Raw genomic sequence first — 221,753 nt, forward strand, 5'->3', positions numbered from 1 at the left:
AGTTTTGTTTTCATTAAGGTAAGTGATAATTGAGTGTATATTTATTTTTATCAATAATTAATTGTATTGTATTGTGCTTCAACAAAAATTATGTACTTCCGATAAGCAATTAAGAGATGCCATTTTTTTTTTTGGCCCCTAAATCGTCTTGCCGGTGAGAGGAAGTGTTTTTGCATCACAAATGGCTGCCAAGGGAGACTAAAGGATTTCTTAAACAAGCATGGCAGAACTAAAGCAAAACTCCAAGTATGTTTTTGAGGAGGTAATGATATTATAACATGATGTAAAGTCAATTTTACATAATACTCCCCCTTTAAAATACCCTTGCCAGACGCTGTTTTGCCATACATCCAGGGTGCATGTATGTGCATGGTCTTTGCTAACAACAACAATAAACTTTTATTTTTATTTATTTTATCGAGCTCAATAAGAGTAGTTAACAAATTATTTATGTCTTAAATGTGAGACAGAGATTTGTTAAGCAGATAAATTTCACAGCCAGCAGACTCATTTTCTCTTTGCTGGAAGAAAATTGAGTTTATTGCCCATCTGACAGCCATGCAAATGTTAAAACAGTGGAATGCTCTGAAGCAGATGGACGCGGCAAGCTCCTCTCTTTCAGTCTCAAAGAAGATGACATCACCACATATGGTCGGGGTGATTGATCTGTCGTTGGAGAGTGATAGCTGGCTGAGCATCGGGAACAGGAAAGAGAAATACACGGAGGAGAGGAAGCGAAACGCAATATTTTCCATAGCAAAGAAAACCTGGCCAAGAAAATGAATATATTTAAGATTGTGTAATTTGTGCTCCTTTGGTGTTTGTGTTTTGGTGCAAATTTTATTGTCCAAATATTTGTTTTACACTTATCACACAAGATTATCATACAAAATATGATAACTTCAGTACACAGTTTATAAATAGTTTAGAGATAATGACAGTTTAAAAAGCAGCATTCTGCAAGTTGCAAGCTGTCATCAGTTGGGAGACGGAGAAAGATGATGATGATGTTGGAGAGAAAAGTAATAGCCTGGATGTGCAGCTCCAGAGACAGAACAGAAGCTGGGAGCTTGTCCTGTCCTGCTGTGAGTCTGGCAGATTGCTATGGAGCCTGTCATTGCTGCCAGCATGGTGTTCAGCCACTACATGGCGTTCAGCAGGGGAGCTGAATAAATCACTGGAACACACACAGTCCAGCTTACAGCTGACAAAGCTAACATTGGCTTCGATCACACCTATGCTCGGCGGTATCAGCATTATTTTGCCCCCTCAAGAATAAAATGGAATGTAAATGTGTTGCTTGCCTTACCAAACCTCGCCACTTCTGTAGGTTAGCCAGTTTATTGTTTTAAAGACAGCTTTATTTAACTTTATTGATGAAAGCATTTTCTTCAGTCAAACGGAGTGGTTTAATTTTTTTTCCCTGCTCAGCATGTTATAATTCCCTGGGGTTTTTCTTCTACAAGACACGAAAATGTATTGGGAAGCGTATTATTTATGTCTCTGTGAAGGGACATAAAATGCGTTTTACAAGTGCATTAAAATCCTTAACCTGTGAAACAGCGTTATTACAGCTCATAAAATCTAAACTTTCCAACAGATCAAGTATCACATACTGTATGTCTTTCATTGTTAATACTTTGGTGACATTAACAGTACGGGACTCCGTCTCTTTACTCATCCTTGCCCTACCATTCTTTTAAAAATACATAAATGATATGGCTAGAACTATTTTTAATTGCTCAGCATACACAGTGTAGATGACCTCCATTCTTTCCATTTATTAAAATAAATAAATGTCTTCAATAGTCTCTTGATAAAAAAGAAAATGTGTGATTGGGATGTTTTTTTCCTCTTCATTTCTAATCGAATTGTCAAAATAAATTTAAAGAAGTGAGATGATTTTCTTAAATTTCTCAGAGTAAGATTTTTTTGGAACAACTTTAGAAAAATCACCAGAAACTAGTAATACTGAATGTATTCTTTATGAATGAAACTAAAGTGCATTTATTATTGGTTAAATTAGCAAAAAAGAAACAAATTAAAGATAAAACAATAATCCAAACACTACATAAAAATGGGGATAGGGAGAATAATTTGAAGTGTTCAGATCCATCTTTGATCCAGCAGTTTCCAACACCAGAAGTACCACTTAAAAAAAAGCTTGAGACAACAAGTTGGTCAGGAATCAAGCTGTGGTCTCACTCATAAAACCAAACGGGATTTCTGTTTGTGCTGCATGCACCGACCCGTTTCCTATCTTAGCTGAAGGATAAATCTCTGCACAGCAGCTGTAGTTCCTGGTAACAACTTTTTGTGACTTTTTTAATTAGCTATTTTAGTAGACTGATTTAAAATCTGGATGGAAAAACAAATTTAGCACAGAAAATCATTTTAAAATCTGAAAGAATTCGTAAATCAAAGAAATTACATATCTGTTCTCAAAATCATGGAGAACATTAACTTCAAGATGAATGAATATTTGCCAAATTGTTCAAACTGACTTTTATAAAACAGCGAGTGTTTATAGAGCTACTATAGCTACTTACAAACCTGCAAAAATAACTCATATAAACTCAACATTACATTTACGGTAGATGCTAAAAACAACATGCAGATAAGTACTTGACGTGGCTTTTTGTGGAGCAAACCAGAGCAATGTGGTTCTGATTTCGCACAATTGGTTTTGTGGACAGACTTAGAAAACATTGGGATGTCAGTGTCACCTCGTTTTGATGCCACAATACAACATAGAAAAGCTTGCAAACCCTGCAATTGGCCAAGAAAATAGGAGACTGCGCTCCAGGAAAGAGTGGTTCATGGGTTTGGAAGCAGGAACGGCTATGATGAGGAAAGAGGACAAGCATGTGTTTACACGAGACACCAACACAAGCCTCCGTAATCAATCTTGCAATCTCTCAGGGTGAAAACTCAGCCAAGAATCAGTGTGTGGGATGAAAGTCATGGTAAACAGCGTGAATCTCTGCCAGCTGTCTATTTAAAATCTCTGTTTATCCACAGAACTATGAATCTTTTTCCTGCAGTGTCATACAAGACATAAATGTTATTCACATGCTGGTATCATGGGAAATATGTTTGCATCTTACTAAAGGCCCCCATGATGTGATCTACATTTTATTTTAGTGTTCACAGGGGTAAAATAGATTGGATAGGGAAATGTTTAGCTTTTCAACATGAATACAAATGACCTAAAAATAAATAAATAAATAAATAACCTAACATCTACTTACAATTCATAACTTCTTGTGCTCATATTAGAGTTATCTTGTTTCAATGACACATCAAACCTCCAAGGACAACTTAATGCAGTAGCTCAACTGATGTTGGTCAGATAAGTTTCATCTTCTGGCACAACCATTTCCAGACATCATGTGCAAAAATAAATATATTAAAAGAACAGATTTATAGTTGCTGCTTTGAGCTTTGACAAATGATGTTATATGATATTATAATCACAGCTTCCTGAAGGATGCTGAACCATCATGTGTGAGGAGGGCACATATTAGAGCATACATTTTTTTGTTTGTTTTCTGTGTCAGACAGTAAAATATGAAAGTAAAGGTTTTCTCATTTTTTTCAGGTCAATTGAACCGATCTGTGCTCATTCCCCTTCTTGTTTGAACTTTCTGTCTCTCTCCCCATGACTTCTTACTTTCCATCCAAATATCAGTCAGCTGACCAGAGTGAATGCATGTTTTTACATAATTTCTGTGACTAAGCAATGGACTCAGTTGTTCATATGGAGCATATCGAGAAATTCCATACAGATTTATAACCGTACAGCATCTACCGAGCTGAGAACCTTGAACTTGTTACCCAATGTACTCATTTCCTTTGTCCTTTCACAGTTTGTCAGCAGTATTGGCTAATGGGACACGTTTGTTTCAGCATGTATGTGCCAGGTATTCTACAACATGAGGTTTTTTGAATAATAAATCTAATAAATCTACATCTGAACTTACACTGAGTTTAGAGGCCACGCATGAAATAAAGGCAACAGCTGAAAGCGGATTATTGGTTCCTCAAATTATGAGGAAACATTAGTGTAACAACATTTTGCTGATACACTATTACACATTTCACAAAGCCTTTGAGATGGATGCCTTTCCCACTTGGCAATCCTGTCTGTGTTTTAGACCAATTTGGAAAAAGAAAAGCCTCCTAGACTGAGAGGCGCAAACTATAGTAGCACACATTTTTCAGAAAGGTTGGGAGTACAGCCAAAAGGGATCTACAGATACATGCACACCTCTGGAAAACTGTTCCAAACAATACTCTACTGTATCACTGCAAAATACTCTAATGCTTTTAATAATTGAATATAATTGTGGCAGCTTCAGGCAACTTTAAATTGTACCCAAAGATAAACCAGATGTGAAGGTCCACACTTCTCCTCCTGATATCTTGACTTAATATTTTGGGTTTTTCCAAGAACACGGTATTTGAAGTGTTTCCCCAATTATTCCTGGAGAACTTAAATGTTTTAAAAGAACAATAATAAGAAGCTTAAAGCATTACCTTTTGGCTGGTTATCATTAGCTTAAAGGCATAGCAATTTGGGTATATACAAGCTTCTATTTTTGAAGAATGTAAAAGACTACTCATTATTCTGGTCTTTGGTAAATATACATAATTAGCAGGGGGGTGGGAGAGTTTTATTTTTTTTTACATTGTATGCAAATATTTGGTTTAGGCTGCTGGTCAGCAGGACTCTCTACATGTATTGACACCCCTGGAAAAGGTTAAATCTCCCCAACCTCATTCTGAAAACTTTCACCTGAAGCACACCTACTATAGTCCATGGAGAGAAAAGCATAATTGTGACTGGCCACGACAAAACAGGGAACATCTCTCCCTCAGGGTGTTAAGAGTTATCTCCAGAGTTAGAAAAGATGAATCTTGAACTTTCCAGTGATGTCAAAAATACAGACGTAAAAAAATGTCCCTCTGCAAATGAGATTAGTGAGGAAATAAACCTCAAGATTTCATAAGAACTGTCCCCATGCCTGATGAGCCACAGGGGGTGTCAAGGGTTGTTCGTTTCTATTAATTTGTAATAATCTCATACCCCAGAATTGGCTGTCAAAAGGTATATTTGTATGTGCATACAAATATTAGTTTTTGTCTGGCTTATCTAATTAGAAAAATATACTCAGCAGATGGATCTTGTCATCTCTGAAGTAAGGATGTACGCCTTTTGGCTTCAAGATGTCCAGTTGCTCTCATGACCTGCCTCTTTCTTTCCTCTGCTAAAGAATCCATCGGCACGTTGTAAGTCGTAGAAAGTTTGCGGCTGCCCAACAAAGTAGAGAATTCTCTAATTTTCTTTTCTCTTAGCACTTACCCTACCAGCAAAAGTTATCTCCACCATCTTTGGGCCAAACTACTATCTGAACTACAGATCTGGGCCTGAGGTGATCCACAACTGCTTTAAATATACTGCATGTTGGTTACGATGTGGTGTTGACAATAAGTAGTGTCTATCCTATTGGCCGAAATCACTAAAAAAATAAGTGTGAATAGCTAATCAGCTTTGCACCTCATCACACCTCAAAATGGCTCAAATTTACTCTGTAAAAAAAGCTGAATTCAAGCACAGTTTACCATTTTACCACATCCGAAATTACTATTTAAAACATGTGGTTGTTTCTTTATGACTTTATCAAGTATATTCTACGAAAAAAAACAAAAGTCACCATTTTCTGAAATTGGTGTGTTTTTATACCTCTGTTTCTCCTCTGGCAACTTGTTCATAGCTTTGTATGTCACAATTGTGCTTTGACGGCACACTCATTAGTACAATTAACAACTTTACTGTCCACGTTACCACGTTAACCCATGCGATTGATCGAAAAGGTTTAACACATTAACATTACATAATGCAGATTAATTACATTACCTATTTTGACCTAAAAATCTATGTCCCACAGAGGGCTACCTTAGTGCTGTCTTGTACTGCGGTCAGAAACGTGAGTGAAAAGATGAGCGATGATGCTTTAAAAACACTGTGATAGACATTTGGATAAAACCAAGACAGTATTTAGCTTCCTTACTGCAATTATAGATTATCCCTCTACCGAAGCACCTACCGAAGCACAGCCAATTTATAGTTAATATTTCTAAATTATGTTTGAATCTAAATTACGTCTTTTTAACATCCTGAATATAAAAACCTGGAAAACTGAGACAAAAGATTATGTCATTCAAAAGAGATGAATGGATGTTGATCTATATGGGTAAGGGGATTACTGCATACAGTCAGAGCAGTAATAAAAGCCTGTGATCATAAACTATTTGCAGTAAAAATCTAATGGCCTCTCAAATTCAGAGGCTACTTGTTATGTGTGTAGTTTTATTGTGAACTAAAAATGTGAAGTTGGCAGTATAATTCTTTTTTTTTTTTTTGTTTGACATGTCTGTAAGTTTTGTTGTGAACAATGTTAACATTGCAAATATGCATTATGTTTTTTCTTTGACTTTTAAAAACAGTGTAGTGTGTTCTCACACTGTTATGGACCATTTAACATAGTCTACACAAGCAAGTGGCTGTAGTTCTTTAGCTCATGCAAAGGGGAACATCTTGTTAATACAACAAAACAAACATCTAAATTGTGAACTCTTGTGTTGAAGAAGTCTGAGGTTTTGTAAGATTTTGTAATCCAAATTTAGAAATAATGAATCTAATTTTGTCTATTGAACAAAAAAACGCTTTGGTGATCTGTTTTTGCTCTTTGACAGTTGAAGTTAAATAGCCAAATTCATATTTTAATTTTTACTTTCCTAACCTTTAGGACAACAAAATTCCTAAAAAAAATAGAAAAAGTACCTGTCCTGGCACATATTTGTTTGTCCAGGCTTCATTTTCTTTTTTCACCTTGACAGAAATCAGTCCTCCTGTTCTGTTTCCAGATGGAGCACAGCCAGACAAGAAAGGTGTTCGCTACAAACCCAGCTGTGTAAATTGTTAATTTTCAATCAGTAAACAAAAACCTGAGTCATCGGCCGAAGCAAATATGATAATTGTTTGCGGATTACTGAGATCTGGCAGGCAACTCTGCGGAGGCTGTGAGTAAACGGCAAGAAAGCTCAGCTCAAACAAATGCAGTTACTCAGCCAGTCAAGCAGAATCCTCAGGGGGAACTAGAGCCTGTGGGCACAGGAGGGTCTCTGCTGTGAAGGCTGGCTTTATCATCAAAACATACCTTAGCAACTACGAAACTACTTTTAGCTTGTGAATATAGACTGTTAGGAAAATTAAATGTTGTCAGAAATTATCCAATGTGATGCTAAAATGTCAATAACTCAAATTTGAAGTATAATTTGATGTGTGAGGAACAAATCTGGACTTGGCTTTTATATAGAATACATGAGCAAAAATATACAGTTTGTTGTAAAAGCTTTCGGTTTTGTATACACAGATCAGATCAGCGACAGCTTCCCAACTGGTATGAAATTAAACTATGAGATCTACAGTCATGTGACAAAAACATGTTAGTTTTGATTGACAAACCAAAGAAAACAGAATGCTTCTTTCGATTTTTTTTCTTTTTTTTTTTTTTTTACTGGAAATAAAACTGCACTCTCAGCAGCTACTAAGAAGTTTAAATTTGCACATAGTTGCAATGTCAAAAAAATTTTTAAATCAAACATTTGCTATAGTATAAGCCATTTTCAGTTGTGAATGGGCTATACAAAAGCTATTAGGGACAGCAAATATATACAAAACCTCAAGACTTGGGTATAATAAGTAATTCATATGCCATTAACAAGACCTGTTTTAAGAGAACTAGAAATGTTTCTAAAACGACTTGAGCAAACTTTGACCATTCAAGGTCATGATGGACAGAGAAATCTGACCTACCAAGAATAAGAGAGAACTGCACCTCAAGACAGGCCTGAGACTGAGGCTGAAATGACTTATGTTTCATGTTCTAAATAAGAAATCTGCAGAGGGAGTTTGTCTTAGATAAAGAGTGTAAAGATTGCGAAATGGTGCCTCTAATTCAAAATAGCCAACTTCCTACAGGGTTTTCCAATGTTTCTAATATACGTTTGCACGCCCTATTTTGATTGTGTTTGCACATTTTGAAACATTAACTATAAAGCTAAGTTTGTGAATGTCCCTTCTCCTCTCCTATGCTAAAAGCAACAAACGATGAAGCCCTTTCTATCGACTTCTCTACATCAGTCACTGCTAAATTTCAATTGTAAGCTGGGGAATAAATTCCTGAAACAAAGGAAAGGAAAACAGGAGACACAATTGTTTTGGAAGATATTTTCATATTTTAAAATTATATTGAAAAAGCTTTTTTTTTTTTTTTAACCAGGTAGGCAACTCTGCGGAGGCTGTGAGTGCCTTTAACATGAACAAAGTATCTTAAAAATTCCACACAGAAGAGCAATGTCCTTTAACAAAATTTTGTTTCAGCAATTATTGGCACACAAAATAAAAACATTGCTTTTTAATGCTATATGATTCTCATTTTTCCAAGAATGACAACAGCTCCTTTTTGTGGCAAGGCAAACTGATCTCCTCACCACCAAGAGCAACATATTCGAGACAACCCTCAGATCAAAGCCTGCTAGGGAGTCCTCAGGATGGTGTGCCATGAAACCAAAACTCCAAATGCAACAAAGGGTGTGTGAACTAACCACTCTGTGGAAAATGGAAAAGAGAATTTAATTCCTGGAACGGCATGAGTAGGGCAACAAGACAATCTTGTCATTAACTGCTCCTGCTCTGTCTGCTGTGTGTAAGGCAATGGTCTTCAAGGATGGGTGGTCTGTCTGGGGCTGGAGTCGGACGTATGTGTAGGGGTGTGTGAGCTCCCTTTGTGTCAGGGGAGAGGAGCCTTTGTTCTCTTAACCAGGGAGGTGGGTCCAACAGATTAAGCCTTTAGAAGTGCAACCGACCACCATGAGGGCACGCCACAAGGGAGAATGTGTTTGTTGGTGTGTGCATGTGTGTGAGTGTTGATTAGCTTCACGTACATACTATATTCTTGTGTAGATGCACACTTTTTGCTTTAGAGCTTGAATTACAAACTATTCTGAAATTACTAAGAGGAAAGAAACTACTAAAGGGCATGAGGAAAAATATAGTTTGAGAGAACATTTTTAGCCATTTGCATGCGAATTAGCATGAGTTAGTGAGAATTTGATGCAGGTCAGCAGGTCAATAGTTCTCATCCATCTGTCCTTCTGATGGCATGCCTCCCAGGTCAGTTTGATTTCTCTGTGAGAGCTAATCTCACCCCAGTGCTCAGTGAGCCTCTACAGCATCCTCTGATCTGCTCCTTCAAACCCCTCTTCTTACCATGCACAACAAAAACTGCTTGAGCTGAGGGGAGGAGGAAAGTTGCGCACATTCACACTCAAACTCACACTTCTTTTAGGTGTATAGTTTTATATTTTAACCATAATATTAATTTGAACAAGAACTGGTCCAAGACTGAGAGGCGCACCAAAGAGTGCTTGATTTGGGACCCTTGAAGCTACAATCCATCATCAGAGCTCAATTAATGTTCTCTTTTTTTTTTTATATTTGTACATGCTTTATACATATAAAATAACCAAAAATATAACATTTTCTTAATCCTAAGAATGTCTTATTTCATTGTTATTGTGAGTAGGATTATGAACCTGACAATTCTAGATCTCTTGGGGGCGCTCTGTTGATTTTGAGGCCATAATACGATTTTAGCCAGTGTGATGAAATATGACTGGAAAAATAAAAGGCATTTAGATGTTATAAGTGGTTGGTTTTAAAGTTGGAGTTAGTAATTTTAAAATACCCCTTTCTGAAACAAAAACAACATTTTGACCCATGACTAATGCCTTTGAGACAAAGAGTTTCTGAAAGAAACATGAGTGAGCTCTTTACAAGTAAACACAGAAAGGAAGGAATGTCTTCTTACCCATGTAAACATGTTTTGGTTTCTAACACTGTTTGCAACAAGTTTATCAATTAAACAATTACAATTGCTTTACTTAAAGTGAGAAAGAACTAAACGGTGAGGATAATGACATAGTTTATAAATCATCTACAACAAACAGCTATAGAGGGGAGTTAAAAGCCAGAACAGTGATGTGACTGCAGCAGTTGTCTATGTGCAAAAGGTTTAGCAAGCAAGTTATTCTTTTGGTGATTATTAGGAGCAGCATTATTGTTTTCCCTGTGGGTCCATTCCAGGTGAATAGATCAGGTTGGAGTAGAACAAGCAAACTCTAACAAAAAGTTAGATCCTCACAAGTAAAAGACAGTTATTATATGCAGAAAAGTGACAGTTGTCGAATTACTCTTTGCAAGAACAGGACAGGACTGTTGGCATCAGGTTAACAGAGTAACATCTACCTGCGTGCTGTTTTGAATTGCAGAGTTTGTCGTTAACAGTCAATTAGTCTTGCTTAAATTATAGCCAAGCTAGGCTACGATAGCTGTTTTAAATCTCTCTGCAGGATGCTGGTCTGATAGGTCTCCAACCTGATTCGCTCAGACAACATGATTTCCTTGTCCTCAATAGATAGATCACCATTTAAATCTTCAAATTACTCAAAGTCGAGCTGGAGGCTTTTGCTGCCATTACTTTTTTCTTGTGTAGCCATTATGTTATCCATTAATGTCACAGTTTGGCAATTTTGGGGGGTTAAAGAACTGATTACATAATATAGCCTGGACACAATTAAATTGGAAACTTGATTAGATTTACTATTTATTATTTATCAATGGCCTTAAATGAACTTCTAAAATAGTTATTAAGTTGACAGAAACAGTGAATTATTTCTTAACTTTATTTCTGAACTCCCCTGTGTCCTTTGTCTGTACAAATGATGGACGTGCTTCTGTTTTCGACATATGCCTGAATTATTTTTAAGATCTATCAGGGCCATATTTGCATAGAGCAACACTTTTGGGAATTTTAGACAAGCAACACCATCTGTGAGGGAGACCTCCATAAGTCCTGACCTCGTCCTCCTCCTCCTATCATTTCTTCGCTTTTCTTTTTCAGTTTTCTTCCCTTCCAGTGTTCCTCCGTCTGTCATGGCGACTGTCTGAGCAAACAAACAGACGACGGTCCATGGCGAGACAGACGGCGCGATGTGGAACTGTTTGCTTTTGTTACTCCCGTGCGGATGAAAGTTTTCTTAAGAGGGACACTGAGGTTCAGCGCTGAGCAGAGGGACAAAAAAAACAAAAAAAAACAAATATTTACTCTCCAGCCTTGCAGTGACCTGGCCCTTTTCTCTGGTCGATGAATGGAAAAATGTGTGAATGGGCCCAATGTTGGTTCTGAGTTACAAAATAGATGTGGAAATTCTCAGCTGTTGTTGGTAATCTTGATAAATAACTGACAGTTAAATTCCTTACTGCATCTTGTAATAATAACCTTTCAAACCAACAGAGTATTCTCGCTATTTGCTAAAATCAATATATTTTTTTTGACAGCTAACGCAATAAGACTGTCCAACTCTTTTCATCGAGCAGTTCCTTCTTTCTGTTTCCCCCATGCTTTTGCACTCCCTATGTCTTCCTTTTACAATCAGTCACAAATCAACAAATATTACTGTCCCTTCAATGCAGCTATTAAGCCCCGCTTCCATCTGAATTCAAAGTGTTTTCCCAAGTCAGCCCCCTGCCTATAAATATGTACATGTTTGACAGTGGGGTCAGAGAAGAAAGCAGGAGCCAGGCAGTAATGTCTACTTCCTGGAGGAGACAGCTCGGCATAGAGGCTCAACCAATCATGCCTCAGCGCAGACGCATTCTTTGCAGCACTCCGTCACACATCAGGGATGAACAATAAAAAGCAGGGAAAGGTGAGTGAGAGGGCGCTCGCAGGAAGTGGCTAATTTAAAAGAAAGGGGCCTGTCATGGACAGATATGCAGGTGCTAATATCCTGAGGAAAGGAAATCGCTGCAGGCTTTTACCGACCTTCACTGAACGTGGGGCTGTCTTCGACTGTGGAGGGGAATCGCTAATGATTGGTTCCTGTTCATCTCAACAATGTGGAGGACCAAAATACAGACTTTTAGAAAAATGTATTATGCTGTTATCCCCTTTAGAAATGTATGTTGTTTCTGTGCAGCACCATTTCTGGAGCTTGAGAAAATAACTAGATCACCAGTGAAACTATAGTGCCCTCTTGTGTTACAAATATACATATATATGTATATGTCTGTGTGTCACCTCTAAGCAACATTTAAAAATCAGCTAAACAATGAAAATTCAGTAGCAGGTTGAAAGAATAAAATGTTTGTATTTGTAAAATAATCTTGATGTCTACTAAGAAAGCAGCTTTATTAGGAGAAAAAATATATATATGAAAATTTAATTGTGATCTAGTTCTACTTTGTTTCAAGCTAAAGCATATGATAGATTTAGAAAATGTGAAATGTTGTTAAAAAAGACATTGAACATAAATATTTTAGATAGAGTTTCATAAGTTTGGTAACACATTTTAGAAATTGGGCATCTCGGAATACTCTTGTTATTATTATTCACTTATTCAGTTCACTGGAGTCTTAGTTAAGTTTTTGTAGTTTTGTTTTAAGTTATTCTAAGTTTACATATGTCTTTTGTTATGATACACAAAAATCACACAAAGTCTTCAAGTAGGTAAAGTTTGAATTTTTCTGCTTTCATAAACTTACTCTTCTTTATGGGACAATGGCCTTCTGTTGTGTGGAGTTTATTTATTCTGGCAGTGGGTTTCTGACAGCAAGAACGGTATAAGTACAGAATAAATAGTGATTGAAAACTGACTGGGAGTTCACAGAACCTTGTTAAAATAATGATGTTCCATGAACTTTTCACAATGTATAGTTTTCAGATTTTTTCTTACTTTAAAATCTGACAGATGCATGAATTTGTGTTTTCCCTTCCAACTTATTAGTCTATCTATGCTATGTGAAGTACAATATCTGAGGAAATTACTTTATTTCGTTGTTCTTTAAATTAGGGGATGGACAATTTTTATTTTTTAATTGGCGTAAAATCGTTAGATTTTTTTCTGATTTGGTGATTGTAGTTAAAAACTGTTTAGCTTTGTTTGTAGTAAAATATATATGCATACAATTTTTATTTAAAATGCCCTTTCACTGAAAATTATTCTGCTCAGGAAAATGAAACTGTAATTGATAAACCAACCTCCAGGTTATACACTACTGATGCCAACCTTAAGGCTGGAGAAATAGCTAGTTTCAAAAGAAACCACTTATTTCTTTTGAAAGCCACAAGTGGTTTATTTCATAGACCAGGCAGTTACAGTGGATGCTTTGCGAATGGTTCAAGATCAAGATCACCTAGCTGCAGTACCAAAATGAATCACAGGAGGGCTCAAAAGTACACCGAAATAAGCTTAGAGACACGAGGACAGGTTGAAAAGTAGATCCGGAAGAAAGTTATGAGACTTGTTTGGAAGTTATAAGAAGAGACCCAAAGAAAATCACATATACTAAATCTTTCAGGGGGAATCTTAGATGTTACTGGGGCTGGAAAGCACAATCCCGTGTTGTCTGTTGTGCAAGTTTATTTTAAACTAAAGAAAGGTAGTACAGTGATAGAAAATGAAAAATGGAAGCCAATCAACAATTTGCTCAGAGAAGTTGATGATAGACACCAAGACTCAGAAAACATATATTTGTTTCATACTAAAACATTTATGTGTCTAAACACAATATTATAAATGGAAAGCCACATTTTCATACAATTTACCTTCCTCACAGACATTTAAATGTTATGATTATTTCAGACTTCTGATATCCTTAAAGCTATGTTACCATTGGAAATCACAAACAACAAGGACTACGGTCCATATACAGTCATGCTGAATAAACTCAAATCTTACTGAAAAGTTCATTTCTTTCATTTACCTAATCTGCTAAGTGAATTAGGTTGCAAACCTTAACAGTTTGCAATAGTAAAGGTTATACAGGCTATTTAACACAGATTGATATTTGCAAGCTTTTATTTCTGTTAATTATGATTTTTCCACCGACAGCTAAAGAAAACATAACATTTGAGATTAAAGTATTGTGGGCCTAATGGAAAGTACGGTTCATTTATTACCTGCTTACAGATTATTTTGAAAAGGTATCATTAATCTGATAAACTGTATCTGAATGCATATTTTAATTTATTGAATAGTTTGAACAACACTGTGATGGGTCATCAATGATTAACATCAAGAAACTTGTTGGACAAGTCCAGCAGCAGATGACAACGTAGGTTTTTCCGTGAATCACAGTTTATACTGCGACCGTTGAAGACTTGTTGATACAACAGTTGATCCATAACTTTACAAAGAAGCCAATGAATAAAAACAGGAGCTGCCAAGAGAGGATATTCAGTTTGTGGACAATTAATAACTGTCTGGCAACACAGAGAACAGATAACCAGAAAAGGAAGCTAATTGAAAATGAGGATTTTTCAGAGAGTACAAAGACTTCATGCTGGATCTGTTGAGTAAAGGTTATTCAGTTTTCTACAGTAACAGTCTGCTTGTATAAACGAGAAGGATTGGTACATAACAAAAGGGAGCGCTCAGAGTTGCTTTTGATTGTGCTACATTACATCAAAGCGTGCCACCAAACTGTTGCAAGGCCCAAATTTGACAAATGTTCTTATATCTCTGTTGACACTTTAGACATGATCACTTTACTTTAATGACAAACATAAAATCCAGCAGTAATGGCACATTCAGTATGAATACTTGCAACTTTCTCCTCAGTCTTAAATGGAGTGTGATTTGTTTCTAAGGTAAATAATCATTGAAAGCCATTGTGTCTTCCATTAATATTTCTGAAAATGACTTTTCAGTCCATCTACAGATGATTTTACAAGTGATCCCAAGACAAACTCTGATTCCTAAACCACTACTGCCTTAACTAATTTAACCACTAGGTGTCAGTTCAGTTTTACAGTAGAACTGCTCAAGCATATTAGTCTGAAATTTCCTGTTGCAATGTGTTCGGAAAAAATAAAAATGCAATAAATTGACTGCATTAATGATACAAATTGTTGATTTGTGTGTGCACAAATATACTTATTTATGTAATTTTTAAGTGTACGTAGGTTTTTTTTGTTGTGAAATGTTTAACTGATGGGGTCACATTCTGAATATTAAAAGCTTGTTTCCCCTAATGAGAAATCATACACAAAGGACTTTAAGTATAAATCTAAACATTAAACAAAAAACAAACAAAAAAATGATTTGGGAGCTTGTACTTTAAAGCAACTCAGAAAAACATTAACATTGTCAGCTAACACAGAAAAATCTCTTTAGTACAAACTATATAAAGCAATATACAGCTATATAACCTGCTACATTAATAAGAACATACTGCACAAATACATATTGTGTTAAGTTTTGATAAGTAACTGCCGGTCATCCTTTAAGTCTAAGTTTCAGTTTTAGATTGGAATGTACTTCATTGATTGTCACATTCAGTGTTCATCCATAATTAGATGAGAGCTTGTTTCCTATACATATGAATGAAGGGTATCAGGACACGTTGCTGTAGAAATAATGCCCTGTCTCCCTCTAAGCCAGCACTCATCTGACCAGTTTTAGGCAAAGAGGCAGCTAAGGAAAGGTTGTCAACGGATATGGATGCTTCCAGAGCTCATTAAGGAGCTGTCTGCGGCATGCCAGGCTCTGGGAGACAGGACCGGAGATAGAAAGCAACATCATAAAGGAATTCCATCCATCATGTTCTTCCGTGACATTAATATCTGTCATACACCTCTGACAATGCAATACTGCACTCCTGGAGTGAGACGTTGTTCTGTCACAAAGGTGCAACGCAAGCCAAGAGGGATACTTCAATATGTGTGTGTGCCTGTGTGTGTGTTGGCATGTTCATGTGCACATGTCCTGGCGTAGTTTCATTTGGAGGCAAGATGTGGGTGAGAGTTACAGATGTAGTGCATCTTCCATCTTGTTTCTTTTCAGAAACACGGACTGTGATGTTATAGAAAGTTTGTGCATGCGTGTGTGTGCATGTGGGCGTGTGTGTTTCTGTGTGTGTATGTTATATTTTACCCCCACAAGAATAGCTTTAGTAGTAGTGTGCACAAAGACAGTGCTTTCAGCAGAAGCCACTCCAGGCTGTTGAACCAAATCCGGAGTTTGGAACATTGCTGTGCTGACGCTTCCAATGATATGATTCATGAGCAATATCAGGGCGAAGCAGCAATATTAGGGTGAAAGTGAAGCACTTAGCACATTGAGGATTTAAATGTCAGTCCTTGCTGTAGGACGTCCCAACCTCCCCATCCTGTTTTCTTTATGGGCTTTACAAGATGAAGCAGAAATGTCCCCAAAATGACTTTGTCAATTTCTTATTGCCAACATGCTTTGAATTAGTGGATGACAGAGTCTGCTAATCCACCACAAATTTTATTGCAAGTATTTTGTGTAGTATGTCAAACTCTCTCTTCTTCATCTAAATGAATTGAATTTGTCTCATCTTTCCTCATTTGTTTTCTTTATGTATTTATAAATTGACCTTTATAAGACCTGTAGCTCATAATTTTACTCTAAAGCCACATGTTTTAATAATTTGGTCATTTTGATTTTTTTTAGATGCATGTAACATCACTTAAAATATTCTCTCAAAAGATTTGAAATGCATTCAGTAGGTAATGGATCTTGCCAACAATTAGGCAAATTTTGCAACTGTAATAATATTAATAAGCTCTTTGCAGCTTTTTTACAAGCAGTGCTTACTGAAAGCGGTCTATGTCCAACTCCTTCCAACTATTTCATCTTGTGAATCTTCATCCATTTTCTTCCACTTATCTTGGGTTTTCTTCCACTTATCATGGTGGATGAAGCCTAAGCAGGGAGACCCAGACTCTCCCCAGCCACCTGGGCCAGCTCTTCCAGGGGAAAACCAAAGTGTTCCCGGACCAGACGAGAAATCTAGTCCCTCCAGTGTAAAGAATCCTAAATGTCAGTACCTTATATCCATGCTGCTCCCTCCACAAAAAGGCATTTGGAAGAGAGGCACAGGCTTTTTCTAAGGTCCGCAGAACTCAACAACCAAACTCTCTTTAACGCCTCCTCAGCTCCCAGCAACTCTGCAGGGTTATGAGAGAGTTCGTTGTTCAGAGCACTGTAAGCCTGAGCCATCCTCCTAAATCCCAGGTACAACAGATGGTGAGAGCCTCCTCTCCAAACCCACACATTGAGCTTCACTATGAAAAGATTCTAAAAACTTTTTATCACAAATTCTCTTAAACATATTTATTCATTTAGGTATGTAAAGTGTTTTGTTGTCTACTGTTTTTACGCTGTATTTAATATGGCACAGATTTATTTTTCAGATGGTGGTTGTAAAATTTATGCACGGGCTGACTGAACACAGACTCATACAATGTAATACTCCCCAGACTGAAATCACCCGATGAATAATGCAGTTGACGTTACGGGACTATTACAGACTTCTGATGACTTGTGTTAAACATCAAGTCTCCGTTTCAGCCTTTGCTCTGTTCCTCTCTCCCAGTGGATCATAACCGAGCTCAGCAGTCTTGACCTGAATAATCTGCCAGTAATACAATAAATCAAGCGCACAGAATGTCAGAAGTACTGTGACGAACCACCAAATCCATTTTACCTAGTGCTCTTGGGCCGAAGAATAAAAACTGTATTAATGTCATCATTGTTACAGCATGAAAGTATTAAATTATGTGTTTTATTTAACTTATGATTGTCATACATTGACATACCTGGACAATCATAGGCCTGTTTTTTTTTTCTAAAATAATTTCTATACAGGCAAGATGAAGTGCAAATAGCACTTGCCAGACTGTCCAGATTTCAATTTATTATACTGAAATTCCCAATCTAGTAACAGAACTGAGGATGGCAACACAGCTTTATAAAAAAAACAAAATAAGGTAATGTTACTTTCTGTACAAATACAGGACAGAAGCGACCTGGATAAATTAGTATCTTTAACGACGAATTGTCAATTGTTATTTTCATTATGATATTGCCCTCTAGTGGTCGACTGGTTTTTCCTAACATTGCAGAAGAGGCGCAGCCAATACTGACTCTGACATGACTGTCCTTGGACCTCTACAGGCAATTTGTCAGCAGGCAGGCACTACACAACAGAATACAAAATTTGCAGCTGACTGAAACAGCAATCGACATGAACAAGCTCAGACACCGTAGGGGCTGTGAATGAGAAATAACACAGAGGCGAACTGAGTAAACATAATCCCCCACCACAGTGAATCAGCTCATGGCAGCTCTTTGACAACACGAGTCTGTAGGGTATAAATGAAAACAAAACATGCATAAGTACAGTGCCTAGTTAATATTTTATCAGGTCTTTATTGACATGATTCACCATAATGTGATGAAGCAGCACCTCTGTGAGCAGTGACCATATGCCTTTCACCGAGTGTGAGGCATGGCTTCTGTTCTACATGAGCCTTTTACCAGGTTATTAATCACATTTTCAGACACTCAACTGAAGAAAAAAAAAAAAAAACCTTCATCCCCCTGGGTGTTGTATTGTTTTGCTATTTAGCTGCATGTAAAATTGTGCAGACATAACACTGGCTGTTCAAACCACAGCCGGTGTAAAAGTATAGGTGGCTGGTGTTTTTATAGATGGGACTAGAGATAGGTTGTTCTAATTAGGCCACCGGTTATCTCAGTGGACCTCCTGTCACTGCTTATGCTCAGAACCTCTTTTTTAATTACTCACGGAGAAAAGAGTATGTCAGGTGAAAATAGTAAGTAGGTTCCACGTGAGACATGCTGGTGGGTTTCAGCTGTTAGACAACAGATATTTAGACGGCATGCGGTATGAAGTATTCTTCAAGCATTCAATTAAAAAAAATGCATAAAGTGCTGTGCTTTAATGCCATTTTTGTTTTTTTTTACTACATTTGTTAATATATGATATACAAGGTTCAAAATGTACTACATTTTATAGATTTTATTAAGCTGCATTTGAATGTTTTTTTAAGAAGGTTAATTTCTTTTCTCTTTAAGCTGGCAATTTATAAAGGGGCCAACTTGCGTGTGATTTGAAGGATCAGAACTCTTAATCTGGCACTCCGTGTGTTGCTATTTGCCATAATGTAATAGTTGTAAAGCCACTTATTATTAGAATATATTTTATATTTAGAAAATCTAGGAACAGATTCAGCTTTTTTTTCATTACAAATAAATTGACAGATTTTTTTTTTTTTATGTATTCAGTTTGTTAAGGTTTACAGTATAAAAATAGGTGAAGACAGGATCATTGCTGTTCGTTTCCTATTTATCGTTTTATTTCTTAGTATTAACAATTACATCACTTTTTCAATTAGTTTAAATAGAAAAAACACATGAATTGAATTATAAGTCTAATTTTATATTTGAATCAATTAGCTGTTTTTTATTATCCTTCAGAAAGGTAAAAGGTTACAAATTCTGGGAAAACTGCTTTATATTTTGATAATAAAAAATACTGAAAGGAAAACTATGGTCTAGTGCATACAAATATTGTGCTAACTTGATTTGATTTTTTAGTTGAAGCTGAACCTGATGTATCTTTTCATAGCCTTGAAGTGCTTGGATTACTGCTTTTGTCTATCGTCTAAACATGTTTTTTGAAAAGTACATTGACTAAACTATTTTTCTCAGTTGTGTAGAACAAATATTGCGCCACTGTTTGCAGCATAGGCTGGACAACATCACATGCTGGTTTGCAATTTTCATGGTTCATACCTGACAGGAGCGACGGAGATGATGTTTTTCTTTACAGCTCTAGCACCTCAGTATAAACCCAGAGAAAATAAAATAGAAAACTGAATTATGGTTGCAAAAGGCATTTTCTTTCTACAAAAATCCTACAGTGACAGAAATAACTACCAGAAAGTTTTTATTTTACAATGATACACATAAGTAGATAAAAAAAAAAAAAACCCTGCATTCTCCTGACTGCTGCTGGGTCGCACACCTCCACAGTTACCATAGGAACAGCCATCTCCCTGGAGAAGGGTTCCAGCTCCATCCTGGTGGCCAGTTTGATTGAATGGTTGTCATGGTTGAAGACGTAGGATGACGTGTAAGAGACCCGCTGTCAGACTTCACACAGAGACACAGTTGAAAGCTATAAAAGGTTTGAGTTAATGACTGCGTAGTAACAAATTTGTGCATGGACTGCTCTAACAATGAGCTACTGAAGGTATAGAATATGTTTTTATGGCTTGAGAGAAATATTAATGAGCCCTCATAGTGCTCCTTACAGTTCATCTTATACACTTGTTTTTTTTTGGTATTATTTCCTCCAACATTATGCATACACCAATAAAATATCAAGTGAAAATGAATGTTAAGACATTTTTTAACCTCAAAGTGCACATGCAGCATTCATAAGAATTAATTTTAATAATAATGTGGAATTCTTAAAAATAATTATTCTCCAAGTATAAAAACAGCTTTGACTTTTAGTTCTACTTCAGTATTCTTTTGGCTTCTAGTAACCAAGAGAGTAGGCTTATCAGTAATCCCAACAAATGGGCAAAAGCAAAATGAATGTTTCTTATGACCTCGAAATGTATGCAAATGCAAGGAGCTGCATTGAAAATAAGCATTATCGAAATGTTTTTAGCATTAAGTGTTGTGTTTTCACTCCCTCTATAAAGTTCATCTCCAGTGATAATTAAAACCTTAGCATATATCCATCTTTTAACCTCTGATTTACATAATAATCCCAAGGCAATTATTTCTAGTATGAGATGTTACTTGATTAACACTGTAGAAAAAATGAATAAATAAAATGAGCAAAGGATTCTTTTTAGAATTTTTAAGTCACTGGTTGCAATCACACATCTGGCTAGATACGGCCTTACGCACATTCATTATCCTGCTTCAAATTCAATTAGATGATTGCAAACAATGCAAAGGACATTGAGTAAAAGCAGTAAACTTCACCCTTCAACTCAATTTTTCAAAGTACTGGGTGTAAAATAGAATAGGAAATAGAAATCTATACGTGTGTCAGTCGATTAACTATTACTACCGCATCTGTTCACAACGTTTCAGGAAAATATAAGGCAACTCTCTAATTGCAAAAGAAAATAGTCCAAAAAGGCGGTTATTTGTGCTCCTCTCTCTGATATACCATTGCAGAGAGGGGCTGGGAGCTGCATTAGTGTCTGCCAATTGCATGAGTAGTTTGCTTAATGTTTATGTCTCCCTTAACGATCAGTTTCATTAGAAGTGTGGAGCTTTGGAAGGTAATAAATGTTTTTAAAGGCGTGCGGTAGTTAAACAATCTGTCAGAGACTGAGGGGAAAACAAAGGTTAGCGTTTTGTTTTTGCACATATAGCTATGTGTTACAGGCTCTGATATGTGCCCAGCTGTTCCCTCTCTTTTTAAGCATCCGTGAAAGCAAGCAAGGTTGCTCTTTGAGTGACAGTTTGCAGATTAATTACTTAGTGCTTTATTTATTGATTGCTCACACTTGCATGTAATTTCAAAAGCAACATTTGCATCGCTTTCTAATAAAGGATGTCAATGTGACATGACACTGCAGTTCGTTTGGTGAAATCTGTGTTCCTGAAGCAATGTTGGCTGAACTATTCTTCATCTGGTATGAAAATTGGACACTTTATATGTTTTGCACTGTTTTCTGTTTTCATTTACATTTGGTATTATTCAGAAATGCACCAGTACATTTACTTTTTTGGCCAAAGTTTGCTCCCTAATTTTTGTAGATCTTAGACATGCTGAGATTGGTTTTATTTTTTTAAGACAAAGACAAAAATAATTTAGATCTGACATTTTAGAATTTTATCATGGTCATAGCTTATCATAGCATGATTAACCAGGGCAGAATTAGTAGCCACAATGCTAATTTCAGTACTGTCTTTGAGCACTGAAATTTCTAAGATTTTAACAGTTGTCACAAACAGGTCTAAAGTTCAAGGGCATAAAAGAGAAGAGATGTTTTGTTGCATTATGTTCAGTCTTCTGACTACAATTTAATTGTTGAAACTTACCCATCTATGGAGGTTACACAATGAAAAAACATGGCTCTCTACAGATTACTGTTTTTAAATGGCTTCTTACAGCTTCCTGTTTCCTCTAATTTCCTTTTTAAACACCTCACTGATAATGAAAGTAGCTTACTTGGAGTCTCACAACAACTTGCACACTCAACAGTGTTATGGTTGGCTCAAGTTCATTGTATCTATTTATGGGCGTTCACTAATCAGAGAAGGATTGGATTTAGATTTGCCTGACTGGCCAATCGATGCCCAGGGGCAATTCCTGGGTCCATCTCTGGTATTGTGATGTTAAATTGTAATTGAAATGTTTCTTGCATGGCAAACCACGTTAGTGTACTAAAGGAACATAATGCAGCAAAAACACTAATATTTACACTGTCAAATTACTCATCAAATATGTGTGGAAAAAAAAATGAATGGCCATTTTCCTTTAATTAGTTGGCTTTAAGTGGTTTGTACAGTCTAATCCATCTACAGCTGCTTTTCAATTAATAGCCTACCCACTGAGACAAAATGATGGTCATCCTTCACATCTTTCATGTGGAGCTTTCCTAGAAGCTTGTCAGACTAGTAGTTTCATAAGCTTTATCCATTTCTCTTTATCAAGTGCATATTACTATTTGAGTGAATTAGTTTTACGTTTACTCCCAGCTGAGACATCTTTAATACTAAAGGTCAAATCTCAAAAAGAGGTGAGATATAGTGCTTGGTCCTTTTGACTTCTAAACAAAACAGTATTTTCACAATGTGGTTTCTGAGTGGCAAAGGTCAAGTAAATCTCTTCAACAATGGGAAAGTGGCTGCGACTGAGAGGTGGTGCTGCCTAAAATCAAAGACATTATGACTGAAACAGGAATATACTGGGGTCTACTAGTCTTTGGCACAGCTAACTTTGATGTATAAATTTTATGAACCCACTGATATGTGAGGGCGAGAGATGAACAAACTCTTTGTCTTTTGTGGCTTACAATTGCCGGAAAATTGATTTAATCTCTGACAATTTAAAAGAAAAAAAAAAGAAACTCCAGTCATTTTATCAAATCACTCAAGGCTTTTACAAAATGGCTTCAGAATTGCTAGAAGCAGCGAAATGCTTTTAAAAACACCATCCATAGAAAATAAAACACTAACACATCAATACAAAACACTGGATCATCAGTCCACACTAATTAAAGGGCTCGACAGCTCTTGCCAAAACCCGACTCCTGCAGTCATCCATCACAGCTTTGATGTGGAGCTTTCTTACAGGTAGCCCGACAGAGATGTTGATGCAGGATCTGAAACTGTCACTATTCATCACTCCATTTCTCCATCTTAATCCCAATGGTAACCTTTAGGCACATCAGTTGCCTTGCTGAGAAATCCTGTTAAAAATAATGTTAAACACAGTGAAGATAAGCAGCTTTGAATCCACATTAACTTACTGCTAATAACTGTCAGAGCAGTGCACCAGTTTAAGGATTTGTAGCTTCTGTGTCAGTGCATCTGTAAACTGTAAATGTGAGGTGAGAAATTTCTAACAGATCTGCTGCCTTATACTAATGAAGCATTCAAGTTAGGAAAACAAGACAGAATATTTAGCTTGATAGTCAGCAGGTTCACCAGCTTGTTTGAAATCTAGTTTTTAATGGTTGGTTAAAGAAATAAATTAGTATCAACTCTGGATTCAAAAATGTGACCTACACTACTGAGTTTGTGGGGCGACTGAACTACTTTTTGCCTTAAAGCAGATCAGATGCTCAATGCAGAACATACAAATACAAAAGTATGATGTGTGTTTGGTTTTCAGTTTTCATCCTACTTCATTTTACGACAAACATGAGGATGAAGTTTTGAATCTAAAAATGTTGTCAGACATAAAAACTAAAGAGTCCCTGCTTTTGTGAACTGACGACCTAAAGCAGGGTATACAGGAATGCTATCTCATGTCCAGGTAGCCACTAGGTAACTGTCCACAAATAACATAAACAGCATTTTGCTGGTGGAAATGTGCTGCAGATCCGGACCGGAACCAGCAGCAGAAATGGCTGTGACAGTGAGTACGGGATTTGAGTTGGTGCTCACAAAGCGTTTGTGATGTTGAAACAAAGCAGAATTGTTGGACGCATGTTTTGGATGTAATGTTAGCAAGAAATGCTGCAAATCTTCTAGCTTTGACATTTATCTACAGAATTACAATGTGCTAAAGATGGAATTTTGTAAACGTCCATTCAAAATCCTGAAAATCCTTTTTATTTTTCTTGCTTAAAGTATTAAACCAAGTATGTTTGAATAGAGCAAAACAAGCATGATCAGATGGACCAGAGTGGCCAGTCACACCTGTCCTCCATGTTTCAAAAGCATGCTTCCACGAGGGGAAACCAGTTCCAGAATATGATAAGTAGGTAGGAGACGTCTTGAAAACTTACAACACAAAGAGAAAGAAGACTTCATGAACACGGAGAGACAGGCCTGAAGCATTAAATTACAAAAGTGAACTGACGACCTAAAGCAGGGTATCTCATGTCCAGGTAGCCACTAGGTAACTGTCTCACAACCTCAAATAAAACTAACATTCTGTTTACAATGTGTTGAGCTACAATAGCAGAAATGAAACAAGGAGTGGGTAGTTGTGCAGTAGTTGGCTGGCAATGAGAAGGTTTGGAGTTCAATTCCAAATGTTTCCCACTGCTGCATGTCAAAGCTGGATAGACTCTGAACCCCTCTGTTGACTTCAGATGTTTGAATTGATTTGGGAACATGTGTGGGGTGATGTAAAGGCACTTTGGATGAGAAAAAGGCTAGAAAAGTGCTACATTGATGCAGCCTATTTACCTTTCCATTTTACAAATGACAAGGTCCTTGAATCAGGGACAGAAGGAGTGAGGACGACAGGGACAAAGGCAAAAAAAAAGGTGACTTTAGATAAAATCACAAGAGAAAACATTTTTCTTGCCAACCTTTCAGCTTCCCTTGCTACTTCAACTGTTCAATCAAAAGGAATATCAATGCCTTAGTCAGAGTTAGAATACACAATTTCACAGTTTATTTTGCATGCTTTGGTCACAAAAAACAATTCAGCTCCTATAGGATAGTGCTGAAATGAAATCATCAACTGATGAAATGCAGGAAAAAGCATTGAGGAAATTGTAACAGAAGCCTTTTTAAAGACATCCATGATAACCAAAGTTTGATAAGTGAGGATATTAAGCCCATGTAGAAATTAGGCCTTAATCTACTGGAAAACATGCTGGACGTTATACAGTATAATACAGCAAAAGACTGATGGAACTTGAACATTTGTTCACCGTTGATAACAACTACATTTATGCCTTATCTCATCTAAATGGAAAAGGACACCCACATGAAAAATCACAAAAGCAGTTGAAGAGGAAAAGTGGGAGTACTTGGTAAGCATGAAGTGCTAACCTTGATCCCATTCAAAGCCATTTGGAGTAAGATAAAACCCGGCAGTGAAAAACAGACACCTATATATCTTTAGGAGCTTGATCCCTTTTCAGTGATAGACCTGAATTGACCAAAATCAGGCATGTGGAATAATTTTACAGAAAAAAGGTAACAAAATGTTTTGAAACTGGTTTATTCATGATTGTTTCAGTCATATTCATGAGACCACATGCACTGACAATCCAAAATTGTTCTCCTAAAACTTTGCGATCTCCATCTCCTCATCCTCCTCCTTTTTTGGATACAGTTTTCCATTTTGTTTAGTGACCTTAAAGAATTCACTATTGTGTGCACCCGGTTATACTGCTCTGATCAATTACATGCTAAACCTGCTCTTTTGACCCCCTTTAACTGATAATTTTCTAATCAGCCATCCACATACCTTCTTTAGTTTGTTGCAGCCCTGCATTACTAGACTAACCTGCCTCAGTGTGAGCTCTTAACTAAACATAACTCTCTCTGGATAGCCAATTATGTTTGAATCACAGAGTGGTGCACAGATAGCCAATCACCACAGATTTCTTTTACGCTTGCTCTAGTGTCTCTTAGGCCCAACAGACCATCTGCCATATCTGATGAGTAAATAAAATTAGATCACAAAATTATAGTAACTGAACATTAGATTTTCTGATAAATGAAGAAAAATTGCAGTCCAAAACTGCTGATTAGGCAAGCTCCTCATTAAACAAGCACAATGTTTCTCTACACAAAACCTAAGAAAAAGTACATTAATCATAAAAGGTATTACAGGTGTTATCTTTTGCTTTAACAGAACTGAATGTGCACTAGTATATATTTTTCACAGGATTGCATACATTATATCAATACTATACTAGATTTACACTTGGCAAAGCTTGTTTTGCTTTGCAACTGGAAGATTGCATAATCAAAATGTTGTGTTTTTAAATAAATACAAATAATCAGTGGAACATCTCAGTGTTCTTCCTGAAGATGTGTGTCCGCATTGACAGGCCGCTTAAATTTTCTTTTGTGTAAATTGGGCTAATGGTCAAGAGAAAAGCATGTTTCAGAGGACAATGAACAAAACTGTGTTTTCCATGGAGACATAAAGGGAAAAAAAGGAGTCTAGATATGTGTGCGGGTGGAGGGATCTAGAGGTGTGTGAGTGTTGCAGTTGGATGATAAATGAGTGTACACCTCACTGTCATTTGTACTTTGGCATCCAGTCCAAAGCACAATTTGGTGTAAAATATTGCTGTGGCACCTTCGAATGACAAACTTTAATGCTGATGTATGAATAGACAGAGGCCATCTAGCGCTGTTATTGAACAGTGGGAGGTATGCATTCTTCTCAAAGGGCAATTAATTAACATACACAAAACCTGTGCAGAGGGTGGACATTGGAAAAGGGCAAATTTCTGTGTTGTGACATGTAACAGCATAACACAGTCTAGTCAGTGATCAGTGGTGGAACAACACAAGAAAAAAATGATGAACTCTATAAGGTCAATTTAAATTTGGATCTCAGAAAAATAAATGTTTTCCGCTTATGATTTTGAAGTTTATTGGTTTCAAACACAAATTACACAATATTTTCTTACAGAATGTTTTTTTTTTTTTTTAAAAAAGGAACAAAAAATAATTTTCAGAGTTTCTGTTTTGTCTGTTATTTAAACTTTTCAGAGGGAATCTAACAATCCCAACATGCTCAAGAAAAATGTAATCTTTCAGTTTAATTAATAATAATAATAATAATAATAATAATAATAATAATAATAATAATAATAATAATAATAATACAACCAGGCTTACAATTAAAGTGATCATTTTCAAAGACTGCTTCACTGTGGTTACTTGGTCAGTTTGTCAGGGGGAATACAATTCATATTAACCAAGAATCTCTGTGATTTGACCAGAAGTCAAAAACATAATTTTCTGAGGTTGAAATAAGGAAGTACAATCACAAGATTTGTGCTATAATCTGCCATGAGACTCAAAGGACCATCCAGCTGAAGCATTTCATAGCATACCAACTATATTCTGTGCAGGAATCTTCTCAAAAGATTTCTACAAACTTTAAAAGTATTCCTAAAATGAAAACTAATTCACAATAAAATTTCTTTTAATCAGTATTTAACAGTGGATGTGGGGCTAATAGGTCAAATCATAATGTACTTAAATAATCTCAGCTACTATATTCCAAAAAGACATCTAATGACTAATATACACAATTTCCTCCTGAACCCAAGGTCTTTCTGTGCAGCTAAAATTAACTAAAACCACTTTCAATTACAATATTTTGTTGGAATTTAAATTACAGAAAAGAAAACAAAGGACAATGGAAGCATAAACTGCATAAATATGTTCCATTTAGATCCAGAGTTATAATAACTAAACATAAGTTTTAAAAACATGAATAGATAAAAATTTTTAGAACTAGTTCCAAAGCGGTTCTATCCAAATGAAGTCAGGAGTCTTTACAGGACTGACAAGTTCTTCCATACTAAAGTCTCTCATCACATGATTTTATGGGTCTTGTTTTTTGTAATGGTGTGTTGTGTCATTTCTAGACTGTTCTAATAAATTTAGGAGAATGGCATTGTCCAAAAAGACTTGATATGATGAAGCAATCAGAGTTAATTTTACCGGAACTAACAGACTGAGTCCAATTTCTGAAAAACACTTCCACACTAAATTCTCACTGCACCAAACTTTTCACTTGACACTGCACAGATATTTCACAGGGCCTACGACTTTGTGGCTAAGTTACTGTTGCTCACAGTTACTTGTTCTCAGTTTCTTCAACTTTGTTATAATACCAATTATAGTTTGTTCCTGACTATTTAACAAGGCATGGCAAGATTCCCACTAATAGTACCATTTATACACAAGGAAATAAAGAGTTATTTACAGGACATTAAATACAATTAGAGAGCATTGAAATATAAACAGCAAGAAGATTCTTTTAAATGTAGATATTAAAGGCATAAAAGAAGCTTTAAGCAGCTTGTTAGGTTGCTTGATCAGAAACACTGGTAAACAAAAATGTTTTCAGTTCTAACCTTTAGGAATAATCAGTTTTTGCACAATTTACAACTGGTGTAATATGATTTATTTTCCTGGTGCTTGTTAGGACTCTGGCAGCAGCATTTTGGATTAGCTTGAAATTTTGGAGAGGCATTGACATATAATCTTGCAGTAATCCAACCAACTTAAAATAAAGGCATGCCCTAGTTTTTCTGTGTTCAGTTTTGACAGAAAACTCTTTATTCTAGCAGTATTTTTATGATAATAGGGAGTTGAATTAGTAACGGACTTGTTGCATTTTTAAGTTCCAAGTCCCAAACCCACCTTCCTTGTATACTTTGTGGTCTTTGGACACATTGTGTCCAGTCCAATTATCAGGTTTTACAATGGGCGAGTGAGAGGTTACTTTGTCTGAGATCCTTATTTCAATGGTATTGTAAACAGTCCAAGTCAGCAACAATGTCGGATGACAGAGCAGAACAAATCCAGAATTGAAGCGTTTGATGAAGCAAAGTTTAGAACCAAAATCAGAGGGAGCTCCTTCTATGCTCCCTCTGAGCATGGAGGGATCAGGCAAAGGCAAAGATGAGGTGACATAATTTATTCATTGGAATCAGCAAGTAGGCTTTCAGACACAAGGCATAACATCTTATAATACACTATTTCTCCACATCTTTGGGATTGTAAACAAAAAAACCCTGATTTTTCTATGTCAGTCAATTTTTGAACATTCTCCGTTACTGTTATTCATAAAATAAAAGTAATTTTATAAACAAAACTTATCATTTTTACTTTGTGCTCCCTATGTTCAAAGGAATATACTGTAATATATTTCAGTGGTTTTTCTTTTCTATCCATACAGTAATAGTTTGGTTAGAAAACATCTAAAAACTGAGTCACCCAAACATGCTTTGTGACTGTAATTGTCTGTTTTCTGTGATTGTCCCTAACAGCCACTCATAAGGCTGTGCAGAAGCACAGCTGAAAATTGAACAATCCATAAATTATTTTGTAACAATGGTCAACAATCCTGCATAACTGGACAGAGAGAAACAAGCTCTCACCGGCAGAGTGGCATTTTTCCCTGTGGCAGTTGAACTCCTGGGATTTTCTACTCATCTTTCTTTTCTGCATGGAAAGAAAAATCACAAAGAAATGATATATGTCACCATTTTAAATTATACTGCACCCCAGGTCTTTGAAACACTAAACATGATATAAAATGTATTTGAATTTGATTGTGTGATAAACAGGAAACCCGTTACTTTTAAAAGAGCTTAGTTGGGTTATTAATGTATTGGTCTGTTTTTGTATTAGACCAGGGATGTCAAACTCCAGTCCTCAAGGGCTGCTGTCCTGCAGTTTTTGGATGTGCCACAGGTACAAAGTACTGGAATGAGATGGCTTAATTACCTCCTCCTTGAGTAGATCAGTTCTCCAGAGCCTTGCTGATTACCTGATTATTCCATTCAGGTGTGGTGCAGTAGAGGCACATCTAAAAGTTGCAGGGCAGTGGCCCTCAAGGACTGGAGTTTATCACCTGTGTATTATTTGTGGAGGTAATGCCTGGTTTTCAAATTGTTTTACCCCCCAAACAAATTTTTAAACTCCTCATTTAAAATTTACTCGGATACCCATAAATAAAACCCAATGCAATTGGTCAGCTAATTTTAATATCTATATATATATATATATATATAAATATATATATATATATATATATATATATATATATATATATATATATATATCGATTAAACTATGAAGTTTTTAGAAATTCAGCTCTGATCCTCAAGGCACACTGCCATGAATGTGTGAATTTAGGTGTGCAATTTAGGTGTACTGTTCCAGTACATCTGGAACAGTGTACTGGAAGTACATTGGAAAAGGGCAAATTTTTCCAGTACACCTACAATTTAGGTGTACTGTCACAGTACACCTAAATTGTACTAAGCTAAACTTAGTACAATTGTAATTGTACTTTTAGCTAAACTAAAAAACTGTAACAGAAACATTGAAAAAATGTAGGGCAGTGTGGCTTAAGAACCAGGGTTGGCAAACACAGCTTTGGTGAACATGCATCACAATAAAGACTAAGGGACATACAGAGAGGTCAAGCATAAAGTTATTCTGATGTTTCTCATGTTAAATCAATCAGTCTAGTTTATTTGAAGAGCACATTTCAGCAGCACGGTGATTCAAGGTGCTTTAAATAATAAAAACAGAATCTTACAACATTATAAAGAAAACACTCTAAAGTCTACAATTGAACAAACATTAAATTTTGAGGAGTGCCATCATCAAAATCATACATAAGTTGGTCAATGTTTAGTTTATTATGGTTCTAAAGCAATTCTAAACAGGTGGGTTTTTAGTCTTCATTTAAATTAACTCTGTGTTTCAGCTGTTTTGCAGTTTTCTGAAATTTTGTTCCAGATTTGAGGTGTTTGCAAGCTGAATGCTTCCAAATGCCTTAATGCACCTATAAAAAGTTTACAAAGCATTATCATCACCAGATAAGAGGATGTCAGATTTTGAATTTAAAAGATGTAATAAGAAAGTGCACAAAAATATCTCCTCTTTGTCATTCTGTGAGGAAGAAAATAAATAAAATCTTGATAATAGCAACTCACCCAAAAAGGAAACAGTTTGATTAAATTGACTGTCAGACCGTGAGAAAACATGGTTTTGTCTTTTTAAAGTGTGCATGTAAATGAGATTTAACTGTAAGTAAAAATGACTAAGATGTGTCTCCATTCTGCCAAGGTCAAGAAGACACAGCTGAGATGAAAGGAAATTTGACAGGAGTTTCAGGAACAAGCCAGGGCCCCCTAAGGCTCAAGGATAACATGAAGTGGACACAGCATTCACAGTCAAGTAAATTTCACATTGCCACTGGCTGCAAGATTAACCACCAAGAAAGAAGAGCAAACCTCTTTTAACCTTGACAAAACTATGCAGCTGTCGATATAGAGGCTTAATGACTAGATGGGACTCATAGCCATTAGGCCACATTAACAACAAGTACATTTAGGGGAACAAAGGTCAATTTAACATTTTCAAACCTAAGGCCAGTGTACTGTCAGTCATGTTAGAGGTAGGATCACACTCTTACAATATTTCTTCACAAGTGGAGTGATGCAATGCTCAAAATGGACAGCGTAATGGTTACTCGAACAAATCCCAAAATGTATTTTTGAAAACTATAACTCAAACTGGCAGCTATAGAGGGTTGAAACCTGGACACAGGTGTTCTAATAAAATATGTATTCCAAAGTCACTTCAAGGAACGTTTTGGAAAGATAAATCAACTGTGACTTGACATGTATATGTCCTAATATAAGCCAAAAGCTTGCTGTTTCTCACAGCCAAGATGAAAACTATAATTCTTTTTAAAAATAAGTTGAGTTCTTATAGTCATTTCATACTGTGAAAGAGAACAAAATAAAAGACTGAAAGTCCAAAAACATGGCATATGGTAAAGCATGTGAGCTATATGTTGAGAATATTAGTAATTACACAAAACGATTCCAATAAATGTGTAAAAGGCACAGCTCCCTACATACACCCATCTCATTGAGCAAAGAGGACCTCTTGCTTAGTTTCCTTGGAGGTTTTAAGGTAAGAAGTGTCTTTCTGAGAGATTTTAAAAACTACTTTCACCTTTGTCTGTTTAAACTTAAAACACAGGCAGAACTAGAAAACACTAATCAGGGATGTCTTTGAATTTTTGAATACAGCACCTACCTGATACTGTTGTTTTGAAAATATGACCAACCACTTGACGGATATTGATTTATTTATGTTAATTTATTTTAATAGATCAATTAAAATCGAGATTTTATACTGTGCAACCTGAGCATATAAAATTAACTGCTTATGAAATAAAATAAAGGATTAAGGATTCCCCTCTCTGCTCTAGATAAATTTTACCATTGCAGCACTTTTGTTGTTTGGTATGGACATGTCTGCAAAATGATTACAAATTTCCAAACAAGATAACAACAATCTATAAAGTAATTTCAGTAACTTTTATTCTTCTAACTGTATTTTGCAGGTTTTGTAGGCTTAGGTCAACAAGGTAAGATCGTCTTAGTGGGTATTTAATGATTTCTCAGGGTCCTTTATATATCTGTGAGTTTTACAGTTATACTTTTGCCTTCTCTGCTTATCAGAATGCAAAAAGCCCTACTCTGTCTGTAAGTAGTAAAAATATTTACCTTTGTTTATGCTTCTTTCTGAATAGTGTTTTTCCTTTTCCTCAGAGGGATGGACAGAGTGGTTTGACAGAACCACCGTTCTGGAAGTGAAGACTGGGAGACGCTTTCCTCTCTTCGTCGGGAGAATCCTGGGAATATCTGCCCTATTGAGGCCAGGACTCTATCTGGGCACAATGCCGAGGACACTGGTGAAAAGATTTACAAGTAAGTACTGTCTGGCTTAGCCATGAATACCTAATGTTATTTTGCTATGAGCCAATCCCTTTTTAGTTGTCTATTTTGCTTTGAGTTCTAATGTAAAGCCTAATGACAATTTTCTCTTACCTTTAGTGTCATAGTAATTTTTCTGTCCTATTCTATTCAACAATCCTTAATGTCTTAATTTTGTCAATAAAGAGGAACCTCATACTTTGAAATACTGATAAATGATAAGTTCACTTCTGTGTAATTGTCAGATGTTCTTTGCTGTTTATTTCCTGGATTTCGTGACTTTAAAATGGGTATAAACTTGTTTTGTTTTTTTTGCTATAGAGGACTGTGTAGCAGTGATTCACTCAGGGTGAATCACTCATCATGCTTTAAAGATTTAAGTAAATAGGATCACCATAAAGTATTAACATATTCCTCTTTGTGTTTTAACCCTTTTGGTTATCCAACTCAGGTGCAAGCCTTTTAAGATCGCTGTGTTACAAATTTCATTTACTTTGTTTTTTTCTTTTTTCTAGATATGACACAACATCTGAATTTGTCTGCAGAATGAAGGATCAGAGGGACCGGAAGTGTCATGATTACAAAGTTTGCTTCAGCTGCTCATTTGATACCTGTAAAAATGATATCAATTACCTTTTTAACAATACAAAATGGAAATGATAAATGTATTTACTATTTGGTGTCTTAGTGGCACTTGTTTGCCTATGAACAGAATGCAAAAGTGATTTTAGTAACAGCTTTTGAACTCTTTCTTTTTTCTTTTCTTTTTTTTTTGCATTGTGCTGGACCAAATGGTACAATCGAGACCATCCCAGTGGATCTGGTGACTAGGAGCATCTGAGTGCCCTGAGAAAAGAAAACCATAGTGGAGACCTTTGTGCCGATCCTGTCTATGTTGAGGCTGTTACTGTTGAAGATGAGATTCCAGCTCTCAAGACAGGACAAAAATTCCATTACTAAGTTATCTTAAAAAAATATATATGCGGTTCTTACAAACATGTGCCTGCAAAGTACAATTTTCATGACATTAGCAGTAAGATGCAAGTTAAAATAACCTAGGATTTTTTTACTATTTTCTTTAGTAAAATAATAACTGTAAAACAAAAACTAATGTACTCAACCTTAATTTGGTTTTTAGAATGAGCTTGCTAAGTATATAGTATTTAAATGTGCATCTAATTCTTAAAAAAGCAGACTAAATTTAACTACAAATCACTCAGAAAGTTTTTCATTTCTAATCATCATGTACACTTACTCATTTTTGTTATCATTTTCAGCAGCAGCCTGGGAAAAGGATTTGTCTGCCGCAATAAGGACCAGAGATTTGACAAGTGCAGAAACTACAAAATTTGTTTGGATGCTGTCGCTCCTTTGCCTGAGTTATTTATCAGATCAGAGGGAAGAAATTGAAGTTTTATTTCAATTACTTTGCCATTTTTTTTAATCCTTTTAGTCATTCCCAATGAGACATACACACAAATGAAGTATCTGTTTTGCAGGTGCTCCTTGTTTGTCATTGATATCTCATCTACTTAAACTACAGTGAGGAAGGAAATTATAGCTTTGTCTGTCTTTAACAAATGTATTAATTGATATTTTATATCTTTTACCTGTGGGGAATTAATCAAAAACAATAAATAATTCAAAGCATACATGCTCTTGTTGGTTTAATTTTTCTGCTGTATTCAAATTAAACCTGATCATTTGGTCAGAGTAAAGTATGACCCTAAAGGATTTACATAATTCAGTTGTACTACATTTTTTCTCAGGGTTCAGTTTTTCTGTGTGAGTTTAGTTGCTAGTTTAAAAAAAAAAAACATGTATGAAGGTTGTGCTGTATAGCTCAAAACTGAGCTAATGAGCATGTGATTTTCATTGACTTTCCCTAGAAATCTTTTACAAAGTGATTAGAGATGACCTGCGATAAACTCAGATCGTTTAACATTCATAGCTTGTCTATAGTAAGTCTCATAGTTGAAAATGTTAATCAGAGCTCAGACCAAAAATAGAAGTCTGATGAATGTTCTGAAAATTTCAAAGACACGATGGGTCAAAGCAGAAATCAGGGGAGAAATATGAAACAATTTCAATGTCAATGGAAATGTCTAGATTACATGTGCCAAATTCATATTCTGTAAGCCAAATCCAGCCCACATAACAGTTCTACCTTATGTGAATACAACTTCAAGATAACAGTTGGGTGATTATATATAATTTTATTTGTAAGATCCAATCATATTTTACTTCTATGGAACCAAATTAAGTCATTGTCAGAATATGTTAATTAGTATTCTATTTTAAGATTTATTTAATATGATTTTTTAGAAATACATTCTGTTATACTCAGCCATTTGAGAACATTCATGATCTTGACATGGTCCAAAATTAAACTGAGTTTGACACCCCTAGTCTAGACCTTCACCAGGACTTAATAATCTGATTTGTCAGAAAAGAAAGGACTCGATCAGAGAGATGACCAGAGATTAATTGTTCCCTTGTGGAGCAAGAACTAGCAAGGTCAGCCATTTCTAATGCATTCCACCCCATCCTTCATGGTATAGTATAGGCCAACCATGGCATCCCACTGAATTTAAACAATATACTGTTTGGGACTGTCAAAATAGGTGAAACAAATTTGATCTTTTACACTTCTACAAGTTTTGGTCTAAACTGGCAGCATAATCAGAGGCACTCATTATCTGCTCTGCTCATTACCTCACCAACCCTACCGTGAACCATGGGGACTCCATCATTTTACATTTTTCTTTGGCAGAGACCACGCAGGAGGTGAAATGACAACAGCTAAATAGAGAAATTCCTCAACAACCTGTTATAGAGAGCTCAACGCTGGTGCTTTGTCAAAAATGATGAGACATTTTTGTTCGAGCTGCGTCTTTAAAATGACGTTCAAAATAGCAGGCATACAAAATAAAATTCACATTAAAAAAATACAAAAGTAATTTATGCATTTAAAAGAAATTATGTGAAATAATAATAAAAAAAACCATTATAAACATCCTTCAAGGCATTAAGGCATGGTCAGTTTGGTGCCAACACAAAGGCAACATTCAGGCTCCGGTGGATGGATTACTTTGGGTGAGACTGGAAGGCAGAGGAACCTTGTAAGTTCAGCTCAATTCAAATAAAAAAATAAATAAATAAATACTTTGTTTATGCCAAAGAAAAGTTTACATATTGTCATAACTCATACCATTCAAGTACCTTCAGAGAGTTATTGTGAATGAGGCTGAGCCAGAAATTGTTCATGGGGTGGCCAGGTTGGGACGGTTGTTCAAAATTGGCTCTGATCGGTGCCGGAGCCACTTTGGAGCACAATGTCCATGTTTTCAAAATAACTCACTAAAGACCAAGAATGTTTGCTTTTTATATTAACAAATATAGGGGTGTAATGATATCATCAGTGCCAACACCACCTGTTTTGGAGGGGAACTACATGTTCCAAAGATTTGCTGTCCTGGTGCTTTGTCACCCTATGGGAACAACCAATCACTTAACAGGGGTCAGTGCAGCTATAACTGTTGCCATACACATATCCTGTCAATGGACATTTACTACTGAACTGTTAACCAAGCCAAAGAAAGGACAATCACCAAAGTATTTCATGAAAATAGATGCATACACAAGGAGAATAACTTGTCTTATTATTTTTATCAATCTTACATTTATTTCCGGTTTTATCCTGTGTCTATCTGTGATGTGATTGCTGTGAAGCACTATGATCAGCTGAAGTTGTTAAATGTGGTGTATAAATAAACTTTGACTAGTAGAGGAAAAATATTCCTCTACTCCTCTGGAATATCTTCAGAATTTCTTTTAGGCCTATTCAGATCTGGCACCCACCAACGTTGATGTAATCAAATACAAATGTGAATGCACTTAGAATGGACTAAAAGCATCTTTTCGCACACCTTCTATGGATGAAATCTGGGACACATTTAGTTTTATTAGTTTTGCCAGCTGAACACTATCCCTCCTGGGACACTGAAATGCCACAGACAGAGTTGACACGGCTCTCATCAACCAGAAGAGTTATTATTGGACATTTCCCTATTAATAGAAATGAGCATTACTGCTGAAATCGGACTAATTTAAATAAAATGAAGCAGATGTCAGTGTCAATATTCTTAAGATAGGACTTTTTATTTTATTTTACACAAGAGATAGAAGATTTTCTTTACCAAAAGTATAGCAGCTTTCTGCCCACTGAATTGTGATATCGTAAAACATTGCAAGTTTTTGCTCTCATGCTGCTTATGCCAGACCACAGGCTGTATTAAGACATTTTTTGGGCTAAGTATTCTCCACTTAAATGTGGCACAGACAAAAATATCTGAAACTAATTTAATTAGCACACATAACTTGATTTATTACAGAGATTTGACTTCTAAGGACAGGCAAGGAAAATTTGCAAAGGTGAAATAAGCAGGTAAGACTGCAAAAAAAACCCTGTAATTCCACATTTTTATTGTTTCTTGCATGCATGAACAATATTGCAACAGGTTTGAAAGGACTGGCATAAATGACTTGACAGTCATGACGTAGATTTCTACTCAAACTCGGCCAATTGTAACTTGGTGCCAATAAATGCCCTCAGTTAAATTACTATCTTGAACTGCAGATTACCCCAAACCCACAATTCTTTTGTCTACAAAAGAGTCATCTGTTGACCCAGAGCAGAAAATTGAGCAGTCCATGCATATTATTGTCACCATTGCAAACAATCCTGCTTAACTGGACAGGGAGAAACAAGCTCTCAATGTAAGAATCACACTTTCTCCTGTGGCATGTTGAACTATTGGGATTTTCCACTCATCTTTGTTATCTACATATAAAGAGAAAATACAAACATAAAACACAACACCACTTTAAAACATAATGGACCCTATTTGTTTGAAACACCAAGAATTCTATAAAATATCTTTTGTATTTGATGGAATGATAGAAGACAGATAAAGAGGAAATAAAAGACAAACAATACTTCTCAAAATGCTTAGTTGTGTTCTTAATGTATTGTATTGGGCAGTAGGGTCCTGATCATAGCATCATAAATATGTATATGTGATTAATTTTAAAAAAATGTACAATGATGAAGAATTTTTTGTGATCGATTTAGACGTTCTTTCATTGTAGTTAATTTATTGCAATTTATTGCTTGGTGATCAAACTGCTCAGGCCAGTGGTATCAGTCAGCTCTTAAGGGCCAATGTCCTGAATGTCGCCTCCAGATCTGAGTGACATGATAAGGAGGTATTCCAGCTATTTGAATCAGCATTTCTTAGAGCAGTGACATATCTTCAACATGCAGGCACTGGCCATTCAGCTCTGAAGTTGACTTGTGGTAACTGTTGCTTACCGACACTTGACCTGTCTGGTAAATTAAGCCTCTATAACCTGTTTGTACACCCTGTGAAATAAAAGATGTGCACTTTCTTCTGGCACAACCATTCATCCTTTTTGAAACATCCCACAAGCAAAATGGAAATGACCAATAAAACGTGTCAGACCTGCAAATCCATTTTCCAGGCTTTGGGTTGTTTTTCTTTACTGGAACGCAAAAATTTGGCTAAGTGATCCAGTTGCATATTTTCAGCCGTTAGATGGAGGCATGGGCGGAGTGTGGATGATATAAAAGTGTTGAGAGCACAGCAGCTGCATCCTTCTGTTTGAAAGTCCTGAGGTGAGGCTTGTGCTTGTCGAGTAAAATATTAGTCTTTGAGACATTACTTTGTACTTTTTTATTCTTTTATGAAAACCTTTTTAATTTTCTTTAACAGTCAGAAGAAACCTCATCTGCTGCCATGATAAAAGTGGTAATTTCTATCTTCTTAGGCTGCAATTTTAAATATTTAATGCAAAAATATGCACATTCAATTTGGTACTTTATTTTGTTCTAGATTTGTCTTGTAGTTCTGGCTGTAGTGATCTGTGGTAAGTTCATCCATCTAATGAACATTTTGTTTTGGCATAATTTTGATTCTTTTTTTTCTTTTTTATAGGATCATGGGCTCAAGAAACTGAACAAAGTGAGACTCTTCTACTTAAGTTGAAGTTAGTCGATGTGAATGACCTTGCATTATATACTATAATGTACAGTTAATCCCAAAGGTACTCATATCTGTCGCAGATTAAGGCTTAAAAACATTCACATGAAAAATCTTTACTTCGCATCAAAGAAGTCAAAGCCCTTTTTTAATTGCTGAAAAGCTTTTTTGCTTGCTTCCACTGGTATCTTTAGACATTCACATACTGAGATGTGCTCCATGTCTTTGAAGTTGGAGGGCCCTCTTGCCCATCCTCCTAATCTTTAGCTCCCTGCACAAATTCTTTATCATACTCATGTCTGACAGGAGCACACTGCAATTATTTCTTACAGTCAGAAGAAACATGTGGATAAAATTAAAAGATATCTAGAAACCAAAACCTGCCAGGAATAGTAATAATTTTAAGCTGTACTGTAGTTTTACACAGTAACCTAATGGTAAAATGATAGCTTGGGAATTTCTCTCACATCTGAAATCTATTTTTGCTTTGATTTGAAAGTTGGTACGTTTTCAGCTTATGGTTGTTTCTTGAAGTTAAATTATTCTGTAGCATTTTTAAATATACTAAAATTCTAATTTGTCAACTTCTTTCAAGAGAAGAACATATAATAGCAGGAGGGGGTTTTGTGTGAAATAACAGTTTTGTTCCTTTGTTTTGACCCTTAGACTTCTTGTCTCCAATTTTCCCAAGTGAGTTCCTAATTTCTAATCATTTTGAAATCTAAAAAACACGTTTATGGTATTTATAATACAGTAGTTCAATTTAACTCATGCATAGACAGCACCACTACATATTTAGATTACTGGTTTTTTTTCTTTAAATCACAAGTACGTCTTCATTGTGCTAATTAAAATAATGTTGTTTTTTTTCCTTTGCCTAATATGAATCCTGTCAGATGAACCAGATTAGACTTTATTTGTTATTTGTTTTAACATTTTAAAAACAAGAATAATATGTTGTTATTTTTGTCATTCAGATTGACCACTACATTTATTTTGAAATAATATTTTCTGTTGCTAAAGTACTTTTTTATTTTTCCTGTTTCTGTCTCATAGTTAGTGGTCCAATTGTATCTGGTCAGATTTTAATTTGAGCTCATTTTGACATTTAGACATATTTAGTGAATTATTTATTTTAGATATAGAGACTGACACTCTCTGCTTTCTTTTTAAAATCTATTTAGGATTGCAGTGCCATCATCCCACCAACCTTCGTGAGAACAGCCCACTTTTGTTTTCTTAGAAGAACTATCAGTTTCATCTGGACTTATATTTTAGTGATCTTGACACCTTTGTAAGTTACAAATCCATCTGCAAAGTTAATTTAATGTTCTTATTTGTTTATTTATTTGCAGAGTGCTGGACCCAATGGTTTGAGATTGATAATCCCTCAAGAAATGGAGACAGGGAAAATCTTGCCAAACTTCTCCGAAGGTATCCTGGAAAGATCTGCCCGGACCCATTACATGTTGAAGCTAGAACAGTGTCTGGTCTAACTCCAGAAGAAGCAGGAGACATAGTTAAAATGTAAGTTTCACAAACTTTTGTTTCATCCAAGGGAATTGAATATTGTAGCCCTTAGTAGTTAACCCTTGCTTAAATGATAAGCTTTATCACTTCTTTTTTCTATTTTTGTGACACACGTCCCGTACATATCAACTGAAATTCTGTTAGAGAAAGCATCACATCCAATAAAAGCAGTGTAATCTGCTTTCCTCAGTGCATATGCACACATTTAAATTAGAATTTGTTAAACCACCTTTTGATTCCGTTTCATTAATCTAATATAATTACTGAAACTTGTTGTTAAAGTTTCAAAACATTTCCCATTTGTAGAAGCTAGTCACATGTTTTGCTCAAAAGTGGCTTTGGCCCGTAATTCCACACAAATCCTGAGGGTATTGTGGTATAGTCAGCTTTTCTTTAAACTCTGAACTTTAGCTCTTTCCATCAATTTTTATTGGATTCAGTTCTCTGACTCTGAAATCCATTTGTTTCCTTGTGCTTAGATTGATTGTCTTGGTTTTTAAAAAAGAGACCTTTACTTGATCTTCTCCTCTGGGTTGTCCTGAGTCAATTTCTACATTAATTCTTATATGATCTTACTAATTTCAAGTCAATTTGGAAACATGAGTTGTATCTTGGACAACTCTTTCAATTAAATCGGTAAAGCTAATTTAGGATTTAATGCTATCCTTTCCACTTCTGTATTATGGCCTGAACTGAAACATTCAAAAAATGTAGAAGTATGTCTATAAATCAATCCTATCAGGGTTTTCAACAATAAGGCTGCAAAGTTCTTGAGAGAGCTGTTTTCTTCTATCTATTCTTGTGTGAAACTTTGGTAATTAGGAATCTTCTCAGGCCACCAGCAGATACTCAAAAAGCAGCAGACATTAACTTGGACTGATAGGGGGTTGCTTTCTAAGTGCTAACAATCTTTTTGTGATTCTCTGGGCTTTATATTTTCTTTTCCTCTTCTTTGTATTCATGTCTCAAATACGTATTTCTTGTGTCATTCCACTTTACTACAAATAATCTATGAGCTAATTTGTGTTGGGTTTTCTGTTTGTCTGAATTACTTGTGCGTTTTTAATCAATATGCTAACTATAACTATATTCACAAAGAGAGTTTTCTATGTGTAGTGTCTAATTGCATTACATAGGCAAAAAATATACTAATAGAGGCCTTCAAGGAGAACATTTCTGAGCCAGTTTTTCAATGAGAGTGAGCAAAAAAGGGAAGAGTGTCTGAATGTGCTTAAAGGCAGTTGAAGGTATAGGTCACTGCAATTGAAGGCTGTATTAAATGTAGCTGGAGCTTTAAGTTCAGAGGTAACAAAGCCAAATATGTGAGGCTGTGTGAGCTGTTTATACTTTTGAGTTCTTTTGCAAATCAACTTTCAGATTCTCCTCAGGTAATGTGCACCGATCTGCAACATGAGCTTGTTTGAAATAAAATCATTCTTTACTCAGAAAAGTGTGTGTGTGTGTCTGAGAGTTTTTGGACAGAGGCATTTGTAAAGGCGACAAATCCCAGTAAATACACTCTTTGCATGCTCCATACTCATTGTTCTTGCTGTACATTGAAACATTTTTATGTGTCTATCATATGCTTTTTTTCCCCTTTGCATTACTAACATAGTTTATTTTTCTTCTCTTTCAACTTTTCCTTCCAGCAGTTGCTTTGGTGAATCATATGTCTCTATTTAGTCCTATCCTCTGTCTCCCCTAACCTTACTCCAACTAACTTCATGTAATCTTTCACCAAATCCACAAATCTCCTTTTTGGTCTTGCTCTCAGCTTCTTGACCTGTGGCTCCAACCTCAGGATCCTTCTACAGATAAAATCATTATCTCTCACCTGAACATGTTTAAACCATTTCAGCCTGGCTTCTCAAACTGTATCCCCAAAACATCTAACATGAAATGTCTCTCTGATGTAATTATTCCTGATTCTTTGTCACTCCCAAAGAGCACCACAACATGTTGACCTCTGCAAGCTCTAGTTTTGTCTCTGAACCATTAAACGTTGCTGCTCTTACCACTGCCTTGTACACCTTTCATTTGCACTAATTAGTGATGTTTCTACACTAACTCCTAAGTTTCTTTTATAAGGGCCCCTTTTTATTTTTTTTTATTTTTTACGGTAGTGACACAAACAGAGGATTCATCTGCAGAAAGAGAGACCAACCTGACAGGGAGTGTGAGGATTATAAGGTTCGCTTCAGCTGCCCTCTTCCTTACTGTGGCAACATAGGTAACGAAAAGTAAATGTTATGCTGTTATGAAAATATACTTTTTTTTATTCCAATTAGAATAGGGTGTACATTTTTAATTTCTTTGTCCACTGCAGTGTGCTGGACCAAGTGGTATGATAGAGATGACCCCTCTGTAACCAGTGACTGGGAGAGTCTGGGGAATCTGCAAAGCGAAAACCCAGGAGAAATTTGCAAAGAGCCTCTGTACATCGAGACAGTTACCACCGACACCTTGAGCCCAGTTATCTACACAGGGGAGGAATTCTTTGTGTAAGTTTCCTTTGAAAATGAGCATTCACACAGAACATCCTCCTTCCACCATCAAGAGTAGACGTGTAGGGGATGCAGTCGTTTTTGTTTGTGTTTTGCATGATCCAAGGAATAAATAAAGTACCACAAGCAAAACACAACCCATTAAAGACAGTTCACATGTGAATAACTATGACTAGTAAATTTTGACTATAATTTTCTCTAAAAAATGCTATTTATGAACAATTTTGTGTATATTTAAAATGTCAACAGTACAAAGGTTTGCAAAGATAGAGTCTAATACTACTATACCTACTAAGTTTTTATTCTTTGTAGGTTTAAGAGACACTATGGAACCGGTCTATGTTACTAGCTAAATCTAAAATAGAGCCCCTAGCGCAGCTAACACTGTAAATATATCCCCAGACCATCTCTGGACATACAAGTTTTAGTTCTTTTTACAGGGTGTTTAGTGAGCTCTCTTCAGGTTCTCCTGCTTCCACCCACAGTTAAAAAAACCTGGCTGTTAATTAATCATGTCACGTCAAAATTCGTCTTTATATAAAAAAATGCAATTATTACTTTTTAAAATTGGACAACTGTTTTCAAGTACTGATCTAGGTTTTTCGGAACATCTTGACAGAAAGCATTGCTGGCTCTATTTCTAAGCCATCTTATGCCATCCTCACTTTCTCTGAACGATTTTTTCCAGCTGCAATCCAAAAAAAGGTTTTGTTTGCCGTCAGAAGGACAAAATGTCTAGCACCTGCAGGGACTACAGAGTTCGGTTTGGATGTCCTTGTGGAAACTGAACCACATCTCTACCAACATGAGAAAGGCAAAAGAAGGGAAGCAGAAATTAAAAGAAAGAAAACATGTCTGTTTGTATCAAAGAAAAAGAACTGACTTTTTGTTGATGAGTAATTTTGAACTTAAGCAGAAGATTTTCCAGTTTTCTCTGACAAAAAAATTTGAAAAAAGACCCTTGTCTGCTTTGTTGTCTTTTTCCAAGCTATTTGTAGTCGTAGTCTAACTGTAAATAAAATACAAAAGCAAACACTGGTTTGTGTGCAGGTTTTTATAGTTCACTTACAACAGGATTATAGTAGAGATGCACCAAAAGATCAATAGGACAATTTAAAAAATATATCTTTAACCCTGGTAAGTGATTATCTGGTGATAACTAAAAGTTTCTCTCATAAGTGGCAGCACTGTGAGACAAGACTTCTGTGGAATTTGGAGGAAACACGAAAAGTAAAAGAAACGTCTAGAAGGGAAAATGTATTATTTCTGTTTAAATCCATTTAGTGGCTACATTTCTATCTACTTGTGGACACGTGATGGGAGCATGGCAAGCGACAAAACATGCTCCCTCGACCCATCTGTCTGCGGTTGCCAGAAAATTGCACTCACTTTCTGTTTAGTGGCTAAACTTCTAAGTTGGGGGCGGTAACTCTTCTTCAGCTCAAATGCGGTGACAGCCAGCACGAGATCTGGCCTAATAGGATGAAAAAAGGATGTGGTGTTAATTCAAAGCACAGAGGAAGAAGATAGCAGATGGAGGAGAATGAAGAAGAAAATATGAAAATGGAAAGTTTGTTTATTTTTCTTTCCTTTTTCTTACATCTTTTTCTGCTTTGCTCTCCTCCGCCTCTCCCTCTTCTTCTACTGTTTGACCAAGTTCATTGTTGGCTGTCACTAGATTTCAGTTGAAAATTTGACCAATCAGGTCAATCAGAAGAGTTATCACCCCCAACTGACAAATACACCCACTAAACAGACAGTGAGTGTAATTATCAAGCGAGAACATACAAATGGGTGGAGGGAGAGTGTTTTACCACTTGCTCTGTCTGCAAATAAACAGAAATTCAGCCACAATTAGAGCTATGTACTCTGTCGATTAATGCATTAGCTGTGTGATTGATTAATATGCTTTTCGGGTTTAGCAGGAGTGTGACGCCATACAGAAACCTTTCAGTTAATATTGTCTGCTCCCAACTTGGGAAACTTCTGATAAAATCTGGAATCCATTATTGTAGTACATACTTTAACACCAAACCTCTAAAACCTTGCAGTCACTGTTCAAACTTAAACAAGGAGGGAGATGACAGCCAATAACAGAACAGTGAATATTACAATAAAAACCATTCAAAATAGCATACTATGCATGTACACATTTGTATACATACACATTTATACACAATATACATATGCGTATATTCTTCAGTCCAATGGTCAAAACTGACTTCATTCTCACAATGAATAAGTAATGTTTTTAAAAGATATGTGTAAACGTTTATAGAAATAATTCTGCTACAATTTCCTCAGCATACTGACCCTAATAAGCACATCTAGAGTATGAGCAGCATAATTAAAGCTGTCTTTTCTTCCACAGTTAAATTTATTTCCATTTAGAGCATAATATAGTTTGCGTTCAGAGTAGGGCCAGTGTAATAATAACCTTCCTCTCTGCTCTCCAGCTTAAATAACACCGCTGCTATGGTTCGAGCAAAATTGCTCCTGGCGTGAGGCTACACTCACATATGAGCTTGCAAACCCAGAAAGCACTCACAGAGTCTCACACAAGTGCACATAAACAGCGAGGAGGGCTGGGAAATACAAGATGATTCCTGCTACCTGAGCGGCTTCAACATTTCCTCGGGAGATGAGTTGTAGCGATAGGTGCCGCGCAGAAACTCTGCGGCGCATTGCACAGAATGTGAAATGAGCAGAGACAACTTTTTCCTGCTTTCTACTCTTGGAAAAGCGTGTGTTCTTTGGGTAGCTTGCCAGGCTTGCATTGCATCAACTGTTCTGCATTTGGTGCCATTTAGATTTCAGTATCCGTGCCCATCTCTCAGTAAGGCTTTTGCAGAAAAAATGAAGTATGAAGAGACGGTGAAGGGGGAGGTAGAGTGGGTGCAATCTGCTGATCGCCCACACCCCACCTCCCTTCACCTCAGCCAACCTATATCTTCGCCTTTACGATAAAACTGAAGAGGCAGATTCTGCCAGTGTGTGGTGAAATAAAATGAAATACACAAAACTGAAGAGCAACAGAAGTGTCGAAGCCTCAGAGCATTATGGCATTCTATTCTCTTCCATTAATCTCCCAATATTCCATGTCTGTGAAGACCTATTTATAGACCAGGACATGATTAAGTGGTTAAGCACTGTGCCACAAAGGGAACCAAGCTCATTTTCTCTTTCACTTCCTCTCTCAGTTTCTTTTTCTCTACCTACATCTCCTTCTTTCTGCCTATTCCTTTATGACTTCAAACACTCTTTTGTATTCTCCATTTTCTCTTCATCCCCTTGTATTTGTAAGCATAAACTACTTTTTTTTCCACGTCCAAGCTTGCTTATTAGCTGTCAGTGAAAGCCTGTCTCAAAGGGTAGGGATAAGTCCTTAAATTCAATTTTTCCCCATTAGACAGCTAGACAAAGGGATTAGCAGAAGTGCTAATTGTGACGAGGATATACAGCCTGAATGACAACCTTGACTTAGGAAGATGAAGCTTCCTTCCACCAAGTTTTCATCAGTCCGTCAAGCTGGATCAAGACTGAAAGGTGCCCAACGAGTTGGGTACAGAGTAGGAGAATATCCGCAGAGGGAAACCTGCGTGCAAGGTGTCCTTGAGTGGAAGTAGAGCACAGCACAGGGATAAATTGTTAAGCTCATTTTAATGTGCACAGACATGATTAATGGAGGAGTGGAGTGAAGAGGAGAAAAAGGAAGAGAAAAGAGGAATGACCTCAGCCAGCTCAAGATCGTCCTCTTTAATTTTTTTTTTCCTACTCACACCACTGAGGTCATGCAGAGATCCGGTCTCTTCTTTAAGATTCCACACCCAGGCTCTACCAGCTGATCCACCTGCTTTTATTTTTTTCGTAAGTCTGTGTTTGTTCTTTCTCTTTTTTTGCCGAGGCTTACATGGCAGCATATTTCTGCAGAGTGGATCTGCCGCAGGGCTTAATGTAAATACAGAGGACTACCATAACAAGTATTTGTCTATTTAAAGCACTTAAAGGATTTGTGTGAGAAAGAGGAAAAACACACTCAAAATGTGAATAAACTGATTTTCTTAGACAGACAGGTCAGGGATAAGGTTGTAGAGAAACTTAAAGAAGCAATATCCCTAGTTTTGAACATTTCAAAGATCAGGGTTTATCTCTAAAGATGAGAAGAGTACATGGCAACTGCAAGACAAAGGACAATACTTCAGAGGCTGCAAAACAACTGAAATTTGGTTGAAGTTTCATCTTGCACCAGGACCGGTCCTCATAAATACAAATTCACAGCAAACCTTTCATATTTGGAATATCAAATTGAAAACCCTTTCTACCATTTTCTACCATTTATATAATTTTGCATGGCTCCATATGTTTTAATCCATAGCTATTTGTAACCACATAACTACTGCACTATTTAAACATTCCTTTTTATCAGTCCAACACATTTTGGTGCACCTCTTGGCAGCCGGTAAAAACCCTCTCTGCTACAGCAGCCAGTACATGTTCCTTGAGCTATTTTTAATAAATCCCTCACCTGGTACTTTTGATCATTCTTAAATCCATGCGTCAAACATGCTTTTAATCGAAAGACACAAATTTAGCGATTTTATGACGTAAATTTGATCCACGGTGGATTATGTGCAAAACGAATGCTTTTCCTTCCATCATTGAGCAGTGGAAAACCAACTTTAAATCCATCTTACCAGAGCGATAAGAGCCTAAAAAGCTATTAGAGCATGACTCCTGAGAGATGAACAAGACAAAAGATGTGATGCCTTTACGTTTATGGAAGGTGGGAACACTACCAGGCTATTTTCACTCCAACGCATCATATTAGTTGTGCCAGCTTTTTCCTTTCAGCTGCTCCTCTTCTCTACCTCTTGGGCACATTTTGTTTCTTGTCACACTAGCTGATCCCTCGATTAAAAACATTGAATGCCGAGAGGGTGTTATCCTTGTTCTGAGTTTTTGATCCTCAAGGTCTGGGGTGGGTGCTGGGCCCAGTCGTCCCTTGCTGAAACAGTTGATCCCTGAATCTTTGTGGAAATGATTGTACAACTGGAATGGGTTCTTAAACATGCCAAGTAGGTTTACCTTGCCTAAAACCTCACAGAAAAAAGCTATTTCAAATCCAGATATCAAATGACTGCAAGACACTGTTTGACCAATGTTCCCTACTGACTACTACAAACACAGCAGTCTCAATTGAATTTAGCAGTTTATAAATGTTGCCTCAGTTCACAACAAATGTCAAACATGTCAAATTTAAATCTATAAATTCCAAGTTAGCCAAGATTCAGCTCAAATATATTCAAGAAATTTAATACAATACAAACAATAGCTTTGCTAGGAATAAATAGAAACCAAATCAATCAAAATTATATATAGCCAGCCGGACAGACAGACAGGATGTACACAGCATATAGTGGCAATCTGTATAAAGTTTTCTTTTCAAGCAAGACCACCATTGGAATGGCAGCAATCTCACATCATGAGCAAGCAAGTGGAGACAGTGGAGAGTAACCACTCAATTTTAACAAGAAGAAACCTTCAGCGAGACAAGTTCAACATGGGAAACTTTCTGCCACAACTAATTGGGTTATCTTTTCTTAAGAAAAATACAAAAAAACAAATGAGTTAATAATAAGCATCAGGAGATTTTATTAATAAAGTTGTAGACAAATGTATTTGTTTTCCATTCACATTGTCCGTCTCAATCGCTCCAATTACACTGACTTAAGAAAAAAGTTTATTTGAGGCATCCTTGCAACAAAATGCAAAGCCCAGCGAGTTTCTCTGTTATTCTCCAGTTTGTTTCTCTGCAGGAAAGCCTTTGGCACTCACCAGTCCAATGGGGAAAGTCACTTTTTGCAAGCATTGCCAAGATTTTGACTTGAAGGCCAAACCATGAAGGCAGACAGATGCATCTGTCCACAGTCTCTCTGTTCTTCTCTTGGAAATCTTTCTCTCTTCCCTCTCTCTCACCCTCTCTCTCTCTCTCTGCCTGTCTGTCTCTCTCTCTCTCATATACACACGTACACATGCAAACACAAACACGCACTGGGGGTTGCTTCCTCATCGTTCACACAGAGAAATGCCCTGTAAGGACATCCTTATCCAGCAAACCAGACTCAGCTGGATGCTCTGCAATAACAACTCCAGCCGTCCACCATCCAATCAACTGGGCTTACTGCTGTGTGGGTGTGTGTGTGTGTGCGTGTGTGGGTGTGTGTGCATGATGTCTTTTTCTAAGACCTGTAGCCACAAGGCGCATGGAGTATTTATTTCTCCAACAAAAACAGAGACATGAACAAGTCATACAAAATGAATATTGAAAAGGAAAATACAATTTATTATAGCTTATTTGTGGTCCGTGGGGTTGTGGGTTATGATAGGAGAATCCCAGCATCTCATTCAAAAAGAAATTCTTCTGTTGAATTTGAAATGCATATGCTGAGAGCTATAAATAGAACGAAAACTAATGTGAAAATTTTCTGCGTAGTGACGAATGACTGTGGTGGATTATGTTGCTGGAAAAGTTGAAAACGTTTCATTGGATGTTTGACTTTACTGTCTGGCAAAATGGGTCAGTTTTTCAGTCCATTAAAAGTTTTAATTATTGTGAACTCAATTCGAAACTTAAACTACTTTTTCATGCACTCATTTTTAACTTAATAATGTTGTAATTTACTTGAATTAATCATGATCTCATTTGAGAAATATTTAAGGTGCTGTATAAACATATAGAGACAAAACTTTATGAATGTGAAATAGATTCTGAATTCTATATGTAATTGTTAATTATGTTACCTCCCAACATAAGTATAGTTTCTTGGGGTTTTGATTTTTCAACATTGAATATCAGTCCTGCTTATTCTTGTATTGGTTAGGGTAAAAATGCCTTACTAGACTGGATGATATATAATATAATATAATATAATATAATATAATATAATATAATATAATATAATATAATATAATATAATATAATATAATATAATATAATATAATATAATATAATATAATATAATATAATATAATATAATATATTTTAACTGTTAGTTGTCTGAATCATTGACACCTTAAAATCAATATCAATGACAGTGTATTAATATGTATCTCCTTCAAATTAAAATTTGACCTCACCATGCATTTGCTACAAATAGGGTGTAGATAGCATATAATAAAATGCTATTACTACTGCTTAACTGTAAGCAGACAAAAATGAACATTACTCTGGCTATCTACTACAAAAATATATTCTTAGAAGTTTTCAGGTTTTTTCACAGCCATTTTCCAATAAGGCTGTTGAATCGTCTGTGAACCCTGAACTTAAGTGAAATTAAACCGTGCCTAACTACACACTGGAGGAACTATGTCTCTCGGTTGGCCTGGGAATGCCTTGGAGGAGCAGGCCTGAGAGGCTGGGGAAAGAGAAATTTGGGGGAAGCTTATGCTGCTCCCCCCACAAGTCAGAAGGAAAAAAATTAATTAAAAAATGTAAGACAATTTCAGCCCAATGTAATTAATTATTATATCTTATGGGGTACAGCTACTAGATGCAGTTAGTCAGCACGGTGCACACCACAGCCTGGTCAACATTATATTGCATTTATTACAGCCTCAGTAGTGATTAGGGATACAGAAAACAATGTGGATCAACTGGTACACATGATCTGTATACCAGTTGTATATTATGATTTGTAATCATGTTCTAAAAACAATAAAAGTTCTGAAAGCATTTTCAATGAGAAATCAAAAAGTATTCCTGCAGACATGAATGCCTCCAAATCATATAGGTGGTTCTGGCGTGTTTTCTTTTCACCTTCAACAATGTCCAGTTATTCTTTTATTCTCCCACTGTCTTTCTGGTGCTAAATAATCCATCCTCATATTGTACTCTGGAAAATGTTTGTGGCTGCATGACAGTGTGGACAATTCAGCTCTGGGCCAAATATAGGTGAGCATTTAACCAAAACCTGTAAATGGATCTGAGTCAGGGTCTTTTTGTCCCCCCCACCCCCACCCCCAACTGCCTGTTCCAGTGTGAGTTAGCGTTATGCTAACTCACACATGCTACTTAGCATTATGCTAAGTAGCATGTTTTTCTTTTAAACTTTCATCACATTGGTTGAAACCAATAACAAAATATGTGAATAGCCCATAAATCCCAGTATGTTGTTGAGGTATGAGTTTCCCCCAACAGTTCAGATTTACTCTGTTAACAAGCTGAATTCAAATACAAAAGTTTATCATTTTAAAGTATTCAAAATTGTTATTTAAAAGCTGGCGTGGCTTCTTCATGGCTTCAACTGGTTTATTTTATAAAAACAAAACAAAAAAAATCACTATTTTCTTAGAAATTCTTTTTTTCCTCCATTTATACTCTGGTGACCTATTTCCAGTTTTCCTATGATACATCACATGTTTATTATTCCTAAAATAAATGTTGGGACAAATCTCTCTATAAATAAAGAAAAACAAAATAAGAATAATATAAACATTTGATTTGTCTTTGCAAGTGTCCCACTAATTCTACACAGTCTGTAATGTATTTGTGATAGCTTGTCAGTAGGCTTACGGACAACAGATTAAATTTTATCATATTCCTCACTTTTATGATATATGAGTGTTCCTGTAATAGTTTGAAGTTACAACTGGAACTTAAGAGTGCGGCACACGAAGTAAGTCTGCCTAACTGCAGTTGCTAGAAGCAGGGATTTGTGGGCATTCGTCAGCACTAAGTGGAAGCGACAGTATGGAGAGAGGTCCTAATTACTGTCTCACTTGACTAATTGTCGTCTCTGAAGAATGTATTCCCACTGAGGTCCCTGGGATTTTTTGAGAGCTCTGCTCAAGATATATAGACCTTCACCACACTGTGTTCAAAGGCATTTCCACAAATTGTAAATGTAAATACACCAAACTCAGAACTGCTAGAGTGAGGCACAAACACTGCACTGCATTTGCTCTGAGACATACAGGGATAGCACAGCAAGAAAAAGGAACAGGGTTATACATTTTGTATGTGTGAAGAAAGTACATGCATTTCTGTTGGGTCTTGCCAATCTGTTAAAACATCCTTAGCCACAGTCATCTTGACAAGATGTAATGAATCCATCGGTGGCCTTCTCAAGCCAAGGATGTTAAAATAACCTGTAGCATTCAAAATAATGCAGCAGACATGAGCCTTTAGTGCAGGCGCAACACAACTGAATGAATCTCTTCTTTTTCAGGGTCTTACCATTCAAAGTGCATCAGCTTTTCGTTTCCATGGTTTCCTTCTCTGTGCCAGTGCTATCTATCCACCAGTCTGCCTGTGTAAGAGAGCGAGGGAGGAGTGTAGTGCAGACAGAAGGAGAGAGAACGCTTTTTGCAGTGGTTATCTCTCCTTTGCATAAAGTCCCCTTTGCATTAACTGCTCTGTGAATGGAATTGGAATAAACGCAGCAGCCAGTTCACACAGACGTCTCTGTAGGTTACAAGTGAGTGTATGAACTCCTCTAATTTGTGCTCTTCTTCAAAAATGACAGTGTGATGGTGGATGCAAATAAAAGATCATCCTTCAAACGGCACAGGGGTATTTTCCTATTAGCAACAACAAACTAGAGGAGGGGGTTTCAGTTCAGTATTACAATGTGGCAGTCTGCCATTCCCATAACTCCCTGTTGTCTAGCCAGGTTACACAGAGTTGCTACATATTTGTTGGTTTTGATAGAAAGAAAAAGTTTGGAGATTTGTCTGGTGAAAGAGAGACAGGTTAGCAGCAGGTTTAGAGACACTTTTGACAGTGGATTGTTTCTTTGAGGGAAAACAAGCTTACAGTTCCTTAGAATTGCAGGTGGGAGGAGCGGTGAGAGGGATCTGGATGAAGGAGATTGATGTACTTGAGATGAGTCTTTGAGGTTCAAGAACTGACCAGAGGGGAGCTAGCAGGCAAATGGAAGCTGCAGAAAACAATGTGGATCAGGTTTGTTCCAAACAGGTTCTTGCTTGACAGCATGCAGGTGGCTGAGCATGATCTGAGATGAGAAAGCAAAGGTATGTATGGCTGGAGATGAATCTTAACTTGAGCTTCACAAAAACACTAAGTTACTCAAACACTTGGAGAGGCACAGATCAATTCTGACAGGTTAGAAACAACAGTGACAGATAATCATCCAGCTAGTGGGTGTATTGCACATCAGTGGCAGCACTGCAATCAAGGCTGCTCACCAGCAGAGATCTAACTATAACAAAGATAATCACACATCCCCAAATACTGACATTACCCCCTCACCAAGGGCTGCCACCTGGTGGCCCAGACAAGCATGACAAGCAAGAAGCCTTAAAGTCACGAAGACACGGAAACCCAGAACAGCTCCTTAGGACCGTAACCTTCTTAGTCGAATCGGTACAGGATTCCCCGCCCATGGCACTGGACATCCATTATCCATTTGATTGAGAAAGCAAGGAACCCACCAATGTCTCGAGTGGGTGGAGGGGGTCTGAAAGGAGGGCACAAAGGACTTCATACCACAGGTTTGATCAAAGACACATAAAATACCGGGAGGATCAATAGACTCTCAGGAGACTTGAGACGAATAGAGGTGGTGCTCAGGACAGAGGTTATCTCAATGGGACCAATGAATCTGGGGGAATGTTTCTCATTAAAATATTTCAGAATCATGACTCTGGTAAAAAGTCATATCTTTTGTCCAGGAGGGAATTGAGATGCTGGGAGTCTCTTCTGGTTGCCCGGGAGGAGGTTTTGAGCCGCAGAGTGCCTGAGAGCAGTGATGACCTGCTTCCAGATGCATCTGCATCGGCAAAGGTGATGTTGGACAGAGGTAGCAGAAAATTTACGTTCATTAGAGGAAAAAATGTGGTGACTGATAACTTTGAGGAAATTCTAAAGAAGATAACCCTGTGCCAGATGAAACATGACTGTTATGGGTGTATTCTATCCAGAGTAACTCTGTGCTCTACATGGCAGGATTAGAAGAACATACACAAGGAAGGGTGGCCTCAGGCTCCGTATTCACCCATTCTGTCTGGTAATAGGTTAGAGGATAAAATCCAGAATTGAGAGATACTCTGGCTGCAAGAGCAGTAGTAAACTGACCTAATAGATGAATGGGAGTTCTCACTCTGATAAAATCTCTTGCGGCATCCTGTGAAGACAGAAAACAATGTCTTACGAGGAGCTGAACTGTTTCAAGAGATAATGAGATATTCTTTAATAGAATGAGATGACACGCCTTAGATGAGCAATCTATTATAGTTAAATAAAGATGAATCCCCCTGGAGAATGGTAGGACATTGACATATGTGACCAGGGATATGATAGACAAGTACATACCTCTTTACATCAGGCCTCAAGGGACGGTGTCTTGAAACTCTTAGATGTGTCCAAGGTCCAACACACTTGAATCAAATTTCTAAAATAACAGAGTCATTATTTCTTTTAAGTATGTTGAAGCAGAGACTCATGTAAACATTGCAGGACACTGGCCCTCGAGACCTGGATTTGAGGTAGAAGTTGTGTGTGCCCAATGAATGAGTCTGACCCTTAGAGCAGAGGGAACATAGAGCTGATTGGATGTGTTCTGACTCTGAACGTTGAGCCTCCAAAACCTAGTCTCTATGGATTCCATGAAAGGGCCACCATGATGAATGACAGAGGCAACTGTTTGTTCATTGTCTGGAGAAAATTGTCAAGAAAGAGCATTGGGCTTAGTGCTCTTGGAACCCAGTCTATAAGACATTATAAAATTGAAACAGGAGAAAAAAAAGTGACCATGGTGACTGGCTTTTGTTGAGACAATTAGCCTCTTGCAGGTAGGTCAGATTCTTGTGATCTGTCCAAATAATGACAGGATATTTGGCTCACTTTAGCCAGTATCACCACTATCCTAAACCTAGTTCGATGTTCCCCATCTCCTATATGATAACTTCTTTCTGTTTTCTGGATCCAAATCTATGTTAATTCTTAAATATTTGTTAGATCAAAACCACATGTGGTTTGAAGCTCCACTCTTACCTGATGGCATTTCAGAACCCAGCATATTATGTTGGGAAAATTGGCTTTTTCTTGTGATTACAACATTATTAAATTGCACAATGCACAGATGAATCATTCAGCTAATGTAGTGGCATGACTTAATTCAATTGAAATAAATTCAGTGTATTTATACAACTCATGTTTACAATGGATATCATTAAATACCATCAAATATCAAAGGCATTTCAATGGCAGAAATTCATTTTTTAAGCAGAATTATAACTAAATCAACCTATTCGTGTACAAAGATTAACATTCAACTACATACATACTAATTAAATCCAAGTTATAACACAATGCAGTGGTATGTATTATTATTACATGCCATTACTAATGTTAGTGCTTTTTCTATATTAAAAACTGCAGAGTTGTTCACTTTACGTCAATTCTCCATATTAAGAAGTCATGTGGTGACATTGGAAAGGAACTACTCCTGTTTAACAGGAAAATACCTCTAGCAGAACTCAGCTTAGTATGAGTACCCATCTACTGAAAAGGACTCAATGTTTGAGAGGACAAAACAGAAAGACCAAAAACACAGATGCACAGGTCCAATAGTACTTTCAATGTCTTCTTGGAGAGTCACACAGCCAAACAAATGAGCTGGACAGTAGCATAAACTACAAAAAGTATTTGTAGTTAGTGGCAGAAGTAGGCACTTGAAGGCATTTATCCAGGAGAGAGACAGAGTTATTCACAGACTAAAGGAATAATTGGAAATTATTAGGATAAAAAGCAGAGCGAGACAAAGTAGTTATTATGTTCAATAGTGTTTCTATAACATCAAATTTATCCAATCCATTTTAACAAAAGGTTGCTCAAAATGTAAAATGTCTTTTGTCTTCAAAGTAGACCTCGCAATGATCTATAACAGCAAGTGAAAACAGAAGATGTCTCGCTGCTGCTAAATGACTAAAATCACTGTATATTTAAACCTCGTGTTGAGATGACATAAAATAACGTTTATCACTACAAAACTTCCTTTCAGCAACATAAGGACATAAACATGTTGTTATTTTGAAATATAGCCAGGAATGTAGATTTTTAAGTATTGCTTTTCTTGGCTTCTGTAGACGTGTTTTCTCTGAGCTCAATAAGGATTCCTTTCATGCTGTCTAAGCTCTGCTGACTTATATGAAAACCCAGAATTTCTCCATAATTATGCTAATGGTCCAGATGGTAGCATGATGAGTGCCATTCTCTTTGATATTCACACACTTCAGAGTGCTGGTGTGCAGACCCACGCACCCCGACACAGGTTCAAAGTCAATGTTCACACCACCTACTTGATTCCATGTAATTACTTCGTTTTTCCTTTAGCTCATATAAGCGCCCTCTCCACTGTTAAATGCATTTGCTGGTATTTGTTAGGGGGATTTGACAGATCATGTGAAGTACAGCGCACTAGCACTTCAGCAAAAGAACAAAAAAAAAAGCAGTGATGACGAGTTTATTCAAACAGTTGCATTATAATTGGAATTTTGCAGGGAAATAAATATAAACAAGTGGCCAAAATAACCCCTGCATGAGCCTACTTTGGTAACATCTTAGTGGATGTTTTAAATCAGAGGAGATTAACTCACCAAACATAATTTAAATACCACCTATAAATACTAATAGGCTTTATTTAGAGTGTTTCTTCACTCACAGGCAAGTCATTCACACTTAAATCTCACAATGACTGTGTTCATCCACACTTGGACTGCAGTGGCACCGATCAAAGAGCTTCTTTCACTTCCCCACAGGGATTAAATAGCCATCCATCCTCTCAGGGCGGAGGTGTGCTGCTGTACCTTTGCTTCCAGCTGATGCACTGGCCTATGAAGAGCTGGTCACGGGGGCGGGCACTGAGAAGGTGCATCCAGATAGTCTACACAAGAGCGACAGATATCCATCTTCTCGCTGCAAAGACATGTAATGCAGTATAGCCTTTTTTTTAAAAAAGATTTAGTCAGATAAAAAGTATTATAGACTCTAAAGATATTTGTAAAAATGGCCAGCATCTACAATCTTTTTCCATGCTAGAAATACCTATTCATATAGGAAGAATTTCTCACTCCCAAAAACTGAAGTTTTTTGCCTCAGAGGCTTTTAAGTTTAAGTAGTGATATTTGCATATATTAAAAATTCAATCCTTCCGGCATCTTCTGTCGACATGACAGATTTGTGGTTCTGCCAATTTTAACTGGTTCCATTCCACTCCTCCCACACTGCTGGGTAGAAGGATTGCTTATTGAAATTCCTTAAAGGAGATTTTGACAGGGAATTTGTGAATGGCAACAAACATGAAGTAGGCCTACACAGCTGAGTGACTGACATTTATAGTCTGGAGTGCTGTTTTTCAGCAAAACATCTCCTGTATAGACTGCTTTATCTTCCCCAGATGTGAACACAACCCAAGTCATTATAGGTTATTGTTTGCCTACTTTGGCATCTAGAATTGCGATGACTCTTTTAATAGAGCTCAATGATGAATAAACAATCAGGAACACAACTATAGTGCCTTGCAAACATATAATGTATCCTTTAAGCTTTTTTTTACATTTTGTCATGTAAGGAACAACAAACTTCTGTGAATATTAAGGAGGTGCTATATGAATGAACCAATGCTATGTAGCACAAATCTTCCAAGTGGAACGAAAAGAAAGAATGATTTCTAACTTTTTTTTTTTTTTTTTTTTACAAATAAAAGTCTTTATCACATCCAGTTGGTTTCAGCCCCTAAAATCTGATTCAATACATTAAGTTACTGTGCACTATATTAGAGTACAGTTAGGTTGTGTGTAATTTAGTCTCAGTATAAATACAGCTGTTCTTTGAAGGCCTCAAGGTCTGTAGTGTCATCAAGATCAAGTACAGATTGCACAGGTCAGGGATAGTTGTAGAGAGGTGTAAAGCTTGACTAGACAATGTCCCAACAATATCCCAAACTTTGAACATCTGGGGGAGTTCAGGTCAATCTGATATTTAAAAGTCAAGAGAGTATGGCACAGTTGCAAACGTGTGACTGGTCATCTGAACTGATGTGTAAGGCAAGGACAGAGTTAATCAAGGCCATTGATTAGAGAAGCAGCCCAGAGGCCCACTTTAACTATGAATGAGCAGTACAGATCCACAGCTCAGATTAGAGCTTGCTGACACAAATCTGGCCTTTACAGAATGGTTGAACAAGATATTACAAGTCGATTTGAAATTAGCCACAAAGAAGAAATGAAACAAAAAAATAAACTTTTTGGTCTACATAGAACAAATCCCTGGTTAGAAAACCAGCTGTATTACCCTGAACACAACATCTTCAGCATGAATACACAAAACCATTCAGTTAATCTCACTGACCTTGAGTTATTTAATAGAGTATTCAATAACATTTTGCACTCCGGATGTATAAAAGTTGGGAGAAACATACTATAAAAACCTTCAAGTATGCTCACTTCCAAACACTAGACAGTGCTATATATATGTGCACACCACACATTTAAGATTTAAATTTGTAAGCAGATAAAAAAATAAAATGTATACATCTATCATATCTTACCCAATGGATGCTGGAGATAAAGATTGAAGATGTTTCAGATAATGGGGTTTAAACAATGGATAAATAATTTCTTCTACTTCAATGAAGTCCACTTAGCTCTGGACAAACAAAAAATCTAAATAAAATGTGTAACTTGTGGTTTAAACAAAACAAAATGTCAAAATGCTTTTCTGGTTGTAAAATCTTTTGCAAAGCACAATTTGGAATATCAATTATAAACAATGGTCACTTCACAAACTGGTGATGAGCATATGTTTTATCACCCCGCTGAATTTCCCGACTTTCTTCTGGGGGGAAAAAAACCCCTCAGATGATAGTTTTGGAATCAGAAGAAGCTTTTCTGTCAAAGGGCCATGTGCATACTTTGCATATTCGCCCATCTCACCAACAGTTCTTCAAGTGCTTGGCGCCAAGTTGTAGGGAGGCAGAGAAACTGCTGTAAAGGTGGAATTAATTAGGTTTCCCCTCTCTTCATTGATACTTCATCCCTCTCTCTTTTCCCTCTTCTGCATTTTTCGTTCGTGGATAGTCCTTCTCACTCTCTCTCTCGTCTGCCCTCTCGCTCACTCACGCTTTCCGTCTTTGTGGTGCGCGTTCACAGCACCAACCTTGGCTCGACGTCAGAGGCTGTGCAGCAGTGCAGTATAATGGGAGAGCAAGCAACACAGAGAGCCTCATAGGGGGGCTGCATATCGCTGCTGTATCCTCTGCTTGGCGCTCTCCAGTAGCCTCACCTAAAGCCCGTGCCCGGGCTCCCCCTACTCCACGCCGGATCCGTACCCTTCGACATGGATGTCCCATCATCCCTCGACCCCGAGGATTGCCGTTTCTTAGCGCAGTGAAGAGGGAGACGGACGACAGGAGGACGAAATTATGCCGGGATCGCGAATGGATTTGGGGAAAGCGCGAGTGACCATGCCGTGATCTTGCACATCTAGGGCCGCCGATACCCCTGCCTTTGCCCAACAGCCGTAGAAGAATCACGGGGGAATCAAACCCGCCGCGCACCGGGGAGGAATTATCCACTGTGCATTTGCTTTGAAAACATCATGAAGATTACCTCCCATCATCTGATGATAACCGGTCTCGCTATCAGGTTCAACCTCAGGCTGATCCCGCTTCTGCTGCTGTTTCTTGGATACACTCGCGGGATGCCGCACGTTCTAAGATTTGGTGAGAAAACGTACAATCTGTTACAAAGTCTATATGCATGTGCGCTTGTCTGGTGCTCGTATATCCTGAGTGGAAATTTGAGGTTGCACTTTGTAAAATATAATGTTTTAGTCATATGCTTTGCAACTTCACTTCACAATATAATATTTAGAGCTTAGAGTTTTATCACGACCTGAACTCTATGGGAGGAAATGCTTGGGTTCAAACTTGAAGCCACACTAACTCTTAAAGACCGTACTGTAATACTGTGTTAGCATGCAACAGTTCCTGGCTATTGACTGCAAATGAAACTCAAGCAACACCGCGTTGGGGCTTATATTTTCTAACAGGTATCCAGCCGGGCATCCCCCCATGTCTTTGGCCCTTTAAACCTCCCACTCCACAGCATGCCCGCTGCATTGAAGGTTTCAGATGTAAACATCATCCCCGGGGCTCTGAGAAGATACAATCTATCTGCGTCCTGTGGTGCTTTTCAGGTTTAATTCCACTAAAGCGCCTCTCATATAAGATGTTCCCGGGGGTTTTGCATGTACTCAGACACTAATTTAAACCAACTTAGAGAATTTGCATTCAGTTCACTTTAACTTTTTAAAAACTGACAAGCAAGTATTAAATGTTGGCTGCAGTCGCCACTTTTGTATTTATCGGCTCGTAACTTCAACATAACGCATGTGCGCGTAAAGCAGCCGAAATCAGACCTCTCCAGACTTCTCCTGGTGCCTAATTAGATCCTCATCTCTCAGGATGGAGATGGAGAGGGCTTCTTGCCTCTCCATCCAGTCTCCGTATTTACGGAAAACACATCATTGTTGCTCAGAAAGCGGATGTCATCAAGTGTTGACAACAGACTCCCTAATATTCTCATCCACACTCCCCGTGGGGGGTCCTGCTTAAGAGTCAGGCGATGTCCACGATTGCCGCCGCTATGGCAACGGAAAGTGCTCTTCTTCCTGCTGCATTTTCTTTCCATTGAGTGGCTTCCAGTCTCACAATTGCCTAACAGACGCCCGGCATCAACTCTGGCATTTATTTAAGATCGTTTTCAAACAGTCCGTCGACTGGAGATTAAGTGGAAAAAATTAGCCAAATCAGGAATGTTACGCTTGATTTGTACAGTACATTGATAAAGTGTGTGTGTGGGGGTGGGAAATGGCCAAATCAAGAATGTTACGCTTAAAAGAGACTTGTAGTTACCGTTCAAACCAAACCATACATAGAATTTTGCTAATACAATTGGTGTAATATATTGCATAAATCCTTTTTGGGTATATTTTAATTACTATTTCTGAGTAAAAACTGTTCATTTTTAGTACATAGTTAAACTAAGTGGTTAAATTCTACAAACAAATATTAATTAATTTAATTAAATTCGTTTTTAATTATTCTATTCTGTGCTTCAAGTTTATATTTTATCAATCAGAAGAAAGTCCAAAAATCCCACCATACCCAGCTAATAAACACCAATACACGGTATTTAAATCTATTTAACCATAACTCAACCCAAAATTGTTTTTTTTTCCTTCTTAATATACATTTAAACCCATATTCTCAGAATGACCAAACACTACAAAAATACATTTGGGGGGATATTAATCATAAACCATACAAATAATTTATATGCTCAGCTTACATATTACTTTTAAAAAGTATTGTGTAAGGGTGATTATATTGACTACCTTATATTGGTAATAAATTCTATCCAAACATTCAGATCTCAACTTAGCTAAAGCTGTTGGTTTAGTTGATTGCTATTGTCATTTGTCTTGTGTATCAGAAAATAATAAGGCTGACATGTTTATATGGAATCTTTCAAAAATGGATACAACTTTATAAAGTTTGGAAGAAGAAAATTAAGTTGTTTTCCAACTTCAATTGGTTTTCTAATAGCGCTAATGCTAAAGTGAACTTTAGTTTGACAACTTTCTTTACTTTTTCTTTTCTGCTAATGAGTTCTTGTGTTTTTGTTTCATCTTATTATGGTAAGAACAAACTAAATTAAAAAATAACTATTTAACTAATTTATTAAATATATTTTTTAAACAATGTTGGAATTTAACACATTTATTTTGTTGCAAACTTGATTTCTACTTAGATACACTGATTAAAATCTATTGAAAAAAAAACAAACAACCAACATGTACGGCACATATTTGTTTAATTCTAACAGTTTCATCAGTGGACAACTGATTAATAATGATACAGTTCTCTGGGTGTAGTCATTAATGCATGTTATAAGGAAAGGAATGTTTCTGTCACAAAGCTATGTGAGTTGTTTTCCATGTTTCCAAGAAAAAAACAAGAAATAATTTTTTATGACTAAAATATTACTGAAACGACTAATACAGATTTAATGCATAGTCTAATAGGACAGCATGGAAGCATTTTCTCTGACAACCACAGCTAAGACCTAAAAATTTTCAGCTATGGTAACCTCAGGACTAAGAAACCCATATTGTTAGCAAGTTTGACATTAGCACTGTTGCAACATTAGCTAGCAAAACTCAATGCTAGCTGAAATTTGCTCCAACTCAGAAAGTTTCTTAAACACAATTGTCATAGTAAGCTCTGTTGAGTTAGTATTCATTGATGATGACAAACAATAGACCTATATCAGGCTTATTATTATTATTCTCTGAGGCTTATTATTATTATTATTATTATTATTATTATTATTATTATTATTATTATTATTATTATTATTATTATTATTCTCTGAGACACCAGACAATAAACAAGGGTTGAGCAAGCCAGCAACTTCAGCACAAAATCAAATTATAAGGTACATTTAAGGTAGTTACTATAACAATGTAGTGTGGTTAGATTTAAGGTATTATTTATGATTCAATTTACAAAACATGTTTTAAATACTCAATTTAAATTCACAATATTTTTATCTGTACCTGCTGTGCTGAACTTGTCGCCTCTGCTAAGCATTAAAAAAAAAAAAAAAAATCTGCAGGCCATTTGGCATCAGTTGTGACATAGACATGACCAGGCAAGATAAGATATTATTCATGCCATTGCGATCTTTTGCTCTAAGGTAAAAGCTCATGCTTGATTTCTTTCCCCCTCAACTAGTTGCATTTAACACGGCTGAAATTGAGCAGAACCCTTAGCTTGTCTCTGTCTATGGTTCTGAAAGGAATAAAAAAAACAAAAAAACAACTAAAGCTTCTGTTCAGGACCAGGGACAGAGACACATGCTGAACAGTGCATTCAGTCACATTTTGTTTCTTTTTTAATAAAAAAAAAACAAAAAAACATGACGTTCGTGCTTACTGGTTCATTATCTAATGCTAGGAGGAGAATGGCGTTATTTGCCTATGTGTGTATGAAGAATTCAATTGGAAAACCTAAAATGTACATGTCAGAATGAGAAGAAATTCAACAAAGAAAACCCTCAGGTGAAGCAGGAGTCATTTCCAGAGCCTTTTCTTGTACTGCAAGATGTGCTTACTCGGCAGGATAATCCCAGCTGCTCCTGCAAGAGGCCGGCTGAACGAGGAGGTCAGCTCCCCCGAGTCTGCTTGTTTCCTTCCTTGCCCCCTTGCTACATTCTGTCCAGACAGGCAGCTCGCATTGTGGAACTGCTGTTCTCTTGTCAGACTGAAACCTTTACACACTATACAGTAGCACCGCAGCCCAGTCAGGCTTTTGTATTCACACCATCGGGCTCACCAGGGTAGAGTGACAAGTGTCAGAGGAAAATGAAAAAGAAATAGAAAAAAAAAAGAGAAATGCTTTTTTTGGGGGGCCACCAGCTACAGGCGAGGTAGCAGAGTTTATTCCCCCACCGAATTAGATTTTTGTGTTTAATGTTTGCCATTTAAAACGTGGAAGATGCTTAGTGTGCAAAGGGTTTACAGAAGATTTAACCAAACACCCGGTAAGAGTAGTTTTTCTCTTTGACAGACTCACACCCACCAAGTAACACTTTGCAGAGCTGCTAAGGGTCTTATGGATCCAGAAAAAAATATTACTTTCAACCTGAGCAGTCACCACAATCAGAAATTCCACTTTTTACTCACACAGGCAGCTGAACAAAAATGTGCACTGGATTAATCTGCAAGCTAAACTGCAGCTTTGTTGCTCTTTTATCACTCTTCCTGGCAGAATTACTTATGTTTTTTATGTGTAGCAATTATCAAACTTCATATATAAAATTACTTTGAAAAAAAGGTATTTCAGGTTTCAAGTAAAGTTTGCAACAGCCATATTCTTTAAATTATTTGGAAAAAAAGACCAATTATTTGTGCATAGCCAATTTGTATATGGAAAGTCTTTTGAATCTCATAGAGTTGCACAGTTTTTGACATACATTTTACGTGCATTCCTGCATAGTTTTAACTTTGTAAATTATAGCACAACATAATGCGTCTCTAAATGTTTCTAGTTTACTTTATTGTTTATAATTCTGTACAGCATGTTGAGCTGATTTCAGTATGAAGTGTGGTTTATAAATAAAATCAATGTATTGATTGACTATTAATTCACTGCCAAGAAATTTTAAAAGTGAGGGTCACATAAAATTCTATTCTATTCTATTCACACATCAACATATTTGGTGTTACCAGATACTGCTGAGTTCTCCTGATTCTCATTTCTTTTAATTGTAACATGGAGGAAACATATCCAAAAATGTCACATTTTCTTTATATATATGGCCCTCAGCTTGCCAGTGACTGTGACGCTGAGTGATAGTATTATCGCTACCATCTGCAAACAGCATTGGCAAAACCAATTTGTCTCTGGGCTGTCAGTTGCTGGTGAAATCATTGTTGACTCATAAATGCTCTTTCTTTCTCCACCCGTTCTGTTTACATTTTCTCAGTGTAGACATATGCTGGATAACTTTCAGAAAGAAATGCAATCATTATTTTTCATTTTGAAGAAAGGAAAAAAAAAAATCAATTATTTTCTTTCAGTCAACTGCCAAAAGACAAAAATCCCCTCTGGTGAAAAGAGAAGGTGTTTTTTTTTATTTCTGACCTCCCTCATAATGTCTCCACCATGATATGGGATCTCTTATTGCATTTCTAATTATAAAGAGGCTCCATCCTGTGAACTGAGTTGTGGCGAGGTTAAATGCTGAGGGTGAGAAAGAGTGGTGGGAACAAATTCAAGAGGAGCTGATCACTAATTGACTTTATTTGCTTTTGGTTTCTGCCAGTCTGGAGTATCGGCAGGCTGGAGTTCAGTTCGGGATTGTAAGAATTATGGATAACACCCAGCGCCCTGGCCTGCTGCCAGCATGTTCACAGCGAACCCATTTAAATACGCACAAAGCTGCTTAAAATATTCATGTGTCACTTGGCCTCGCTGTGGCTTATAGAAATGTGAAACTATCTCTGCTGGCAAATGATTTCCATGGTTTAAAAATACCCACTGTGGGTTTCAAGAACAAAGAGGAGATCTGTCTCACATTAGCATGCAGCACCACACGTGGACTCGAAGCAGAGAACTATCTAGATGGATTTCTAAAACATGTTTACAGTCCCGACTCTTTGAAGGTCTCGCTGTCATGCCTCGGCTACAAAAAACCTCGACGCTGATTAATTCTAGGGTGCAGATTGTTACCGTTTTGAAATGGCAAATATCCGTGAGGTATGAAATTAGTTTTCTTGCTGCGCTAAAACATAAGCCATTTTCGCAGATTTACCAGTGTCATTTTAAAAGATTATTTACATAGGAGGTGGCTTTAGCTGATTGACCTTGTCTGCAGCATAACAGCCATTTTTTTTGCATATCAAATAGAATACACACGAGACATGTGCTTCTCCCTTGAGTTGGCTTCACTCTTGTGTTGGATTTCACTTTTCACAGCCTTTCACTCATTGTCATCATCGCTCATGAATTCCAGTGCTAAGGTTAAGGGTTACATGTGCAATTGTTCTCTGAACTGTCCCTTGAGATGGGTGCCTTACTGCGTGTTTGTCCCGCTTAAAGCTAACTGAAGGTCAGAGCTGAGAGCACTGGTATGGAAGACTTTTTTTCTTTTGTTGTCATTGTGTGTGAGCATTTTTTAATGCATGCAGAACTGTCCTTCTCACTGTTCCTCAAAGGGAAATGGTGGCAAATATTGATGTCATGGAAGGGTGTGAAAAAAACAACAACAAAAAAACAAAAACAAAGAGTTGGGTTGGGAAGGGGGAGAGGGGCTGTAGAGTGTGAGTGAAAAGAAAAACAGTGCGTGTTGAGGCCAGCAGATACAGAGTAAAGATAGATTAGTTTGCCTCAGAGCAGTCCACTCTCAGCCCACTCTCAGTTCTGGTCCGTTATTGCCGTTTTCTTATGGCTTTTCGTGAGGAGAGACAGAAAAGGAGAGAGGAGTTTGCTGTGGAAATGTGGTGGGAGGCCAGGAGTCATGCACTGCATCTCTGAATAAATGTCAGCGGAATCGTATTAAGAGAGCTGCAAATTTGCCTGCGACTACAGATACAGATGAGAAGACTTTAACAGAAGAGAAACGCGTCGGTAACAATAATGTCCTTGTGGCTGCTTTGAAAAATTAAGCTGGGGATGTGTTTTTATTAGCCTTTATTAGCTGTGTGATTCGACCAACTGTAAAATGGTGGAAATCAATACAAATCGAAAAGCTGCTAAGGAGAACAATGAAAAAAGTAGGGAAAGAATCAGGCAGCGAAAAACAAATAAGCAATGCAAAGTCCCAGATGCCACCGTCTTTCATGTATCACGGGTTCCCATCTGTGGGAAAGAAAAAAGGTAAACAAACATAAGAAAAGCAAACGTAGATGTGTACTGCAAGTGTGTGTAATTGCGCCAGGAATAAATTTCTCCGTGAATGATTGACAATTTATGAAGTACGGTAATCTCATTTTCCTGCAGTTTCTAATCAAGATAAAATGTACAGTTATCTGATTTCTTTCACTTTCAGCTGTTCTTAATGTTCTAATAAAAATCAAACGATGTAATGTAAATTTGCATTCAGCTCCCTTTTCTCTCATACCACAGATAAAGAATGCAATTAACTGCTTTCAGAGGTCACTGAATGAATAAACAGGGCCCACCGCAGCATAAATATGGCTGTTTTGCGAATGCCTTATGTTTTTTTTTTTTTTAGGTTACGTTAATAAAAAAAATACTGGATCACAAAAACCAAAGAACAAACAGTTTTTGTGAGAAGCTTAAAGCAGTGTTAGCTAAAGCAGTACTCCATTCTTTGAACACCTCAAGTAGCACAGTTACACGCATCACTCAAAACTGGAAAAGGTATGGCACAACATTAGACTCACCAAAATGTGGCAACCTACCTAAAATGGCAAGGAGAGCATTAATCAGTGTTAGATAATGTTTAACATGAGCCTTAAAAGTGTAGCCTGAAAACTACTAACCTCCTGTTAAATTGTTCTAAGATTTACAGCCTTTTAGAGACATCACATTTTGTCCAAGTGTTGTTTGTCTATTTGGTAGTTAACAGCTACCACGTTCAGCTCTATATTTAAAAAAAAAAAAAAAAAAAAAAAAAAAAAAACACACATTAAGTACCTGGACAAATCTATGCAAAATCTCATATGAAAAAAAACATATCTTAAGTTAAACTGTCCAAAACCCAATGTATTTTGTTGCTCCTAAATATTACAGTTGTGAAATTGTAGAAGACTTTAGTCATATAATTGCAGTGCTTCCAACAAGAGAGCCCAAAACATAAAGAAAAATCAAGAGTGATCAAAGCATATTCATGCGTTAGGATGGACCGGTCAAAGTCCAGAAGGAAATTCAATTAAGAATCTGTGGTCAGACTTCAAAATTGCAAAACACTGCCACACTCTATTTGATGTGATGGAGAATGAGCTGTTTTGCAAGGAATGGGAAAAAAAGCTGACTCTCTAGATGTGCAAAACTGGTTGAAATATATCACAAAGGATCTGTAATTGCTGTGAAAGGTGGTTCTGCAAACTATTGAGTGCAGGGTAAGAACACAAAGGCTTATCACATTTTTAGATGCTTTTTTTGTGTGAAAGATTAAAAAAAAATTCTTCAATCTATCTCGATCAATCTATCTCATACAACAATCTAGAAATATATTGAAATTTGAAGATGGAAAATGATTAATCCTTAATTAATTTTTTTAATAATCTAATAAAAAAAACAAAAAAACCTTTTGCAGTAACTCCGGCTGCTTTAGGCAACTGTGACTAGTTTCTTGAGAAGGTACAATCGTAGTTAACCATCTTTCAGTTCTGAAACGCTACAGTAGCAATAGGTTCAAGAGTGGATGCTTACTCTGTATTTGCGAGATTGAACTCAATTAGGCTAATGCATTTGACTTCATAACCATTTACCTCATGGTGTTATGAATGTGCATCAATTATTTATCCCCCCTTTGTGATTGTATATACATTTTTACAAGTTTATATGTATACATCTAGATATATAGATATATACATATACACACACCACACCTGTGTACGAATAAATGCTTCCTGTAAACCAAGACATCAACATGTTTATTCCAAGCACACAGCCAGAGTAAACAAACCTGAAGCCACATGCACCACAAATGAAATCTCTGACGTCCAAACTGTGCGGGATTCTGAAGTCAATCGATTACAGAAAGCCCTCTGGCTCTCTTTGCTATGATGTTAGACCCTGATCAGGTTGGGTTATCACTTTCCAGCTGAATAAAGGTCTTTGAAGAGGAGTGGCGCAACAGTCTAAAGGATAGAGGACAGAATTCAGGCTTCGATTGACAGAAAAAGCCCGTTGGAGGTGAGAACATTTCTCTGTGTGAACCAAGGACACAGAGAGAAACGTGCTCTGTGGGTGCACATATTCAGGCTGGATTTACTTAAAATCATTTTCTTTGAATCACCGTGGTGCACCTTTGTCTACAACACACCAGGGCTATGCAGAATGTCTCCCCCGTTCAAAGTTTTTTGTGTTTTTTTGTATTTTCATTTGTTTCTCTTTGAGAAGTTATGTTTTGCTCTCCAGTGTTTTTGTCTCAAAGTAATTAGTGGATTGAGATGGGAGAGTAGAAATATAAAAAGAAAAAAAATTGTTTTTTAAACACTTAATGCAACCTTTAGAGACGATTCCAATTATATCTATGTGGAAAGCTTAACAGTTTGATAAAGCTTTGACGTTATTTATTTATCTCCATATTTTTGTTTGAACTTTGTGTTTTTCTAAAATGACAAGACTGCTGTGTGTTAAATGTTTTTATAAATAGATTTTGCATGCAGAAATGTACTGTGTAGTAACGGCCATAAATCACCTGAGAAAACCTTCCACACATTTACCCATCTCCTATCATGAGGAAATGTAGTTACAAGTAAAACATGTCTTTAACATCTGTAAATGGTACTATTTGCCAGCATATTAAGGGCTTATAGGAATACCACCTATGTGTGAAATATATCCATAAATATTTCCATGTCTTACATGCAGAAATGTATGGCAACATTTCAGCCACAAGGCAAAGCCTTCCCATGTTTGCCACATTTAAATTATTTTGTGTTGGAGTTTTTCCATGTGATAAGTACACCATGTTAGTAAAGTATGAAACACATGGTAAAAACCGTTCACATGTGAAATATTTCCCCACATTTCACGCTTGCTTAAGCTGTGTAGTAACATGTGAAATATACACTTTACATGGGAAATGTTCCACTTATAACAAACATGTATTTCTCCTCCTACACATGTTGCTATGCTTATTCTCAACTGTGTTTTTGCTGTCATTGTCATTGCATTGTGGGGCTTGTTTGTCAGAAATTTTAAAAAGTGAAATCTTGTTGCTATTTTCTTTCTTCCATAAACAGCATTACTGCAGAGTAAAAATAAACTTGGTCAGACTTATTTCGTATTTCACAAAGGATTTTGATCAAACTTAATACAACCCACCAGCACTGTTTTCTTTACATAGCCACCTATCAGATATATGTACAGAGACTTGGCCTTTTTTTCAACATGACAAAAGACTTCAAATTTTCTGCCTGTCAAGGTGTGACTAAATGTCAAAAATAGTGAGATATTGCAGACAGAAGGTCAGGAGAAAGATTAAAACAAACCTTTTTTGATTTTCTTCCAATTTCATCTTCATTGTCTCTCTTACCCTTACCCTCAATGATCCTTGTTTACAGAGAACAAAGTGAGCACACTTTTTTGAGGGGCTTCATTATTTGGTCTGTTCTTTTCATTCGTCTGCCTCTGGCTATTTTCTTTGCAAGAGTCACTCTGCAGGCCTCTCTCTTTATTCTCACTCTCTCTGCTGCTGTTCAATTGCTTGTGTGTTTGTAGAACAAGTGAGGAAAAATTGACACACCTTTGCAGCAAAAGTGTACCTGCAGCTCTGATCATGAGCTAGCTTCTGAACAACATGGGAGGATGATGAACCCAGACCAGAAGCTGACATTTTCCTGCCCTGCGGCAGAACGAACGCGGAGAGAGGGAGGGGGCAGGTGTCTGTTCAGGTCTAATGGGCCATCCATTCAGGGCTTTAATTGAGTGTCTTTTATCTGCCTCTAGTGACCTCTTTTATTCTCAATTCTTCCTTCTTCGTTTCCTTCGCTAATCCATTTTTTTGGGGGCCCCACCCACCCATCTTTCCACGTTTCCCTTTTCTTTCCCTGCCTCTACAGTTCATAATTTTCCTCCTTTCAGCTGCCATACGTCTGCTTCTCCTTTCCTAGTTTCAACATAATAAGTGGAAGCTTGTTGTTTTCTAAAACCATCTGACAGGTTGAGACGAGACAGTCTGACGACATGGTGCACTTTCGGCATCAAAATCATGTCTCCTTTACTATTTTTTTATGGCCATTTCTATCCATTTGTCCTTCACTGTCCTTTCGCTCCCTTTGGCTTTGCGGCTTGTCTCCTTGTCCGTCCCCTACTTTATTCTCCCTCTTTTTTTCAATCAAGCCGTGCTCCTGTCTGTCCTCTGGTCTTAGTGTGCTCAAAGACAACGGCATAAATCCTCTTTTGACATGCACAGTGTAGACTTTGATTTTTTGTCTTTTTTTTGTGGTCCCTTCAAATCCTAAAGAAAAGAATACATATAAACTGCAAGTTTTGCATAAGGATTACATTGACGATACATCTAAAACACATTTGAATATGCAAATCTTTGTGTACAAAGATGATATTTGTCTTAATACTGCTTCTCCAGTGCACACAGTTCATCGATGAAGACCTCAGACTTCTTAATACATTTGAACATTTAGTACAATCACAAACTTTAATATATTGCACTGGAATTTTGTATGGTAGACTAACACAAAGAGAGCATTATGCTGTAGAAATATTTTTAAATTTTCATTCAGTATCATTTACCCTCAGAAGTCTCCCTATTTTGAGTCATAAAGCAAATCCTTTTGCTTCACCTTGAACACCTAATCCCTGCTATAAACATAATAGTGCAGCATCATACTGTGGGTGTGCTTTTTTCAACCCAGAGGGGAAGGCTGATCTCCATTGAATTTTATTGAGCATCAGTAATTTTGCAAGGAACCATTTTAACAAAATTTACCAATATAACTGCAGTATAAGATGTGTGATAGATTCTGTCTTTTCCTCTATCTCTTTTAGCCTCTTTTAACTGCTTACACGCACACGCTGCAGCTTACATGACCATATTTATGTGTGTCTGCTGTCAATCATACATAAACAAACTAATTAGACAAGTCTTGTCTCTGGCAGATTGCAGAAAAGAATAAAAAGCTAAACTTGCGCTATAGTCTTTGCCTCACTTGGTTCCATCCATGAGGTGAGCTAAGTGTGGCCCAGCACTGGATGGTGAATGTAACTCTGAAACTGTTCCATTTGTATGATATGTATAGCTTGTAACATTTGATCATTTCTGGGCATTAAACAATGGACATTTATATATAACCAAATCTAATTATTTCTCAAAGTAATTTACACTTAGGGGTTCTGGTCGGGTCCTGAAACTGGTTAACGGACCTGGTGGAGCACAGAGACAAAAATGAATGAACTCCAAAACTGGTTCTACAAAGTAATGATTGATGGGGCTCAATATAAATGGAACATTTTTCTGCTTTTGTTAACATTTTTTGAAAACCATGTAGAATATTCCTTTCATATATCAATGAGTTGTCTATGTGCTGGTCTACCTCCAAAATTCATAGCAAATAAATTAAAGCTTGATGTGAAGTTTCACATTCAAAATGTGAAATGATTAAAAGGATGTAACTTATTTTGAAGGGCGCTGTACCTTTGATAAATAATACAAGTACCGTTTAAATTAAATCTCTCAGTCACAGTTTTAATTTTGCGCATTTATATACTAATGTCTAATATTCATGGGGCACGTTGTGTTTTAGATGCTACATCTGGAGTATATAAAAAAATGTCCACCCTATGTTCATTACCTATATGAAAACTGATGATTGAACGGATCCATATACATATGAAGATTAAAGATTATACTAAACCGATTAACAAAACCTTCTCACCCTGTAAAAATCCTGCTGTGAGAATTAAAGAGCTGCCTTCTGAATTAATTCTTGACCTTTGGCTCTAAAGGGAGATAACATCTACCCCTCTACATGGAAGAAAGTCTAATTTTACAGACATTTTGATCCAAATTACAAAGAGAGTGTAATACAGGGCCATTTTAATGTGCAGGAGAACAGAGAATGAGAACAGGAGTAACAAAGGGAGCAAAGAGTACAATAGAGTCCTATATAATTTGCTTTGGCCTAATTGCAACAGCATAATTTGAACTTTTCAGCTTCATGTCAAGGTCTGTTAAACATCATATTTATTAGAAACTTCTTATTGCAAATTTATTCTGTCATCCTGTAGGAAAAATGTGCCTGGAGATTCTACTTTTTCATGGCATAGAGACAGCTTGAGCTCCCCTTGCTTAACTTCGCGAGGGTTTGTTTTAAGACTGCAGGATCACTGTTAGCAGAGTCCTTATCCATATTTATTTTGCTGAGCGATGGTGCTCCAGGGTCTTTGCATCCTGGGATGCACCAGACAGTCCATCCTGCCTCACGCTTCTCATCTGCAATGCCAATAATGGTGATTTTATCGCATCAGGGGAAAGTGATAATGAACCAGCGATGCACATGCATAGTCACAGTATTCTCCAGGTTGGACTCTTCTAGCCTGCAGTGGATAATTAGCATCTCTCACATGTGCTTAGGCTTGATTAAAACTCAGTTTACAGTGAGCAGCGCTGTGAGGTTGCCATCTGTCACCTGCAGAGGCCACCCTGTGATGTGCTCTTGCCTGAGAACGCTGGTTGGTGTGTGTGTTATGATGAAGGATTGAAAAAGATGAGGTACAGACAGAGAAACGACAGGAACGAGTGAGGCATGAAGCCGTCGGAAGCATTCTATTAAATAAGAGTTCTTTCTCGCTCCCAATGGGCTGTACATTAGAGCCAATGCACATATTTTCTTCTCACAGCAAAACCCTTTGACTACAGTTCTGAGGTTTATATTTACTTGAACCATATCATAAGACTGCAGCTTAGGGAATACGTATCTTTATCATGAAGTGATGTAAAAAGTGTGAAAGCTTCAAGGTTCTTAAACTTACTTTGTCCAAACAAATGCATGTTTACTGAGCCCTCTTCATTTTTTAAAACAAAACATTTCATCCCACATTTGAAATAAAAAGTTCATCAAACTTTAATGCCACGTTTATATATTATTGCTGAACACACATTTGCAGTGTTATTTATTATGGTGTAAGATGACTGAGGTTGTTGCATATAAAAACTTCCCGTTTCCATAGCGATGCCTTCTAGATTTAATGTTCTATCATAAAATGTTTGGGCAATTGAAAAAGACATGCAGAAATGAAACCCCTTCCATATGTCAGATATGGAGACAAGATTTCTGAAGTGCCCTGTGGAAAAACAACAGAGAGGAAATATTTATTGAGGCTTGACTGATTTTCCTGAGGCACTGCTGCATTATGCCACCAACCGGAACCGTGTTGTTGTTTCTCTTTTCTGTTAGATTAGAGCCACTGTCTGGGATTTTTTTTTTTTTTTTTTGCTCTGTGTGTTTCTCTGGAACAATTGTCCTTTTTTGTATGAAATGGGTTTTATTTTTTAAGCAAGACATTTATTGAATAATGGTGCACGTTTACCAAACAATATTGACCATAAAAATACTCTTTTTGATGAGATTAACTCTGTGTTTATTACACTGTGAAACCTATTATAGATGTTGAGTATTTGCAATAAATTTCCTTGCACAGTAGTTAGATCTTTTTTTTTTTCCATTTACTTTTGCAGAGTCAGTCAAGTTAATTCACAAAGCAACAATATAACCAGGGGTTTAAAATCATTTGAATGATTGGTGTATCTCGAAATAATAATAATAAATGAGATTTACAAGGTTTTCTGCCACACATTTGTTTTATCACTTTGTAACACTGCATACATAAACCCTAGAAATGTCATTGGCATTCTGCCTTGTCGTTTCTGTTATGGGAGGAGCTTGTGAGAGCTGATTGGCTGGGGGGGAGGAGTTTATGTAAGACATGATTGGTCGTTTTGAGTGGGTTTTGAAAAGCTCATAATGTTCTACCTTCCATTATTGTGTTATTGGAGACTTTTTGACAGAAACACGTGAAAGCACTGATTGTACTGGAGTTACAGCAAGCAATAAGTGCTGCCGCGATTCCCTTCCACCTCCCAAGCACTTATGGTGGTCAGTCTGAAAGCAGCCTTGTCAAGCAGCAAACACAGCCCTCACTGAGAACAGACAGGAGAACCACTTTATTCTGTTTCATATTGCAAATGTAATATAAATATAAATTTTGATGTAGCACGTATTTTTTATTTATTTTATTTTTTTTGTTGAGCATAAATAAATCCCTGCTTTTGATTCACACAGTCACGGATTCACCTCCTCCTCGGTGTGTGCCACTGTCTTTTGATTAAAATCTGCATAGGTTCAGGCAAAGTCTTTACTGCACATAAATAATTTTATAAAGTTCAGTTGTAGGGTTAAATATTTTCAGAGTATTTTTAATCACTTGATATTTATTTTTTCTACTGCCTGGATTCACATTCAGTGACTTCTAGCATCTAGCATCTAGCAGGACAGCCAATAGGGTCTTTCCTTGATGTGGAGTATGCAACAGTGACTGCAGCAGCCTTACTTGGACTTTTTATGCAGCTAGTAGCAACAATAAACATATTTAAGAAATATCTATTTGTAAAGATTGATCAAAATACTTCCAAAATGTCTTTGTATCCCAAGCGGATCCACAATTAGTTGAACACGTTGGCCTAAATGTGTTGTAATTTTTGTATTAACTTAAAAATTGCTGTTTGTGATATGTCAAAACTCACAATTACTTCAAAACATTATCTTTCACACATGGAGGTTGCCATTTTTTAATGGAAATTTCAGCTCTTTTCAGAGAGCTGGTTCTTGTGTCTCGGCTCCCACAGAAGAGCCGGCTTTTTCAGCTCCCAAATGGCTCTTAAATTATTATCATCTGCAGGCCCATATATTAACATAACTTGGCAACTAGGAATGCTTTCCACGATAAAACCTTTTGCATCCAATGTTCTTTAATGAGAAGCCTTACGATTCTTTAATCCCATGTATTTGTTCTGTTAGCAGACATTCTCACTTTTGTATAATATTTTGATCACTTGTAATTTTTAACAAAAGCAAATGGTTAATTTATTTGGAATCTGTTTTTCAGCTTATTAAAAGTAAATACTGATTCCGCAAGCAAATCTACCAAACACACCCATAATAATAATTATTTATTATTACATAATAAACTTAGATCGTCAGCCAGATGCTGCTTATCTTTTACAGGTTGCAGTTATATTTATGGGTTTTGCGACACATTCTCCTCAGGAGATGGACTCACCTAACAGTTCTGTCATTCCCCCTCTCTGCTTTCACATAATGGTATGATCCGATATCGTCGCACGTAGTTGGCTACGAGACTGCCAACTACGTAATCGAAACGTTCCGTCGTGAGCAGACTCCGTTCGGCGGAGCCTCTCAAAGAGTGAGAGCTAAGCAACAAAAGGGAATAAAGTGGGGAGACGGTGTTCTGAATGTGAAGACCAGACTCTAAGCAAGAGTTACAGACCAAAGACCAGACTTGACACAGAGCTACTTACAGGACTACTTACCGGATCACACAGTCCGATCAGAGGTACGTATCGTTCATTGTTTCATTCATGAAGCTGAATGTGGCAACAGCAGCACAAACACCATCTATTTTTTGCCAGCTGCTTCTTCCTCCGTTTGGTCCGCCTCATCTTTATTACCTCTTGTGATTTCTACATTCCCATCAATTTCAATGCGCTCTGTTTCAAATTGAAAAGGCTTAATTGCTGTTTTGGCTGGATGGAGCTAGCCAATCAAACCCAGTAATTATAATTTACCCAGCATGCATTGCATCTTGAACAACATGGTGACTTCCCTATGACAATAGTTTATTAAAATTTAAAAAAATAAACCGAACAGTTTATTGTTTTTACATCTGAAATACATATTTCTCAAATAAAGGCAATTGTTGCAACTAATTGTTGATCCCTTTAAAGTTGCAGTATGTCACTTTTATAAAAAAAAAATATATATAGATTTTTTTACATATTTGTTAAAACTGTCACTGTGTGGAGACAGTTTGGTATGAGACATAATTTGTGGAAAAACAAACAAACACAAACTTCTCTACTTTCTTGCAGTACTCCCAAACTAAAAACAACCAGTCAGAGCCCACATGTGAATCTTAGCCCATTTTATAAACATATTCTTTATAAAACTTAAATACTACAGCTATAAATGTTAATAAGTGTTTTGAACTGCATATTTATTATGTTTTAGCAGCTTGCTTTGCTGCAGTTCTAATGCTAATCTGCTTGCATAAACAGAAATACCAACATAAAAGTTGGTTTTAGTTAATTTCTTTAATTTTTGGCAATTCTTTGCAAGAGTACTATTGTGATATTGTTAGGTTTTTGGTCATTTAATCCATTCATTATTTTTTTACCATTCCAGTTTACCTGATATTCTTGGCAACAAAATGTTAGGTATTTGAATGTATCTACCATTGCACAATGAAACTACCGCTTATAATTATTTTTACCTGATGGGGGATCTATAGGCAATATTTTGTTTGTCACTTGGCGTAGATTAGATCAATGCAATTTTGAAAACAAAGTTTTAAAAATTTTTTTAAATTATGCATGACATTTGAACATTTTTATAATTTATTCTAATTCATTAAAATACTTGACTACAGTTTAAAAAAATCCATGAGTACCTGGATACCAAATGGAGATAAAATGAGAATGTGTAGAAGTGAAATGCATAGAAATTTGTGAGAAGTTGGTTATGAGACAATTTTTAAACCAACTGTGCTTTTGAAAACAAATCGTCACCAATGCTCGGTTGTCCTTGTCATAGATGTTTGTATGTGTCTGAAAGGCACACTTTACATGGTGAGGGCCAGTTTTCTTTTAATTTAAGTCAAACAGTTTATGATATTTTTTTTAGGCTTTTGCAGAAACCATTTTTTTTTGGTATTATTTTAATACTTTAAAACAAATAATTACGTGCTTAGTCTACAATCAGAGGCCATGCGATATTGGCAATACATCCTTATTAAAGTAGAAAACTGTTTTTCCTCTAACAATATTAGTCTAAGCAATTATTTAAGCATAGTGTCCTCTTAGTAAAATGTATGCAGATATATAGGCTGAGTGCATCTACAAAGCAACGCCCACAAAGATAAATTACATTTTGTAACATTTCTATGCATTTTTATGAAAATTAACAACTGCACATATTGCATTCTTTGTTGAACTCCTGCAGTGACCATAAATTTCTATTTGTGTTCTGATGATGCCGCGGTGACATCATAACATTTTGACTTTAAAGAGCTCATCTAATCTCGAGAGCAGCCTCATATTTCTGTGAAATCTATGTGTGTCCGCCTGTTCCCTTCGCCAAGCATGTGCTCTTAGCACATGCATCTTATTTCACAGCAGATAGGGTTTCTTTTCAGTCACATTTGCAATTTGAGAGCTGTGGAGGGCTTGGAAACCACCAGCACACAGAAGTCATTTAGGAATTCAGCAATTCAAGGCCTGTGGAAGTGTGTACTCACAGTTTGGCTCAATTAGTACAAAAAAGGGGTCCCTGCTTGACAAATTAGCACACAAAATGTCAGCTGGTAGTTTAGCACATCCACAAAGAGTATTTGCAAATTAGCACATATTTTGAGGAGGGAGCTGGCACGTTATTATGAACTGAAAGAGCCTAGGAAATTAGCACATCTGTTGCCAAAGCTGAGAATTAATACATGTTACACGATCACAGGTTTCCTACTTGGAGCCGGGTCAGGAACCATGGCCATGGCAACCATTTCTAATTGAGGATTGTGTATGTGCTCATTATAAGAGATTGATGAAATTGATCTTGTGGCAACGAACAAGCTAATCATTACACAGAGTGCAGCGGAACGCAGGTATCCCTGAATGCTGCAGGCGTGCACTCTAAATTCCCACATCAGTCACATTTCCCCTAGACTCAGTCGTTTCTTATCCGACAGATTTGTTTAGTCTCAATCATTGCTATGCGTGCTCATGTGTGTTCACACTTGCACCGTCAAGTGTGTGAGTCAGCCTGAGGCTTAGCGTCCAGGAGTGGCAGGTGACAGTCCACTCTAATGTCAAGAGGCTTTAGGTTGGCAGGATTAATTCTGTTCTGGAGGAAACACTCCCCAACAAGCTAAACAAGGTATAGTCGGATCATGACATGTTTAGTTTTCAGACTGTATCATTTGCCCTTCAACTGATCAATTTCAGACATTGATTTACTGACAGCATCGCCCTTAGTTTTTAGCATTTCATAAATGTTGCAACTGTTTGATTCTTGGTGCAACATTGAATGTAAGCGATACCCTGGTCACTGGCTTTTATTCATTTGTATGTTTTACTTTATTTAATGTAATGCTTTCAGTACAGCATGCCAGCAACACATTTATTAAATTATTTGATAAACAACCTCAATCTTAAATGTTGAATTGATTAGTATTTCTCTCCCATTGTCCTTCATTGTCTGCCACAACCTGAAGTGTCTATAAAGTAAACCATCACAGTTATCTGTCTAGAGGAGGCAGCGGGCAGACATTCATAGATTTCTTTATCACTTTAAGACTAACAATTTAGGAATACTTCTAAAGGGTCAGAGCTGCATTTTGCAAATCAACTCACAATTGTTAAATGTTTTCTCATTTAACATATTTTTAATGGTGCGATTACAATCAAATGTCCAGTTTGATCTATTTATTACTACATTTGGTATGATTTTCAATACCAAGTATAACATTTGCACAAACACTGCAATTTTGACATCATTAATATTGTTAAATTAAAAAAAAAAACAACCACCATGACTACCATTATAGTGTGTAATTTGGTGCATGCCAATGTCTGAGCAAACAAAAAACAAAATAAATAGCATTACTTATGTCTGTTTAAACTACACTAATTAACAACAACCTTATAAACACCCATCTGAGCTGCCATAAATCCTAACGCTTTGACGTATTGAGTTTACCAGACCCCGAAAGGTCTCATTGTTGTTATCCTGCCAGAGCCATAAGGAATAATGAGTCAATAAATGATAGTCCAATGTATGCAACACTGCTTTGGCAGTGGATACATGACAAAATATTCATACGGATGGGAGGAAGCAAGGTTTCTCAGCAGAACATTGGATGAAGCATTACACTACTTTTGCCATTGTACCTTTTTTCCATAATCTGCCTCGGTGTATGTTCAATAAATTAGAAAATTATTGAAAAGCTTGCTCATTTCTGTAACTCGGCTTACTCAGTAAAACATGTTAAATAGATTAATTAATTATACAAAAGTCAAGATTAGAATATTACATCAAATCAATAAAAACAACAATGTGTGCTTAATGATAAGTATGTAGAAAACTTCTTTAGAGGATGTATTCTACATGGATGGAACTGCATATCTTCTGAGCTTAAGTACTTAAGCTCCTAAGAAGTAAGTAAATGGCTTAATGGAGGAGCATTATTGTGATGACATACTGAAGGCGGCGTATCAGGAAAAGCTGGAGCTTATTAAACAGAAAGAAGCCAATTTCAAGGTGTCAAACTGTGAAGATTAAATTGAAGTTATGTTAGATATATACAGTGTTTGTATAACAAATCAAGGTATCATAATTACTTGATTGTGGTATAAAATAGTGCTGTGCCTGGAAAATACAAAATACCCCCTATAAGATGAATAATGATCAGACTTCATAAATCAGTTCTTCATAACTCTGAGTCAGCTGCAGACTTATAATAATTGCCAATGACTTATTTATTACTGATCACTTATCCATTAATTATTGCTTTAATAATCCTGACTTTATTTATTATGTTCATTGCGATTTTATTATCTCTTGCCAAATTACCTAATAACCCACCAAGCCAACCTTAAAAATGGAAACCAAAGATTAAGCTGTAAATAATGCATAGTAAATGAATGTTTAATGTGATTAAAGATAATTAGCGGCGTCTTATGGAGAATCTTATCATTTTTGAGATGATGATAAATTGCTCACCTTGTTCGATTAAATGTTTAGTTATTTTTGGCATTCCTCTTAATATCTAATTATTATTCTGGTAAATTCAAGGTTCATTTAAGTAGACTGAAATAGAAAAGAGCATCACACCACAAAACCGAATTATAAATAAATACATGCCGAGCAATGGGACACAAAATTAAAGGGGCAGTTTTCTGCACAGTACACCTATTATTTGGTCTGTTTATATTAAGTACAAACGGCACAGGTGAGTGTCCTGCATACCCTGTGCTCTGCCCAGATAGCTGGGGATATATTTTCAGGTAGAGAGAGAGAATTGGCCCCTGTGCAGCACAGAAAGGTCACTCCACCACTCTACCAAGGGGAGCATCAGATTAATGACCGGGGGTGGCAACTCTCTGCAGGCCTTCATGCATCATGTCCCATTCACCGCCAAACATGTCGGGGAGCACTCCCACTGGGAATTTCAGTGATATTTATGGAGCGTTCCCATCACTTTTGCCTCCTGCCTATTGGCTCTGACTACTGATCCCCGCTTGTTGAAAGATGGAGAGAGACAGAACCAGGCCATGGGGGGTAGGGGATAGGGGTGCGCTGGGTGGGCGGAGGTCTTCGAGCCCCTAAGTGAGAGACGTCATGCCCATACCTGGGCCAACTGCCTCAGGCAGCTACCTTACAGCCCACCGCTCTCCTGCTGCTGCACCATTAGTCACGGAGTCAAGTTGTTCATATTGTCACAATAACCCCCCTCCTTTACCAATCTGGTGCTCAGATTCCAAAACTGCCAATGCCTAGGCGCCATAGCATAGATGAGTCACTATGGCAACATATCTGAATCTCATCGCTCATTGTACAGAGCAACCTTGGGTGGAAAGTGCGGGCTGGATTTCTATTCATTGGTGTGTAAATAACCCTTTTTTCCCCGACGCCATTTTCTCTGCAAGGACTCAAGAGTGCTCTGAAGTCACAAAAAAATAGCCTCGGCTTTAATAACTTCTCCGAACAGCTTGTGAACGAAAAAATGTACTAAAAGAACGTGAATCGCATTGATATTTTGTTATGATTGCATGTGAAGGACATTTCTGTACACAAAAAGTATTACTCTAAAAACTCATTTCCATTTAACAGACATGTGACAAAGTTATTTATGAGGTATTTAATATAATAGAGAATTTTAAAAGGGTTTAAATCCACTGCGACTGTCTTCCTTTGCACTTTCATTTTGACTTTCTACTTATTTTTGATGTTTTTACTCTCCACACACACACACACACACCCACCCACACAAAACTGCACATTGCATGCACACACCTAACCACATCTAAACACACAGAGACCTTTGGATCAGCTGGCCTGTTTTCTCATCCGGGTGGTTATTCAGCTCATAACTCACTCTGGGCTTTCAGTTACGGCATAATTTACACCCAGTCTGACTGCACAGTTCACAGGAACAGAAGCACTCTCGCAGACACACGCACATACGCACACGCACACCCAGACAGATACAGACTTGCTGATTATCCCAGCTGTAATTCACTCACCTGCAATCAGACAGACCACAAAAACAAGAAGGAGGATGGAGGAAATGATAAGTGAGGTAGTATTATTAGACTTTAATCAAGAAAAAAATAGAACACGAGCGACAAGAAGGGGGAAGGTCTAGTTAAAGGTTCATGAAGTCCACTCGGGGAGAAATGTCAGATTCATCAGTCACAGTAATCAATACAGAGGCTATTTGAGCTAAAAAAATGTTAATTAAATATTCATGTTAATTGTTGCAAGCAACTCAAAATTAACCATTTCTGTTTTCTAGTTGGTTTTATTTTATTTGAAATTGATTCTGTTAGACCAGCACAGAGTAGTGCTTAACTGTCAAGTTGAAATAAAAACATCCACAGATTTCAAAATGTTTTACATCTAAAAATCTGAGATGTGTGGTGTGCATTCAGCCCCCTGAGTCAGTCCTTCATAAATCCGCACTCTGCTGTTATTATAGCCAAAAGTATTTGGGGGTATTTCAACATCTCACATATTAATCCAGAATTGCTTTTGCTTAGCTGCTTTCTTTCTCCTATAAACTCTGACCAGTTTCCCTGTTTAAGCTGAAGAAAAACAGCATGATGCCTTGCCAATAATAAGCTTCACTATGGTGATATTACCTTTAGCGTGATATCCACCGATTTCAGGTACACACGTTTTAGTCTCGTCTCACTAGACAACCTTCCAGATTTTTCCTGTGTCTATTGTGGCAAACAACTATTGAGACTGCTTATGGTTTTCTTCTTGGGAAACCAAGTTGTCGTGAACAATTACCTGAGTTGTGGATCTTTTCAGCTTCTTCAAAGGTACCTTTGGCCTCTTGTGTGATGCTTTCATGAATGAATTCCTTATGACTTTACCTGGAACTCCATGTTTTGGTAGAGTTGTAGTTGTGCTATAATCTGTGGGATTAAATTTTACACATATGGACTCTCATTAAACTTTTTTAATATTTAATTTATAGATATCAGACCAACGAGGACTAAAAGGTTATTCATGCCATACCTCTTGGATTTTAATTTGAAAAACATTTTGAAAATCATTTATACATAAATGTTTTTTTTCTTTTCACTTTGAATATCTGTACTACTTTGCTTCTAAAATCCGAGGTTGTAAGGTGACAAACTCTGGTAATGTGCACAGGGCATGAATAATTTTAGAAGCCACTGAATGATTTCTGTTAAATCATGTTCAAGTCATTTAGCGACTGAAAGGAATCGGATGAGCATGATTTAACACCATTATGCTTAGCTTCACATTCACTGAAATGGGCCTGCAGTGTTCAATGTGCTACCCCTGGGATTTCATATAATAATTATGTATTAGGTCAGATAGACATAATTTCTATCATCTTTTATGGTATTCAATCATTTCAAGATTATCAGTGGAATGTCTGCGATGTAATACTGCAGTCTGAAAGGAGTGCTAAAACAGGAAAACTAATTAAAATAGTTCCCTTAATTGCACTTCAAAAGTTTAAACATTTACTATATTGCTCTGCAAAGGTAACCCATAACTCCTATCCAGGACTGGAACATTTTCTTTCACCATCTACACTGTATATCCATATACACAGCATTAAAAAAAAAAATACCATAAAATAGAATAAAATACCCTAAAGTATGGCTTCACAGTGGTGACAGTGATAAATATCACTTCTCTGGGTTAATGACATATTCTTTGGCCTCCTGCACACATTTTCTATCACTCCCTGCCACAGCCACAGCCACATGCTATTTATAGCTACAATGTCCATTACAGTACAACTTCCCCTCTTTCTTTTTTTAAAATCTTTTTTAAAAAATGTCCCTCTTCGTGTGTATATTTCAGTCTCATTTTCTCTCCATGTCACGGCACCAGTAAACAAGCTTTAAAGTTTTTCGGTTTATATTTTGTCAATCCTTTTTTCTTCCTTGTGAGGAGAGGAGAGCTGTGGATGGACTCCTGAACTCCCCTCTCATTCCCAAGAGAATTTTGCAGAGCTGCTCTCACTACCCTCTTTCATCTTTTAACTCTCAAACATTCCCTTTTAAGTCTGAATTCCATAAGCTTTCTTAAGATTTTAGTTTACTTTCTAAGGTGTGGCATGTCAAAATGTAGGTTTTTAAAAAAAAAAAATAATTATTCTGTTTATTTTCATAAGTGGAAATATAGGAATTTCTGTCCTAATTCAAATAACGCAAATTCAAATATGTGATTCAGTTGGGCTTGTTTGTCAGATTAAAAACATTAAAAATTGACTTTACATTAAGCCCACATTTCTATATGAAAAATGTTTTGTTTTATTTGGTTTAGTGTCATATTAAAATATTCAAATTGTTTGTTTCCATTAGCTTTAAGTAGAAAATCATCACAGTTATTTGAAGTAAAGATGTGAAAACGTCTGTCTGCGTGTAGGTAGCCTACATATGTGTCTTATTTTTCTTCTTCTTTTTTTTTTTGGTATATTGATGTACTTAAAAAAAGGAACTTTTCGATGACTGTCAAAATTGTTTTGGGATGCACATCCATCCTAGAGATAGATGTGAGAAGATTCGTTGCCATCGTTCTCCATAACCTAACTCAATTCTAAATTTATTTGTACGCTCCTCTCTTACTGTTTGGACATCAGATGATGAAGAAAAATGTAATCTCACTCAAGCCTTGCACATCTTGGCTGTGATACTTTGGTTTGTTTGGGATTGTAAATCACGGTGATGGAACATCTGGAGCTTTAATCATCTCTGTTCAGCCCAGAATAATTGACAAGTCTGAAGGGAGCTGTTAGAAGCCGACAACACCTTACTTTGTAGAAGCAGTTATTTGTCTGACGCTGAAATGCTGCTTTTTCCATACAGTCTTTGTTTTTATTGGCATTTTATAAGGATTTTAGACATTAGTGTTTTAATTGTATCTTCATTTGTGATTTGACTGATCTTTTTTATTGTCGTCTCCTCAGTCCTCATACGTTTTGAATTGTTCCATGGCTTATTTTCTCTCTCTCTTTCATCCTTCTATTTTCTATTGGTTCATTTGCTTGCATTTTTAGTTGAAAATTGTTCAAATTAAAGGGACAAAAAGTGAGAGCCAACCTCTCAGTCTGCACGAAAGAATTTAGGAAGGGCATCCGACCTTGATCTCACCTCCCAGTGCAGATAATTGCCTATAATTGCACTGACTGCTCCCACAGAATGCAAATCCCCTGATATCTAAGCATCTTATCCTCACTGTAAATCTGTTTAATACACAGATATACCCAAACTGAGTATGGATATCAACACTATGGATTTAGGAGGAAAAAAAAAAGAATGCACCATTTGATCTGTAATTGCCTGAATTAAATTGATCATGTTGTTTTATGAGGCCTCCTGCAATTACAGTAATCTAAATAGTCTTTTCTACAGATTCATTATTTTGCTCTTTTTTTTTGTTTTTGATTTTGCTTTTAGGGGGAATTTTTGAATCCATTGAGAGTGGCCCCTCCGGAGCAGAGGAATTAGCCTTCAAATTTGCCTTGAACACAATCAACAGGAACCGCACATTGCTCCCGAACACCACACTGACCTATGACATCCAGAGAATAAATATCTTTGATAGCTTTGAGGCCTCCCGAAAAGGTGAGTAAAATGTCAAGCAAAAGGAAAATTGTGCAAAACTTCAATTTAACTCTTAAGTTAACAAAATCTTTCCATATTTACTTGTACAATTACTGTGCCCCCTATATTTTATTGTATTGCACCATATTATATTACACTTTATTTAACTTTTAATTTATATAACATAACCTTATACCTTGGAAGTCCTAGCAAGTTTTAATTGGGTTCTGCTGTTTTAATCATTCCTTTTTGTAAGAATCCTTAAAATTCCCCTCTTATCTCATGTTGATTTTTAACCAAAAGTAGGAAACTTGGCTCACAATATCCAAAATCATTCTGTTGGACTCCTCCAATTGCTTCTCAAAACAATGGAAACTCTTGTGCAAATATCGACATTTAAATGAAGTTGTACGTAAATGCAGTAGTTTCTAGCACAACTGTAATATTAGTTTAGTGTCATTTTGTCGGTGATTTACTATTAGAAGACAGAAATTGCTTGTTTTTAAATGAGCTTCTGTAAACCTTTGTGTTTTTGCATCTGAAAAGAAACTAGAAGTATAATCTAATAAAAGCAAAAATATATATCTATATTAAAATTAAAAAAATATTTGTCTTAATCAACATATAAGGACATATATCTATATTATTATATGGCATATAATATGTAGCTTCTAATGCATTTTATGAGGTAAAAATCCAAGAAACACTTCTCCTCGTGTGACAACATCTTTGCAAAAATTAGTACTGAAGTTAATCTAATCAAACATAATTAAATTTAGAGTCCCACTAGAAAAAGAAAACTGACCTAATGTGCACTTTTGCTTTCTTCCATGCCAGCATGTGACCAGCTTTCTCTTGGAGTGGCAGCCATTTTTGGCCCCTCACACAGCTCTTCTGCCAACGCAGTCCAGTCCATCTGCAACGCTTTGGGAGTGCCCCACATCCAGACCAAATGGAAGCATCAAGTGTCTGACAACAGAGACTCATACTATGTCAGCCTGTATCCTGACTTCTCCTCCCTCAGCAGAGCCATCCTCGACCTGGTGCACTTCTTCAAGTGGAGAACTGTCACTGTGGTCTATGACGACAGCACAGGTACAGGTACAGTCGGTGTCTGTCCTTATTCTCCACATTTACACTGTAAAACGTCTCGGAATAAAGATGAAAACAGGGAGCAGATGAACTGCAAAGTGCCACACTGCTCCCAAGAGTTCAGAGGACGCTTTGTAACCTGTCAAGTTAATTCAGAAATCAATAGCTTACTGTTCTGTCTTAGTCCTCCAGGTGCTGCCAATGTCAGTCTTCCGACAGACTGAACAGCAGGACAGAAATAAAACTCAGAAAAATTACCCAGAATGACCCTGTGTCTCTTCAGCTTAATGCAATGTAAAACTGTAGTATGTGGGGGCTGACAACAGCCATTAATAACACACAGAGACACTTGATCTCCGAGGGTGGCTATCAAATGTGTCTGCGAGCTATTCTGTCTGTGCTGTAACTTTGTGGAGTGCCTCATAATATGCATTTTAAAAGGCGAGTCATATTTTAGCTTGAGTACAGCGATACTTTTATGAGGTATAGTGTAGTCACTCCGGAGAAGATGGCAATATTCAAATGCTTATCCTCAATTTATGAGCTATTTGGCGTGATGTGGCTGACAACTAAATCTAAGTAATTTACTAAGAGATGCAAGGAGAATCACACTCTAGACTCTAGACAGATTGCCTAATGAATTCATTCCCTGCTTCACTCAATTGGATAGTGTCCTGCAATTGTGATTTGTAATTGTCCTGCTAAATATATAAAACATTGATTTGTTGCTTTTGTCCACATGCAGGGCTTTTCACAACCATTCGTACCCTTTAAGCCTTCTTTTCATGTAAAATGATTTAAGGTTTTTTTTTTTTTTTTTTTTTTTTTTTTTTTATTTGTAAAATCAAATAAAAAAATGTGGTGCAGTGGACATGTGCTTCACTCACTTTCAGCTTGATTTTCTTAAACAAGTTTTTGGGCAAGACATTTTCTCCAGAGGTCACCTAATTAGTCAAAATGGTTTCCTTGTGCGAAAAAGTGGCATCTTTAAAACTAAGAAGCCCAGCAGTTAGGCTAGACTAATAGTTTGGAGTGAAGTTTACTGCTCAATTCATCATCTGAATATTGGGAGTATGGCACAACTTCAAACAACCCTCGACATTACTACCCACTCACGTTGACAGGCTTTGTAAGGAGAGCATTAATTTAAAAAGCAGCCAAACATTTTGCAAACATGGTGAAGCTGAAGAGATCCTCAGCTCAAATGGAAGAATCTCTTGACGGAACAATATTTACTCTCCCATGAAAATGGTATCCTTTATGGAAGAGTATCACAAAGAAAGCCATTGGTGCAACCAAACCATAAGATATTTTGTTTGTAGTTTGACACAAGTCACAAGTGAACATATGAGATCAAAAATGAACAATCTAAATTATATGCAAAATGCAGTGTTAGAGTAAAACTAAAACCTTCTAAAATGGTACAAACTGATTGTGGCTTTTCTTCAACACTGTCAGGGAAGTTGGTCAGAGTGGATGGTAAGATGGAAACCTAAATCCAGGACAGTTGTTGAATATACATTTTAAAATACACCAACACCTGTAGACACCTTAGACTAGGGCAGAGGTTCACCGTCCAACAGAATAAGAACTCAAAACATATCACCAGAGATACAAAGTGATACTTTAGATTCAATCGTTTTCTTGTGCAAGAATAGTCTTGTTAAAGTACAGACCTAAATCCAATTAAGAATCTGTGACAAGATTTGAAAACTGATGTTCACAGACACCCTTTGTGTAATCTGACTGAGCCTGAGCTACTTTACGAAGTAGAATGAGCAAAGCTGTCAGTTGGCAGATGTGTAAAGCTGGTAGAAACGTACCTCAAAGGACTTGCAGTTGTAATTGCAGTGAAAGGTGTGTCTTCAGTAGAGAGGAGGGCTGAGTGCAAATGCACTCCTGATTCTCAAGGCTTTTATTTGTACAAATTTCTGATAGCCATGCATTTCTTTGCTTCCACATCTAAATTATGAGCTACTTTATGTTGGTCTGTCACATACAGCCTCTATAAAATAATTTGAAGTTTGTTTGTGCAACATGACAAAATGTGAAAAGCATCAGGAAAGAGACAATTGTGGCATTACAACCTTGGATTGTATCTCGAAAGCCCAACTGCCGCATTATTTTGACTCATCTTCATCACTGTTCTTCACTCCACTCCTCAGTGCTTGGGACTTTTCACATCCTAAATCCCTTTAAAATTGCCCCCGAGAGATTCCAACAGATAACCTCTCGCTTTCCCCTTTCTGTCAGTCGAAGGTATCTCGGGCCTCCTGTCTGGATATGTTTTTTTTCTCTTCTTTTTTCTGCTGTACGACACCTGACTTTCTGAAAAGTGTGACAGCTGCGTAGCCGTGTTCCGTAGCCCCGCTCCGCTTCCCGCCCAGTCCCAGTCTCAGGCTGTAATCACACAGCTTCATGCTCCAGGGCCCTGCACTGCTGATTGGAGTCTATCTGACGGCTGGCAGGAAAAACTATCGGAGGGGATAAAATATTCACACACGGCCGTTAGAAGATCCAGGGGGAAAGTCTGAAGGCATTAGCCAGAGCTCACAAACATCCACACTGACAGTGTTTCCCAAACGCTGAGCTCCCTTGACAGATTTTTTTTTCCTTACTTAACACCTCCCAAAGTGTCATCACGAACAAAAACAGGGAGAAGCAGACATGCCCCAGAGTGGGGATCTGTAGGGATTACCTGGGGACAACTCTCGGAGGTTTAGAATCCCTTCCTACTGTCGTTCTTTTCACAACCAGTCTTGCATGGATCTGTTTCACACCAATTTTTCTGCGGGCCTCAGGGAGACCGAGCCGTACGCACAGTGAGGCCATTAAACTGCAAACACAGCATTTTGCTTAAAAAAAAAAACAGAAAAAAAAACAGCTGAGCTAACTTAAAGAGGTTCCACAGGAAGAAAACGAAAAAAAAAAAATCCTATCTCTCTCCAGTTCCCTCTCAAACTCTCCTTTCTGCTCCATCCATTTTTATACCCATGACAAGTAATCATCTCTCCTATCAATCCAGCCCCTTTCATCCCTGGACTCTGAAGTTCTTTACCGAGGGAGAAACTCATTGTAATCTCATCACACAGTCTCCCTGAGAGCCGTCTACCTGAGTGTGCGGTCGAGAAATGAAAGGTGAAGATTGTAGCTGAATATGTGACGCCGGCGTCAGGCTCCCCCATGGGGGAGATGGGGGGTACAAGCTGGGCAAACAGTCTCTCTCTCGTCAGAACACATCTGAAGTGTGTGTGAAAAGACAGAAGAGGCAGGATTGACCGCGGCTTTCCATCAGGGTAAAATTGAACCCATTCGGCGCTTTTGTGTGGTGTCGTGGAACACAAGGAGCAAATCAGCATTTTGCAGGCTGCTGTCAGATTGGGAGTTAATGTAGGAGGGTGCAGATCGAGATTTCTTTTTTTTTTTCTCATGTTTTTGCGCTTTTGGTTTAAAAGCAATGTGGTGGCATGGTGTAGCATTCTCTTGATAGGTCTGTAGCAGTCTGTTTGCTTGCCAAGCATGTGTAGGAGGATCAATAGAGTGTGGATTAGAAAGGCATGCATATGAGCCTTTTTCTGCTGAGAAACTCTGATTCCATTTTTTTTTCTTATGGCAACCCTTATAATCAGAGATGCTTCAAAATGGCGACAGATCAAACACAGTGTTTTGCTCCATCTTTAAAATTCCTCTTTCATGCTATATGCTATCCTCTTTGTCCGCAGGTCTCATTCGACTGCAGGAGCTGATCAAGGCTCCGTCACGATACAACATTCGTTTGAAGATCCGGCAGCTGCCCACAGAGACCAAGGACGCCAAGCCACTTTTGAAGGAGATGAAGAAGGCAAAGGAGTTTCATGTCATCTTTGATTGTGGACACGAGATGGCTGCCTGGATTCTGAAACAGGTGGCGTCACCTTAATGAGTTGAGATACCTTCATGGGCCTGTAGCAGAAACAAAGAGACAGACTTTTCTTTTTTCACAACCATATGATGAGAATTAGTAGGAAAAATTGTGTTCAGCAAAACACTTGCAAATTATTCGCCCCCAAAGTTGACTATGTATGAACTGAGAGGAGCTAAATTGATGAATAAATGAGTAATTTTATCATATTATGTTCTGCATTTAATTAAAAAGTTACTTAGGAACAAAATTTACATAATTTCCCTCGTAAAGTCAGGACTGAACACAGAAGCACATCCCTCATTCATTATGTATAAGTGCTAAAACAATAGTGTGTTCACTTTATTACGCCTCCTGTTGGATTCCTCCTCTCTACTGTGTGCACCTTTACTCCCCTGGTATATAATGAGATCCTGAAGACTGGCCGCTACTAACGGATGCTCTCAATTGCACAATAAAGTTTTTTGTTTTTTAATTAGAATGTCTAACTCTGCTCACAGGCATCTTGAGTTCATTTAACTGAAGGTCGTTTTTTATGAAAGTTGCGGCAGCTCTTATTGAAGTGAAGTCTTTATTGAAGAATATTTTAACATTGCCAGTCTTCACAAACCTTCCTCTCTCAGACGAAAACTTATGTCAAAGCGAACCGTATTACGTAATCTTTTGATTTTGTATCTCGAACTTGTTAGTTAAGCAGGTGAACTGAAGCAAAACTTGTTCTAGTCAGCTTTGCTCTAGTTCAGTTCAGTCCTCTGTTACTGCCCAATCTGTTCCGGAAGCACGATCTGTTTTGTCAGCTCATTTTGTGCATATGCTAAACGAAATGCTACCGGGGGGGTGGGGCACTTTTTTATCTCTTTGTTCTTCACTGTAATCATGAAATAATAAATAATTTAAAGAGAATAGCAAGAAATGCAGTAACAAACATTAAGACTATTTAATGGCATTTTGCTACACCACTATGACTATTTTCTGAAAAATAACCAAGTAAATGTATGTAGTTGTGAACAAGAATCAAACACCAGGATAGATGGAGTAATACGTTTGTGTTTTCCATGAATACATGGGATATATAATTGTACAGTCTGATATTTCCATTATTTAATCTGATAGAAAACGTGTGTATTATTTTAAGAAGACTTTTCTTGTCCCTGACAGGTCCTTCTGTGAATAAGGAACAGTACACTCAGTCCAATACACAATTATCTACATAAAAAACAGAACATTTTACAAAAAAAAATCATAGCTGTTTCTTATCATAAATTTAAAAAGTTACACTTTGTATGTCTACATTTTAGCAATGATCTGGTAGTATTTCTTTAAGCGCATGAGCAAATGAGCTAACGTTACGGATCGTTGCGCTGAAATTCATCTGTAAACAGATCATTTTACTTTAATATTGTCGCATTTCAGCTAGTTAATTGTACAGCAATACACAATTCTGAACATGCATTTGGTAACAATTGAAAGAAACGACTCCCTTTTGACAGGAAGAAACCTTCAGCACAATTAGGACCAGTGTGAGAGGCCATCTGCCACAACCGGCATATATTCTAAGACATTTATTGACCATTCAGAGCTTGAAAGGAGTTACGGAAGTAAAGCATGAGAGATTATTTATTTTGTATATCTCGTGTTTTAAAATAAATATTAGCAACCAAAGCAAGTCGCATAACCACATTTTCTTACAATATGGGTGGTAGAAAATCTTTCTTTGTGTTTGCCAAAAACAAGGCGCAGCAGTTTGTAGGTACTGCATCAAGTGTGGAAAGTGTGAAATAAACACATTTTTATCAGTGTAAATAACACATTTTGTGTGAAATATATCTACTTAGGACTTCTTTCTAAAGCAAATATTTCAACAGTATATGTGAAAAACAAAAAGAGACAAAGAGGGAAAGTTTGGTTTCTTTGGAAGCTGAATCCTGTGGAGTTGTTTACTAATAAAAATAAATATGTTTAAATAAACACAAAATGAGGCAACTCACTCAAGTATTTTTCAGACATCTACCGGCCAGTGTCTGTTGGCCTTTAATTGAAAATATGTTTTTTTTTTTTTCTCTTCTTGTCATTCTTACTGACCAGCTATCACCCACTATGTAGTGTTGAATAAACAGCTGAATGAAAACACCTTTTAGTTGATATTGCATTCTTAGAATTAGTTTTAAATGCAAATTTACATCACAGTTCCTGGTTTTTGTTCTCTTGTAGGCCCTGGCCATGGGTATGATGACTGAGTACTACCATTATATTTTTACTACCCTGGTGAGTAAATTGGCACTCTTCTATGCTTTTTTTTGCTGAATATGTTTGCACTTCTGGTGACACTTAGTAATATACTTTTTTTACTTTTTCCTTTTTTCTAAGCCCAAAAATCTGTTTTGTTTGTTGCAAAACTAAATTCATCCGTCTGTGTATCTGATAAGAGTTTTTCTTCTCTCAGAGCAAAATTCAACTTAGAGCTGTTTGTAGAGACAAAAAAAAAATAGTCCAATGTGATTTTTACTGTGTGTGACTCATTTCAAAGCTTCACTGCAAAATGATAAAACTAGGTAGCTTCAGAAAGCTGAGTCACTTTCAACTGTGTTGTGACTGTCACTTAGTCTGCACTCTCTGTGCATGTTAAAATCAGTTGTGAAAGTTTAACAGAAATTGATTTTATTTTTTTTTCTAATCCGGCACCCACCTGGCTGGCCAGAAACCTGGATGTGGGAGACAAAAGCAGGTGGAAACATTTTATTTTGACTCTGGGTGCCACTGAAGTTTTCCAAAAAATCTTTGATCTTGCTACTACAAAGATTGCCCACCGCTATGTTCCAGATGAAAAGCAGCACATCCCCAGTAAAGCCAGAGAATATAAGACTGAGAGCTCAGATAATAGCCCTGAACAGATGATGGTGTCATCCATTTGGTCCATTATAGCTCTAACAAACAAATGATGCACTATGTTATTTGGAAGTCCAGAAGAAAGGCTGGAACCAGACAACAAAAAAATGGTCTGCATCCACACACGTGTAGAATCCTCTCTGTACGTAATGAGACTGACAGCAGGTATGTCATTGAAAGAGGAAAGAGAATAGTGGTTTTGGCTGCTGAAATGGAAACTTGCCCACTTTGAAATCAGCCAGTGTTTGGCAGAAAAGTGGGCACCGCGCTGGCCTGAACTACTGTATACTGGTACCGAGCCATCCGAGCTGGTTTCGGAACAGCAAATATTGACCGTGGCACCCGTGTTCCGCGTCCGTCACCTGCTGTTGCTCTTTCAACTGTGTTGTTGTGTCCCAGAGACATCTGCCTGGTTAGATGCCAGATATGCTGTATGCAGGACAATTGGGTTGTCCTTTCACATCCACATGATAAATGGCAACCCACCAAAAGACTGGCTATAACCTTGAAATCTTGCCTTAATCATGGCTACTGCCTCAGTATGATGAAAAATAAAACATAAAAATACCTTTAGATAAACCTCTTAGCCCTCAGTTATTAGGCCATGAGTGCCAATCAGCTCACTTCTCTTGACTATTATGATGAAAGATTTATGTACACTTCTTTCTAGATCAAACACAATATTATGCTTTCATCTTTTTTTCTCTTTTCTTGTTTTTGCTTCCAGGACCTTTTTGCCCTCGATATGGAACCGTATCGCTACAGTGGCGTTAACATGACTGGGTTTCGCATTCTCAACACGGAAAACTCTCAGGTGTCATCAATCATCGAGAAGTGGTCAATGGAGCGGCTACAAGCCCCACCCAAACCAGACTCAGGCCTGCTGGATGGATTTATGACAGTAGGTTTAGCCTTTTTCAGCGCTTACGATCCATGCAAGAAAACATGCTTGTGGCCATGGAATGTTTCTGTCTCAATGACCGAATCAATCGGAAGCCATCTATAAAGTAATAGTAACACTGAAGATTTTGTGATGCAGGAAATTGTGGTTGTCAGCAATCATTAATTTCTGTTGTTATGTTTTGACATATTCACTATTTATTTGAGTATAAAAAAATGGCTGGGTGTTAGTTGTCAATCACAAGGCCAGTGCTGCTGGGTTCCTGGGGTGGGAGCCGGAGCAGCATAAATGCCCTCTGCGTGAAGCTTTGGAGTTGGTGCTCCCGGGTCTAAATGCCCAGTAATGAGCCGGTGTGAATGGTAATAGCCGTTTATCTGCCCTCCTGCCTCTCACAGCACTCCTCTGGGAGCATGGCCAAAATATGACAATCTGTCAGTGTTCATGCAGGGAGAGGGAGCAAATTGGATGGAAATTATGGCCTTGGTTTTTTTAGGATGGCATCCAGAAAAACCTGGGGATAAGGTGACTTGAAAGTGAAAAAAGGGAAGGGAGCTCGTCATGGACATTCAAGGTCCCTCTCTGGGTCTGTTGTTGTAAACAGTCAATTTACTCCACCTCCCTCGCAGCACCTTCCTCTGAGACAAACACCTCTCTTTTCTCCAGCAATCCATTCTGTTTTTCTTGGCAGATTTAGAGTGTAGCATGTAGAAATCTATGCATTAAAAGAAATCTAGTTTCATCAAAGACTTTCCGACCACCCTGTGTCTGATTTGGTACAGCTCTTCGTGGTATCAACACAATAACAGCTTTAATTCTCTAACTTATGATCAAAAAGAAAAACACCATCAATAATATATGTCTATTGATGTTTTTCACATGCTTTAATCTAGCATATTATGAGGACACTGCAGTACATGTGGATTTTATAACGAATAAATAGCATTTCCCCAGAGAGATGCACCAGCATGTGAACCTTGAATTCAAAACAAGTACAGAGGAAGGAAAATTACTCAAAAAGAGGTTCTTCTCCAGAAACAGAATTCAGTGAATTAATGTTGTTAATGTGATTCATTAGAATGTTTTTTGTTTTTTTGTAAGTCTCTGTTTTTTCAGTATTTAGAGCAGTTGTTTCTTCAAAAACATGATCTAATTGGGTGAATTTTACGGTTCTTAGGGACCAAACACAATGAGAAATGTTTTATTGCTCTCTAGAGAGCAACAAAAAAGAACTTGGACTATGCTGTTTTGTAGTTTTTGAAAATGGTATTAAAACAAAAAAATAGGAAGAAACTATTAATATCAGTTGGTGCAAAGTTTTTGGTTGAAGGATGAGATTTATGGTGCTTTCAATTTTAACTCAAAAGACAGAATTGTTGAATTCTAAGTTGGGAGTTCAGGTTTGATTTCAGTCCTACATCCTAGATGTCCTAAGTTAGTAGTCAATGTGACTTTGTCTTGGGTTTGTGTTTGGGTTTAAACGTAAAGTTCATAACCTTTTAATGCAAATTTAAAAATGTAAAAAAAAAAAATGTTTAGAATTACAATTGAATCTTTAAGCTTTTGTAATCATGTGATTATAACAAGTGATAAATATTTGTTTTGTATGCATTATAAGAACAGCACAATTAAAAAGCATTTTATTAGTGTCTTTATTACCATATAATTTTTTTTTCATGAAATCTTAAGAAAATATAAAAATTGATTGATTGACATCTGTTATTGATGTAACAGATTTTGGACCCTAGGACAAATTGTATTAAAAAAACTAGATGTCTTAAAAATTATGCGCTTGTCATTATAGAGTTAGCATACCCTCTACAGCAGTTCACATCTGAGTAGTTACTGTTTGAAGCAAAGTTTATTTTTTTTTTATTTTTAAATTTCTTAGGTGGGACTTATCAACTCTGTTAAGGTAATTAGCGTTTTATTTGTGCTGTAAAGGGTCAACTCCAGAATTTCTTCTATTTATCATTAAAGGGGTACTTGTGCCACAGTTTGAGAACCTTAGCTTTAAGTAGCCTTACGTAAGCTAATTCCATGACATGATTGAATGAAGATAATTGAGGATGAATTTAAAGGTAAAGTCCTTCTAGGGATACAATAAATGCATAGTAGAGGAACATTTCTCCTGGTTTCACAAGATATATAGCTTTTACCTTTTGTGTAGCACAGTTTTCTTTATTTAGCAAGCAGATTTTCTGATATTTATGCTGGACCACTTTGGCTGAAGAATCCAACGTTAATGGAGTCATTAAATTAAATAGAGGGTGGACTGCAGCAGCCAGTGTGTGACCCTACATCCCCCTGAACCTTCCTCCAGGCTTTTATTGCTTTTCCTCGATGCCTTGTTCAACGTTTGTGCTGCTTCAGCCCTGTGCTGGGCTTGGAGCTTGTTTGCACTCGTTGGCCAGGCAACAGTTGTGTAGCAATGGTTACCAAGACAACACTGTACATGTCACCTTGTGATTTCATGAGGGGATTGATTGACTGAGATTGAAGGAGGGAGGGGTGTAGAGGAAGGTGATAGAGATTGCAGGCAAAGACGGCTTTGATGAGAAGAAAGACAAAGAAGAATGGACAGGAGGTACAATGTGAGGCTTTTGCAATTGTTGAAAGTTGCACGCAATGTTTTCTCACATCACAAGGCATGTGTAAATGGGGGCCAGTGTAAAATCACAGTGACATTCAGTGCCTTTTGGGGGTGAGGCTGAGTTTCATCTCAGGCAGACATGCATTCTGAGAAGTTCAAGCTCGCAGCCAAAGACATGCTTTGCGCGTTGCCTCCTAAATGTGTTTGAAAAAGAATGTTTCTGACGTGTAGAAACGCATAATAAGGAATATGGATAGTAATTAGTATAATATTTTTTTTTTAATATACTGAATGTGTTCCTGGTCACAGGATAATTGTAGCTTCCTAAAGTGAAATTATAGCTTGTGGAAAGTTGAGCTCGGAAAACAAAATAGATGCACAGAGAACAATGCTATGCAAAAGTAACCTATTGTCACTTGCCCATAGTTTATCTTCCGTTGGTAGCACACTTCTTTTTAACTCGATTGTTGTTGGCTGGGGTGTGGCGATGGCCTGGGGGTCTCTGATGAATGAGTAGGGAGGTGTAAAGAGTATGGGGGCAATTTGGTGCGATTCTCTTTGAGTTTATATTCAGGTCGTGCCTGTAGTGGTGGGCCGTCGAAGTCACTGGGTCTCGGGCTTGAACTGCATGGCGGGATATGATGGTGTGGCTGGATTGTGGGGTATCAAACTCACCCTGTGCATTTGGGTGCTGCTGCTCTTTTGCTTCGCTAACATCCTTCCTGTGTGTGGGGCTTATAACTGCCCCGGGGTGGTGCTTTGTATTTGCCTGCTTTGGGTTGTTGGAGCTTTCTAGGGTTGGGCTCACCCGTCCTGCCCTTTGGTGCTGTTACAGGACTTCCACTGTTCTCATCATTCTAACAACAGTGCACCTCCAGGCGACAAATTTGTTCACATACACCAACTCAACACAAGCACAATTATTTCTAGTTCACCAAGCTGCAACACACAAACACACACGCCAACATGCAACATATAATTCCAAATGTCATACAAATACAGGTTACTATTATATCATTGTAGCACACCTACATTGATGCTGGATGCAGTTTTGATTTAATAAAGTCAGTCACGCAATTAGAATACCATCTTGAGGCAACCATTTTGTTGAGCAAGTCTGCCCATTTGGTACATGTAGGCAACTATTCTCAATATGGGATGGTATTAGAAATGCATCTCAGGATTCCATGGATGCTGACAGTTTAGAAAAATATCTGAGCAGTAGGTCTATTTTTATTATAAAAATGAGCCTGACTTGTCCACATTATTAACTGCTACATGTATGGGTTATGAGAGCTAATGAGTTTTACAGTGTTTGCTGAATGTAAAACTGTGAATATGCATACACCTGCCATGCTTGAAAAAATTAAAATAATGCTTCTGTCATGATTTGCGGTGGTGGAGGTGAGGCAGAAACGCAGATGAACCAGATTGCATGTAAAATATGATGAATTTAATGGAACAAACCAGAATACAGGGAACAGGACGACGGAGTGACGAGACGTAGACGAAGACGAGGATCCGACAAGACACAGAGACACAGGTGACACTAAATACACATAAGGTAATCAGGGAACGAGACACACCTGGGAACTAATCAAGGGGAGACAGGAAAACACAGAGACTCAGACACACAGGAAACTAGAAATAAATACACCGAAAAACATAGAACCTGACAGTTTCATCTTGAGCACCACTGTTTTGTTGCCCTGCAACAAGGTTTCTAGTTCAAAAAGTATAGCAACTCCAGCTGTCTCTCACACCTCAAAACCATAAAAGTTTTCTCAAAATTATCTTAGGCGTGGGTGTGTACAGAGCCGTTTGTTCTTTAGGTGGGCTGATTGGTTGAAATTCTGTGCCATTTCTTGTCTGGTGACAGCTGTGCAATGAGCATGAAAAAAGATAGTTTGGAAACTGAAAATTAAATAATTTTGATGCAGTTTCTCTTAGGGATTAGTATAATATTTGGAACTGAACTGAACTTGAGCACCACTCAAACTGGCTAGTGACAAAAGCTTGCAATTGTGTGATTGATTAAACAAATATGTCAGACATGTTTATTAATAGATTAATGGGAACAATACTCTTTCCATTTCAGTTTCCTCTGAATTCAAAACTATTATTTTTTTCTTTCACCTAGTTCTTTGCCTGTCAACCTAAAGAGAGGCATTAATATAAGACGATATAAAGTTATCCAACACTGGACTCTATCATGTAGTGTAATCACCATAGAAAGAACAAGCTGATTAGAGTACATTACTTATTTATCTTCTTGGCCACACACACCCTGGACAATAGGCTGGACTCAGACATGCACTGCGGTCTACTTGGCCATATGCTAATACTTTGGTCAGGCTAGCCTCTGCACATAGGGGGTCATTGGACTGTGACGAAAAAGTGTGTGTGTGCGTGTGTGTGTGTGTGTGTTGTAACTACTGCAGCAGATCTACTGATAATAGAGAAAACCTTGAAGGTACATATGTGCTCTGCCTCTCAGCTTTGAGAAAATTATATTTAATACAAAGAAAGGCTACATGAAATCCTATAAAGCTTAGAAAGTACTGTCCGACTAGTGTATGTCTAATATCAGCTCAAACACAGTCAATATGCAGAAAAATAACTGAGAGTTAATACACAAGTAATTACAAATAGGTCAATGCTACATTAAATTGTTTAATAAATCAGTGCTTACACACATCAGCATGCACGCATAACAGTTCTTAGAAAGAACATCGGAACTGACTAATATTAGAACTGGCATGTCAACCCTAAAAGAAAAACACAATTTATTTGCCGCAAATAGCATGAAGCTAATGGATATATGAATATGCAGAGCTACCACCATGAAAAGAGCTTCCCATCCGAAAATAATTACTTCCTACAAATCTAATGAGATAATTTGATGGGTTGGTTTACTTTAATTTAAATTCTTTAATCCTGATTAAATGAATTAAGAATACACTTACATTTAACTAAGGAAATATGAAATTGATCATCTTTCCCTTTATGAAGCCTTAGGCATAGTTGTTTTCTACCTCTGAATAATTTTACTGATGTCTGCATTTCACTGAGCTGTAATTACCTCCACAGAGAGCTGGATGTTCTCCAGTGTCATCAACACAATTGAAATTTCTGGTGTAATAGCTCATAATAATGACTTTTATTAATAGTAAGTACACATAGCAGGGACCTCTTTTAGCTCTTATGGGGCTATGAGAATCATGTTAGACTTAAAAAGGCATAATTAACTGAAAACACAACAGGCAAATGGGAAAACATGTGCATCCACCAAACATTTAAAGTATTTCATTGGAATATGCAATCAAACTGGTTTAGAAAAAACAAAATTGCATTTGTGCCAGGTTGCATAATAAAGCTAATTTATTTGGATATTTCATTGTATAATAGGAAGCCTTTTTTTGGAAAGCTTATACAATTTTTTCCTGTCTCTAACGGCCATTTTGTATAACTCTTTATGGCAGGGTGTCATATCCCCAGTGGGAAATAAACGGCATATAGGAGTGAACCAGAAGCCACGTTATACAGACTGTAAGCAGGTTTACCAGTATGCTATTTAGAAGCAGATAAACCCACTTATATTAATGTTCAGACAATGCACTCACCAAGACACACTCTTCATCTGTGGCTGGGGTTTGAGTGTGGTTCATTTCTTTGGGGGTATAAATGAGGAATGGCGGGAGCAGAGGATGAAAAAGGAAGACAAATAAGGAGGAAGCAGGTTTGCTGGGATATGCTTAGGGGCATAGAGAGAAGGAGGGGGAGAAAACAGACACGTAGCTGCATTAATAAGCACTGCTGGGAGAAGAGTGGATGATACCCACAGTGAGTGCTGGAAGAACCTGCAAGGTGGCAGCTATACACTCCAATTAGGAAGTGTTTATCATGCATGTTTAAATACATGTTTGTGCTGTCCTGCAGGTAAGCCTTAAATATGCTGAACACATGCTGAAAAATGTCTGATTCAGTTCCCAATTTGATTGTGCCCCCAAAGAGGAGTTGGCTGTGGATTGTTATAGCAAACAGTTGTCTGAAATCTGGCAACTGAAGACACACAAGTCCCCGGACGCTTCATTTAAGCAACATTTCAACCAAATCAAGGCCCTCAGTGAGGGTGTTGAGCCAAATTAGGCAATCCCCAGTCAGTCTAATATTGAACAGAAGATGCAGACAGTGGTTCTGCCTGAAATGAATCACTGCACAGATAAACCTTACACAAAATAAAAATTAAGCACTTGGGAAATGTTTTTATCTGGACAAACTAGTTGCAGTTTCTATCTTCCAGCTTACATAATCTTAATGTCAGAAAAAAAAAAATATTCACACAGTTCTTTGTACTGAGCACTAAACGTCTCTATTCTATTTGATGCAGTGTTCAAGAGAAGCATTAGCACGAACAAGTGAGGGAAGATAGGAGATGAAAAATATACCACAGTTTCACATACTGCTGTAAGAAAACAGATTAAGAAATGTATCAGATGATCCAACAAAAATACTGCTTTTACTGGTGCTTCTAAAATCACATCCCTTTTTAGAGTAATATTTTCTCATTATTTATAGCTATAAAATTATGTATGACATTGATAGTTGTTTTAGTCTTTCAGCACACATTTATAGTTAACATTGACAGACCAGCTAATGGCTAATAAACCAGATATCAACTGGGTCTTTTTTTAAGTATTGGAATATTTTTTTAATAGATATTCAAACCATAAAACCTGAATAAAAACTGAATTATTATTAAACATCATTCTTTTACAGCCCAGAGCAAATCAAAGATGGCTGGATTTAATACCTCAATACCATACCATAACTATTGCACATACTATTAGCACTAAGTCATCATAATGAATAAGTATTTTCTGCTCAGCCAAAAACATATTTAGCATTCTGCTGATCACTACACTTAAGCCAGATTTGATTGGTTTTTCAAAATAAATCTGATCTTGCTCCCAAGGATCACAGGTGAGAAGGATCGCCTTGGGGCCAAACACCAACACTGGGAGTTGGAGTCAGTGAAATATTGCAGACATATTTTTGAGGTCTCTTAAGTGTTTAGCCTTTTAGGAGCCAGAACCTAGCAAGCTAGATGAGGCAATTTATAAGCTATGCTTTCTGCTTTGGTGGCTAGCCTGCAGTAGGCTGTTTATTTTGCTTACAGACTTGGTAAGGCTTAATTTATGCCCCACAGTCCACTCTATCGTGGCTTTGCAAATCCTGTCAGATATAAATTTTGTCATCAGTATCGACTCATTATGGCTGCTATGGCTCTCCCTAGACATTTGCAGAAATCTGTGGATTTTTGTGACCGAAATATCAATGTCTTTGTCGATGAACACTGTCAAAGTGTAGTGCTAATTAATCGGCAGATAAAGACAAGGATTATAGTTACAACAAATTGTAAACAAGTTAATTGTTGTTTCATTTAAGAGACAATTCTTGGCAAGTTGCTGTTTTGTTTTCAAAGTGACTTAAAATAACACAGGGCTTTAATGATGTATTTGCTATGTTAAAGATGGAGCAAACAAAATGAGTTCTGCACAGGTTCACAGGTTGATTGCGTCAATCACAGCAGTGTGATCTGCCTCCCTCTGATCCCACTTGGCAGTGAGAAGAGGCTTTTAAAGACAGCGACTAGGGACAGCAGACACTCGATGCCCTGTGCTGGGCATCACCAGCTGGGCTTGGCACAGCATCAACATTATTAGCACCACTGCTGTCTTGGTCCATAGAAGCTATTTGTGAGTGGGTGAAAACAGACGTGGAGGAGAAAAGGAATTTATAATGAAGATTTGTCATCCTTTTTCTCTTTGCTTCATTTTACTCTATTGCAGATTACTGCAGTGGTTCACCCATTTTTTATTTGTATTTTTTTGCCATTGGAGTTAAATCTCCTAATATTAAACATGGAAAAGAGAACGAATTGAGTGTAACAGAAATAGTTCAAAAAGACAGGACAAAGTCAAACAGATTCTCAAATAGTAATATCTAGAATATATGGATGCCTACCCACATGTTCATGAAGACCACACATTCCTCGACAGTAATGAAAGCAAGAACCTGCTGATGTTATAGAGCAATAAAAGCCTTTGCATTCAGGGACTACAACCATCATCAGATCAGTATTGTACAATCATCCCCTGGAGGTTAATGGTGCCGGCAGTAGAAGATGAGTGTTATATGTTCACCCTTGGGACTTGGGGATATTGGATGGCCTTAGGAACCTGTGGCATGTTATTATCGTTTCCAGGATTGATAGACTGACCCTTATCATTTAGATTTAGGTTAGGAGCTTAAAACACATATCTGTGGTAGACATTTAATTATAGAGTAATGGTTAAAAGAACCACAGATCCTCCCAGCTATTATTCTTTTTAAACAAACATGAAGCCTTAATGTAGAGGTTATCAAAAATTATGCATTCCTCAGCAACACTAGATATGCCTAAGATGCATGGTACGCTTAATTAAATTAAGTTTTAATAAGACATAGATTAAACTTGCCAAAGTCTTATGAATCAGGTAAAACAAGAAATATAAAGCTGCAATAACAAATGTGATTTTTATAGGAGGGCCAACCCACCACATAGAGCATTACAGCAACTGAATTAGGGTTCAGAACCATAAACAAATAAGAGCGGTAGCAAGGTTTTTGCAAATCTAAGAATGCACAAGTATACATATTATTTAGTTTCTAAATATAATTTACAAGTCACAAACTGATTAGATTATTCCAGTCAAGGTTGACTAGAAAGAAGATTGTATTTATAGTAGTTAACGATAACTCTGAGTTGGTCCAAATGGCAAAAAAAAAACAAACAAACAACAAAATTCTCACTTTTACCAAATTTTAACAAGAACGACCAAATATTTCTACATACTTGAATTAACAACAGAGAACATTGGGAAAGAAAAATAAGGAAGAAACTCCTATTGAACCACTTTTACTTGCTTTTGTAGTCTGAGACTATAGTGTCATGTCTTTTTGGGAACTATATTTGGTCCACAGGAAGTGTAGCTCCCTCATTTTACCTGTCTGGTCCTGCCAAAAGGAAATGTCTAGAAGCATGAGGCAGTCTTTGCAATGCCTCATGTTGCACTGGTCCCCTCTTTTGGACATCTCAACCAAATTATAAGCAATTCAAAAGACTGTCTTGCAGAAAGAGTTTGACTCGATTGGGCCCCATTTTTTGTTTTTGTGTGTTGACAAGTCACTCAGTCATAGTCTATCTCTCTGGCTCTCTGTCCCATTCATCACTTTTGCGTCACTGACTCACTTCTCAGAAGCACACAATTGTCAGAGAGTTATTGTGAAACGTCTGCATAGATAACTGTTTGGAAAGTAATGTTTTTCAAAACATTGTGTTTACTTTTACTTAAGCCATTTCTTAATATACAAAAGTCTCACCATCTAGAACAGTAGGCCCAAGGTCTGAGACAGGCACTCCATCTAAAAGGGAAATTAAACAATTTCTTGAAGTTTAATAATGTTGAGTTTCACAGGAAACCTTTTTCAAATGTAATGCGGATTTGAAATGTACAAAATATTTTAAACATTGTAGAACGATAAAGACTGCTTTAGGACAATCTTACGAGCTCAGTCTGTGGAAATAACAGATGATGTAGTGAAATGTTTACAACTGGGTAAACATCAGTATGCTCAAGGTCAGGTGTTGTTCATTTCTTGATGATACAGCAAATTAATTAAAAACTGATGACCTTTTAGTTAAGTGTCACTGCGAAGCTAAGAAGCAGATGCAAACGTCATTGTTATTCACAACTAATAGTTAGTTAGGCTGTACTCTTACGTCCTTTACAAATCAGTACCATCATATGTGTCCTGCCACACAAAATGCTTAGAAGTGGTGTAGTCTTATGCAATGCTACTGCAAGAAAGTGATGTGAGCTTTAAATATACCTGAAAATATGGGGGGGGGTAATATTTATTTTTTAATTTTGTTATAAAACACTTAAATATTTTAGTTTAAACAAAATAAGTGAAACAAAATATTTTCGAAGATATATTGTGCCCTTATTTAGTTTCTATGTTGAAAACTTTCCTAACTTGGGCTTGAATTCATATTGAGAATAACCCCTTGCAAACGGTGGTAAAATTTTCAGTCTTTGGCTGAAACTCTGATGTAATTAAGACAGCCTATAATGTTTACTCAAGGAATTAGGTTGGGACTCCCTCCACAGATCCCACACTCCTCCCCCACTGTCTTCTGTATTGCCTCCTGTTCTCTGGCCACGAAAGCTCACCAGATGGCAAGTGAGATTCAAAGAACTGTTTAGCCATTCAGCAAACCCTCCTTTCCTATTTCACTACTTTGTAGAGTTTATCTCCTACTCCTCCTTGTAAGAAATGATGGGTTTAAAACCTATGTGACTCACCATTTCATCACAGGCGACATCCTGGCCTGTTTATTGCCAAGGGAAGATCAAATCTGCAAAAGTCCTTCGAGCCACATTTGTCTGAAGATTGATTGGAAACGATGACGGGCTATCATGTAAAATGGCTATTTAATCAGATGTATGTTGGTTAGGGTGGCATTTATTGGAGAGGACGCTGAACTGGACTGCGCTGCCAGCTCCATGCTGCTGCCTGAGGGGTCATGTGGGACACCACAGCTCTGAGCAATCGCAGCCTCTTTTGTCAGGCCTAATAAAATAGTTAGGCACTGCAATGTATTTGATGTTTGTTGTGTGCAATCACAGTTTGAGATATTTTTAACCATGCAGCCGAGTGGCTTGGCTCAAGGGACAGCTGAAGCAGTCTGTCACTTAGTCTACCACATTGTGGCTGTAAATAAAATGAATTTGCATATGCAGACACCACAGTATTAAATTGTATTTATTACCCCAATTACCTGATTTATTGTTTTGGTTTTTTTTTAGGGCATTGCAAATTCAAACTAAATCAAAACTTCATAAAAATTCAAACTCAGACAAAAGAAAGAGGGAAACTATTCGAACTTAGGGCCTAGATAGTTGTTTGTGTCTATGTCAATGTTGCCATATTATCAAGTGCTGCAGAAGCCTGTTAATCTCCTATTTATTCAGGCCCAGTGTGCGGTAGAAGGGAAACACCTAAGTATTCAGGGCAGTGGTCCCTCAGGACCAGGACTGAGAAACACTGTGCTGTGTGAATAGTTTTCTCCCAATTTCAAGGTCTGTTATAGAAGTTAACACTATTTGTTCTTCTTTAATAAAATGTCAGCACAATTTTTGACAGCAAGGCAAGAAAGGGACAGAGTTCAGGGAGGACTATTCCAAATTACTTGATTCTTTCTGGGCTGCAGTGTTGTTGTTGGTGGATGGAGGTTTCAATTTTCAGTTAGTGTTGTGTTTGGGGTTTCCTTCTTGCAGTCAGTGGGGGTCAAAATTATACTGCATGAGTTTGATGGTGTTAGGTTGGAGCTCTACCAACCAGCCAGCAGTGACTCCAGCAGCGGAGGTCACCCAGCAGCGACTCCCGAAACTCCTCAGTGTTTCCAATAAGGGCTGCCTGCAAATCTGGCAAGGGTCCCTGAAAACCCCCCACTACAATTTAACTAAAGACAAACTCTGCCTCCACTTCTGTAAACACATGTGTACAAGAACATGCTGACACCATCCACACGCATAACATTGATGAATGGCTGCACACATGACACATTCACATGCATGCAATTATATGCAGAGACTACTACCTTTGGCTTTTTGTTTTTCATCACTGCTATTGTTATGACTTCTCAAGCTCCATCAGCCATCTTTATCCAATTTTATTCTTGTGGCCTGTCCACCTCTTTGGCTGAATCAGATGCAATCTAGTGAACCACTGAGTCACTTCAGTAAATTTAATTATATAACAGAATTAATATTTCACTATCTCATTTTGCATAGCAAAAGTTACTAATGCTGCAAAGCAACGAGTACTGGCATATTTTTCTAAGCTATAAGGCAGCACACACGCGTGCACACACACAAACACACACACACACACACGCAAATATGAACAACCAGTGATCAAAGAAGTTATTCTCCAACAAAAAGATAATTTCAGTAAAGTTAGAGCACATTTCTATAAACAAAATTTAGGTTTCACTGCTCACTTAATTTTTGTTGACAGTACTATATTGCTCAGTCAATCTATGTGCGCGTACATCTAAGAGCTTTTTCTCCCACTGGACCTTTTAAAGCTCTGCTCTATGGTCTTTTATCCCTCATTAAAAAGAGGTTAAATCTAGAGTGAAGCCATGAATGAGCTGCCAAATAAATCCACCTACTATCCTGATGAATCTATAACCAAGAAGTGTCAAAATCTTTATTAAATGTAGCTGAACTCCTCTGGTGCCGCAGCATGTGGAAGTGGCAGTATAAAAACGTTTACATTTCTGCACAGAAAGAAAAGTGAAGGAGGAACGAAAAATCCTGCCATTTATCCCCCACTTTGAGCAATGCTGGCGCACAGTTCTGTGAAATACTGTGGAGAGCAGCTGGTGAAGGCAGAGAATCAACAAAAGGGATGTAAGGCTGATGGGAGGAGGAACCCCAGCAGAACACATTGAGCAAAGAGGCAAAGATAGACAGAGTTGGAAAAGTCAGGAAGGAAGAGAGTGAGAGGAAGAGAGAGGAGGAGAGAAAAAAATGGCTGAATCTCACTCCAGGGCTTTTTTTTTTCCACTGAAGTGATCTGACACTGCCTGTTCTCCATTTTCCACTAGGAGACCTAAGACAGATATAAAATGACCCATAAATCACATATGTCTCATCTCAGTGTTTTTCAGCCTTCGTTTTTTCATTGTCCTTCTTAGACTTTGTCAATGCAGACTCAGTTTTCTTATTCAAGGTCTTTGGCACCAGATTTATGGCAGCAATCCAAGTCTGTGCAGACTTTTCAGACACAAAAAAGGAAAGCAAAAATAATTTCAAAATAATCACATTAAATACCATAAAAATAGCTTTTTCTAAATCAGTTTATGGTATTTTGGGAAGGATAAACCTGAGTCACATCAGCATCTTTTTATGACAATCAGTGTTTTCACCAACAGAAACAGAATCCTTATAAACCCCCCAGTAGTTAATTTCAGATTTTATTTGCTCAGTATAAATTGAAATATGAGAGCCTTATACTAAATAGCTCATTTATAAGCAGTAAAATCAACATGGCTATTACTGGATTTTTTGCTATGTTTTTAATTACTCTGCAAGGGTAATGACTCCACATACATAATATTTATTATATAATTGCAATGTTACAGCTTCTTTGCTCATTTTGCTGCGTCAGTCTGATACGCCTCCACTATTATGTGATAAATACATTCTAAGGTTGTGGATAAATTTATTTTGTTGTATCTCGTACTTATCATAAATAGCGATAACAGTGTCTGTTAGCATATATAATGTTTTATTTGGTTATGCAAGACAAAAAAAAAAAACCAGCAGGGGAAGTATCATCTATGTAATTGCTGAAATATATCAACAGCTTATCCCTAAATTGTTTTATTAAGTTCACTGAATAAAATGAAGGCTGTCCAAAGCAACCACAGATGGAAAAGTAGTTTTGAGTGATGCGGTAGTCTTAAAATCAAATGCATCTGTGATTCATGCTAATTGTGATATTAGTTGAGATGCTGTCAGGCAAAAACTTTTATGACAGCTTTTCATGTAAAGCCCATTTAAACCCAACACAGCAGAATGCACCACAAACTGCATGAGTTTGGTGTTTGTAAAACCATGGCACATTATTCTGTAAACTATTCTACATAAAATGTACATCCACTACAAGAAGAAAAATATGCTTACCCGATCAAAAGCATGTGCCAAGATTCACATAAAGTAAATATCTAAACAATAAAAATTACAGTAACAATAATAAACACGGCTAAAAATAACAGATCAGTAAAAGCTGCTTTAAGATACTAAATTAAAATATAAATATTCTAATAATTTTAAATAAATACAAAATTGATAATATGCCCAAAGCTGTTCTGTTTAATTACATAAAAATATTTCAATGATTAATTAAAAATAATTAAGAACTTAAACCTTAAATATAGCTGATGGGGAGGAACAACAACTATTGTACTGCACATTATGGATGCCTTTGCTTTCATAGTAGTTTCTGATGACAGACGGCACTTGTATGCACTGGATCCCAGTTGATTCAAAGAGTTAAATAAAATCAAAATCATTAAATTTGCAGAATTTTTTTGGAATCACCTACTAATCTAAAAAAGGGTCATTTTATTAAGCGATTATTAAGCTATAAGGAAACCAGAGCCACTGTGCAATAAATAACTACCGTAAGTTTTTTGTCATTTTATTCAGCTAAAATGTGTTTTGAAGAGGAAATGAAATGATCAGTGTTTGCAGCCTGGATTGTCTTCATGTGTCTTCAAGCCTAAGGAGGATCTTTTGCTGTAAATCAGTTTGTTATAAAGATTTTTTTTATGTTTAAAACAATATCTGAGAAAAAAAATACTGATTGGGAATTGTGTACAGGAAGGGACACTTAAGCATTTAACCCAACCATATTTTGGATCACGCGCCCTGAGTGATTCTCTGTGGTATTACATTTTGAGGCACTTTTGCTTTGGCTTGACCCAGTGGCGACGCTCCATCATCCCAACAGTTCATTCTCTGTTTCAGTGTCTGTCTCAGCCTGACTCATACATTTTGAGATGAGGGCGCCGTTGGAGCCATACCGTCTGTTTACGCACTCTTTGTTTATCCTGCAGTTGACGCTGGAGCAGTTATTTATGACTCTGGCTGTACGTCTATCGCCATCGTGCTGAATGAATAAGGGCGCAATCAGACACCTCCCTAAGCTGTATTTAATCTCATCCTTGTTATTGCAGATAATAACGTAACAGCTGGCTTCTGATTTGCCTTTGGACAGACAGATATTGGTCTTTGTGGTTTTATCAAACAAATCAGTATTAGCCAAATGAATATATTTCTTCAAAATTGTCACTCCTGGTAATGAGATTGGGGACATAATAAATCTTCATCCTCGCCGAGTTCACTTTAATTTATTAACTTTACTTCCAATTACCTTCCTGGTCAGCAGTGATAAAGTCTAGATATTTCTCACTGGTGTCCATTATGAGCAGACTTTAACCTTGGCATGTTACTAATAAAATGTCTGGCCACATTTTTTGCACTCATGATAAATACATAAACGTAAGAGGACATTAAATAATAGCACTCTGGGAAAATGGTAGAATCCTTCTAGAGTTTAAGTGAAAAAATGTGGGGATAAAAATCCTCTATGAATAAATAAGCAAACTTTCTAGTGTCACAATTTTTTGAACCACCATCAATTCTTTAAAAAAATAGTATAATATACTTTGAAATCTCATAGAAGAAAATGCTTTAGACTACAGGAATACCACTAATTGTGCCTACAGTTGTGTTATTGTTTATATATATGCTTTCTTGGCATGGCATATTTCACCACTGAATAAATGCACTTGTATTAAAGATTTGATTTTTCAAAAACAGTTAGTGTGAGATTATGCTGTTCTAATAAAAACTGAATTCATGTTATAGCTTTTAACATACCGTTGTCAGGGGTAGAAATAAATGTGTGTGCAGCTTCCTTTAAACGTTTGCTGAAATATTTTGCCTCCTGAACATAAAAAAAAGACATTATTTTTCGCTGCAATACTTTTACTGTGCGCTCGATGAAGCAGCACAAATCCATACAAACTCCGGAATGAAATGAATAATTACCTCCCTCTTCAATCAAATCATCAAACCCCATGGGTCCGTATGTGATCTGAGGGTAGAGCGACTTCAGTTCCACTAAAACAAAGACTTTCTCTCTCTCCCGCTGACACTGTGACTCTGTGGCTGATGGCAGCGCTGCTAGGATTTTTGTTGCGTTTTATTTTTTGTGGTAAACGCCTCGGCTTGCCAGTTCATGTGTTGCTGTAGCTTGCCTGTGCCTTGTAGCTGCAGCCCGGTGATGCATGGTGAATAATAGGCTCATGCTAATTACATTAGCATTAATCATATGTATATGATATGTATGAACAGTGGAATTCCATTACACATCAGTGCCAGCAGTAGAGGCCCCACCACCGGGCCAGGTATTTGATTGTGTTTGTTTATTTATTATGTAGAGGAAAGCCTGGAAGAGGACAGCTGTCTGGAAGGAGGTAAGAGGAGAGAGGGAGATGTCGCTTTTCAGGGTGCTGCATTATCATATGGAAATGTGCGCAGATGGAGAAGTGGTGTGAATACTTATGCTGCAGAAATGAATATATCTGTGTAAACACGTACACACACAGACACTGGCATACAAGAGCTTCCTGTAGTAGAGAGGGGCTCACCTGTTCTAAATGAGGAAACGGCAAGCAATAACAACAAATGAGGTATGCCGATGGGAAGCTTGCAAGTTGGGGGTTCGTCACTGTGTCTCGGAGTGATCATGTTTTTTTCAAGCGTTTGCACGGTGCATACACATCTTCCTAATTGGTTTTTGCACGTGAGTATTTGCATGCTTCTCACGTATTGCTTTTATGAGAGGGAGAAAATGCAAAGAAGAACAAAGGAATAAGGGGAAATAGGGAAAGTGAGTTGTTACAGGAAGGAAATGACTTCAGGACTGGTATATTTACTGAGCCAAGAGAGGTTTTGCAATTCCAGATGGCAGGGACTCAAGGAGGATGTCGAAAGGTGGGGAGCGAGAGAGTAGACGAGGATGTGAAGGTTCTGGGTATCTTCTTTGAGACCTTTTCCCTTTTCAGAGTATCCCGAAGGTGCAAAATTGATTCCACTTAAAGCACTTAAAATGCCCCAGAGGATCTTTGCTTGGCTCTGTAATAAATATCAAGATAGCTCTTGAATTGTTTTTAAATTGAATGCAATCTGCCAAAGCGGTGAGCCATCATTTCATCTTTTTTTCTCCCTTGATCTTCGCTTCCACTTGATGCCAGCCTCTTTTTGTTTCCAGCAAATAGGGATTTGCAAGCGATTGTTCGGCTCCAAAGTGGGAAAAAAGATCCCTGCCATAAAAATAATTGGAAACTGACGCTCAAATTTGATGTATCACAGCCATGTAAAGTTAAAAGATGGGGGGATAGAACAATTTCTAGGAAGAGAGAAGTCAGAATGAGTAGGAGAAAATAAAAGACTGAACTAAATTGGTCAAACAAAGAGGCCCATGGTGGAATTGGTGGATTATTTTGGCAAACACAATTGCTTTCAGATCTGTATTTATACTGTTGCACAGCCAATATCCCGTCTGCAAATAAAAGGATGCATCTGATCAATTTTTATGTGAACGTAAACAAAGCCCTGTCTTCTACAGTGCACAGATAAAACATTTTTACACTGCTGCTAACAAACTGTTGTGGTTGCACTTTATGAGCCATTTTCAGAGTGCTTTTAAACATATGACACCTCGCAAAGTTCCTAACGGAAGTTCCTCAATCTATCTTTTTTTTTTTTTTCCTTATGGGTATGCTTAGATTCATTTCATGCCATCTATTCAAACAGTGCATTAGTGTCATTATGAGAGGGATTACTTATAATGATCTTCATCTCCACGCAGCCAATAAATTTTACTGGGAAATGAGAATTTTTTTTTTTTTTTTTTTTTTTTTTAGCTGTTGTCTTTCTTGGTATCCTGTTTTAGTTTATTTTTTCATTTTGTACAAAAAGTGTTAGCAACTTCAAATGACTAACAATGCTCCTCTATACAATATTTTCAGAGATGTTAAGTACATTTTCATCTCATTGAATTACAAAATGTATGTTACATTAATTAGTCTGACCACTAAATTATCTTTCAAGTATAATGTATGTCTCTTTACATTCTTATTTTCATACCACCTCTGACCTTTTAAGCAGAGACACTACACTTTAGCTCCACTGGATGCAGTAGGGGTGTTTATGCATTGTACGTATGCATACAGTCTGTCTCACAGACTGGGATCAATCCTTTTGGCAGTCTGCCAAATAGATTTTTGATACCAGACTGCTACTGTCAAGAAAACATTCTGCCTTTAAAAATATTCAGTAAAGCCAAGATGATAATAGATTTGGATTGTAATGATATATGCATTTGTACTGATGTCACCCGGGGTTTACATGCTGTCAGATGATGAATAAATTAGCTGTACCCCCCATCCAAGAGAGGAGAAAATGACTAGATGAAGATGCCATCCAAAGCTGTCCACAGTGACAACCTGCAGAAGGCTGAACACTCAGAAGCTTGTTTTTAATCATCAGTGCACAAAAGTTTCAGGCAGAAGCAGCTGGGAGCAAGCAGAGAGTACAGCAAGCTCCCGCGCCATATATTATTGCGGTTTGAAACACTCAGTATTCTCCAAAGGTGTGTTTGATGTGTTCTGTGAAACTGGAATCTCCAGATTCCAAGTCAGAATAGTCCAAATAGAATGTCGACTGAAGTCAAAATTTTGACACAGGATGTTGGGAGAAGTCCTGGAGACACTTAATGTGCAGTTCAATATCCAGCATGGCTGCGACACGTGAAATGTCAGAATTCCAGGAATTCAATTTGCACTTTTAATTGTTTGTACGAAAATAACCCAGAAACATGCAATGTATTTTGCTTTAGCGTGTTATTTTATTGTTCAAACCTTTACAATAGAGAGATCTTCTCTATCTGATTATTTTGTTAGCATCAATTAACAGCATAACAAATAAATCCCATTGCAAAGAAGATTGGAGAGAAAACGGACCTCACATTTGCCAATGGTTTTGTGAGTCTTTATTATGGAGTCATCAGTGAACCAGAACCTTTAGTGAAAATAAATTATGCCTAAATAAAATATGTTAGCAAATGTCTTCTTTCAAACTTAAATGATTATTTTGACATTTAGACGTCTTTTAGCCTCTTGCAGTCTGCTTTTGAGGTAAGGTTGCTCTTCAACAGTCAAAGAGCACATCAGACCGAAAGTCTGGTATTTAATCGCGGCAATTATGCAAATACACTTTAGTAATGTTGAATAACAAAGTTTTCATCATGGCAACTTAAAATACTTGTCCTCATTTAAACCTTTCTGTTTAAGATTATTTTGAAATGCTATGATTGATGCATGTACTTGTTCTTATGTAGGTTTCAAAAACACACAAACTTTTATAGGACGTCTTTTCATTTTTTCACGACGGTATGTGTACTGTACAGTATATGGACTGATCAAACAGCACCTGAACAACATCAGTACTGTTCACCCTGTGGTTTCACTGTTATTATTTAGTGATTTGCATCAATTCCTTGCCCCATAACTAGTTTTTATGCTATTTTTGTAGAATAAAAAAAAACAGCATTAAATTATAGCAAAGGTCTCATCTAAGTCAGCAAAAAATAAAATAAAAAAACAATATTGTGATAGGAAAACCAAAAATGATTTTATTTTTATCACAGAGGAGACAAAAATCAAAGTAATTTATTTTCTTGTTTTTTATATGAGGACTCGTTTACAAAGTAGAGTCAAAGAACTTCATGGAGAAGAAAAAAGCAGCGCAGAAGAAGTTAAAGTTGGTCTTTTAAGCTTTCATAAAATGAATTGTCAGCCTGCTGTCACATATCAAGGCTGCGCTTAAAGCAATCCAGCTGGATTTCAGACTCAGGCATATTTCAGAATCAAAAGTAAACTAAATATAAACTTCCAGGCTGAACTTTCAGACTGTATCTGTTTTTCTGTCAAACAAGCTGTCAGATATTTATTCCCAGAAGTGCTTTTTTTCCTCCTCCTGAATAAATTTAGAGCCAGGCTGATTAACTGAAAATTCAGGGCATACAGTTGACGGCAGACGAAAGGGAAATTAAACTGATTATTGCTGAAAGGAGAAAATCCAGATTGTGGCCAACAAAAGCATAAGAGACAGGCAAAATAATTAATTATATTCATTAAATCTGTAAAATAAATAGACTGACAGGGAAACATGTACTTTTCTAATAGCATGTGAATATTACTGTCTTTATCTTTGCAGACTTTTAGCTTTGGGACATACACGCACACACACACACATGCCCACACGCACACACACAGAGAATTTAATCCACCAACTTGACTTTAAATAACTCAGTAATTGAAAGATAACTCCATAACAAACTTCCCTATTAGTTGAGAAAATATTATTTGGAGAGTGCGTGTTAAGCTCCCCTTCATCCAATAAATAGAGCATTGAAATTACACACTGTTTTCATAATCAGCTTTTGTCATAATCGCCACATTGACACACTGCTGGCTGATACAAGGAGGAGGCAGACATTGCCCTTAGCCCTTCTCTTCCTCTGCAAAGCAGTGGTGGATTGATCAGTCCAGAGATTTCTACAATTATTTGCTGCCTTTTACATCAGCAGCTACCACCTCTAAAAGCTGAGGGGAAAAAAATCCATCTCCTTTTTTTTTTTGCTATCCTCAAATGTAATCAAATTATCATTGACTCAAGCTGTTCGGTGCAAGACTGATTTCTGTAATTACCCTGTAACCATTAATAAGGCTTGAAAAAACTGTATAGAGTATAATTTTGCCCTGCTGGAAGCCTTCATATATCCCTTTCCTGCTCCATGTAAAAATAGATCCCACAGGGAACCAACATGAGATGAGCTGCAACCCTGCTCACCATCTCTGACAGGAAAGACAAATACTGAATAGTTGTAGTCCTTGGAGGAATTTTTCATATCACCTTGCAAGTTAGTCATCAAGGAATTGTCAAATATGATCAGTGCAGTGTATTTCAGCCTGCATGGGACCATGTAAAAAGGACCTGAACTGACCTGACAAGAGTAAATGTGGAGTGTCTCAAACTGAGTGGACAGATAGCATGCAGGGAACTCGTGTGTGTGCCTGCTGAAGCAGTTAAGAGAAATCCCAGCATGTCAGAGTAGGCTAGAGAATTTACAGGATTTATGACTTATTTCCAGAGTTGTGTAGAAGCTCTGGTGGACAAGTCAAGTTGCAGTCACAAGCATCATGCGCTTTAGTGGGATTTAGAACAAAATAGCGCGTGATTGTGAAGTGAAACAGGAATGATACATGTTCAAATGTGTGGCAAATAAAAAAATTGAAAACTGTGTAGAGCATCTGGATTCAGTCCCGCTAAATTAATTTATTCTCAGTATAAATACAGATGTTCTCTTACAGACTCAGAGGTTTGTGGAAGAGCTGTAAAGATTCACTTCTCAGACGCGAGAATCTATTGATAGGAAACTACAAATCTGGCTTTTATGAATAAGTGATGAGACGAAAGCTATTGCTGAAAGACAGCCGTAAGAAGGAATTTAAGAAAGTTTGCCATAATCCATGAGGTTGGCGCAGCAAACCTGAGAAAAAGGGTTCTCTAGTCAGATGAAACCAAAGATAAACTTTGTAATCTATATTTTAGTCATAGTATGTGGTGGATATCAACAGAACAGTCAGTCCAAGCACATGATCCCCACTGTGAAACTTATTAGTGGCTGCATCATGCAATGGGAAATACAATGAGAATATTAATGGGACTAAACACAGAGCAATCCTCCAGGAGGCCCACAGCTGTTCAACAACCCCAAACACACAGTTAACATTAAAATTAACTGGTTTAGATCAAACTATGTTCTTTTATTAGAATGAGTTCAAAACAGAAACCTCAACAGTCATTTGAAAAGACTTATATGGATTGACATCTTCAATCATGAGATGGACAAAATTATCTTTCAGATGTGCAAACCTGACAGAGGTATTATTGAAAGATGTGCAGCTGAAAATAGTCCTTCAAAGTGAAGATTCAGGATGGCTGAAATCAATGCACTACATAGCTTATATGCTTTAATTGGTAAAACCAAAAAAACAAAAAATTAGGTATTCTTTTCCTTCAGTTATGTATTACTTTGTGTTTCTCTATTGCAGGAAATGACAATAAGATACATACATTTTGTGGTTATAACCTGACTTAATGTGAAATCTTTTGATAAAAGACATCGCCCTGCATCATGTAATTGTGTTATGTAATCCAATGTGCATTTCAGTCATTTTATTTTTCATTTTCTGTACCTGCATACAGAGTGGGCCTGTCAAAAATGGTCTTGTCTCCACTGGTGGCGGGTTTCTGTGGAAAATAGGCACACCCATCAGGCCCCATTAGTCTTTACACTGACAGGCCCGCCTTCCACTGAAAGACTCTGTCTAGCAGAGGTTTCTGATTGCCTCAGACACTGGTCGGATATTTTTACTAACAGGCTAAGACACAGTGCCATTTGTTCAGGGCATTTACTGCTGGTGATAATCCTGATTTAAGTTCCCCGCAAGTGAAGAGAGACACAGAAGACTTTAAATAGTTTCTTATGTTCCTTCCGCAAGTGATGAAACGAGGAGAAGGAAGGTCATTCAGATGGAGGTGTCAACAGGTCTTGTAAAAATGTCTGATAATGTTACCTTCTTGTTTGCAGACGGACGCAGCTCTGATGTACGACGCAGTGCATGTGGTGGCGGTGGCAGTGCAGCAGTCGCAGCAAATCACCGTCAGCTCTCTGCAGTGTAATCGCCACAAGCCGTGGCGCTTTGGAGGTCGTTTCATAAACCTTATCAAAGAGGTAAAAACGGCCATCACTTTCAGATGGGCTGGTCTTTGGAGCTCGCTCTTTGTTGCATGCTTTTGTTTCATGCGGTGTTATTCTTCACTTAACAATTTCAGTGTTGTTTTCTATCGAAAACATTTTGTCTTTTTGTCACTTGTGGTGATCATCATAATCAGACGGACATAAACATCTCCAACAATTCCCAACCTTGACATTCCCTGCAATTTTTTTGAAAATGGAATCCAAAGAAAACAGTGCTTTACTCACAATAACAATTATTTTAGATGTTTCATTCTCTTTACCCCTGCATTTTCTGTGTGCTTATCTCCCCCTGTGTTTTTATCAAAGCCTTGCTGTCTCCTTAACTCTGGTCAGGTCAGCCATTTGCTTTGTTCTACAAAGCTCTTTCATTCTGCGGATGGTATCATTGCAGGTAATTTTCACAATGAGCCATTGTTGTGCAGCCGGTGCTTCTACCACCACAACAACCTCCCACCCCCCGCATCCACACCTCATCCTGCTTCTCCCGTTGCTCTCAACGCCCGTCTGTTCCTCCCAACAGCTTTGATGTTAAACTTCAAGCCCAATGAACCACATGCATAATGAACTCTTACCTGTCAAACCTGTCTCTGTTCTTGCTGCTTTATTGTTTCTTGTTATGATGAAGGGAGAGCCAGCTGGAATTAGAAATTAGTAGAGAAAAATGTTAAGTTTAGAAGAAAAAATGATAATTTTTTCTTGAGGAAGGCTATTGTGGAGCTGTGAGACTTCAGTATATTTCTGCTTCCAGGCTCACTGGGATGGTTTGACGGGACGCGTTCTATTCAACAAGACCAATGGGCTCAGAACAGATTTTGATCTAGACGTCATCAGCCTAAAGGAGGAAGGGCTGGAAAAGGTGTGTCCTTAATTAGTGCCATTGATGCTGAGTGATCTCTAAAGCTTTAGCTAAAAACAAAATGTTTCTCTTGCTGCTTTGAAGTCACAAAAGGTGATGTGAACTTGACACTAAACTGTTTGAACAGATTGGAACGTGGGATCCTCCCAGCGGTCTAAATATGACAGAGACTCACAAAAGCAAGACATCCAACATCACTGACTCCCTGGCAAACAAATCCCTGCGTGTATCCACCATTCTGGTAGACGAGAGAAAACACACAAGCACTGCACACTTACAGTATAGAAATATGTCAGCTGAAAAAGCCCTTCTGATTTCTACACCAGCATGTGTTTTCTTGACAGGAGGAGCCGTATGTGATGTTCAAGAAATCGGACAAGCCTCTATATGGGAATGACCGCTTTGAGGGGTATTGTATTGACTTGTTGAGAGAACTCTCTGGTATCCTTGGGTTTCGCTACGAGGTGCGATTAGTGGAAGATGGGAAGTATGGATCACTGGACGAGGGTACAGGCCAGTGGAACGGCATGGTGCGGGAGCTCATGGACCATGTGAGTCAACATTCACAAAGGCAGTTTCCATGTGTATTTTTGCTGGAAGCACAGGTGTATGTTGTTGCTCCTTGTATGAAACTTGAGCTCATCTTTTCTAAAAACCTCATTTGAAAACACAGCATGTCTTCAAAATGAGATTACACTTCAGTCCTACTGTTTTTATTTGTATCCCTTATGTAACTGTAATACAAACCTAAAAACTCAGACAGCTTTAGTGAATTAATGACTAAGTCAATTAACAATAAATTCACATCACCTTAGCTCTTTCAAAAAACACAGAATTGTAAAATCAGTTATTCTGAAGTGTCAGGTTTTATTACTCATAATTTACACTTACCAGCCATTTCAATAAGTCCACCTTGCTGATACATATTTGGACCATTTTTACCCCCTTAAGAATTACTTTCATGCTTTACATTACACATAATAGATATAGACAGACAAACAATGCAAACAGTTGCCATAGATTTGTTAGCTGCACATCCATTATGCAACTCTTCCGTTCCACTACATCCCAAAAGTGCTCTGTTTAATTGAGATCTAGTGACTGTGGAGATCAGTGGAGTAGGGGGAACTCATTGTCATGTTCAAGAATTCAAGATTTGTGAGATGACTCATTAACCTGCTGGAAACAGCCATGAGGAGAGGGGTATACCATGGTCATACAGGGTTGGACATGGTCAGCATTATTACTCTGGTAGGCTTTTGAATTTAAAAAGTATTGAGTTACTTTTAAGCGGAATAAAAGGTAACTTTTTCCAATACACCGCTGTAACCAGTCATGTCATCTGAATGTTGCAGCTGAAATCAAGACTTGTCAGACCAGGCAACAGCCTGTGTGTATTTCATAGCCTCAGTTTCTACTTGTTAGCTGACGGGAGTGGCACCCAGTGTTGACTCCTCGTACTATAGCTCACATCAAAAAAGGCATGTTTGACAACATAACTGACAACACAACATAACTGTTGCTGGATATTTATCTTTTTCAGATTATTGTCTGTAAATCTGACAGACGGTTGTGTGTGAAAATCCCAGTAATTCAGCGCTTTCTGAAAACCTAAGAACAAACAACCATGGCCCATTTAAAGTCACTTAATTTTCCCTGGTTCCTCATTCTCAAACTCTACAGTTCATAAAGTCATTTTCATCATGTCTAGATACCTAAATAGAGTTGCTCCCTTGTGATTGACTAACTTGCTAATGGTATTAACAATGGTATAAACAATGTGGCCAGTGAGTATATAGTTAAGTTTAGATTATTTAAGTCATTAACAGCATATTGTATTTATAGATTATTTACAATAGGCAGAATCAAGTCGTTGGAGAATTTACATCTAGTCTTTGATGTTATTAAACAACTAAAATCTTAAAGCAACTTAAATCGGTAAACTCTATTAATATGTACATTTTATTAAATCTCAAAGTCAATTATAAACAAAGTCAAGATGAGATATCATAAATGTCTAAATCCACTGTGTTTGAGAAAAACAAAGCCCTAAAGTTGTACTAATTACAAAGTTATTAGGACTAATCTTTACACCAAGAGACCCAGAATGTGGCTATATAAAAATAACCCCTTCAATTCAAAATATCTAAAAACATCATCCATCATTGCTGCCTGTGGGAATATTTTTTACACCTTAACGATAGCCACACGTGAACAGTGTCATGGAAACTAAGTGCCGCCTACTGTTGGTAAAAACTATTGGAATAATTTGAGTAGATTATAAAAATACCCCGCAATGCTTGTACAAAATACAAGCTGGTGTTTTTTTATTATCTGAGCAATGATAGCCATGAGGAGAAGAAATCAGTGCCAACCACAACATCAAAGAATGTCTTGACTAAGAACTCAAACTAAATGGGGTACACACAGCTGCTGTACAAAATTAAATAATTCTAGGAAGGATTATGTAAAAATACTCAGGCACAAGTGCTAAGCAGGAGCCCAAGGGTCTAATGTTATGTTCAGAGGGGACACAAGGTTAATTTGTCACACATTAATCTACAGCAAAGACTGTTGCCTCTGTGACTCACCTTTGGCGCAACATAAGAAGGATTAGACGTAATACCTGTAATTTCCAGAAAATCTCTGTTTAGCTGAAGCACTATCAATGCCAGTTTCTTGTTTTTTTTCTTCATTGGTTATTTTCTTCATTGTAATTTGAAAGGTCTAACTGATGGAAATCAGTCATTACTTATGTAATTATATTAATAACATTCATTTATTATTTATTTGGTTATTTGTTAGTTGGCAGGCTGCTTTGAGAGTCGTTTATTGTTGTTTGATGAATGACCTAAATTTTGGTCGGTTTGTTTGATTGGTTGGTTGATTGTTCTGGTGCCAGCTTGTCCATCCAGTTGACTGATTGCACTGTTGATTTTTTTTCTTGCCTGTTGATTGGCTGGTCTAATAGTTTCTTGGTTGGTTGATCAATTGGGCAGTTGTTCAGTTGGTCATTAGATTGATTGTTCCATTGTTTGTCTGTCTACATCTATTATGTGTAATGTAATTTCCCCCCAAAAAAGCTAACTCCACTTTCTGATTGCAGAAAGCAGACCTTGCTGTTGCTCCTCTGGCCATCACCTACGTCAGGGAGAAAGTCATTGACTTCTCAAAGCCCTACATGACCCTGGGGATAAGTATCCTATACCGCAAGCCCAACGGCACCAATCCGGGGGTCTTCTCTTTCCTCAACCCGCTCTCTCCGGATATCTGGATGTATATTCTGCTGGCTTGCTTGGGTGTCAGTTGTGTGCTGTTTGTCATAGCCAGGTAACATGTCAATCCCTCCGATTTTATCCCTCCTACCAATTTTCTTCCTGCCAACCTGTCTGGCTTTTATTCTGACATACAGGCGTTACTTTGTCCTGGGACAGGAAAATGTCTTTTTTGATCTGTAGTTACGATAAAAAGATATTTGAGGACAAATTATTTGCTTTATATACACTAAGACCTGTATTAGTGTGGTCTGTGAATGTAGCTTATGTCATACAAGGTGCCTTTCCACAAACACTGCTACTGTGAATGCAGCTGCCATATCTCCTGATCAAGGGTAAGAAATGTGTGGAGGACGGTTCTTACTCTATCTTGATGAACCTCTCACACTTAAATTCCTGATGCATAGCTGATGCAATGTGATGTGTGTTAACCCTAGGGCTCTTCTCCTTTCATCCTGAGAGGTTTGGGTTTAATGCATATCTCAGTAAATGTTACTGGCAAAATGATCACACGAGAGGAAAGCAGCAACTGTCACCTAAGTTAGTTCAGAATATGCAAATTACGAGCATTTGTTTCTGCAGTTGGTCAGGGTAAGTAATTACCATAAAATTACTGTAAAATGTATTCTGGTTCAAATACAGCAAACCCTCTGTAGTTTTATGAAATTACCACCTTCTTTTTCTCTGCTTATGATATGCGTTATGTTCATTGCATACCACATCAGTCATGCAAATGTACCTGGTTATTTCTACCAGCCTATAAATATGCAGTCACATCTGAAATACAGTGTTCTCTTCAGTTTGCTGAGTTGGTTTTCTCATAATTGTAGTATTGATTGCACAGCCGCCAGATTGATTAAACAATCCCCCCAAAAGCAGGGTATATTATTTTCTTTAATCCCCTGCAAATAGAGTGAGTGGTGTGAGCTTATGAAGTCCCAGTTTTGCACAATAAAACACTAAACACCTCAATCTCACTGGGGATTTGTGTCTTTGACTCAATTTACTCACACATTTTTCTTGACTAAGTAAGCTATCTCATTTCAAAGCACAAAAATAAAAATAGAAAGGAAAAAAGAAAAAACACATTTCGCTTAGTGGTTTCTTCCAGCTCTGTTTGGAGCTGAATTGATCGGTGCTATTATTTACAAAGTAAATAACGTTCTCTCAGATCACAAAATTGGCAAGACAAAACATGACCTCCTCTCCCGAAGAATGGATGATTGAAAACGCTTTATTACATATTTGCGCAACTTACTGTTTTTTCCAGCTTTTTTTTAAAGCACTTTTCAGACGTCTTTGCAGCAAGCTTCAGGTGCCTGCAGTTTCTAAGACCTCACCAAGACAACATTTACACTTGGCACAAGGTGGGAAAGACAACAAATCTATAAGCCCAGTGCGAGAAATTGAATCCAACAGGAAGGTAATGGCTTGTTTTGTGCTAATATTGTTAGGACAGGTGAAAAGAAAGGAAAAAATAAGACGGGGGACCGTTCTCTTAAGATTCAGCTTGCAATCCAACATGTCCCATGAGCTGATTCTGAGGAGGTGACCTTACGTCTGCCTGTACCACATCCACTCACACCGCTCCACACCCTTCCAGCCCCCCGCATTCTGATTGGTGTGCATGATGTTGCTCTGCAGGAATACAGGCCAGCCACAGGCAAAGGTCGTACAGAGCCGCCATCGTACGTTCAGCATACACATGTAGACACTGACAGACACAAACACAATCCAATCAAGTGTGCATTTTATAGATCTACACCCCGCAGCCTTGCCGTCTGCATACATCTTACGTCGCCCTCGGTCTGCCTCAGGCTGCAGCTTCACATTAGAAGTAATAACTGTGAAGATCCACATAACTGTTTGACTCGGAGATGGATGTGACGGTGTCGACGTGAATATGCAGGCCCTTCTGCAGAACCTGCACGACTATAAAGGTTCTTGCAGCAACAGGAATGAGTCAGTGAACGCAAGAAGAAGAAAGAGTAGGAAAACAGCATGTGCAAGCAAACAAATTGAAACCCACTTTGCTGCACAAGGCCATTGTGTCATTACTGTTGCCAGTGGTTCCAAGGAGACGGAGCTCATTGACATTCCAGTAAATCAGGCATCCTGATGGTGTTGACAGGAAGAATTATAGTGTGTCATCACTGCCATGTCCACACAAATGATTCTCAAGGGGACAGAAATGCAAAAAGCTGCCAAGGAAGGGCAACATCTCATAAATGTTGCTGCATTCTAAATGCATCTTAAATCGGATAGCTAATAAACCAACCATGATTAAAGAAAAGATTAAAGTGATATCAAATGACATGTCTGTATTTACATCCCCAGTTATCACGCAATAGCCTTTCACTTTGTTTCATCACAGATTGCCAGATTTGGGATTTGTTTGTCAGATGCACTATGCAACAAACAGCCTGCAGTGACATTTCTGCATGAATAAAGTCTTTGAGAGTAAAAAAAAAAAAAAAAATTAGAAAAATGGAAATCCAATAAGACTGAAAAATTTCACCAGGTTACATAAACATTATTGATTTGTGGGGGTACTTTCCTCTAAAGGGACAAGTAAAAGCAAACCATGCCAGCATTATGCTCTCAAAGCATCAAGCATTCAAGTCCCCTTTCCCTCCTCCCAGTGAAAGATGACTCACCGGGAATAATCACTTTTTCTTCCCTCTACATCTCTGCAGACCATCACCTGTGTTTCTTTGCACCACTGAAGTCTTAAATGTGCACTCATCTGTGTAATGAGAGGTTTATGCACTGCAACCCCACCATAATATCCCTCACTTTGTAATTGTGGACAGACTGTTCTTGCTGACACAGTCCGGTCACGTCCTGCATTGACATTTTGATTCACCTGAGGAAGTGTTACACACTGCTTTCCTTAAATATCAAACTAATGCACAAGCACTGCGGCCCTCATGCAGCGTTTTTAAAAACATATGCATACCCATTGATCCTGTCCATATTTTGCCATTTTTATAAAGTCCAGTATGTTTTGTAAGGATTTGTTTTTAAAAAAATAAATCAATAGAGAGTAACACACAATGGGGAACCGAAAGGAAAATTGTACACAAAATTTTTATTCAAAAGATTTTGTGAATAAAAATCTGGAAGGTTTGACAGTCATTCATCTTGAGCCTTCCTTTGTCAGCCACTGTTTACTTCAATTACGACTGCATGTTTGCAGATCTGCAGACTAAAAATCTTTGCAAAACAGCTTAAACTTAGTCAAACTGAGTAGAGGACATCTGCAAACATTGATATTCAAGTCGAGCCAAAGATCCCTGATTTTGATCTTGAAGTTGACTGGGTCATTCTCTAGGTCATATGAATATGCTTTGATTTTATGACTTTATAGAAGCTCTGTCTGAGTTCAGAGTCGCTTTCCTTCTGGATGATAAATTTCCTCCTCAATTTCCTCCTGTTGTTCACCGAGAGGGTAGCATGCCCAAGGATGATGTGGAGCGTTTGTTTCCAATACGAAAAGCATTACATTCCCCTTCCACTTTATAATTATGTTGTTTTATGTTGGCCGGTCACACATATCCCTATATAATAAACTGTCGCAAAGTCTGTAATTTCACAACAAAATGCAAAATACTTCAAGCACTTTACATACATGTACATATATAGAGAGAGTATCCATATCACCGCTCTTATCTTAACCTTATTCTGTCACACTTTTATATATGCAAGATTTAGTAAAAGCCAGTTTTGAGTTAATCTGCTTGATATGGCATTCTGTCATTAAATATCTCCACCCAGACAAGCCGTCCAAACAATCCAAGCAATGTGTCTTTCCTTCTGCATCTCTAAAAGCCACAGCTGACAAATTGGCATCACTTTTCTAAACAGTCTAAGCCTTTAAGACATGGCCACAGGCTTATTAGCATGCACTAAGTTGCAGAAAAAGCTCCTCAACAGCATTACCTGACGGACCCCTTGACTCTGCATAAGCAATGTTCTCTCTATCAACCACTTCAGCACAAACTCAATCAGTTCCCCATGCTTAACACTAACCCAATCACCTTGTGCTAATGCCATGCCACTTTTCGTTAGGATAATAAATGGGAAATGTCCACAAGTGACCCGGAGACACCAACAATCTGCCAAGACAGGCAGCAGATGAATGGGGGTAAGAGGGGGAGGTTCATAGGGGAAGCAAAGCCCTGGGGGGTAAAGAGAGGGAAAAAAAACAGTTGGTTGTTAGAATGAAAGGGGAATGAGAGCATCGAGGATTGGGGAAAGCAGGAGAGGGGCTCTGAGAGAACAAGAAAAAGCTGCTTGGAAGAACACATGAGATCTCTGTTGTGAGGAGGAAAGAAAGAGAGGAACACATTGTATTTGCAGACAAACGGAGACTGCAGCTGCTGAGGAAACATTTAAATGCTCCGGAGTAAGTTTAACGGTGATGATGGCCAATATCATCATGCACTGGGACATTATCATCAGTGACAGTGTTATTTCAGCATAATGATCTGTTCCACAAGAATCCGATGACATTTAATTATGCCAATCTGTTGATTTCAGTGAAAACATGAATGATTTTCTTTCTTTTGTGCAGGAACGCTGTTTTCTAAGATAAAAAAAAACAAAAACATTTACAATTCCTTTATTTCCGCTGCTTCAAAGTATTATTTTCTCATTGATTTGCATCATGGAATTCAGTGTTCTGTGCTCTTTATACTGACCGGTATGTCTTTCTGCTCTTTCTCCTGTAGGTTTAGCCCATATGAGTGGTACAACCCGCATCCATGCAACCCAGACTCAGATGTAGTGGAAAACAATTTCACACTGCTCAATAGTTTCTGGTTTGGAGTTGGGGCTCTCATGCAGCAAGGTATTTGCCTCAGCCTGTGGCAACAGTTGCTCTGGGGAGCTGAAGCTCTCTGCACCCCACTGTCCTTGAGGGCTGGATGCTTTGAAAGGCCACTCGCAAAAGAGACGTCAAAGAATACTTGGCAGCTTTTTGTAAACACAGACAAAAACAAAATTTTGAAATAGTATACATTTTGTCACAAAATACCAATAAACTTTTGATATTTTACAATCTACACAGAATGATTGTGTTTAGGTGGCAGGTAATGGTTTCTTTACAATAAATCATGAAAGGTAACAGATGTAGAATGATGACACCATCAAATTTAATGTCCGTTCTCCATAAAGTGAACTCCAAAATTAGATACTGTCATTTAGAGTCAAATTAGCAAAACAACTGAAGGCTTGAATCACTTGAAAATATATTTTCTGCCACTTGATTTTCAGAGCAAAAAGAAAATGAAATCTTTCATGTCACATCAAAGAAACATTAGAGCACATTTCACACATTCTTAAAAGCTTTTGTTTTTATGTCTCTTACACTCAATTAATTTACAAAGGCTCCAACGTTACGGTTTCCATCTGCTCTTCCCAACAATCGTTGAAATCCTGGAGCTTAGTTCAATTGCTGCATTTTTTTTTCTCTTATCTCTAAAGTTTTATTGAATAATTTATGTTGTGTGTTTTGGCCCAGCTCGGAGGAAAACTTAAAACACACCGTTTATGTGACGGCAGCACTAACCTTAATACTTTGGAGATTACAAGGCTGTGATTACACAACTGCCAATATCCAGTCTCCTCTTCTCTTGCCAGTGGCCTCTCAGCACCTTGAGCTCAGCTGGGTGTGGAGTCAGGATGAGGTTACCTTGGGTGCATGACTCTCTGGCTCTCACTTCTCTATACTGTTCTGAACAATCGATACTGACTGTGTTTGATTTGAAATCGTTGATTTATGCAAACACTCTCCTCCCAGCAGACGTATTAGACAGTACTTTCGGCTTTCTCTTGAATTAATTAAAGGATTCGCTTCTAGATAATTTAGCTTGTTTGAAGTGTTTGAAATCGTCTGGTGTTCAGAGGTCCCTTGAGTGATACACTGTTGAAACCAGTTGCAGATGTACTCGAGCTAAAAAAAAAAACAAAAAAACTCTGAGTTCTGAAAGCAAGTTTAATTGATACAGTCGTGTGGTGTTTTTTTACATGATGATGAGAAGATTAGTACCGTAATGAGACAAACATGTTTTGAAGCATGATACTCATTCCTGCCACTTCCCCTCACCTCAGGCTCAGAGCTCATGCCCAAGGCCCTGTCAACTCGAATAGTCGGAGGCATCTGGTGGTTTTTCACCCTCATCATCATTTCGTCATACACAGCCAACTTAGCTGCTTTCCTCACTGTGGAGAGAATGGAGTCTCCGATAGACTCTGCCGATGACCTGGCTAAGCAAACGAAAATCTTATACGGACTGGTGGAGGACGGTGCCACCATGACATTCTTCAAGGTACTGTTTCATTACTTCAGTGGTATCGTGGCTTCACTGTTTTAGTCAATACAGGGTTGAAAGGTCATGGTACTTTTGCCACTTTCACCAATTTTTGGGTTTGTTTATCTTTTCTAACATTTGCACTTATTAAATGAAGCCAAACTTTTTTGGATGTTCAGTCCAAAATGTTGGATATGTCGAGAGGCATTGCTGTACAGTGGAAGCTTGTGGAAAATATTATATTTATGACCCTTTCTTGGACTTGATCCCATTTATGGAGGTAATATTGCTGGTGTTGTTGGTATACATACTAACTGCATGCGTCCAATACTTCCAACTAAGTGAAGTGCTTCTATTAATTTTTTATATACATTCATCTGATAATGGTGCAAATTGAAGAGAGAGGTAGAATGTTAATGTTTTCTTGTGATTTTCAAATCTTAAGTCATGTTTTCACTACCTGTAGGCAGAGAACCATAAGAAATTACAGAAATTAAGGTTTTAAAACATAAAGCATCCATGTAGGTAATAATCTATGACGTGTTTTACTCATAGTTAAGTTGCTCAAGTAATAAACTTTTTAATAATATGGTAATTAATTGCAACCGACTATCAACTTACATGTTGCATTGATATTCAGTCTTACAAGCAGCACTGCATTTAATTAACACAGCACCATATGGAGATAATTGGCATCAATCAAAAATAAAAGCCTGACTATTACCTGGAAGTGTGATACAGCCATACATAATATTAAACAAAGTGACAATTTTTACCAATCATACTCATTTTATAACTTTAACTAATTTCTAACTTTCTAACACCAAAAATGCTTTGTGTATTGTCTCATAAAAGAGTTAATGAAAAATTTCAGTTTTTCACAAAAAATACTTGGATAGAAGAATGTTTCTCATCTGTTTTAATACACATCACGAGATGGTCGGATGAGTGATGACCTGCTCTCCTCTTTTCTTTCTGTTTTTTTGCAGAAGACAAAGATCTCTACGTATGATAAGATGTGGGAGTTCATGAACAGCAGGAAGCAGTCTGTGATGGTGAAGAGCGTCGAGGAGGGCATCCAACGTGTTTTGACCTCTGATTATGCTTTCCTTATGGAGTCCACCACTATTGAGTTTGTTACCCAACGCAACTGCAACCTCACACAGATTGGAGGCCTCATAGACTCCAAAGCGTATGGAGTAGGAACACCTATGGGCAAGTACCCTGAAACCTTACATGCTGTTTCTTTTGACCGTTTTGTTTCAGAGTAGAGCATGATTGTGAAGTGGAAGGAGATGGAGCACAGATTTTAAATATGGCATCCAACACGTTGGAAGTGTCGAGAGGAAAAGAATCGCTGAAGAATATTACTCGAGAAATGATTCAGTCCTGGCAGCGGCAGAGTTTATCTGTCAAAACCCAGCTTGTACTGCTTGTACCCAACTTTTATTTTGGCATTCCACTTCCGCTTAGATTGCTCCCTAGCTAGCTAAATATTTAGCTTGTTGAATATTTAATTTAGCGTGCTTGCTAAATATTTAGTTAGCTAAATATTTAACTTGTTTGCTAGATATTTAGTTAGCAAGAGTCAGACAAATATTCAGCTCAGACTAAATATTTAGCTCAGACTTCAACATTTAGTTGGGAACTAAATACTTAATTTGAAAGCTAAATATTTAGTTTGTAAATGTATTTATCATTTATTTCAGTGAACTGAATATTTAATTTGGAACTCTGACAGAAATGTACGCATAACATGGTGAAAATATGACTTTGAACAATGAACACCCATATTTTTTTCCTTTGTAATAGGCCAAATAAGGCAAACTATTGATGTTATTTTTGTTTACTGTGTAACTTTACAAATGGCAGTCCGTAACAGACTTCTTTCTTCAATTGTGCCTGAGCCTGCAGCTACTTTTATTTTCTTTTTTTGAATGGCAAAACTCCCAATCTTGGATGTGCGAAGGTAGTAGAAACACACATCTAAGCACCGTAGCCATTTCCTTCTACTTCCCAAGGTTGCATTGTTTTGCGTTGGTCTGCCACATAAGGTAAATCTGAAACAAACATTTGTGGTTGTTAAGTGAGACAATTGTGAAATAGATCCTGGAGCATAACTGGCTGACAAGACGCAGTAATCCCTTTTGCAAATTTGATTATTTGATAACAAAGAGCACTTAAGAAGAAGATTAAAAAAAGTATTTCAGTTGCTGGTTTGAGCCAGTTTGTGTCCCGGAGGAAGTCCATCTTTCAAAGTATACTTTTTGTTACCAGAGAACTAAAGCACAGTAGCACACACATTAAAGCCATAACATCCGAGAATGCTGGCCAGAAGTTGTAAATTCATCCAGGACCAGCATCACAGAGGTTAAAGTGGTCATGACAAGGCCACAGAGAACACTTTTACCAGCTGCAATAGTGGCGCCCATCATCAGCGACACGAAAGCCATCAAACCAGAGAGAATCATTCGTGGCTGGCCACAGCTGGGCTTGACTTATGTCTTTGAGTCTAGGCCAGTTATGAATCTGCAGGGATGCAGTGATCGCCGTGGTGATGGGAAAGCTAAAGAGATGCAATGAAATATATCCTCATTGTGGCTGTGTAAGTGCAGAAATATTTACAGTGCTGCCCTTGAGATGGACATATTGAACCAGAAGATGGATTCACTCGTCTTTTCTTTCTTCTATTTTTTTTTCTTCTACGTGGCGATGCAGTGTAGGGATAAAATCAAGTCAGCCTACAATGCATAAAAGTTAATAATCAAAATGTTCAATCTCAAAGCAATTACTGACCACTAACACATTTCTACCTCTTACTCTGGTATTCATTGCTCAAGAGGCAAATTACAGCCATCAGAGTGTTTCCTCAGCGGTTGTGAGATAGTTAATTTCTTTATTAGTTCAACTGAAGTAATTTCCCCCTTTCCTTTTTTTGAACCGTGCCTTTGTCCTTGTTTCTTTCCTCCACAATCTATGAAAACCTCAGCTGTTACATCAACTTAAAAGCTCTTACAGCTTTAAAACAAAAGCATCGCCTGTATTACATCTTAACCTTTCGCTGCTTCTCAAAGCTTTCAAACGTCTTTTTTTTCTCCTTCTAAAAAACAGAAATGCGTCATCTTCTGCGCTATCGACTTAAACTGTGATCCTATTAATGCTTGAGGCCAGACAGTGGTAAGAATGATGGATGTCCTCGGGTGTTGAATATCTGTTAGGTAGCTGTGTATGCGCAGAGTGTCGGGAACAGCGCTTTTCCATTTGCCCAGATCCCGCTCTCCATATCCCCCTCTCCAAGGACCCATCCTATTAGCATTTATCCAAGGCCTGCTTTGTTAGGCCATCATTAATCATTTGAAATATGAGAGGAGCCAGAACCTGGGGACTCGGAGACTCGATGGATCTCTCATCTTTAAATGAAGTGGAGAAATGCTTCTCACATGCAAGCTCCCATGCATGTACACGAATGTGTTTTGAGACCAGTGCTTGCTCCAGAGTGCGGAATGCATACAAGTGAGGCTAAGCATCTGAGGGGAAAAATAAAAAAAAATCATAAATTTGCTGCAAAAAAAACTTCAGTGGTACAAAGTGTTATATTCTGTTTTGTTCCAACACTTTCTTGTCAGTGTAAACACAGAGACTGAAGATGAAAGGATGATGGATGATGATGGATAAATGATAGATGAGACAGCAGGGGAATTAGTAAAAAGGAGCTGACAGGCTAAACTCTATCAGGGTGACAAACAAAGTGATGCTACCAGCTACCTGGAGCCATATTTTATTAATTTCCCTTGAGTTTCGCACAGAACGTTTTCATGTTTTCAAAAATAATTTTTTTTTTATTTTTTTTTTTTTTTTAAAGACACATTTGTTTTTAGTCACGGCTTGTAATCCGCGGAGCCGAGTGTCTAAAATGGAGATGTAAAACCATGCTTCATTATGTATGAGATTGTAATCACAAAAATAGACTAATAAGCTTTGAAAGCTGTAAACGGGAAGCGTGAGGCCTCAGCCTAAGTGTTAATTTTTATTTTTGGTCAGGTTAAGAGAGGGTGTGTGCTCTATAGCTCTGCTGTGGATGGGAGAGGACCGCGACTCAGCTGCTGTGTGACAATTGCTCCAGCTTTGATCATGCCAGCACCCATTGAGCCTCAATGTCACTAAAGTCTGGCTCTTCCCCACTTTCCGTGGATTTGGGCCCCGTCGCCTGACATGCTCAAAAAAAATAAAAAAACACAGCAATGGTGGACCTTTTATCTCCAGTACCCACATATAATCCCAAACACATACGGAACCGTGTGATGTTTGCCCCACAGGGTTCCTCTTTCTCTCTCTCTCTCTTTTTTTTTTTTTTTTTTTATAGGCGCTATTTCTGTTGCATGAAAGTGTCTGTGAACAGCAGCTAATTTGTAAAAATTGACAGCGGTTCTGCTGCACAAAAAGCCAAATTATTGTTGCCAGCTCCCTGCACGTTATAATCCTCACGCTGCAGAGATGAGTGAGAATTTTGGAATCACTCTGTGAAAATACGGATTAGCGGGATTTGAAGAAGGACTTACAAAAAAAAAAAAAAAAAAAAACTCCCTCTAAGAAGCCAACAATAACATGACAGGTTTTTATGATCACAAGTCTCAATGTGTTTCACACACCCACAAACAAAAGAGGGACTGTACCAGACTCTTAAACATGTTCGCCAGGCTCATATTGTGCCGTTTGTATCCACAGGCTCTCCGTACAGAGACAAGATCACAATAGCTATTCTTCAGCTCCAAGAGGAAGGGAAGCTGCACATGATGAAGGAGAAGTGGTGGAGAGGTAACGGCTGTCCAGAGGAGGAGAGCAAAGAGGCGAGCGCTCTTGGAGTGCAGAACATCGGGGGGATCTTCATCGTGCTGGCCGCAGGGCTGGTGCTTTCGGTGTTTGTTGCTGTAGGGGAGGTCCTTTACAAGTCCAAGCAGAACGCCCAACTGGAAAAGGTACAGCAGACATTTTTGTCATGATTATAGGAATCGGCTTCAGTGACACCTAACGGTAAACGGCTGCAGGGTCATCGTTCAAAGGCGCGTTTGTGTTTCGCACCGTAACAGAGGCTCATAACTGAAAAGTAATCACGATGTGCACCGAGATGAGGAACGTGTCCACGTTTCCAAAAAAGAAAAAAGTGAAAAAAACTGAGGCAGGTGCTCAGCTGAAGAATGAGAATTTTGAATGAACAAAAAGGCTCACACACTGCAGGCGCCCATTCCTGCTTCATTTATTGCACCGTTTCATAGCACGGAGGTGACATGTTGAGAGCTCTGCTCTTCATTAGACCAGAGTTCTGCAGCCTGGGAGACTTTTTGTTCATTCATCGTAACCAGCATGCAATCAAACGCATTTTTGGTGAAAGACTTTTTAAAAATCTTTGGTAAAGGTTTAAAACTTACATGATGGGTTGCCTGAGTTTAAACCTGCCAGCAGTAATAATCATTCTGAATAAACGGAAATAATATCAGCTGTCTTAGCGGCATTTACCTGACATTTGCTCATTTATATCCTCATTTTTGTCTTATCTTTATGCATTTCCGTCAAGCCCTGGATTACTACATGTGGTAATATTCTAATGTTTTCTTTATATAGCTATATATTTTATTAGTCAGTCTGCAAATTAGAATAAATCACCAATAAAAGACAATCACAGCAAAACATGGTAGTGGCTGCATCCTGCTCCCAGACTACGTTTTACGTTTTTTTGTCAAGGTGTATGAAATAATGACTTATGTAAGTTCTGACCCGGATTAATCATGCATCTACTAAAAGCATGAAGATGAAGATACCGGTTATTTTCCAGTATGACAGTGGGTCTAAGCATACATTCAAATCTATCTGAGAAGTTCTTAGTGAAAGGAAAATTACTTTTAGAATCACATAGCTGAGTTCAGAACTAAGTCTGATAGGAAAAGGTTCCTGTCAGACCGCACTCGCAGCCCTCTCTAATTCATTTGGAGAACTTCTGCAAATTAAAGTGATCAAATATTCATAAGTAAAGCTCTGGGACGCTGATACAATCCTACCAAAGAAGACTGAACGCTGAATTTGAGTTAAAGTGCGCTTCAACAAAGTCGTAGCTTAAGGCTGTTCACACGTATACAACTGGGCTTTTAACTATTTTCTTCCAAAACAGATCTGTTTAGTCTACAGTTGAATTGCACCAGGCTTGTGTGACATACAGAGAGAAATGTTTTATACAATTGTTCATCAAGATTTCATTTTATTACGTTAGAAGAGCGTACTTAAACATTTACTGTAGGTGAATGTTACATCGCAAGTTTCTACACTGGCTTTCTCAAATCTCTTTCTTCAAGAGATTTGGAGGAAATCTGTAGGATTTTGCTACATTTTACAGTATCAGAGAAATGTGACCATGGCTACAGTTAGTAACCACTCAGTTGTAGTGAAGACATTTCAGTGGAAATAAACAAAGGACACTTTACAAAGAACCTTGTTTTTTCATATTCTCTGTGACGATATTTGCAAAGCTGCAGATTGGATGACTACAATCAGTCATGCAATCTTATTTAGCCAAATGATACAAAAGATTAGACGAGTTCATGAGCAGTACAGGGAGAGGGCTGGTATTCAAGAGTCAACAACCCTGCTTGTGTTCATCTGTTTGTTCTGCTCTCAGGGTTTCACAAATTGTTTTGGTTTAAGTTTTAGATAATTTATTTATGAGAACATTGTTTTCCTTTTAGAGGGATTTCCACTTAAGCTGTTCCAGTGCCACACCGGTACCGGTGGGCATTTAGCATCATTTCGCTTTCTGTTTCTAAGCCCTGAACTACTCACCTGAGAAGCAGAAACAAGCAGTGCAGTGCCTCCAATGCATTACTGGGCCAGAGGACAGAATCACATCAGGGGCGGGTTCCTGTAAAGCAACGTGTATAAATAAGTTAGTTTCACTTTAAGGCTGCATAATTTAGAGAGCAGCAATAAAGAGATGAGCTTTAGTGACTAGGAAAGGTATAGCATAAGTTTGTCTCTCTCACAAACTAAAGAGAGGGCTAGACACTGCACAGAACCGCTTACACTTACTCTTTTGAGGTGAATTTATAAACACTGATTGTGACTCCATTAATAAACACTGTTTGTGGTTTAATTTCCCCAGCTGGCACTGGAAATTCTGGCTTGAAATGGTGAATGTAACTCACATTTACGGCACGTTTATGTGTCTGAGTGTGACTTACGGAATGGATGTGCCAGTTGGCATTCTAAGTATGGAGAAAACACATACTGTAGCTAAAACCAATGATTACAAATTAGACTTACAGTATTAGGAAGTTGGTTTGCAGAGATTCTGAGATAAATATTGTGTTTTCTGTAGATAAACAGTCTCCCCGCCATGCGATCCTCAACAGCAATTCAGAATACAGCAGATGGAAGCTGTTCAGAACTAACTCTAGCTTCAGCCCTGGTGTCACACTGGAACTGGCGTTCATACGGCACATCATTGAATTTTCTTTTTATTATATAAAAAAAAGACAGCTTGTTAATAAATATCCACATACTAGGAGACATTAAGAGCTCGCAGCTGCTGTCACTGTAAATAAGGCCACCTGAGTTAAATAATTACCACGAAAACGTCTTTTAATCAGCATATATTGCACCATCTTTCTTCCCCCTCAGGTTACGTTTCCAGAGACTTTCCGCCACCATCCGGGCTCTTAATACACGAGTGCATATTATTCATCAAGCAGAGTGGAGTATGTATTTTAGCGCACCATAATGTGTGCAATTGCATTTCCACATAATTGCCGAAATCCCTAGATAGCATTTTTTAATTATTTGCATCTCAAGAAGTAGTGCAGCAGCGTCTCACTTTATAGCAGTTGTAATTATTTCTATCTTTTTATCTTTTTTTTTTTTTTTTTTTTTTGCAGACTGAATATATTTCACAGCACATCTCTCAGCTATCATTAATCAAGAGCTTCAGGACTGGGTCACAATATTCAGATGATTTGCAAATGCCAGGATTTTCTAGGCTTCCAAGGTGCTCGTAATTTGCATACAGACAACAAGCCTCTGCCTGCAAACCTCTTTCTACCCACCTCACTTTTCACTACTTATTTCTATTTTCTCTTACACAGTCCTCCACTTCCATAATCAATCTACTCCTTTAATTATTTATTTCCTAGCATATATAAAAGATTGTATTCTTATTCCAGACAAAAATATTGAATACATAGAAAATAAAATACCTGGCGCTTTCTATTGATATCTATCTCAAACACCCACACGCATAAACAAACCGAAAAATAAATAAATAACAATGTCATATTTTTATGCTCTCTTTTCTTGTATATCTTCTCCCCTCCTACAGCCTTTGAATTTGAATTACATCCTGCATAATTGGGTCAGGAATGCATGAGAATTGGATTTGCCAAAGTTGGTGCAAAGGCATATTGACATTTTATAGGATTTTACAGCACATACATAATTTAGGCACAACAGAATCTCATATCAAAGAAGTTACATAACACCAAGATATTTTAAACAGTTTACCAATATTTTTGGATTTAATCTTCTTAAGTGGGTTTTATGACCTCAAGGTGGCATTGTTCTATTTTTTTTTTTACATAATTCCTTCTGGATTTGGTTCTCGTCTGTGGGGGAAAGGCTGTAAGACAATAAGACCTTCAGATGACAATGATAGTGATGGGCAAAAATATTTAACAGATGTAAATAGATTTCTTCTTCAAATTCATTCTTAAGGAATTATACATTCGGGTCTGCTTTCCCTGTTGCTATTCAAATCGAGCTTAGATTTTCTCCCCCAGACAAAATATGCCAATTTTTATTTTATGCGTTTGCCAGTAAAATTTGCATTTTACTCCATTGTTGTCTTTTCCATCTTTAAATTGTCTATAGTATTCCCCAATATTGCAGCAGCAATCAATGTCTTAACAAATATTACATCATTATTGTCAGCTCCTTGTCTCAAGCAGCTGCAACTGGAGCTTTAAACTCAGTTGGTTATTATCGCTTTTTAGCACTGTAGAAGCCTTAGAAAGTGTTTTTTTTTTCTTTCTTGGCTGTCAAAAAAGAGTAACTCAGTCTCTGCCACTTCAGTTTTATTGTCTATTCATAAGCACATAAATTTTTAGGGCTGCCAACCAAAACTTTATACAAGCGGAAGCAGAGAAAGATTTTTTTTTTTTCACATAAGCTGAGATGCTGACAAAAAAAAGGTAACCTCTAGCACTGCGAAAAGAAACAATACACCTGAAACCAAATACACTTCTGCTGCTTCTGTTTGTGCTAAAACTAGCATTAGCATGCAACCCTAGGAAAGAGCAATGCTCATGAGCCCTAAGTTTAAATGTTCTGGGTTAATTTATCTCCTTTTTTTGTATTGACCATTAACCCTTTTCCAGAATGCTCGTCTCTGTCACCTCAGGACAGCACACTTATTTGTGTGTATTTTGGGCTGTAATATTTGAGTACGTCTGGAAGATCATTAATTGATTATCTATGGAGAAACAGAAAACTATATGATGAAATGCTGAACAGGCAACCAGCTGTCTGAGTGTGGATGCATAGAACAGAATGTGCTAGAAGATGGAGAATGAAGCAACTATACCACAACATAACACTGCAGCGTTTACATCTGCAAGCGAGAGACTGCTGTCTTTTTGACATCTCCATAGCAAAGTATATGATTACAGATGGATTGACAAGCTGTGCTAGCACCAATATTACTTTTATAGAGTCGTAAACCTCCTGTTCGGGATGGCTGTGAAGTTCTGAGTCAAGAACCGAAGCCAAATTTGAAAATGTTGGTCAAATTTGTATTTGAAGGGAAACAAATATAAACTTTGTGATTTTCTTTTCACTTCACAACTCTGGTATTTGGTGTCGGCCTCTGTTATGAAAACCATTGAAAGGCATTCTAATTTGTAATCTGGAAAAGCCTAAAATCCTACATTAATCCCACCTCACATCAATATTGATCTTGCTCAGTTTATATTGGTCGGATGAGTGTAACATAAAGAATAACTGCTCTACTTCTTGTCCTTCTTCTCTGTTTTCTTTTGCAGCGATCATTCTGCAGTGCTATGATGGATGAGCTGCGTGTTTCTCTGAAGTGCCAACGTCGTCTCAAACAAAAGCCTCAGCCGCCCGCCATCGTCAAGACGGAGGAGGTCATTAACATGCACACGTTCAACGACAGGAGACTCCCAGGGAAGGAAACCATGGCCTGAAAACTGACAACACCCTGAAACATTCCCCTCAATTAAAATCACCGAGGGGAAACAGGGGTCAAATTAACGCAGACTAGAACAGGGGCTGAGGTTAGCAGTATCAACAGGATTCCTTTTTGAACCAACATGCTTATGTAGACCGATGTTTCCTGTGGAAATACAGATACCTGAGAAGTGTCACCTCACTGTGACAATTACTTTTTGAAGGGAGCTGGAAACGGCGGACTCTCTCCCAGGCTGGGCGGGTGACGGGCGTAAACCTCAAAATGGATTCAAGCAGGTTTGGGACAAAAACGTTTGCTGGTTCACACCAGAAGTGGATTTAAACACAAACACACATGTATACACACGCACTCGTACTGTCGTTTCACACTCTTTACTGCTGTGCGTAAGGGAGGACTCAGTTTGAACGATGAATTCGGTTGTAGATTTTCTGTTGTCGTCAAAGCCCTTTGTCTTACTTCCATGTCTGTGGCCCCTTCCTTCAGTGGCTTGAGTTTCTCTTCAATCATTTAAAGCAAACACTAATTTCATACCAAAAAATTAAAAAGTAGTCAACACCATCTGGGTTATTATGAACTGATGTATAAAAGTGATAATTAGTTTGGAATCATCTATGCTGATCTTGTCAAATACTGTCATTTTCTTCTATATGTGCCAAAGTTCTGCCATTGTGAAGAACTTCCTACCACGCCTGTTTCTGTTTTGACGCCTCTAGAAGCAATGTAATCTGTCAAGCTCCTGACTCATGTCCGCCCTTAAACACTGTCAACGGTTTTCACTCTGTATCGGTTGTTGTTTAAAAGGTGGAATTTCTACAAAAGTGTTCGTTTTTGTACAAGAACAACAAAGTTTTGTAGTACTTTGTATCATATAGTAGCCCCTACCGTGGACAAAATATGTAGCAGATACCAATTCAGCCCTCGGACTCTTGACAACAAAGCTTCAGGCTCTGCTGTGTGGAGTACATTGCTTTCATCAATCTGCGATTCAGTCTTTTGTCTGCCACTCTCACGGGGGCCAGCGGTACATTCTGTTTGGGGACAATGTAGTGGATTTTGGTTGGGGAGAGCAATAGAATTGTAAATGAAGAGTTCACAAAGTAGGCAAAGGCGGTGATTCATGCTGAGAAATTCAGCTGTTGTCCTATCAGCAAAGAGTGTGGGTAAATAACAGTAGCTAAGATGAGTCACCATGAAAGACATGGTAAAACATGCAAATGTTGCTTTTGTGGAATATAAATACAGCCGTAGTTTTGTAGATCTGTTGTACTACAATGAAATTCTTTTCTTTTTTTTTTTTTTTAATGGTATGTCCTAAAAGTTTTATTTTTTAAACTAGTGCTACTAATAGGTTCCACATATGCGTATCAGAGTCTTAAGCATAAAAAGTACTTTGCTTAAATAACATAAATTATATGAACAGACACAATTAAAACACTTATTTTAGAAGATTTCCTTCACTGAAAAGCTGTTTTCAGTTATTATATAGTGTATATACTGCAAATATTTCTGACTTAGTTTGAAAATTATCACTTTTAGGACTCATATTTAGTGGCATCTCAATAAATTATAATATCATTGAAAAGTTAATGAATGTGGCTTACAGCTAAACCAAAAATCAGCTTCTCATGAAATTTTAATATTACATAAGACCCATAAAAATACCCAGCTGTCCATTAATACACCTGGATACAGCACTCTCTGAATATCCAGTTTGTTTAGCAATTACCTTTGATAGCTTCATGTGCAGGATGTCACTGAGTGTTTGTTTGACAACTGTCAAGTCCTTAATCTACCCCATGATCTCATAACATCCCCATAACACAACATTTCTGCATTTCAAAATGCTTTTTTCTTACTCTGATGAGATCCCCGAGGTTTTTCTGAGAAACACAATTTTGGATGTTATTAGCTGTAAGCCATAATCACAAAATTACCAGAAATAAACACTTGAAACATATTAGTCTCTGTGTAATGAATGTGTAAGATGTGTCTCTCGCTTTTTTTTAAATGTAGAATTGCAAATGAATCCACTTTTCAGCGATAATCTAACTTACTGAGATGCACCTGTAAGTGACCTCAAAAGTGATCTGTAATGATGGGGGTGTGAGTCGTATGAATGTTGAAAACAGTGCAGCTGCAGTCAATCGGATGGTGGGTATAATCAGGAGCTGCGAGGCGCTCGTATGTTGGATAGTAAATGTCCCACCTTAGCTCAAAAACCAGGCTGTGCTTCACTCATCTTTCCTCGAGTGGGCTTCATCATCTTGAGAGCTTGATGTTGATGATAGCTTGTGGGCTGAGCAAAATCATTTATCCGCTAATTGTCTCCAGATGTGTGTTATCTTCATGACCTAACACAAGCGCATTTGGTGCAACAACTCTTCCTGTCTGGTAACTCTGTTCCCTGTTGTGAAATGACAAGCACACTTGGTAGGTTACTGCTCCCACTGCCCCTGTCTTGACCCGTTTGTTCAATTCATCTGGCATTACAGGTGTTAGAAGACACTAACACCTACGCGCAGCCCTCTAATGATCATACCTTCATGGGTTAATTTAATAATTATATAAAAACTGACGAGAGGGATTATGTATTTAAGCTTTTGGTGATCTACTAGTGTTGCTTGTCATTTTCCATATAGCTATATCTAGTGGTGCAAACTAATTGAATTCCTGAAAACAATCTTTAATTGATTCCAAAGGCTTAGCGGTAAAATAAAAATAATAAGAAAAAAAGAAAAAAAAAACAAAGAAAACAATGTGAGCTCATGGAGTTTAACATTGATGCAAGGTTTTACAAAAACTGTCATTAAAAATGTCATAACTGTAGCTCTGCCTCGTATTTTTCTGCACAATTCAAGGTAGTCTTTGGAAACAGATTTACTTTGCAAAAGTTTTTTTAAAATCTGCTATGTCTTTCTGGTGTGTTTTCACATTGTTACGAAGTAGCCTGTCGTTAATTTGTTTTTAATAATTAAGGCACAATCAACCAAATAGTCACGTTTTTGAACTGTGGGAGGAAGCTGAAGCACCAGGAGAGAATCCACACATTCACAGGTAGAACATGCAAATCCATGCACAAGAACCACAACCTGGGATCTGAACCCAGAACATTCTTATTGTGAGGTAAAAATGCATTAGTGCCTCCATGTAGCTGTGTATATAGTAAGTTATCTTAATTCAGTTATACTACTTGTTTTTGTCAGAAAAAATGAAGTCTTGTTTTAAGCATATACGGCACAATGTGTTGGACAGAGGAAAAGCAATACATGAGAAATGAAGCAGCCAAAGTCTAAAGAATAGTTCTAAAAAACTGTTAGTTCCTGTGACCATCACATCTTAAAGGATCACAAAAAAACTGGGTTTTTTTTTTCTTCAAACAATTTGTTACTAGCAGCCTGAGGCAAAGACAACTGAATCATATTTTCTTTGCTGAATCCATAAAAAACTATATTTTAGCACCAACAAACTGGTTATTAAGAGCTATAAACTGAAAATCAGGCTTCTTCTGGCTAACCTGAAGAATGACAGATGTTTTTCTTAATATTTCTGATGTTTTGATGTTGTTTTTTTTCTGAAATATACATAGCATTTCAACATAGGATACAATGCCTTTTCACATTTTGTCACAATAAAACCACAAACCCTCCATCAGGATTATTTTGGTGATGGATCCAGCAGAGTGGTGTGATTGCTGTAAATCAGAAGAAAAGGAGCACATGAACATTTTGACATCTAAGAACATTAAAACCATTGCATGTTTTTGTTTTGAGACATCAATATGATGTAGAACCTCCTTTGCCACACTTACAAGTCCTTTGGGTAGGCCACTACCGACTTTACACATGTAAAACTGGCATTCTGCCCACCCCTTTATTGTAAAATATCAATGCTCAAGTCTTTCCACAGATTCTCAAGTGGCTATTGCTCTGGACGTTGAGTGGGCAATTCTAACAGATTTACACGTTTAATTTTAGCCACTCCACCATTTTGCTGGCTGAATGTTTTAGTAACTGCTCATTTGGAAGGAGAAGCCCTCCCCCTCCACCCTCGTCCAAGTCTCAAGTGTTTTCCATCTTCTGACAGGTTTTCTTTCAGAATGGCAAGCTATTTATCTTCAGCATCCTTCCACCAACTCTCACCAGTTGGTGGGAAGATGTTGAATAAAAGCATCCACACAGGATGATGCAGCCAACATCGTATTTCACAATGGGAAAGGATTTTTCTGGGTTTTAGTTTTTCATCAGACAAAACGCTTTGCTTAAAGAAAAAGCTCAAAAAGTTCCATTTTAGTCTTATCTGGACAGGGAATCGCCTTCCTTGCTTTTGTTTTATGCCCAACATGTAAAATATGAAAAATTGCATGAAGAAATATTTAAGACTTTCTTTCGATCACAGATTTCTTCAAATTTGTGGAGCACATGACAAGTACATTTGACGAATTATCCCACCAGAGCTGTTGCTCCTCCAGAGTTACCATGCCTGCTTCTCTTATAATTGATTCAGACTGAATGTCAAAACATGAAGTGGTTTTTTATGCTAAAACTGCTTTAAACCTGCCACTTGACTTCTGATCTGCGTGGTGTGTTATCTTCGTTTTTAAGATGCTGTTTTACAAGGTTTTGAATATAAATGGAAGCTATGCTTTTATGGTTTATCATTTAAAAATATCTAAAGTATAATTTTACTTATGCAGCACAACCAAGTGCATAAAATCCTTATTGAATTACATTTAAGTTCATAGTTTTAAAGTGATAACAGGTGTATTTCTCTTAGCCTGGCATGTTAATCTGTCATTAAATTATTTATGTTGCTTATTTCTAAGCACACGACTCAATATTTTGTAAGAGTTGGGCAAAAAAAAAAAAAAAAAAAAAAAAGTGAAAGTGATCAAGACCACTTAAACTGTTTCAAGAAACTTTTGCTTCTTAAGATGTAAAGAAATAAAATAAAGTAAAGAGAAAAAAATCTGGAGTTCTGTGGAGTAAACCCTTCTCATCTATTACCATGAATATACTCCTCAAAATATAATCAAATATCAGATTAATTGATTAATTCTCCAAAATACTTGATTTAATGACTGAATTAATGGCATAGAGTTGAACTGTAATTGAAGACTGAACTGAAACAAGGGTTTTAAAAAAAAAAAAAAAAAAGTTGCTCCCAGGCTGCCTGTATAATCTTCCCCTCGGCGGTGCACCTTTTTCTCTGACATACACAGGATTTTCTAGAAGTTACAATGAAAAACCGTCTCTGCATCTGCAGCTCTGCTGCCACCACACAAATGGCCACCCCTGTTTGCCCTCCAAAGTGACAGGGAAGGTCAGAGAATGCTTCAGTGCGTTCAGCGGGGATCGTTTAGTCTGTCACACTTATTTCCATCATATTAAATCTTCTTCCTCCTTTTCCTAAGTGGTCATTGGGAAGGTATCCTTGGATAACATCTTGTTCATCAGACAATTAATGGCTGGGATTGCATTGTAGACTGAATATTGCTTTCTGAATGTGACTTTGGTTTGTCACACAAATATCATAAGTAAATTGAGTCTGTCAAGAAAGATCTTCAAGGAGGACATTGGCGCCGCTGCTCATTCCCTGTGGTTCAATAATTTATGATCCCAGGTCGCAGATTAATATCATGTAAGTCTGCTTGATTATTATAATTAATTTTTTTTGCCAAGAGTACATCCATGTACAGACTCCTGGTGTAGTGTAAATTCTTCAAAAGATAAAATATGATCAAGTTTAGTGAGGATGAGAAATTTTGGGGTTAAAATGTCCATGTTGTGTTCTGAAACCTTTTAGTAAGTCTCTGATTCTCAGGTACGTTCCAGTGGCTTCAGCTACTTTCGTGTAAAATGGTTAAATATATCTTTCCTTCATATCACTACTATTTTTTATGAAGTCTCAGGTTTTGCTGGGCATTTTTAAAAATCTTGACAGAAAGATTTATTAATTTTTTTTTGATTAGCAGCTCTTATTTTATTTATCTAGCATGAAGCTGAGAAGATCTGCGCCTGGAAGGACTCTGTCAAGACAAGAAATCATTTTTTTATCCCAGAGTTGCAGTGGTAAGTCTACCACCATGGTTCTGATTTTAACACTTATTAGGTGGGCGATTATTACATTTTGTGGCAGGATTTATAATTCTGAACTGATTAATTTGATCATAGACATTGCAAGGCCATTTTAATGAGTGCCCTCACTAACCCCTGAAATTTCATATCCAAGTCTTATTAGTGTGAGTGTTGACAAAAAAAAGTAAGATTTTTTTTTTTATTATTATAATTAAAGCTAATAAAGTGCCATATTAAAGTGTGTAACTGGGGTTCGCATGGTCTGATTCTGCAGGCACTTGTGTAATGGGCTCAGCACTGATACATAATAGTGGTGTGAATACAGCAGTCTACTGTATTTGCATACCTTGCTTTGTGCAAAAAGAAAGCAGTAAAAACCCAAAAAAAACCCGAGAGGACGGGGTGTGTGCAGCGCCACACGACACGTCAGGATAGAAATGGCTTAAATGTGGTTTGTGTTAGAGCAGCGTTGATTGTGGCATAATAAGAAGACAAGATGACAGAGAAAATTAAGAAAAAAGTTGTAAGCTAATCTGCATGATGATGGTGATGAATATGTTGTCTCCAGCATTTCTCTGCATTGCCTTTCTGTCTGCTGGCAGGATTCCAACATAAGCTAGTGGAGTCCCTTGATTTCCTTAGAAAATGTGACTTGTATAAAGGTGAATTTATTTTTTATTTCACCTTTTTATGGCGATTGTGGCTCAGAGGGAAGTTTAGCTGTCAAACAATTGGAATTGTCTTTGTTCAATTCCAGGTTTGACGTCACCTTCAGCAAGGCATTTAGACCTGGTCTGTGTGATAGTGTTTTATCAAATGATGTCTGTGTAGCTCTGGTTTAAAAATATTTTAGGAGTTATGGCTAGAACAGTACAACATAGATGAAATTCCTTGACCATTGATTCAGAAAATTGACAATAAAATGCAAAAGGGGAAGTTACTTCACAGCTTTTTGAACAATGAACAAATGCTGCAGATGGGAATAAATCTAGGGCAGACTATACAGCCAGGGAGATTAAGGACACAGAATTAATGTTCAATAAGATATAACAATATTGGATTCTTTTCTCTTTTCTGTGGAAAGAAAAATTCTACAATCTTTTGAATTTAAGGCAGCTTCAACAAAGGGCTAAATACCTGAGGAACTCTTGACACATTTGTTGTCAATCAGCAATACAAGGTCTAAGGATCTGGGATATTCACTGGACAGGTTTCTAGTCAGTTGTTGGGCAACACTAGGCAACCATGCATACACTCAGACCTAAAGGCAATTTATAGAGGGCATGAGGGCTTTTACCTAAAAATAACTTGTATTCATAGGGAGATCATACAAACTCTATAGAAGGATTATTGCTAGGATTCAAACCTAAGTCCTTTTGGCTGCATTGATTGCCCCAGCATGCAGTCCTTCGAGTAAAAATGAAATGCATAATGAAACTACATCCTTCAATCAATCAAGTGGTGCCAGTGGGGAAGATAGAAGACATAGCGCTAAAAAAAGCTTTGTTCTGATGAAGTGCTGTTTTTAATTTGGCCGTCATTCCAGAACTTGATATTTTATCACATGTGAAAGCTGCTGCAGTGGGTAGTTCTTCATCTGCGGACATTTTGGTGCTTTAGAAATTAGCTTTGGTTTCTTCTTGTGAGCTCAGCCTGTATAAAGGGAATTACAATAAAAGGGGAACCGATTATATACCACACACTTGGGAGTGTCCCCCATTTTTCCCTCCTACACCTACGACAAGAGGGGAGTTGAGTGCAATAAATGTTGGCCCAAGACATGATTTAAATGATCTGCTTCAAACTACACTAGTTTCTTTTGCGTGTGACCTGAATGGGAGTTTTTCCACAATTCAAGATGTGCAGGATATAAACTCAATTTTAGCTGCAAATTAGTTTCAGTTTAAAAGAATGATCCTTTGTGTCTTGCAGCAGTTCTTTTGGTTGTGGTTGCATATCCGAATGTCTTTTCTCCCAGTGGCAGATGTGTTGTGGTGGGTGGCAGCTGCAGAATGGAGGAGCACAGATTGCTAAGTGATTCACCCTGCTCCTGGCATCTCCGTTACCCCATGAGTCTTTTCACTGACAGTGTTTTCATTTCTATTGGCTTCATGTGTAACTAGCATGGTTTGGTGCTTTGACAGCTCTGTTGGGAAAATGACAATTCAGGTCTCCTTGCATAGAGGTTATTTCCTCTGCTGTGACCCGCTCTGCGGGAAAAAGAGACGGAGGGACCCCGGCTGAACATGACACAGAATCACATTTTTTTAAATGCACATGTTGCTGGTGCTCAGTCTGATAAAATCGCTGGCCTGATGTTACAAATTAGCTCCGCATCTGACGGCATCTGCTGCCCCTTTATGCACAGACCAGAAATACCAGTGTTGAGTGTTGAATCGGTCACATCTCCTGAAGTGTGAATTGTATTTTGTTCACTGCTGTCAAATAGAATCCTTGTCCCTTCTCAACAAAAAGAAAATATAAATAAATAAATAATCCCCCTTTTGGTTCTCTCGAACAAATGTTCTGCCTCCTTCCCACTTCCATCTGCCTTTGAGTCATTCATAGTGTTGATTCCACCTCTGGAGGAATACATCAGGCAGAACGCCTTTTTCTTTCATCAGGGCATCAGCTTTAAAGTAATTTTCCTCCTCTCACAGGGAGCCAAATGGAGACGAGAAGATGTCGATTCTCTCATCTCTTTGTCTGTCCCCTTTGATCTCTTCCAACACGAATTCCCGATGCACAAAAAGTAAATGCCCCCTTCCCCACACTCCTCCTCTCCCCTCACTTTCTCTGGAGCATGGTTGGTCATACAAAATTGACCAGAAATGACTTCTAATGACCCCTGTGTTTTACTTGGAAAACAGAATACCCCCACAACACACTCCTTGCTATCATTACGCCTAGTGCATTTTAATGATGGATGAATTATTCAGGGTGTGCTTGTAGATATAATAGTCCAAACCGCTGATCCTGAGAACATCTTTATGAGCCCTTGTGAGAGATGAGAAGGATTTTGTGACAAAAGGACGAGGGCTTGAGCAAAGGCACACATGCTGGCGCGCATCGTTGACTGTTGCATTTACAGTCAGCAGCTGTAATTTATGTTGTATTCCCTGTGCAGGAGCCCCCTCTATCTCAAAGAAAAGGTTAAAGCATACAGCCTGGAGGCAGTGCTACAAAGGTTAGCATGCAGTTTAGGCACGCAGAATAGAGAAAAGGGATTGGGAAGATACGTGTTCCCCTCTTCTCTTTGGCCTGAAAGCTGCCTCTGATACCCAGAAACCCTCTCTGTGGTGTTTAGGGGTATTTATCCTTCAGTTCTCTCTTTCCTTGCCTTTTTAAACATCCAGTACCTAACACCATAAACACACCTGACCTTGACAAAGCCATCTCAAGAGATTGTATCTCAGAGAAAGGAAGAAATACGATGATGGGTAACTGAAGGAAACCATAAAAACAACAGTGCTCATACCGTCCAACGCCTAAAGCGGTGTGCTTAAAGATGTGCTCAGGACAGAGTCAGTGAGACAGAGTGATGATTATAAAACACACACACACATGGTGCTAGACCATTAAAGAGGAGAGGGATAAAAGAGAGAGGGCTGTGAAGAGACACCAGTGTCTTGGTGAGTCAGATGTGTTGAGGTGATTAATCTGTTTTGGCTGTCCTTCACAGGCCTGAGGGTGGGTAAATATTTAGCAGTGCTAGGCTGCCCCCTTTTGGAGAAAAGAGGATGACAAAATAACAATATATTTACAAAATGCATCATCCTTCATCTAGTTTCTCGAATTTACTATCAGTTTGAAATATTTGCAGGCCATATTTGATAGAATGTCTGGTTTGAAAGTAGTTTGATACTTTTTACACTCAACCTTTTTTTGTTTTATCTTTCTAAGATTAACTAATTATCAGTCTTTCTTAAAATATTGCAATTTGTTTTTATCTTACAGAAACTTTCATTCTGTCAGATAAAAACATCAACTACCAAAGCATTGTTACATCACATTTACCTGCAAATCACCTATTATTCATGTAATAATATGTTGATTTTCTTCACCAACAGAAATGTTTTGTGATAACTTACGGTAATTTTTTTTTTTTGTTGTTGCAGAAAAGTAATGACATCATGCAATCCGGTATACAGCAGACTTTTATTTCTTTTTGTACATCAGGCTTTTAAAAAATGCCACATTCTTCAGCACTGATTTGTTGAAATAACTATCTTCATAGCTACAATGTTTTAATGAATTTGAATAACATTTTTAACGATGTGTAAAATCTAAAAAGTCCTTTCCTTTACAACAAAACAGGCTTTGTTAGGCTACAAAATGATACCAGTGCACAGAAATGTTGAGATAAAGAATCTGAGATTTGTTTACTGATATCTGAACATCTTGGAGCAATAATACATGCTTTAATCTTCTTGTGATAGTTTTATTTTCCAGTCAAGTGAAACGTTAAAGACATTTAAAAATCCAACCCAGACTTCACAGGAAAAAAAAAAAAAAAGCAGTACACCAATAATGAGACTGAAATAATGATTGAGGAACATTTTCCCAGTTCAAAAGCAATCGGTGCTCTAATTCAACAGAAACAGAGCATAAAGACTCTCTGGCCACAATGTAGAGATTGAAAACACCTACAAACATGGAAACAGTGAGGTTATTCATCAGTGCATAAAAGGATCTGCACTTGGCTGAATTTAAAAAGGTTCCCACGAGGTACAACGTTCGGCTTCGGCATTTACACAAACACTTCTGAAAGTAGGTTTATTACAATAAAAGACAAAAAGGAAGAGCATATTGTATCTAAAACACAGATCAGCTGTCAATGGCAGCAGTTGAGGTATGTGAAGTCCAGTATATTTGTCCAGCCACTAAACAATTCCTTGCTCTGCATCATGTCTTTGTACATTCTGTCCGCCTAGGAGCGTTTGATAAAATCACTGCTCTGGATATTTAAGTGTTTCTAGTTATCTTTAAAAAATAAAAATATTCAAAGAATTTGAACTTATAAAGGGATCTTTGAGGCACAAACAAAAACATTTAGAGAATGCATTCACTGCTAAGACCAAGTTATCTGAAGTTAAATATTGTGACATAGGTAAATTAAAATACTGTTTTCTCTTTTACCTGCACTAACGTCCACTGGCTTTTATAATTCTGGTGGACAAAATCGCACAAATGTTTTTAAAACAAAGAAAGTTATCTAGAAAAAATGTACTTATAGATACTTAAAAACTTGAGTGAATATTTTATGCATTATGATAACATTGTGATAACTTGCATACATAGCTAAAATATCATTAAGTGATGTTTAGAATACCAAAAAGGTGCCACTATGTAGCCATTTTCAGCTCTACTGAGAAGACATTGTAATATAATTGATCAAATAAAGATGGCCAGCTTAATTTTTTATTTTTTTAATATATATATATATATATATATATATATATATATATACTAGGGAAGCTGGTTTGGCGCCCATCTTTGTTATACAGAGATGCTGAAAAAATAAGGACTTTTTGGGGGTAAAATGTGGTCCAAAACCTTAAAACATACATTGTGCTAGAGACTGTTCGATGCATACAAAGTTGAGTTTACTCAGCAGTTTCCTGCTCTACAATATTTTCACTGGTCAGATTGTAATTGATTATCTAATAAATACTGCTGTGTTTGTCTCGGAAGTCAGAACTCGTAGCTGGGAATGATGCCACACCCGAGTTGAGTGTGTTCTAGTTGCAATTCAGAAAACCAGAGGGATTTAATAATTGCGTTGGTCCTACTTACCACAAGCTATTAATATATCTTTGTCCGTTTTAAGTGTTCAAACACATAAAAGAAAAATTATTTCAAGTAGACATTTTACAGCACTATATATACACCACTGGTTTATTGAGATGTAAACAACACAAAAGTGCTAATAAATGGTTTATATCAGCAATTTTCACAACATTCTATGAATGCATTACATCAGGCTCGAGGCTGTTCCATGAGCTTTGACTATCCCAATCAATATCTTAACATTAGGGGCTGCTCTTCTTTAACTTTTGACTCAAAAGACTAAAAATAAACATTTCTAAGGTCAACGGTCAAATGTTTTTCCCAAAAAAATCTTCAAATCCAAATGAAGTGAGCTGCATGTCTAGACATAAATTGAAGATTCTTTTCCATCAATAGGCAATGACATAAGAAATGTCCAACAAATACAGCTAAAGTCATTTTAAAGGATTTGAAGAATTATTTCTGCCAGACAGAGGTGAGTTTAACACTGGGTGCTCTATCTTTTAGTGGTCTATAAAAATTACGAGACACTAAATTTCACAAAATAATGAACCAACTCAAACGACCAAGGGCATTTTGGAGAAGAAGCACTCTAAAGAATCCTAGCTCTTTCAAATGAAACAGGACTTATTTGAGATAAAAGGGGCGTACTTTGCAAACAAAGAAATAAATAAATAATTTTCTTTTCATTGCCAATGAGGGCAAAAGCCTTTTTCTTGTAGCTTTGTAAAAAAACAAATAAATAAAAAAAATACTTGTTGGGTATGATGCTCCTCAATGTAAGTTCTTAAGCAAAAAAACAAAAATATCGCTTGGAAACCTTGAAACTTTTTCCTTGCTCTGTTGTATCTTCAAATTTCATTTAACATCACCAGATTTTCATTTGCCATATGCAGAATCAATATTTTTTTATGATTACATGTGTTATGCTTTTTTACCTTAACATACACATAATTCCATACTTAAGGCAGTTGAGAAAATAACAATGCACAAGAGGAAAAAAAACTAAATCTGAAATGTCTTACACTTTATGCTGCCTTTAAAAACCACACATTGTTCATTTGTGCCATCAAATACATTAGTCAGTAGTTTCAGTGCTTTTTAATAAATTTCTCAACAGATTTCTTATAAATTTTTAAACTTTTTTTGGCTAACCTAAATGTTTCAGATCCTCTATATAATAGACAAACATAACTAAAATAAATACAAAATTAAGCTTTGAAATGATGCCTTCATTTATTCAGTAGGAAAATATTTTCCCTTCTATCTACGTTGACTTGTTGTAACATCCTAGACAGCAGCAACTGTCTCTAAGTGTTTGCTATGATTGGCAATGAATCTTTATCTTCTAGGCACAGACTGCAGTTTAAGATATCTCAATCACACTTTAACCAGTGTGATCGTCCATGAAGGTTATGGACGTTCCCATAACCTCCATTTTGTATTTCTGAAATGGAGTTGTTAACATGCATTAGATCGTCATCCTGCTCTTGTAGGACATCCTCCTGCAAGATCTTCAGGCAGAGATAAGAATTCATCCCCATTCAAACACTAAATCAGTTTTTTGTGACCTCCTGGATGTGTTGGTGTATTCTTGGAGTGATTTTTGTAGGCTGACCCTCAACCCCAGGGAAGGTCACATTTTCTTCTGCCTTTTCTCCATTTGCGAATCACAGCTCTGGCTGTTAACTACTGGAATCTCAAAGCACTAGAAATGGATACAAACTAATAGGTGTTAATGATTTTTCTCTTTCATTATTATTATTTTTTTTTGCTCTTGAATTGTTTTAAATTGTGGCAAGATGTGAGGATTTGGGAGATAGTACTTGTCGTCAGATGGGTTCAGTTGTGGTCAGGGTGTGGCAGGAGAATGATTTAACAGGGGGCTCAATAGACATCCTCCCTTAATTAAAGTTTTTGGGAAACTGCTCTCTGGATTTACTCTGTTAAGAAAATTGTGTTGATGATCTGAAACATTTAGATGTGAAAAACAAATCAAAACCAGGAGTACAGGAAAGAAAGATTTCCAAAGCACTGTAAACTGATCAACAATAAAGCAAACAATAACACTGGAAAATCATGTTTGTGTATACATCCCAGAGCTCATTTAAACAAGCTTTTTGTCCCCTGTGCAGGTCCACCAGAACTCAGTCATTTTCTCCGTTGATTTTGAAGAGTAATACTGCTTTTATACGCAACGTTTAATCTCTTGAATTCAAAAACAGTTTTAGGAATGTTACTAAATGAAAACAAATCACGTTTAGTACAAAACCTACTGATTTTTAAGAGTAAATGTTATTGTCTCTAGTATATATATAAAACAAATAAGCTTGCACGAATGTAATCACTGTTAACATCAATTAGCAATATCTAACACAAGCAACTTTTGATTATCTTGAGCTGTGAACATGGCTGACTAAGGCCATTACCATGGAGCCTGCAAACAGGTAATAATATCAATTTGGTAACAAATCAAACTGACAAAAACAAAAAACACAGGGAATCTTTGCTCAAGTGCAAATCTATTCTCTTTAGGCAAATCATCATCAAGTGGTTGTAAAAAAACAGTTATGATAAAATGCAAAGTCAAAAAAACAGTCGTAGTATCTTAAAAATGAGTCTCACAGCCATAAAATATTACATTTGTGAATAGCTAGCCCAATAAGCTGAGGTAAACTCACTGCCTTTGTGCAAAGTAATGGTTCTTCACTCATTACTCGCAGATTTGAGCTCTTACGAAAGCTTTAGGAAAAGCGGCAAGTAAAAAGAAACCAATGGTAATAAATGACGGAGACACAAGTGAAAAGCCACATCAGGGCTGAGATCTTGAAACCATTGTGACACAAAGTAATGATAATTTAAAAAAAACTGCATGGAGAAAACATGCGACCTGGGAGCAGGTAAGGAGCTTGTCGAGGAAGAGCGCTAATGAGGTAGGTTTTTTTTGCTGTAAACAAAAAAGCAACAGTTTTCCAGTAAGAAAAAAAAAATTATTAAATCTGGAAAGGAAGACGGAGAAATCTGTGGCAACACAAAAGACTGTCTAAGACGATTATTATACAGACTAATATTAATGATACAACTCGATTAAAAAAATAACAAAAAACCTCAGAAACCAACAGCTATGTGTAACTCAGGAGGTAGTTGCTATCATCAGTACTTGAACTGGTTATATGTCTCTTCGCCATTGCTTAAGGGTTTGTGGAGTCCATCAGTGGATGATTCCCAAAAGAATAATAAACACTTCTTTGCTTTTTTTTTTCTTTGCTTTTTTTTTTCTTTGCTTTTTTTTTCTTTTTTTTTTTTTGGTTAATTCCCTGAGACGAGTTCATCATCCTGAGAGGAGCTGTGTGTAAAAATGTAAAAAATATGCCATACAAAAAGATGTGTCCATAGAGATTTAAGCATGAGTTGCAGTTTGGTCAACCACCGTTTATTTTTTATTTATTTTTTTTAATGTTTTTTTCTGTCAAGCTGCATTTGTTGTTTGATTTTCAATGCACGCACACATTCAAAGCTGTATGTTATTTAGAAAACACTTTGCTGCACTTTCAGCAAGTATCCGCTCTATTTCCGAAAAAGCAAGCACTTCAGCAAGTCTCAACTTTAAATGTCTTCAAGAAAAGGACAAACAAACAAAAAAAGCCAAACCTCTTTGGTATAGAAATATACCAAAAAAGTTGGTTGTCTTTACAGAGCTTTTCAAAAGCCCACATGCCAGTTTGATATACTTGTACAAAGTTTTTTGATTTGTCAGAACATTAAAATACAACTCCAAAGCGACCTTACGTGAACTTTGTGAGGAGTCGACTTCAGATGAGCTCTTTTCACATTCAGTATGGTCAGAGAAGAGTTGTTAGGGTCAGTAAGTGCCACTAAAGCCATGCTTGGGATTCAAGTTATACCGAAAGCAACACAATCCGTCCGGCTATTTCTCCCTCCATTGTTTTGAAACTGGAGCAGCAGCAGCAGCAGAGACGTCATCCCATCACCTGACTGGTGCTGACTGACAAACGCTAGGCACTGACGGATGAGGGAAATATGGTTCGACTTTACTGAAAAACATTTTTTAAAAATACTAAGAGAGCAGACATTATCAACATTCACTTCCCGAAGGAAGAAGTTGTGAGGTATTATGTGAATAAAGCAGCTATGATAATGAGGTTATGCTAGAAACTACATCTTCAAGGTGAGTTTTGTGCTGTGACCATGCAGTACCTTGCAAATGTGTTATGCCCTTTAAACTTTGACACAACTTCAATGAATATCATTATGGTTTTTTTTGTGAAAGGGCAGGAGTAAGACATATATATGGTTAACAAGAATCTACAAAGTGTGGTGTGTATTAGTATTCAGCCCCCCTTCAGTCTAACAATTCTCAAAAAATCTATCTTGCAGAACTTGGAAGGATTTGATGGGAAGATGGCTGGAGCTGAAATACGGGATAGTCCAGGAAAAATAAAACCACTGGATCCTTGAGGATCACCTTTCAACAAGACGACACTTAACACAGACAGAGCTCCTATAGTTCAGATCAAAGCATATCTGTGTGCTAGAATGGCCTAGTCAAAGACCAGAGCAAAATCCAGTTGAGAAACTGTGGCAAGCCAACTTCCTGATTTATTTTTATCTTTTTCTATCGTCGTTAAAAATTAACAACATTCTCATGCAGTTGGCCAAATAAATTGCTGGCATGCAGAATCTGACTGACTGGTACCTGAAAAATTATATTCCACCAAAAATTCCATCCAAGAAATCATTTGAAATTGGGACTTTCGAGACCAGGCAATTCAAACACTGCATATTGCAATTCCCATTAGATATATTGTGTGGCTGTGACACACCACTAAAGACTCGCACCTTTAATCACAGCAAAAAGTATCAACTCGGGCGCTGGATACAAACACTCAGCAAACCTTTTTTTTTTTTACTTATTAGAACTGCAATATCCCCCATTCTATGCTGGTCAAGCACATAAAATAAATGTGCCGAGGCGTGTAGTTGTTACACAACAATCCATGTAAAAAGTTAAAGGGGTGTTAAAACTTTTGCAAGGGACTGTATAAACTAATCGGTATAAGAAAGAGTGAAATACAAAAATGGAATTAACTACAACAAAAATGGGTAAAGAGGGAGAATTTTCACACACCACGATGTATCCCACGCACTTAAAACAGGGCTGTGCACTTATATCAGAGCCAAGTCCGTATATATGCTTATTTAATGTTAATATAAATTTTATTATATCTTGTAGCTTTACATATATATATATACATATATATATTAAAAACTACTTTAAACTAATTATGCAACAACCAAAATGGAAGTCTAATGATAAGGCCTTTTCTTAACATCTAAACTATTATCTAGACTAATTATATATTTGCCTTATACAATATGCATCTATCTGTGATAATAGGAAAACGGTGGAGTTTTAACAGCCATGATTCGCCCATGAAGAAGACAATTCTCCAGTTTGACTATTCTGATTTCTTTCGTAGTATCCATGAAAAGCACACACTCTCCTTCTTCTTTGTTCTCAGTCTTGCACTTGCTCACACTTCAACAATCAGTTGGTCCAGTCCGTGTCACGAAAGCGATATGTATCGAGGGTTTTGAAATGAGAGGAAAACGTACTCTAGCAGCTCAGCGGCTTTTTAAAACGACCCCTCAGGAATGCATTAAGTTTCCCCAAAAGATCTGGAGAAGCCAGGCTAAAAGTCCTGTGGGTCTGGATTATTACTTAGAGGAACTCAAGCTCTTATGTGTTGTCCCCTAATCCATCTTAAAATGAGCTACCACGTGTGCTGTGAAGATGCAATCGGGATTTTTTCCTCTCTCTCTCTGAATGATTAGGCTTACAGTATAAAGTTGTGGCTTTCAGTCTGCAGAATAAGCAGGAAGGGGGCTTTTAAAATAGCCACCCTTCAGGTCCGAGGGGGAGCAGAAACAACAAGGTCATCAAAGCCTACACACAAATGACATTTCACCATTGAGCTGCACAGATTGAAACAAAGAATTATTCCCTGCAGTCACCTTTCCAGCAGTCGTTTCCATAGCTGCACCAGATGACTGCAAGTCAGTCGCACACATTCATGCACGTCTGTACCCGGCTGATCGCTGCCACAGCTGTGCTGGTTGGAAAAATACCACAATGAAAAATAAAAGAAATAATAATAATAATAATAATAATAATAAAAATAAAAAAAAATAAAAACTCCCAATTTTTTATTTATTTTTCACAAGTGTGAGGTAGACGAGGAGGAAGGGGGGCTTCGGGTAACCTTGACTGAGGGTAGTCACGAAGGTCAGAGGCTGTGTGCTGGAAAAAAAGTTCACCTCGACAGAACATTTTTAGGATTTCCTCCACCTTTGGGTCCGTGAGCTGCGGTGTGTGTGTGGCTCCTCGGGTGACGAGGAGGACCCCTCCAGGGGAGACGAACCGGAGCGCTCTTCCTCCTCGGGGAGGCAGAGGTGAGGCCCCGTGCCTGGAGCGGAGGCCGAGGTAGACGCTTGTTGGTCCTGAGAGCCTGCGGCGGGTGCCAGCGCCTTGTGGGGACACTGGGCTACCATGTGAGTGATGCTCTGGCAGTAGTGGCATTTCTTTGGCTGGGGGGGCAGGCCACACTCCTTGGCATGGTGATCCAGACCTCCACAGTTGTAACAGCTGCAAATGAAAGGAGGAAGAGGCAAATGAAAACAGTTATACAATACACAGTGCTGAAAAGCGGTTTGAATTTTTGGTGAGTCTTTGGCAACCTCTAACAGCTTTGCATTCATCTAACCATCAATCCCTGCTCCAGTCAGAAACAGTCATCCAAAGATAAAATATTCAACCTGCTATTACATGTGTCACCACAAGAGGGGGGTATGTCGTTTTATTTTTCAGTCCTGTGCACAAATCTCTGTTCTTGTTTTTGGTAGACAATTGATTGTCAAAACATTTAAATCTATCCTTGAGGATAAGACCATACCAATCAACCTTTTTATTTTCTGTTGTGTCACTGATACACTGTGTGCTTCTCATTTAGGGGGATGGTTTTGCTGTTGTCCCAATCATCTTAAACAACTACAATAACTAAGGAATCAAAACCCAGCTTTCTTAAGTAAGAAAACTGTATAATAAGCTGCACCAAATGCATAGCTTGATAAAAAGGCAGTTACAAATATGTATTTTTAGCACTTCACTAGAAGCAATAAGGAACTCAATCATTCATTGATTCAGTTTTTCTAAGCTATTCTACTGACTAATATACATTTTTCGTTGTTAATCATTTTTGACTTGATGAAGCAAAGCAGTTTGACAGATGTGATTGTATTTCTTTTTTATCTATAAATATGATTAACACCAACACTGGTTCATAAGGTACAAAGTTTTTGCACCACCACAGTAAATCCTTGGGAGCAAAAGGTCTAAACACCTTAAAATGAAGAAATACAAATAGACAAATGTGTCAGTAAAATGGGGTCAGGAAACTTAAAAACCTTGTCCTTTGACTGAACATTTCATCAATCACCAACACGTTTAGCCATGACTCACTACTAGTGATGTATTAAACAAAAACCTTTGAATTGCAGACTAAATATAATTTACCAAGGTAAGGAAAGTCTAGTTTGCTCAGATGCATTTCCAAAAGAGATTTTCTCTTCACAAAATAAGAAGTGAGACTTTATTAGTCAGAGAACAGCAGTTATTTGTTCGAATCCTAAAGCAAATAGACTGCCTGAGCAGAGATCTGAAGGGTTGGCGTGTTGTTATACACCATCAGAGCCAGCAGGGGTCAGAGTGGCATCACTTTCAAAACTGCTGCAGTGACTGAGCATGCCCAATAACGCCAATTATGTCAGTCATCTACCTGCCATCTATGAATCCAACACCGGCTCCTTCCAGCCTTGCTAAAAGTTAGACACTTGACCCAACTCTGGATCAATTATCCCAAATGAGCTGAATTATTCAGCTGTGTAAAACAATCATGGAGTCTCCTCTCAGATACAGTTTCTGGTTCTCCAACAACAGCGTTTATGTTCTAAATTTCAAAAGGAGCACAACAATACTCCAGGTGTTTTCCGGTAACAAAGAGTGGTAGGGCTGGGACTTAAAATGCAAATGCAAACAATACAGTTGCGTATAGCGGTCGCGGAATGAAAGCGCTCTCGTTTTCCTCAGAAGTCAGGGAACACACTTACCTCTAACCACCAAGGGTTTTCAAGGAGCTCCACATGGCTGCCTTTCATACATTTGAGCATATTATTCTTTAGGTTGTTACTGTTGATGACAAAACAATCGAGCTACAGAGGCACCGCCTATTCGCAATCACACTCACAAATGTAGGAGCTGGCAAATTGATTTAAAACAGCGCCTATGGCAGACGAAGAGCCCTATTCATTTTCATATTACACTACACAATAACCATGGCAACAGGCATGTACATTGGCAGGTTGAACAGAGTTAATCTATACTCTCAGCCTACTCAGAAAGGGCTGGATGGTTCAAGACGTACATTTGTGAACTCCCATTTTACTACAGCCATCTTTCACACACATACATTCAGATTTTGTCAGATGTGTTTCTACTGGGTGGCCTAATTACATTTCCAGAGGTTTATGATATTTGGAATAATTTCATTTTTAATGCTTACCGATCTCCCTTTGGTTTACGTTTCAGGAGTGGAACCTTCCCTTTAGGTCTCCTCTCACTGCCCGCACAGGGTCCTCCACCAGGTCCGGTCACCCGCAGGGACTCCAGGCCCTTAGAGGACTTCTTATAGATGAACTCCACCTGCTCACCCTCCTTTAAGCTGCGGAAGCCCTCCATCACCAGTTTGCTCTGTTGGGAAACATAAAATAAATAAATAACATAGTTCTCTATTTGAAAGTGAAAAACGCTGTCAGCTGAAATGCAACGCACGGGGTTTTTGCATTACATTCATGGATCCCTAATGCAATACAAGAAGAAATGCGACAATTAGTCAGCCAGACATGAGAATTGGCCAATTTTTCTGAGAGCAGGTCTGATCGCTGACATTAAAATCCATTAAAAAAACGGGGTTGGGGGGGGACTTCCACCATTTTCAGTGTAAGAACAAATTGAATATTACAGACAATTTTATCAAATTTCATACAAATCAAATTTATCTTCTGAACCCCTCCTTTTCTGCTTGATTGAAAATTACTAATTCTATCAAAGAATTACCTGCAACATGATTTTTTTTTTTTTTTTACTCTTTTGGATTTTTTGAGCTGTTTTCTTTATCTAATTTTCTTCATTTTTTTTCTCACAAAGTGCATTGCTAGAAAATTGAACATCATTAGGATGGTCATTTATTTAAAAAAAAGAAATAAAATAGCAATTCAGATTTCGATTTGATGCTACCATAATGAATAATGTATTTAACTTTCCTTTTATCGCTTGCATCTTAGAAAACTGACAAAAACTATTTATTTTCAGAGAACACATTTGTCTTTCCTATACAAAATATAACTATTGCATCGGTTTCATGTTGCATCCACCGTTGCCTCAGAGTTCCAGAAGCCTCCACACCCATTGGGTCAAATTTAACACCTATATATTGAGCGGTTGCCACATATATTGTAACTGTGAACAAACAGCTCTCCAAATCCAACTTTTTCACATAACATCAGCACCAAATACAAAATAAATATTACTATGTGGGATTTTTCACACTGCCACATAAAGGAAAAAACATCCAGCAATATAACATGAAACACGATGAGACAAAGACCTTTTTTTCCCCCTCAAGCATGCTATATGAACATAACATGACTTTTTGTGTGGAGTGTGTCCTTACTGTTCTCTCTTTATCTACTTTTGCAGAGATGCCACTTCCTATTCCTTCTGCAACCTCAAAAGGCACAAGTCATGCTGCCGTGCCATCATTTCCCTATAACACATCCGCCATCCGTCTTTTCTACATGATCCCAGTTATTGATTTAGTTACTGCACAACCAGCGGACAGTGATTTATGTCTCGTTGATCGCGACAGAAGCGGCAGCTTATAGGTACTGTATCCATGACCTTCACAAATCGAGGCGAGCCCTGCAGATCCCGGCATAGGTAAACACACACACACACACACACACACGCACACGAGCGTGCAGCGTGCAACAGCAAGCCTGCAACCTGCTATACATCAAGGGGCTATAAATAACAGATGCAGGTTATCTGTAAAAGCAATGTCTGCTAAAGAGACAGATGTGTAGGAGACAGGAAAAAGAAAGAAAGAAAATAAGTAATGAAGAGTTCTGAACGAATCAAATGTAGAACTGTAGAGGGAGGAGAGAGAAAACGCGCCCAGCAGCTATCCCCACCCCCTCCCCCCCCAGTCTACTGCAGTTGCAAGAAGCTAAAGGTGATCTATAGGAGTCTTGTATGCACAAATGAATATATACAGGAGGAAAAAAATGTCATTGTATACAACAAAGAGAAGAGAGTGCAAAGAAGCTCGGTGGATGAACCCTCTGCAGTTTCATTTTCAGCTGAGAACCATTGAAAGAGTTACTTAGTTTTTATTTATTTATAAGGTAGTGTAGGAGTCTTATTCATTAAATCCTATTTATTAAAAGAAATCTATGAAATGTGTGAAACGTTTATCCTAATATTTGCTCTTTGATCTTGACCACTATAACCAAAAGGGTCAGTGAAAACCTTTTAATTTTTTTATAATTTTGATTCATTATTTAAGACTAAACTAAATAATAATTTAAAGATCTGGATGTTTTTGAAGTAAGAAAGAACCAAAAAGAGATTAGCTAAAACTTAAATAATTGAACAAAACTTTAGAATTCATGTGCGCATTTAACTTTTCTTTTGATTCCACGAATCACTGTATAGCCAATCATTATTTTGGTCTTCTACATTGTGTTGTAGTAATCGCATTTGTACATAATTATACAGTTACAATGTGCGGTTAACCTCCAATTATTTAGGTCTAAAGTAATCTTTGGATTTTTAGCAGCCTGTTTCTTCTGACTGGAAGTAATATTAATGTTTTGGAGTGGCCCAGCCAAAATCCCCAATTCAATCTGAATCTGTGGAAGATCTAAAGATTACAAAGAGACCTTCCAGCTTCAAATACTTGGAACTGAAGACAAAATACCGAAATACCACTGGGACCATAAAATTCAGCATTTATTACTATAGTAAAAATAGATTTGTCCACTGATTATTGAGAAGGGTGGAAGCAATTTTTGACATACCAACTCTTAATGAAATGTGAATAAAAAAAAGATAACTCATGTTTTCAAAATCTAAACTTCTTGCATCACCTTTTAGAGGACTGTCTAGTTTTCAATCACAAACAGCTGGTTAAATAAAAGAAAAACAACAACTTAACTTTGCAAGGGATAGGAATAATTTTAACCCCAGCTGTACTTTGTATTTTGTACAAGTTTCATGTTTACATTTTTCAAGCTTTGCCAGTGATGGGAGTTCCATTGTAGCTATGTCAAATCAATATTAATAGCATTTATTTGTCTCCATCAATACTAAGCAAACACATAAATTAATAATAAAATACTTTTAAACATTTATTTCAGCTTTCTACTCTAAAATAAAAAAAGTTTAAAGCTAAAGACTTTGTTTATGTTTATGCAAGTCAATCTTTGAAAAATGTTGAGAAATATATAAAGAAATATTTTCCTTTATTCTGATATTTCAGGAGAATTTTTAAAATATATAACAAACTACTTGTTATATATCACAATCCCTCTACCAACAGGGATAAGTCCCTGTTGGTAGAGGGATTTATCCTCCCTACCAACAGAGGGAGGATAAATATTAAACAATAATAAAATCCAACTTATTTTAACTATTCTAACTAAATTATTCTAACTTTTTTTTATAACTGATATAGTTGTATTTACAATATTACAAAAATCAAATTACATTTAGATGGCCTATGATTTGATTTTGGCTTATGTTATGGAGTTTAACAGGCCATACTGTTCTACAAATAAAATTGAACTGATAAAAAGATCTGACATTCCTGTCAGATCTTTTTATTCCTGTCAGATCTTTTTATCAGCAATGTAAATATTTCTGCTTATAAAACATAATTTACAAGTGACAAGGTCCCAAAAGAAAATGATAATCACAACAACAACGAATAGTTTTAAATGATTAGAGAAAATTGTGGAATTTACATAAGCATCCAAAACAAAACAAAAACAAAACAAAAAAAAACAATTATGCAACTCCTTTTTAATTTAATTTGATGCATTTTTTTTTTTTTTTTTAGAAAAACACTCACTTACACTCATCTACTTTAAAGCTATTCTGTCTTCTTGGAGACGGGTCGCTTTGAGCATTTGACGCAGCTCATCCATTCCTGTTGTTCAGGTATTGAGCTCTGAGGAAGTGAAGGAGGAGGATCAGGAAATGGAAATGAGCGAGAGCAACAGCTCTGCAGCGCAGATGCAAGAGATGGAATAAAACAGAAGGGACAAAACAGTGAGTCGCAAACGAGAGTGTAAGGCTTCAACCACCGATCAAACTGGCCGTTACAATAATTATTAGCATTATTGTTGTAAGGATGATAATCATTTTTACTTGTTTAACATTAGAGACTTTTAGTGTAAAAAGATATTAAATGCAGTAGATAAAAAAATAAGAACATACGTTACATTAGTTATTTATTTGAATATTTCATATCCGATACAAATAAATGGGTACAAAAAATATTAATAATTTGCTATTAGTATTTTAAAACGAAAAACAAATTTTATAAGAAAAAAGAAATTTAATAATCATCAACATTATAGTTTTTGTCTTTTTTATATGTAGATAAACAAACTTGTTTTTTGCTAAAATTTTATTTTATATATATATCAGCTGGTAATGCAACAAAATATACACATATATTTTTTATCAATTTTATTATTGCCATCAATAAACCAAACCAATGACCAAAAGGCATTCTTTCAGTGGAAATCTATAAAATGGGAGCAAAAACTTGAGCCCATCCCCCACAAAACACTGAGAATCATGATGAATAATCATCGACCGGTCTCCAGACTTTGGCACAAGAGTATTTCCTCTTCCTCTCCTCCCTTCGTTTCTTTCTCCAGGTCAAAGTTGAGTGGCGCATCTCGCAGTCCAACTCCCCGACCCCCCTTTTCTATACTCCTAAATTCCCACAAGACACCAGCGAGGAAGCCACACAACCCCTTTTGTTCTGCAGCAATGCAGGAAAACACACACACAAATCATTAAATAGGAAGTAGCATCATCGTCGCGTCTCGCAGCATGCACTTGCAGCAGCACATGTAGTGAATTCTTGGGCTGTGTGTCTCTGCCTCTAATGCAGAGTAGGCATACGTTAGTGAACGTAGGAAAAAAGAAAAAGAAGAAAAAAAAAATCGGCGTAATCTGAGTTCCCTCCTCTCGCTTGACCTGTTGGGTGTCCTGACCCGTATCAGTTTGTGCAAAGAGGTCAGCAGAGGGCATGACCGAGGAGAGGGAGAGAAAAAAAGCCAAGGAGAACATGAAAGGCAGAGCGATTGGGAAAATACAGAATGTGGGAGTGGCCTGCAGGGGAAAATCTGCAATGGTGGTAGTGGGGGTAAGGGAAATACCTCAACCACATTCTGTTGAGTTCCAACAGAGGAGCAACTCTTGATGCAGATTATATTTGGTAGGTTAAATAACCAGACCTGACTGGAAACTTCACTGCTCAATAACAGAAATCCTGGAGTTAGTCATCTTAAATCAATCCAGTACCAACCCCCATACCTTACTAAAGACCAATTCAACGCTCTGTTCTCATACGCTAAGTTGCCAGCTAACGCTATTCAGAAATTTACCCAGTAATAAAACATATCAAAATCCAAGTCCAACAATTAAATTTTCAAGAAATTAGGGAGAAATCAGTTTGTTTATGTTAGATCGCCATGAGGTACACAGACAAGCTACACTGCTTATGGCTGTAATTCAGTGGAATTACAAATGAACAATGAACAAATGAATTGATACCTACAAGAGGAAAAGGAAGAGAACAATTTTAGGGAATCAAACATCCTCTGGGATATTAAGATTGAACAGAACAGAGAAGAAAAGAAAAGATCTTCGAACCCCGAACCTATAAATCCAATTAACAAAATAGACCATAAACAAACAAAGCAAATCCACAAGGCTTAAAATCTATGCAGGCCAGCATGAAATAAATAAATAACAAAGCAGTTCATTTTGTTATAGTGGGTGACTCATTTGGATTTGTTAATGCTGACAGCTTTTGAAGTAACAGACTAAAAACCCCTGAAAACACTACGTACTAGTAATAGTGCTTTCCAGTCTGAGTGAAAACAGAATAAAAGCTAAAACATCTTTGGAAGATTCTGATGAATTACGCAGGATAACGGTATGCAAAGTCATTTCTAATGAAATGAGGCTGATATCTCACACAAGCAGCTGCAGGTTAAAATAGTTAAACATCCAAATATTTTCTTCTTTTTATATATTTAATACACTACAATCCACACACTGTTTATCTCAGCGTGTCCAGATCTAATTCACTTAGCACCTGATTAGTGACTAACCAATCAGAAACACAAAAGTATGAACTTTATCCTTCTCAGTGCGGAGGATGTTACTGAGTTATTTTCATAAACTCTGAGATGTTTATTGATAAAGTCAAAGGTAGCACAAATATGTAACAATCTATTTAAAAGGAAACTGCAGCTCCTGCATGTTGAGACAAGAAAAATGTCTCACCAAGGCTGCAGGAAAGTGAGCGAGAGAGACACTTAAAGCTGGTAAAGGGAAGACTAAATAAGGTACGGCAAAGCAGATTTGTTTAACCATTTTTTTGAGTTTCCAACCTCTGGCTTGTTGTGATGGATTAAGAAAGGTTGTCAGCCTTTTAAAAATCTCAGTTCACTAACAAATACAAATAGAGACTTTTAGAAATGCCACCCGTCCAAGCAGCTAATATGAGAGACTAAAGGCAGCTGAAAATACAAACTCCTTTTTTTGCACTTCTTTTTGATTTCGTCTTTATTTTAAAATCTTGTTTTACTTCTCTCTTACACAGCACTATGGTATGAAATAGTTACTGACAGCAGGAAACTTAAAACAAAATGTTTCCATTTCTGTTCTTGCATCTTGTCTTGTAGCTCTAAAAGATAAATCAGACTCAACCAAAATCTGCATTGCACAAAACATTTACAGTACTAGACATAATTTTGATCTCATCTCTGTCATTACCAAATTTAAAAAAAATAATAATAATAAATTGCTGAAATAGTGCTGCACAAAAGCTGCTGTAGTGTCAATTATTCCAGCGTATTTTGTTCGGTATTATCTATGTTCCTTGATGTCGTAGGTCAAACACTTCTGCAGACTTGATCATCATCTTTTTAAGTAAAGGGAATCGAAGCTGATGCCTCTAATGAAGGGGAGAGGACAAAGTGTTCACTTTGTCTTCCAACCTATACCCGACTAAAATCCCCTCAATCAGGAGTATAAAATGTTTTGCACATTTTCTCTTTTACATCGCATGCAACCGATATGTTGCTGCCGTCATCAATACAAAATATGTGCTTTCTTTGAATGGATATCCTTCTATGGCTCTATGTGTGTGAGGGGGAGGTGGCATGCGTGTGTATGTGTGTGTATAGGAAGAAGCCTGTGATCAATATATATACTCTGACATCCTGGATAGAAATAGCTCTCCTTTTCATCAGGCGGCCCTCGTCATCACTAGGCCCAGCAATCAATACAGGAAGCTGTAACGTGAGAGGATGTGGAAACTGAGAGAGAGAGGGAGCGAAGGAGACCCACCATCCTCCAACTGTCTCTCTCCAGGGCGACCAACACTTTTGCAATGGCTAATTACAGGATGCTTTGAGTCAGAGGTGACCCACGAGGTGCTGCTCTCTGAATTAAGAGGACAGGGATTGTGTAAAAAGGTGAGAGTGAGCGAGATGGTGATCAACATGCGGCGTGGGGCCATTAGGCAGCTTTTTACGCGCAGCAAATTCCAAGCAGACAAAGCCGGGTGAGACCATCTCAGACGGACATCTTTCAGCGCGACGTATATCAGCCACGGCAGGAAAGAAGATGGGAGAGGGAGGAAAAAAAAAGTGTACAGACACATAAAAGCAGCAGTGAAAACCACCAACAGAGCAACTCTCCTGATGCAGAGTCCTCCTCAACACGTTGTCATTAGTGGCCCTGACCCTTGAACCCGGCCCAACCCCCATCAAACACTTAAAAGCCTTCACGTCTCCCCTGCCTCAAATTAACATCCAACACCCCCTGATTATGAGTGGAGCAAATATTTGATCTGGCCAGGAAGCACTACATCATCTCGGTACATTTATCAGCATCAGAGGGGGAAATGAACCCTACTAAGGTGACTGGTGATAAAACACACAGACTCTGCTAACTGCACCTAATCAAACAATGCAGACCAGCTGCAGGAAAAAAAAACAACAAAACTAAATCTGCTTTGATCAGACGAAACTAGCTGCTTTATTCATAATTTTGATGACTGGATTATTTGAAAAACTAAAACATCAATCTGATTACGTCATTTTAAGTCAAGCACAGTCTAAATCAGCCAAATGGATGACTATGGATCAAACAGAAAAATTTTAGATGAGATTGGATGATCAGAAGTATGTGATTATAGATGTTTTCTCTGGACACAAAACTGACAAAATGATAACTTATTTATTTGAGTACTTATTTTGACTTGTAGTTCAATATTAAAGTATCCTTTTCTTAAAGAACTCAAAATTATTTTCCCATTTTGACCCATTAATATTTTAAGATTGACTGCAGAAAAAGGGGTTGATTTATTTTATTTTAAAGGATTTCATTAATTTAAAATTTTATATTTATTTTGAAATAAATCTGAAATTTATGACCTATGGTATGTATTACCCGACGGTCCGTCAGCGTTATATGTGCCAGTTATCTTGTCAATAATTCACCATTTCTCATGTTAATTAAGTGATTCAATTAAAGTATAATTATCTATTCATTTGTTTTGTTTTATTTCTTGTTTGTATTTATTAATTGTGTAGTTATGCATATATCTTGTCAACAGGATTCTGTCCGACAGAATTACTTAATAAACTGATTTGTTTCTTTTTTTTGTTTACATTTATTCATTTATTTACTTTTATGCTGTGATTAATTGTCTCGTGTAGAAATTTGCTATTTAGCACAAAATATAACACTATCCAGCTCATTTTTATTCCCCAGTCAGGTAAAAGTAAAATCTTTTTAAAATCTTTTAATTCCATAAAGCTGATTTTGAAGAACAATTTTTATTTTTATTTATTTTTTTTGCTGGAAGAGAATATGGAATAATTAATAAAGGACATTTAGAGGAGAAAAAAACTAGCCAGTAACAAAAAACAACAAACAAAGCAGTTCTGTCAGTAGCACCTACCTTTTTATTACTTATGAATAAATTAAGCAGATTGTGATGAATATGCAAGCGATGATCAGAATTTTATCAGCTGCATTGCAATTGCACAATTAATTGTCAGTGGCCTTCTGCCAAAACAAGTCAGATTTCTTTGTAATTTTCTTACACTTTACTATACCTTGACAAAACCATAATTCACACTGACAAATCACAGAAATATTATTTATTTATTCATGTTTTAGATTTCTTTAATTACATTTGTTTAAAGTAAAAAGCTTAAACACAACCAAAATCAGGATCGGCTCACATAATCAGCTGTCTTTGTGTATTAAATGAACTGTGACTCGTCTGAAGTCCTAGTGCCCCCCCCCCCTGCCCCCCCCCTCCTCTCAGCCCCACCCCCGATGCCACTGTTCCAATTACCAATCATCTCCGCTGCATGTGGCCAGCTCCTCAAAAGGAAGTCACGTGATCACTTTTTCTTCTTCTTCTGCCTTTTTTTTTTTTTTTTTTTTTGCCCCCAAACGTAAAGAAGAGAAGGGTGGGTTGGAGCCGGTGTGGCAGCAGGAGACATAAAGCCTGACACTGGCTATCTGAAGGCAGAGATGGGTGGGGTCTGCATGCCAAACGGTGACACAGACCAGAGGTTAATCTCACTAGGGGCCCACTTTAACCTCACTCTCTCGAGTGCTGTAACATCTTACAACCCTTTTGCATCAATAACAGAAGCACACTTATAAATTAAACACACACGCTAGGGAGATTTTAGGCATGCACTGTTCAACTTTTCGAAACAATTGCAGTTTAAGGGCAAGCGTCTCTTTGCCACACACCCCAGAACTCCCTCTCGCTTTTTTGTCTTTAAAAAATAAATCTCGCTTTAAAAGAATGCCCGAGGAGAAAACACCTCGAATGTGGCTGCAGGGCATAAACCACACACATTCACACAGAGGAGAAATGTTCTATCCAAACAGGAAAATAAAAGTATGACAAATTTGAGAGATATCAGGAAGTGAAGATGCCTAATTGCTCTTTCTGCTTCCCAAAAAGGGAAGTGATCGAATGGACCGGAGTGCTGATGAGGAGGCCTCCCAGGAGGAGAACTCGTGGTGGGGGCGTAGGACCCTAACACACACACACACACACACACACACACACACACACACACTCGGCCTCCCTTTCTTACCTCCTGCTCCTGTGCTCACTCATCTTTTCCCGAGCTCACACTCATGTTTTTCCTCCACAAACCACCGCTCGCGCCCTCCCTTCCCAAACCAGCACCACCACCCCTCACCCACACGTAGGTTTCCCTCAGCCCTCCTCTTTCCCTCTCCAGAGGAAACTCCTCCTCTCACTCCCCCTCTTTCTCCTTGTCCCCCCTTCTTAACGTAACTCTCTCTCTCTCCTCTGTATATACGTATAGCCAGTGTTTTGCAGTTAAACATTTCTTCAGCTGTTTCTATTTTGTTTACTTTCAAACAGAACTTTGTGACAAAATAATAAGAAAATTGCAAGCCATCCATGTCAAGCAGAAATTTCTCCAGATATAACAACCTCCTTGCGGACATTAGATCAATATCTCTGTATTTCCTTTTTTTTATTTTTTTTTGCCTAAATACAGATCTCAAATCAAATTTTGAAAGACAAAAAAACCCAACAACACAAATTGACATTTTTTGATCGATTTCTCTCCTCTACCTGTAGAAATCATGGAAACAGCTTTAGGCTGCTGGCGGAACAGACAGAGAGGAACGTGCAGCACAAGAAAATGAATGACTGTCTTAATGAGGGTGCATGTGAATCTTTTGCAAAGAAACGAGCTATTTTGCATTTAATATGATGATTTGCTTATGAATGCATATTGTCTTCCCTTTGTGTGAGATGACAGATGTGTCCTTATAAACACATAGCTGGCGACATTGGAATGGAAATGCATTAGTGTAAAGACACAATTCATTGCAGACTTGTTAATTTACTTAAATAGTGGTAATTTGCTTTTTGTTTTTAAATGGGGAAAAATACATGTGGGAAAAAATAAACCCATACTAGATCTTATATTGCTACGATGCTTCTATCTGTGACTTTCATTGGTTTTGCAAGAATGCAGATTTATGGTATAATTTATCAGAAAAGGCCCACGGAGAAATCAAAAAAGATGACTCAAAATTGCATAAAACTAGCTTTGCAGTATTTACTAAAAAAACATCATATGAAAGAATAATTTTGAAAGAGAGCATTTTTTGAAAGAGATCATTGTTTTACTCTCAGCACAACAACGTATCTGTCAATAAAATTGATCAAAAATGTTTAAAACACTGAGGGCTTTAAAATGACATGTCTCTAACCAGCCAGTTCTTTACCCATTTATATCCCACAGTTTTTACAGTCCTACGGAAATACACTGATTCAGGCAGAGTATATGCAACACCTACTCAGCTTTTAAGCCTGTTTCCTTCACTGTTCCACACCTGATCCATCTCTAAAGCATCCGAAAGAGTCAAGAAAGAAAGGAGCCCACAGTATTCAAGCACTTGTGGTCTACTATGACTGTAAAAACAGCAAGACAATCGATAAAGAATAAGGTGGTGAAGAAATCCACTTTGCATAGTAAAAAACAAAATCCATTTTTAAATTGACTGAATGTTTGAAGCTTACAGTTTCATGTGTATATAATTGTATATCCCACACAGTGAAGGGACACATGAACTGGACATTTGTGCACCTCATGAAAACTGCATTGTTTTACTTTCATTGTAACAACATGATCAGTTTTTCACTCGTTTGTTATAATTGTGGTGCCTATCTGCAGTGGTCAGAGGCACATAAATTAGTGAAACCACTTTTGTCTAAATGTGTTGCAAGTTGTGAATGAATGTTTGTGAATCAGTAAAATAACAATGGTGTTGCAAAATGGCTGCATGTGGAAGCCATGAAAGCAGCTAACATTTTTAAAAGGAACATTTTATAGTGTCTTTTGAGCTTGATTTTTACCTAACTTTTAGTTTTTAAGATTGTTGATTCTTAATTGAACATTTTTTTTTTCATTTTTTAATTCTAACACAGAGTAATTTTAGGGGTTAAAGTTAATTCACTTCAGTTTTATCCTTTAAAACAAACAATAAGCAGAGAATGGCAACTCCAGCATATCAGCTACATGTCAGCGGAAATACAGACCCAATATGGGACAGGAAGCTCTACCAAGGTCACAAAATGATAAAGAAAAAGAAAGAGAAAAAGATTCTCTTGCAAAATAAAATTATAAAAATGTTTAGTCTAGTGACTGGCAAGCTGTAAAAGTAAAAGAAAAACAAAAAAAAAACAGTATAACAACAATAACAAACTTATCTGCAGTGGTGGTTTTTTTATGCAGACAATCTGGCCTTCAGGGCTTCCCACCCAGAGCTCTCTTAGATGAAGACGCAAAAGTAAAAGCAAAAAAAAAAAGAAAAAAAGAGCATTTCTGATGCTTTGGTTTTGGTGTAAGAGCAACCTCAGACTGAGCTATGAATACTGGAACACAAAGATGACTCCAAATTGGACTGAACTATTGTAAAACAAACAGATTATTTTTCACAGACAGCTCATATTTGGAAAATCTGCTTGGAAAGAAGAAATGCATGATTCTTAGCTTTCTCAACCAGATTGTCGAAATCTCTCTTTAAAAGGGAAATAGTGGGGATCCGCCCAGGGAAGCATTCATCCATGTTCCACCACTGCTGACCTGACCAGAAAACACTCAATAAACCCAAATCGGTCTCTTCCAAAGACACAAAGATTTGATGCACTCGCCAGTAATAAAAACATATTTCGAAGCTTGTTTGTATTTGTATATTTGGTGAAACCTAAACAGAAATAAAATAAAGACATAATGCATTTTTAAAATCTAATATATTAACAAATCCCTAAGAAAGCAAAAAAAGAGGTTAAATTCTTCATAAGTGTATTGTTCTTGTATACAAATAAAGGAAGGAGATACGAGCATAGATGAGGAGAAGATCACATTTCTAATTCACGATAGCTTCACTGCTTAAAAAACCTTTATCAAATAGAATAATCATAAACTTAGGTTTAGTGATGTTTCTAAAAACACCTGGAATCTCATTTTAAGTTAGAAAATTGCTCTTTATCAATCAATACATTTTTCTTAGTCTTTTACTCCAGCTGCAAATAGTAAAATTGAAGAAACCGAAAGGACTGTACAATTTTTTCTTGATAAAATATAAATTATTCAGTTTAACCATAACACATTTGGGTTCTTTTTCTACTAAACTGATTAAATTTGACTTTGTCCAAGGCTGGAAAATGTTCGCATGCAAAACATTCAATTGAGAAAAGCTTTTTACAAGTATGCTTTTTTTTTTTTTTTTAACAAAATATAATTAAAAAAATCTTGAATGACAAGGCAAGGGGGGTTCAATTAAAGATAAGTGGCTGGGAAATGAGTTTTCAATATGGGCAATATGGCTTTCTGCCAGGTGCCACCATTTGTTTATTTTTTTGTTTGTTTTAAGGTGATTGTTGTTATTGCCTAAATAAATCAGTGGCCCCAATTTGGCTGCTCCTTTGAAAACTTTCTGCAGGAACCTCTTTAGGAGTAATTAGTTGTGTGGGGGGCAAAAAAAGGTGGTGCTTGCCCAGGGCCTCATTCAAGCCAGAACCGCCACTGATTTGTGGGCTTTCAGGATCCTACACGTATATAGTTTATATCACTGCCAAAATCTTGACCCTCTTTCCCCGACCAGTTGAGCTCAAAGGCTCCTGAAGCCCACAACTACAGGACAGAGTGTCCAAAGAAACGGCAAACATGAATCTCCTTATATCCTCGAAGAGAAACTTTACAGGACCATAAAAAAAGGCCGAGTTAACAGAGTAGAAAGAGTGTGGAAAGAGTCGAAAACAAGGCCTCTGAATGAACTCCGTAGCCTACACAATAAATCAACAGAGCAACATGTGGTGGAAAAGCGAGCCTGGCTTCATACGTTTCAGAAAGCTCCTCGTTAAATCACACAAAATCCTACAACAAAAGCAACAGCAGCAGAGAATAGCAGACCAAAAGAGTCAACGTGAGGGCGTCAAGTTAAGACTATAAAGAAAAAAAAGAAAAAAAAGAAGAAGAAGAAGAAGCGGAGACACATGCTCGCCGACATGTTAGCAGGCTGGCTGGGTGACAAGAGAGCTCTGCTGTCCATTAAGGGCCAAAGTGTGAAACTAACCGTGTCACAGCCACACAACACTTATTCCCTTCCCCTCGCAGGGCTGCAGAGGGAAGCGGGCAAGGAGGGGAGGAGGGGAGAGCTGGTCGCATGTGGCCCAAAGAGGAAACTTAACGTGTTTTTTTTTTTTTTTTTTTTTTTTTTTAAGCCCGTGGACAACGTGTGATTACACAGTAACATGTTGGGCAATGCAAAACATCCGGATGATACAATGTAACAAGCAACTGGCTCTCTGTGTGGAGAAACACACCACACCCCCCACCGCCCCTTAGTTCGGGCGTAAATCAAACTGATCACCATCACAGATCAGTTATTTAATTATTAAATTATTTAATTGCTTTCCGACTTACTTGGTGGACGAAAACATCTAGAGGCGGGTCGACGGGGCTCCCCGCGCTGTTTGTCATTGATATAAATCCAAAGCCCATCCGGACGTTGAACCACTTGCAGAAGCCCGATCCGGACAGGACCTGGGCTCGAGTCCTCTCCTCCTGCTCGGTGGACTTGGCGGGTTCTTCTCGGCCACTTCCACCGCCACCTTTACCCGGCCCTCCTAGAAACACACACAGAAAGCTGCGGGGTTACAAAGGGATCTCCCCCGGCTTGCATACCGCTTTACATAAGTTGCATTATAAAAAAAAAATAAAAAATAAAAAATAAAAAAAAGAATTCAAACTTAGAAGCGGGGATTCCCCTATAACTTGCAATGTGAAGTTCACGGGCGGTAGAACATTTCTAAACTGATATCTCCTGACCACACAAATGCTGTGTATGTGTGGTGACCCTGGAAAAGTTGTTACTCCGTGACAGATGAGTGCATCCACTGCTGCATCGTGCACAGGCATGCTCTGTAACTTGTGGAGGGGGGCTTTTCTGTCCTGTCGTGCATCTACAACCCAGTTCCTGCTGTGGAGTTGTAAAGGGGGAGGGAAAAAAAGGCAGGTGTACACATGGGTTTATCGAGCTTTTTTTTCTTTTACTACACGGCTACGCTCTAACAATGCGCGTATCTTAACGCAGCCAAACATGGTTAGATACGGTGCTCGGCAAGGGGCGGTTCAGGTTTTCCTCTGTTTTAGTAGCTTTGCAACAATAGTCAAGCTGCACCTTGCCTCCTTGCCTCCTCACCATCTTCGCTCGCATTAAAGAGCAGAAAAATATTTTTAAGGGAAGAGGAGGAGGGGGGGAAAAATTCATAATAATTGCAGAATAACCTTCGGCCATGTTTCCCCGCGGACCCTCTGCGCCCAAGTTGCGATAGAGAAGCTTCCTCTGCGAAAACGGGCTGCGGTCGTCACCATTAATCCGACATCCTCAATCCCGTCGGTCGCCAGTTTGGCTCGCATGGTACGGCGTGCTTTCTGCCTTTTGATATTTTTGTCATGTCTTTCTCTCTTCCCTCCGATCCCTTCCTCACTCACACCACCTCTGTTCTCGCTCTATTCCCCCCCTCCCTCCTCCTCACTCGCTGCCTCTCTCTCTCTCTCCCTCCTTCGCTCTCATTCGCTCTCCTACTGGCTGTGCCCGTTCCCGTAGTGAGAACACGTGACTTTGTCAATTATATGCTTTCTTGTTTCTAATTTCTGCTCCCACCAATGAAGGCAACAGGACAAAATCCATAACAGCCTTCGTGAAGTAATCACGCACATTCCAGGTAAGAAAGATACTGTTTGCATCATCAGCCCTCCATCCCTTCCTGTATCATAAATGGGCTGGTGTGGCAACCATGAGCCTATTATGCACTCAGATTAGATTAGATGATTAGATGGGATGAAATTATGCTTTGATGAATGCTGCGGGGTAATTGGGTGGTGATGGCAACAAGAAAAACAAGAAAAAAAATCAAGGAACAATTCATAAACAAAAGCAAATGATAATGCTAATGACATGTGGCAATTACCCTGAGCTTGGTCACCTGTACCAAGACTGACAGAGGTTTAAAAAAAGTAAAAATGTGCAGTCACACTGCTCATGTGCAATAAAGGCAAGATGTCAAACAAGTACCGAGGGATTTTTCAGCTTTTCCACCAGTCGCTTCATGCTGAAAAGCCACCTGGCTGAAAGAAGGCTACTGAATGTTTCCACTGCCCAGAAGAAAGACAAATGTTTCTGTGCGAAATGGTTCCTGTATGTGGAAAACACAACGGAAACCGAAGAGTGGAGAATAGAGTCGTGTAGGAACGCTCCTCTCAAATCTGTTGCTGCACACTGCCTTGTCAGCTTGCTGAATGTAGGCTTGACTTACAAGAAGGCCAAATTAGCCTTTTTGAGTCACAGAGAACAACTTTCATTGTGGAAACTAAAGTAGAACACAGAGTAGCAAAATGCTGCTTTCCCCCTCCAATGAAGAAAAGGTTCCTCCACTTTTCTCTTATTGGCTGCTGAAACATTCAGCTCCCAGAAAACACAGACAGCCTAGGTGTGGAAACTGCTGCACACTCCCCAGTCAGCTGACTGAAAGAAGGCTCCAACACTTATCACTTGCTTACAAGGACATTTCCAGCTGTGTGGAAAACGTCGCCTGTAAAGATGTAGAAAACGCGAGGCGCTCCTTCCGTTGCTCTTATTGGTGTTGCAAAGTTTAAAAACTGCTGTTGGTGAGCTGCAAGCTTGTTGGCAAGCTGTTTTAAAAAGTTTCTATGGCTCAAGGTACTTTGAAGGTGATGCCAAAAGGATCCGAATATTTCGCTGTCTCAGTGGATCATATTAGCACCACGTTGCCCATCCACCACATTGGTGAGAAGGTTTCTAAAAATAGATTTTTTTGAATACAGTCAGAATAAAGACAAAGAATCTGCCTGGAGTTATTTGTTGCTGGAAACACAGTCAAGATGCTGAAAGAATCACTCTTCACCCATTTCTCAAAAACTTAACTTAAACGTAAGTTAGTCCAAAGTACAGCTGCAAATCGCTTTAAGATTCTGGCTTGGCTTTTCAAAGTTTTGTAAGGTGATAATTCTTTCTATATTTCTGAACCGTTACAGCTGCATGTCAACCACCTGGTTCATGAAGCCAACTGATAAGGGCTCGCTATCTCTGAAGACAGAGAAAAGTAAAGGGAGACAGGCTGTCTGCTGCTACTGCACTTGCACACAAACTCTACTTTTATTTACATTTTGTGGATCAGTGAACTTCACAAGAGTCAGCTAAAGATTCCTCTGACCTTTTTGAATTATACTGATTGTAATTTGTTTGACTTTTGCTTTATCTTTTTTTTGTGTGTCTTCTGTTATTTTATTGTGAAGCACCACAGGATTTTGATAATGAAAGGCACTTCTAAGTAAAACTTATTGACTAATGCGCAATCTGAATCAACTGGTTGAAGGAAGCTACAAATAATTGTTTATAATTATTTTTTGTTTGTCTCCAATTACAAAAAGTATGAATTGTCAAGGTTTGGAGACTGTAAAATTGACACCCTTTTAAATACAAATTGGTAGGCAATGAGCTGCTAAGTAATTTGTGTTTCTTAAAAGAAATCACAGCGTGGCTAAATTTGTAAAACATTTTATTTTACAAAAATGTTTTTCTTAGCTACTTTTTTCTATTAAGATCTGATCATCTGTCTGGACATCCACAACCAACAAAATGCTTCAGATACAAGATGACACAGGAAGCACAGGCAAGCAATAAATTTGATTTAAATCTCAAATAATGGCTTCTGTTTCAACCATTTCAACCAAAAATAAACTGAACACCGCTTTTGTACCTGAAGCTTAAACTTAAGAAATAAAAAAAATAAGAGTAATGTAAAACAAAGCACAAGCTCATGTTTCCAACGAGTAACCTCCCAGCATCCTAGTGGGCACCAGAGGAGAGCTGAACTCACAGCTTTGGAATGTGAGCAGAAAAGTCTGGAAAAACAACCCCGAAAACTGTCATTTCTCATCTCCACTTGGTAGGTTTTGGCTTTGCTGCTTTCATCCTGCACGTCTTTGCAAACTGCTGCAGTAAAGTTAATAATATACAAGGAGAACGATGGATGAATGGATGATTGTGCGGTCTTTATTGTTGAAATATCATGCAGGTTCGAGAATCAATTAGCGTTGACTATATCTGGCAGGTTTTCCATAACTTGAAACGCCACAACAATTTGTTCCTTTTCTTCTTCTTCTTCTTCCTTGAGCTCAAAAACAGAATGCTGCAGAGAGCGAGGGAGAGAGAAAAAAGAGGAGGAGGGGATGGTTGTGAATCCTCAAGGCCGTCCACCAGCTCGAAAACAACAAGCATGAAAAATAGTCTGCTTCTGGAGAGTCCCCACCACCCCCTCACACCCCCTAACCTCTTCATCTTATCTCACACCTAACCCTGGTGGGACGTTTCTCAGGGGGTTATTCCCGGTTGTAAGAAGAGAGGGAAAAACACGTCGGAAGGAATGAAACAAAAACAAGCCCATATCCCCACCCACCGCCAAAGAGTCCGCCCTCCGGAATTCGCAGGCTTTGCTCCTACCCCCAGCCCGGCCCAATCCAAGCCCACCACTGCTTACCCCCCCGCCCCGCGCAAAAGGCCCTGTTTTTGAAGATGCTTGTGGTGGAGGCTTCCGCAGTCACCACAGAATTACGGCTGGGGTCAGAGGGCTGGATGCCAGTGTCAGATGTTATCCCCTCACTCAAATCCCCGACAGGAGCTTTCTGATCAGGAACAGTCGGGGGAGATCACCTCTGAGCTATTCACCGTCATGTGGAAGAGAGGGAGTACTTGTGCATGGGAGGCTTGTGCTTTTGTTTTAGCTACAAGGAGGTATTTAAAAACAAAATGGAAAAAGGAGATTCTTGGGAATTTCAAGAGGCATAAAATCTAAAGTGATTTAATTTAAAAAAAAATAAAATAAATAAATCCATCAAAAATATCTAGATAAAGACAGGAGTCCTTCGTTAAGCTTTAACAGCCAAACAATGCTCTGTAATAAAAGCAACTACGAGTCAGAAATTAGCAAAGCTTTTCCTTCACTCACTTAATGTAACACATTGGTCGCCTTTTTGTTTTGCTCTCCTAAATATGCTTTTTTATATATATATATTTAAAAACAGTCCCATACAGTTTTGTGATATGTTTTTTAGTTGTACATTTTGGAATAACTAAATCAAATAAACCAAAGTCATTAGATTTTCATGCAAACTTTACAAAAAGGTTATAATTTTTTATTTTTGCCTGACTTGTTTCTTCTAAAAGAACAGAATTAGGACGTCAGAGTTTATTTGTGTTAGTTGTTCAAGCTAAAAGCATTAAAAAAAAATGTTAGTTTTTATTTGCATTTGTAAGGGATTGGTTTATTTTCAGCTTTGTTTGATTATGATCAAAGAAGAACAATGAATAAAATCCCAGGATTTGGTAAAAATAATAACATTAATGAAAAAACTGATCTTTTTGGACAGTAAATGTAGATTTCCTTACTCAACATCAATTAATGGTTACACTTTATAAAAAGTCAGACTACAGACTTAAATTTGGATTAGTTATTGTAAACATCTTAAAAGTAACAAACTGTGGTATCGCAAACAGCCTTTTGCATTTAGTAGTATTTATTCCTCTAAGGTTTTTCTTAAGCCACAAATGGTTACTTCCCCCTGTGTTACTATAAGTAAAAAAATTAAACAGTTTTTCATGCAGTTGAAGGAAAATGCCTACAGACGACTAAGAGTGGAGAAAGTATTGGATATTAAAAAAGCTTCAGATTCCTTCTGCTTTTCACGCATGTCGGGATATTTTGTCTGCTGTTTTATGAATTCTCCTTTATTTCATGTGTTCAAAGAAAATATTAATGCATTTATTCAGGCATTGCTGATTAATGAAAGCAAACAAATGAGGCATCACTGTAAACTGTCTGTTTTTAGAAATAAATGCTGTGGAACAAGATTGAAAAACTGTTTTAGTTATTTCAACATCCTCAGTGATTTGCATTTATTTATTTTAAGTTCTTAATAGTTTTTTCATTTGTTGTCTATCCCAGTCAAATGAGGGTGTTTTTAGTTTTTTAAGCATAGGTGGGGAACTTTCATGTTGAAATATGATTTAAATTACTCTGTAAATTATTTAATTTCTGTGCCCAATTGTGTAACAGTTATTTACTCTGAAGCAATGTACAGTATACGTTTAGCTTTAATTAATTATATTTTAAAATGAAAACACTAGAGCTGCTGGATCATTTCTGTCAGAAACAAACAAATAATTTTCTTTAACAAACTATTTTTAGTGTATTGCATGTCAGCCAACTCTGGATAGTTGTTAGTATAATTTTAGGAAAATAAATATGATGTTAAAGTAACCTTAAAGTAGAAATTATTTGATGAGATTTAGAACAGAAAAATGTGTACTGATAAATCCTGCCTGCATACAAATTTAGTTTTACATTTGCACATAAGGGTGAGAAAAAAAATGCTTTCTTTTAGCTTGACCTATTGGTTTTTGTTTGATCAAACTGTGCAACATACCTCTAATTAATTTAAACATTGCTTAACATCAATCACCATTCATGATTGGACGATTAAACAAACATTTGAGATAGCCGCCAAAATTTGAAGACATAGGCGGATAGGAACCTGATGAAGATGTTTTGAAACTTTGTCATTTTCTCCTTAAAGGATAGGGAAACAAATTGGATTGTGGTTTGGGTTGGTGCTTGTTGTCATACCAAGTAGTTCCACCACAATTTATGGTAAACAGAACCACTGAGATGATAGCTTTGAGAGCTCTGATCATGTGAACAGGAAGTTACACTGACGCATCTGGAAAAATCCTGAAGACATCCTGATGTTTTTTTTTTGTTTTTTGGGGGGGAGGTGGTGGTGGTGGGGGGCTAGGGGGGCTGAGTAGAATCTGCATTTGTGAGCACCTGATAAACAAAGCCAGATTCCCGAGTTGCTTGAATACCAACCTTCTGAGCAGACTTTGCACTCCATCACCCCAGCTAACCCCACCCAACCCCCACTCCTGCACCCTGTAGGCTCCCAGAGAAAATTTGCCTTCACCCTACTCCTGTCAATGTAGTTCAAAGGGTTCATTGAACCCCGTGTCTCTTTCCTTTTTTGCGTGAGGAGGGTTGTTTTTTGTCGTTTACTTCATGCATTCCAGCTACCAATCCGTTATTTAAAAAATAAAAAAATAAAAAATAAAAACTTTATATCGGAAAGGGTAAACAGTGGGAACCAGGCAAGTCATATGCTCTTTAATGTTTATTTGTATTTAATGTATAAAAATGATTGATATGTACCACTCAACATAAAGTTGATGTATTAATTATTTATTCCGGTTATTACGTCATAGATTACGTGATTCCGGATTGTGTAGTAAATATATATTTTTTAAACATCGGGATGAAATCAAGAGTGGTTGTTATTACGTTATAATAAACATCTTCCTTTGAAAAAGCTACGGAATTCGTTAAATATCATTTGGACTCAACGAAAAAATAATTACGCGGAGATCATAAAAGCACCGACAAAAGAAATTAACTTCAAGAATTTTTCCCTCTTGATTTTGTTTAGTTTATTTTTATCACAAACCGCCTATAATAAAACCACATTTTTGGGTTCATATGTGTACTTTTAAATATCTAACATTGTAGATTAAAATTCGATGCGTTTCCATTAAAAATAATTGTATAAACGCATTTAATAGATCAAACGAGATTTTGCATTTGCACTAACGAATGAGTAAGTTTTTGGTTTTTCTTTTTACCTAAAAGGCAAAAGTAGATTATTTTGGGATGTAATTAAAGACGTTGGATCAATTTCTCAGTCTGGTATAAAAGCGAATATGTGTGAATGAAATATTGGTGACGTCACTGGAAGGGGGTAGACGGAAAAGCGGCTCTGCACAGGACGCGCAAAATTCACTTAAACTTTAAAATGCCCGCGACCGCAACAAATGCCTGCTTGAATCCGTCCGACTCAACATTTAATCACTGTTTATTTTTATACCTGCAAACGAGTGGACGGCATGCTCTTATTAAACTTTTCTCTTTGCAGTTTTTGACGTCATGAGGTCAGATCATCCATTCAACAACCCATTCATAGATTGGCTCTCCCAACTAAAATCTTCTTTATTTTCTTTTTAAAATTAGCCGATTCAGAGGTGATCAAGTAATGAATGAAAATATTCACAGTTGCCTTTTAAATCCAATCGCGCATATTTTCTAAAGTAAGACATGCAGCTTTGCTCCGATTTAAAAAAAAAAAAAAAAGCCTCATGCATGTGCGCGCATCTTTGATTGTAACTGAAAAGAGGACATTGTCTTTAAACAGGGGTCATTTCAGGTCAGTGAGCTCAGCTTCACGTGTGTTTTTTATGCCACCAAAAGCAAAAGCAAATATATATAGCTATATAGCCTATATATGATAAAAAAATTTAAAAAGAAAAAAAAAAACAGTAAACGCTTACAGCTGGGTCAAAGTATTTCTGGAGACTCACCTGTAGGAGAGGCAGTTGAGGCAGTAGACATTCTCCCCCTTTCCTATTTTCCCCCCACTCTGTGGATGAATGAGATCTGTGATCCGGCCAGACTTTTTCTTGTGCGGATGCTTCAGTTTGAATCACATGTTTAGGCTGGCATTTACCTGCGCGGCACACTGAAGACAAATGGCCGAGTGAAATCAAAGAGATTTTCCATGGATGAATATTTTATAGTGAGTCTGTAACACAACCTGCGACAGCGCGGCTGGTCGGGCAGATTTGTTGGAAACGTGTCACACTGGACCAGGAGGTAACTGTTGGGAGGCTGCGGCTCAGTTCTAGGAAATCAGCTCCAAGATACTCCATATTCTCATTTCAACTCCAAACTTCTCTCCATGCATGCTCAGAAGGTAATGCCGCTCTGCGCAGTTGCTCCTTCAACCACGAACGCCAATATGTTTAATGGTGAAATGGTGCGTGCAGTAATCCAGAAGGAAAATGTCCCCATTCCAGATTTCCGTTAAGGAAGACAAAGTAAAAGAAAAATCTCTGTGTGGCATCATCTATACCTTTTAAACCATGTGGAATGTGTGGCCACCCCCAACATGCTCCCATTCTCCCCCACCCCTCGTTTTCCCTTGTTGATAATGATCCATACTTCACATCCCCCACTCAGCTTGTCCACAATCAGCATTCAACCACTCAAAGGGCTGCCTGTTCAAAGCTGAAGCAAACATTTGTCCCAAAATACCCCCCCAAACCATATATTCTTAAAAAAAAATCATCTTCCAAATGCATTAGCAAATTTATTGCAAGTTTTTGATTTCATAACCCCCAAACTTTTTCCTATAGATCTATTATCTGCTATTTTCCTTACAATACAGCAGTAAAAGCCAGCTGGTTTCAAATCGGTGATTGGGATTTGATTGGAAAATAAAGTAGGAGGGGAAAGTGGTTCTAATAGCCCCACCTGTTGGTTCACTTTAACCTCAATATTTCTCAAAAATGGCCTATAGATAGATAGATAGATAGATAGATAGATAGATAGATAGATAGATAGATAGATAGATAGATAGATAGATAGATAGATAGATAGATAGATAGATAGATAGATAGATAGATAGATAGATAGATAGATAGATAGATAGATAGATAGATAGATAGATAGATAGATAGATAGATAGATAGATAGATAGATAGATAGATAGATAGATAGATATTTGTACAGGAAAAGTGCAGCTTTATGCAGATGACACTATACTCATTTACCTTGACTATCAATGAGAGTTTTGTCTGGCAGATTTCTCTGAATCATTGCCTTTCCTTCAGGGATAATCAAAAAAGGTATAACACATAAGCTAGGGAACAATATTGGCTACATTTTTTAAATTGTATTATAAATGTATTATAGAGAATAAAAAGAACAAATCCCCATCTTCTTCGTTATCTGTGTTTTTGCTTTCATTAGAGCAAAAGAAGAGAACAGAATAGAGTTAATATAAATTGTGGTCCTTAAATTGGTTTCTCTATAGCATACCCAGAATCCTTTGTTCTTGCATTTCTGCTCAATGCTTTTATCCTAGAAAACGTTGAAGCTCTTTTCAAAACATCTGAGACTAAAAACCGCAAGCTCTTAAGACCTTGCATATATGATTACCCTGACTTGCTTCATTGTGTTCTTGTATTTAGATTTTAATAATTTTCATTTGGCAAAGTCTCCCTCAGAAAAGAAAAAAAAAAACACATTTTAGACTCAAGAGGGTTCAAAAGAATAATATAAAATAAACAGAAAAACCAACCTTGATTGCCCTTACATGCTTTTTACGTTTGCAGAGTATCTGGTTCTAAATACGCTTTCGTTAAAAACAACTTCTGCTGGACTAAAACACACACACACACACACACACACGCCCACACGCCGACACACACAGAACAATTAAAGCTTAATAGGATATGAAGAAGTAGTTGAAATCTGTAAAGGCATAAATCACCTGGAGTCAGGTTGTGTAATATTTTTGTTAGATCTTAGCCGCTTTTTGCCTCACTGTGAATCCTGTTCTTGCACCTTCTTTACTGTGACCACTCGAAAATAATGAAACTCATACAGGTGGAGAGGAACAGAAGAGCTGAAATACTTGAGAGAAACATCTTCCTGCATAACTACTGATCGTCAATGAACTTTGAATAATTCTGAATAATTCATAGCTCTGAGTTAGATGAGAGAACAAGTAAAAGATTAAATATCACAGGCGATAAAATAAATAGATTTAACCCGATTTTTGGATGAAGTTGACGCATAAAATCGAAAATGAACTGTAGGTTATAATTATCAAACCAAGATATATTGAGTTATTGAAATTTAATTATTCTTTGTTACCATTTTTTAGGACTGATGAAAGCAAGAACAGAGATATGAAAAGGGGATTTATGTATGACAAGAGGATGAGACTCATTGCATAACACCGTGAGCGAACAGAGCTTTTTATTTCTGAAGAACAACCGTTGTCAGGCAAACACAGACACTCAGATGGAGGAGGGGCACTCACACGTTTGTACTAAATACATAAAAAAACGCAACACGTTAAACAACTTAATTGGGAGTTCTCACGACTTCTTACTGTTTGACTCCTAAAGCTCCTAAAAATAGACACATAGCAAGCAACTGAAAGGATGTTTTTCATTTTTTGTTGCACATCATATCATGTGCAACAAAATGCCTTACATTATTCTAAAAATTGAATAAGTGAATCTAATAGTCCTGAAAAGACAGTTGTATCTGGACATTTCCATAGCATTTCCATGAAGTACTCTACAACTAATAATGGTAAATTAATTAACCCCATGATGAAAATATGTTGCCATTCTCTGGTTTACAAGAACCCTGTGATGGTGGGGAAGGGTTGGTGTGAGACATCTGGAGCAAAGAAAAAAAAATAATAATGAGATATATGTGGCTGTTGTCATCTGCATGTAGTGGGGGTGGAAAACGGGACCTGGAACAAGTGAAATTTGAAACTGGCATGTTACAAAACAAGGACACAAATAATGGCAAAATAATGAATAAATAAATGAAGGAGAAATGTAGCACATCTAAACCTGTAGCCATCTCTCAAATTCTTATTAGTGATGAAGAAGTAGACAGGAGGCTGGTAGAGACCGTGGGCTTGTGGGCAAATTTATGAAGGCCCCAAAAATTTTCCCTGGAGCCCGTTTGGTGGCGCCAGTGCCTTGATAAAAGCAATAAAAAGGTACTTCAGCCTTCTGCTTAGCAACATGGTACACTCTGAATGGCTCCAAGTGGCGCATTAATTTTTCATAATTCAAATTAAGGAGACTCATATGACAGCTAAATAAATACAACCATTTGACAGGCAATGTGCCTCTTACTTCTACGTGAAACAGATTTTTAAAGTTGTAGAAGTGAGAGGTCATGTATTATACTCTCTGAGGTTTCTCAGGCGGGCTGCACAGTGGCGCAGTTGGTAGAGCTGTTGCCTTGCAGCAAGAAGGTCCTGGGTTCGATTCCCGGCCCGGGGTCTTTCTGCATGGAGTTTGCATGTTCTCCCTGTGCATGCGTGGGTTCTCTCCGGGTTCTCCGGCTTCCTCCCACAGTCCGAAAACATGACTGTCAGGTTAATTGGTTTCTCTAAATTCTCCCTAGGTGTGAATGTTTGTTTGTCTTGTATGTCTTTGTGTTGCCCTGCGACAGACTGGTGACCTGTCCAGGGTGTACCCCGCCTCTTGCCCGGGACGCAGCTGGAGATAGGCACCAGCAACCCTCCCGACCCCATTAGGGAAGAAGGGTGTATAGAAAATGGATGGATGGATGGATGGGTTTCTCAGGCGCCACCTAGTGACTTTGAATCTTCGATTTTCTTCTGCGGGAGGACGAACTGCATTGAACATTAACATTTTATTTCTATTTGCTTGCTTTTACTTTTTAATAATCAAAAGGTATTTCTTGCTGTTTCTTTTGATGGTAAAACACAACTTTTAAGGTAGCCCTAAGGAACACTGCTTTTCTGACCAAGACTCAATGTGTATAACTTCTAATTGACTTTGATTATTTAGTAAGAATTTATCTGCTGATGATTAACTATAAGTAGTTAATAAATAGATTATTCTGTAAGCACATAGACTATGAGGGAATAAAAGGGTTTCTTCTAACCTTGCCTGATTACTCATTTCATCCAAGAATATATAGTGAGGAATGAAATTTATTCAAGACCGTGTGTGCTAATTTGTCCCTCTGTTAATGGAGCAGCCTTATAGAAAAAAAATCAGTGTTTTAACCCTTTAGCTTGTTAAACTGTAATTTTATGTATTACCTACAGCAATGTTGCTGTAATTACACCTAGAGATAATTCAGTTATAACCCAAGATTTCAATGGTCAATGGGAAGTGGAGAGATAGTTTACTTCCATTGAGTTGAAGTTTGGCCATGTTTAAAGCAGATTGTATGTGTTCCAAATCAGAAAATGTTTCTGCTTTGTAATAAGTTGTACATCCTGTTTTTCATATACAGGGGTGTTTTTTCCAATTCAATGGATTCAGATATGTGTGAAGTATTTCTGGTGAAAGTCAGTAAATTCACTAAATTAATTTGACCAATTTAACCACCATAATGGTCTTATATACTATACAAACATTTCTTTGGACAATACTGCTGAAATTTACACTAGGAAAACGACCAGATCTGTTCATTAAACAGTTTTGTTTATCTAAATACATCTTATCAGAACACCTTTTCACTTCTTTATTCTCAGTCTCTCATGACATAGTGATATATACTTTATATTTTGCAGAAGAACATTTAGATTAAGTGCCTGTAACGACATAATTGCCCTCTGGGTTTAATAATGAATTCTTTTTTAAATTGCAAATATCTAGAAATATTGTCTTTTTGTAGTTAAAACAAATTTCTGCTTTTTTTGTTGTTGTTGTTGTTGGTGGCTTTTTTTTGGTACTTATTCAACTTTTTTAGAAACACCTAAAATCTTCATACACACTTTTTGAGTCCTGAATCAAAAATATCGCATCTTTCTTCAAGTTTTAATATAACCTCCTTTCCATTTTGGTTGTATTAATTCTTTAACAATGAAATGAATTTTTCAGTAGTCACAGTTTACATAGATATAAAATGTCTGTATAGATACATTATGAATGTTATCACTTGTACAGAATTGCACTGACAACCAGTCTGCAAACAAATCATTTTCTTTAGGCCTACAGAGGAGGCAAAATCATCAAGATGAAGAATTTCTTCTTTTTTTCATGGCTTTTTAGGCCTTACTGAGTTTTTTCCAGTTACTTTTCTCATTGAATGAAGTATCTTATTTAAAATTAATATATTTTAAACAACAATCAATGTAAATTCTAACAATTATACAAGTGTTAACACATCTAAGTGGTATGCAGTTCAGTATTTTAGGGTTATTTTCATATAATTGAGCAAAATTATACATAATTTTATTTATTGGCATTAGGCTAGCACAGAAAAGTAAAACTAGACATTGTGAATCACCAAATCATAATAAAAAAATAAAAGTAATAATTTTGTAAATATTAAAACTTGCATTTATCCATGATTTGTTGTGAAAAGAGCTTCCCTCTTTCTGATTTGTGTGCAAAGACAAATTAGAGGATGTGTTGGTTTCATAAGAAATTTAAAAATAAGTTTTTTTGCTTTTCCAAGAACTTTTTTCCCACCCAGTAGGGCAAAAGAGTTGCCTCGAACATTCGCCATGTATGATCAGAAATCCCATGGAGGACCCCATGTCGGACCACCCTCATTTACTGCTCCTCCTACACTGTTGGGTTAGATTAAGGATGACTGGTGCCCCCTGCTGGCGGGATGCACGCACACAGAAACAACAGGTTGTTTAACCAGGAAAACATTGCAAATATGAAAAAAAGGGAATAGATTAGATTTATATTTACTAATAATTTAAAATGTTCAAATTTTAGATAATTTCTTATATTTTTGAAAGCTCAGATTTAGTTGCCGATCGTAACACATTCTGTAGAAAATCGCAGAAAACTTATTTTAGTTAATTGAATTCAGAGGCATTCATATAGACTCATTGCCCAATAAGTGATGTATTTTAAGAGATTGTCAGACAATTATGGCTTGGCTAAATTTTTCATTAGACTAATAAAAGGGGATTTTTATTTCAGTCTGCTAAAAAGTATGTACAATTTTCGCACTCTGTTTTTAGTCAGGCTTCCTTTCATGAATTACTTCTTTAGTAGTAGGCTAGAGTTTCTCAAAAATGCAATTTTTTCTGTTGGCTGTGAACAGATTTTCCTATTACTTAACTTCCCTTTAGCATGGCCTCGACCGCAGGGTGTTGATACCATGCGTTTTCTACAAGATAAGGGAATATGAATCAGTCTTTGAAAAGTTTAATGTAGTTCTGGCATTGTGTTTCGTTCCCTTTAACAGGGTAAACAATCAGCACAAGTCAAGAGGTAGAAAACTTTCATTTGCAAAAAAAAAAGTTAACCGACCTTATTACATGCGTGCACACACACACACGCACTCACACAATCAATGCAAAATGTTATGTTTGCAAATTTCCACAAAAAAACATCAGCTATGCTCATATACACAACACTGATATCATTCAACACTCCATGGGCTCCATTCTGTGCACAAAGACGAATTAAATAATATGCATCAGCTATGGAGCTCTTGGAGGATGGACAAACAAACCTTAAATAAACATCTGACCTCTAGACTGAAATTGCTGATATAAAATTTCTGGGCATACAGACAACAAAGAACCACGAATATGGCCCACAATGTAGTAAGTATGCAAGCTGCTTGATGTGTATGGTTTGTGCTGCTGAAACACTGGCAGGTTTATTTTAAAAAGGAAAAATAACGGAGCTCGGGTAAACAGCTTGGATTCATTAAACATCTCGAATAAGTGTTAAAAAGATCATGTCAATAGTCGGTACAAACAGTCCTCTGAATCTGAGTAAAGGGAAACAAGCCAAACACTTGGGCTGATGTTATATGACCCAGGACAGGTTGAGACAGCGGGCGATGAAGGCGTAGGTATCGGCCACTTCCTGGATGACTTTGCTGGTGGGCTTCCCGGCTCCGTGGCCCGACTTTGTGTCTACGAGGATGAACAGAGGATTTGTCTGCTTGGCGCTGCGGCCCACAATGTGCTGAAGGGTGGCGATGTATTTGAGCGAGTGGAGGGGCACCACTCGGTCATCGTGGTCTCCTGTCAGCAGCAGCACCGCTGGGTACTGGACCCCGTTGCCCTCTGGGACGTGGATGTTGTGCAGCGGCGAGTATCTAGGAAGTTAGAAATAATTAGAAAGAACTACATGCAGTACAGCTAACAGATGACGGTAAAGAATATTACTGCTGCGCAAAAGTAAAGTTAAAACTATTGAGACCAAACATGTCATTAGAGCTGAAATGATTCGGATTAATCATTTATTGATATAAACACTGCCCAGGAGGTCTTACTTAATGAGCCACTCGAACTGCTCTTTATCCTCTGAACAGCCAAAGTCTGTGGTCCATGCGTGGCCGATGGTGAACTTGTGGAACTTCATCATGTCCATGACGCCCACCTGAGCCACGGCACAGCCAAACAGCTCAGGCCGCTGGTTCACACAGGCCGCTGAGGGACAAGGTGTTCTGTTAACGACGCTCTCAATTGGAAATATGAACCAAAACGCATCCGGTCTCTAGGATACATACCAACGAGTAAACCCCCGTTGGAACCTCCATTTATAGTCAGTTTGGACGGCGACGTGTATCCCTCCTTGATGAGATATTCAGCTGCACACTGGAAGTCTGTGAAGCAGTTCTGCTTGTTTGCGAGCATTCCAGCTAAAGAAGACCAAATGCATCATTGTGATTTTAAACATCAACCCAAATACATGTTTTATAAACTGCCAGGCCTTGAGCTGCCTACCTTTGTGCCAGGTCTCCCCATACTCGCCCCCACCTCTGATGTTAGCTACAGCCAGAACGCCTCCTAGATGTCTGACGAAGATGAGCCGAGAGACGCTGTAACTCGGCGTGATGGAGATGTTGAAGCCTCCGTAGCCGTACAAGAAACCTGGATGGGATCCATCCAGTTTGATGCCCTTCTTGTGAACGATAAACATCGGTATCTGCGTGCCGTCCTTGGAGGGATAGAAGATCTAACGGAAATAGACAACAGATTAATCATAAAATGGTTTAGCGGAAAAAAAATATTGACATATTTAAAATATATACAAATATGAAGTTTATCTTCTTAAACTGCGTTACCTGAGTTGTTTGGTAGTCCGCAGGGTTGAAACCTTTGACGGTGACCTCTCTGAAGACATGGGGCTGCAGTGGTTCCTTAGTTAGGTCACAATGGTAAATGATTGCTTGGAAAGGAGGGAAACAAAAACATGTATTGTTTTTCTAAATCACTTGGAAAGGAAGTGGGAAGCTTACTTCGCTGTGTGGTTTAAATTATTAAGCAATTTGTTTTTGAATAAGTCTAAATTAGCTTTTTGAAACAAGAAAAAAACAAAATTACAAATAGGTTTCTAATTTTAAAAGTACATCTTTCTATATCTTATTATTGAACCATAAAGTAAATGTCTTAAAGATAGGGTAAATAAGTGTGTTGTTATTATTATAACAGGCTTTAAATAAATTGAAATTTCTGTGCTTTTTGGCAACACGTTCACCTTAATCACCTCACTGATGTCCAAAACTAAAAAAACAAACTATTTTTAAGGAGTAATTTTTAAGAGCTTTAATTAATCAAAAACACCAAATATTTTTAAAATTCAACAGTGCAGCTCTTTGTTGTTTATAAAAAAAATAATGGCTGACTCTGATCAGCAAGTTCATCTGGGAACCTGTGCTTCATTTCAATATACACAAACAAGCAGCACTGTTAATATTTAGTCTACTGGCTGGTAAAAAGCACACACCGTATTCATTAATAATGCAACATCACAGCGTCTTCTACCTGGTGATAAAAAAGAGGTGAAATAATAGAAGATCTCCGAATCTCTCTTCCGTCCTGTAAAGCCCACGACAGAGCCGACGTCGAGAGGGAAGGTTCTCAGCTCCTCCCCTGATCGCAGACGGTACATCTTCAAAACATTCTTTACATCGTGGAGGAAACATACGAACAGGTAGCTGGAGTAGGTGCAGGTAGCAAACACTGGAGAAGACATGGGGAAATTAACAGAAAGTCAGGCCTGTAAAGTCAGGTTAACATTACGGAGCTCTGTAAAAGTTTGCACACCACTTGTGGTTGCATTTGTCACATAATTAGTAAATAAGGTTCACCTGTTTTAAATTTGATCTCAGCTTTAAGAACCAGTAAAACCACAAGAAGCTCACAGCCAAAGATGAGTTTGAGCTATTTTGCGAAGAAGAATGAGAGAAATACATTTAAATAAGCAAATCTGATTTAAAAAAAAAAAAAAAACAAACACAAAAGGACACGCAGCTTTAAATGTAGCAAAATGCTACTGAATCAAGGAAGCTGCATTCATATTTTATTTATTCTTATCGACTTCCATCTACTTTAGGATTATGTGCGGCTTATGTTGGTCTGTGACACAAACTCTGATAAAATGCAGTGTATTAAATATGTGGTTATGAAGAGAGAGATGAAAATTTTCCAAAATCTCACCAATGACATCTTTGTCATGTTGAGGGATGAGCTCCTTCCAGTTTCCCTGATCCGGAGAGGCGAAGTCGATGTTGATGAGTCTGTAACGCGGTGCGTCCAGGTTGGTCTTAAAAGTGAACAAGGTTCCCTCATTGGTCACGTATTCGTACTCCGCGTCAAAGTTGTCAATCAACTTTATCCAGGGCAAAAGTCCTAAATACACAAGGTTGTGCAAAATTAAATGACATAAAACCAATAAAAAAAGTCTGTATTATAGCAAATAACATTGCACAAAATGTTCTAATTCCAGATTTAGTTACCATTTAAAAATATAAGAATAGCTATTTGAAAAGGCTGAGTTATAAACAACTTTTTGATGAAAAAAACAAAACATTCTCAGGTCATTTCAAATAGCACAGAATAAAACACTATGAATGACAAATAGAAAAAGGAATACCTGTAATACCCTGAGGGGTTGTCTGCAGGTCGCAATACCACAGTCTGTTGACAGGATCACAGCCTTCTCTGATTGACAGCAGCACATAGCGCCCATCGTCTGATACCTGAAATTAGTCTCCTATCACTCACCGCTGCCTTAAACATCAATTTGCACATGTAGTCTATTTATTTCATTTATTTGTGAGCATCAGAGAACTATGAGGCCCACCTCAGCGCCACACATCCATTTGGGATGGTCAGGAAACTCAGCACACAGCACGTCCTCAGACTGTGGAGTCCCCAGAACGTGATAGTAAAGCTTCTGATGAAGATTCGTGGAGGTCTCAGTACCTGCGAGGTGCAACACAATAAGTTCAATAAAGCAACCAAAATAAATACAACTTTGGTTATTAAAAACAACAATGGGGCAAAATTTCCTTACCATAGTCTCAGTTAAAGTCTAATTTCTGAACCATTAATAATGGATATATGTATTCATATCAAAAATAGAAATCTTATATCTTACCGTCACTTTTGCCCTCCTGATCCGGGTACGAATTGTAAAAAAGCCCTTTCCCATCATGAGTCCAGGACATGCAGCTAAACTTGACTCGCTCCAGGCAGTCCTCCAGAGGCTCGGCGCCCTCAACCCGCAAGAAGTGGATCTCCACCCAGTCTGACCCGCTGGCGCTGGTGCCGTAGGCCAGGTACTCTCCGTCCTCAGAAAATGCGTAGCCTCAATAGTATCAGAGAAGAACACATAGAACTTAAACATCTGTTTTTATTTTTATCAGAAAAATGAACCATTGCTATTGAAGGAGACAGGGTTATTAACTTGTCTGAAAAAAGTAAGGTATAATTGATGGAATACCTCGAAGAGCAACAGTTCCGTCATCAGAAAACGTGTTTGGATCTAAGAACACTGTGGGGTCAGCATCTAAACTCTCCTGGACATACATCACACTCTGGTTCTGGAGGCCTGTGTTGTAAAAGTGAAAATACCTAAAAAAAACATGGACAGACGAGGTCAAATTGGGAACCGTCACCTCAGTATGAATATCAAAACTTTCTGCTGAATGCCTCACCTGCTTCCCCTCTTAAACGGACAACTATACTTTGGATAGTCGTACAGCTCTGTCATGCGCTCCTTGAAGAGATCCCGCACTTCACACTGTTCTAAAAATGGCAACGTCAGCTGGTTCTGAGCGTTGACAAAGGCCTGGTGAGAGAGAAAAGGTTTCACACACTTATGATTTATTTATATGCCACTTATTTACTTTAGCAGATAAAAAAAAAAACACATGTAAAAGAGCCAGACTTTTCTACTTAACTCACTGGCAAATCAGAGAGCCACACATTTTATTTTTGTGAACTATGGATGCTTCAATCTCTAAGCAGATAAGACAAATTTGTCAGCTCCATTGATGACCAGATTCCACTTAAACGACATTCTTTATAATTTTATAATGTCTTTTTATGAAGAGGTAAATGCAGCATGGTAACTGAAGGCTGCATAAGGAGGTTGCATAAGTGCGGAGAAGAAACCACCTTTATATTTCATGTTATAAAAGAGCCCATAGGATATGCATTACGGCAACAACTCCAAAAGTTCTAGAATGATGCATATTATTATCGGTCAATCTGATGCTACTATTTTTGCTTCAGTAACATTTGTTGTGACAAATATAATCTAAAAAAAATGTGAAAGCTGTTTCAAATTAATTGTCATCTTTGAAATGTTGCCAACACTGTAATGTGTGAAAGTATCTTCTGTTTTTTCCTCATAGGACTTCCTGTGTCTGTGACAGACTCGTGGCACGAGGACAAATGAGGCTTTACCTGTGTCTTCTCACTGTCTGGATCCTCCAGCCAGCTGTACGGATCTGGCACTTTGCAACCATGGTAGTCATCCACCTAAATAATAATAATCACAACAGCAAAAACTCAATTAATAGGCAATATATATACCAGGCCGGCATATCATTGAGATAATTAAGCCAAAATATTATATTGTAATGTGTAAGTTGTTTGCTTTAGGAATCACATATTTAAATTAGCATGTTTCTATCACCTGGCTAAGCTAACTAGCATGCTAACAAAGCAAACGCTCATTGAAATGAATGAACCCCCACAGTGAGTTAGCAAGCCCGGCTAATCAGTTAGCGAGTCCCCTTTACTCACAACAGCCTCGTCGCGGCAAGCCTGGGGATACTGAAAAGCCATTTTGGAGGTTAGTTTTCGAGAATGACGCAGCACACAAAGCTGACGCAGTGACTGTAACAGAGGCTTGGAAATGACTTTGCGGAGCCTGTGAATCATCAACTTGAAGCGATGAAGCTTTTGTCAGAGGAGATGCTCCCCGCTAACACACAGTCAACGAGCTCCTGGTCGGTTGCTGTGCTGTCATCTGAAATTTGAGGTCGCTCTCTAGTGACGGAAAGCAGTAACACAACTACTGAAATAACTAGGTTGTCCCCCTTTTTAAAAACGCACAGCTGATGTAAAATTGAATCATATATTTTATTCGTTTTCCTTCAGATTTGTAGAGTTACGCATTAAATTACTGTAATCTCACTTTTTCAGTGCACAAAGATCAGATTTCAAGTCCTGTCATCTGCAGAAATACCCAAATGACTGTAGTTATGAGGTGTGTCAAGAAGCAGCGATCAGGGAAATGATAGAATACTTTTCATACTTGTGCAGTTTCATATCCATCATTGTTTGTTGTCAAAAGACAACAAACAAACAAGAAGCTGAATCCTAACTAACAACAATTCTAAGAATTATTGAACCAGATAATGACTCATGGAAATTACTTCTCCTCAGCAGACCAGTTTAAGTATCTTGCTGCCTAATTAATGGCCAGAGATGGTAGGATGAAGCATAACATGGTTAAATGGACTGGATTTTTTTATAAACATTGTAGATCTTTACAAGAAAAGGTTCCCTGTAGCATGATGCTGCCACCAATGTGTTTCAGAAAGGATGTGTGTTCAAGATACATAGACAGATAGGCAGAAAGGCAGATAGACATTATGTCTTGGGTACTGAGCCATAATGCATCCTCACTGTTGGTCATGAGAAATTGATCATGACTAAAACAATGAGATATTGGATACAAGCAGCTGAAATGAGCTTCCTCATCCTCACTAAGAATAATGTACAATAATTCCATACAGAATTGGTACTGTATATTTTGGACCTAAGAATATCAAAATATATGTCCTACCATCATTTAAAAAAAAAATTACAATGAACACCACAAGAGGGCACCCATTCCCTTCCGCCTGTATAACCAAAGAAGCAGTAGAAATAAATTTTTTGTTAGAAAATTACTTGAACACTTGTGCTCCTCCCTGATGTAATGGCACTGTTGGCAGACAACCAGGTTGCCTGTTTTAAAGACCACAAAGAACGAAAAATTTTCATCAGTTTTTTCCCAGTAATCCTCTCTCTCCTTCCAAACATCTGTATGTGCAGCCAACTCAGGACCAGTGACTCAGAGAAACTAAACAAACTAGATAGCTATATGTACTTGGAACTGAAATGGAATTTTTAAAGCCACTCCGTGGAGGAAAGTACAAAGTTATTCAAACTTCTTCAATACACCTTGAACAGAGTTATGCCAAAGCAGGGTTTTCTCAGTAAGAGCTCCTTTTTTTGGCCAATGTAGCTTTTACTTTTCTGGGGCCAGCACCAAGGATAATTTCTGTATTTCAATTTGGCCTACTCTATTTTGCTTCTATTGAGACAACTTGCTCTAACATCAGGCAGTCGTTGAAATAAGGAATGACTCTGTACAAGTTAAAAATGTTTCACAGATGAAAACAGGGAAATTGAAAGGTCACCAGAGTCCATTAAGAATTTCCGCCACTGCTCTTATCTGTCTGACAGTGCAGGAGAGAGGTCAGCCCCTCACTCATCTTTCTTTCCCCTCATCATCCTATCCCCTCTCTTCCTTCCTCCACTTATTGCTTAATCAATCAGGGGTTATTTGGCTATCATTGTCTCTGGCAGCTACACTTAAACAATGAATGATAGTGCTTGCAGAGGTATCACACATAACTTTGAGAAGATGATGGGATTCTCAAAACCGAATGTTCAATTAACTTAAATTGAACGTAATAACTTTAATGGTATGCTTTGCTACATCAAAGGTCTTGTTCCTTGTTCCGTTGCAACATTTTTACCGTTTGTCATTCAGGAGAAATGCAGATAGGATCTTTCTTTGCACATACACAGTAGTTTTTCCACTTAAAAAGGCCAACACATTGCTTGAATGCTCTGATCAGACAGTCAGATGGAATTCCAGAGTGTTGGTACTTTCACATTCAGGCACGGAGCGCATCGGATCTTTCACGCCCTTTAGGCAGTTGCAATAGTATGTAAATTTCAGAGGAAGAGAGTCTTAAGTGGCGACACATACTTCTGTGTGATTGCATGATAAGTAGAGAGAAAAGAGAAAATGGAACATTAATTCAGAATGAATCATCTGTCTCTTCTTCTTAGAAACAAAATATAGTTCAGGCTCAGTGAAGGAAGTGGCTTTAGGAAAGTATCTTATCCCGATTTTCTCTTCCCCCCTCAACTCCAGCGACACACTTCCAAATGCAAAGCGGGTCTCTTCCTGTTTTTTCATTAGCTGCAATATGTGTAAAGGGCCTATTGTATTCTGGACACCTCTGCTTTCCTTCACAAGTTGAGGGGTAGAACAACACCAATGGTTTGAATGAGTGTGTTTGAATTGTAACCTGGCCTTTCCATGCTCGTACAACGGTGAGTTCATGCACTTGTATATTTCACACAAAGCTGGACTGCGCTGGAGGTGTCCACGCGTGAATCACACCTCTTTTTCCCTTTGTTTTCCCCCCATTGTCCAGGGTCAGTGGTGATCTGTTCGTCCATAGTCGGAAGCACCTGCCTCCGTTGCAGCATACAAAGAGGGATGACCACCTGTTGTGTTTTACTGCAGTGGGTTACTACAAGGTTATCCCATTCAAAAATCTCCATGGCCTCTCTCTGACTGACTCCTGTTTGAAGCTACCATTGTTTGACACCTGATTAAACAGAGATGTAAAAGGGAAGCTACTAATCCGTAGAAATGATTGGACAAACTCTTAAATAATGTCCCTCAATAGGCTAATTGAGCTGTTGCTCAATTAACCCATTCATCTCCTAGCTCACACAAGCTCTTTTCATTGCTTAAGAGCAATCATACTTGTAAGCAAAACTGGTGATGTTCCAGTTTCTTACTCTGATACGAATCAAACTCCCAGAAGTCTTATGTGTTTTTTAGCATTTTTTCTGATATTATAGATATCACAAAATACCACAGACCTGTGGAGTGGCATGAAAAGCATACATGTTGTTTATTGAATATGTTTTTAAGTTAATGCTTTGTAGAATCACCTTTTTAGGCTTGTATGTATCTATACAAATACAAAACTTATAGCTTATTGTAAAATGTTGAAACAATTACTTTCTTCTTGCCATTTACCTGTACCAGCAACTTTAAGAATTGCATGACTACCAATTTCCCAGTAGACAGATTCTCTCCAATGAGTTGTGGATCTGTGCAGCTTTCTCTGAGTCATCATTGGCCTCTTGGCCACTTTACTGATCAATGCTCTTATTGACTTGCATGTCAGAACAGGTTGGGAGTGTTCAGTTATAGTTTTATTACTCAACCCTGCTTTAAATTCCTCCAGTCTCTGGTCCTCATAACGCTGTCTGTCCACAGACCTCTGAGGTCATGAGAGCAGCTGGTTTCACTGGATTTGATTTGATACTGCCAGAGTAAAGAGGAAACAAATTCATGGCACCCTTTCTAGATTCTTTTTTGTAAAAACTGATCTAACAGGTACATTGTTGTCCTTCCTGCTTCCAAAATAAATTTCTCCTATGGGAGACTAATAAAATTATGTTATCTTATCTTATCTTACAAATAACCCACTGCTTCTTCAGGAAACTGTAAATATGGTAAAGTTCCTACAATAATATTTAATTCCCATAATAAATGTTGTCACCCGAATGTGCAGTTTATCACAGACTGTTCTAGAGCCACAACCTCTTGACTGTAATGACAACGGTCTCAGGGATGTGAACATGACAAAACAAGCAATAATAGGGATGCTTTGAGATGACAGGGGACTGCTTCCTTCCCTGCTGTGATTAGTCAGGGCCGGAATAACAGTGTGGCACAAGGTCAGTCCAACCTGCGCCCCCCAGACTAAAGGATATTATCAAAGATCCAGAATGATTACAGCTTCTATGTAGGGTGGATGGAGTTATCTCACAGATGATAGGAAATACTAAATCTGTTTTGTCTGAGCAATCGGGTAAAATACCAAGAGTGAGACCCAGTGTTAAGCTTTTAAAATGCAACCATTGGGATGTTTGAACAGGTCCGGTGTTGTCACCTCTGGATAACACTGATGAAACAGCGAATGACGCTCTGTCTGTACCTATTAAGACACACATTCCTGATTTTATTTGGCAGGAAAACATATTTTAGAAGATACAATAAGGTGAAGTCAGACAGCCCTGAAAATGACTGAAGTTCGCCATTGTTTGCCCTGATCATGCTGAAAAGGGAAAGAGAGCACTCGGGTTACTCAAAGCCAGCTTGCTGAAAGAGCCGAGGACAAAAGGACAGGGAAAAGAAAAAGAAAATTCAGGTGTTGAGTGCCTTTGATTGCTCGTGCGTGCACTTTGTTCATATTTACACCGCCAAAGTAATCCAGATGAAAAAAAAGAACCAAAACAAACCTCACTGTCAAGAGATAGATCCTTATCTCTCAGTCAAGGGCAGTTTGTCTTCCTCCTTGACAAACTTGTCAGAGCACTCTTTCCTGATTACACTCACGCATAACATCTTGCCCAAGGTGCATTTCCATTTTGGAACACTCTCAACACACCAGCTTCCTTGCCCTAATTGGTTTTTACTAAAAGCATGCAAAGTGGGAGAACAAAGATGAGCTGCAACTGGGTTGGAAACGTGGTTTGTAATCACTGAGGTGAAGCCAGCAGAGACCAAAGAAGCAAGGTATAAATGATAAGTTTCCCCATGTCATTACACACTCCCCTAACCATCAATGAGTGGCCATCATCTCCTCTGTCTTTGAACCTGACCAGCTTTGTTTTTCTTGGTCTGTCAAAGAAAGAAGGGGAGGAGCGATTAGTGGGAGAAATTAATATATAGCTTGCATGCAGACAGATATTACCCTTTTAAAATGCAAAACAAATACGTGCAGGCGCATTCCCTGTAATTTTGCAGTTGACACTGGGGCTCGGGGACTTCAGTAATGACTGGCGCAGTTAAGGCTGGAGACAGGTGCAGGACGGAGCCGTCTGACTGGTCTTATGAGGAAGATTGTGTATGGATGTGTGTGTGGTGTGTGCCTGCGCGCACGGGAGCGTGTGTGTGTGTGTGTGTGTGTGTGTGAATACTTCAATGACACAGATGCAGACCTAGATGAGCTGACAGACATGGTGGCACCTGGTGATGTCACAGATGTCGTTGAATGGTGGTAAATTCCTCCTTTTATGATGGACAGAGCAGCACTCCCGCGCTTTTACTCAAACAGGAAATTACAGCTTTGCACCGGTTCCTTTATAGGCCTACAGCTGTTGAATGCAGAGAGAATTTAGTCATCATGAAAGATGAGCTCATTGTTTCACTGGCATAGGTACAACACGTGAGTTTCTAGAAATGTAGCAGTTACACAAAATGGTGGGTTACCAGAACTAGACTCAAAACAACTCAAGTAGAGACTCAATTGGTGCATGACTATGACTGTTGCTTTTATCTCACACAGGGAAAGACATACTACAACAATCATCAAAATGTGTTAAAATTTAACAAACCCTCTCTGGGTTTGTTAAATGAAACAGTGACTAAACAGTTATTTTGCGCACTTGAATTCTGAGTCAAAACAACAAAATCATCTATGTCCACTGATTTTCAGATGAACTGCTCTCAGTGTGAGAGCTCTGCCACCATCAGTGTCTGCAACTCAAGTTCTAATAGTACAAGATACAACACATAAACCAGGTTGAAAAAGTACATTCAAGCTTATTGCGTCAGCTCATGTGGCAGGGCTGAAACTCACTCATTCTGCCTCACTTATCAGGATACAGCAGAGGAAGGGAATCTGCATCAGGCCTGTCAGTGCGACACCACTGTGAAGGTTTAAGTCAATATGATGGTGATCCAGAAGTCCAGCAAGAATCTGAGGGCAGTGAATGAGATTTATGCTGTTTGGCTGCTCTTTGGAGAGACAGGGAGATGTGAATGATAGAAAATCAGACAACCAGATTAACATAACCTAAACAAACTCAATCTGAAAATTTCTGTATTGAGTGAATATCTCAGATTTTTTAGGATACATATTTTTGTATTAAAGTACATGTACACTGCTTCCTGGATGCTATGTCCCTCTGATGGTCATCATAAGCTGGTTTAGTAATCAAGAGGAAGCCCAAACAATGTGAGGAGCGTCTTTATAGTCAGGTGTGGGAGGGTTCACGCATCCTATACTGCCACTAGCTAAAACGAAGAGGTCTGTTGAGTGAAATTGTAATAATCTATTGCCAATATTAAGGTCAGATCACAACTAAGGCTTTCATATTTATTGCTGTGATGTGCAGAGTTATGTTTTGATTCATATTTATACATTGAATGAAGCATATTGCAAAAAAAGAATAGTTCATTTAATCATCTGTTGCAAAACAGGGTTTAAATATTATAAAAGTAGCTGCTCCAGGGAAAGACATACTATAACCCACAAATGTATATTTAATTAACATTTAAAATTCAGTATAATGAACAACTTATAAATGACTACTTATAGCAAATAACGTTTAGAATTTAACAGAATTATTGACTTTTAATATACCGTAAATACCTGGTAATTGTTATGCTGTTTTTGCAATCAGGATTGGAAAAAAAAAAAACATCACTTATTATCCCAGTCAACGACGGTTACATATACTTTGGGGGTAAGTATATGCTCCAAAGTATACTTGCCCCAAGTATACTTGCCTCAGACTTGCCCCAAAGTGTTGGGGCAAGTATACTTATTACACACAAGGGGGGATGTGTGTATTTTATTCCCCACCTTACCAGGAAGTGCAATTGAGATGATTTATGTCATCTAAATGAAAGCATCATCCGTCCATGCTTTTTCTCAGCATGGACAGATGAAGTCTTCCCATCAAAAAGTTGATAGAAAGATGGATGAATGTTAGTGTCTAGATATGCATAGCTGGTTTAAGCATATCCCAAAAGACTTAAAGTTGTAACTGCAACAAGAGGTGGCTCTACAAAATACTGACTCAAGGGGACTTAATGCCAAAGCCACAGTTTTCAGATGTTTTTGAATTGCAAAAAATGCTTAGTAAAAACATTTACCATAACTTCCTGTTGAGCAATTACAAGCTACTTGGCACTATGGTGGTCTGTCACACAGAATTCTTACAAAACAAAGCTGAAGTTGAAGTTGAGAATATTATTGTGACAGTCGGTGTAAAAAGTTTGCAATGGTACTGTAACTTGCTGAGGATCTTAACCCATTGTTGCTGTGATGTCAGTGCTGGTCATCCCTTTTCATTGCAAGGTCAGCAAGAAGCATCTTTTAATTGATGAGCTGAAAGTAATGTTATTTCTCGTGATCTCTGTGGGTGGTTTTGTAAAGTTTCAAAGAAACATCTGTGCTGAAGCACAGAAGCATTCCTTGTAGCCCTGAAACCTCGATAATAACTCCTGGTCTGTCAACAAGGGATCATCCAGCAGTTGAGGAGAGACGGCCGCTGGACTCAGTGGGTGGTGTCTGAGGCACAGTGCTGACATTTATTCATATCCGCAACTGAAGTGGATACAACATCTAGAAAAAACAGATTAAGCTTCCTCGGATCATATGCATTTGACTTATTTCCCTTCAGTCATGTCAGTGGAGCTTATTACAGTCCGGAAGACTTACGTCTGCAAGTTGGGTGTGGGGGATTCTCAACCACAAGCTCCAGAGAACGTCAGGCGGAGGAATGTAACCAAAACATGAAGCTTGACAGGTTGCTAACATTACAACACGGAAGTCAACTGATTTTAGTCAGTTGATTAAAATGTGTCAACAATAGAATTATGACATACATTTAAAATATGTTTCTGGGTCCTTCAACTCGGGTGGCTGGATTGAACGTATCACCCTTAATGGGCTATAAAACAGGCAAAGACAAAGAGCTCTGTTCCCATCTTGCAGAGGAGGAGGTGAAAAGAAAGGAGTGGTTACTTTTAGTCCTGCTGTAAGAAATGACCCGAGGCAGATACAGGTAGAAGCATAAAAATCACAGAGCTAATGCTGCCTCTGCTGTTTACAGAGACCTCAAAAGAAACTCTTAATTTCTGCTAAACAAGCTTTCTTCGTTCAAGAGCAATTTACTTCTGACAAGCTGTCCTTCTGAGTATTGTTTCTGTAAGAAACAAATATTGTTTTAATAAATGCATGTAAAAAAGTACAAAAAGCTTTTAAATAAATTTTATCTACTATTATAATGTCAAACAAACTTTTCTTTAAAAAATATAACAAATTTTATTATGAGTATATTTGCCAGACCTACACCTACAGAATCTATTGAATATTTTTGGGCCATAAAATATAGCTGACACTTGTTAATGCGACAATTTTGTCAAAAAATAAATAAAAAAAATTAAAAATTAAATAAATAGATAAATTGTATGGAAGTAAATATGTGCCATCAGAATTTGAATAAAAAATACCTCTGAAATTTGAATGTTGTATATTAGTGCTTACTTTTTCAGTATTAAAATAAATTCAGAATATATTTTTAACCTAAAAAAAATTTCAATGTCATTATTTTTGCAGTAAAAAAAAATTCGGTGTAAATTTTTTTACATGGTTGCAATTTTCAGTTATTAAAAAAATTCACATTCCTATTTCAAAGTGATCAAATTTTCAATATACATATTTTTCACAGTTTAAATTTTCAGTGTTAAAAAATTCAGCATATAAAAAATTCAACTTTTCAAAATTCGTTGTGCTCAAATTCGCCGTCTCAAATTCACCGTCTAAAAATTCGCTGTCTCAAATTCAGCGTCTAAAAATTCGCTGTAAAAATGGCCAAGGTTACTTCAGGTCACAGACATTAGCAATGGATGTCCGATTCCAACATCCACATAATCACGTGACACAACCGTCATATTGAAGAAATACCAGCATCACCCAGGCTGGCGACCATGGAGGCGAACGCAAACCCAACGGTGAGTTTAATGCTTTCATATTTCTATAGTATATTTTATTTTGTGCATGAAGTTTGATACATTATCTTAAAGCCTGATTTAAAACACGGGTTGGGCCGTTGTTAATCTTACAAATTGTAGATTTATTTGTGTTTTATATAGTTTCTATAATTTTAATGAGAGAAGAGCACAGTAGGATTGCCATCCCTTTCGTAAAATACGGAATCGCCCCGTAACGAGACGCGATTTGTTCGGTATTTCTGTATGTCCGACAGTAACGCCTATCACATGCATATAAACATTTAGTGTAACAATAATTACAAAAATAAAACACAAGACATGTTAAGCTCAGCTAATGTGGCGGGAGCTAGTAAGGACCCCAGAACGCTTTGGACCATTGATGATGTCACGGTTGCCTAGAAACACTAGGTGCAAAAGATGGTTAGCAGTCGTGGTGAGCCGTTCTCAACCTGCGTCTTTTTAAAACGTCCTCAACCGATACTCTACCATGTCCTAGCAAAGATACAGGAGAGGGAAGACACACATGCCAGGCTGAACAGTGTCAGTGAGGATGAATGCTAGCAATTGTAAAAAAAAATTAAGAGGGAAACTGAAGAAATTATACTGTCTCTTTATTCTTTAAAACTTATGGTACTGCAGTTTTAGTTTCTCTAGTGAAATAGAATGACACTTTCCATCTGCTAGATCCTTATTTTAATTTCTGAAAGGTGGGAACCCTACAGCACAGAGCTTTCCTGAGTAAAAGTGATCATTCTCATGAAGTGTAAATTTCTTTTAACTAATTTTTCAACTGCTACTTTGTCTTTTATATATTTTGTGACTACAGGGTAGTCAGGATGCTATTGTTGAATCTGCAAGCCACTTACTTAATTTACTAACTGAAAGACCACGGAGTGGAGGAAGAGGAGACATGATGAAATTCTGGACTGGATGGGAAAATCTGCCAGCAAGTCTGTCTGTGGAGATTGTTCGTGGAAACTACGCCACATGCTACAAAACACTAAGAATTCCTTGTCACTACTGGAATTACAACTCTTTCAGTGAGGATTTTGTAGCATGCATTTCCTCTACGCAGTCTGGCTTTGGCTTGCTTTGAGTGATTGACCTGTTAAAAAAATAAATAAATAAAAAACAATCTACATTTAAGCTGTAGCAGTTCTTTGTTTGTGAATCAGTTTGTTAAAACAAAACAGTTTTGTTGAAATGTAGAATCAATTCAATTTTCTGATTTTTGTCAGATCACAAGTTCGATACATATGTTTAAATGTGATCATATGTATTACTCATTAGAGCGACAACATTGCTGTTACTCTAATTTCTCTAGTTTTGTCAAATTCAAAACTAGAGGAACTAGAATAACACAATGTTCAGAGTAGATATTTCATTTCTCTGAGTCAGTACTGTTTGTACAGGCAGTTTTAAATATGAAACTGAAATTGTTTTTTTATGCAAAATTTTATTGAATGTACTTAGATGAGTTCATATATGCTTTAGGTATTAGAAAATAAACAACATAAGACAAAACTTTTTCTGATTCTTATAATTGAAGTAATGTAAAGCAATACAACAATGTACAAATGTACCTAATGGGTTCCTTTTGAGTAAAGAAAAAAAACAAATTACAAATTTAGAACATTTTTGTTCTCTGACATGTCTACCATAAAAGACCTGAAATTCACCTCTGTGGTAACATGATCAGCATTTTGCTTTACATTTCATAAATGGTGAATTTTTAAACTGGCACGGAAGCGTATTGCTGTCACAGGAAAAAAAATTGAGCGCTATCACCAGGGCCGGATTTAGGAGGATGGGGGCCCCTGGGCTGGAGTCAGGATGGGGGCCCCTGGTTAGAGTCAAAAAAAAAAATATATATATATATATATTTTTTTTTTTTTTTTGGTTTTAGAGGATGAACAGAAAATGACCGAACAGTAAGTTTTTACAACTTTAATAAGCCAGTTGTCACAAACTACAAACAACTCTGAACTCTTTTCTAGAAAGACTAAACCACATGTTGGGGTTGAAACTAGAATATGATGCTTGCATCACAAAATAAAATCACTGAATAGTTATTGTTGCCTGGACTTCAACACAAACTATAAAACAGATTGAGTGCAAGAAATGCAATGCTCAAATATACTTTTACAAAGCAAAGCGAGTAAAACAATATTTATACAAATATCCCCAGCATTTACAAGTTCATATAAGTACAAGTGGAATATATCAAAACTCAAACTTTTTCTTTGGTTTTAAAGTTCTTGGTAAATAGTGGAGGAAATAAATGTCAAAAAAGTGCTTCTCTGCCAGTCAGACAGAACATGGATATAAACAATATCTTCTGGAAAAAAGAGATCAGGCATACTGTAGTTTTCAGAAAATATCCTGACCCAGGTAAGTCCAAAGTGCTGCCCTCTGAAGGATTTTTTAAAGTTTAGGCATTTGCGTTCAGTTGCGTGCTTCCAGTCACTGAAACCAGTTTCAAAGTTTGACTGAGTATTAGCATTTCTGAAAATGCGGCATGCAAAACAAAATGCAGCTCCGGTGGATGGAGAGTAGTGCAGCCACGGTCTTTCGATGTATTCACCATTTAACATCTTGCTTTTAAAGTGAGATTTGGAGAAGTGACGCTTTTGATGCTTGTACACCCGTTCTGATGCTTGAAAGCCAACATTCATATTTTGACAGCTCTCCGGTCCTCGCTCTGCCCAGTAAGCTCGCACGGACTCGTCAATTTCCCCCCAATGCGCCGGATCGGTACTGTACGGATCCACAGTCGTCTTTCCATCTGCGGAAGAAGATCCCGCTTCCACCAACTCTGACTCCACAGACGCCAGTCCAGCCACCGACTCAGTCACGGTTATAGGTTCTGGCGGGATCTTAGTGCCGGTGTTAGCATAGCTAAGGGTTTGAGGAGCGGGGGATAATAATGTTTCTGCTCCATCTCCGCTAACAGGTTTAAAAAAGCCTGTCAGTTTAGGCATTTTGTTTGTCGCCTCTTTGGCGCGATGCTCTTTTTCTTTTCTCTTCCTTCTTTTCTGCGCTCCGCTGTCATATTTCCTGTTGTCCGCCATTGTAAAATAATATTCCCTTGACGCTCCTCCTCCCCAATGCGTAAGATGCGTCAAAAGTGGACCAATAACAAGCAAGCATTCAAGATGGACGTTTGCCAGAACAAATTGGAACATTTTTCATCGGTGCTGTCAAAATCATGGTAGTCATTGATTAAATTCTGACACTATCCATTCACAAAAATATAAAACATCCTTCGGGGCCCCCGAAATGCCGGGGCCCCGGGCTGCAGCCCCGGTAAGCCCCTGCTAAAATCCGGCCCAGGCTATCACGTTATAACGTCATATGTATCTTATTAAAATGTGATAGTTATCTTGTTAAAACATGATTGCCTTTGGTGATTTTGGTTGCTTGGTTACAAACAGCCGTTTGCCGTTATTCAGCTATTGTTATTAAATAAAAATCTGAACATAAAATGTTCAGCAAATACATCTGAGCCTCCGTTATAATCTTAATAACCTCTGTCAAGGCACCGTGGGGTTCAGGAATTGGATGATGTGTACGACCAAGAACCCAGAGCAGGTTAGGAGTCATGTTGCTTCAGTTCGAAGTGGGTGATTGTCCCAGCCACTGCAGAAAGTATCCAGATCATCCTGCAGACATGGCAGGAAGACATAATGGCAACAGAAGAGGAGTGCTTCATTTGAAATGTCCAGGTATCCCTCTTCTTTAAGGTAGTGTAGCACGTCATAATAGATGCATGTTACAGCCGTCCACAGATCTCTCCACAGTGGCTCAGTCCTTCAATTATGGAGTAATAAACGATTAAAAACTGCCCTTCAAATCTCGTCATATTGAAGACCACACAAAGCTAATGTTACTATAGACATTCAAAAGCATCACATATTGAAACTTGTCATTTGTACAAACCTTTGATTGTGCACACTCTTCCCAGATATAAAACTGCTTCTTCCTGCTCCAAACGATCACGGAGTCTATCAAAATATGATTCAGCAAAAGTTCCTTGAAAAAGAAAAAAACATTAAAAAAATTGCCAGTAAAATAAAAAAGTATTTTGACATCAGTAGGTCAGCATTGAGAAGTCACAGTAATCTAAATTAAATTATGATATTTAATCTAAAATAAGTTAACAGATGTACTTACAAGCATATATTTTCTTGAAAATTAGTTAAAATCAACTGAAAAAACAAAGGCGGTTGTTTATAGTGTTGCTAGGTAACAGAACGAGGTTTTAGGCAAAGTAAAAAGAATGTAAATTAATATTGTATATCAACAATTGTCAGATAAGAGAAGCAGTATTTTGGATGATGTTGTAATGAAGTCACCTGAACAATACGGTAGCTGAACAGAATGGGGTTGTGGTTATAATTAATGTCGGAAAGTGTTCACAGCCCCTCTTTGAAGCACACAAGGCAGCCATATTAGCAGTAGCATCTCCTGAAAAATTACGACTTTACTAAGACTGCCTGTCTCAGTCTCACCTAAGACAACATACAAACAACCCAGAATGTCGCCACCCATCAGTTCTCTTTAAAGATTCTAGACTTGACCCAAGTGGTATTTCTTTTTGAAATAAAACTGGGAAATTGGACGTGGGACAGCGGGGAGGGGCTGGGGGTGCTAGGAGGTAGCAAGATGTAATATGCCGGCACTACACGGTGTAAGATTAACAACGGCCCAACCCGTGTTTTAAATCAGGCTTTAAGATAATGTATCAAACTTCATGCACAAAATAAAATATACTATAGAAATATGAAAGCATTAAACTCACCGTTGGGTTTGCGTTCGCCTCCATGGTCGCCAGCCTGGGTGATGCTGGTATTTCTTCAATATGACGGTTGTGTCACGTGATTATGTGGATGTTGGAATCGGACATCCATTGCTAATGTCTGTGACCTGAAGTAACCTTGGCCATTTTTACAGCGAATTTTAGACGCTGAATTTGAGACAGCGAATTTTTAGACGGTGAATTTGAGACATAATTTGAGCACAACGAATTTTGAAAAGTTGAATTTTTTATATGCTGAATTTTTTAACACTGAAAATTTAAACTGTGAAAAATATGTATATTGAAAATTTGATCACTTTGAAATAGGAATGTGAATTTTTTTAATAACTGAAAATTGCAACCATGTAAAAAAATTTACACCGAATTTTTTTTTACTGCAAAAATAATGACATTGAAATTTTTTTTAGGTTAAAAATATATTCTGAATTTATTTTAATACTGAAAAAGTAAGCACTAATATACAACATTCAAATTTCAGAGGTATTTTTTATTCAAATTCTGATGGCACATATTTACTTCCATAAATTGAAGATTGTTGAAGGGCGATGATGGAAAGTGCTGAAGGCTTCTAACTTCACCAGAGCAGCAATAATCTCTGACATGAAAGAGCATTTTGTGACAGACAGAGCAATGTTCAGTTAGAGTACTAATCAAACTTTCTAAAACAACGGGAACTGTAACAAGAAATTCTAGACGAGGACCCAAAGTTTTCTTACAAACAAGTGAGACGTGTCGTGGGAGAAGAATTTTATTTATTTATTCATTGTTTTGCAAAGCTAAACATCTAGGAATGTGTGTAAAGAGTGTCTTCTTCAGCTTGCAAATTCTTACTAAAACCAAATTATTCTGTCTCTGCTCTGTGATGGAATGGTGGCCCGTCCAGGATGTACTCTGCTTCTTGTTCAATGAGATCTGGAGGTAGACAACTGGCTCTATGTGACCCTGTAGGGACAGCCTGGTATAAACAATTGATGTGTGTATTTTTAGCCCCCCCTTACCAGCAGAATCAGTAGTTGGGGAGGGTATTGGATATCTGGACAAGAAGATAGAGAATCCTAAATCTCCGTCAATATTCATTTTTAAAAAACTGTGGACATGCAACTTTAAGGAAAATATGAATTTATGGAAATGTTTTGAGTAGAATCACTTACACACTTAGTAGTGGAAGTACAAAAAGTGAGTGAACGCACAATGGTTATGGAGGACTGTAACCTGAGGAATACGGAAATCTTGGATTTTAACACGTCTGACATCACATGTAAGAACTCGTCACCACTTAACTCGTATTTCTACTGATAAGGAATGAATTCAGCGTTTCCTTATTACGACCTTTGTGACTTGTTTTCATTCTTCCTTGGATCTACTCAACGTCCTGCCATTCTAAGAATGCATTTTAGATATCGCACAATCAAAGCCTCCTTCCAACTAAATGGGCTGGAATACACACTCACCATCAAAAGCATCTACACACGCATGACCACCCAACCTATGTGCGACTTCAACTAAAAACGTAGAATTCACACATGTTGTCATATGTGAGTTACCAGCACAGGGCCTCAGAGTAATAGATTGAGTGGGGATAAGGTTCAGATAAAGAGGTATTAGAGAGGAAGAGAAGGTGGGGGTGGAGGAGAAGAGTGCTGAATAGAAGGTGTTGAATGAAATGACTGAAGGCAAAGAGACAGAACCAAACAGTGAGAAAGAAGTGGATTTTAAATTACATGGTGGCTCATGTCAGCAGCCGTAATTAGTAGCTTAGTCAGGTGTGGTGAATGGGACAGGAAGCCTGAAAGGAAGGACAAAACGGGATGAAAACAAAGGAGTGTGTGTGTGTGCAAGAAACAGAATCCTGTGATATGAATGTTTCTACAGGGGAGAAAGTAAAAGAGAATAATGCATAAGATGAAGGCATTCGTGAAAGGAAATAAGGAAACAGATTGCTTGCTTGTTACGGTATGTCGTGTGTCAAACGCGTGGATGACAGGTTGGAGAATTTCAGATAATTCCCGAAATGGCTGGCAGCCAACCAAATGAGGGCGGAAAGAGACTTCCGTTGAAAGTCAGGTTACAGATCAACACAAAGTACAGATCTAAACACACACAGTTCCTGGACCTTACTTTTGCTTCAACACACTGATGACCGGTTTCTATAACCAGAACATGCAAGTGAATCTGTTGTAAAAGGCATGATCTTTCCAAGAATCCAGTAGTGACACTTATTTATTGCCCTCTCACTGTGGATTTAAGTTACAAAATCTTCCTGATTTCTGTTTTATTATATGTTTAATGTGCTTGTTTATTAAGTGTTATAAGCAAAAGAAAAAAAAAAACAACAACAAAGAAACAAACAAAAAAAACTCATTAAAGTAAGCTTTGTTAACTTTTGTTTTCAGTGTTAAGAATTTTTCAGGATTCAGAAACTCGTAAATTCTTCCACAGTAATAATTAGTCTGGGATTTCAGTTATTTTAATAGGATTCAATTAAACATGAGGATAAAACATTGCAATTAAAATTACAGATTGCAAACTACTTTGAATTCTCTCAAAATAATAAACTGGTATTCTATTTCTACTCCAGGGAAATGTCTCCTGTGGTTACAAACAGGAATGTTCTGGTTATTTCTTTGAAATCATACCAATGTTTTTCTAAGTTGCATCCTCATATATTGCTGCACACTGCTGGTAAGCTGGTAAGCATACTTGTAGAACAAGTAAGTTTAGTTGTTTGGAAATTCACTATTACCTAAAGTATTGTCTCATTTGCTTTCCAAAGGAACTGGGCTTCTTTTCTTGCTTCTTGAGAACATTTTACCTCAAAAGAATCCTTCAATTTTGTTGAAATCCAGCTAAAATGGTAAAACTGAAGAAGCTGTTTAGGTCAGTGTCAGAACATCTTCAAGAAAATAAGAGAAGAAGAACAAAAATGATCAGCACCGTACCATTTAGCAGGATGTCGGCCCACTCTTTTCAACCACTGTGTTTATAGGTTTGACACATGGGAGGCAGTATCATTTTCCCTCCTCCAGCCCAGCAACCAGTGAAATTTGTGTATGAGAATTTTTGAGCTCGTACATGTAGACGTGCTAGCAATGGTAAACAAGAAAGTTGAAACAATGTTCGACTTTTGTTGCTGTCACGTCGCTGGGTTCATCCCAGTGTTTGACACTTGTCTTGCACTTAATGTTGTAAGGCTTGGACTCAACTGCTCAGCCATGAAAAACCCACCCATTCTAGTCTGTATCTACCTGAGGTTACAGAAACTTGGCCACCTGTGTGATTTCTTTTTTTGTTGTTGTTGTTCACACTCGCTTCCACTTTGTTTTAATACCACTAACAGCCTAATGTGGAAGTACATCATGGTTAGAAAATTTAATGGCTGAACTTATTGCACAGTCCTGCATATTACTGTTTCATGCTGAAATTTATTAGCTCTTGCAGGTCCTGGAGTTTTTCTTGAGACATTAGTTGCTTTTTTTCAGATATCCAGTCGAGTACTTGTATTTGATCATAACAGCGTACTTCTACAGTGTGACCTTAAGAAAACAAGAAACAAGTTTGGTGACAGGCTGCTGGAGACACAAAGTCTACATTTATATATAGATTCTTTTTTTTTTGTTTTTCTTGTTTTTTTACAGTTGTCTGTTGTGTAAGAGACAACATTGGCCTGTCGTTTGAGACTGGTGACCTTTTCTATATCAAAATGACTCACTGGATAGACATACGTAAGTATCTTAACAAACCCACATTCTACTGAAAATACAAAAAATAAAAATAAGCAGCTGAAACCTAAAGCACTTTAAAAGGTACTCTATATTTACATGTAGAGAGTTTTTTTTTAAGTGAAATGACAGAATTTCTTTGTCATTTCCGTAAAGGAACTCTGGGTTCTAAATGACAAAACTTTTGCTGAATTGTATGACATACAATTTTGCATTCATTTCAAATAACGTCTAAGGGAAAGGAAGCAACAGTTCCAAACAAACCATTCTTGCTTAGCTTTTCACAATCTCAACACCGGTTTGCCTTCTTTTTGCACACAGACAGAGAGAGCGATTTTCAGAAAATGAAGATGCATTTGTGTGATCTGGACATAGCTTTGTGACAGCCAACACACCACCCTGGAGAAAGCCTTATGCCTCAGGGCAACACAGTGACACACACGCTAATATAACCACTCTAAGGAGGAGTCATCATGGGGTAAAAAAAAAAAAAGAGGGGGGGAGTGGAGGAGGAAGAGAAAGAGGAGGGCGCACAGCAGGAAAGGGAGTGTTTTACTCGTATACTCTCAGAAATGCACCTTAGCTCCTCCAGACTCATAGGCTTGACTGCACAGTCAGCCACGCTTAGGCACGCTGTGGTTGGGTGAGTGACAGAAGACAAGAGACGCAGAGAATAGAAACTCAACCTCTAGGAGAGCACAGACAGCCTGCCTTATGTGTGGCTCCTCTCAAGGCTTTAAAGTAAGTCTGATATATTCATAAAATCATTGATATCACTATCTGAAGGACTGTCTGCTGAATTGGTTTCTAATTGAGTTATTCTCTTTAACTGATAGACACATCTCTGAAGTGTCTGACAGAGTTTAATTGTGCTTTCTAGAGTCAAACTGATACATGGTAATACAGCTTTTGACTCATGTCTTGATTTCCAGAGTATATTTTCTGCTGTGTCACTAGATTGAATGGTTTCAAAGTGAGCTGTCACATTTGTGACAGTCATTCCGAGTCAGCTGTGGCGACACACTTCAGAGAAAAAAGGCTGAAACATCCTCCATAAATCTCATCTCGTTGCATTTTTATTTGTGTCCATTTTCTCTTTTCTTTTTCTCCCAGATAGTAAATCTGTTGCTTTAGCTTCTCTGAACCAAAATTAGATGCTTAAGTCTTAAATAAGGTTTAGATTTTGCATTTATTGTGGTTTCTTATCAGGGAAGAACATGCGTCACATGACTGCTTACCAATATTAGTGCTTATCAATCACTATCTGAGCAGCAAAGTGAGGAGATTAATAAAGCACTAGCTCTGCATGTTGCGTTTGTGTGTCACAAACCTTTCATCATCTTTTCACTCTGTATGTCATCCTGTCATGTATGGCACGTTTCTTTTGTGAGGGCTGATCCACTTGAGGTGAAACCTCTTGTTGAGGTGAAACAGAGAAATAGTCTGAAAGAGGCAATCAAATAGAAAGAGAAAAAGAAGAGTTCAGGTCTGACAAAATACAAAGTCAATTCAGAGGAAGTTGGGTTGATACACAAGGAGTATTAGTTCCCTTGCGAAAGTGGTCCTGCTTCAGGGCTGACGTGCAAAGGAACCTCCACAGTAGCCTCGGGGTGGTGATTCAGTCACAGGATGTGTGGGACAGCGGGGCTAATCGGGCAGGTTTCACTTTGAAGTTTGTTTGTCCGGTAGCAGCCGATGGAAAGAGTCTTATTCCTGGAACTGTAACTACCTCCTCTATGATACATCTCACATTACACTCCAAAATCTACTTCAAGATCAATTCAAAACTTGACTTTTCGTGGTACAGCTGTGTTTCTTTTTCTGCTGTGAAATGAAAAGACAATGGCATATTGTGTCAACAATAGTTCCAAAATGAGCCTTGATGTGTTGGGTGGAAGTGTTGTAAAAGAAACCTGTTTTTGTTTGCAAAAAAGAACCCACATCATTTGTGGTAGCTGGAAAAAAAGCCTCTATCATCTCTACAATCCAACAGCCAGCATGTTTTTATTGAAATGGTCTGATTTACCGCTCACCCAAATACTTTGCCTTTTCCTCCTCCCCAGGCCTCTTCTTCTGAATGCACCACAGACATGCTAACCTCAGAGAGGTCACCACAGAGCATAGGAGCTACCTCTGTGACAGGTACACAAAATTTAGATATGAGATCGTGGAGCGAAGCCAACTTTGAGGAGCAGTGCACCTACATTGTGAAAGACCATCCTCTGGAGGAAGAGTCCAAAAGCCATGGCAAAACAAGAGCCGAGAGGTCTTTGCCCAGAAACCTTGCCCTGAAACGTTGCTACAGTTCTACAGAGGTATGTAAGATTTTCCTCCTACTATTATACCATATGTGGGGTTTTAAGAAAAGCATGGCATTAGAATTATACTGTAAAATCCCTAAATCAAAAACATCTAAGCATAAATGGAGCAGTTGTTTATGTTTTTACAAACTTTCTTTGCGTCACTCCAACATCCTTCCGTCCACTCATCCATCCTCAGGCGGGATGTACTTGACATGTTATTGTCTAATTTGAGCCTTTCCTCCCTCCTGCATGTGTGCCGAGGCAAAGACGGAAACAATGGCTGAGCCCCCGGCACTCAGACAGAGGGGGCTGTGATTAGGAGCTAGCAAAGATTCTGATCCCTTTGTTCCAGGGACAAATTAGACCCTAGAGCAAGGCTGACACATGGGGACTCATCAAATAGTAAATACCTGAAATAATCTTTTAAATAGCCAGAAGTCTGGCTATTTAAAACAGAGGTGTGTCTGGCTTAGTTAAAATTGTCCACCAAATCTCAAGTTGTGTGGCTGAATCTGTAGAAAAAGTATGGTTTTCAAATGTAGTCACAGGAACTAGATCTTGTGTCCAAAGTTGAAAACTTGCCTTACAACTTTCACCTTTTAACAAGGCTTGCCTGGTGTCTTTTAGCACAGACAACCAGCGATCTGCAACACAAGCGCAACTGAAGTAAAGCCATCAAGAACAAAAATAAGTAGATGAACCAGAGTCAAACTCATCCTACTACAGACACTAAATAAGAATCACTTACGGGTGAAACACAGAATACCTTATATGTGCCTTTATGCTTTAGGTTTGACAAAAATGTAACCTGGTGTAGTTCACCAGACGGGGTGTGACCATGACACCTTATCCTCTCTTCTTCAGCCGGAAGACTGGAGACACAGGAGTGAGTTTCACACCTGGAGGTCACAGAACAACAGCAGTGGTGAAATTTTAATGTGGTAGAGAAATTACAGAAAACTCTGATGACTGGCTTATGAAATATTCAGAATATGGGAAAAAGATTGTGCCACATCATTATTCAGTGTGAAAGATCTGACGCAATAAAATCTGCTGCCTTGAAAAAATAATAATAAGATGGCAACTTTCCACTAATACACCTAAAATTTTTATGAAAATATTATCGACCAGACTCTCTTCTACTTTTTGTTGTTTGTTTGTCCTTACTTGTCTCAGATTATCACAGAAATTTTAATATCAAACAAAGGTAACCTGAACAACACAAAATAGCTGTCTTCAAATTATAATTTCATGTATTGACAAATAAAAGCTATTCAAATCGATCTAGCACTATTTGAAAAAGGAACTGTGCCTTAAACTGAACTGGTGGTGCCCTGCCAGTATCACTACCAATAAATTGACAGAATCACTGTTTATTTATACTGGCAGTATCATTTCCTGTAAGTAAACCTAGAAGTGACAGTGTCCTGCTTTGTTTGAAATGTTGTTAGTATCACAGTGTGATTCATAATGAGATGTATACCAAAAACAGTTTTCTAAACAATCCACATTAAATTTTACCAAAATATTTGAGGATCAACAAGCTGGCAATTGACAGACTTGCCTCTGTCTTCTTTTTGTTTATGTTTTGGCCTTTAGATTGTCCTTTGGATGCAATTTTTTTCTCCCCAATTTATGTAAGATATTTGAGTCATAAACTCTGACCTAACTGAGAGCAGTGAAGCCTGCAGTACCTGATACAATAATACGGGTTGCATTGATTGAATTTTTATGTACTCTCAGAGAAATTCTGATAAGATGGCTACCCTGGGAAAGTTCCCTGCTTTTTTAATATTTTCACTGTTTGTTGATAATGTGGTTCTGTGGAGTCTCAAAGCCTTAGATATTGTTTATAAATCTTTGTAGGTCAAGTGTTTTATATGACATTTTGCTTAGGTTATGACATGTTACTTTTTGAGATCTTTTAGCCTACTTTATGCTGTCATGGAGATCCTTATTAAGTTACTTCTTGAATTAAGTTACTTCTTCAAAGAAATATTTAAAAGGTTTTTTGTATTTACTCTAGTTGTTGTTTTCTGATATTTAAAACAAGAAATATGCCAGGGAGTAAATAGTTTTCCAAAACACTGCATTACTTTATTTAATCACATAGAAGTTGAATTTGTAATGCAAAATGTGTTAAGACAGCTTTTCCACAACTCTGTCTTCTTTAATCTCTTCATTTGTGAACTAATCTGTAATTATATGTTTCTGTATGTTTCTTATTGAACAGGTGCTTGGAGTGACCAGTAAGGAGTTGATTCCAAAGGGTACCCGTTTTGGTCCTCTCGTTGGCGAAAGCTACACCAGCAAAACACTGCCAAAAAATGCTGACAGCAGATACTTCTGGAGGGTAAGTACGCAACATGTGAGGCTCTGGATTTGGGTGCTTGAAAACGAAATGCAAGAGTGTGTGTTTCAGAACTGTTCACATCCTGCAGCTCCAACCAGGGACCTTTCTGTAATAGTGTCATTGGGCTGTTTTGCAGTTGTGGTCAAGGAGAGGCATCCTGTATAAGAAAAGTCTGCTTGTCAATGCTTGTGTATTGCACTAAATGGAGGATTAATAGTCTGTTTGACATGTATGCAAAACTGATTGCCAGTACTGAGCAAGGCTGTCTGAAGTCACACACACACACACGCACACCCACACGCACCCACACGCCTACACACATGCAGGCACACACAGCTGTTTGGTTTCAGTGACGCAGTGGTTCTTCTCTCTCTGCTTCTCTCAGCAGTGGTATCACTGCCAGTAAATACACCATATACATGTCCGCACTTCTCCAGACTCACATTCTCACACTGACTAAGCAAGGAAGTGGCTTTGAGCCTGAGAACTGTGATGTTACAAATCAGAGACACCAGAAGATCTTCCATTACACACAAGCTCCGTGGCAATTCAGAAGCACAGGGCTGGTAACCTTGAACTAACACCAGGCTTATCTGACCTTTGAGTAACTTAAACGGAGATGGTCTGTTAGCCATGAATCAATCAAGAGCACTGCTCCACAGCTTCAGACAGCAGGAAAAGTAGAGAAGGAGAGAGAAGGTAAAGGACATCTGCTCCACAATTGTCCTATGTCAGGGGTGGGCACTCCTGGTCCTGAAGGGCCGGTGTCCTGCAACATTTAGAAGTATCTCTACTTCAACACACCTGAGTCAAATAGTGAGGTCATTAGCAGGACTCTGGAGAACCTGACTGTACTTGGGAAGTGATTCAGCTATTGGACTCAGGTGTGTTGGACCAGGGAGACATCTAAGAGTTGCAGGTTACTGGCCCTCGAGGACCAGGATTGCCCACCCCTGTTCTAGCTCAAGGTGGTAGTAGACGAGATATCATATTATAATCCAGTCATACTGAGAATGTCTCATTCGGTGTTGCTTTCATAAATATAGATGACTTGTTACACCGCAACCAGCACTATGCTAAGTCTTCAGCTGAACATACATGTAATGCTTACCATAAAGAGACTAGGAAACTGACTTCCTGATTCTGAAGTCAGATCATGTTACAGTTTCAATGTTGTTTTGTATTATAGGTCTTCTCAGAGGGGCATCTTCACCATATCCTGGATGGTTTGAATGAGGAACAAAGCAACTGGATGCGTTATGTCAACCCAGCAAGATCAGTAGAAGAGCAGAATCTGGTTGCCTGCCAGATAGGTTTGGACATCTTCTTTTACACAATCAAACCACTTCAGCCAGATCAGGAGCTTCTGGTGTGGTACAGCTCTGAACTTGCCCAGCGTTGCAACTACCCTCATCTTGGCCAACTAGCTGTTGAGAAAAATGGTAAGTGTTTTCTTAGATTGAATAAAATCTCATAAAAGTAATTAGAAACCACCCCAACGCCTACGCTTTTACACATATCACAGTTAGATTGTCACAGTGAAGAGCTCCCTGTCAAACAGTTGACCAGCTGACAAAGTCTTTGTGTGGGTGTTAAAAAAGTTACTCAGTCACACCCATGGCCTCTTTGTTGAAGGAGAGTACAAAAGATGATAGAGCGGTCACGGAAACAGAGAGGGGATTGTCTAAGGAGGCAGCACCTCTTTAGACAATCATTTTCCTTATTTTAAACCTTTTAGTCTATATTATCTGTTTACATACGTCAGTTCTCCCTCAGTAGTTGTGACTATAGGTATTGACTTTCTTCAGGTGCACCATCTCTTATTTATTTAGCTCTTAAAAGAAGTGACTTAGGAAGGCTTCTTTAACTTCCTGACAAGGTGACCCGCTGAAAGATTGATATCTCACTCAGTATTATTTGTTTGTTTGCTAAGAGGTGGAAGGGTAGGGTAAGAAGGGAGTGAACAAAAGATAAGACTTGCACTCCTGTGTGTGAGATGATGTTAACAGAGTCCAAAGTAGGTTAAATGCACAACCATACCCCTGTATTTTGTCTACCTCTGTTTGCAACCTTGAGTACTTTGTCTAGTCTGCAGGAGGCCATAAAAGCACCACCCACAAGACTTCCTGGCTATTCACTTGTTTACATGTGAAACTATAGAAGTCCTGATATTGTAAACGTAATGTCTGCACATGATTCAGTGAACATGTCCAGCTACCTTCAGGACTATTTCAGTCTGATTGAAAGCCTAAATTTCTGTACCATGAAATTTAGGTACATCTACATATGTAGATGTGGAACATCCACATGTAGATATGGAACAGACAGACAGACAGACAGACAGATAGATAGATAGATAGATAGATAGATAGATAGATAGATAGATAGATAGATAGATATAACTAGGTCTCTAAAGCAGGTTCCGTATCCATGGGCTGTATACTATTTGCATCAGATCATAGGTTGATTGCTTCATGGCTACTCTCAGTTTTTATAAGGTTAAATGGTGTGGGAGACTCCGAAAGATAAACTTAGTGAAAAAGGTTTAACTCCATATTTACAAAAATGGTCAGATTGATAAAAAGAACATGCTTGGATGTATATTATTATTAAAACTTCACAGATCATTCAATGGAATGTAGTAGCTAGCTGAGTTTTTGAATTTTTAAACTAAATTCATCCGATTCTAATGACATCTCTCCATTTTCTATTTGTCTATCAGAGCAGATTCAGGCTTGCGAAAAGATCAAAGGAAAACGAGGACACACTGTTTCTGAGATTCTCCGAGATGAACCTTCCAGACCTAAATCTATCTGTCTCAGACACCAGGACAGTCAGGTGTTTTCAACGAGTGTCCCAGTTTTTCCCTTATGTTCCAATACTGTCTACCCAATGCAGTCCAACTTGGAGCCCACTCATGGCTTCAGATATGTTCCTTTACTATCTTTGGCACCATACAGTGCTTCTGCTGCCAAAAGGCCAGCATTAAGCACTCCCATTCCAACTAATTTGCACTTCACCCTGCAACACACTCAAGACGTTGGTAAAACTGAACCTCACCAAAAGCCTTGTGTTTCTAAGGATGTTCACTCCACTCTCAGGGAGAGCCCCTATCTATTGCCTCACTACTCACTGGGACTTCTCCCGCATTCATTACCATTCTACAATGAACGACTGAAACCACACTTGCCCACATCCTCTAAGTTTTTACCTTTCGACAACTATGCACACTTTCTACATCCTTCAGGTAGTGGTTCCAAAGACTTTTTACTTGTGTCATCCAACTACAAACAAGACCTCAGTCTTATGCAAAACAGTGAGCACAAAGACACCAATGACCTCTACTCCAAAAAGGCAAACTACCTCAAGAATACTTCAAATGACCTCAGAGACTTCAAATACTCTGCTTGCACCAATGTCTACACAGACCTCACTGCATCTACCAAGGCCAGCTCCCCACCCATTGGCATTAATCTCCATGGAGAACCTTCTTTTGCACCTCAGGAATGCTCACCTCCAGTTGCTACAGCTGCCTCCTCAAACTACCTTCCTTCCAAACCTACAGCTGCCACTCAGAGCAATGCTGAAGATGCATTGGATCTTGGGAGGCAAAAGAGAGGAGGCCAGATCATTGGCTACAAGACGCTGTCTTATCCACTCACAAGGCAAAATGGAAAGATTCGGTATGAATGCAACATCTGTGGAAAGGTCTTCGGACAGCTGTCCAATCTCAAGGTCAGTACAGCATCAAGATTCTGAAGAAAGTTGAAGAAAATAACTAATAAGAAATATAACTGAATGACTATGGTGTGTTTCAGAGCATACTAAAGCTGAAACTAAACCTACTGCTCTTACGTGTTGTTTTCAGGTTCATCTGCGAGTGCACAGTGGTGAGCGTCCATTTAAATGTCAGACCTGCAACAAGACCTTCACTCAGCTGGCACACTTGCAAAAACACTACCTGGTTCACACAGGAGAGAAACCTCACGAGTGCAAGGTAAGTGTGTAACTTCAGACGTATTATTTCACAGCTTGAATCTGCATATTGAAAAGAGCTAACACTTTTAGCCATCATGTCATCTAAGCTTGAAAACCAATAGATACATTTATTACATTTACATTGCTTTATTTTTAGGTGTGCCATAAGAGATTTAGCAGCACTAGCAACCTGAAGACCCACCAGAGATTGCACTCCGGTGAGAGGCCTTACCAGTGCAAGCTCTGCCCAGCCCAATTTACTCAATTTATTCACCTCAAGCTTCACAAGCGGCTGCATACAGGGGAGGGGACTCACCGCTGTCCTCGCTGCTCCAGCACGTATCTTCACTACAGTAGCCTGCAGGTGCACCTCCAAGGCTTCTGCCCTCTTTCCCCCTCAGCATCCCGGAGGCTGTCACCAGAGGAGCTACAACGGGTCAATTCTGAGATAGAGAGGTTCGACATGAGTGAGGCAGCAGAGCAGCTAGAAGTAATGGCCACCGAGGCCGAGATAGACAAAGGGAACATCATTGACCTGATACAAAAGATAGAGAATAATATCTTAAGCCTCCAAGATGCTGCCAGAGGGAAGGCCGAGCTGAGCATCTCTAGATCAGCAGCGGAGTGTACCGCTGCTCAAATGCATTTTCATAGTCCCATGGTTTTGCCACCAGCAAGCATCAAGCTGGAGTCAGGCTGCATTTCAAAGACTTAAGACCGACCTGCTAATCCCACCAAATAATCCTTAGAGGCCAACTCAGCAGCTGTCTGTCACTGTCCTATTTGAAGTAAAGCCTTATCTCTATCATGGATTGCCTATATACTCAATAGGGATTTGAGCTCATGAAGAGTCAAGACATTGCCAGCATGACCTGGGAAAAAACAGACTTCAGTGATTTAATATTCTTATGTCTTTATAATTTATTCAGTTACTGAGTTGAATCTAATGTGTGTAAAAATTCAATACTTGCTATATATTTGGTTAAATATTTTTAAACATTTGAAACAATAAATTATTACCAAAATGTGATGATATTTGTGGATTCACTGTGTAGGACCGAGTTGTCCTGTTTGTGTGCACATGCCCAAATTAACGTTGAGTGGCTAAAGTGAAAATGACTATACAAGCATGACTCTAGTGTCAGTGGGCTAAGTGCTGAAATGACGACACAGAGGAAACCTCAATTGTTCGTGCATGGTATACATGCTTGCCTTTGTGTGAGTGCACTCGGCTGATGTGGGGAGTTAGTGATGCAGATAAACATCCTGTTATGAGTCTCTGGATATTCGCCAGTAAGTATCACCACTTCAGCCTGGAAAAAATATATAACTACCACAAAATTACACTATTCTCACTATCAGTATGGTCTTACTGCAAGTTTTGAACCGATATGTACATATTGCAATTTCAGTTTTAATCAGGCGGTAGACGTTTTGCCCACAAACAGAAAACTTTAACTCAGCATGCATGTGCAATATCATGACTAGGCAAAAAAGTTAAGACATTTGCAAAAATGAATGCAATTTGTTGAACTGTAGCATTTGAGGGAAAAAAAGAGAATTTGTGATGGCTCTAATATCGCCATAAACCAATTTCAAATACATGCAGCTTTAGCTATTAATAAGGCAAGATTGAGAATCTCAGGAATGTATGTATCAAAGAAATAACTTTAAAAACTAGAACAGAAATTTTGGGCCAACAAACCTCAAAATATAAACCAAAGAAGAATCGACAAAGGATGGGTTTCAATGGTCAGGTGGTGTAATGAATCATTTACGCTTGTTATCAACCCATAGTTCAAATGTCATGCATTTTCAAGCAAAGTTCACAGATTTTAAGTACAATTTAGGTCAGGGTTCTCCAAAACTATTAAAATCAGCATGCTTTTTCTAATCCAAAACCAGTGTTAATGCTTGAAATAATGATCCTGTTAGAACACACAGCTGTGATCATGTTTCAATCATCCAGTTCTTGGTTTGAGATGAAATTAAGGAATTTGGAGGAATTTGGAGTTGCAACACTTGCAGTAAAACAGCCTCAGAGAATAATGCTGCCACCACCAAGGTGACAGTTGCAACAGGCAACTTGAGTCCTCTAAATATACTACTTGTCACTGTGGCCAAATAATTCAATCTTTTTTCCTGCATGACAATAAAACTTTTCTCGAAAAAGTTTTAGAGTTGGTTGGTCAGTGGGGGCGATGAATTTCAGCTGAACTCAAAGGAGTTGATGTTAGAGGAGGAGCTTCTATTTTGCCTCCCTACCTCCCACCATCCCCCAATCACACACTCAAACACAAACACAC

General features: G+C 37.7%; 5 protein-coding genes and 1 long non-coding RNA gene across 8 annotated transcripts; 4 read left to right on the forward strand and 2 right to left on the reverse strand.

Moving 5' to 3' along the window:
* Positions 1-38,705: 38,705 nt before the first annotated feature.
* LOC122825792 lies at positions 38,706-38,957 on the forward strand. Its single transcript, XR_006369706.1, has 3 exons — positions 38,706-38,743; positions 38,828-38,861; positions 38,930-38,957. It is a non-coding gene; the product is annotated as an uncharacterized LOC122825792 (long non-coding RNA).
* A 61-nt stretch (positions 38,958-39,018) lies between these two features.
* LOC122825858 (cell migration-inducing and hyaluronan-binding protein-like) lies at positions 39,019-43,997 on the forward strand. The gene is made up of 7 exons (XM_044107439.1): positions 39,019-39,025; positions 39,641-39,664; positions 40,159-40,188; positions 40,330-40,501; positions 42,628-42,734; positions 42,831-43,005; positions 43,697-43,997. Exons 1-7 carry the CDS (start codon positions 39,019-39,021, stop codon positions 43,794-43,796), a joined length of 615 nt encoding a protein of 204 aa, XP_043963374.1. The 3' UTR covers positions 43,797-43,997.
* Positions 43,998-59,159: 15,162 nt separating this feature from the next.
* LOC122825793 (glutamate receptor ionotropic, kainate 2-like) lies at positions 59,160-140,883 on the forward strand. 2 transcript variants are annotated; one of them, XM_044107350.1, is made up of 16 exons: positions 59,160-59,750; positions 85,270-85,437; positions 86,254-86,517; positions 90,231-90,412; positions 92,621-92,674; positions 94,023-94,196; positions 117,196-117,339; positions 118,115-118,222; positions 118,350-118,463; positions 118,567-118,773; positions 121,329-121,552; positions 126,231-126,349; positions 127,612-127,829; positions 128,801-129,026; positions 132,537-132,787; positions 137,888-140,883. In XM_044107350.1, exons 1-16 carry the CDS (start codon positions 59,627-59,629, stop codon positions 138,050-138,052), a joined length of 2,742 nt encoding a protein of 913 aa, XP_043963285.1. In that variant the 5' UTR covers positions 59,160-59,626; the 3' UTR covers positions 138,053-140,883. The 2 variants fall into 2 exon arrangements, with proteins under 2 accessions (XP_043963285.1, XP_043963286.1); XM_044107351.1 differs by having other exon boundaries at positions 86,254-86,511.
* Positions 140,884-149,584: 8,701 nt separating this feature from the next.
* lin28b (lin-28 homolog B (C. elegans)) lies at positions 149,585-181,354 on the reverse strand. 2 transcript variants are annotated; one of them, XM_044107352.1, is made up of 4 exons: positions 180,943-181,354; positions 172,881-173,083; positions 158,561-158,748; positions 149,585-156,588 (listed from the first exon to the last, which is right to left on the reverse strand). In XM_044107352.1, exons 1-4 carry the CDS (start codon positions 180,971-180,973, stop codon positions 156,276-156,278), a joined length of 735 nt encoding a protein of 244 aa, XP_043963287.1. In that variant the 5' UTR covers positions 180,974-181,354; the 3' UTR covers positions 149,585-156,275. The 2 variants fall into 2 exon arrangements, with proteins under 2 accessions (XP_043963287.1, XP_043963288.1); XM_044107353.1 differs by lacking the exon at positions 180,943-181,354 and adding an exon at positions 173,745-174,008.
* Positions 181,355-187,313: 5,959 nt separating this feature from the next.
* LOC122825796 (prolyl endopeptidase) lies at positions 187,314-193,437 on the reverse strand. The gene is made up of 14 exons (XM_044107354.1): positions 193,182-193,437; positions 192,840-192,914; positions 192,086-192,219; positions 191,872-192,002; positions 191,527-191,736; positions 191,230-191,351; positions 191,020-191,125; positions 190,584-190,775; positions 189,909-190,106; positions 189,209-189,312; positions 188,868-189,099; positions 188,651-188,782; positions 188,414-188,570; positions 187,314-188,236 (listed from the first exon to the last, which is right to left on the reverse strand). The coding sequence occupies exons 1-14, from the start codon at positions 193,317-193,319 to the stop codon at positions 187,942-187,944; spliced, it is 2,226 nt and encodes a 741-aa protein (XP_043963289.1). The 5' UTR covers positions 193,320-193,437; the 3' UTR covers positions 187,314-187,941.
* Positions 193,438-211,388: 17,951 nt separating this feature from the next.
* prdm1c (PR domain containing 1c, with ZNF domain) lies at positions 211,389-220,477 on the forward strand. Its single transcript, XM_044107355.1, has 7 exons — positions 211,389-211,554; positions 212,877-213,128; positions 215,350-215,469; positions 216,659-216,911; positions 218,192-219,204; positions 219,338-219,466; positions 219,605-220,477. The coding sequence occupies exons 1-7, from the start codon at positions 211,528-211,530 to the stop codon at positions 220,160-220,162; spliced, it is 2,352 nt and encodes a 783-aa protein (XP_043963290.1). The 5' UTR covers positions 211,389-211,527; the 3' UTR covers positions 220,163-220,477.
* The last annotated feature ends 1,276 nt before the right edge of the window (positions 220,478-221,753 follow it).

Source organism: Gambusia affinis, linkage group LG22, assembly GCF_019740435.1.
Source record: "Gambusia affinis linkage group LG22, SWU_Gaff_1.0, whole genome shotgun sequence".
Taxonomy (NCBI): Eukaryota; Metazoa; Chordata; class Actinopteri; order Cyprinodontiformes; family Poeciliidae; genus Gambusia; species Gambusia affinis.

Bases quoted from the DNA above. Each gene is read 5' to 3' on its own strand.
- LOC122825858 (XM_044107439.1), top strand. The intron at 39,665-40,158 runs GTGAGTTCCTAA...AAATCTATTTAG, and splicing joins CTTGTCTCCAATTTTCCCAA to GATTGCAGTGCCATCATCCC. The intron at 40,502-42,627 runs GTAAGTTTCACA...TTTTTACGGTAG, and splicing joins GCAGGAGACATAGTTAAAAT to TGACACAAACAGAGGATTCA.
- prdm1c (XM_044107355.1), top strand. From the start codon at position 211,528: ATGTGTGGCTCCTCTCAAGGCTTTAAA. The intron at 213,129-215,349 runs GTATGTAAGATT...CTTATTGAACAG, and splicing joins GTTGCTACAGTTCTACAGAG to GTGCTTGGAGTGACCAGTAA. The intron at 215,470-216,658 runs GTAAGTACGCAA...TTTGTATTATAG, and splicing joins ACAGCAGATACTTCTGGAGG to GTCTTCTCAGAGGGGCATCT.
- LOC122825796 (XM_044107354.1), bottom strand. From the start codon at position 193,319: ATGATTCACAGGCTCCGCAAAGTCATTTCCAAGCCTCTGTTACAGTCA. The intron at 191,126-191,229 runs GTGGGCCTCATA...GACTAATTTCAG, and splicing joins AATGGATGTGTGGCGCTGAG to GTATCAGACGATGGGCGCTA. The intron at 190,776-191,019 runs GTATTCCTTTTT...TTGTGTATTTAG, and splicing joins AACCCCTCAGGGTATTACAG to GACTTTTGCCCTGGATAAAG.
- lin28b (XM_044107352.1), bottom strand. From the start codon at position 180,973: ATGTCTACTGCCTCAACTGCCTCTCCTACAG. The intron at 158,749-172,880 runs GTAAGTCGGAAA...GTTTCCCAACAG, and splicing joins TAGATGTTTTCGTCCACCAA to AGCAAACTGGTGATGGAGGG. The intron at 156,589-158,560 runs GTAAGCATTAAA...TTTCATTTGCAG, and splicing joins CGTAAACCAAAGGGAGATCG to CTGTTACAACTGTGGAGGTC.
- LOC122825793 (XM_044107350.1), top strand. From the start codon at position 59,627: ATGAAGATTACCTCCCATCATCTGATGATAACCGGTCTCGCTATCAGG. The intron at 118,223-118,349 runs GTGTGTCCTTAA...CTGTTTGAACAG, and splicing joins AGGAGGAAGGGCTGGAAAAG to ATTGGAACGTGGGATCCTCC. The intron at 129,027-132,536 runs GCAAGTACCCTG...TTGTATCCACAG, and splicing joins TGGAGTAGGAACACCTATGG to GCTCTCCGTACAGAGACAAG.